The sequence below is a fragment of the Lampetra planeri genome, chromosome 43 (assembly GCF_965212315.1).
Source record: "Lampetra planeri chromosome 43, kcLamPlan1.2.h2, whole genome shotgun sequence".
NCBI classification, from domain to species: domain Eukaryota; kingdom Metazoa; phylum Chordata; class Hyperoartia; order Petromyzontiformes; family Petromyzontidae; genus Lampetra; species Lampetra planeri.
Genome location: NC_136149.1, coordinates 7,331,678 through 7,608,159, shown reverse-complemented (window position 1 = coordinate 7,608,159; position 276,482 = coordinate 7,331,678). Strand labels below are relative to the sequence as shown.

Below are 276,482 nucleotides of genomic sequence, written 5' to 3'. Positions count from 1 at the left end.
ACACGTGAAACATGCCCTCTTTTCCAATCGGCAACCACAATGTTTAAATAAACATTACGTAACAAATGTTTTCTTAATTTGACAACACACTAAGCAACACATTGCTCAATCACAGAGCACTCATTTGGTGGCCAAACCCAGAATCTTGTCCGGACAAATCTGCACTGCCCTTTTTGTGCCATTAAATCCACGCCGTCTGTACTCGCAACATCTCAGTGCTCAATCCCCCAGGGGACATTTCAGGGATGGCCTATGGCCGCACCTATTTTACTTTTATCGGAGAGGTCAGACTGGGCCACGATGTGAAGGAGTGAAGCAATGAAAAGTGGCTACATTAATCAATTTGAACTTGCCATTGTGACCTCAACTGCTGCACCCCACTTCTTACAGGACACTGTAAAAGTCGCAGGGTCATAATGTGCCACTTTATCAAGGTCACTGGATAAGCATTTAAGATCATAATTCTGCCCTCTATGAGTGATGGGGTAACAGAGCAGATACGAATGAATTATAATAAATGCTATTTTGTACAGCAAATGAAAACACGCCTCGTATTTTCATCTGCTTTAAAAACAAAATGTGTTTTCCCATCGTGGCTACAAAGGAACAGATTCCACCAAGTCACTTGTTTGCCGAGCAGGCAATGTGTCTGGAGCCTCGGAGTGGCTGCCTTGGCAGCAACAGTGCTCTATTTTCAAAATAAGATTGAGCAGCAAGAGAAAGAGAACTGACAGCCACATTACAACTCGGTATGCGTTATTGATGCTGCACGTTCAAATATGTGTTTGGAACTATCTCATGAGTTGATGGATTTGAAAAAAAGTTTGTGTGGAGAAATTAACGCTTATTTTTTTGCATCAATGATTGGACTGCCAATAACAAAATACGTCTTGAATTGAGCGAGGTTACAGGCGCTGTCCGGCCAAGTCACCTGGAATGCATCCAATGTCATCAGATCCCGGAAGCTAAGCAGGTAACTGGCCTGGATAATGCTTGGATCGGTGCCCGTCCAAAAATGGATGCTGTGCTCCCACATCTCTGCCGCCTCAACCAACCCACACTGAGCAGCACGATCCACGTGGCATGGGAAGCCTCTCTTCCAGGAGTTGACTGGCAAAAGTGATAAAGTCAAGTGTATTGTTGAACCAGGTTATAACTCGAGTACATGTACATGGGATGTAACATAGGAACTTGGGAGGGAGTTACAGAGAAGTCACACAATGGAAGGAAAGGAAAAAAATAAATGTTTAATTGTCCTGTGACATGGAGACTTAAACGTGGGCCGTGGGTGAGAGGAAACAGTGAATCTGGTAGAAGGAGTATACTTGGCTTTGATGGAAGGATCATTGCAATAACGCAGTGGTGGAACAGAAACTGAATCACGTTGTAAGAGTGAACTGCTCTCGGTTGGATTGTGCCAGGCAGAGTCGGGTAGCAACTGGGAACTTCCCCTGTCCCCCAGATGTGGCCACAGTTTTACAACTTGGATTATAACACAGTTTGACAACTTGTATTAAAACAGTTTTAAAGTAGTGATTGATCAGAGGTGAAGAAATCGAATATCCAGGGCCTTCTCAAAGCCTCCTTATGCTAGTGATGTAGCCAAATGCCTCAGGGCGTTGCTGTGGATGCGACCATGATGCTGTGTCCCTTTAGCTTGGTCACTGCCTGGGCTATGCGGTGGGTCGTAGAGCAAAATCCATTGTTGTACCGTACTCCGATGCTCCAAAGTCTATGCTGCCCCCCTTCACGAACAACCTGGATTCACTAGCGTGGTGAAGCATAGTCAGGTAACCCCCCTACGACCCGCAGAATGTGTGCAGGCACTCATCCAGCAGTGGTTTGACACATGCGCTGTACATGGGCACACCTCAAAACCACAAAAAAAGTGATAATTGTGAAATAGACCGCGGAATGAGAAGGAATTTGGAGCACGTGAGCATCAGGATGGACCGCAGTGGCGTAGCCATTGAGTGTTTCAGGTCGTGCAACTTGCACCAAAGCGCCAAGCCACGACGAGGTGGGGGCGCATTGGACAGGGGACCCCTTCCCCCATTTAATTCCTTTAATCGGGGCCCATGCCAACCGCATGGCGCCCGCTGGTGGACGGTGGCCATGGTGCGTGTGCATGCCACGTCCTGTCGTCCGAGGTGAAAGAGACCGCCGTGGGTGCCTCTAATGTGGTGTGCGTCTGCGTGAGTGGTGGAACCACTCGCGCAGACACACACACGCACGTGGGCGCAGACACACACACGCACGTGGGCGCAGACACACGCGCACGTGGACGCAGACACACGCACGTGGACGCAGACACACACGCGCACGTGGGCGCAGACACACACACGCACGTGGACGCAGACACGCGCACGTGGGCGCAGACACACACGCGCACGTGGACGCAGACACACACGCGCACGTGGACGCAGACACACACGCGCACGTGGGCGCAGACACACACGCGCACGTGGGCGCAGACACACACGCGCACGTGGGTGCAGACACGCGCACGTGGGCGCAGACACACACGCGCACCTGGGCGCAGACACACACGCGCACGTGGGCGCAGACACACACGCGCATGTGGGCGCAGACACGCGCACGTGGGCGCAGACACACACGCGCACGTGGACGCAGACACGCGCACGTGGACGCAGACACACACGCGCACGTGGGCGCAGACACACGCGCACGTGGGCGCAGACACACACGCGCACGTGGGCGCAGACACACACGCGCACGTGGGCGCAGACACACACACGCACGTGGACGCAGACACGCGCACGTGGGCGCAGACACACACGCGCACGTGGACGCAGACACGCGCACGTGGACGCAGACACACACGCGCACGTGGGCGCAGACACACACGCGCACGTGGGCGCAGAGACACACGCGCACGTGCGCGCAGACACACACACGCACGTGGGCGCAGACACACACGCGCACGTGGGCGCAGACACACACGCGCACGTGGACGCAGACACACACGCGCACGCTCTGGTGAAGCGTTGCTGAGAGAGCAGCAGCAGCTCACGATGAAAGCGAGAGAAACAAAGAGGCGGTGATGATGAGGACGATGACCCAGATGCATTAATGTGCCAATATATTCGTGACTGTGGTGCGTGTAATGATACATACTGGCATCGATGCAAATGTATCCTGAAGCTCACAAACAGCCGTCGAATTGTGGGCGTGTGAGTCGATTATTTTTACGATCTCGACGAAGTGTATGCGAATGGTATGAGAATGGTTACGTGCTCCAAACGGGGGAAACAAACTGGACAACTTAGACGTAATACGTGAGGAAACAATACTAACGAGGCGGTAAAAGAGATCAATAATGTATTCTTTAGTTGTCGATATTCATCCACTCGGGGGGTGAATACATGCCTAATGACTGTTTACATCATATCTGACCGGCAGGGTTGCACAGTGATAACACCCGTGCCTGACAGCCTTACAGCATGACGCGTCTGAGTTCTCCACCTTTCTATTTGAATTTTAAATGATCGGCTCTTGCTTTGTGTGGCTTGCCTCAGGGTTCTTCGGTGCCTCCCATAGCTGACAAAAACACACACAATGTTATAATAATAATAGGGTGTTTCCCCTTTTTTTTGGCAACAAAACTGAAACCTTTTTACAAGGAATCATGTCTGCATTAACCATAATACTTGTGGTCAAAATGCAAACAAAAACACACTTATTCTTGGTTCTTTCGGTAAAGTCACGTAGAAGGGAAATCATAAAATAATACAAATTAAACAATAAAATTCTCACGACGTTTCGATTGCAACACAAGCAATCATCATCAGGTTTGAAAACCACATCAAGAAAGTTTGAAAAAAGTCCTTGAAACTGATTGGTCCACAACAGAGACGGCTTTCTTTTGAACCTCGTCTCAATTAGTGCTAGACCAGAGGACGCCAAAAGGCGTACAGCTCAAAGACAATGCACGATTAAAGTAATACAAAGTTACCGCTATTGACCAAACATCCGAGATCTCCGAAGCTGGATGATTGCTGGGCTACGTTGTGGGTAGGAGAGGGCAGTGCAGCAAAATACATCTTTGTAAAACCTCCATCCAGACATTGTCAAGTACTGCTACGCTCTCACAAACCCGCACTGACCGCCTTGGTGTGGGTGGGGAGGCCCTCGTCCGCGAACTGAAGCCAAGAGACCTGGATCTGCTCACACTGGTAACCTTACAGCGCTTGCGCCTGCATCACTCATGGCGGAGTTTTATATTTATCTGAATCAACGGCTGTTTGTGTGGGTTTTTTTTAAATAGCAGGAATGTGAACAGGGCTCGTGTTTTGATTCACACCTTGTTGTTGCACAAGTTCCCTGTGCGTGGTTACTCGGTGTGCCACGCACGCTCGGCGGTGTCCATTTCCCTGCACACGATGTTGCAGAACCCCGTGACATCACAGCGCCCCCAACTAATTACCGACAAAAACAAGCAAGCCCCTCTTTAATGTCGCTCGAGTGCATCAGAGGCGTTCACCCGATACCCACGACCCCCACCGTCGGGGCCAGGGTGGCCTGTGTCAATTTCTTTTTTCTGAGCCAAGAGTACTCGGAATTGCGTGGGGTCAACTGCTCGGGTTTTTTTTCTATCTCTCCGTGTGCTTCCATTCTGTGCCTTTTCTCTAACCACGTCCACTGTTCTTACTTCGAGATCCATAGACTTACATACAGGCCCTTATACTAGTGTAGTGAGCCACTTGCGAGACACGTAGAAGGCTTCTTATTTATTAAGAGCACATGGGGCGATACACTTCATAACGCAGCTACAACATAGCACTCAGCCCATCTCCGTCATGCACTGCGCTAAGCTGTTCGACTAGCGTAGTGGCGGCGACGGAGATGGTCTTGCAGAAGAACAGCCACGTGGCTGAAGACAAAGAGATGACGACGAGCAGCGACGTAGCCAGGACCCAGATACCGCAGAACAGCCCCGAACCTCTCGTTCGGTCCCCATTATATCTGCCCGGCGCGGCCAAGATCCACCTCTGGCCACGCCCCCTTTCCAGAACCTTCGCGCTGGTTCCCGGAGCTTCTCGACTGACTCGGCCCTTCACCTTTACCCCAGATACGCCCCCCCTTATAATAAGGCGTTATGTAATGCAGCCATAACCGTAATTACCCCTACAGGCCGGCAGGTGTCACCCTGTCATTACACTAGCATGCACTTGCATTGTCCAGAGACTTGCATTGAGACCCATACACTTACAAAGTCAAGTGTCCCATTATTGTGTGGAGTCAACTGCTTGGACTTTCTCTCTCCACGTGCTTCCATTCTATGGATATTCTCGAGTCACATCCACTCTTTGTATATCACCCCACATCACATCCTCCCATCTCGCCCTTGGTCTCCCTCGACTTCTCCTGCCCTCTACTGGTCGCATCTCCACATGCATTCTTTATTTCCATGGCCTTGCCAACTCAGGAGAGATTTTAACGAATTCTAATACTTTCGGTAAATGATCATCGCTGCCGCGGTGTAATGGTCAGCAGACTGAACTTGCAATCCAGAGGTCGCCAGTTTGATTCCCATCTTCCGGCGTGGAAGTTGAAAAATGTGCAACGTTCTCGAATCTTCCGCCACCGCTGTCCACCGAGCAGCAGTATAAATGGGCTCACCACAGTTGATCGACTGGTCGTGTGTGGTGGGATAAAGAGTGGGGACTCCCACCTCTTCAAAGACATCTGGCCTGCGTGGAAGAGGAGACCAAATGTCCTCTAGATTGACGGGCTCTTGAGAGCGTCCTTTAGCGGTGTGAAAGCCCTTCTGCCAGCATTTGTGTGAGGAAGCAATTGCAGGGCTGCACCTTTATCCTGTGTATATTGTGTGTGTTAATGTGCCAATATGTAAAAATATACAGTATTTGAAAGCTCTGCTCTGCCCTCAGGGAAAGGTTCAGCACTCCTCAAGTTCAAGATTCAAGTTTGTTTTTGTGTGACCAGCAGATAACTCGAGAGACCAGGATGAGTATCCTTTGCAAGTGACCTGGGTCAGGAAATAACAAAAGCAAAACATAAAATACAGTAATGAAACAGATAGAAATCGGAGCAAAAACAACACCATCGCATATGAACATTGATATTGCAAGAAAAACTGTCAATGTTAAATTATGCACAAATTATGAGTTCCCTGTAGCACAAGTAGGATCGGGCATATTATTTTCAGGCTGTTCTTTGGTGCTGATGATTGCTTGTGTTGCAATCAAAACGTCGTGATTTTATTTATTTTATTTTATACCTACGTGACTTTTCCGAAAGAATCAAAGAGTATGTGCTTTGGTAGACTTACGAAATTAACTTAAATAAACATTACACAGATATTGGGTGACTTGTTCTAATATGTAAATGAAAAAAATGAAATGCGCCCCAATGCAATTTCCAATGAAGTTATCATAAAAGGATCGACAGCGAAGCATCAAATTGGTAAAAAAAAAATGTCATTTGCCCGCGCCATCCGCCCCGTGGCCAAGCTTCCTCGCTGTAATCTCTTCTGTCGAGTCGCTGTAGTTTTCCATTAGGCGTGTGAACTGCCAGCGAACGGCTCAGCCACTGTGACCCGCCCATACATTTGAAAATATTGGCACCGATTCGGGGCGTTGTTATATAACGCGTGCATCTGGGTGTGGCTGCCATGCCCGTTGTGTGGGAGTGGGAGCCTCGGTACAAAACCACGAAGGGTGTGTATGTCCATGGGTGTCAACCCGGCGGCGCCTTGGGGGGGAACGAGGCACACCTTCACAGCGGTGTCGGGTTCGTGGGTAGAGTAGGGAGTACAGTTTATCACCTGTCCTGGTTTCGCCCAGCATCGTCCTTGCTTAAAGTCGGAGTCCTGGGAAGTCTGTAAGTCTCCGTGGCACTTTAAAAGTTCCGTTTTTTTTGTCAGTTGAGTAATAATAGACGACTCGAGGCAATTTTTTGACTTAAACAATGCAATTGTGTCGTTGTCTCTCTTCTTCTGGTGTTGAGGTATTCTTCCCATGCCATGTCCTGGGTTTTCTGTAACACCGTTGGACAACCCACACCTGTCACCCATTATAATACCACGTGTACGGTTTACTGACTGCTGATGAGACCCAGAGGGTTAAAAATGGTCCAGAGTTTGTTTGCTTGAATACTTTCAAAAATTGGTCTGGAAAGTTTATCATGGAAAAAAAGCATTTACTGAAATAAATCAATAATACGTATCTTTATTTATACTCGAGAAATTTGATGAGCTATGAAGCTATTTTTTTACAGATGTCCAGTAGATGATTTAGTCATGGGTTTCGTCAAGTTGTGTGCAGTAATCCACCACTCAAGACACTTGCATTTAGATATCCCCTCTTCTGGATGAGATACATTGTTGTCCACATGATGTGATTAGACCGACAATCGAAACCAGTGTTTTTAACCAAGGTGGGATTTGAACTCATAAGTGAAACTTTCACATTTAAATGGCCCATTAATAACAAATGTGTCTTTGTATATATCAGCCGGATCTGTCTGGGCGGTGGTCCAGAAATTATTTGTGCACCCGTCATACCACATCGAGTATACTTCAAGCTCTGGCTGTGGCTACTAATTATGTTTCACCTCCCATTCTAAATCAACCTGGAACAACTTTCGGTAAGAAATCAAGCCCTGCCTCTAGCTCCTCGGCAATACAAACTACACATGAACTTCTGCTTCACTCTTGCCTATATGTCATTGTAAGCAGCATAGACAACTTTTCTGAGGCTTATGCAATAGTGGTGGTGGCTTTTATTTGTACACATCGCCACAATGACACATTAATTTCCAAGCTATCAGGAGCACACGTTATGTAATTTCCCAGCGAAACAATTCTGGGAAAGGAAGTTGAATTTAAAATAGTTTTTGTTGTTGTTAAATCTCACCTCAGGAGTCAGGCGATGTGAAATGTAATTTGTTTACGCGCACTGATGTCCCCGTGCTCTGCAAGAGTGGGGCTGGTTCATGTTAAGCAGCAATGGCGCACACTGCAACAGAAACACTTCCAATCAATTTGCATTTCCCGAATTGCAAATTGATTGCAAGTAAATAACACAATGTGAGAAAAAATGTTTATGTGGAGAGACATATATGGGAAGGAGGCACATTGTCGACTTAGTTTGTTCCGTATAAATGAACTCTTCATATATGGAACGTGCCTAAAATTAAAAGTATATCCAGAATTGATCTCTGCCGTGTTTTGGGGCCGTACCGCTCCGTGCTGTTCGGCACGACGTCCGACGTTTCGCTGCACGTGCTGGAGGCATTCCCAAGCCGCCGGCGTCTCTCACGGCCCTGCGATGTTACAATCCATCTATGACCTCGATGTAAAAAAATCCATTCATTTCATGGCGCCATCTTTTTGGTGGAAGTCCTTTCGGGAATGTTTCCTGCTTTGGCTTCCATTCCGTTATTAACCTCGATCACTGGCATTCACCCCTTCTAAACTAAACTATTTATTGTACCATGTAAGGCCCTCTGAGCAATATTGCTCTTTCAGAAGCCACCTGGCCACAAATCAGAGCTCAGCGAAGTGGCCTATCACGTGGAAATTGATAGCAGCCAAATACTCTAAATGCATGTTTGTCACATGGCACCAATACGTGTAAAGGCAGAACACAATGGGGTACACCTGTAATAGGGAAAGCGGGTGGTTAAAATTAAAGATACCTGCAATACACAAGGTGTCAATTACCATTAGGACGGCCGGCTTCTAAGCGTCCAGCTTTGACACCCAGTGGGGGAGCAGGGGCGGGCTGCCCCTGGACGCTGCCCCTGAAGCTGCCCCTGACGCTGCCCCTGTTGTGGAGAGGAACCAGCAGGGCCCCGGCTCTCTTCCTCCTCGGACCACGGTGGCAGGGCCGGGGATGGCCCACGGCGAGCGATGTCGAGCGTCCCCTCGAAGTTGGCTTTCTTGTAAATGTAGCCCACAAGTGGGTGGTGACCGCCAGCTAAGGCTAAACGTGCCTCAAGGGTGTGTGTGTTCGGGAACCCGTAGCCTCAGGTGTGAGTGTGGGGACAAAGGGGTATTCCAGGGGCATAGTGTAAGCACATCGTGTGGTACAGATATACGCTATATGGTGTGAAAGCAGACAGGGGGAGCTTGTCTAAAAATTAAAGACGAAACAACCCTCTGAGATCGCCTCAGTTTTGATATCCATTGCTCTCACTAGACTTGACCCACACTATACAGGAGCGTGACTTGGCTGACCAAAAAAATATAACAGTGGCGGCAATAAAGGTGAGCCTTTGAAGAAGGCGAGAACCAAAAGCAGGGAGATGCATGTTTATCCTACATGTGGAGGGAAAAACCGGAGGACCCGGAGAAAAATCCACACGAGCATGCTGAGAGAAACATGCAAATATACGGCAGGCGTCAGGGTTGGGATCGAACCCACGACCTCCTGTATACCAGGCGAGGTAATTAACAACTCCTAGCCACCGTGGCGCTCCTTCTCGTGACTTGTCCTGGCCAAGCCCACTTTCCTTCATACTCAACTGGATGTCTATATAACTTACGTATCTTCTCCAATCTATGCGTTTCGATCTCGCAATGTAATTCCAAATATGCCTCTCTCCTTTCTTGAGCACACGTTTTAGCTTTTGTTAAATGTTCTCTGTCCCTCTTCCATGGCCACAACCCGAATGTCAACATAGATAATCTTTACTTATTCAAAACAGTCTTCTTCCCACGAATCGGTATCCTGCTGCGCTTTTCCTCTTACAGTCGCTTTAAATGACCAACACAGGGAAGCTTCTACAACAACAACGTGCGGTTTATCTGCAGGCAGAAACAATTGACACCAGCCACGGGTCAACCACCAGCCCCCAGTCGGCATCATCGCTGACGGAGTGTGCCCCTTTTTGCATGTGCTTCCATATTTGTGTACACACACACACACTAGTGTACACACACACACTTGTGTACACACACACACTTGTGTACACACACCACACACACTTGTGTACACACACACACTTGTGTACACACACCACACACACTTGTGTACACACAACAACCGCCATTCGCCACTAAGTGGCGGTGACGTCACCACGACGCTTGTGCCAGGCTATGTGCACCTTGAGGCCACGTGAAGTGTCGAACGCCCACTGGCAGGAGGTCACGGGGCAGACCCAGGTGCCACGGGTCGCCTGACTGAGATGACTGGCTGATGCACCACCTGCGCCCCCTACTGTGTCAACTTGCTGTGCTTTAGACACTCAGCGCTCCGCTCGTTGTTGTGAGCGTCGCTCCTCCGCCCTCCGTTGTTGTTGGAGGGCGACTGCCTCCAACTGCCCAGTAGCGTCCTTCACGAGCCTCCTCCACAGAGGCCGATCTTGACACTGCTGGCACCAGTCATCGGCAAGTCCACTCAGCTCCACGTCCTCCTGTACCACATCACTCCATGTCTTCTCTAGCCCGTGCCGCGCCCGTTTAGCCCCCTCGATCCGGCCGAACAAAAGCTGTTTAGGCATGCAGTGGCTGGGCATGCGGGCTACATGACCCAGCCAACGCAGCCTTGTCTGCCAGAGGAGCTCACCGATGGGACTTTGCCCAGATCTTTCAAGGATTTGTGAGCTCCTCACACAATCCAGCCTGGTTAAACCCAGGATGGATCGTAGGCAGACTAGCCTAAATGTGTATAACCGGCGGAGATGTGTGTTCACACACACACTGTACACACACCACACTCGTGTACACACAGACCACACACAAATGTGTACACACACACTTGTGTACACACACACACCACACACACTCGTGTACACACACACACACAGGCATGGGCCAACAGGGCGACTGCTGGAGTCGAACCATGAACCTCACTGCAGCGAGCGCCAGGCGAGGTCACCGGCCACAGATGACTCGCGCACACTCACAACAGAACACACACACACACGTGATACACAACAGAACACACAAACACGAACGAGACACACACGGGCGCACACAAACAAACACGTGTTGTGGGGAAACTCGAGCGCCAGGGTAAATATTTGAGGCGCGCATGCGGCATCGAGCGAGCGCCGGGTCGCAGCTGCCGCGGTGTTCCTGCTGCTGCTGCAGGTGCTGCTGCTGCAGGTGCTGCCCTGCGTTGCCAGGTAAAGGTAAATCCACGGACGGTTAAAAAAAAAACACAAAAAGGCGCGGCCCTGGCAATCGCTGTCTCATGCCGCTGCTTGGCGGACTCGGCGGCATTATTCGCTCGAAAGGAGCTTCAGAGATGTCCTCCCGAAAGGGCACCGTGGCCTCCTCTTCCACGCCGGCTCGATGTGTCGGAAGAGGTGCGGGTATCCACGCTTTACCCCACCAATCATGACCAGCCGATCGATTCACTGTGACGAACCCATTTCAAGTACAGGGTGGTCCAGATGTCTTGTGACACCCAATTAATTTGTCCCTAATATTCTTTGCCTTTGCATATTAATTTCAGTTTAAATGAAACTCACTTAAAATGTTGTGTACGTTTTTTGAGCATTACATTGGGGGGGGGGGGGGGTCAAGACATCTGGACCACCCTGTACTGCATAGTGCTGAGTGGACAAAGGTGGGAGCGGCAAATTTAAGAAACCTGCCCCATCGTTTCAACTGCCGCACCGGGAGATCGAACGCAGCCGGCGGACCTGTGGATTGAAAGCCCGGTGCTCTAAAGAAGTGGGATTCACCCAGTCGGGTAGAGTCGCCTTTATTGGCCATGATCGTTCCACTGCTGTATGAGGGTTTCCGCAATGCCGCCCGCATCGTGGGGGTTATTTGACCATACTTCACCACGCTTGTCAGTGCGGGTTGGTGGAGTAGGAGACAGGCGTGGAAGTGTAAAAGTAAAACTCGACAATGAATGTTGCTGCAACTGCTCTCTGCGGGTAACCACGTGGCCTCACAGCAGTCTCTTTCACGCGATGGTGACGAGATGTTAACTACCTCGCCTGGTACACAGGAGGTCGTGGGTTCCATCCCGACCCTAACGCCTGCTGTATATTTTGAGTTTGCGTGTTCTCCCCGTTTGTGACGTGGATTTTTCTCTGGGTTCTATGTTTTTTTACCTCCACATTGAGCATCAGCACGCGTTTACAGTTTTGGCACCTGCTATACATTCCCACATAAGGCGCTTCGTTGAGCTATGATTTGTGGCCAGGTCGCTTCTGAAAAAGAACCGATATAGCTCAATGGGCATTCCTGGTAAAAAAAAAATCGTTCAATAGTTATATTTTAAGATTGGAGTTCGCCTATCCAAGCACTATTATCCAGTGTCAAACCGGCTTAGTTTTTTTACGGGCGACTTGATCATAGACAGTAGTTGAATTCCGATAATAGTATCACAATATTATCACAGAGGCGTTGTTATTGTTGGACACTATTATTATTATCTGGGCGCCGCCACTTTTAACACAGACGGGCACAAAGAGCGTGGGGAATGTCCGTGATGCTCGTGACGAGGGCTTGTTGTGAAAGCGAGATGATGTGGTCCCAAGTCTCGAACATGTTCAAGTGACCTCCACCTCCCCACTGAACAAACTAGCCACATTCACTTAAGTCCTGGGTGTAAGGAACACGCCTCACAAAGGGTGATTTATAGATTCGAAACAGCACAGTCCTCCCAGCATGTCTTGTACGCTTCTGAGACAAGGCAGCGGGTGGCAATGATGGCGATTCTGGACTGATGATTCCCAGCAAGAATAAATCAGGTTATACAATCGTCTGTTTGCCGTTCCGTGGGCTAGAATAGTTTGGCCGCAATGTTGACGTGAGTTGGTGGGCTAAACAAGGCTGTGTGCACCACACACACGCAGTCTGGTGATGCGGTGTGACATGCAAGGCATTCTGGGAAGCCGATCTTAATCTTATCTTATGTATAGTAGCTACATTTTAGGAACTAAATGCCAATGTCGAGGTCTGTTAACCAGGACGAGAGGGCGTCAGGAGTACGTGTAGTTCTATTTCCCCGCTGTAGGAGCGCAGACTTCTATACATTACGGATTACCACAATCGCACTACTGTCACCTGTCTTTAACTTTCCATTTCTGTAAGATATGTGATCATCGACCTGTCGATGTGCTGATGTGGTTGATGGTTACACCAGCGTCTTCGAGGATGAATTCCAAAGTCAGGAGGTGTGTGATGTTTTGGTCTCGAATGAGGTGTTTATTCTGTACGTCCGCGTTGTTCCTGTCCGCCAGCGTTCGTCTGATCTTAGTGTCCCTGCGAGACAGACAGACGGACGAAGTTAATGGGTAAATGCTTTCAACTTTAAGTGGCAAGTGTAAAAAAAGAGGATCTGAGATAAGAGAGATCCTATATTATATATTCGATAGACAGATACTGTGTATGGAGAGGTATTGTAGTCTGCTTGTCCCTGGGGGATAATCTGCCGTATTTGAGGTACACTTTCTAATTGTTTGCGAATTACATATCCGAGGGCCTCTGTTTGCCATCTCGCCAGACGGCCAATTTTCAACTGGACTGATAAGCCAGTTTAATGAGGAGATTAAGGTTCCTGGAGACAAACGTGTGGTTTAGTCACAACAAAGATGATCAAGCTGCAGGCCAGCCAGGGTAAACAACTCACTCACTCTTGTGTATTGCTCCAATCAGAAACGATGCCATCTCGGTCCCTGTAAGTCTCGCCATAATGTATACAGCCTCACCGCTGTGAGTCTGGTCGGTACACTTCTGGACACAATTTAAGCCCAATCAAAACACAAAACGTGTGGCGGACACCCAGGCATGGGGAAAAAAACCCCTGGTCCCAGCAGTGAATTGACAAAAGGGCCTGCCAATGCCCGCCTCCGGTGTGGCCAGGGCCGGATGCGCACCGCTTCCGAACATCGATGTGGGAGGGGGGGGGGTGCGTACGACGACAACGTGACAGCACCGCCGTGCGAATGCGTGGTGCCGGGAGACCGTGGCGCGCATCATCGCCTCCCGACTGCCAAGTCCGTCAGGGCGTGCCGGGCAGTGTGGGTTGTTGCATAGCGTGTGCTGGAGGAGGAGGAAGGAGCTGTCACGCAGCTTACGTGGCCTGACGTCCATTCACATAGAAGATTGACACACGTCATGCATGGATTTATTTGGCTATCCGCTGCTCGAGCTGTATGACAGTCACGTGTAAAAGAAATTGCTCAATCAATGTAATGTAATCGCGATCTGACGTTTGTTTAGAATCAGATTTGGGGCCACATCACTGCTGGTTTGGCTCACAAAGATCCGGCTCTGTTACATAAGGCGCTCACATGATGCGCTGTACAGCATTTAAGGTTTGCATGTATTTGTGCATTGGTAATACAGCACTGTACGTGTTCATGGGTGCAGCGGCTGTGCTTTGGTTACCACCCTTTTGCGTTATGCTTTTATGGCTTTATTTTGGAGATTTCGAAAAGTTTTTTTGGTTTGGCCATGTTTGTTTGTTGTAATACGGAGTTAGACTGATGGCCTTAATCTAAGTTGTCTTGTGGTTGTTGTTGACTTGCATCCCACTGGGATTTTTGCACACAGCGTTGGTGTACGGTGCTTTTTATGCAATATTCTGCTGTCTTTTCTTGGATTTTCTGTTTGCACTTAGTCACATAGTCACTTTAAGATGTTTTCTTGTTCATGTTTTTGTTTGTTGCGGTTGCACCCGATTCAATAGCCGAATGGCTCACAGGTCTATACCTAATCAATGAACTTGAACTTATGAACCTAATTTCGATTCCCGGTCACGCTCAACATCAGTGGCGAGCGAAATTTGAACCGATTGCAACCCGCACTGACCAGCGCGGTGAAGTATAGTCAAAAGCTGCCCAGAGTTTGCTTTCAATGAACCAACGCTGCTGCAATTATGCGGTTCCAGAAGGCAAGTGATATGATGCGTAAAACAACTTTTATTTCTATTCTGGAGGGACAGATACGCTTGGGTATATCGTTAAAAAAGGTGGTATAGGCTGCTGCGGTGCCACTTGATGGACATCACAGGGCAGTGCAGAATAATTCACTGTCGTGCTGTGCTCCTCTGTGCTCTCTCGGCATTCACAAACCCCTCGTCCAGCAATGGATCGATACAAGGGGCTGTACACATCCAGCAAAAAGAATAACAACAGACAGCGATGCAGCCACCGATGGGGCGGGGTGACTGGAACGTCCATTCGGAGGCTGGCGGCGCCTGTTGCCTTAGCAATGAATACAGATCCATTGATGCATAAGATCGCTCGTTGGATATTAAATGAACGGGTTTGAACAGTTGAGGCGTAAAGAGCTCAACGCTGTTGTCAATCCACCCCTGGACGAAAGCCTCCCCATCCCGTGTCAACCATAGCGGGGGGGGGGGGATCGACCATATTTTACCGTCAATGTGACCCCCGTCTTCATAGCAGATCGCGCAGAAAGGTCACTCCCCGAAACGTCGACGATTGTCTGTTTACTTTTAGGGCCACGGTGTTATTGGCGCGTCTTGAGTAAACATTATTTTGTGATTTGCGCAACCAATAGCAACGCAGTATCATAACAAAAAGCCCAATGTGTTTAACTAGCAACAACAAAACAAACTGGGTGGATGAGTATACAGTAATCGGAAGAAGCAACAAACGTTTTTTTTAATTAATGATCATTAACTCACGCAAACACCCTGAAGGGATTAGCCCTTTCAGAGCCACTCGGCTGTAAACTTTGGCGGGGGGGGGGGGCACAGCGCAAAACAGTTCACCGGCATTGCTGCAAGGGAAACCAATTCTGCCGACAATACACCGAATGTCCAAACCATTCCAGAATTTCTCTCGTGTGAAGACAAATGCTCCTGAAAAAGACATGCACTCCAAATGCTGATGGGATGTGTAAAAGAATAGATATTTTTAATCAAGTTATTGAACAGTTTCCACAACAACGCTAATGAGACCTCTGATGCAATAGCTGGGACCGAGTGTCCGTACAGCAAAGGTCACGAATGCCCGTCACGAGTTTCGATGTGAATCGATCAACCTCACGGCGGCGAGGGCCGTCGAATGTAAACAATTGAATAATCAGCCGCTGGCTCTTTACCTTGAGTCATTTCCTAATCCGCCCGGTGCCATTGTTAAACATTCATTCTCTCCCTCGTTGCAGGGACCCACCCAGACATCCTCACCGTCACCTCAATTCCCAATTCACCGCTTCCGCCCCGCAGGAGGTGGCTGCCCATTGTGAGCGCTTCGGATCCTGCGCGGGTCTTTAATTTTGTGTCTTCGGGACGTTTAACTCCTGGCGCTGAGCTAATCAGCTGTGACCCATAGCTGACGAGACACGTACTCTCGTTATTTTAACGATGACTCTGTCTCGTTTGTCGTTGCATCAACGCGTTTGAACTGACATACACACACCAGTCATAGATGTGTTGCCCCCCCTTTGTTAATCTACTGCTGGATGAAAGTCTCTCCATACCTTGGTGAGTGTGGACTGTTGAAGAGAGATAACCTCAGGTTAGATTTAACTCTCCCAAAGGCAGAGTTCGACTTTATATTTGGAGGGGGGCGGCAGGGCATCGCCTTGTCCCTCATTAAGAATATCGGGCGCTTATAATACATTTATTTTATATTAATTGTTCACAGTCGCAATGCGCTAACCACTGCTCCGATCAACCGCAGCCACATACACCCTCGATGGATCACACGACTGTAACTTGGGCAAACAATAAAATAGCAACATCACGGCGCCGTTGCATTTGTGCAACGTTGACACATCCCAGGCGGGAACAACACAAGGTGCTTGAAGTTGTGTTGTCCTGTTTGTCGTGTCGTGTGTTTGAGTGGAGCGGTGGCGCAGTGGTTACCGCCACACGCCGAGTTCGCGTTATGTCCACGGATACAAAAATATATAAACGGCTGGTTGGGTTGCCACCTTCTCAGGTACAACAATCGGGGGCACGTGAGAATGCCCACCGTTACTGTATTGGCAGAGGTGAGGACGACACGACAGTTGTGTGTTCGTATTATTACGCAACTTTGAAAGGCTGGGTAAATACTCTTAGGTTTTTTTTGGTAAAGTCACTTAGGTAAAAAAAGAATAGATTTCTTTTTATTATTATATTATTTGTATGAATTTTTCTAATAGCGCAATACATTTTTTTATTATTTACTTATTTTTCCATACGTTACTTTACCGAAAAAACCTAAGAGTACGAATCCTTGCAGTCACGAAAGCTTCAAATCTAGAATTAAGGCTGGGTAAGTTTAATGTGCCTGGAAGATCTCCAGAGTTCCCAGGACAGCAAGGACGTCCTGGGGGAAGCAAGACAAGCGACAACCCACCGACTAGCGAGTTATATCGAACCTTTTGAACCAGGCCCAGGGGCCTTCCTCCTCTCATCATCCTAAGTATGGTCAAGCACCCCCCCCCATCCAGCAGTGGATTGACAAGCGGGCTATGAAGTGCCGACCACGTGCTTGTGACAGTCGTCCCCCAATCCGTGGGCTGCGCGCGTTGGGTGTAAAATCGAGAATGAATGGGGCTGGACGCGCCCGTCAATGCGGAAGGGACCTACCGCGCGCACACGTGCTCGCACTGTACTCCCACACGTGTTCCCCACTTCCCCTCGCCCCATCACCAGATACAAGGACGACTCAGCCTGTCGTGTGGGGCATCCGTGCCCCCCTCCCCCCTTTATTATCACCAGCCATGAACAATCCACTGCTGGATGAATGCCAACGCCGATCCGTCCATGAAACCCTCACGACCATGTCCTACGACAATCAGCCTCGCTCCCAAGCACGAGCTTGATGGTCATGGCTACATCTTTGCGTCCTCTCGGTCGAGTTCCCATGGCGTAGAATTGCGCCGTGTACCGGCGTGGATTTGCAGGAACGTCCTCTCTCTTTTTCTTCCGACGTTTCTGGGAAATACGTCGATCAGTTGCGCAATAAACCACTCAACGCGACGAAGTTTGCGCGTCCTGCACATTGACTCTCTCCTGAGGTCGCTCCGCGCCTTTGTATTCTCGCGGATTCGCCACCAAATGTCAACGTCTCGTTAATTGCGGTAGTCCCCTGGCAGGCGGTTGCTGCGAGGACATCGTCATCATCATCGTCGTCTCCCCCGTGGCTCGCAGCGTTTACACGGGGCCCCCCCGTCGTCTCTTAAGTGGCAGTGTTGGTCGTGTGTGTAAAGCCCTCGCCTCCGACAGATTCAGTCCGATACCCAGTAGACTCCGCGTCCTTCGACGAGAGCCGCCCCATCGTGCCCTCCGATGCGGTAACGCCGAGCTTTGTGCCCCCCTCTCTCTCTCTCAATGCGCCACTAAACCCCCGCGGCTTTCGCTTCGGCGAGAGGCGCCGCTTAGCGAAGGGGAAATTTCATCTCCCCGCACACAAAACAACAACAACAAAGACTCCCTGCCACTCCCTGCTACCCCCCCCCCCCAGTACAGCTTCAACAGACTGTAGGGGCGAATGCTGTCAGCGAGCACCTACGAAGGCCGTCACGGCACACGAGGAGGTGGGTGGCCAACCCCACGCACGGCCGCCTTCGTCTCCCCAGTGGCGATGTTTACGCATCGCACCGGGTACTCGTTAGAGGCCGAGTGGACCGAGGCGAGACAATCGTCGCCCGGCTCGTGACCCCGCGCGGTGACGTCACGTTCACACCACGCGGTGACGTCACGCGCACACCACGCGGTGACGTCACGCGCACACTACGTAGTGACGTCACGCGCACACTACGTGGTCGCGTCGCCCTTAAAAGGGGCCGGGGGGGGCGCCTTTCCCCTCCTCCTCCAGGCGCGCCGCCGCGTCGCGCTCTCTCCTCCTCCCTCTCCTCCCTTTCTCTTCTCTCCTCGCACCGACGCCGCTCTTTCGCCTCTCGCTCTTCTTCCCCCCCCACCACCGCCGGCGTCGCCGTCTCATTCACGACGCCAGCGGCCTCTGACTGCCTCCCGCCCTCTAACCCCCGGCTCGTTGTTTTCCCGCCAAAGGGAATTAATAAGACGGCGGCACCTTTTAAGGGACGCTTGCGGTTTTATTTCCCTCACAAAGAATCCAACACCACCATCGTCGTCATTCACGCCTCGCTCGTCTTCCCCCAGCCGCTTGAATCTTAAATCTCCGTCCGCCTCGCCCAAGTGAGAGACGCCGGCCTGCTGCTGCTGCTGTTGTCGCCGCCGTGAGGTGAACTAGTAAAGATGTCGTCTGAGAAGGAGAAGAAGACGTTCGCCGAGTCGATGGCGGAGTGGAAGCTGTTCTTCTACAACCCGCGCACCGGCGAGGTGCTCGGCCGCACGGGCAAGAGCTGGGGTGGGTAAGAGGCGTGCCCGCCGCAGGGTTCGCGTCAATTCTCGCGTCTTTTAGTCGATTAACGCGGCGAATGTCATTGAGGTGTTTTTTAATACAAAATGTGTAAATGGAGCAATCTCGCCAAACGCGATGGAACGCGTCCATGGGGGGGAGCGATGAGAAACCTGCCGAATTCTCGGCTGTGCGGTGGCTTTGTAGAGAGAGAGAGGGGGGCTGGGTGGGTGGTGGGGGAGGCCTTGGGGAGGGGAAATCGGTGATCGTGGAGCAAGGGGATCGATCCCATTGATGGTCCTCGCCGGCGAGGAGAGAGAGCGACGTTACAATAGTAACGCGTTACTACTAAACACGCGTTGGTCGCGTTGTTACAGGGCGCGTTACGTCTGTCACGCCACTACTGGATGATGACGATGATGGTGAAGAGGGCCTCTTCATCATCGTCCTCTTCATCGCCTTTAGAGTCATTTCTTTACCGCCTCGCCGACGTCTTTAGAAGCACCGTGATGGGGCGGGGGGGCACATGGTGATATCGACATATTACTCATGAAGGTTTTATGAATGATCTTGTCGCTGTTGTCACTGCCGGTAAAGAACTAACAATCTGCTGCGTGCAATGAATGGTCGCCATGCACAACGATGGCTGCTTTGGTCTCTGCTGAGGACGCATCCGCCTTGGCGGGGAGGTGTGGCGCAAGGTGTTTGTGTGGTATGCGAAGGGGGGGGTACACGTGGTGTGTGTGCGTGTGTTGTGTGCACGCGTTGTGTACGTGTTGTGTGTACGTGTGGTGTCTCTGTGCGGTATGCCTAGTGGTGTGTTGTGTAGTGTGTACACATGGTGTGTGTACACGTGGTGTGTTGTCTCTGTGGTTTGGAGTGTGTAGGGGAGCGGCAGTGTTGGTGCGCTACATTACGAACCTGGCGACCCGAGTTAGATTCACGCTCACGGCCAAAATCGGTGACGATTATCTGAACCGGTCCTGGGCCTCCCCTAGGTCGATTCGGCCTCGAATGAGTACCTGGTGCGGTGTGAAAACATCGCCACTGTGGAGGCGAAGGCGGCCGGGCGTGGTGCTGGCCACCCACCCCCTCGTGTGCCATGCCGGCCTTTATAGGTGCTACTCGCTAACAGCACTTGCCCCAGCAGTCTGTTAAGGCTACACGGGGATCTTTGTATTGTGGTATGGGGGTGTGATGCACGTGTTCGTGTGGAACTACGCCTGTGCTGTCCACGTATAGGCTGTACACGTGTGCGTCTAGTTCGTATTACGCGCACACTTCCGTGCTCCGTATTTGGTTAGTGTGTTAATCGTGTGTGGTGTCTTGTGCGGTGCGTGTGTGTGATCTAAATGTGTGATACACGCAGGCTTGGTGTGTGTTTTATTAATTCACGTGTCCGTGATAAATCAGGCTTTCATTTAAAAAACAGATGAGCCCGTTCAGACGAAGAAGCCCTTGGTGTATGCGTGTGTGAGTGGTTTATATGGCGGTGCGTGAGGAGAGCGACTGTGTGCCACACGTCTCTCTTGGCGTCGCCTTGTCATGCGTCATCTTCGCCCTCGGAGGGGGGGGGGGCCTCCTTGTCACGACACCTCTGTGGCGCGAGCTTTCGGTGCGTTGTTTGGCTCCTCCGAGGTCGAGTTAAAATGGGACGAGCTTTTCGTGTGTTTGGCGTTTCCCGCAGTTGCTTTACCAGTTCCCGGTGGGCCGAGGCTAAGCGTGGTCCCCATCGCGTCGAAAATGAACCCCGATTCGCCCACAATGAGTAATGATGCCTAAAGAAAGCTAATTAACACCAATGGAGACTAGGCTCTAAATAAAGCTGTCTCGGGTGTGGACCAATCAATTTCAAGGACCGTGCTTATAATTATCAGAGTTGTTTATTTTTGTTTGCATTTTGACTGCTTGTGTTGTGGTTATTGCAAACATGATCCCTTGTATAAAGGTGTCAGTTTTTGTACCAGTTGAAAGGGTAAAAACCTATTACTATAAGGCTAATTAAGCCACTGATGAACCCACTGATTATTATGTCTATAAGTAATTTGACAATTTGCTGTTTAACATTGTGTGTTTCCTATTGTTACTGGGAGCCACAGTGCTCGCGTTCACAGAAGATAATTAATAGGGCTGCTTTCGTTAATATTTAAACATGTGCGTTGGCCACAGCGAAATTGGCACGGTAGTGTCCCCTTTTGGTGCATATCAAATAAACGCTTAAATGTTGGCCAGATTAACCCCGGATTTAATTTCAATATTCAGGACGCAACCAGCAATATAATTGGCATGGTGTGCTTTGTTTCTGAGGTTACAGGCCACGGACAGTAAAGGTTTAGGTAACGGAATAATAAGCTTGCTGTAAAATCACACGTGTGGAATTTGGCATCACAGTGCCCTCTAGGGGGGCCCTCATGTGTCTACGTTCAACGCTCATTTGAAAATGGTAGTTACACGAAAATTATTTTCGTAACGCGATAGCCGTTGAAAGAGTAAACGCTTTGCTTCATAATGTAACTTGATTTTACTTTATAAAAATCCACAAATGTTGATGGCTCAGGACTATTTAGTCTTTTTCTGGAGTATGGCAAATGTGTGTACATCATACGTCCAGGTTTAAGTTTGTGAGCCATGTGATAGTTTTGGGAGTTGCGCGATGATTACTGGCCCAGTCCGCCAGAGAGCGCGGGCAGAATGCAGTTATTTGCGATACGATGCATTGTTTGGTTCGGGTGGCCAGTCCCACGGTGGGGTCCTCTTAAAATTTTCCACTTGTGGAAGAGGCGTGTGCAACGACTAGTGGCTATTCTGATGCGGTTGATGGAGGAAGCACCACAGTTTTATTGAAAAATCGTCAAAGTTATGCGGCGCGGTAGTGGGGTCTTCGATGTGAGGCTTTTATTAGGAACCTCGACAGAACTCAATAGTGTTGCTGGCCAGCACTCTTCAGTGGGCCCTGCTTCTACGGCCGTCTGGAACGCTGTTCCTTCCGATATTAGGAAGCCACTGGAGCTATGCACTTTAAAATCCTAGATTGAAGACTAATTTCTTTACAACACTTTTTTATGTTTAGTTCTTCCCCCGCATCTCAGATTAGCACGGTTTGCTACGTACGGTGCGAAAGAAGTTCAGCATACATACGTACATTGGTTTCCTGGCTCTCGGACGGGTTTATAGAGGATCGAGCAGGTCTTGGTGTAACGTGAGTTCCATGCATCCTCGGATTGTTCTCATTGGTTTAATATTGCGGCATCCCGACAGATTTGCTGGCATAATGTTGGCCAGAACGGTGAGCCACTTCGTGGGAGAGCATTTATCTGTTTAGTTAACTGCCTATGACCAAATTATCTCCAACGTGCCTGGTCCTGTCAGATCTCGGAAGCTCAGCCGGTTTGAGCGCTTGCACAGTGCTTGGATGGGTGATCGGCAATCACAGCAGGTTGTTATATTTTGTGGGGCTACTTGGTGGGCATCAAAGTGGAGTGCAGCAAAATCCATTATTGTACCGTACTTGTATGCTCCCACGTCTATGATGCCCATCTTTAATTCTCACTGTTCAGTGTGGTCAAGCGTAGACAAAATATCCACATGATGTAGGGAGGTCTCGTCCAACAAAAATGGATTGTCAAAGCCATATATGTATTGGTAACAGTGATTTATTGCTAAACTGTGGTTAAGTTGGAATTTGGTTGCACCACGGTACTGTCAATGACGGGCAGTGTATAATATGTACCAATGGCATACTGATTTACCCCATTTTCCAAGGTTTGGCAGATTTCCCAATTGCGTATTGTGAAAGTGGTGAATTCTAGATTTAAAGCTTTCGTGACTGCAAGGATTCATACTCTTAGGTTTTTTCGGTAAAGTCACGTAGGTAAAAAAAATAGAAATAATAATAGAAATAAAATTATAAATCACGACGTTTCGGAGGCAGCACAAGTCTCAGTCATCAGGTGGGACCGTCACAGTTAGATGTACTGTATCAAGTGAGGCAAAATTCCAAGATACAAGTTCCTCCTCCCCCCGTTAACTTGTATTTAAGACCTTGTATCTTGGAATTTTGCCTCCCTTGATACAGTAAATCTAACTGACGGTCCCACCTGATAACGGAGACTTGTGTTGCCTCCGAAACGTCGTGATTTATCATTTTATTTCTATTATTATTTCTATTATCTTTATTTTTACCTACGTGACTTTACCGAAAAAACCTAAGAGTATAAAGTGATGAATGCCATTTGACATGCGAGAACGCTCTATCCCAACCAGAAAGAATTCCCAACCGCTGTTTTGGTTGGCCGCGTGGTTTGTTTCTGAACAGATGCTGTTGCAGTTGAAGTGTCAAACGTTGGATAGAAAAATACTCTGGCCATGTAGGTTTGGAGCAATGGGGATATTTGTGCTAAAAACTGTTGAAGGAGGTGCATATTTCACCCCCCCCCCCACCAATATTCTGCTCAGGTTGGTGGGATGCCTTGTGGTTTAGAGAAGTAAAATCTCAGCTCATTCTGGTTAAAGGAGAGCCATTATTTCAAAGGTCTGTAATTAGTGTAAAAATGTGGCGCTTGAAAATGCAAAGTCTTAAAACACTTATAAGCCTGTAGTTTTAAAATATTTGGTAAAGTATATTCTCATACAAGTGATTGTTCAAGTATTGTATCCTTTTTGTTGACTGAGAAAATTGATCATCTTTTATAGTTTTATTACCAGTATCTTCTAGTAAAGTGTAAATGCTGTAAGTGGATATAATGTCAATTTTCAGCATTGGACGAGCTGTAATCTGGATTATAAGCGATTTAGTCCCATCTGTATTTTGAAATGGAATGGAATTTCCAGTTGTTTATTGTACGAGCTATGACTAGCTCGTGGTTGTAAAAAAGATATTTAATTATAAAAGTGGTTTGGTTTAGGTGCCTTATGTTTAATACAGGAGCTGTAAAATTGTATTATTTTGAGGCCGTTACCAAAAATACATAACGCAAGTTGATTAGTACACCTTTTGTATGCTGCCTCATTGTATTTCAGCCTACGTTATCACAATACAGTATTGGCTTTCACCTTAAAAAAAAATTGTGGAAATTCAAAACAGAGTAGTTGAATCTCTTTATGACACTGTAGAGTTCAGTAATTGCCACGTGTGACTTTGAAGACCTGTTTGCACATTTTCTATGTAAGCTTTCTGTTAGGAACCCACACTTGATGGTGCTCATAATTGTTAAACATTACCTCTTTGATGGCTTTCATTGCACATTACTCTTTTGAATTTTCTGTCGATCGTTAATGTTGGCCTATTAATTATGTAGCTTTTACATTAATTGTGCAATGTTGGGATATAACCACTATATACTCATTTTTATTATTTCTTGAATGACCTAATGCGTTTATCCCGAGACCAAATCCTAAACTCGCTTCCCTGTTAATTTACCCATAAATCCTGTGCAACCAATTACATAAAAAGGTAAAATAATACAGGTTTTTTTTGGGTTGTATTGCGTAAAAAAAGGTTTGTCACGTAAACGGAACATGCCAAGTCATTACTTGTACAGCACACCGGTGTATTGGAGAGCAAATCTACAACATTTACAATCCGAGTACATAAATAGGTTTACTCATTTCTAGATAAGAAAACAGAACATGCCAAGTCGTTACTACTACAGCATACCGGTGTATTGGAGAGCAAATCCACAACATTTACAATCTGAGTACATAAATAGGTTTACTCATTTCTAGATAAGAAACTGCCACTGTAATCTACACTTCCACACATCCCTTTGCCCGTTTTATGCTTGTCCCCATGATGATCATAAAATGTGTGCCAAATCATCTACCTGTATATATATAAAAAAAAATCGTTTTCACATTGCTCTACTTAATACTTCAATTTCGTACAGAACTTGTTTGTGGATTCTTGGAGATTTTTCACCAATTTGCGACGTTTGTTTTTGCAGGGATGATTCTTCTGTTCTACACGGTGTTCTACGCTTTCTTGGCCTCTCTGTTTGTGTTCACGATGTGGGTGATGCTGCAGACTGTTGATGACAAAAACCCCAAGTACCAGGATCGAGTGTCCAGCCCAGGTAACCATTTGTCTTGTCACCCCGGCCCATGGTGTGGTGCGAGTGCCTGCACCGCGATTACTACTTCCTATTACATTATAAATGATGGACATTGTTGGTGAATTATTTAGGTATTCATTACGTATTTATCTTAACGGTTGCTTTGAATTGTTAATGAAACGTGTTGTATTTTTGGTTTGCTTTGCACCTTAGGAGTTGTAATGCGGCCAAAGATGAATAAGGCATTGGAGTTGTTCATAAATCGGAACACAAACGACGACATAATCAAACATCTGAATTCATTTCTTGAAGGTGAGGAAAGTATTTCAAATGTATCTGAATTTGTAATTCGTTATTTCATTACCTTTCCTGAATACTGTAGATTTAGATAGACATGAATCAACAACGTCATGTAATTTATAGTTTCTGCAAATCAATATAATGGGTATTGAAGTAACATGTAACCGTAAATGAGTAGGGACATCTCTCGCAATATTGGCTTGTGTATTTTGTAAAAAACCATATACATTGTGCACTGGTATATATTCTTGTGGAGTGCAAAGAATGAGGGCATTACCGATAAGTATCTCGCGTGCTCTTTGATGTAATTTAATATTGATGAGCAATGTTTTTTTTAAGCCAGGTGGTGGGGTCTCTTGAATAGCTTGCGTGATGACAATGTTCCCGTTTGTATTTGCAGCTTACGATGAGGCCAATCAGACAAATAAGGCGCTGTGTCAAGCGGGAAGGTACAGAGACGCCCAGAATGGCCGACCGAACGAGGATAACGTGTGGCCTGCGTGTCGCTTCAACCGATCCGACTTTGGAGAGTGTGCCACTCCTGACTACGGCTACACCAACCAAACGCCATGCGTTTTCATAAAGCTGAATCGGGTATGAGTAAGCTCCTCGGTGCTAGTTCCACTACTCGGACGTGTAACCTCCTTGGCCAAAAATAAGACTGCTTTTGAGTCCAGGGGGCCAGGCCAAAGAAGCAGCTCGGAGGTTAAGAGCGCTGAGCTTGGCACTGCTGAGACTGGGTTCAAAATCGAGATGGTGTAGTGGTTTGATGACCTCGGCCGAATTAATAATGGTTGCACAGAATAACCATCACAGTCACTGGCGGAGCCAGTGGGGGGGGGGGGTGGGGTAGGGTGGCACGTGCCCCCCCCCCCCCCAATGATCCGATCTAAATTAATTTCGATCGGATCATTGGGGTTTATTAGTAATAAATCGGCATTTTGCGACCCCCACTGCCACTGTGTAGCATATTATTACGTGCCAGGGACTCTGAGATGAGTCCATAATTGACAATAAGTAACGGCAAAGCAGTTATAAGTGACTCGCAGATTTGTGCGCAGTTGCGTATACAGTACACGACTTCCCTGAAGGCATATTTTCAGCGAGCGCAATGCCGATCACACAACGCGGTTCGAATTCGACCCTCGATCGATGGCTGTGCCATCGCCGCACACGCGTCGAATAAAAACCAAGGGACAAGTCCTTACTAACAACTCCTATAATTGTTCATGTCTGGAGGGGTTGCCCCCCCCCCCCCTACCTGAAACTCCTGGCTCCGCCATTGATAAATGTTATTCTGCTATTAATTCGCCCAAATTCCACCAATGAGAATTATACAATTTTTATTTGACTAGCATGAAATAACATTACAGTGGTGTGCCCTGTACTTTGTGGACCAGAAGTCACTTCAAGGTATTTTGGAGGTGGCTCGGTGATCTCTGCTTTCATGGGCCATTCTGTTAATGCTAAGGGGTTGGACTGCTTTTTGAGATCCGATTGGATATTTTGTTTGGTAGCAATCCCAGATAGCACAATTATGTAAAATTTGGGGGGAAAGATGAAAGAAATATTTTCCATAGGGGGTGGAATAAAAATGAGAACTAAAGTTTAATACGTTCCGTTATTTTGAATGTTTAAATTGTTCCACATGGCTGAGCTAATGCTGAGGTTTTTCTGGTAGATAATTGGATTCAAGCCCGGCACGGTTAACGAAGCCCCCAAAGTCATGTGCTCAAGCAAGGTTTGTGGCCGCGATGACATACACCCACATTAATGTTGCATGCAAATATTATGGGCAAATTATTTGAGTTTTAGATATTTCGATTTTAACAATTTACAATTTTTCATTGAGCTGTATGATGATCACATTCTGCATTTACTCATTTTTAAAACAAAGATGAAAAACTTCAATGTTTAAACTACACATGCAAAGTTTCTGTATAATGGATTAAAGGGGTTGAATAATAAATACTCGTCTGGAACACGTAGTTCCAATGCCAACAAAAATGCAGTGGCCACACAAATCATTTGCCCGGTAATATTCGTGGTGGATGTGCGCTGTGATGCGTGCTTTGTGAGATGTGGTGTTCACTTGTTGTCTTCCCCCTTCTACTCTACCTTTCTCTTCTAAGTGTGCAACACTTTAGCGGACTATAACTAACCACTGGTAAGGTGTCTGCATTGCCACCAGCTCTGTGCTTGCCTGCAAAAACGTGCAATGCAATTATTTTGGCTGCGTGGAATGAGCATAGTGTGCCACTAGTTGCTTTATTGTTTTTCATTGGCTCCGGTGCCTTATTCAGACTTAAATTGCACCCATCGGCCTCTAAACCGGAGTAGGTTTTTTCTTTGAGAAAAAATGGTGAGCCGCGTTTCCCACAACAACCACATTTAATTACTGTGGTTGTACAATGCTCAACGGCCATTGAACAGTACATAATGTTAAGCCTCTGGTAAGGTGGCATTAATTTAAACATTTTTAGAGCAATTCTAAAGCACTTGAATCATCACATTTTCAATGGGTATGAAGACACAGATGTTTACGTTGATAAATACAAATTTTTAACACGTAGGCTTTTGTGACCAATATCCATGATATAGTTTTTTTTTGGGTTAGATCGCATAAATATATAAATGTGTCGTTAAACCTGCCACCACCCGACACGGCCAACTAGTAAGGGTTGTCACGTAAACAACGTGCCAATTCATCACGAGTGAAGCACTAGTGTGGAGTGTAGTGTGTAGTGTAGTGTGTAGTGTAGTATACTGGTACAGCACTAGTGTGTAGTGTAGTGTATAGTGTAGTATACTAGTACAGCACACCGGTGTGTTGGAGAGCCAAGCCACAACATTTACAATCCGAGTACGACGTTTCGCCAGTAATTACAACTAGCTTCATCAGGCGACAGCCAGATTTGTGGAGAAGTCCACCCGTTTCGTTCCTTGTATATAGAGGCATAAATGTGGTTACCGTTCGTACGGCTATTTGAATAGACACAATGGACAGAAAGGCCAAGATCAATGGGCTCGCATAATGTACGTTGACTCATTAATCCCCCCCTCCCCCCCACATGTGCCTCCTATATAAAGAACGAAACGGGTAGACTTCTCCACAAATCTGGCTGTCGCCTGATCAAGCTAGTTGTAATTACTGGCGAAACGTCGTACTCTGATTGTAAATGTTGTGGCTTGGCTCTCCAACTCACCGGTTAGTGCTGTACTAGTGACGAATTGGCACGTTCTGTTTACGTGACAACCCTTACTAGTTGGCTGTGTCGGGTGGTGGCGAGTTTAATGACACATTTATATATTTACGCGATTGAACCCAAAAACAACCTCTAAAGCATTGTTTAGCTTTTGCTATCTTGGGTTTTAGTCACTTCCTGAGAAAAATAAATGGGAATAATCTTATGTACCTAGTTGCATCTTAGTGTCTTGCCAATGATTAACTTTAATGTGTCGCCCAGAATAACCGTACATTACAGTATAGAAGGTGCTAAAGCTACAGAATATAATTGTGCCCAGTGACTTAAGTTTTCCTAATCTGTGCCTTAGTACTGTGGGAAATTTCAAAGTTGCTTATCATGGTATGAGAAAGGCAGCTTGGTATTTGTACATTTCATTCTTGGGCTCTTTTGCCTGATGTTGTATTTTTAAGTAAATGCTTGTGAATTCACCTTTCAGAAAGAGGGTGATAATCTTGGAGACCTGGAGTACTTCCCAAATGGTGGAACCTTGGATCAAATGTACTTCCCTTACTATGGAAAGAAATTGGATGTAAGTACTTTGGACACTCTTGTGATTTTAATGATGTCAAGTTTTTCGTTATTGTTTTATCTTGGAGAGGTTGATGTATGTAAAAAGCATTTTGGGGTGCAGAGTGATTTTTGTTTGTGTGCTTGTTTGTGGTGCAGCCCATGTACACACAGCCCCTCGTTGCTGTGAGATTCCTTAACTTGACCAAGCAAATGGAGGTGACCGTGGAGTGCAAGGTCATTGCCCGCAATGTGAAGGTTATAGATGACCGTGATAAATTTCTGGGTCGCGTCACGTTCAAGATCAAGCTTGAAGACTAACGAGAGGTGCATGCTGTGTCCTGCAGCTTGTGCTGTGTCCTGCAGCTTGTGCTGTCCCCACTCCACTGGCCATAACGTTTAGTTGCTGTTGCTGATGTTTGTTGTCATAGTTGTGTGCAAACCTGTGCGCTGACGCATGAGTAAAACCTCCCGCCACCCCCCCCCCAACACTTTCCTTCCCCATTTGCCACTGTTTCACTGATGGATGCTGATGCGTATTGCTTGTGACCACGTAATGGTAGCTACCTCTGCTCTGACTGCTGTTTGTGTGGACATTTAACTGAAGCCGTAGGGTCTCTCGTACCCTTACCTTCATGGCTTCTTATGGGGCCAATGGAAGGGTTTGTGCATTTTAGTTTGGAACATGAATAACAGGTAGCGTGGGGCCAACTCTATAAAGATGTCAAAATGGAAACTGTTAACAGGTGTCGTTGTGTTTCTGTGGTGAGTTGGGATCAATTAGAATTTTGGACTTTACGTGCCCTGTTCATTCGCAGGGCTGTGGTTTGCACTCAGATCAGATGTGGCCCATTGTTGCTCAACATATTCCCAGTTGTACCATACAATAAGTCCTAGATTTAATGGAGAAGTGTTTTAATCTTCATATGACCCTTTGCTGTCAAATGGCGCAGTCTGAAATGTTAAACTGTGTTTTCAATCTCATCGTGGTGGTGTTTCATGAGGAATGTGCGATTTACTAATGATGCCAGTAAAACTGCAAAGGAAAAACCGGTGCCACTTAGCAGCATGTGACCCTGGCCTCTTGCCAGGAGCACATTGCACACAATGCATCTTTGCCAAGTCTCCTGCCAGGAATTGTCAATAAAAATAACACGAGGAACATTTAAGTTGCATTAATGGTTTACTCTTACACTTCCTTGACTTGTGTTTCTTGTATATATTGTGATTGATATTAGATTATAGTTAAGTGTTTAACAATCGCATTGCTAAGTTTCATAAGTATATTTAAAAATCCATTAATGTAATGTTTTCGTTTTTAAATCTATTCATGATTACATAAGAGCCTAACTAAAACCAGCCCTACATGTTAAGAAGCACTGGTACTATTAATTGAATCCTGTTTACATACAACCTTATTATATGCAACTTAAATTGTATCTGGCACCGTTTTAACTTGTGTTTTAGTAAGTGCACATGAGATCGATGTGACATTCATTATTGGTGCGTCCGACATTGCTTAAGTTTCAGCAGTAGCCTTTTTTTTGAGAACTTTTGCAAATTAATATTAAGTTTGACATCCTGAGATGGAGCACATTCAAATGTACAAATTTGGATTTGGCACTGTAGAAAGAAAAAAATTCTCCTTTATTTATTGTGTTTTTTTTTTTAAATGAAGGTTGATAACCAAAGTTTATTTGGAAACAATCACATTTCAAAATGTAAGCTTAACCAAGGATCACTCGGCTGTTACAATCATCAAGGTTAATATATTATTTATCGCCTTCATGCCTTCTGAGGTGAGGGCTGCGAGTAAGTTATGTGATTTTGGAGAACTACACGATATTTAACTCACGTGTTGCATGCACTGTATTGCAAAGTGTTTTTGGCCTGGGCGAGTACTAACTAGCAGTCGATTGTGTAAGACAAAAAAAGACACCCGACAGGAGGGAGAACTTTGCATTAATGTGCGATGTTCTAGATTTGAAGTTTTCGTGACTGCAAGGATTCATACTGTTTTTTTCGGTAAAGTCACGTAGGTAAAAAATTGAAATAAATTAAATCAGGACGGTTCCACCTGAAGGACGGAAGCTTGTGTTGCCTCAAACGTCGTGATTTAATTGCTTACCTATGTGACTGCCAAAAAAACCAAAGGGTAAAATGCGATGTATTTCCTGGTGTGTGCGTGAGCATTGCAGTGTCTGGGACCTGCCATTTCTGCTGTCAAGCTTGGCTTGCACGACACTCGTGTTTATTGTCCCCGTTTTTCTTAACCTAAACTATTCCAAAAGGTTCCTTTTTTACACAATAATACGCTGGCTGTGGCTTTACTTTAAGAAGATAGTTGCATTGTAGGTTCATGCAGTTGAAACTTGTAATAAAGAAAATTGGTTATGCAGCGATGTTAAATTGATGACTCCGTTGCCCCGTGACCAATTACCCCGCGGTACATTTTTGTAACCGTTTTAAATGCATCTTGCTATTCTCTCTGGTTCTTTTCGGTAGAGTCGGCGTAGATGGGTCAAATTTTAACTACATGCATTCAAATAACATTGCTTTGCAGTGCACCCAGGCGTTTGCGGATTTTTTTAAATGTGCGTGCGTGTTTTCACTGCCTGCATTGGGGTACAGCTGCTGATGGTACTGTGGTGGTCGGTGGCACGCTGCAGGACTTTCACAACATTTCATTTGCCGCTTCGGGGGGGGTGGGGGGGGAGTTCGAAAATGGCTGTGGGCAAGTCCAAATCTGCTTGTGTATGCAAGTGGTGGAAGGAGTTGGAAACTAATTAAAGTGCGAAGATTGTATTGCTGTGTGCAAGGGGGGGCAGTCTTCCTGCAAAGGTGGCACGGGTGACTTTGCAAAGGTTTACCTACTTGGCGAAGTTTGCCTACTGGCATACAGGAGCGCAGGTCGTGTTCACTCGGATACTGCCATCACCTGAGCGTTGTGTACTGTGCAGTGTTTAGCTAGACTTAAAAAAGAGCAGTATTTAATGTAGTTGTGACTTCAGCTGAGGCGTTTGCTCAAACAAATGTATTTTCGGTGTGAAAGCCTTGGCTTTTATCATAAAAATTTAAGTGCATTTTGTGGTCATTTTGTAGTTTGAATTTTCCGTTGGAAATAATCTTGGTGTACATATTTCAGATTATAAATTTCAGACCTTATAATTGTATGGAAAATAGTAAAGTGAACGTTTTTAATTTACGCGTTTTTAATTGACATTAAAATAAAAGTGAATTGACAACCCTCATTCGTGTCCAGATTGTTTTGGGAAAGATGTGCAGTATGTCAAGGTTTCTCACCATGAATTACCCTGAGACTTGTGGCTCAAGCTATAAAGGTTTTGGTCAGTAAACGAATCAAATGGCTAAGTCCGTCTTTTCATACGGTATAGCATTACTTTACAATACTGTTATGGTGTGACGTTTTTTGCATCAAAGTTGATTTAGTTTGAGTGCTGATGTTACACCCCCCCTCCTGAACACATCGGATGTGTGTCTCGCGCAAATGTGGGCAGTGATTGTCTGCATACACACGAAATCGGTCTATCGGCATATGGGGCTTCTACACCACCTATGTACTAGTCAAAATCGATCTGAAAATTAAAAGTTGTACATTACACTTGCGGCCAACAATTGAAGTGGTAGCAGCGTGGTTACAATTGGCCATAACATTTGTTTTTATCGTGTCGTCTTCATCGAGGAAGATTGGTATAGAGCACCTGAGCCACTTCCTGGTTAAATACAACCGACCAACTACAATTAACTCGGGGGAGGGGGAAACATTGGCAGGCGGCATTTAGGAAAGATGTTTATTTCAATCCAATGTACCCTAAATCATGTACTTGAACATTTAACACCCTTCAAACAAATGCCATCATCTGCAAAAGCACTCGCAAAACGGTTTCAAATAAAATGACAATTGAAACTAAACTATTTTAACCCCCCCCAACTCTGCTCAAATTCTCATTGTAATATTATACAAACAGGATTGTGATGGTCAAATTCTTGATAAAGTTACTCGAAAATGTCCCTTAAATTCCAACTTGTGAGCACAAAACATTAAGCAAACGGTCATAACACAGCCGGAAACATCGCCTTGACAATGTTTGAATGGCCAAGGTATCACAATGCAGGATGGCCTATTCTCTGTACACAAACATTAAACGGTGGTAACAGGAATTTGCATCGCATCGCCTTTTGATTACGGAAACCACATGGCTAGAGCCTCGAACTTTGGGCATGAAAACATTTCCTGTGGGTGGCCAAGGCGGCCAGAAATGGATGGGGCTCACTGAGCAGCCTAACCTCGATGCTGTTTTTGAAACGATGCCCCCCCCCCCCCCCGTGAGCTTGAGACCGCGGTGCGGAGCGCAACTGACAACGCAACCGATTGGCGTGGTTGGCCGGCTAGGTGACCTGTGACCACGTCTCACTGCAACTCGGAGGGGGGAATCCGAGTGACGATGCTCACCGCTGCCACGTGGAGCAAAAGGGAAATGTTTCCGAAGTTGATATAAAAAAACAATTATGTTCAGGGAATCGGCGACAACACTAAAACGACATCCAATCTCTATGGACTTGGATAACGCGACTCTCGCAAGTAACCCACGCAACTGCACACGGCAGTTGAAAGTTTCGAGAATGAGATTGCATTTGTCAGTCCAGCCCAGATCGCAACCATCAGCACTGTCGCCATTTATTCAGAGAACAGAATGGGCACCTGAACACACCTTAAAGAACTGCATCTCGCTTTCAAAACCTTTGACTCGCCTTCCGCCAATTCCAAAGAGCGTGCAATTTAGACAAACAATTCTGAAACCACAGAACTGGGGAGGGCTGCACCAGCAGCACCTGAGAAGTCGCCACTTCCTCCTATTCCACTCCAACGGCCGACAAACCCAAAAGCATCGGCCACTGGGGATTGCCTTTTACGCGTCACCTGCTTGGGGGGGGGGGTGCGAATCTGAGCTCCATCTCACGATCCTCCTTATGGGTGGCAACAGCCTCCTTCCAGGCTCAGCGTGGTACCACAGCGGCGAGGCCCAACACCGGGACTGCTGGTCGCCACGTCTTGCCGCCTGCTTCAAATGCCACTAATTCCGGTTGGGCCACTTAACAATTGGGCTGTCACGGTCGATGAACATTTTCTTGCAAAATGTCAAGCTCGGCTCTGAATGGATGGCTCATGACTTTAAGGCACGAAGGTTACCGGGGGGAGGGCACGGGACTGGCAAGGACCGACGGCACGAGACGCACTTCTCTGACTCGTAGAAGCGAATAGGGAGGGAAGAAATCAAACAGACGCATGAAATCTCACGTCGTCCTTGCATATTGATAAAGTCGCTGTGCTTATTGCTCGAGGCGGCAACAGGGTGAGGAGGGGGTGGGGGCAGGGGTGGCTGCAGGTCAGATACCGACTCGGGAGGTTCGGCACCGTCTGAGCAGGGTTTGTTGACGAGTGCCCACCGATTTCACCACGACGTTGGAGCAACTGCTTGTGCAGACACAGGGGCGACCACGAGCCCCAGCTGCCACAGCAGTCGGCCTCTGCCTTGGGTTGAATGTGCGAGGGAGCAGGGGCAAGGGCTCGGTCAGACCGCGCAATGACGTTGTTCTCCGGCTACTGAGACATCTCGTGGCATGGGGAAGACCACTGCCGAGCCACCAAGCTGCCCCTCTCCCATCGCGGGTGAAGGTCACGTTCGGCAGAACACGCAACCTTGGTGCCGGAGGTTGCGCTTGTAGATGGAACGATGGGGAATGTGCGGGCGCTCTTTTAACGAGGCCCGGTGTGCCATGGCGGCACAACGCGAATCGGCTTCCAGTCAGAGCAGAAACCTCGTGGCCGATGACGACCCAGCACGGTCACCGCGTGGCATGGCGAGGTCACGATGGGTGGAGGCAGTGGCAACGTCCCGAACACATCGTCACCGATCGTCGTCTGGGTAAGCGGATGACGCAAGCGACGTTGCTTCAGTTTGGATCAGGACAGTTGGAGGACGGAGTCTGTTCGGTGCAGCATCACGGCTGTCCAATGACGCCGTGGCCATTGCAGTCGTCGCATCGTCTTGCGTGCTCACAGCCAAACATCAAGAGCAGCAGCCAGGATTGACAAAGGCCTCGGCGTTGGGACCACGTGATCCGGCTTCAAGACGCCAGGGATAATAATGAAACGAGAAAAGCGGTTCCTTTTTTTACTTTCGTTTCGCCGAACACCACACGGAAAGTCATAACCTCACAGTAAGATTTTAAAGTTAAAACGAGATTTCAGTAAAACGTGAGCGCATTTCATGTGCAAGACTTCGCTACTCGGGCCGACTTGTACGCGCACGCAGGAGCAGCCGAGGTGTGGAAGAAGGGTCCAGTGCGGTAAACACAAATCTGGAAGCCGCCGTCGCGGTCGATCGTGGTTCAAGGTGAGGCCCAGGACCAGGGCTCTTCACTCCCGACGCACGGTGGTCTCGTGTCGGTGAGCCCATGCCCACACTCGGCCTGACAAAAGTCAATGGACAGGCTTTTATTTCAACGACGACGCAAACAAGATCCAGACGTCTACACAAGCGTCGCCCCCGAGCTCTGCAATACATTCCACCGCGATGGGCACTGCTAGCCTCCCTTGCGTGGGGGAGAGAGACAAAGGTGGACAGTAGAGGCGTGGGTTGAAGACCTCCACTTCACAAGGCCCCTTGAACCTCCATGCGCTAGCTTTGATACTGGCAGTGCTTATTTACGTGCTAGTTGTGAGAAACTTCAGAGTATTTCACCAACATTTGAATGATGTAACAGGTGATTAAAAAAATGTATTAACTGTAGAATCAACGGACACGGTTTGCGCCACGCATTCCCGCGTGCCCGCTGCTGCTGGCGCGACAGAACGAGCGCGAACACACGGGGGGTGGGGGGGGGGAGTGAGAGTTCCCAAAGAGGCATGACGCCGGTTCGGAACGTTCACGACACGATTTGTTAAGCACCTGCGCCGGGCGGGCGAGGAGGGACGAGTCGATGTGAACCGCAGACCGAGAGTCATTTTGACAAAGCCCGAGCGGGAGCCCCAAGCTTGCCTCGCGTCGCACCGAGCGGCTCATCTCGCGCCATCGGTGCGGAAGGTCGTCCCAGGACTGGAAGTAGGGGGGAGCCACGTTTCCAGCGCTCATTACGCAAGCACCAGACGATTGTTTTGTTTTAATCAACATTGTGGTTTGCCATCCCACACATTTTTAGGTCAGTAACCCCCACAAACGACACGAGCAAACGGTCGCACAGAATCAACGTCAACTACCAGGACTCGGTTTGGCCAAGAAATCTCCCATTAGCCCTCGTGGGCAAAACCGCTGACAAAACGCCGACTTGGGGGCAGGGGATTCCCTTCCGTCGTTTTTTTTGTTTAAATTGCGCTTTCGTTGGGAAGCAGCTCACGAGTGCAAACAAAAGGAAATTCCGTGTCACGACCAACCAACCATGTCTCATTACCACTTTTTAATGTACCTAATGGGGGCTCCGTTACGATCCAGCGCGGCGCGAGAGACACGGCGGTGAATACCGCACCAACGTGGCCTTGGGACGGCCACACACAAGGCCCCCATTCTCTCCCCCCACCCGGCCCGCGTCTCTCCTGCACGCTTTCAGGCGATTCATCTCCCGCTCGGGCCTTCCAATAGGATCCCACCTCCAACTGGAGCCTTCAAGGGAAACCGGACTGGCAGGCGAATGCAACGGCGACATGGTTGGTCCCGCCCGGTTTGACCCCTGACCCCAGTTCGGCCCCCTAAAAGCGGCCACACGCAAAACATCGTCGTCACTCTGGCTATCAAAAAGAAAGTTACAAAACAATCGTGCGTTCGTATAAAAGATGCGTGGGGGCGGGAGGAGGAGCAGCGGAGGCCGCGCCATGGCCCCCCCCCCACCCCCGCAGGGCTTCAGTCAGAGGAGTCGTCGTCGTCTTCGCTGTCGTCATCTTCATCGTCTTCCTCATCGTCGTCGGCGAAGGAGAAGGGCGTCCCGCCGCGTGCCGCTCCTACCGGCCCGCACGGCTCCCCGTCCAGCACCAGCCCGGCCTCCACGTGGCTGCACCCGACACACGCACGTGTTCAGCACCACACTCACACAAGCACGTGTTCAGCACCACACTAACGCACGCACGTGTTCAGCACCACACTGACACACACACGTGTTCAGCACCACACTGACACACACACGTGTTCAGCACCACACTGACACACACACGTGTTCAGCACCACACTCACGCACGCATGTGTTCAGCACCACACTCACGCATGCACGTGTTCAGCACCACACGCACGCACGTGTTTAGCACCACACGCACGCACATGTTAGCACAAATGCGCGCACACACACATACACAGGCGATGTGGGTCGGCGATGCGGTGCCCACCTGCTCGTGGGTGGGAGGGCATCCCCGGCGGGAAGTGCTGCGAGTGTGGCTCCCCCGCTGCGCGCCATCTCTGTGACACACGGCGCCACCGCGGGTCAGCTCGCCCCGGCGTGTGGCTCCACAACGGGGCCGGCAACAGAAGCAGCCACGCTCCACAAGGCAACCGGCCTTCTTCTTTACGCCCCGCAACATCAGCAGCGGTGCTCGGACTAACTGCATGTTCGTGATGATTGTTATTTGTGTTAGCCCTGGCTATAAAAACTAATTGTACGTAATATCTGGGCGGTCGCAGGGAGATCCGGATGACACAATAAGCGAGTGGAGCAAAAGCCACCTCAACCAACGCATCTATCATAACCACCACTGCCACCACCACCACCACATTCCCCAAAACCAAAGATCCCCTGTATAACACCTATAAAAACCAGCAGGGCAAATAAGGGAGTGGGTGGCCAGCATCACGCCCGGCTGCCTTCGTCTCCCTAGTGGCGATGTTAACACACCGCACCATGTACTAATTTGAGGCCGAGTCGACCTCCATCACCACCACATTCACCACCACCGCTACAACCAATCACCACCACTGTTCCACAGCCATAACCTTCCACCCCACCACCTCTGCACTCTGACCCTTGTCAACAGCAGCAGCAGCGGTGCCCTGCCAGGCCCCGGCACACGTTGCGTACCCAGGAGGTGTGGCTCAAGGGCTTTGGGCAGCAGGGCCCGGGCGCGCTCCAGGTCGCAAGGGCGGCACGTGCCGGCCTCGAGACCGTACGTGAGGCCCATGCGCTTCAGCACCTCGATGTCGTCGTGGATCTCGAACGTGCTGTCGAAGTTGAAGAGGTACTCGAACCTGCGCACGCACGCGCGGCCAGGGTCACAGTTCTACTCCGTGTCTCAACCCCCCCTCACGCCTACCCGGAATTTTAGTTTAACCCTCCAGCCGGCATTTGTGCCGTGCGGCCAGAATGACCATTCTTACCCCGGGGGGAGGATCGTTGTGGTTCGATGGGGGAGTCGCATTGCCCTCATAGTTTTGTAACCCCTGGGGCGTTGGCTCTTCTGAATGCACCGAGCCCACACCGCGAGCATCCGCCTACACCTCTCCCCCCTCCCACCGGATTGGGGAAATGAACCCGACGCGTCGCTCGGGAAATCGAACGTGGCGGCGGCGGGAGGCGGCGACGCACTTGTCGCTGGAGATGCTGCAGTCGATGACGGTCTTCTTGCTGGTGTTGACGATGATGAAGGGGAGGTGGATGACGGAGCCCGCCGGCGGGGCACCCCCCGCGGCGCGGCCCTGCTCGTGGTTGCGCTGCACGAGGCTCTTGAAGGCGATTTGCTGCGGGCGGACAGAGCGGGGGCACCGACGTCACACTCGTGCCTCAGGGCAAGAGGAAGGGCCCCCGGGTTCGATTCCCGTCTACGGCGCCATGCGGTCGTTCTTCCTCCCTCGTGTTCTGCATGCGTTTCCGCCGCCAGATTCTCCAGTTAAAGGAACGCACGACCTAACTGGTATTTCGCTAAACCATCCCGATGCTGAAAAATTACCCACAAATTCCACCAATTGGGATCACACAGCAGCAGCATCATTCCCTCCATCGCCTCTAAAAACTTTGCAGGACCCTCCTGAAAGAGAGTCCTTGAGACTCAGTGAGACCTTCCTGGGTAAACAAGCACAGTAACAATACGACGCAGAGACGTGGGCACTGAGGAATATAAAAATCAAGAGGCTTGAAAGGACAGATGAAAATTCCAAGACGAATATTGGGACTAGATCAATATATATACACACACTCAGTGTGACTCAGGAGGTGCAGCTGATGTCACGCTTTAACCACTTTCATATCAAAAAAATTATTAACCTCACCCTGGCCCCTCCTTGGTCTTGATTCAGATGTCTCACCGTTTGGCTCTGGCTCGGCTCGGCAACCAGTCAAGCGGAAAAGAGCACCCGTGCTGCGAGGGCCTCACTCTGGCGCGGGTCAGATGTGCCAGTGGAAACGGGGTATAAAGGGTAAGATGTCAAGGGAGGTGAGACTCGGGAGGGTTTGGCCATGATTTGAGAGTCGACAAAGAAGATGCCACGAGCGGAGCTATCGAGATGCCACTGGTGCACGGCAGGAGCAGAGGGAGGCCGAGGGTAGAGATGGAGGACGCGGGTGGCGGCAAGACGAGGGAAGCCGGCAAGCGACTGCAGGAGGCAGAGATAATAGAGGGGGGGGGGGGGGAAAGCCGAGCAGCCGACCGCATGCAGCAATGGGACTTGCGGTTTCTACCACGGGGGGAGTTCAGGCACCGACCTGCAGGATGAGCTCGTGCAGGTGAGCCTGCTTCTGCTTTATTCTCTCGAGCCTCCTCTGCTTCTCGGTCTGCGGCAAAACCCACACACGGACAGCCGCGGTGTCGGCACCGACGCACCTCCATTGCTCGCGGGGGTGGGCAGACGCACGCATCCTCGTGCCCGGCAGACGTGCGCGCGACCCGGGTTCGATTCCTGCTTACGGCCAACACCAGTGTGACCATTATCTTAACCGGTCCTGAGACTCCCATAGGTCGACTCGGCCTCAAATGAGTACCTCATGCAATGTGTAAACATCGCCACTGGGAAGACACGGGCCGCCGGGTGCTGGCCACCCAACCCCCTCCTGTAGCATTCCGTCCTTCATCGGTGTTCGCTAACACCACTTGCCTCAAAAGTCTGTTCAAGGGGGATTTTTGTCTTTGGGAAGTGGTGGCACGGTGATAAGCGCACAAGAGGAGGTGATGTGGCTAGCACCACGCCCAGCTGCCTTAGTCTCCCCAGTGCTGTTTACACACAGCACCAAGTACTCTTTTCAGGCAGTGTTAAATGAAAGCAGGCCCAGGACCGGTTCAGACAATCATCATCGGTGTTGTTGGCCGTGGTCAGGAACCAAACTTGGGCTGCCGGCTTTGTTAGCGCCACCGCTACTCACTTCGCTCTTCGCACGCGCGCACGCGTTAACGCACGTTAACCCACGCACGCGTTAACCCACGTTAACGCGTGCGTTAACGCACGCACAGACATTCCCACGCAGCTCTGGGAATTGCCGAGTCGGCAAGCACAGGAATGTCAAGGGCCCAGGGCGCGTGGCCGCCACAAACAGCCTCGCCACGCAAACAGCGCCGTTATCGTCGGGCCCTGTATGGGCCTTACCCCTCCATTCATTAATAAAGTTTATCTTTACACGCCGTCGAAACATTCCTTCTGCCGCCGATAAAACAATGAGGATACGCGGCCATCGGGCGGATTCCTTCCGTTCACTCCGCAACCAGCTCGGGGGCACCGTGCGCGAGGATTCGAGTGACGATCTGGGATTAGGGGCTGCCACGGCGGCGGCCGGGGAGAGTTGCCGTGGCTGCGGACGACGTTTCTTGCTCGGCTCCGGCTCTGTCCGTGTGTGTATCGCGAGCTATGCGAGGCGGGCGGAGAGCGTTCACCCACCTCCAGGTTATGACACTCCTGCGCCGAGTTGGTGGGCAGCCCGATCCAACGGATCTCCTTGCGCTCCTTGGAGATGATGTTCATGGCCATGAGGACATTCAGGGCGTCGTACACACGCCGCCGGATGTTCTTTTGGTCGTACGTCTGTGCACACACACATCCACACGCATGCGTGCACACACAAGACCAAAATCCCTCAGTATAGCCTTAATAGACTGTTGGGGCAAGTGCTGTTAGCGAGCACCTATGAAGGCCAGAATGGCACACGAGGGGGTGGGGTGGCCAACACCACGCCCGGCCGCTTTTGTCTCCCAAGAGGCAATGTTTTTACACATCGCACCAGGTACTCAATTGACGATGAGTCGACCTAGGGGAGGCCCAGGACCCATTCAGACGGCAATCGAACTCGGGGCACTGGGTTCGTAGCGCAGCACGCTAACCGCCATACTACCGCTTCCCACACACTCACTCATGCGCACACAGTCCAACAGTGGTGTTTAGACAAGGGCAGCGTTTTACGGAACGCCACAAAACCAACATTCTGGATCCTGCATTCTTCTGTAAAAAACATTTCTGAGAATTTTTCAACTTTGACAGAGCAGGAGACATAACACGTCGCAGGTTTTCAACCCCCACAACGGAGAATCACGGTCAACGTTTGAGTCAGGCCACCTAATGATCTGACCACACTTGTGTCGTTAAGGCTCTTAGCCACCTGACATGGCCAAACAAATTAACCTGTCACGTGGCGTACAAACGTTCCAAGCGCCAATCATTTTTGTTTGAGATCACCGTGCAGTTGAACAATTCAACTTAATTTAGCAGGCCGCTTTCTATAAAATACATTCATATGTCTGTTGAGTGTCCTCACAAAACCGCACTGTCTAGTGTGAAGTATGGTCAAACATCGACCCCCCCCCCACACAACCTGCTCGCAACAGTAATGAGCAGCAGGAATGGAATGCATCCGAGAGGACGTCCACGTGGAGAAGGAGCGGTAAAATCGGTTCGCGTGCAGCAGGCGCTCGGCAGATCATCGTGACAACGCAGCATCGCGAAAGGTGGCGGTGGGTTGGGGAAGCCTTCATCCAGCAGTAGACTGACCATGGCCGACGATGCGAGCGTGGGAATCGCGCACACTCTCGCTGTGCGATCCTCATTCGTGCAGCTCCGGGTCCACGTGGCACCCACCGGCCAATTCCAACAGTGACCTCAGACTCTGCCCCATGTTTCCTACTGCACTGCTCCACCCCCACCCTGAGGGGCGGCCGTTATTAGCAACGCTGGGGGTGGTATGAGGGAGAGGAACGTGCCGTGCCCGTCCACTTTCACCCCTTCTGTACGTCACCACGCATGCCGGTAACGCCGGCCGATCGGCGCGCCTCATTCAGTGACGAACAGCACGGGGAAAAAATTCCGTACCATCGCCGATCTCTACGCAACGTCTAGCGTGGGACCCGTTCACTGGTGGTTCTCCGTTTGTAAGGAAGATGTTCCTCGGTCATTTCCATCTCTACGGGGATTGCGTGTCATCCCGCCCCCCACCCAGACTCGCACGTGTGGGTTTCTCCTCTCTGGGCAATCTAGTTTCCTGTACCACGTAGAGACGCAGCACTCATTCATCGAGTTGGCCAAACATCTCAAAAGAGGACCAGAGAGCTTGGGCAAGTGTTGCCACTGGTTATGGCTGCCTGTGAAGAAGACCGTGCTCGTTATAAACTCTAAATTACAAATTATCATTAAGTGTAGTAGGCAGTGAGTGAATGAACGAGAGACGCATGGAGGAAGTGGGCGACTGATGTAATGTTTATGAAGTTTTAAGAGGGTGCTAATGATGCAAATTTTCCACTACCGTAGCCAGGTCGATGCTGAAAACTAAAAAAATCTAAACAAATAAACATTACATTTTTGGAGTATGCCTCCCACTTCAGCAATATTGGAGAGTTACATTTTTGAGCTTTTATTGATTTTAAACTGAGGAGTACCAAAGTTTGTATCTGGGTTTCAAGCCGCTAATTCACACCGCCAAGACTCGAGGACGATAACGCCGGACCTCTCTTCCGCCTGTGAACGTGACCAGACGACTACGCAAGGTTGCACGCGGGGGGAGTTTCGAGCCGGATAATTCCACGCGTCGTCGAGCTCGGGTCTGTTGGCTCCATGTCCCAGCTGAACGAAAGCGCACGATGCGCCGGCGGTTGGGAGCAGATTTTGCCGACCAACCCCGACGCAGACGTTCCACCGTGACCGTGCGTCTCTTACCGACGCCACCCCGCCGCGCACGACAACGAATTAAACAAAGTCTCACTTCACGTTCATTTCGTGACATTAAACGGGCCGTAGCGTACGTACGGTACACAGAGTAACCTCAAATTACACGGTGTTAAGTATCCTGCACTTTGCGCGATACAAGCGTGCTGTGACGGCGAAACGTGTCGCAGGAATGAGAAGCTCCGGCGGTAACGGCCAAGGTTAAGGGCAACGAGTGCGGTCAACCGGTCAGACCAGTTCGCTCGACTGCCGCGGCTGTCGGGGCGGGGAATGGGGGGGGTGTTAATGTGCAGCCCTTGCTGGATGAAGGTCCCCCCATGCCTTTCAGTCAGGGGGGTTGCTTGAACAACCTCGCCAACACCTGCTCATTGCGGGGTTCGTGAAGTTGGGGAGGCCCAGGGCCGGTTCGGATATTACTCACCACTGACGTTAGCCGTGGCTGGGAATCGAACAGAGGTCTCTGAGCTCGTAGCGGTGCGCTAACCACTGTGTGCGCCCTCAAGCCAAGCCCCCCCAAGCGGTTGCTTGTAAACATCAAGTCAACTCATAAGCCACTTCCTCCTCAGATGAGCATTGCGGCATTGGTGCTCATCGTGTTTACAGTGCTGAGCCAGTGGCAGACATTTCACATTCCCATGACGGGGAAAAGCCATCCAGAAGACAACCACTGTTGGCTTCCCCAGTGGGAATAATTTTATCGACCCCAAAGGGATAATGGGCCGACTCAATCCCCAAACAGGATTTGAACTCGCAAACTTCTGCTTGCGAACCACTCCCTCTACCACTGAGCAACAGAAAGCTCTTGTTGTTTTTTTCTAAATCAGATTGAAACCTCAATCAGTCAGCAAAGATAAGTCGGTTTTTTTTTAGCCTTCAACCGGGCAGTGCTTTCCGCACGACTCTCAGATGGATTTAGGAAGGAATTTTTACGAGTATTCTGTATAAATAAAGACCTTAGTCTGTATGTCTAACCTCTAGGCTACTTCCCAACAAGGTAGAAACCTGAAATTTGGTACATAGGTAGCTTTTAGGATACAAACAGGAAAAATAAATCCAAGATTTTTCATTTTAAGGGCCCTAAATCTCGATTTTAATTGCCCCATAAACATGTTTGCACATGTCATTCAGAAACCATTCATAATATAAGATTGTGATTTTTTTCGTTTGATAGAGTGTTAAACAGCAAATCAAATAAAAGTGAGAACCATTGATCTATCTTTCATTGTTTTGCGATATTTATGATTAAAGCAGGCTTAAACGAAAAAATACGCATTCCGATGGGTACAACTTTAAATATAATAAGTTGAATCAAGTCGCCAACAATTTAAGTTTTTTTGTGGAAAAATACAAATATTTGGAGTAGTTGTTAGTGTCTGATTATAGATAAAAATTGTAAAAAAAATCTAAGGTCATTTCTGAAATGTATTAAAAACTTCTGCCTGGCAAAGAAACAGGCTTTATGAACTAGTTGGGAATAAGAAAAAAAACGGAACTCTACAAAACCAAAAAAAATCACACAAACATGGGCTCAATTCCCGTTTCTCTTTGATGCACAAAGAACATTTAACCCACAGAGACGCGCCTCAATGCTCTTTAAAAACAAACGTGTCACTCGCCGCATACAGTTCTAGGGAAACGACCCACGCCCTCAACAATTAGCGTGCACGAGTTACGGAGGTCGCTGTCCATCGGCCCGGGAACGGAGAACACAGCAATAAAAACAGGAAGCTCGTTGCCAAGCAACAGGTCCACGCTGCCACCACCACCACCACCACCCCGGCCGGCTGGCACGGCGCTAGTAGGGGGACGGCTCAAAGACGCCACGGATAAACCCGCGGACTGTTACAATCTGCGCAGACGAATGCGACCCCAAGCCTAACCGCAATGCCCGCCACTCCCAGGGAACGCAGGCTTGGGCGCGCATGCGCTCGCGAGGCGGCCGGACGTGTTCCGACGGCAAGGCAGGGAGCGCGAGGGGGCGGCGGTGGGGGGGCGGGCAGGCTGAGGGCGGCGGCAGGGAGGAGCCCACGCGGCCCGCGGTAACCCCACCGTTAGTCGCGCACGGCTCCGCCAGCCATCGTCGGCGCTAGCAAAACATTACGCCGATGGACTGCGCAAAGAACACTTCTTGATGGATGTTTACGTGCAGAGGCGGACACATGAACGGGACGTATTTGTCTGCTTGTGGGCGCCGCGGTGACGAGATGTTAACTATCTCGCCTGGTATACAGGAGGTTGTAGGTTTGATCCCAACCCTGACGCCTGCTGTATATTTGGAGTTTGCGTGTTCTTCCCGTGGTGGTGTGGATTTTTCTCCGGGTCCTTCAGTGTTTCCCTCCACATTCAGAAACATGCGTATAGAGTATTTGGCTACATGATAACCCACTTTGTTGAGCTTTCATTTGTGGCCAGGTCACACCTGAAAAAGAGCTGTATAGCTTAGGGGCCTTACCTGGTAAAATAGTGTTGTAATTGAACACAGAGTGGCAATGGTGCAACAATGCTGACATAGCGCATGTGATGGGTAGGGTATGTTGTGGGTTTGTGTGGGAACATGGTCTCGGGTGTGAGTATGTTGGCTCTGGGGCTGTGTGTGCGTCCACTGTTTGGCTGTATACACGGTGCTAGGCATGTGTTATGTGTCTAGGTGTGCGTGCGTTACGTGTCCGAGTGTGCGTGCGTTATGTGTCTAGGTGTGCTGGGTGCGAGCAAGTCACCTCCTGGCTGGCGCGGAGCGTGCTGCTGAACTCCGCCACCAGCTCGTCGGCCACCTCGTTGTAGGTGGTGGTGCCTTTGGCCCTCACCTTCTCACACACGCGCATCGAGAAGTGGCGCAGCCCCTTGCCGCGTTTGTCTCCCTTGCGGCTTTTCCGTCTGCATCGCGCCCGTGCGCGCACACACGCACGTACATAGCGCAGACGCACACAGCACACACATACAAAGCAAGCCAGAACATCACAGTTCGTTAGGAAGCTCCACTTAAAATGGTATTTATTTAAAATACCATGAGCCTCATTGTGGTGAATACAAATAAGAAAAAATTGACAGGAGACAAAGTGCCCTTCACATTATCCGTCTTGCTGCGTTTGTGGAGCTGTTGGACCTAGCTAGTCAACAAATGACAAATCTATACAAACAAACACAGCAAATATTGTGGAAATAACTCACATGGGCCACATCCTCGCTTAGCGTGGGAAGGTGGAGCCTTTCCAGTGGGGCTGCTGAATCCGCGATCGCCGTTCCAATCGACGATCATTAATTTTGCAATCGATTGCAAAACACCACGGAATCGAAAATCCAGTGCCATTTAGCGACGGTGCAGCCGACTTGAACGGGTGTGAACGTTCGGCTCCGCACGGCGCATTCCCAGCGCGATCGGCCAGCGGCAGCCATCACACGGCAACGGTGGCAGGACTCGTCAATTGCCGCGCGGTACGCCCCAACAAAGACGAAGATCCCTCGCACAGCATCAACAGAATTTTGGAGCAAGTGCTGTTGGCGAGAGTAGCACCTATTAAGTCCGTAACGGCACACCACGGCGATGGGGTGGCCAGCACCACGGTCGGCCTCCTCTGTCTCACTAATGTGGCGATGTTTACTACACACCGCACCAGGTACTCATTTGAGGCCGAGTCGACCTAGGGGAGGCCCCAGGACCGGTTCAGATAATCGTCACCGGCGTTGACCGAGTCGGGTCACCGGGTTCGTAGCGCAGTCGCGCCGACCGCAGCATTGCCGATCCCTACTCACGCATGCGTGCGCACACGCACAAACACACCGGGGCTGGAGTTTTACTTACATAGTTACACATTCTTTTGTGTGTGAGGACACCCAATAATCCACCGTATCGTATGTTTGCCTCCAATTATGGATACAACTAAAATTAACAACCCCTTCAGGCGAGACACCTTTATCCAACAAAGCTCGTGGGACTTTTTGGCAGTTGTCCCCATCTGGGAGGAGATTCTCTGATATTTCCCCTGGGAGAGCGAGGTGCGATGTCACGGGGACACGCGATTGCCCACCCCGTGACCTCGTGCCCCCCGTCCCGTTGATTCCATGCACGCACAAACCAACGCGCGCGCCCACGACGTACGGATACACGCAATGGGCTGCCTGGGAAAACACGAGCCACGGAAGGGGGTCTTCTCCTCGCCTACTCGGCCACGACAGTGGCGTCTCAGAAACGACGTGCGGCCCCCCGTGTGCCCTTGCAGCGAGAGGCTCTCAGCCACTCCACCGTCCTTTACCATCGAGCGGGCAAACACTCTGCAACGTACAGACGCGCAGACACGCACGGACGCACGCACGGTCTCCCACTCAAGCGACTATTCTTAGCCGGCCGCCCTTTGTGGGCTTCTCTGCGCACACTGTACCCCGCCATGGAAACACCTCCATCACAGCTGAGGAGCAGCAGCCGGTAGGAGGGGGTGACCCCCACGCTGTTGTGGGAGGGAGGTGATCTCTTGGGAGCCGAGGTGGTGAGGGGAGAGGCGTGCCACCGTCGCTAATTCTAGACGTCGACAAGAGCGGAGGCGGAGCCCTTTCCATTACGTTAGCGCTGGGCAGTGCCGCTCACTCAATTAGCCGGGCCACGTGACAAGTCTTGGAAGCCCGTTAGGACTCGCCGCGCCGGACGGGCATGGCGTATCTCGCAGACAGCCGCTTCACGAACTGCTGTACTCCAGAACTCCCACTCGCTCGGCGGGTGACGAGACACAGGAGCCCTCTCCACATCGGTCACCTGACGCTCGAGTCGAAATATTCCACAGGAGCCGAAGCTCTTCGAGATTGCGACGGGATTGGAAATAAATCAAAGCAGTCGGGGAATGTCGTTTTCCGACGCGAGATAACGGCGGCACGGAGGGGGACGCAGCCGCGAACCGTTTGAATGGGGGGCTGCCCACTCTCCCATCCCCACTACGCACGAAGCTGCCAGAACCCCGAGGGACCGGCCCTATTTTAGAGCGCGGCGAGCGGCTGGGCAGCTGCTTGCTCCTCCGTGCTCGCTCAGCTGGCGCAGGGGGGCTTCATTAACGAGCGACCGTCGCCCTGTCCCGACGGCACGGCTGGTCGAGCGTGACCTCTGTGCCACGAGGTCAAGGGTCACGGTGGCTGCCGATGTTAGAGGTGACCTCTTGCGACCGACAGGGTTTCTCTCCGCAAATGAGCTGCGTGCGGCGCAGAGCCGATCGCTCGCAAAACCACCGCCCCGAGGGAGGGAGTCTCGTTTTTGAATGCTTCATCAATTCTCAAAACTCACGCTTTTGTGGTCAGGGGGGTTAAGCTGATGGGAGGCTGCACTCGGTGGCCCCTGCGCGAGTCGCGCAAGGGGAGGGAAGCGATCCTCTGACAGCGCGAGTTCAGACTGAACGCGACCGACCGCCTTTTAAAAAAAACGACACGGGCAGAATCTAATCGCCCGCGATTTCCTCGCGACTTAGAACAGATGAACAATTAAGGTCTTCAACTCCACAGAATCTGGTTAAACCGAGCGAGCCCGGGCAGCTCAGTGGCCACGGGGCCCACGACCGCACCTGACCTCCTACCCAATTGGACTTCACGTGTTCCGACGCGCAACGCCGGGCATTTACGTTACTCTCCGGAGACCAGCACATGCCTTGGCACGAACGACTCGCTCGCAATCTCTCCAGGGTCCAAACCCTTGCCGCTCATCACAGCTGCTTGAACAGCGGCTTTGAGAGAAACGAGGGTCGGGCGAGGGATCAAGCAGGTGGTGATTCGAGTTTGATCCCTCGGTGTGGGGACAGCGCTCGGTCTTCACGAGTCTACGTGCGGTCGGAGCCGCGTGGAAACTGCGCCACACGGGGGGTGGGGGGGCATGTGGAGAAGCTGTGAGAACGATGCATGCGGAGACCAGCGGTGAAGCGGCTCGAGAGTGGAGCATGCGGTGCTGACGGCGCGACGATGCGGGCGGGCCCGTGAAAGGGCACGGCTCGACCGGGACGAGTCGCCCGCCCCCATGCATTCGTGAACACCTCCAGTCCCCCCCGGTGGTGTCGGCGAGGGATCGCCAACGACCCCTACGCTGCCTACGTACCCCCTCTGGCGTTCTTAAACACGGCGGCGTCTCGGCTGCGAGGCGAGGGAACGCGGCCTCCAGCGGCGTAGATCACGGGGATGAATGCGCGAGCGTGAGTTCAACGCGCGTGCGCGCACGCAAGTTAAGCACGCGCGATAGATGGCACAGTGAGACGGCGGCTCCAGCCGTCTCTTGCTAAAGCGCCCGTTTTTGTTTCTTTCGCACGAAAGTAATAAAAACGACTGTGTACATCGGCAATTACTTCCGCACGTAGACGTTCGGACAAAAATAACACCGCTACGTCCGAACGCTGGTAACGCGGGGAGGCTGGACCACGCGTGTTTGCACAATTGTGCACGGGCGCCTCAACATCATCATCATCATCGTCGTCATCGACTATCCCCAGGGCGCCGAGCTGCGGCGCCACTTGCGCATGTCACCGCGTGCCCGGCGCCCACACGGCGGGCCACACGGCGGGCCACACGGCGCGCGCACCTGCACCTCGACGAGCGCAGAGACAGAGAGGCGGGGGAGCTGCGTGGGCTGCAAGGGCACCGGCAGCGCAGGAGCCGCGGTTCGCCGACGAAAATCGCGTTGCCCTGTGACGTCCGAAACGGCGGCCAGAGGGAACCTCTGGTGGCACCTTGTGGAAGCTCGCTGGTGCCGGCAGAGAGGGGCATGCAATGAAAGGCCTCGACAGTCCCCGGCTCTCCCTACGGAACCGCTCCATTTGGAGAAATCGCCACTTTCGCTCTCTTTCGAAAAAGGTCGCGCGCGCGCTTCCTCAGCTTAAGTTCTTAGCCTGCAAAAGCACCACCACACTGAGTGGGCACGAGTGGGTAGGAGTGGGCGCGAGTCGGTACAAGTGGTCACGTGGACAGAAGACACGCATGGACGCACGCACCAACAGGCACTCGGGACACAAACGCAGAAGCACACACACAAGCTCGCACAGACCCACGTGAACACACACGGACATATGCAGGAGCTCACATCCATGGACGCTTGCACGAACGTACGCTTGAGCGCACACGCATTGACACACAGACGAGCTCGCACCAAGTAACCAGCACATACGAGCTTTATTTTACAGACATAAACAAAAAATCCCCTGTGGATGCTATTCAGTGCTGTTAAGAGACCACATCCAAAGACATACACAGCGCACGATGGCATGGTGTGGCCAACACCACGCCTAGCCGCCTTTGTATCCCCAGTGCTGATGCTTACACACTGCACTATGTACTCATTTTGGGCAGTCGACCTCGGAGAGGCCCAAGACCGATTCAAACATTCGCCACTAAAGTTGGCCACAAATCAAACTCTGTTGTTAGCCAAGTTTGTAGAGCAGTTCACTAACCACTACACTCCCGCTCCTTCGCAGGTAACTAGCAATGTTAGCGAGCACCTATGAAGGCCAGCACAGCACACGAGGATGTGGGTGGCCAGTATAACGTCCGGCCACCCTTGCCTCCCTAGTGGCGACGTTTACTCATCGTGCAAGGTGTTCGTATGGGGCCAAGTTGATCTATGGGAGGTCCAGGACCGGTTCAGATAATTGGCAGTAGTGTCGGCCGTGAGCAGAAGTCATACCCGGGTCGCCGGGGTGTGAAGGGCAGTGCGCCAACCCGCTACGCTGCCACTCCCCGAGACGCGAAGATCCAAAGACATTATAGCCTTAACAGAATGTTGGAGCAAGACAGACGAGCCGCTACGATCCTCTCTGCCGCTGGCATCTGGAGAGGCAGAGCTCTGCGCCGTCTCTTCCGCGGAGCGTGCAGTGCCTCCCGCCCCCCCCGCAGCCGCTCGTGAGGTCGTTAGCATAGCGGTGAATCACGAACCATTACCCTTATTACGGTGATGAAACAAACACTCACTGTATGGGTCACATTCCTGCCGTTTGCTCAACGGCACGGTGAGTGCCCAATAACAAACAGGCACACACACACGCACGGTCCCCTGTTAAACGACACTCCCAAGGCAGGCGGCCAATGGCCATTAGTGTTAGGCCGCCAATGGGGCCAGCAGAAGGACAGCTGAAGCGTCCGCCGTCACTGGAACAGGATAAGCTCATCGCCAATGCAGATTGAGCAGCTATGATGAGGGTTTGGCAAATGATCACAGTTATGTCCGATTCCAGCAGAACCCATCAGTATATTTACATACTCCCAGCATTCTCACACGCACTCAATAGGTACACTCTCAAGACGTACACTCACTCTCATGCTCATGCACACACTCACACTAACTTACACCCAATCTTATGTTACTCTCACACTTTCACTTACGTTCAAACGTACGCAATCAAACGTCCACTCAAACACACACATGTACACATTAATATATACAGCCACACACACAGCCAGCACACATGCGTGCAAGCAAACATGATGTAGGTGCAGCAGAGGGGGAAACTGAGCACACAGTATCAGCAGACGCCTTAATTCAGCTAAAGGCTTATGTCGCTGTACGGTTTTTATACATTGGATCGGGCATGTGCGCACACGCAGACACGCACACACGCCCATGCGGTCGACAGCAGAAGCATTCAGTGCGGAGGAAGATGCAAGCTCGACACAAACAACCTCAACCGCCAAAGTGGTAAAGTGGTAGTTGGACGAACGCACGGCGGAGGAGGAGGTGGGAAACGCACATCTCAATAACAACAGAACGAACCAAACCACTGCCAAAAATTCTTTTGTTTGCAAAAAAAATTAAATGGGGGGAAAAAAAAGTTCCACGGTAAATCCTCTTAATAACTCACACAATGCTTTTGTTGTTGGGCTGGGGCCTCATAATTAAGGCTCACAAAGGCCGGCTTTATTATCAAAGAATTCCAATCCATAGGCTTGTGTGATGTTAACACAAACAAAGCCCACCCTTGTATTTTCCCAGGGTGACATTTTCACTGAATCATCTCTCTGGGGGCCAAGGAGAAGCCGTTCCACCTGGTCCACAAGGTGAGCCGTCGGACAGCCACGTCAAGTAAATGGGCGGCCATGGTGCCGCCACCTCCACCGACACCCTGCCCCCCCCAGCGCTAACGCCCCTTCCTCGCGAGCAGGTCCCGGCGGGATTACCAGCGGGAGCGAGCGAGTGCACCGTGGGATGCTGCTGGGATGCAGGCCCAGCTGGCGCGAGCCGGTGGCCAGCAATGGGCTGCTCCGTCCGGTGTAGGCCGGGTCTCTGCCGCCACAGTGCTCCCTCCCTACCCTCACCCCCCTCCCAAACTGCCGTGTTTATTTTTCACGTGGAAAAAAATACCCGCGAGGAAAATGTTACGTCCTTGGTTTTATTTTATGGACGAGACAAAAGAGCACTCAGCTCTGAAAATACGGGCGCTGCAAAGGTAACGTGAGAGAGGGAACCAAGGTGAGGGCTTCGGAGGTTCATAAAGCCCGACTTTATCTCCCGAATGAATGGAATCTTTATTTATACCCTTCCGCGTCACGGATCTATAGACGGCCATTTTAACCCAGGCTTCTTTCTATAAGTAGACCGATGAATGATGCACTCAGGCCCCCGGTACAAATGAGGTGTCGATGATTTTGCCCAGGCATGGAAACAGCAGCCTCCGTGCCAAGCCGCTGGCGCTTGCTTCCCCGCGCACGGCGGTGAAGAGACATCGCAGGGCGACTCCCCCTCTCCGGTTCTCCAGCCTCAATGTGTGCACCTCCACGATCGCCAAAATACCCACGAACGGTCCAAAGACTCAACGGAGAAGTTACCAAGTGCACGAAAACCGCGTCCGCCCAGTGCGGCCACAATATTCTCCCGTCCGCGCGATTGGCGTCACGTGGTCACAAGACAAACAATCCAATCGGATCTCACAGCGCAACCCCCTTCGGGCTAGAGAACGGCCCACGGAAGCAGATATCACAGAGCTACCTTGAAGATCCATTCAAATGACCTTTGTTCCGCTTACCGAGGGAACAGCAATTTGTCACCCAATCAGCCACTGAGAATAACGTCCGTCGCATGCAAGTCAAACCAATATTTCTCATTATCAGGGCTGGAATTTACAGAAGCAGACTTAACGTGACATTTTTTTTACGTGTGTGCAGTCATCGGAGACCATCCACTCGGTTTAATCGAAGGCGGCGAGCTGCCGCCCAGACTCCAGGATCTCAGCAGTGCCAGCTCAGCACCCTGACCGCAGAGCCACCTGGCCAAGCTACACTGGAACCCCCTCGCGTGACCTCCTCCACGCTGTAAGGCGGCCGTCGCCAGGTTACGCACACGAGCTGCGCAAGTCGTTGCCAAAGAGTTCAGGCCAAGGTGCGATGATTTGCCGCTTCAACCCTCCCATCTCCCAACGCTTGGCTTTACTGTTCCAAGAGGGAGGTGAGAAGCAGGCAAGGCGAGGGGGGGGGGACGGTGCCTTGTTCATTTTACGCGTCTCTGTCGGCTGTTCGCACTACTACCCTGCGCGTTGTACGGTGATGCTGCTGCTCAAGCGCCACCACAGCTAATGCGCCATGCTGCTTCCTCCCCGCGGGCAACACCCACACACACATCCATCAGCCAGCCACCCGCTCCTACGAGGAGGCGTCGGCCGTGTGCATCCGGGCGTGGAGATAAATGAGGCCTGGACACCCTCGTTAATAACGGAGCGCCGCGTGCTATCGCAACCACCGTGCACAGTGTACACACGACATGGACACACTGTGCGGGTGAAAAGAAGAGCACGAGACGTTGTGTCTCTGTGCGGGAGAGGTTCATGTTGATAGCATTACACGGCACACTCACCGCTATCACCTGATCCACTCACCACGGCCACATCACCTCCCCCCCCCGTGACAATCGTACCACCCTTCCCAATGCAACCCTCACCCACCACTCGTCACCCTCGGGCCATCAGACTCGCCCGGTCGCACATTATCTATCATCGCCCACACACGTCACCCCCGCAAGCCTGCCAGAGCCGTCGTGATCAAAATTCTACTTCCAGCGCGTACACGGCACCCAACGCAGGGCCGCGTGCCACCCACCCGTAACGCACACAAGCCAGGCCGAAAGGAGCGCCCCCGTGCGAGTGTTAACACTCCGCGCTGCAATACCACACAACAGGGGAAACCCAACGCATTCCCCCGCCCACAGCCCGCGAGAACCGGCCGCACTCCGTTCTCGCGCTGGGCTCAAGGTGACCTTCGGCGAGAGCGTGGCCGCTCTCCGGCGGGTTTTCCTCTCCAAGCGCAGCCCCCCATTGCGGCCCCGTGGTGGCCCTGGCGACTGTGAGGCGCGACCGTTTTGACGGCGGCAAGGCCCGGCCGTGTGGCTTTACCGGCGACGAAATGAAACGAAAGCGCTTAGCCGCCTTTAATCTGCCATTCCGCATTTGAGCGCAGCTGCTCAGATTCTTTTAATTATTACTGCGCGTAATCTTATTTAAATGATTAATATGAGGATTGACCCGCACTCCACCCCGAGACGGGCGTTGCTGTAGCCCGGGGGGGCGACAGTGGGTGCGCCGCCCAATCGGCGGCTCCATCGTCACCACCACCGAGGTGGCGAGATGTTAACGACCTTGCCTGGTATACAGGAGGCCGTAGGCACTATCCCTACCCTGACACCTGTATATTTGGAGTCTGCGTGTCTTTCTCCCGGATGGTCTTGTGGATTTTTCTCTGGATCCTCCAGTATTTCCCTCCACATTTAGAGTTAACACGCGTTGAAGAGTATTTGGCTGCTAGAAATATCCACGTGAGAAGCCACTTCGTGGAGGTCTAATTTGTGATAGCCAGGTCGCTTCTGATAAAAACTCTAAAAAGCTCAGTGGAATTGACCTGGTAAAATAAAATATTGTTGAGCTTTAGTTTAAGCCGCCTGCTATCAGACAGCCTCGCAGGCACCTTGTGGCACCCGGGCACAAGGGGTGGCAGCCAGCTCCTGTGTGCGGTTCAAGTGCGCCAGGCGTACCCGCCGGCGCGCACACCCGACCATGCTATCGGCATCACGGGAAGTCTCGCAGACCAGTGGGAGCCCTCCGTGTTGGAGAAGGCCCCGGGGGAAGCGGATATCCCGGAGCCACCTCTAAAATCCCTTCAAGTGGCTTCTGGTCAGCACAGTAGAGGGCAGCACTTTCCCACCGACTCTGCTACTGGCAGTAATGTTCATCACATGACAGTCAAACTGATATTTTTTTTATTCTCAGGATTGAAATTTAGCCAAATTAATGTTAACGGTTTTCATGTACAGTCATTGTCGACAGTTTTTTTTTTTTATACGACAGGAACCCTTCTTGCTGTGAAACACAAGTATGTATGTTTTACTTCTTTCGCACCGTATGCAGCCAACCATGCTGATCAGAGGTGCGGGGGGGAAGGACAACAAACGAGTGTAATCAATGTGCCACCCAAATATAAGAAATATAAGTAGACGCTGTTTGTTTTTGGGGTTGTCTCTCCCATGAATGAAAATACTGGAAGGGGGCAGCAGCATCAACGCAGGCTGCGAGCGCAGCGCGTGGCCGAGTTTACTCGGGGCTTGGCCTTGTGCCAGGCCAAACACAAAGCGCCACCGCCGGGTGAAGCTAGCGAGTGAGTCCTTATCAGGAGAGGAGACCTCTCCTCCACTCCAATCCCAGCTGGATTTCTCTCCCCCTTGCTGCCTTTTATAGCCACCCAATCTACAAACAAAGGGCTCTTTTTTACACAGAGGAGGGACTCCCAGCTGGTCCTGCCATGGACATCAAACTTCATGGCTCCACTGTATTGTGTGGCTTTAAACTGCATAACCTTCCTTAATTAGTTTTTTTTTATAAATCCTTTTCCAAAATTGTATTCTGATTGTGCTATCGGCATCGCATCATGAGAGCAGCACAATCCTCCATGGAAGTGGATATCACAGAGGTACCTCTGGGATGCCGCCCTTCAAGTGACTTATGCTCTGCACGGTAGAGGGCGGCACTAACACCTGGCCCACCACCGACAGTAATGTTTCCACACGACCATCAAACTGATAACTTTAATTCTCAAGAGCTGGAATTAAGCCAAATTAAATGCAAAACAACATTTACCGCAAGATGTGTGTTTGTGCGCATGTAGACGTTACTGGCCACCGGGCTGGGTGTCGACTCAGCCACTCGTCACTACGTAAAGTTTGGCAACACCGAGACGAGGTTCCACATCCCCTTTGCACGCGACCGATGGGGCACTGCGGCGGTTTAGCGGAGTTTCAAGGGGCAAGGCGTGCGCTGCCGTGACAGACGACTGCAGAGACAATGCAAAGGAGGCCTCTTTCGTGTTTACAGGCAAGACTGGTTGCCTGCGGGGGGCAGGAACAGGAATCAGCCGCAGCAAACAGACTATGCGAACACAAGTGTTGCTGCCACTGTCAACCGACGAGGTAATTTAATTCTCCGGGACATCACACATCATCCTCCCAAACCAGACTGCTCCTCCCCCGCTCCCCACCCCCAACCGGGTACACGGTAACCGGCACGGCTGTGGGGAACCTACTGGATATCTGTAAAAAAGTGCTTCATAGCTCTTCGGATTCCTCCGGTCTAAATAAAGATTCTGAGCAGCGCACCCTGCTGTCTGAGCTCGGGTATCACGGCTCCCTTGGAGGTCCAGAGCGTAGCAAGCGGGGCTAGCAGCTGCTTGCCCTTCCTCTGTCTTTCTCACCCCCCTCCATGGCCAGGGGTCGCCACGGCACGACGTGTGCGCACACGCACGACACCTCGTGGTGTCCGCGAGCGCTGATGATATTTCACCGATTTATACGCGTGCACTTCATGGAAAGATAAAACAGAAAATATACCGATATATGTCTGTGTCCCCCTCCCGCCCTCAAAAAAATCTGTATAACTTCACCTGCAGGAGGTTTCCGTATTGGCACATTTGGCCAAATCTTTATTGAGCGGGGAAGCGAGAAGCCACGCACACACAAGCGTATCACGGTGCAATACTGCCACCTGCTGGCCGTGGCTGGGCTAACTTGCACAGGGTTGTAACCGCAGTGTGAGACCAATCGGTATGAGAAACCTCCCAACCCTCCCCACTGTCCACCCCGTTCCAGGGTAATCGTGGCCGCGGCTGTGCGCGCACGTAAGCCAGCACACTGTGGAGGCAGTGTGGGTCAGTGGATCACGCAAACTTTGAGAAACACCCTTTCTGTGGGTGTCGGGAAGGAGCCGTACGTAACCCTGGCTTGCCAGTAGTGCCCACAACGTGGATGCAACAAAAAAAACCCCCAGCACTGAACAGATCCACGTTGGTGCACGTGCCAAGCAGACGAGACTCGTGCTGCTGCGTTACCCGCCCTACCGATGACGTCACATTTGTGCGACCCCCCCCCCCCCAACGTCACGCGCCGCATGATCTCATCTCATCGCGCGGCTCGAAACGCATCGTCATTACCGCTAATTACATACATCCAATGACAAACGCCGGTCGGAAAGCGTTGCAGCATTGATGCACGTGCATGAATTGCCGTCATTGTTGACAACAACACCAGCGAGTGAGCCAGCGAGCGAGGAGCACTCACCCGGACCACGCCGGGGAATGGTCGTTGAGGGCGGCGCCACCCTGCGTGGCGCCGAGCATGCCAGGGGTGTTGGGGGTGCCCAGCAGGATGGCACCCGTCATCGCTGTGCGTTGGGGGGTGCCCAGCATCTGGGCAAGGACAGGGGGGGTTGTGGGGGGGGAGGCACGCCAGTCAACACACACAAGCTCTCTACAGTGTCCACACTCGACATTCAAAACGAAGGTTTTAGAATAAACTCTCTTCGGCAGACTTGCTTACTTTACAAGGCTGTAGCAGCAGTGTTTAAGGAGGCCTGAAAACAGAGAGCAAAGGAGGTATGGCAGCAGAGAGGCAGACAAGGGGGCAGAGGGTTTACAGGGAGACTGGGTGGCACAATGGCAGAGAGACTGGCAGACACTGGAGGCAGGGATGGATGTTGTCAGGGTGACGGAGACCGGGATTATGGAGGCAAGGAGGTCAAAGCTTTACTCCTGTGCGGCGGGCCGGTACTGTGAACCTTGTGTGCACAGTGAATTTCTTACGGCCACTCACACGCGTCGCATTATCGCGGTGGGAGTGGACACGGGGAGCCCTGGGCCTCGAGGTTTCCACGTGGTGGTGCAGGGTGAAGGTGGTGGTGCAGCATGCGGCCGTGCAGTGTGTGGTGGTGCAGGAGGGTGCTGCAGGTGCTGCAGGGTGAGGTAGTGCCGCAGGGTGCAGTGGTGATGGTGCAGCAGCGTGTGGTCGTGCAGCAGCGTGCCATTGTGAAGCAGCGTGCTGTGGTGGTGCAGCGTGCGGTGGTTCTGCAGGGCGCGGTGGTGGTGTAGGGTGCAGTGGTCCTGCAGGGTGCCGTTGTAGTTCAGGGTGCCGTGGTAGTTCAAGGTGAGTGGTGCAGCAGGGTGTGGTGGTCCTGCAGGGTGCAGTAGTGGTGCAGGGTGCGGTGGTGCAGCAAAGTGCCGTGGTGTGCAGGGTGCCTTGGTAGTTCAGGGTGCCGTGGTAGTTCAGGGTGTGGTGGTCCTGCAGGGTGCGGTGGTGGTGCAGTGGTGGTGCAGTGGTGGTGCAGTGGTGCCGCAGGGTGCAGCAGGGTGCCGTGGTGGTGCCAAAGGGTGCTGGCTAACCATAGGGGAGTGCGAGCTGGACTGGGAGGCCAGGCTGCCGCCAATGAGCTGAGCCTTGGGGGTGCCCACTGCACTCGTCACAAGCAGCAAGCCACCTGCAGGGGAACCCCACGTCACGTCTTACAAAAGTCCCCCGTCGTGTAGCGAGCAGCTCCGGCCCGCCCGGCACCACTCGCATGCGCTCGTCATGCCGGGTGACCGGTTATGGAACAACCTCGCGGTACGTCACTGAGGTCGTTCGGTGGGGTGGGAGGGAGAACGGCCCTGACGTGTGTGGATCGTCGACGCTTTTACGAGTCGTCTCAGCGCAGTTCCATCCCTGCCCAGCGCCACGTCTCGAACGCCCTGGATTCAAGCTACGGCATAATTTTGACATTTCGTCACAACGTCCGCTCTCGCCTCCGCAATGCACGTACGTGCGTTGAACCTCTTTGCCAAACTTGCTGCAACTGGCTGCACATCGTTCACGTTTCAGCATTCCCTTTATGTCCCAAGAGCACATGGTCTTTTCAGCACGGCACTCCCCGTCAGGGGGATAGCAGAGCGTCTTTCCTGTGTTGAACACCTCCCCCTCCTTCCCAGTCACTCCCTGAGGTGCATTCGGAGTTGCTGCCTGGTCACCCTCATTGTGGTCTCTCCTGCTGTGCACTCATCATACGGCGTGCCAGCTGAAACAACGGTGCAAGTTCTAGATTTGAAGTTTTCGTGACTGCAAGGATCCATAATCTTTGGTTCTTTCGGTAAAGTCACGTAGGTGAAATAAATAAATAAGACACTTTTTTTCACACCTCCGTGACTTTACCGAAAGAACAAAAGAAGACGGTGCAAGTGTCTACTGCCAGCAGCAACAATCAATAAAAAACGATTCTTTAGGCTCACAGAACATATCATTCCCACAAAACACAAGCAAACGATATGCTGTTAAATGTAGGCTGCTGGAGACAAATATACAAAGGAGACAACTTCAAGGCAAATAATACATTCTTGACTTGCATCACATCCTCAAACCCTGAAAACCATAAGAAAGCCCAGAGGCACAAGGAGTTGTGTTTGTATATTGCTCCTTTTCTTCACGAACACCCGCCGAGCGTGGCTGTGGCTCCCGGCTACTGCATAGGGGCACAGCGCGGTCACTCGCAGAGGCGAGGTGCACTCAGCTGCCAACAAAGGGAGGCAATAATGGGTCACCTTGGTGATCTTAGTGCAAATTATAATCTCAGATTGCGTCTATTGTCAAGAACAGATGTAAACGCCCTCCTGGAATTGTTAAGGACAAACCCCGCCACCCTGCCCCCCCACTACGTACACTGCCACGCATACACTGCTCTCACTGCGAAGCGATTGGACTCCTTGAATCTCGATTGGGTTCCTTGCAATCTCGTGCAATCGGTTTCTATATAATCAGCTCACAAAAACGAGACCCTTGATTTACCCAGGAAGGCCTCGCAGAGTCCCACGACTCATAAGAAGGCCCACTGGTGAACGTTGTTTGAGACGTGGGAGCTAAACGGAGCACACCGAGACAAACGTCTATGCAGCAAGGGAGCCCTGTTGTTGTAGCACGAGCCAATATTAGGCCACTGGAGCGATGCACTTTTAAATCTAAATTGAAATGTGTTTTCCTTTAGACTGCATTTTGTGGTTAGTTTGTTGAACTTCCCCCCGTACCTCCGATTAGCACGGTTGTAGGAATGGTGCGAAAGTTCAACATTCATACGAGCCGTTCACACGCGCAAGGCCTCCACTGACAGGCGTGTTCGGTTTTTGCGGGAGAGGTACTCGGGGGCACATGGTCACCACTTCAGCACGCAAAGGCACGACGAGAGGGACGACGCAGGGGTGGGATAGGGGGCAGCTGACGACCGTGCCTCACTCACCCTTGGTTGGGCTCAGATTCTCCACGAAGTTTTTCAGTTCCCCATTCTTGTCAAAGAAACTGACCTGGACCAGTCGAACGACAACAACGCCAACATTACCGCAAAATATTTCAAAGATCTTCATCTACAGCCCCCTTTGTCAATCCACTGCCGGATGAAGGCCTTGCCACAGCGTGTCGGGATTGTTGTCGCTGTACGTCACCAGGCTGGTCAGTGCGGGTCGGTGTAGGGCACAGGGGAATGTAGAACCAGGACGGTTCCGATATCACTCGCCACTGATGTTAGCTGTGGCTCGAACTCAGGTCACCAGGTTTGGAAAGCAGCGTGCCAACAGTGACAGATGCATGCGGCGACCAACCCTAAAGTGCGATGCTCGTTAGGTCAGATAACGCAAAAAGCTGTTAAACAAGTACAACTATCTTCGTACAAGACGTGGGGGGGGGGGGTGATCCACGTGCTGGAATAGGGCCACTGAAGTCTGGCAGACTGCTCCGTCTGGTGGAAGGAAGCCTCATTACTGCCACCGACCAGGCTCCCGTGGGCACCAGCCAGCGTCCCAATCAAGGCCATGGTCACCATCAACCCAATTAGGGACGATTGCAACTGCCGAGTTCATCCTCTGCACACGTGACGAGCGACGGCGATACAAGCTTGTACTCCTCCTCGTGATTCAATGATTTGTCGTAATTCGGAGTAACAAGAGATGATGGGGAATAATAGCCATTTTCTATACTTTTGAGGCATAAGCAATTAGAAAATAACAGTTACTACCCAGGAACAAAAATCGTGTTACATAGTGGTAGTTTTTTTTACGTGGTCAATGTAGTGACTCTTTTGGCTGCAGGGACAGGACAAACGACTCTTACGCGAAGGGCTCAAGGCGTGTATTATAGGCGTTAAGAATCTGTTATAGTCGATGGACCGATTCATCGTCACTACAAGCCCAGCTAGCGGTTAAGGCTCCACCTTGGGCTCTCCCGCTGTGTTGCGTGGTCCCACGCGTTGTTCGTCACGGCGTCCAACGTTTCTCTCTGCGTGCTGGGAGCTTACGTAGGAACCGAAGCACACGCCGCATGACCCCTAACCACGTGGTACGGAGAGCTACAACAACTTCCAAGGTGGTGCCACCGCGATGCCGTTTGATTCCCCACTGCCCTGCGCGATCACCGGCACTTGCTCGCCACCTCGCGGCCTTGTTCGGCTGGGCGATGCCATCTCCCTCCAACGAGACTTCGTTGCCTCGGCGTCTCCCCGGATCAGTGGCACTATGGGTCACAGCTTTACCCCCGTGCGGCGGACCGGTACCTTGAACCTCGTGTGCCCAGTGAATTTTTACGGCCGCTCACACGCGTGACATTATCGCGGTGGAGGTGTACGGGAAGCCCTGGGCCTCGAGGTTTTCACGCTAAACGTGATTTTACGGTTGACCGCAATGCGGTCAATCGCCTGATGGCGATGAAACGCAAACCTTAAGTTTTACTTGTGCTCATTTCCCGCCCGGCCACAGCAAACATCCAGCAGTGACATCTGCGGGCTGCGGTCAGGCCAAAATACGACCATCAAGTAACCCGCAACGCCTTAAATCTATTCAGACAGGAGAACTTAAGCATGGTTGAGCCTGGTTAGCACTTGCATGGGTGACCACCAGGGCTTGCCAGGCGCTGTAGGAGTGGGGCTGTGAGGTGGCCAGCCGTTGGTGGTATTGAGTATCACCCTCTCTCGTGTGAGTTTTCGCCAGGCACTATGCTTTGAACCAAAAAGTCAAGCTTCATAGAATGGAATTGGCCAAACACTCCAATACAGAAGCTTTGTAAATGTCCTGACACTCAGGGAGGCTTTTCTGGATAAATGAAAGAATAACCTCTATTTTATGAAGCTCCTTTCATATTGAATTATCTCAACGTGCTGTACGCAAAAATAAAACCACAATTACAAGTATAGATACAATCAAAGTGAAATAGAATGCTGAATATGAATAGAAAGCTGATAACAATGTCAATAACTACAATTGAAATGTCAATAACTACTCGAATTTACAATAAAATTACTATAATAAAAGGGAATAATTTTAATTACTGAGTAATCTAATCAGAGATTTTTTAAACATCTTAAGTTACGAGTAAAGCCTGCAGTACAAATTGGTGAGTTTTAAGACAGTGATTTAAAAAGTGAAACACTCAGAATGAAATTTTGAGTAGACCAGAATCAAGCAGATCTCTTAAGTTTTTTGCAGTGGTGTATATAAAACTCGAGCAGATCGGTGAGATGTTTAAGGGGCCAGCTCATTCAAGGCCTTAAATGTGAGAAGCTGAATCCTGAAGTTGACTCTGTACTTTACAGGGAGCCAGTGTGGAGATGAAAGAATGGAAGAGTGATATGGTCACACGATTTAGATCTGGTTAAAACCCAGGCAATATATTGTAAATATATTTAAAACACTTTTAGAAACGCCAGCAAGCAAGACATTACAGTAATCCAACCGAGATGAAATGAAGGCATGCACCATCCTCTCCGAATCAGGAAGGGACAGCCTAGGTCTGAGTCGAGCTATGTTGTGTAAATGAGAAAAAAGGAAATTTAGGCAATATTACAAACTGATTATATGTTTAGCTACGTGTATATCCCTTGATTCGCGATATATAAATCGAATGTGTAAAAAAAAAAATCAATATTTTTGGATTTGTATAATTCAATGAGCTTAGAGGACTCCTGCATCCACCGTGGTTGTGCATGTGTGTTGCTGCGTGGGTCTGTGTGCGCGTCTGTGTACGATTGCGAGTGCCTTTGTCTTTGGACATCTGTGCACAAGTCAAATCGTCTGCTGTGCCTGCGGGAGCCGCACGCCCCAGACGGAGACCGCGCACAAAGCGCCGATAAGCCGAGACACCGCGGCACGTCGACACCACCGCGAAAGCGGCGTGGGCTCAAACCAATTACACCGCATCAATGATCGCCGCCAGGCCGGGCGAGGTAATCTCACCATTCACGCGGGGGGGGGGGCGGCCAGGCAGGAGGGCACGCGCGGGCGCAGGCTCCCACGGAGGCCCACCGAGGGAACCCCATTCCCGGGAGACGGCGCCTGCAAAGTTTAACGTGAGCCGTCCTCCGTCTCCATCTCACTCTCCCATGCTCGCTCTATTGACGAGGCAGTTGGATCACCGTGTCGGGAGGCTCTGGGCGTGACCTCCCCTCACCTTTCCCGGTCCTCGCCCCCGCACAAATCAGCTGGTTGTGATTTAAGCCTGTCCACTCTGCACCCCCACAAGCAACGTCTTCCATGGGCGCTCTCTTTATTCTAGTGCCCTGTGCTCATCATCACCATCCGCCACGGTCAAACCACTTCTGAATGAAGGCTTCCCCAAGCCGCCACCATCTCCCGTTTTCTAGCGACGTGACAATCCACCCGAGCCGATGTTATAGGTGGCTGTCTTCTCGGCATACGTTCTATTCTATGGCACCCGCTCCGTTATACGATTCTTGACCATCGGCCACCATCGTCCCTTCCGACCGTGACGTGCTCTGCCCAAGCCCACTCACTTTTCGTATGCGAAAAAATCCCCGGCTGGGTTTGCGTCTTGTCGGCTATGCGAGTGAGCTCGGCGACTGTTTTAGACGTAGCCTCATTGCGGAGCGGCCGACGACAGCGAGAGACAATTAACGGCCAGGCTTTACAATTTTAAAATCGATTAGATTAAAAATTGCAATCGAAACGTCGTATTCTATTATTTAATTTAATTTATTATTTTATCTTTAGACGTGACTTAACCGAAAGAAACAAATAATAATTAAAAATGTACTTCTTTAGAACTGCTTTATGCGTTTAGTTTGTTGTCTTTCCCCTGCATTTCCGACATGCACGGTTGGCTACCTACGGTGCGAAACATTTTCAACATATATAGGCCAAGAGAAACAACGTGGAAACACTCATTAATTTCCACTCAAACGGTTCAAAAATCTATGGTATGATCATATCAGCTTACCGTTACGTCTGGTACACATTCGCGACCACCTTTGTTTTGTTCACAGTAATACCTCTTACGTGTCTGTTTTACGGCAGCACTATTGCCAAATGTGGAGGTTGTTATTTTGGCTTCTCCACAACTGGCAATGTCGTAAACGTATTTGCTGAATACGTTGCCACGTGATTTACGGATGTTGTTAGTCACGAGAGGGCCCCGGGTCACTTCAAATGACGCTCGCCATCGACGATGGTCGGGGTTGGGAATCAAATACAAGTCGGCGGCTTCATAGCGCGGTGCGCTAACCACTGCACCAACATTCCCCAAGTCACGTAATTGAGCCACAACTCAATCATTCAAGTCACTTGTTCACTTTTGGTCGTTTGCCTCCTTGTCACTCATCTGTCCCTACTGCCATGGTTTCTGTTCCCATGAGCTTAACTCATTGCTTCCTCTGACTGTGCCGAGTACTCGGTCTATCAGACACCGACTGTTTGGACTCATCCACGCGGTGTTCGACAACCACCACACACTGCAGGTCAAAACGCTTCTTCCATTTCCTTCCTCACACGGCTCCACTTTGGAATTGCTCCAATTTGGGCCGGTGCTTAGAAAGGGATGAGAAATGTTCCAAGCATACATCCGCCTACGGTTTCTTAACGATAACACAGCATAGTAGTAGGTTTTGACCCTTTTAAACTGGTACAAAACTGACACCTTTTTTCAAGGCATCATGTTTGCAATAACCACAACACAAGTAGTTGTGTGGACCAATCAACTTCAAGGACAGTGCATATTATTATCATTATCAGAGTCGCTTCTTTTTGTTTGCTTTTTTGACTACTTGTGTTGTGGTTATTGCAAACATGATGCCTTGAAAAAATGTGTCAGTTTTGTACCAGTTTAAAAGGGTAAAAACCTACTACTATATTTTTCCACTGGTAAAAGAGATCTCATAGGATAACACAGCAGCCGCAAGGAATCCCTGGGAAAGGTGGAAAGGTGGCAAGATGCCTAACACCCCCCCACCCCCCCCCCCCCCGAGACCACGAACCCCCCCTGCCCCCCCACACCACAACGCCACCGGGGGTGGAGGGGGGCACAGCCGTCGCCGAGTAGCTCACATCTTTGGACATGTTGCCGCAGTAGGACGCCACCGCGCGCTTGCAAAATCTCACGGCGCCGTTTGTCTTCAGACATCGATCGATTTACAGCGGGTGCCTCGGTCTCTCCATAGCCATCGTCCTGCGGAGAAACAAAACCAGGGAAAGGGCTCGAGTTAAACTTCACTCCGATCGTGTCGGTATCGAGGCAGCGAGCGACACCAGCACGCACGTGTTGCAGGTGTGAGCAGTGCTCAGCACGAGGCGTGCCAGAGCCGCGTGGATTTTCAGTAAAATAACGAAACAGACTCCTGTGCATTGTTCCCATCATCAGCCATGCTCAATTCACTGCTGGATGAAGACCTCGGTAAGCGTCATCATCTCCTCTCGTTTCAGTAATGCAACAAAATCCACCTAACACCGGCACGTGCTCAGATTTCATCGTTCCATATCCGCTGTGGGCGTACACTCTCGGGTGCGTTCTCCTTTGGCTGCCATTCTGCCCTTAGTCTCGACCACCGGCCATCGCCCCTTTTAGCCGTGACGCGTCCTGCCCAGGTCCAACTACTTTTCCTAGCAGTCAAAATTACACTTTTAATCTGCCCACTCTCCACCAAAAGTCTTCCCTTTTCTGTCTCTCGGTGTAATTCCACGCACGCAGCTCTCCGTGCTTCTTTGCGCACATTTCAGCATTGTTTCTTGGTGTGTTACGTCTGCTCAATCATTCACTGTCGTGGTAGCCGTGTGACCACCACGGCTGTAAAGCAAAAGACACCTTCTCACAACAGTGCCCAAGGGTTCGTATCCTGCACAGATTATATGGGGGCCCCAATCATTTACACGCCAAGCGAGGGCAGATAATATCTTGCGTAGGTTCCTGCAGTCAACATTGGTCTCTCGTTTTCTGTGATGATCTTCCCGTTGTTCACAAACCCCGTGGGCTCTCCCGCCACAAGCCGAAGGTGAACGCAGGCATTGAGCAAGTGCTCAATGTGGACAAACGGCCTCCTCGCACGCACAGAATCAAACGATTTTTTTCTGTTGTGGGATTTTTTACGCGCTCACAATCCTCAACCCGTACTACGCGCATTCCACAAGTGCTTTTAATGACCGTCAATGAAGGCTGTGGAACTACGTGTACTTTTGAAGAGACACTGCACACACACTTTGTGGCTGACAAGTGAATTACACTGTTCCTGGGTAGTAAGTGTTATTTTCTAATTGCTTATGCCTCAAGTATAGAAAATGGCTATTATTCCCCACAAACTTTGCTTTTGTGACCAGGACTTTATGTGAAGGAATGAAACAAGTGCACACATTTTCTCATTGAAAATAGGTACATTTCTAAATATCACTGTTCTGGTCACAAAAGCAAAGTTTGTGGAAAATAATAGCAAATTTTTGTACTTTTGAGGCATAAGTAATTAGAAAATAACACTTACTACCCAGGAACAATTTTTATTACAGTGTTATTAAACTCAGTATTTTAAGGCTCTGCTCCAAGGTAAAGGTTGGTGGTCAACTTGAGTTTTAGTGTCACGGAAACAGCTCGAATACTCGCCGACTCCCACTTCCTCCGTGGAGTATTCAACCAAAACACCCCCAGCACACCACATCAAGCACGCCCAACACACCCCTAGCACACCACACCACATCAAGCACACCCAACACACCCCTAGCACACCACACCACATCAAGCACACCCAACACACTCCTAACACACCCCGACACCCAACACACTCCTACACCCAGCACACCACATCAAGCACACCCAGCACTCACCACACCAACACACTCCTGCACACCACATCAAGCACACTCAGCACACCACATCAATCATACTCCTGCACCCAGCACACCAACACACTCCTAGACCTAGCACACCAACACACCCCTAACCAAGCACACCACCACCCTCCTACACCCAGCACACCAACACACCCCTACACCCAGCACACCATACCAACACACCCAGCACACCACACCAACACACCCCTACACCCAGCACACCACACCAACACACTCCTGCACCCAGCACACCACATCAAGCACACCCCTACACCCAGCACACCACACCAACATCCCCAGCACACCACACCAAGCACACCACACCAAGCACACCCCACCAACACACCCAGCACACCCCACCAAGCACACCCCACCAACACACCCAGCACACCACACCAACACTCCCAGCACACCCCACCAACACACCCAGCACACCACACCAACACTCTCAGCACACCCCACCAACACACCCAGCACACCACACCAACACACTCCTGCACCCAGCACACCACACCAACACTCCCAGCACACCACACCAACACACTCCTACACCCAGCACACTACAGCTCCTAGCACACCACATTGCATATTCAAGCACATCACATATCAAATAGATTGCAGACCCAGCACATCAAACAGTCCATCATCACAGCACCCAGCATATCACATCACACACCCAGCACATCAAAGTTAACATCGCACACCCAGCACATCACATCGCACACCCAGCACATCACAAAGTTAACATCGCACACCCAGCACATCACATCGCCGACGTCCCCCGTAAGTTCATGACTCGTTGCACCCCCTTTTGAACTTCGCACTCGCGGTCCTACACAGGGGCCCCCTTTTCTGCGAATGAAGAACCCCTTTACCCCCTTGTCTAGGAGGGATATGGGGTTCATTCGGGATGAAGAAAAGGGGCCTCCTTCGCTTTGCAACAACACTGGGACCCGGGCCCTCTAAGGCGCCGCCATTTGACAAGAGCGGCGACAGACGGAGGCGGGAGACGAGGGTATGGGACGACACCGGGGGTCATGGAGACGAGGTTGGGGGGGTCAGGGAGACGAGGGGATAGGGGAGACCACGAAGGTACGAGGGGGGGGGGGGGCAGAAAGACGAGGGAATAAGGGCAGCAAGGGGGACCCGGGGGAGACGAGGAGATTGCGAAACGAGACGAGGGGGAAGATGGAGGAGACGAGGCCAATGGGGGTCCCCACGTGGGAATGGGGGGGGGTCGAGGGAACGAGGGGAGAAGATGATGATGAAGATGATGATGATGGTTTTGAATGAGGCTCATTAAAGCGGCGTGGCGGTGATGGCGGAGACGACAGTGGTGGCATGGCGCGGGCGGTTCGGTAAAGAAAAGGAATCTCGTAATTAAGATGCCGAAGACGACGTTGGCGACGATGTTGATGGCGATGATACAGATGATAGTTGTCGAGGACGATGCGAGTGATGGTGTTTTAATGGGACTACGGTTTCACGATGGTGTTGCTACAGACGATGCCGATAATAAACGGGTCGCAGTTACTGTGCTAATTACTTTGCAGTGATGTGAATGATATTAGTGAGTTTATCGATAATCACGATGTTGACTATGGTTCTGCTGGTTGATATCTGCATTCGTTATGTTGCAGATACTATGGATCATGTTAATTCTAACGATATGTTAGGACGCGATATGGATGTTGAGGTGCAAACAGTCGATGTTAGCGCTGTTTAAGTTGCTGCTGCTGATAAAGTTGTTAATTCTGCCGATGTCTCACGATGGTGATCGTGGTCGCGAACCCGACACGACTGCGACGCCGCTGCCGTTCCCGCGTTTAGCGATGGCATCGAAGGCTGCCGCCGATGCTGCTCAAGTAGATTTAGTTGACCACGACGACGATGATGGTGGTGGTGGTGAAGTTGTTGATAAACTCGAGATGGATGGTTTACACGATGGTGGGTAACATCGATGCCCCTCAACAATCACCGCTGAAGTACGGTAGAGGCCCGCTGTTGCCCTCGATGATCCCGATACAAACGATGCTGGTGATGGTGCTGATGGTGGTGGTGCTGATGGTGGTGATGCTGATGGTGGTGATGCTGATGATGGTGGTGATGCTGGTGGTGATGATGATGATGGTGAAGATGATGATGCTGATGGTGCTGTTGATGGTGCTGATGGCGGTGATGATGATGGTGCCGCTGATGCTGGTGATATGGCCGCGCTCCTTTTGTGACCCCGCGCCAGGCCTCGTGCTGCCCTCCCCACCTCCTCGTCGCGGGCGGCACCTGAGCGAGTGCGGCGGCGGCGGTAGTGGGGGAGGTGGTGTGAGGTGGTGGTGTGGGGTGGCCCCCTCGGGCGGCAGCCGCTTGCAGTCCGCCCGCCCGCGCAGAACGGCCGTGCTCCCGCCTGGTATCCCCCCCCTCCTCCCCCCCCCAGCCGCCGCCGTGGGTATCCCCCTCGGCCTCTCCCACCCCCCGTCGTGGCTTCCCCGGTCTCTGGGCGCCGCTGCCCGCCTCGCTCTCCCCAAACTCCGCGGCGGCGGCGGCGGCAGCAGCGGGAGGAGGAGGAGGCCGCGCGTCAAATCGGTATTTGGCGGCGCGCGAGTAAACCGCGCTCCCATTGGCCGCCGGCCGCGTGACGTCACGGGCCGCGTGACGCCGCCGGCCCGCGCCGCCTCCTATTGGTCCGACGGCGCCCCAATGAGCCGCGGGCGTCTTTAGGGCGCCGCGTCCCATTGGCCGAGAGCGGCGGAGGGACGCGCGCCGTTTTCCCGCGCTCCGGACTAGTTGGGCGGGCGGGGGGCGAGGGAGGGGGGAGAAGGGGGGCGGGGCGGGGCGAGGGGAAAAAGGGGGCGGGGCGAGGGGGTAAAGGGGGCGGGGCGGCGAGACCCGCGTGTGCACTCTGACCTCGGGGTCTAACCCTCACCCCGTGTGCTGTACTCGTAACGAATTGGCATGTTTCTTTACATGACAACCCTGAACTAATTGGCTGTGTGGGGTGGTGGCGGGTTTAACGACACATTTATATTCACGCGATCTAACTACAAAAACTTCGATTATTATGGATCCTTAAGTCCAGCGAGCCGTCTTCAGTGCTGGGCACACCACGTGACTCCCACGTTCTCCCAAGACGCTTGTCCAGCGCGGTCGAGCCACGCCAAGAACTGCGACCTCCTTGTGGAGACTGCTGGGGGCTCCCTCTGTGGAGGCCAATCAGCCAAGCGGCATTTCGGGGTGCGCCTTATCCCTACTCAGACGGGCACCCATAATACAGGTTATTTTGTACTATGAGACCTCCTTTACCAGTGGCAAAATATCGTAGTAGGTTTTTACCCTTTAAACTGGTACAAAACTTGACACCTTTATACAAGGCATCATGTTTGCAATAACCACAACACAAGCAGTCAAAATGCAAACAAAAAGAAACAACGCCAAAAGGCGTCATCTGGTCCAACACCAATGGAGACTAGGCTCTAAGGAAAGCTGTCTCGGGTGTGGACCAATCAACTTCAAGGACAGTGCATATCATTACCATTATCAGAGTTGTTTCTTTTTGTTTGCATTTTGACTGCTTGTGTTGTGGTTATTGCAAACATGATGCCTTGTATAAAGGTGTCAGTTTAGTACCAGTTTAAAGGGTAAAAACCTACTACTACTAGGTTATTTTGTGTTTGGGTTACATTGCGTAAATATAAATGTGTCGTTAAACCCGCCGCCATCTTACACGGCCAATTCATTAAGGTTTGTCACGTAAACAGAACGTGGCAATTCGTTACTCGTCTAGTGACATCGCGGACGTCACTGTAATGCCGGCTCTAGAGAGGCTCCGCGTGCGATGTACCCACATCGCGGACACCCCGCACATGTGGGTGTAGTATCGGCCCTAGAGGGGCTCGGTGAGCGCCTAGTCGTAGCGCTGAGTGGCACCACGCGTGGCGTGCAGTGCCGACCCCTACAGGATGGGGTGTGAGAGTGTCGGCCAGGGAATGGGGTTACTATAGGCCGTGGCACTCTGGTTGACCCCGGAGTACACGTGACGGGTAAAGTCGACACAGGGGCCCCAAGTGGTGGCTAGGGGTGGTCACGTGTCGGGGCGAGATCCTGCTCGAGGATTCGAGAAGGTGGTCGTGGCCAAGGGCGGGGCCAGCCACGACCAGTGGGGATATAAGCCGGGTCCCCAGAGGGACCAGGTTCAGCCTTGCTGTTGTCATCTTGAAGATCTAAGTTCTACGTCCGAGAAGAGTCACCAACACGTGGACCTGGACCCAAGCTGGGGTCCTGTCCGTTGTAGCTACTCCCAGTGTGATTAGTGTAGTTAGTCTGGTGGTCCACCACCATAGGGTGTAATTAGCCTGGTGGTCCACCACCGTAGGTTGTTATCTGGTGAAGGGGCAGTTACCCCTTTGTGTTGGTATCAATAAATGTGTTGCCTCCAAAGAGTGCGTCTGTGACTCAGTTGAACTCACTACACTAGTACAGCACACCGGTGTGTTGGAGAGCAAATCCACAACATTTACAAACTGAGTACGACGTTTCGCCAATAATTGCAACAAGCATCATCAGGCGGACAGCCAGATGGGCACGTCGTCTCCTAGGGTCGGATAGCATCTTTAACACACGCAAAAAACTGCATTTGCAACGACAAAAAATCCACATTGTATTGTCACGCCACGTGGAGACCCTAGCCGCACACGAACCCCCGACAACCCAACTTCACTCGGCGTGGACCTCCCGATGGATCATACCCAGGTCCACCTCGAACACCCCCCTCCCCCCCGCAGCCAGAGCCATCAATCACCCCGCGAGAATTCGCCCCACTCGTAGCAGCAGCAGGAGCAGCAGCAGCAGCTTCCCTTGCACGAAGCCGGCGGTACAGGCCGAGCCGCATTTTTAACTCTCGCTCCTACAGCAATTACCAAAGCAGCAAGCAGGGAATTCTACACCACCGGGCACAATGGAACGGCCAAGAGGTGCCCAGCTGTGGATAAAGCCTGACTCGGATACTCCTGCAGAGAACAATGCGGGGGGCTTTGGCAAAGCGGAGCAGGCGTTGGCACATTGGTTGGGGCGACACGACCCTTGTCCCGTGCATCTTTGACTGCTGCCCTTCAGCGCAGCGGGCTTGTCCGTTGGGACGTAGAGGGCGTGAAAGCTGAAAGGGGTTAAGGGGCCGTCCATAAATGACGTCACGCACCTAGGGGGGATCAGACATTTGTGACGATGTGTGACGAGGGGGGGGTTGAGAAATGTGACGTCACATCAAAATGCGCAACTTAAATTAAATAGATAACACGTTCTACTTCATTAAATCGACTTTTTAATAAATTCTTTCTCCTAGAACATCAGAGTGCAGCGCCACATTAAATACGCACTACAATGACAATAATTCAAATCGATTTGAAGCATGTTTTATTTTGGGGGGGGGACAGAGCTTTGTGACGTCATATTTGAGGGGGGGTCTGACTTTTGTGACACTGTGTGACGACGGGTGGGGGGGGGTCAAAAATCGTCCAAAATCTCGTGACGTCATTTATGGACGGCCCCTAAGGGTACTTGGTTTACATATTACTACAATGCACACCTTCATGTCTGTTTAATGTTTCTGTAACTTAATTGTTATTGTGCCAATTATCATTCTAAAATCACTTGCACGACAGGAAATGTTGTATTTAACATTTGATTTGCAATTATTGTTTTGCCTTTTGGGTTTTTGCTTTCGTCGTTTTGATGAAGCGGGTCACTCTTGCAAATGTGACTTTTGCCCCGGTCTTCCTGAGCTCGCAGCGGCTAAACAACAATCGACTTGACTGGACGTGCAGCCTTTCGGCTGCCGACAAGTTTTATTTTAGACAGGCCCCCACAGCAGCAGCCCTGGGCTAGACAAGAATGAGCTGCTGCAGCAGCAGTGGTAAGTGGCCGGCCTCCAGTAAACATGAGAATCCTGCAGGCCGCTTCGCCGGCTCAACTCAGTCCAGTATGGGACCCACGCCATCAGGATTCGATGTTGTAGGTCTCCGAGCTCCATGACTAAAACATTTTAATTTCCGCGAGACCGACTCAGGCGAACGGGGTTAAATCGCCAGGAATTTGGCCGTTTTTTTTCTTCAGATCTCAGATAGCTCGACAGGGTTGAGCCCTGGATCGTGATCAGATGGGCGACCACCTTGCATGATATACAGTGAGGGAAAAAAGTATTTGATCCCCTGCTGATATTGTACGTTTGCCCACTGACAAAGAAATGATAAGTCTATAATTTTAATGTAGGTTTATTTGAACAGTGAGAGACAGAATAACAACAACAAAATCCAGAAAAACGCATGTCAAAAATGTTATAAACGGATTTGCATTTTAATGAGGGAAAGAAGTATTTGACCCCTCTGCAAAACATGACGTAGTACTTGGTGGCAAAACCCTTGTTGGCAATCACAGAGGTCAGACGTTTCTTGTAGTTGGCCACCAGGTTTGCACACATCTCAGGAGGGATTTTGTCCCACTCCTCTTTGCCGATCTTCTCCAAGTCATTAAGGTTTCGAGGCTGACGTTTGGCAACTCGAACCTTCAGCTCCCTCCACAGATTTTCTATGGGATTAAGGTCTGGAGACTGGCTAGGCCACTCCAGGACCTTAATGTGCTTCTTCTTGAGCCACTCCTTTGTTGCCTTGGCCGTGTGTTTTGGGTCATTGTCATGCTGGAATACCCATCCACGACCCATTTTCAATGCCCTGGCTGAGGGAAGGAGGTTCTCACCCAACATTTGACGGTACATGGCCCCGTCCATCGTCCCTTTGATGCGGTGAAGTTGTCCTGTCCCTTTAGCAGAAAAACACCCCAAAGCATAATGTTTCCACCTCCATGTTTGACGGTGGGGATGGTGTTCTTGGGGTCATAGGCAGCATTCCTCCTCCTCCAAACACGGCGAGTTGAGTTGATGCCAAAGAGCTCCAATTTGGTCTCATCTGACCACAACACTTTCACCCAGTTGTCCTCTGAATCATTAAGATGTTCATTGGCAAACTTCAGACGGGCATGTATAAGTGCTTTCTTGAGCAGGGGGAACTTGCGGGCACTGCAGGATTTCAGTCCTTCATGGCGTAGTGTGTTACCAACTGTTTTCTTGGTGACTATGGTCCCAGCTGCCTTGAGATCATTGACAAGATCCTCCCGTGTAGTTCTGGGCTGATTCCTCACCGTTTTCATGATAATTGCAACTCCACGAGGTGAGATCTTGCATGGAGCCCCAGGCCGAGGGAGATTGACAGTTCTTTTGTGTTTTTTCCATTTGCGAATAATCGCACCAACTGTTGTCACCTTCTCACCAAGCTGTTGGCGATGGTCTTGTAGCCCATTCCAGCCTTGTGTAGGTCTACAATCTTGTCCCTGACATCCTTGGAGAGCTCTTTGGTCTTGGCCATGGTGGAGAGTTTGGAATCTGATTGATTGCTTCTGTGAACAGGTGTCTTTTATACAGGTAACAAGCTGAGATTAGGAGCACTCCCTTTAAGAGTGTGCTCCTAATCTCAGCTCGTTACCTGTATGAAAGACACATGGGAGCCAGAAATCTTTCTGATTGAGAGAGGGTCAAATACTTATTTCCCTCATTAAAATGCAAATCAATTTATAACATTTTTGACATGCGTTTTTCTGGATTTTGTTGTTGTTATTCTGTCTCTCACTGTTCAAATAAACCTACCATTAAAATTATAGACTGATAATTTCTTTGTCAGTGTGCAAACGTACAAAATCAGCAGGGGATCAAATACTTTTTTCCCTCATTGTAGGTGTTTTATAAACGTGTAGTGACTGATAGCGTCACTACTGCACGTATACACACACACACGCACACGTGTGACGTCACTATGCAGGGGAGCGTCACTACCTCGCGGATCTACACACACACGCAAGACGTCATCCCATCTGGAGGCGTCTGGAGGCGGGAATGACGTCAGGGCTGGTTGAGGACTCGGGAGGCCGGAGGTGAGGCCACAGGGGGTGGTGTGAGGCCGTGGCACTCTGCGTGATCCCGGCCGGACACGTGACCGAAACCCGGTGGGGGCCGGGGGCCCGGGGAGCACCTTTGGGGGCACGTGGACAGCCGAGGGGTTTCGGAAAGGTTTCTCGAAGGAAGGCGTGACCGGGGGAGGGCCAGGACACGCCGAGGCCGATATAAGCGGCCTCATCTCTATGCTCGGGGCTGTTCGTGTCAAGAATGGAAGAGGCATCGTGAAGGCATCTCAAGAGAAGAGTCAAGTCTCCAGTCAGCGGCCCAGCCAGTAGCCCTGCTGGCTCAGTCACGCTAATGTATCGGAGAGTCCGTATATAGAGAGTGCTGGTGTGTGTTAGTTAGAATCGGGCCGGTGGTTAGCACCACATTTAATAGAACATTGTGTTAACAAATAAAGTGTCTTCTTAGTTCTTTTGGTAAAGTCACGTAGAAGGGAAATAATAAAATAATAAAAATAAAACATTAAATAATTATCACGACGATTCGGCCACAACGCAAGCAGCCGTCCTCAGGTGAAGAACAGGTCTGTCGGGAAGACAGCGTCTGAATGAAACACCACCAGGCCTGGAGCGTATATTTAAGCTGGGTTGGAGGGGGAAGAGCGCCTTGGCAAAATAATTTGCATATCAAGAGGAATTTAGCATATTTATGTGAAATGCAGATATGGGATTAGTCACTACTTGTGAAATGCGTAGGAGGTGGGCGGGGGGTTTCAAAGTCATATTATGCCCGTGCATTATGCAGGATTAGCAGCATCAAAGGGAGGGGATAGGGGTAGCATTAATAAAGGGAAGGAATGTTAATAGTATGTAGCTGCAGTAACTAAACCACCACGTAAAAAACTAAAGTATAAACTACATAGTATCATCAGTATACTAAATATACTTTCCAATAAGCTGAGCTACTAACAGTAAGTAATACATTACAATTCTATGTCGCAAAAAATATATGCTTCCAGCTAAACTTTTTTCTCTTACATCACACGCGTCTACCCCGTACTATATACTGCCATAGACAAACCCAACATTAAATTAAATACTGTATTACTATACACCACCCTATACCTTCGACTATACATTGTAATATTACACTATTATTCTAATAAAGGGGGGTGGGTAGAAGGAAAGCGTGACCGGGGGAGGGCCAGGACACGCCGAGGCCAATATAAGCGGCCTCATCTCTATGTTCGGGGCTGTTCGTGTCAAGAATGGAAGAGGCATCGTGAAGACATCTCAAGAGTCGAGCCTCCAGTCAGCGGCCCAGCCAGTAGCCCTACTGGCTGAGTCACGCTAGAGTCCGTATATAGAGAGTGCTGGTGTGTGATAGTTAGAATCGGGCCGGTGGTTAGCACCCCATGTAATAGAACGTTGTGCGCCTAATGGAGCCCATTACAAACGTAACTACAGTACTTATTCACCAGTTAAAGCCCACTGAGCTATTAACACTTTTGCAGAGGCGACCTGTCCACACATATCACAAGTGGGCATACATTTATCCAGGGCTTAATTGTAACTTTCGGACTCGCCCCTGCTGGGCATATATGAAAAAGAGCTTTATAGCTCATCGGATTCCTCCAGTAAAAATAAACACTGATTCTGCTGGATCTGTCCAGGTCGGTCACCCAAACACACTCCTGCGGAGGGAGCTGGTAGGAACGTTGGGTTGCTCGGTCAATGGCCAGGGTCAACGGCGGCGTGGTGTATTCCGCAAATATGCCCGACTGTGAGGGCGGGCACAAGCCGGCGTGAGTAGGTTAAACGTTGAATTTTATAAGGGCACCACGGGGTGACCAGCCCCTCCCCTCCCCACCCAGCCCCACCCCCCACCCAGCCCCACCCTCCCCACCCAGGCCCTCCCCACCTCCCCTCCCAGCCCCTACCCAACCCTCCCCTCCCCACCGAGCCCTCCCTCCCCACCCAGCCCCTCCCTGCACGACCGACGGACACAATAATCCCCTGTGGGCTGGTGTAACCAGGAGGTTCCTACCAGTAAAAGTGTTTCCGTAAACGGCACACACCACATCCAGTAGTGTGTCAAGTCTCTTGGTATGACCGTGGCGACTCGTCACGTGCCACCTCCGGTCTCCCAGCGCCCGGGAGAATATTCGGTCCGATATTGCACCCTGTCTACGTGTCGGCACGCAGGCGAAAGTGCAGAGCATTCAACTGTGCGCAAGTTCCTCTGGCCCCAGTTTCGGAGCCTGTACACCTGGGAGCGACACCGGTAGAGCACCAGCAGCATCGTGCACCGACGTCCCATCACTCCTGTGCGAGCCCCGTCACGTGGCAATAGCCACTGCGAGGATAAATTTTGCGATAAACGTCCTGGAATCGCGCGCCATGGGCAACCGAATTCCAAGCAGCTGCCGTTCCCAGCCAAGCAAAAGGAGCCTCTTTGATGTGCGCTGCCCACAGCGCTCTCTCCCGAAGCCTTTGAGTCAACATCTCGTGGCTACAACAGCGGTTTTGGCTGCAGCCGCAGGCGAGTCAGGCAGGGAGTGACCCGTTTCATAATCGTGTGCGAGTTTAAACAAAAAGATCCAATCAGTTCAGCAACGCCCGGCTCGTAGACTTTAATCCTGGCTGCACGCGCCTCTCCGCACTTCGACACGCGCCCTGGACGCACGCACCTGCGTCTTCAAGGGCAGGATCGTATGCCTGGCCACCACCGATTCCATTTCAGCCGGGGTCCGATTTGGCCACCCGGGAAATATTCACACACCTGGCACACCGCATCCACGTTCATCCTCTCCATGGCTGCGGCTACGAGTTTCGCGTGCCACATATCCCACCCTTAAACCAACGACCCGAAACAAATATTCAGTGCAAAATTAAAGCCCTGGCCGTGTGCGCCGCTGTGCTCAAAGCGGGGCGAGCTTTCTCAAAACCCAATCATTCGCTGCGGGTCTGCACTGGCACTGGTGGACAAGCACAGAGTAACAATAACATGGATACAAACAAAAACATCGTCATGCTCATCACGAACAATGCCGAGACCGTAACAGCCAAACATACGACAGTCTGGAGATTTTCTGACAATTGCACTTCTGCAGAATAAGTAGCAATCGTGGCTGCGCATTGCACTTGACGCGTAAGCTTCGGGGTGCGATGATGCATCGACTCATCGCTGAAAATTGATTGTTGCTCTCACGCCGAATGCGTCACGTCACGCCACGCGAGCATCGACGCTGTTCGGTTCGTATGCGATGTCCACATCCGTTGTTCTGCACGTGACCCCTGTGCAACCACTGGCGACCGCTACCATTCACGGCGATGTTTAAACGTGTTGTGCAATCGAGTGACGAGCCTCGATAGAAACCATTCATCGGGTCGCGGGACGTGGGAGAGAGGCGGCGAGTGAATCATTCCACCCCCACTGCGGCGCCTTAAAACCGGCGTAGGTGAACACCTGGAGAGTTGAGAATTTACAGCTTTTTTAAACAACAGATTCTGCATACTCAAGTATGCGACAGGCGACGTTTTAGGTAATGACGCTTCGTAGCACAGAGGCCAGAGTGGCTTCTCTATCCGGGCCACTGCGCAAAACGTCGCCTATTGCACACTTTTCCTTTAAGACCACAGTGTTAGTGACGGATGTGTCGAGTGTTTTTATTTATTTATAATTGTGCTTTGTGCACCGCTGCCAACGCAATGTCACCACATCAACAGTCCAAGATTTACCCAAGCCTCGCGTTCGTGAGGTCAGGGTCCTCAGGGTGGGACGATGGGGCAGACCGGGCAAAGGTGGGGCTGACGGGCCCTCCCCCGGCCATCTGCTCAGCCAGACTGAGGACCAGTCGGAACGGCAGCGGCCGCTCAGATGCCCCGAACTTGAACACCGTGAAACCGACCCCTCCACTTTCCTCTCCCCTCCCACGCGTCCATCCTGCGGCGTGCGTGCGCACGCACCTCCATCGACGACCTGCCGTCTCAGAGCGAGCGAGAAAAACGCGCTCGGCCGGGAGACAGCTGGACGGCTCCGTCGATGCGTCGCCGCGGCTTGCCACGAAGCGCGATGGCGTTCCAGATCACATCGATTCGGCAAAGGCTAACATCACGCTGCTCACATACAGACCGCTGCGTTTGATAATCTGAGTGGCAGTGATATCCAGCGACCATGCGTCTCGTCATCAATAAATTACGGCTCAAGACACGTGCATCATCACACTGACTTTGTCACGAAACTGCACGGAGACGGAAACTTGAGCAACGGTACAAACGACGAGGTTTGTAAAACAGGACCCTCCCCCTTCTTCCCTCCGGCCGTGACTGCTTCCCTCGACAAAACAAACACGGATCCTAAATGCGAATGTACTCTCAATGACTTGATGCAACCTTGGTCACCCTTGTCATGCATCTCAACTGGCCGATCGCTCGCCCACTGCTTGCATAAAGGAAAACTACGACCACGGTTCCTGCGCGCACGCTCTTGAGATGCCGTTGCACGTGAGTGCCGAGTCCATCCCCACTGGAATGCACCGCAAGAGTCGATCCTTCGAATGAAAACACGGTCACGAATATTCGATGGCCGAGTTATTGCGTGTCTTGAACGCGCACAGCATGGGCGCCAATGGAGTCATAAAGCCGGCCGATAGGTTAAGCACGTGCTTCGGCCAGGGCGAGTATAAACGCTATCTCGGTTAGGCAATCGTACACCTGACAATATAGGGTACCCACGCCACCATCGGCGAAACTAGTGGCCATAATCTTATTACATTCAACGGCTTGTCAACCACATTAGCGCCGCATAGTTCAACCACGAGGATTTTACTACGCCCGTGTGCCTCTCGAGATGCATCGCACGCCCACATATCTCAGCTTCACGTTTGGTCCAAGCGCAAGCTCTTACGGTGGACCGTTTAATGTTTCCAGCGTCCCCTGACGCGACGAATATTGCAACACACGACCGTTACTCTGACACGCACACACGCCCATGCATGGGCACGCGCGCTTGGAATAACCTCGCTCATCAAGGATTTCTGGATCTATAGGAAACCACTTCCCCAACAGCAACAGCAATGGCTTCCCGAGAATTCCTACGCCGGCTATGCAGCAAACGTGAATCGGCGATTCGGCGGCGAGAGGTGATGGAGGAGGGGGAGGGGGGCACCATGGCGACCGTCACTCTTGGCACGCGCCCCCTCTTGCCTCACACACCGCTCGCTCGCCGCGTATTGCACAACTCGGGGGTCCGCGCGGACGAACGCATCCGCGCGCCGCTCGCGGACATTTGATCCCGGCTTCCAGTCTCCGCTAACGACGACGACGACGAGTATTGTCGCAACGAGAACCTAAACGAAACCCTGCCGCCGGTCGCAGGACATTTTGATCCGAGGCGGTTCCGACCGAGCTGTAAACGCAGTCCACCGGTTCCAAATTAGAATATCTCTCGTGTGGAATTCCCCGTCGCGCACGCAGGGCCTGCATCGGGCAGCCTGTGCACAGCAAAGTGCTTCCCGTGAGTCCTGCTGTGTTTGTGATGTTCTTTCGCCCAGGCACCAGGGGTGACCGTGTCCGGCTGAAAGCCGCGTTCTCGGCAAGCGCCTCACGGAGCCTGCTGGTTCCCCAGGGAGTCTCACTCGCCCCCCCTGGGGGGTGTGTGTGGGGTGAGGTTTGGAATGTGAGGTGTGGCGTGCATTGTGAGGTGGGTTATGCAGTGTATCAGGGTGTAAGGTGTACGGTTGGTGTGGTTGTGGTGGTGTGCAGCTGTCGGCGTTTAAGATTGGAGTGCAGGTCTGATGGAGTTTGAGAGTGGCAGACAAATGTTGTGATGCAGGGAGTGGAGCTGAAAATGTGTATTGTGGGGTTGGTGGCATGCCGGTGAGGAGTGTTGGTGAGGAGTGCCGGTCAGGAGTGCCGTGGGCCCTCTGGTGAGGCCCCCGCCGTGGCAGCGCGGCTCGCTGCGGTGGCGGCCACCGCCCGTCACGCTGCCACCCTGCGGTCCGCCGTGGGGGGCAGGCACCGGGCGAGGGACAGGCGCCACAGCGCGGGCGCCAGCAGCAGGCTCAGCGTGGTCACGCTCAAGATGAGCAGGTAGACCTGGGGGGAGGGGGGGGGGGGCAGCGGCTCGCGTGAGCGCACGACTTCGTCACGTAACGCAGGGTGCTCCATCGTCTACAGGAACCCAACGCGACATCACAGGGAGACAGCGTGGAGGAGGCTACATTTTCATTCAACGCCTCTCCACGTCTCCCACTGATCTCAGTGTGCGCATCGCATCTGTTTGCACTCTCCCGTGAGATATGCAGCCGTCAAGATATTGAGACGTGCATGCGTGTGCTGCGTGTGCTGCGCTTACCGCGCTCCCTGTGTGTACACTGTGTTCCCCGTGCGTGCGCGCGCGTGCGGCCCTGCGTGCCGAGCCGGCGCCTCACCTCGCGGGACACGATGCCGGCACGGCGAGCACGGCTCCCCAGCACGAAGCTAAACTCGCTGACCTGGGCCAGGCCCGACGCCACCACCCAGCAGAGGTAGCGGCTGCCCCGCGGCAGCACCACCCACAGTACCGCCGACGCAAAGGCGAACTGCGGGAAACGCACGGGGGACAAGGAACACGCACCACGCACGTGCGAGAATTTTGACGACACTTCGCCACTCGGATCGGTGCGAGTCGGTGAAGGCGTGGAAACAGAGACGCGGTTTTGCTGCGTTGGCCGCTGCTGCCCACTGCGTAGCCCCGCGAGCGGCGCCCTTTACGCACGTTGGTCGCCCATCCAAGCAGCGGCCACGATCAACCCAGCTATGAGATCTCGCGCGTACAATTTGCGTGCGACGTCAAATCTCCCGCAGGTGTATTCCCCCTTGCGCTCTCGTGGGCAAGCGTCGTGCCGGGCGCCGTTTACCTTGACGAAGACGACGAAGAGGGTGAGAAAGAGCAGCGTGGAGAACTCATAGAGCACGAACGTGGGGAACACGTGTAGCCCTGGGGGAGCGCGGGTGGGGTGGGGTGGGGTGGGGGGGGTTCGAGGGTCAGGCGTCAGAGGGCGCGAGGCGCGCGGTCAACACGGCATGCACGGCCGCACGCGCGGTCAGCTTCGTGAAACTAAACCACCACTCGACCCATCCTCCGATTACCCGGCTAAGTGGACGGCACGAATATCGTTGGGAAAAAGTCTTCACTTGCTCCCAAGTGCGCCGCGAGACTACAGGTGATGGGTGGGGCCGCTTCATGCCGGGCGTGGCTCACAGGGGGGGTTTGACGTAGGAGGTGGCTGAGAGTTTTAAACGGGGAGGGCTGCATAATCGACCACAGCAGAAGTAGTCGATTCCAATTGCTGGTCGATTAATCCGACGTCAACCGTCTGCCATCAACTCTCTCACCTGCGGAGGCGACGCTCACCTATCGAGGCGAAGAAGAGGATGGCGAGGAAGTCGCGGATCGGCTCCAGGCAGCTGCTCACCTCCTCGGTGACGACGTGGCCCAGCGAGGAGACAAGGACGCCCGACAGGAAGCAGCCCAGCTCCATCGACACTTCCAACGCCTCTGTCACCTGCAGGGGAAGGGGGGGGGGCGGCGTGGGGAGCAGGGGGGCCGCGGTGAGGACCGTCGTCGTTCCCGCGACCTCGTTAACGCGCCACTCGCCCCGACGGCGCGCCGAGGCCGTGTGGGCCGAGCTTTGCCCGCGTGCGCATGCCCCACCCGCAGCATGGCGAAGATGAACGCGGAGAGGCCGAGCGTGAGCAGCTCGGGGCTGCCGGCGCGCGCGCTGGCGCTGTGCAGGCGGCGGTAGAAGGGGCCGATGACGCGCGACCGGAGCAGCACGCAGAGCAGCAGCACGCCGGCCATGGACGCGAGCACGCGGCCCACCAGCCCCGACACGCGCACCCACTCCCACAGCGCACTGCCGGGGCACACGCACACACGCGGACATGCACACGGACACAAGCACACAAAGATCCCCCCATTATACCCTTAACAGACCGTAGGAGCAAGTGCTGTTAGCGAGCGCCTATTACGGGCCGACATGGCACACGAGGGGGAGGGTAGTCACCATCACGCGCGGCCGCCTTTGTCTCCCCAGTGGCGATGTTTACACATCGCACGAGGTACTCATTTCAGGCCGAGTCGACCTAGGGGACCGATTCAGATAATCATCACTGCTGTTGGCCGTGACCGGGAATCAAACTCGGGACGCCGGCTTTATAGCGCAGCGGCGCTACCGCTCCCTGCGCATGCACGCACGCACACGCACATGCACACACACGCACGCACACACGCACAGGGCCACACTGGGAATTCTCATAGTGCCCCGCGCGTCGAGAGGACGGCGTGAAGACTTGCCGGCGGCCGCCATGTCACCACCCTCTCAAGCTCGACGGCTCGTCTCACGACCCAAAGTGAGTGCGCAAGAATGGTTGTGGCAAAACGAGCGGCCGAGTCGTTGGCGGAGCGGTGGCAGAGGCCTGGTTCCGCACGCCTGCCCCATGCGCTGCTCGGCACACTCCGGCAACACGGGCTACGGCACTCAATTCACAATGGAACCGGGCGCAGGCAGGGAAGGGAGATGGACTTAGAAGGATGAAGTCCGTTGTCTATGAATGTAGTTGCCTACATTTCTGATCTCATCTCGCTCCATTGCTGTGACTTTATTCCATTTGTTTTACTTTCGTCATGTTGGTGACCCGGGTCAGGGTACCTGGCGGGGTGTGCCGTGCCGGCCTGCGCGAGCGTGGGCATGAGCGCGATGATGACGCTCAGCTGCATGTCCTGCACCACCAGGATGCCCAGCAGCATGCTGCTGTAGTCCCCGTCTCCTGGCGACAGTGGGGAGGGCAGCGGAGGGGCAGAATCAGCCGAACGTCCACGGGAAATATCCCTCCTGCGGAGTTTAAACCCCTCCCCCCGGCGCGGCTTGGGAACGCGCGACCCATGGGTGGGATCCGGCCCCACGACTTCATTCCATACGATCTCCTGCTACGAAACGACCCGCAGCACAATATCACTCTTCTGCCACTGGGCTCCACCAATCGGGTACTCGGGAGGGGGAATTTTCAAACCTGGCAAATATTGAGTTTATAATTTTAGCTCCTGTTACCGCAAGGGCCTCTTGCAGTGACGGACGTGGCTGAAGTGTGTGTGTTAATGCGTGATCACCGGACCAAAGGTATAGGAAAGTCCTATTTGACCCCTTCACCCCATGACCCCCATGACCATCGGTGGATCGACCCCGAGTAAGGAAGAGGCTTCTCACCCCTGCGCTCACGTAAAGGGGCTTTACACGTCGCTGTTCTGAGCACACACGGTAGGGGTCACGTAGGCTTAAGAGGTCACGGAAGGCTGGAGGCCGCGCGGGCCTCGGGACCATGCGGGCCTAGGAGCCGTCGAGCCGTCGGCGCCGGAGGCCGAGGGCACGGGGAACCCACCCTCCTTGTCGGGCCGCGCGCCGGCCGCCTGCAGGAACTTGGAGATGAGCGGCGTGCTGGAGAGCGAGAGGCACGCGGAGATGAAGAGGCTCTGGTTGGGTGGGATGTGTAGCACGTGGCCCCACAGCAGCCCCGTGCCCAGCATCAGCACCATCATGGCCAGCGGGGTCTGCAGAGCGACGCGCCACACCTACACGCACGCACGCATCACACACTCATCACACACGCATCACACACGCATCACACACGCATCACACACACACCACGCTCGCACCACACACGCATCACACACGCACCACGCTCGCACCACACACGCACCAAGCACGCACCAAGCACGCACGCACACTCGCACGCACCACACACGCACCACGCACGCACCACGCACGCACCACGCACGCACCATGCACGCACCAGGCACGCACCACGCACGCACCACGCACGCACCACACACGCACCACACACGCACACTCGCACGCACGCACACTCGCACGCACCACGCTCGCACCACACACGCACCACTCGCACGCACCACGCACGCACCACGCACACACCAAGCACGCATCACACACACACCTCGCACGCATCACACACGCATCACACACGCACCAAGCACGCACCACGCTCGCATCACACACGCACCACGAACACACGCAGTAGTGGGGAGCAGTAGTGCAAGGGTTAGTGCGCTGCACTGCAAACCCGGCAACCAAAGTTAAATTCCTGTTCAGTGCCAACACCGGTGATGATTATCTGAATCAGTCCTGAGCCTCTTCCCTAGGTTGAATCAGCCTCAAATGAGTACCTGTTATCACAGCCCCTCGTGTGCCGTGCCGGCCTTCATAGGTGCTCGCAAATAGGCTATACGGGGGATCTTTGTCTTTGTGTGTGTGTGATTAGGTGTGTGTGTGGTTTGGTGCATGTGTGTATATGTTCTGTCCACGTTTGTGGTTTCCCTGTGAGCATCATTCACTATCCCGTGTGTGCGTTGCATATGTATGTGCATGTATGTGCGTGTGTGTGCGTGTGCTTGCGTGTGTGCGTATGTGCGTATGTGTATGTGTGTATGTATGCGTGCGCGTGCATGCGTGCTTGTGTGTGTTGGTGCATATGTGTGCGTATGTGTGCGTGCATGCATGCGTGCATGTGTGCGTGCGTGCATGTGTATGTGTGTGTGTATGTGTGTGTGCGTGCATGGCCGTGGCAACCACCTTGCGCAGCCGGTCCGGGTAAAACTCGAGCCCCACGAAGAAGAGCGTGAAGAAGACGCCAAACTCCCCCAGCGTCTCCACCTGCACGATGGCCTGCACACCGCGTCACACCGTGTCACACCGCGTCACACCGCGTCACACCGCGTCACGCCGCGTCACGCCACGTCACACCGCGTCACACCGCGTCACACCGCGTCACACCGCGTCACACCGCGTCACAACGCGTCACACCGCGTCACGTGGCTCAGCGTGCCCACACGGCCCGACTCGCCAACACGGCACGACCCCCTCCCCCTCGGTGTCGGCCATCGGGGTCGTTCGACCGTACTTCACCGTCCCAGTCAGTGCGGGTCGGTGCGGAGGCGGCACGTTTTGTGCCTGCTGATAGGCAGCCAACAGGGAGAACGCGTCCAGGAGGACGTCCCCCACGAAGATGGAGCAATCGGATGGATTCGTTTGTAGGAGCGAGGTGGATTGTGGCAGAACTGGGCCGTGAGGGATGGCGGTGGCATCGGGAGGTCTTCATCCAGCAGTGGACTGACAACGGCTGATCATGATGATGATGAAGAGTTGGCGGTCCAAAACAAGGCTGAGGTGTAGTACACACGCGGTGTGGCGATGTCACGTGACACGTAAGGCACGATGGGGAGGACCGATCGAGAACTGCGCGTGCGGCACAACGCCACGGGACTCGAGGAGCCGACGATCGGAGCGTTCCATTAGCATGTGGGGGGGGGGGGTGGCAGGAGGGGGCGGGAGGTGCGCGGGCTCGGGGCGGTTACCTTGATGGCATTGAGGCCGGAGGGGCCGAGCAGCACGCCGCACACCACGTAGCCGAACATTGAGGGCAGCCCCATGAGCATGCACAGCCACCCGCACGGCAGGGACAGCAGCACGATGGCAACGATGTCCTGGGACCACACGAAGACACAAACAGAGAGACGTCCTGAGGTGAGAGAGCCAGGAACAGAGGCATCCGAACACCAGCACAAAGACACAGCAGTGCCCTGGGGCCAGGCACACGAGTGGGTGGCCAGCACTATGCCCTGGCCGCCTTTGTCTCCCCAGTGGAGATGTTTACACATCGGACCAGATACTCATTTGAAGCCGAGTTGACCTAGGGAGAGGCCCAGGACCGATTAAGATCATCGTCATCGGCTTTCGCCGCGAGCGATTGTCCAAGTGCAGCGCGCTAACCATTGCGCTCTCCGCACCTCCGATAAGCATGGCTGGCTGCGTGCGGTGCGCGCGGCGCGTGCGTCCATACGTACGTGCATACGTCCACACAGAGGCAGCCAGAAAGATATCCCGAGATCGGGCTGCTCCACGACCGCGTCGTGTACCCATTCGTCGTCGTCGTTTTTTGCCCCGGCACGAGGGCCCCGCGTCTCACCGTGATGAGGTGGTGGTCGGAGCGCGGGATGGTGGAGTCGCGGGGCTTGGTGAGCACGTACTGGTTGTTGAGCGAGTCGATGAGCATGCTCAGGCCCAGGTCCTCCCCGCCGGCCTCGCGTCGCGACATGTTCCCCACGCTGTCCTCGTCCGGCTCCTCCAGCCGCCACACCGCCTCCACGTTGGCGCCTTTCCCCTGGAGCGGCGAGTGGGAGGTCAGCGCCGTTGACCGCGCGGGCGTTTTGTTTCGTGGCCGCGCTCTCTGCGTCTCTCCCGACGCCGCGCGTTGTGTCCGGAACAACGTCCAACTTTAGCTGAGCGCGCGCGCCCGGAGCCTCCGGGAGGTTTGAGGCCACATGACCGCAGTCGCACCGCGGGCTACTCCTAACCCTTTCCCGTTGCGATGACGGACGTGTACGATGACGGACGTGTACGTCATCGTTTTTTCTTCCGATTCGTTCTGATAACGTACGTTTACGTCATCGGAATGGAATCGCTTATGGATGGAATCGAATCGAAGAAAAAGGCCACGCGGGAAGGCGTGTGGCATAGCTTTGCGCCAGCTATCATAGAGTGTCGCTGCAGCCGAATGTCTTAAAAATAAAATTAACGCTGAACCCCTTGCGCGTTCCGAGATTCAGCGATGAGCGGGACACCACCCGCCCTGCAACTTGCGGACGTCGCCGGTAACGGGAAAGAGTTCCATGCGTCCGCAGGAGGAGACGTCGTGGCTCGCGGGATAAATCTAAACGACCGAGCCCTGCGAGGAGGGTGGCTCACCATCTCCTGGTTGTCGAAGACGTGCTCCTCGATGCGCTCCTCCAGGCGGTTGGCGGCGCGCCGCACGTCCTCCAGCACGCCGTCCAGCATGGAGAGGCTGCGGTTGCGCAGCGCTCGCACTTTCAGGGCCTCCGCCTCGCGCCGCTCCGCCGCCACCAGCTCCACATACTCCTGCTCCTCCTGGCGCGTGGGGGGGGGGGGGACACGAGGCGTTCTCATCGGCAACGTGCTGCCCGTCGGCAACACAACGTACAAGCTCTCGGCCTTGTCTAGACCACCCACAGAGCTGTACGTGGCTGCCGTATAAAACTCTCGACGCCACCGACACATCGTAATGGTTCTTTAACTCGCACCTTGAGCGTGCGATGAATACCAGAGCGTGCGAGCGGACCGTGAGAACATACGACCCGAGCGCCACTCGCGCCCCCCTGTGGGCACCTTGATGGCCGCCTGCCGCAGGGCCTCCAACCGCTGGCGACTGCTCTCCTTCATGTTGAGGAGGTCCCGGAAGTCGCCCTGCAGTGCGCGCTGCAGACCCACGATGGCCTGGAACACGGAACTCTCGCTGTCGTTGAGCTCCCTCTGGAAGATCTCCAGCGTGTGCACCTGGGGGCGAGAGGCGGGCAGCCGGGTCAGCTGACAACGCCATCACCGCGCCGCTACCTACTCCAGTTTTAGTTGACTTTTGGTTTTGTTACATTTGCGTTTTTCTTATTTGTTTTGTCCCGTTTGTTGGCTCGGCAGTACAGGTGATAGGCGGAACATTTGCGATGCGACGGCAAACACCGCTCGCGCCCGGACTATTTTCCCGTTCACCAGATGTGCCGTTGTTCATCATATTCTGGGCGGAACCAGCGGTCAGCGTAAGAATGCATTTTCATTGATGACTCGATGCATTGTTCCGCACCTGCTGCCACCAGAAGGTAACAGCAGCAACAGCAGCGACATATCCCCTCCGCACCGGCCGCCCCCTCTCCAGCTCCACGTACCTGGAAGAGCTTCTCCTCCGGCGAAATCTTGCCATCCTTCTCCACCACGCCGATCGCCGAGTTGAGCTTGCGGATCACCTGGGCTTTGTGCTTGAGCAGAGTGGCCAGCCGGCCGCACGCCCACTGTTTAATGCCGCCGTTGGCTCCGCCACCGCTCCTGACAGCTCGTGCGGCCGCCTCGCGCCCACGGTGCAGCTTGATGGCGTGCCGCGCCACGGAGCCGTGCTCCGCTCCGTGCGCCGGGAGCACGGCCAGCGCAAGCGCCGCCAGCGCAAGCGCCACCAGCAGCCGGGAGGGGCGGGGACCGTCGCCGTCCATCACGGTAGAGCGTGGGAGCGCGGCTCCGCGCTCCTCATTACCGTCCGGCGAGGGCCGCCAAGGTCGTCCCGTGCCGTCCGATGCCGGAGGCGTCCCATGCGTCTCCGCAAGACGATGGCGGCACGGCCTGGGGAGGAGAGTCGGCCTGGACCCACGGTTCGGGCCGCACGGAGGGAAGGGGAGAGGCGGGCGGGACAGCTTTCACTGCGGGGGTCTCAGAGGGAGCATCGTCTGGCATTTTGCCCCAAGCCTCCAAAAATCTTCGGGCAGCCCCGGGCACCACAAATGAACATGTACCGAACAGAAATAAACTCCTTTAAAAAAGTTTTTAAAAAACAACGGTTTACTAACAACTTCGTTTAACTCACGGTCGAGAAGTACGTCAATGGCGCCTGAGACACGCGGCGCCTGATTTTTTGTGCGAGCCGATTCCACAGTTTATGGACCGCGGTGTTTTTGACCTACACAAATATATATATAAACAATAAGGCGTCCATACAGAATGTAAATTGCTTTAAAGTAGCGAATTAATTGATTAATTGATGCCGATTTTGATACAGGCATACATTGTCACCGGATCTGAGTACATGTGTACAAAATGTGGAATTGATTGGACAACGGGAAGTGGACGAAATTTTGATTACAAGATTTGACCACGACAAACGGAGGAATCAAGTTAGGTAAAACCGTTGAAAAAAGTGGGTGAACGAGCGACACTCATGATAAAACCCTGCGACGCGTACACTCTGAAACTGGGTAGGCACGAGGCGGATCTGGCCGCAGAGGAGGCCAACGTTGTCTGCTGCCAGGGAGCAGCATCACCGGGCAGCAGAGGCGGGGATAATGTTCCTGAATGAGGGCCGAAGTGGACTATCAAATACCTTTGACGGGCCACACCTTGACACACCCCTCGGTCACTCGCAGTGGCAGAAGTGACTGGGTGTGCCAAAACTATGAACACAGCGTTTTCCAGTCGTAAATATCCTTCTAGAGTAACCGATCAGTACGGTCAAGATGCTTGCCTTAACAGATCCTGTCATGTTTGCGAGCCATTCTCCACGTGCTAGGAGCGCGGCCGCGGGGCCATACGTTCATCACCCCTGCCCCGCAGGCTCCAAATCTGTCCGACACAGATTCCGCAAGTGCGGTACGTCACGCTCAACCCTACTTGCAAAAGACACTTAACCTACGCGCCCTGACCGATGGACAAACACAGCCAGTGGGTCAACACCACAGCACATCCCGGACGCGTGCGCGTCCCGTGCGTGCGCACGAACCCAACGCCAAGGGCGCCTGCGCCGCAAGGAGGGCGCTCGCTGCCTGCCACCAACTTCAGGCCTCTGCTTTGGAGCGATCGTTTCGTTTAAAGTGGGACGAAGACCCGGCGTGAAATGGCGCAGCTGGGCTTTGCACGGGCCCTGGCTCGTGGGGGTGGGGGGTGGGGGGGCCCCCACTCGTCCACCGTCCCCTCCTCTCCGTGACCCGGCGCCTGGCCTCTTCCGCTCCGAGGGACTCCCCGGCACAAATTGCACCGCCCGGCAGCCGCCCCCCGCTGCCGGCGAAGAACTCAACACCGCAAACCGCCTCCGCGACGCGGGGGCACCTCCGAGCGGAAGGGTCCTACTTCAGGCGAGAGCGTGGCACCGCTGTGCAAACACGCGCACGTCACTCGAGGAGACCGCGCGGACGTCACTCGCCGTGCCGAGCCTGCGCAGACTGTCACCTGTGTTTAGTTTCCTGGTGCCGTGGCCTGCCGCGGTGGAGCCTGAGGAGCCGTGACGCGGTGTATGGGGCGTGCTAAGATGACTGGCCAAGTCTCGTCCATCTAGTCTGTCCAGAAAAACAAGGAAAGAAACCGACCTTTGTTCAAGTTATGATAGCCGAAACCGAGAGCTCAAGAAACCAGGGCAGCCTTTGTTTGCACGAGTGACCCCGGGTCACCCAAAAATGAAAGCAGCAGCGGGCATGAAGAGACCCACAACGTGAACTAAATAGATAATAATTCAACCGCGTTACAGAATTAATTTCAAGCGGTGGAAAAAAAACGTGAAGAAATAGCCAACTCAAATTAATTTCCTCTCACACAATTTTAAATGGGCGCCCCCCCCACCACCCCTGTCCATGTATAGCCAAACGAGTGGCACCAACATCCGCTGTTAGGGACATCACAGCGCAACACAGGGGGGTGGGCGGGGGGTGTGTGGCCAGCACCGCACCCAGCTGCCTTTGTCTTCCTAGTTCTGATGTTTACACTCATCCAAGGTTCAGTTAACCTCGTGGAGGCATTCCAGAACAGGTTTGGCTGGGTATCAGGTGGACTGTATTATAATCTTCTCCGAGGCTGGGGATCGAATCCAGGCCATCAGCTGTGGAGCGCGAGGTGGGACCGACTCACTTGCTAAGCCAACTCGGAATCCCTTACCTGGCTAAGCCAACTCGCCTCTTCTACCTGGTGACACAAGCTCGCATCTCTTACCTGGCTAGCCAACTCAGATCTCTTACCTGGCTAGGCAAACTCGCCTCTCTTACCTGGTGACACAAGCTCGCATCTCTTACCTGGCTAGACAAGCACGCCTCGGTCGGGCAATCGGCCCCCTCACCTCTCCCATCGGAATGAAGGCGACAGGACGCATAGAGCCTGGGAACCAGCAGGACCAGGGGCAGTCCGATTGCAATGCGAGTATTATGAGCACACGGGTTAAAGTGTCGTATCGTTTGCTCAGTGAATTAAAATAAGAATAGGGTTTACCCTTTCTGGCAGTGAAACAGGTGGCAAGATGTCCCAACACCACAGAGACAGCTTTGTCAAGGAATCAAGAAAGGTCCCATGGTAGATACAGATCTGCACAGCGTAATGGAGTACGTGAGCATCCAGCCTTATGACAGCCACTGTCATCACGTGTAACGCAGCACACACGACGTGAAGAAGCCTCACGGCACCAACACGAGAACCACATCGTGAGCAACCCCCGGGTTAATCCCACAGACATCACCACCATCGCCACATCAGCACCACCACCATCGCCACATCAACACCACCACCATCGTCACATCAGCACCAATACCATCGTCACCACCATCACCGCTGTTACCAGAACTAACCACTATGATTACGAACACTGTCACCACAGCATAACAACCTCTACCATTGGCACCACCCTCACCAACAATCGCCACTGCCACCGTCACCATCGCCGGCACCACCCTCGCCACCCACCGCCGTCGTCTCTGCCACCCTCTGGGCAGCAACCATCAATCATCACCAGCGTCACCTGAATTCCGCATTCGCTTCTCAGACGCCGCTCCGCCCCAGACTCCAAAACCACCGCCGCCTCCACCACCACCTCCTTCTTCACCACCACCACCACCAACAACGCCTCCTCCTTCACCACCACCGCCTCCTTCACCACCACCACCAACAACGCCGCCTCCTTCACCACCACCTCCTCCTTCACCTCCACCACCACCGCCAACGAGGAGGAGGAGGGCGCGATGAGAAGCCGTCGGGGGGAGCAGCACCGCGCGACAGCTGAGCAGCCAGCGAAGAGACCCGAGGGTAGAGAGAGAGGGAGGCAGCAGGAGGAGGAGGAGCAGGAGGAGGAGGAGGGTGTTGGTGGAGGAGGAGGCGGGCCCGGGCTCTGCGCATGTGCGCCCGTGCGGGTTGGGGTGAGGGTGGTGGTGGTGAGACACAGCCGCGTCCCGCCATGGTGAGTGAGCCGTCCTCGTCTCTCCCTCTCACCACCCTCTCTCACCAAACTCCCTCGCCCCCTCGCTCGCCCCTCCACCACCACCACCACCTCCTCCTCCTCCATGTCCCCGGCTCCTCCGCAGTCTCCCCCCTCTCCCCTCTCCCCCGGCTCGCGATCCTCACAGCCCCGCGCCGGGGTCCGTCGGCCCGGGGCCCTGGCGGCCCTGGCGGCCCCGGCTTCTCGGGCAGGGGGTGGTGGTGGTCCTTGTGTTGATGTTGGTGGATGTTGGCGATGGTGGAGGTTTGGTAGCGATGGGGGTCGCGGCAGCCGACGGCGCGGGGTGGGCGAGGGGCCGGCCCTCTCGTTGTGGCGAGCGCCGCGGCCTCGGGGGGGACGTGCAGGGCGCAGGGGCTCGTGGTGGTGGTGGTCGTGGTGTTCGTGGCGTTGATGTTGGGCGATGGTGACGTTGTTGATGGTCGTGGTTGGTCAGGGTGATGGTGGTGTGTGTGTGTAGCCAGAGGCTGTCACTGTGACGCCGAGTGGGGAGGCTGGGCCGCTTCGTGGGCAGGCCCGTGGAGACGGACTCGTGTGTTGTTGTTGATGTTGTTTGTGGTGATGTTGTGACGATGTTGGCGATGTTAGTTGTTGATGGCCATCAAGGTGTTGACGCGTAGCGACCGGCTGTCACCGCTGCCCGACTACTGCGCCGTGCTAGGCCCGCATTGCTGTGTCTGGCCGCAGGGACACGGCAATCTTGGACGGCGGTGTTGGTGTTGTTGGTGTCATCAGCGATGGCCGTGTTGGGTTGTTGTTGTTGATGTGCTGCGGCGAGGAGGCTGTCGCCGTGATGTTGAGTTGACAGGCCTGCCCCGATCGTCTTTGATGTGTGTCCGTGTCCATATGATGGTCGTCATCGCTCGTGTGTATAGCGTGGACTGTCAACACATTGACGAGTGTATGAGGCTGGCCGGAATATGGCAGGCCCAATGGTCGGGGTCACGGTGATTGTTAGTGATGTACATTTGTTGATGTTGGTGATGATGATTGTTGTTGTGGTAGTAGTTGACGGTGGATAGAGAGTCGAGGCTGGTCTTGCTGTGGCCTAGCTCAGTGTTTGTTATCGTGAGAGGCTGGGAGAGCGGAGTCAGGACCAGACCCCAAACACTCGGGTCAGGGGTCAAACGTTGGCTCCTTCACACTGCAGTCAGATGTCAAGGATGTACCCTAATGGCTTGCTCAGATATGCTCCATAAACACTGGGTTCAGGGTTCAAAGGATATCCTAAACATTGGGGGTCAAACTGATTGCCTAAATAAAGGGGTCACAGGCAAACCATAAACACTGCGACCAGGGTTCAATTCTGACCCCAGACACTACCATCAGGGGTCAAGGGTGACTCAACACCAGGGTCAAGCATATCGACTGCACCCTGTATCACGAGGTCAGAGGTCACGCCTGGGCCCTGACCCTGTTCTTGGGCCACGGTCCAGATTCCGGACGTCCTCGTAGGTCAGCCCAGCAGTTACGTGTTTGAGGGCTCCACGCTGGGCCTGCCACTTGAGTCTCTTACTAGCACTTGCAGATCCATTTCCCCGAACGCTTACATGAATTGTCATTTAAGTCATATAATGCAGTCTTTTTAAAACCTCATTTGTAAAGTCTTGTTTATACTGTATTATTTGTACTGTCTCATTTGTACTGTAACTTGTGTTCTGTCTCCATTGTATCACCTACCTGGTATATTCTGTCACGTTTCGCCCTTCTGTGCACAGCATTAACAGATAATTTGCATAAACAGTAAATCATTATTCTTACATACATAATTCTATGCGTGTATCACGAGTGTAAGAATACATTTCAGTGATATTACATGCCTACTTCATGTGTGTGTTTCACTCAGAACCTGCCCCTTCTGTTAAGTTAACTCGCAGTAAGATAAAGTTCCCTCCAGATTTCGAACCCCACTGAATGAGCCCAAATGCCCATCGATACTGCTCCCCTCCCCTGACGCCGGGTAGCTTGACTCAATCTTGGAGGATGCCCTTCATCTCCGCCGTCTGATTTCCGCTGGAAGTATCGAGGCCTCATCCACATCCAAACATGTGCAGAGGAACTGAGCAGCGCTTTCAGCCTTCACTGTAGATGCCCCCAGAGGAGCCATCGGCCAAATAATCCACCTGTCCTGAACTTGTCATGGCACAGAGGGCCCTGTGAGTGTGTTGGGCTAGAGAAGAGATGGAGTGATGTGGTACAAGAGGATGTGGAGCTGAGTGGACTTAACTATGACTGGGACCAGCAGTGTCAAAATTGGTCTCTGTAGAGGAGGCTGGTGAAGGACGCTACTAGGCAGCTGGAGGCAGTCGCCCTCCAGCAACATGGGAGGGCAGAGGAGCAACGCTCACAACAACGAGCGGAGCGTCGGGTGGCTAAAACACAGCAAGTTGGCACAGTAGGGGGAACAGGTGGTGCATCGGTCGCTCATCTCTCAGTCGACCCATGACACCTGGGTCTGTCCAGTGACCTCCTGCCAGCGGGCGTTTGACACTTCACGTGGCTTTAACGTGCACATAGCCTGGCACAAGCGCCGTGGTGACGTCACCGCCACTTAGTGACGAATGGCGGTTGTTGTCGGGAGTGGTAGGGTTAAAGGGTTAGCGCAGTGCGCTATGAACCCGGCATATGGAGTTCAATTCCCGTTCACGACCAATAATGGTGGCGAATACCTTAACCAGTTCTGGACTTCCACCTCGGTCGACTCAGCCTTAAGTGAGTACCGAGTGCGGGATGTAAACATTGGCACTGGGGAAGACACAGGCGGCAAGTGCGGGCCTTCATAGGTGCTCACTAACAACACTTGACCTAAGTCTTTAAAGGCTTTACGGGGGATATTTGTTTTTGTGATGTCCTGTGACTTGCTGGAAAGCCTTTGCCATCCCAGTTGGCATCAAAGGTCACCCAGCCTGGCTCAAGTGTCGTCGTGATATCGCTGCAAGTTGATAATGAACGGTGGTTTTTGTGCCGTGTGTGCGCGGGAGGATACTGGCACGTTGGCCTTAGTTTTTTTGTCTTTGTGCGCTTTCTTCCCCATCCTTCCAGAGATTCAAAAAATGATATTCTTCTGAACCTGTTTCTCCTACCATCCATTGCTAACCCCATCAGATATTGATGTTGTTACTGCCAGCAAATCGGGTATTTGCTCCTTCGAAAAGTGTATTCTCTGCATGCTTACACACTGACAACAGGTGCATATTTCCACGCGTACCTTGCTGCCCTTAAACGATAACCAGTCACTGCGGGGGTTAAACCGAAGGGTGCCATCAACAGGGCTTTAATGTTTCATTCTGCACGGCGCCTCTAAGTGGAGCTGGGAACGCTCAATGCTTTGATTCAGGTATTTTAATCAATACAATTGTGCCTTATTTAGTAATAAACTTACAGGCCATGAGCGACCCCCGCTTGAGCCCGCCCGTGTCGGCTGGCCGAGGGATTGAGCCGGTGTCATTGTACAGCTCGGCGAAGAGCACGGCCATATATATACACTCGCCGAGTACAGTGCAAGGCAAGCATGTGAGGCATGCTTGCCAGACCCGGCCGGCGGCATGGCACGGCACAGCACGGCGCTGCCACGGCGGGCACAGAGGACAACTCGGTGTGAGCGACGGCGCCGAAATATCACGGGCGCTCTTCTCTATATCGCCTTACGCCGATTGAGTGGGGGCGGCACAGGATTAACCAGATCTGAGGAGGGATGGGAAATTTTCTCGGAAAGTGCAGGAACTCCGCAAATGCATGCAGCAAAGGCGGCTCGGCAAGCCGGCGCCTTGAGCGAGCGGCATCTCCCGGGCTTGGCGAGCAACGGGCGCACGACTGGGTTCCGCCAGACGCGCGCGCCGGCTCTGTCCAGGCTTGCGCGCGGGGGGCTTGGTGTTGTGGCCTGCAGGGCGGTGCTGGCGGGCGCCTGGAGCGTTTGTGGACAATGAGGTTGAAGCGGCGCAGAATGGAGGGCGCGCGTGCCCGGCTCCAGTGAACACCCGCGATCATGCACGGCCACTTCAGCCGTAGAAACACACTCTAATTTTGGCTTCACCGTGTCCTTGATGTGCCCCGCAGATTTTCAACTCCCAGGACTCGGCAATGAAAATCAAAGTTGAGTGTAAGGCAGTGTTTTACGACTGCATAGGTTTTGGCAGATGCGCTGCACGGCTCTCCGGCGCGCTATCGTGCTGCGTCGTGAGCGGTTCGATGTCTGACTTCTCGCTGCACATGCTGGGAGCTTCTCCAAGAAAAAGAGCGAAACGTCAGACATCAAGCCGAACAACACGTGGTGCAACCTGGAAACACGTCGGATAGAACGACATCATTATTATTATTATTCTTACGGGGCTGTCAGAGGTTTTCTTCCTCCTGCCTGACGGAGGCGTCACATTTTCCTACAAAACTGACACTCTAGACCTAATGTCGCCGGCAGCTGAATCGGCATCTAAGGCGCAAACCGAACACCGCCATATAACGAGCAAGCGAAGAAGGAGCAGCTAGAGGTGCTCGTCGCTTTTGCAACGATCTCTCACAACCGCCGTGCGAGCCACTCTTAAGAGAGACCCCTCGCAGTGCTCTACTCTGAGCACGTGGCACGACGGCGCCACCGCTGCTATCCTTTTTTTGCTACGATACGCGCGGCGCTCAACTTCAGCCAGAATGCTGTTCCGGGAATGATTTTGACATGCCAGATACCCGTCTCTCCCTTATTTTGTCAAAAACCTGTTCATAGGATTCTCTAGGCACGATAGAGGAGTGCTCTGGATAGGGGGCGCGTCTTGCGCTCACGTGTTAGTTCTCGTGCCTTACGTCGGTAATCCCCACTCCGAAACCAGCCCAGCAGCTCTCAAGGAAAATGTCTTGTGATAAATTAAGCCGCATGAGTGTCCAGCAAAGAAAGGGCCATTCTAAAAATATTCCCAGGCTTCGAACAAATTCACCTGCTCCCTCACACCCTCCCTCCCCGCCTCCCTCCGTCATTTGATGAATTGTGACGATTCATGGTCTTCAATCATTTTAATGATCGATAATTAACGTCTACGAAAAGGTCGGATTATTTCTTGCCGCTCAAATGAGCATCGAGACGTTGCTCATCCCCTGTTTTTGCAGCGCCTTAATCAGTGGTAGAAATTCCACATCCCTTTGGCAGGGGTGAGGCTCTCTGTTAGGATAAGCCGTTGCCACTTCCACACAAAGCGGTAACTATTTTATGGACCCCGGAGGGATGATGGGCCGAGTCCACCCCTAACCAGGATTTTAAGTCGTAACCTTTCGATTGCGAGCCGCTCGCGCTACCGCTGAGCCACCAGGCTGGATCGCATTATCGTGCAACATTATGTAATCTGCATGAATTGTAAATAATTTATTCTTCCACGCAGAATTCAACGTGTGTACCGTGAGCATGAGAATCGGTTTCCGTCGGCAAACTGATGAATCGTTCCACGCCTAATATTTAGCACACCAAGAGCACTCCCTGATTCAGGTGTAAGTTCTATGTGTAAGCAAAAAGGCAGCACTTTGTTGCTTTCACGGTGGTGCATGCCACTCGTGGTTCGAGATGGCACAAGCCCTGGACACAGCGACCGGAGCGGGCGGACATGTAGACACAGGGAAATCCAGGGTGGAAACGTGGACACGGAGAAGCAAACTGGACTTGTGGACTTGGGGACAAGAGTGGTGGACATGTGTACACAGATATGATTATTATTATACTTGTTTACCCAGCAAAGTATCACTGAGTGAACACGTTTTTTCAAGAGGGTCGTACCAAGTTTTCTCAGTTGGGAGGAGGGTGGGGGGTGGCGAAGTTCCTGCGGTGTGATCCCAATTGACTCATTTGCAGGTAGCCCTTCAGCATTGGGATGTTTGACCGATACCAGTTGCATTCTACGTGTTTTTTTTTAGCTGTGGCAGGAGGAAACCGGACAACCCGGAGGAAACCCATGCAGAACACGGAGGAGAGAGTACATAGAAACTCCACACAGAGAGGCACCCAAGTCAGGAATCGAACCCAGGCCCTTGCTGTCAGGCACGAGTGTTAATGCTGCGCCACCCTTTTGTCCAGTTGACACCGAGACAGGCGGGATGGATATGTGGGCTGGGTGGTGTGTGGCAGAGGGCATGACCCGGACAGTGATCTCGATGCATTTATCACTTCCTTGGTCGTTAACAGTTCGAGCAAGTTGACGTCGCATTGTCAGCCGATGGCTGCGCGGTACAATTTGGACTCGTGTAGCGTCGTCTACATGTGAACCACATCGCAAGACGCTGTACAAAGAGGGAACTTTCCCGTCTGTTATTTTGAGGGGGGGGGGGGTATTCAGAGGTTGGAAGGCGACAGAGCGCGGAAAGTTTGAGTTTATTTTTATGTTACACAGATCACGGTCCCGCTTAGACGGTTGCCCCGCTATTCTCCACTGGAGTTCCGTGCACAACAACAGGGAGAGGAGACGGCAGTACGGTATTTGTTTTTCTCAAAAAGAGAGAGTCCGTGGCTGGCAGAGAAAGAGGAAGTATGAAGCTTGTCCGTAAACAGCTTCTGCACACACAGAGGAAGGGTGATTTCTGTGTGCCGTGTTTAGAGTCCGTGAGAGCTGGGATGTCCAATTATATGAGCAAACGATTACTCCACTGATTATATCGGGTCCATTACTCAACTCATCGGACAACAGGAAAATGTTGAACAAAAAAGTCTCATCTGTTCCCAAGTGTGCTGCTGGATAGAAGACAATGGGCTGGGTTTAGTGACGTCATCGGCATCATCGGCCGCGTCACGCTTGGAGTGGCTTGCAGGGGTTTTCTCGGGCGGACACCAATTATTACCCCAACACAAAGACAAAGATCCCCCATATAGCCTGTAGCAGGTTATTGGGGCAAGTGCTGTTAGCGAGCACCTATGAAGGCTGGAAACGGCACACGAGGGGGTGGGTCGCCAACACCATTCCCGGCCGCCTTTGTCTCCCAAGCGGCGATGTATACACACCGCACCAGCTACTCATTTTAGGCTGAGTCGACCTAGGGAATGCCCAGGACCGGTTCAGATAATCGTCACCGGTGTTGGCCGTGAGCGGGAATTGAACTCGGGTCGCCGGGTTCATAGCACAGCGTAGCGCTAATCAATACACCACCGCTCCTCAACATACACGCACACACAAAAAAAGAGTGATACGACGTTCGTTCAGTGGATTCGTCGACTGAACTGTACTTATGGTGCCAGCCGAGCTGTAGAGAGGATGCTGACGCAGGGCTGCTGCAGGGAGCTGCTGCAGGGCTGCTGCAGGGTGGAGTTGCTGCAGGCAGCTGTCTGCAGCAGGGTGGAGCTGCAGCAGGTAGCTGCTGCAGGGAGATGCAGCAGGGAGCTGCTGCAGGGTGGAGCTGCTGCAGGCAGCTGTCTGCAGCAGGGTGGAGCTGCAGGGATGGTGCCTCCTGCGGTCGCCCGTTTGAGGCCCCAGCCTGGCCTCGTAATAATTACCATCGCCTCCCGCTGCCGTGGGGCCCGTCGCCTATTAAAAATGCAGGCCCCTTCTGAATCATTTAATTTGCGAGAGGAGGAGGTGATTGAGCGGAGGAGGAGGGGGGGTGGTGGGTGTCTCGGTGATGAACCGGAAGACCCATGCACGCGAGCAAAAGCGCTCACGCCGCTACGAGACGCTGACGCTGGGAAATTGTTGCTCTCCGTTGACCTCTGCGGAGGGGGTGAGCATCGGTTTGCGGGAGGATCCCGTGCGACCTGCGCCCCCGCGAGTTTCGGTTTGCGCCATGGACAGCTTTGATTGACGAGCAATGTCCGAGGATGTCTTGGGCCTCCTCAAGGTTGACTCGGCCTTAACTACAGGTACCTCGTATGGCGTGTCAACATTTAGCACTGGGAAGAAATATTGGGTGGTTGGTTGGTGCTGGCCACACGTGGTGGTCTTAATTGGTGGTTTTAATTGGTGCTCGCTATCAGCGCTTGCCCCAACAGTCTCGTATTGACTCTATAGGTGCTCTTTGTGTATGTACCTGCGTATGCCAACACGCTGCACAGTGCACAGGTGCTGCATCTGCCAGTTAGTTCAGTTAACCCATGACACCTGGATCTGACGCGTCGAGCCCTCGACACGTCACGTGGCCTCAAAGCGCACCTAGCCTGGCGCAGGCACTGTGGGGACGTCACCACCACTCGGTGGCGAATGGCGACTGTTGTTGTTCAGGAACTTGGTGATGGTGGGCAGTCGTGGGTACGACTGACTGCGTGGCCCGGATACAGACATCCCCTGTTCACCCCGGGGTGCCACAGGGATGTGCCTTGTGCTCTTAACGGTATCGCGCAGCTGCGTGTGGCTCGTTACGTTAATTTGTTTGCGTAAAGCTTGGCTGCACTGCGCCGAGCCCCAACAGGACCGTACACACGCAGTTGCATGATTGCCGCTCCTGACCAAACACAATTAAAGTGTGTGTGTGTGTGCGCGCGATCGGCTGAATCAGAATGTTGACAGGTGATGGGAGCTCACGGAGACAGTGTGCCTCCGCACGTAATTTAGATTTGATTTCAATACTGAAAACGGGTTTACGGTCAATTAAACGAGCGAGCGTAAAAACAAACAACCGCGCGGGGTATAAATTAAAATGTGTTCTAAACGGGAGTAATGCCCCTCGCCAAATCACCCGCAGTGTCGACCGGTCTCGTCATATCTCAGAAGCTAAGCAGGGCTGGCCTGAGATGGTGCTTGCTTGGGTGACCACCGCACACAAACAGGCCGTCAGAGGCGGCCGCGGGGCTGTGTGACCCGGACTGACCACCGTGGTGAAGTATAACACCCACGACCCGCACGGCGCGGCGAGGCCCTCACGCGGCAGTGGATTGAGAACTCCGCGTGCGGGCAGGTCACCGTTCTCACGAGGCTGCTTCTGCGACTGCGGTGTCACCGCAGCAATTGTGGCGGCGAGTTCACTCCGCGAGGTCCATGGGTTGGAGGGACATCGTGTCTGTGCGCAAACGGACGACGCGGCAGCGATGGTCGGTGTATAATTTATTGCGCAATGCTATGTGTGCGCAATGTCCCAGTGTATCGCGTTGCACTCGCAGACATCATGAGGACACTTTCCATAAACTTCTCTCCAGCTGATCACTGCACACGCGATCGGCCCAGCGCACATGGCAGACTCAGCATATTCCCATTTTCAGCTTGAATTATCGATCGGTGCTGCCACCATTCATAACCAGCGCCGTCGGGGCTTCTCAGTCTGCATGGTGCCTTTCGTTTACATTCTGGAGTATGAATGATTAATAATGCCCTTTCTTTGTTCAAGAAAGTCTCGCTGAAGTCTCATGACTCTGTTTCAGGAGGGTCCTGCATTGGGATGCTTGGCCAGTTTCATTCGGAAGTGTTTGCCTTGTGGAGGAAACTGGAGTTTTCAGACAAGAGCCTGCGTATACGAGATGCTAATGCTCTCAGATGGATTCAGGAAGCCATTGCTGTACTGCCATCTGGTGTGGAGTTGGGTTGCGAGGTGGCCACCTCATGTCGAGTTGGGTTATGGGCAGCCTGCCACTCCATTCGGAGCTGAGCTGGTCCGGGAAGTACGAGCACATCGTTAACCGGCTCCGGAGTCGTGTTTACGATTACAGCAGAGGCGGTGACCCAGGGGACGGACCCCCCGCGACCCCGCCCCCCCCCCCTGCCAGCGATGCTGACCGCGTGCCGTGTGGCGTGCGTGCGCCGCGTGCAGTACAAGCTCAAGTCGACTCAGAAGGAGAAAGTGCGTCAGTTCATGGCGTTCACGCAAACGAGTGAAAAAACGGCCATCGCCTGCCTCGCGCACAACGACTGGAAGCTGGAGCTGGCCATCGACAACTACTTCCAGAACCCTGACGTCTACTACAAGGACAGCGTCAAGAGCTCCGTGGACAGGAAGCGACTGGAGCAGCTCTACAACCGCTACAAAGGTACCGGCGCCGCCGAGGCCCGGCGGACGGCGGGCAGGATTCTTGTCCTTCCCCCGCGCCTCCGACGAACGCGGCCGGCTACGTACGGTGCGAGAGAGGTTCAACTTACACGGACAATTCGACGTAGAGCGGTCGGCCACTCGCCCATTTATCCCAGGAACTGGATCGCCGGCGGTCGCTTTCCCTCCTTGTCGCTCGTCTATCGAAACTGCCATGTCTCGTGTCCCTGTCCGCTTCACTCGCCGATTCCTCCACTCGTGCCGAGGACTCGGTCTACGAGACCATTTCATCTCCTCATCCGTACGGTGTCCCGCTACCGCCACCATGTTGCATAAGTCTATTTTCTGCTTCTTTTCTCGCACTGCTCCACCTTGGAACTCACTCTCATCACCTCTCTTTCCCCAAGTTCTTATAATAACATTGCTCAATAAAAATAACAAAAACCTATTCACACTGATCTATCACAAATGTAAAAAGTGCTCTTTGTAGCTGGCAACTTGACGATATGGGCCTTTGGACCTGTGCTCATTAACCGCAATACCGACTATAATCATCACCCAGGAATGTCTGTCCTTAACACTCGTGACGTCACTCCACATCGACCAGCCCACCTCATTAATAATCATGAGCAGGTGACGTCCTCCAAATGGACACCCCCCCCCCCCCCCCCCATTATTATTACCTACTATAATGAGCCAACAATGTCTGTGTGCAACGCTCGTGACGTCACTCCACGTCGACCAGCCCCCCTCATTAATAATCATGAACAGGTTACGTCCTCCACATGGACCTGCCTCTTATTCATAATAATTAGCGGGTGACGTCACTCCACATGGGGGGCCGAGGCGCCTCCTCCCCCCTCAGCGTCAACTTACCACCCTCACTACAAAGGCAGAACCCTCACGTCACACGATCTCTGTGACGCTGTTGAGACATCGAAGTACAAAGGACGTCATGATGAACAAGGGATTATAACCTTTAAATAAAATAAGTCTGTGTCACCGTGCCCTGACAAATCGCACACGAATGGATGCAATGAATATCACGTCGCGATCTGATTTTCGCTTGTAAGTTTCAGATTTACTGCAATACACCCGTCCTTGGACGGGCAAAAGCCTCGTTAAATATATTTGTCGGCGTGGCTCAATCTCACTGCCGCACCACGGGCAGCAGTTAGAGGGGGCGGGGGGACGATGAGACGGGTAGAGAGAGAAATTCTCTAAATTGGCTCGTGCAGAAAAAAAAAATGGCCTGCGTAGAGTTGTGACCTTTGAACCGGCGGCTTAGAAGCGCCATGAATCACTGCCGGTGTTTGAAGTGCAGAAGGGCTCGGCGCTGCCGTCGTACGGGGGAGTGTTTTTAGCGAAACATCTGTTCCCATTTGGGGCCGTTTAAGAGTATACAGGAAAGGGGGTAATACTTATTTGTTTAAGTGCTCGGCCCCTGATGGAGCGGCTCGCGCAGCGTAGGTCGAGGTCTCGGCTGCGCTTGCCGCTCACGCACCGCGCAGATGGCGTTGCGGAGAAGGCGTGTGCCCGTGCGGCGGCGAGTCACGGGTTAAAACGTTACTTCTCTCGCTCACGATCCTTGCATCGTATTGTGTGCGTTAGAGAATCGATTATTTACAATCTGTGAAGATAAAATGCTAATCATATGCTGATGTTCAAATTCGGCGAGCGAAGCGGACAACCACAAACAAGACCACGGTGACTTCCTGTTAAGAGGGGCATTGAGGCGACGCGCTCATCTCACGTTTACACTCCTTAGGCAGTGGTGGAAATTACCCATTTGCAAGGCAGGCGGCCGAGTTTATCCACGGAACAACCACTGTTAATTCCCCCTCAAAACCGTGCTCATATTTTAGACCCCGGAGGGATAATTGGCTGAGTCAACCCCCTCCCCCCAACCGGAAGTTGAACTCGCAACACTCTGATTGCGAGCTGCTCGCTCTGCCGCCGTGCCACCTGGCCGGTACAAACGAGACAACGAACAATGCTCATGAGACGGTAAAACCAAAACAAAAAGCAATCCATTTAAGAATCACCACCTGGTTCCAAAAGCCACCAGCACGTGACCGGATGCGCAATTCCTCCGAGTGCCACGAGTGACCACCCTTGCCTCCCCTCCCTCCCTCCCTCCCTCCCTGCCTCCCTCCCTCCCCTCCCGCAGACCCGACGGACGAGGAGAAGATCGGCATCGATGGCGTGCAGCAGTTCTGCGAGGACCTGCGCCTGGACCCGGCGAGCATCAGCGTCCTCGTGGTGGCGTGGAAGCTGCGAGCGGCCACGCAGTGCGAGTTCTCCAAGAAGGAATTCCTCGAGGGCATGACAGAGCTCGGGTGAGACGTTCGCCCCGGGGCGTCCCGTAGCCACGCGCGGGGAGGTCGGGCCCGTCGACGGGGGGTGGGGGGCCCCGACGCGCGGCGTGACGCGCGTGGGGGTGTGGTCTCGGTGGGGACGAGTGCAGGTGCGACAGCGCGGAGAAGCTGAAAGCGCTGCTGCCGCGGCTGGAGCAGGAGCTTCGAGACCAGGTCCGGTTCAAGGATTTCTATCAGTTCACCTTCAACTTCGCCAAGAACCCCGGGCAGAAGAGCCTCGGTGAGACTCACGCGCGGCGACGGGTCGGCCGAACTGGGCAGGCAGCGCTCGCGCGGGATAGAGGAGCGGTCTCTGGCGACGATCGCTTTAAGGTCGTGCCGAGGTTATCCTTTGTGTTATTACGATGCTTTTTACCGTGGAAAGTATCACCGAGTCCCATGACCATTTCGGGAGGGTGCTGCCAAGTTTTTGCAACAGGGGATGCAAATGATTGCTTTGCAAAATTGCGGTTGAGTAATTTGCGGTGTAATTGTTTTCGAATTTGGACCATGACGCCGGCATGCAATGACCTCATGGGATATTCAGCGTCGACTGTGAAGCAGATTGCGTGTTTTTGTACGGGTAAACGCACCCGGTAGCCTTGGTCAGGGCAGCCGCTGGATTTGAGATGTGAACCCCTGCGCCGGGCGGCGAGCGTGCAACCGCTCGCTGTCACGTGGCGAGGCCAGGAGTCCGATTCACTGAACCTCGGTACGGACTGGGGAGGCCCTCATCCAGCAGTGGATTGACAGGAGAGATGCACAATTACACGTGCACCCCAGCACTGTGACAAGGAGACAGCGCCCCACGTTCATTCGAGAAGGAAGCCGCTGGGGCAGTTTTTGACACCGGTCAAGTCACCAGAGAGACACCGGAGGGAGCCTCGTTTGCGCTGCCTGGCAGTCTGGCTGCTGTGCGTTGCACCGTCACTGCCAACACCGGTGGCCACCGCCGCTGAGCTCACTTACTCATGTGGTGATGCTTGGAGAGCCCGCACAATCAAAACAAGGCTCCATCTCGTGGCGGACAGCACGCATCACACCGTGCACAGGAACTGAGTTAATTAAGGTGGCGGGGTGCTGGCGCAGTGGTGACAGCTGGTGCCTCGCAGCAAGTGTCCGTGGGTTCGATTCCTAACTCGGGTGGCTTTTTTTTATGGAGTTTGAATGTTCTCGCTGTTCTGCATGGGTTTACTCTAGCTCCTCCGGTTTCCTCCCATAGTAATAAAGAACCCCACAGAATTTAACTGGTAATAGCAAAATATCCCAGTGCTAGAAAATTACCTGCAAAAGACTCGATTGGGATTACACGAGCAACATCGCCCCCCCCCCCCTTACTCAAAAACTTGGTAGGATCCTTCTGAATGAGTCTCGAGACTCTTTCCTGGGTAAACAAACGTAATAGTAATACTACACGGGACGCTGTCGCGAGATTGTGCGCACGTGGAATGCCCTTCCCCCGTGGTATCTACGCGCCAACCCGCTGGGCAGCGATGCCATCGCGCGGGATTATCGGAGCTGGCTCGCGTCCGGCACGGCGCAGGCTGTCCTGGCGGCATCGAGTGGCCGTGCTGTTACCGACTAAAAATAAATGTTACAGCCGTTGTGGTGTCAATAGGCCTCGGCAAGGTAAGGTAATTTACCCCTTTTTACCGGGTAAAAGGGTAAAGGTAAAGGGTAAAGGTGTCGACATGCCAAGGGGTAAGGTAAAGGGTAGGGTAAAGGTAGCTCGGAAGAATTACCCGGTAGGGTAAAGGTAGCGCGAAGTATTACCAGGTAAATACGGCACCTTGTTTACCGCTAAAAGCTCCGTGGCGCAGTCCGTGGCCTCCATTTAATAAGTAATACAAAAAAAACTTTTTTAAAAACACGCTTTTATTAAATGTACTAGTAGTGGCAGAAATCCACAACTCCAGGAAGTGGCCCCGAAGCTTGCCATAACGTAAGGGACCGTGGCCAATTACAGCCAACGTCAGTTGAGCGTGGACAATTAGACCCAAGCCGAAACATAACATATTACAAAGATTTTTAAAAATATATATATGATAGAATATAGTATTGTCGTCAGTATGCCATAGGTATACCAAGTGTGCAGTCGATACCACATTAGGAAGTAGGTTAAAATTGAGTTACAAGATTTGAGGATACGACAACGACAACAACAACAATGACAACAATGACAACAACGACGACAACAAGCGTGTAAAATTGGAATCATCGAGAGTATTCTATATGAATAAAGCGCTCTACCTAGCATTTACCGTTATAAACCTTGTTCATGTGTAGTTCCCTAGTAATTACCCTGTAATCGTGTAATTTGTATGGGGTAAGGGTAAAAGGTAGGGTTAAAGGTAGGCTCGTTGCTTTTTACCTTTTACCTTACCTGCTAAAGGGTAAAAGGTAAGGGTAGAGTGATTGTATTGTGGTAAGGTAAAAGGTAGGGTAAAGGTAGGCTCGTTGTTTTTACCTTTTAACTTTTACCTTACCTTGCCGAGGCCTAGGTGTCAACATGATTTAGATTGAAAGCCCTAATGCAATTGTGATAGAGCCCCCTGCAGCGAACCACGATAGCACTGCAACACTGAAGAAGGAGGATTCCATTCCTTAATTAATTGTCCGTTTTTGTGAAATTGTTTTACCTCGAAGCCAGCTCAGAGTGACTCGCGTCTGTGCTTGCATGTGTGTATAAAGATGTGGAGTCGTGGTGCAGTGGTTAGCACGCTGCGCTATGAACCCGGCAACCCAAGTTTGATACCTGCTCACGGCCAACACCAGTGACGATTATCTGAAACGGTCATGGGCCTCCGCTAGGTCGACTCAGTCTCAATGAGTACCTGGTGTATAAACATCACCACTAGGGAGACAAAGGCGGCCGGGCGTGGTGCTGCCCACACCACCCCCTCATGCACCGTGACATCTTCCATGGGTGCTCACTAATGCCATTCTTTCCGACAGTCTATGTAAGCTGTCAACCCCTTATAAGTGCTCTACCTTATTACAGACCAATTCAGACCTTATTGGTCACCCCGTGCCCCTTATAAATCTCAACGTTCATCCTACAAAGTCCCATCGCAAGGGAGAAACACAAACAAATAGACAACATTTGTTTGGCACTTATTGAAACGGCTGTACGCCGTATGGACCTGAACTCAATTTCCCTGTACAAGAATACGGGGCGAACCGTGTGGGTTGACAGCTATGAAGCTATGCGCGGGATCTCTGTCTTTGTACATGCGTGTGTGCGTGTTCTGTACAGATCTCGACATGGCGATCGCGTACTGGAATTTAATACTCGCCGGCAAGTTCAAATTTCTAGACTTGTGGAACAAATTTTTGCTAGTAAGTATATTTATATATATATAAGTACGTACTTTGTTGTTGCTGTGTGCTCTCTGGTATAAACACGATTGGTGTGACGTCACGAGACAGGGCCTCTCTTCAGATCTCTCATAGGGGGGGAGCGCAGCCATTTGTGGAGAAGTCCCATTGGAGAAGTCGTGCAGTACACAGACTTGCACAACAGGGGGAGTGTAATGCCGTGCAATGTTACACACCAGACGGTGTTCTATCCTTTGTGTGTGGCAATACCTTCAGGAGCTAAATGCCAATGTCGCCTGTTGTGCGTGAATGCTGCGCAATGTTGCGCAACTCCGTTAGCAACGCGCACGCGGACACCTTTGCGCGTGCTCGATTTGTAAGCGACGCACTTCACGACGCACTCGCGGACTGTGTTGCAATCGTGATGTGGCCGCGGGCGGAGATAACCAAGGGGTGGTGGGTGGGGCCTCTGCTGCCGTGAAGGAGGTGGCCAGACAAGTCCTTGTAGTGCAACAAACTCGACCAAACGCGGACGAAGCCGTTCCCCTGGTGATTTGCTTAACGGTGATTTCGAGAGCAATTCGGTCGCGCAGCAAATTGGCTGGGGCGTGCGGACGCAACCATGGGCCCTACCAGGAGTTAATTTCTCACCGGATATTTTACGGCCAGACGAGAGAGACTTGAGGGGGTGGCACGTGTGGAGCGGCAGCCACGGCCAGACGTGGCGTCCTGGGTCGTCGACCCGCACAGGCCCGGCCAGAACTAGTTAAACCCTGGGCCGCACAAACGTTGAGCGAGCACCACGTGCAGCTCCGAGAGGGCCCCCTCCCCCCGGCCAGGGCGGGGGACTGGCGACCGTTGAGCGATGCGTGCGGACACCGTGCCCCGCAGGAACATCACAAGCGCGCCATCTCACGGGACACGTGGAACCTGCTGCTTGACTTCAGCAACATGATCGCAGACGACATGTCCAACTACGACGAGGAAGGTGGGCCCAGCGCTAGAGCCCCATCACCTGCCAACGACTCGATTGGGATTGCACCGAGCCTCATGGCCCCCCCCCCCCCTACTCGAAAACTCGGCGTGACCCTCCTGAAAGTGCCTTGAGACTCGTGCTGTGCTGGATAAACAAGCGTGATAAATAATACTAATTTCAATGTATGAAGGCGTCTAAATGCAAGCGTATCTCAAGACCTAGTCAAATGGCACGCACGTACGGACACTCCCAGACCGCACTTGCGCAGGGATGTACATGCACACGGAAGAGAATGATCGCCCATTTAGCCTGTAGACCGTTGGTGCAAGTCTTGTTCGAGAGTACCTATTCAGCCCAGCACAGCCTACAGGTACTCATTTAAGGTCAGCCTAGGGGAGGCGCACGATAGGTTCAGATGTCACTTGCGACTGATGTTAGCCGTGGCCCGGGACGCAAACCCAAAGCATCAGGATCATATTTCAGTGCTGATCACTGCACGACCGCCCCCCCCCCCCCTCCCCATATGCTCATCATCAACACCCGCCATTTGCCACTGAGTGACATCACTATACCTCTTGTATCAGACGAGGTGCACTTAGTGACCACGTGAAGTGTCTAAGGTATGCTGATAAGAAGTCACAGGTCAGACCCAGGTGTCATGGGTTCAAATTTATGCCGAATAAATTTGAACCTAAAACAAAAAGGGTCTGCCTGACATGACTGGCAGATGCGCCGCCTGTGCCGACGGCTGTGCCACCTTGCAGCGTGTTTATCCGCCCATTCCTCTGCTCGTTGCGAGCATCGCTACTCGGACGTAACGCACCCGCACACACGCTACCACGAGCCAAAACCGTGACGGTGCAGCTAGTGCTGCTAATGAGGACCTCGCAGGAGGCTGCAGCCACTTTTTAGAATACGCCACCCAAGCTGAGATGTGGCCCAAAATTACTGGAACATGACCTGACCTCCGAAGCCTTCAAGCTCTCACCTAACCCCGTACACCTGTGTGTGCGTGTGCTCTGGTGCGTCCGTGCGTGTGTGCAGGAGCCTGGCCCGTCCTCATCGACGACTTTGTAGAGTACGCGCGACCCGTGGTCTCAAAACCGCGGCGTACCATGTTTTGAGTTTTGGCGGAAAATGACAGCCCTCTTCTGGCGGAGAGTCGGATACCCGAGAGAAAGAGTGGGGGGGGGGGGGGTAAAAAGGAGAATTTGTTTTACGTCTGTTTTTAAATTACAGCACAAAACACAAAAAAAAGAGAGAATTGTATTTCATAAAATATCAACAGAATTGCCAATATTGTGTGCATATGATGATAATTAAAAAACAGAGATAGTTTAGTTTCTACCAAGAGTCTAACAACGACGAGGGGGGTTGGGGCGGCGTTGAACCGAGAGTTTGCTATGAATTTGCTCATCACGCGTGGCCCCCGTGCCGGGACCTCGAGCACGAGAATCGAGCTGGGCCGGCGCCTGCGGCTCACGCGGCCGGAGGCTCGCCATCCCCCAGATCACCGCTGCCGCTAGGGACGAGCAGCTCCCACACAAAAAGCTCTATCGTTTATTTCAAGGCGACGTTTAAAATCGCCCGCTAATGTATCGATCGCGAGTTACTTTTTTTTTTTGCCATTGATGAAATAGCCCGATATTCGAGTTTGTTTTAAAGAAATCGTCCGAGAGATAAATTATGTTACCCCGTGAGAATCGTGTTGTCGCAATCGGGTCGCCGCCTGCCTGGCGAAATCTAACGTCGCAAAGTACGAGTAAATCACGAGTCGGAAACAAACGCTTCACTGGACATCCGGAGACTTAGGGCCACGACACCGCCCGGCGCAGTGGCGAACATCTCGTGGACGACCCTTGCCTCCGATAACGATCTTTGGAGTCGAATCCATCTTCCAGGGTCCAACTGTGAAAGCCGTACCCTCGTATGACAAAAGGCCCTCCTCCAAACGAGCGGAGACTTGCAGCTCGTTCTCCACGATACGATCAGTCGTTTAAGCTTTTGCTGCTTTTACCTGCGGCGGGATGAACTTCTCGCGAGCACGTGCAGCCGCCATCCTTTTGCTGTCCCCCTGTTTGCCACGTAAATGCGGCAGGGTCGTGGGTCGTTCTGACCCGAGCTCCCACCCACGCCGTCCACCTTCTCATTTCATCTTCCATGTTGTCGCAAGCGTCCATCCGCCCTCCTCGTCCCTGGCAGTGACACGTGTGTGCGCGCGCTCCCGCTTCGCGACATCGGCCGCACGGACCAGGCCAGACATTCGGGATTTGCTCTGTGCATCCGCACCGTCTCGAGGGATGCGAGAACGATCGTCTCGGACTGCAGCGCGAGATGGAGCGGCTCGGCTCGGCTGCGAATCCGGGAGGGTAAACGAGACTCTGTCCCGTGGCCTCTTGGAAAGAGAGAAAGCGCAGCGATTGCAGTTGCTTACTTAGGCCGACGTCTTGTCGCCGTGGCGCAGATCCGTTGACCGTTAAATTTCAAAGCTCGTTGAATTCCCTTGTTTAACAACAAAAGAGAAGGCTACCATTGCCGGGGCTGCCGAGAGGTTCCTGGAGGCCCGGGTAGAATGCCACGTCGGGGGAGCAGCCCCCCTTGTCCGTTGGCGTGAATTAAAGAGGCCCGTTGTGGGGCCCTCTTGGGTGCGAGGCCCCCCGGGGAAACGTCGCCACATTTGCCCGCCCCACCTCCAGGCTGGGCCACCCCGACGATATCAACATTTAAGTGGCGGTGCTCGAGAGGGGGGGTGGCAGTAATTCAATGGCCAATTCTCACCAATCGTGAAGCCTGCTGCGGTGTGCGAGACATTTACATTGGGTTGACATTGTGTGTATATACATTAACTTAACAAACAAACAAAAACTGTTCACAAAGAAATGCTTGTGGCAACAAAGATGACTGCTGCGTGAAGATGATGTACAGTTTGTGGAGTGAGATGATCGATTATGTAAATGCATCTTACGGGAGCCAAGTGTCTGGGGGCAGCACTGGCGTCGCGGGGAGCGGTGTACGACGTGCCGGCGTGGCGAGGGATTGGCGGCGCAAGGGTTTACTCTGTGCACTTTCCATTAAAGAGTGTTGCGAACCTGTGAGGAGCCATCGCTGAGCACTCGCCGGCACATCGGGGTGAGTCCGTGAGTCCGGACCAGAGATGTGTGTCTCTCGTGGTGCTGCGAGGTGCCCAGGGCATTGCAGCACAAATCATGGATTCAATCCACAGATGGGATCCAGTGGTTTGCGTCTGCCTGTGGATTGAATATAATGTGCGGAGCTCTGACATTTCACGCCCCTTGTTATGCGTGGTTTTCGGTACTCCAGATTTCCCTCCCGCATACCGCTCGCAAGTGGGATTGGCCAAATATCCAAACGCAGAACCATCCTGAAAACGTCTTGGAGACCTTCATTGGCAATTCAAGGCCATTATTGGTCCTGCAGGCCCCTATGAAAACCTGTTTGTGAATGGTAGTAACCCACCCAAGCACAATGCAGGCTGAACTCTGCTTAACGTCCAACATCTCGCAAAGATTGGTTGCATTCTGCATTGCGGGATAACGCAGTGGGCGTTGCAGCAAATCACCAGTTGCGCTGTTCCTCTATGCTGCCCACCTTCACCAACCCCCGTTGACAAACGTGTTGAAGGTCAAATAACTCGCATGACCTGCACGCCATGGGGAGGACCTCATCCAGCAGTGGATTTACGGGTTGTACACGACCTACATCACTATCGGTACCACCACAGGTTGGAAAACCTGCATTTGTTTCGGTGCGCAAGTAAATCTGATAAAAGGCACATTTTGTGAAGTTATATCGCGCTGATATTTCTTTGCCAAGACGCGGTGATGTAGTGCCACCGACGCACGGGCCGACCCCGTGGCGGTACCAATCCCAGTATTGGCTCTGACCCGTGGACTTGTCAGCAGCAGCAGCAGGAGGAGGGCACTGAGCTGCACTTGGGTTCGCTGGTGCAGCGTCGCTCTCCGTCTCGACCACGCGGAAACGCGGCCCTGCCGTCCCTTTAACCCCCCCCCCACCGCCACCTGTGGGCCTGTTGCCTATAAGACAACGGAGTGAGGACTTCCCACTTGCATTCGTGCAAGGGGTAAACACCACTGAAGGCATTTCGTACGCACCGGCACTCGAGGGGGGTGGGTGGGGGATGGGCTTTGCGCCAGATCCGAAAGTCATTTAATATCGTCATTTGTATTGATTTGCAATGGCAGCTTCGATGCGATCACCGCGACGAGTGCTGTCATTGTAATTGACCCCATGTCTGGCTAGCATGGCCCAGCACTGCAAACAGATGTATTTATAGCTCCACCTCGACTTAGATTCTCGGTGGCCCAGACGCGCGGGAGGTGGCTTTGTTCACCGAGTGTACAGTCGTAAGAACGCGTCCATTGATTTTTTTTAAAATCCGTTCTTGTGCCCGCGGTGCAATGCGTCGCCCGCATGAGAATTGATTTAATCAAATTTACGTGAAATGTGCACAAGCTCTCGCTCACATTTGGGCTACCCATGACGCGCAACAACAACAACAACAAAATGTGCACCGCCGTGTCGGAGACACATCCGAGACTCGAAATGACCGGGCGTGAAGACAAGTGAATCGCAAAACTCGCGTCGTTGGCGATTGAAGGGGTTAACCATTGCGTCACACGCCCAATAGGCAAGTGGAGATGCGTGTGAATTGATTGTGCGTGAATTGACTTTAAATTCGTGTGCATTTTACGTAACGGCTCCTTGACCCCTGCAACAACGAGAGGTGCTACTTTTGCCACGGTTAAAAATAATGAATCGAATCGCGACACCCCCCACCACCCCCTACCCCACCTCGTCTTGACAATTCATTGAATCCATGAAAGTGTTCACCGCGATGCGCCGAGGAGCAGTCGCACGTGAAACTGGTGCAACGAGCGGCCACGGTCGTGGTTGTTTCCTCGACTCCGGCCCCCGGCTTCACTTTGACGTGAAAGTAACCGCCACGCCGCAGCTGCCAGGGAAAAACAATCCGACATAATGCGCGTGAGAACATGTACATATCTACACGCGCACACACACGCGCGCGCGAGCGGGAACGAGGGTTTTAAATTGGGTCACTGGCAAAGGTCATCCGAGCCACCGCACGACTAATTCTGAAGGCCCATTGTGGGATGAATGTTGCAGTTTGGCAACGGCTGATCTGAACGTATCCCATGCGAACCTAAAGATACCCCGCGAAATGCGATTACTCGTGCACAGGGAGAAATCAAGGCTCGTGGGATTTGTGATAACTTCTGCATTTTGTTCGTCTCCATCGGGAAATAAATGTTGGTTGCATTGCATTTCACTTCTTACGAAGCCACCCCCAAAAATCCCCACGCTGGCTATGGGTAAATCATGGATGTCCACAAAAGCAAATGAATCTGCTCGCAATAAGAAATGCAATTGAACACAGTTGAAGATTCTGATGAAATTGTTTCCAAAATACAAATGTGTTCATTTGAGACGCCGACGCGATTTGTGGAATTCCATAGAAGGGAAAGGGCCCTGGTTCTCCAGAACGACGCTGAACTCGATTTTCCTCTGGCAGTCATAACCACGCGTTGTGATGTTCTGTTTGCTGCAGCCCCGCTTCTCACCTTTATCAGAAGCAGCGATTAGAACGTTTCTGGAATTTGAGTGGTGCCCGAACCTGGATTTCTGACCAGGAGTTTTATGGCTCAGCAGTTGGGGTGGGTTGGCGAGGGCTTCTCTATGGAGGTGCCAAACAGATGTGGACATGGGATCTGCAGGGGATGAAAGAGCAATTTGGCTTGGTCTGGTCCGGTCTGTGTTTTACACATTTCCCCCCCGCCACAGAAGCCAACTTTCCACTGCACCGTGGACGTGTGGGAGTCACGGCGGGAACGGCTTTGGGATATTGTCGCGTATTTTATAGAGAAGCCGGCGTTTCGGAACAACCTGCACGCCCCACGTGTGTCGAGGCCGTCGCCTTTGCTCTGCAGACTGCGCAAGGCCGAGGGAGCGCAGGGTGGGGGGCCCTGGTGCGTTCCACGCGTCTTCTCACAGCGGACGCAGGAGGAGGAACACGCGAAGGCGTCGCGCAGTAGTAACGGCTGCCCTGTACAATAGCATGCGGATGATGACCCGATGTCAAGTGTGTGTGGAATTATACGAAACACTGACCCATGTATTTATATAAAAAAAAAGCTCAATTGACGTCAGTGTTGTTGTCGATGTCTCTCTCTTTGTTGTTGTGACGCGAGAATGAAGAATGAGTCCTTGATGTAACGTCCGAATATTTTAACGATCATTACCGACTAGAATCACCCATACTGGTAGGAACCTCCTGGTTACACCAGCCCATAGGGGATTATTGTGTCCGTCCGTCCGTCGTGCAGGGAGGAGCTGGGTGGGGAGGGAGGGGCTGGGTGGGGAGGGGAGGGTGGGGAGAGGCTGTGTGGGGAGGGGCTGGGTGGGGAGGGTGGGGCTGGGTGGGAGGGGTGGGGCTGGGTGGGGAGGGCCTGGTCACCCCGTGGTGCCCTTATAAAACTCAACGTTTAACCTACTCACGCCGGCTTGTGCCCGCCCTCACAGTCGGGCATATTTGCGGAATACACCACGCCGCCGTTGACCCTGGCCATTGACCGAGCAACCCAACGTTCCTACCAGCTCCCTCCGCAGGAATGTGTTAAATGTCTGTCCCGCGCGTGACGTCACTACACACGAGGCCCACCCCCCTCATTCATATTCATGAGTGGGTGGATTTTTAAACGAACGCAGAGGAAGGTCGAGCTGAATTAAATTATTTATTACGCAAAGTCGCTTCAAATGTGACGTTTCTTTACAGAAAGTGACGGTAAAAAATAAATCTACACAGCACAGTGCTACATCCGTGCGTGACGTCACTGCAAAAGAGCCCCCCCCTTCATTAATATTCATGCCCGTGTGGAAATTCACACGAACGCACAAGAAGGTCGCGCACTCCACATGCCGCACCCCTCCCCTCATTAATAATCATGAGCGGGTGACGTCACTCCACATGCCGCACCCCTCCACAATAACCATTAACGGGTGACGTCACTCCACATGCCGCACCCCTCCACAATAACCATGAGCGGGTGACGTCACTCCACATGGGGCAACCCCCCTCATTAAGGAGCTGAACAATTTTTCTATTGAATATTCCAGATTTACTGCAATATACACCCGTCCTTGGACGGGCAAAAAAGCTCGTGCCGATATAGTTACCCAATCATCAATACGGCCTACCCGAGTGCCCAGACTTTGTTTGGAGGGTTCTGCTACATTGGGATGCTTGACCAAGACCATTAATGACCAATTTGGCTTCACGTGGGAGGAAACACACTAAACAAATGGAGAAACAAAATCCTGCCATCTCCTGGCCACATCCCAGCCCCATGCATATGTAATGTAGGAACTTGGCGGGAGACGACCTTACGGGTAGCACACTCTTTTATTAACACCAACGTATATTACACGGGTGGCTAACTCCAGCCTTTACCCACGGGGTTCCCCCGGCTACACCCACACGGGCTCTTACGCCCCGTAGCCTCTCGGAACACACCCAGCCGGGGTGTCCGTCTCGACTCTGGGTCCCACAGTCTCGGTCCACAGGGACGTCAGACCACGGGTCCCACAGTCTCGCCTCCGAGCCACACAGGGCCCCGGCCCTCACAAGAACAGCGGGACTAGGGGTCTCAGGGCCTACCTCTGAACTCCGTCTTCGGTCTTCGACTGGTTAACAACTTCCCGAGTGCTCCCGCGCGTCCCCCTTTATAGTCCTTCATGCGGACGTCGCTGAGAGCACCCACCCCAGTTGACCAATCACTGCGCGCTGCCCACGATCCTCTTTCCCACCTTGTGTCAGCACGCACAACCACGCACCCCGCGCCGCCCCGTGATCTCTCACTGCGGGCGCGCGTCCGCACCACCACTACACATACAGCACATGGCAAGCCTTGATGGTCACCCATGCAAGTGATAGCCAGGCTCGCGCTTGCTTAGCTTGTGAGATCTGATGAAATTTGGTGGATAACATACGAGGATCATGGCTCAGCGCACTGCACTGCGAACCCAGCAACCCGAGTTCCAACATTCACGGCCAAGACCTAGTGGAAAGTAACATTTCAAGTAGTCCTTGATGCCACCTTCACCAACCGACACTGACCGGCATGATGAAGTATGGTCAAACAATCCCTATGATCGACACAACGTGGGGGGCCCTTCATGCACCAGTGGAGTGACACATTGCCGGACGATATTGCTCTTAAACTATGTGTGCGCACGCATAACATTTGGCACGTGACCCTGATAATAAAACGACACTCCTGCAACACTGGGTACAGCGACATCACCGAGCTCAATCAGAACCCCGGCATTTCTGCTGGGCTCGGCATGGCAGCACTCGTGACGGACAGCCTCCTCCTCACTCGAGATAGCTGCTTCACAAACACCTCCGGCCAGGCTGGGGGCCCGTGTGTGGGGGGACGAGACGTCCGACACCCCTCGTGCGCCGCGGGGGGTCACGGGGAGGTGGAGAATGGGACTGGTGATCGCTCTCTCCACCTGTTGACCGATTATAATTGGCATGGGCAGGGAAGACGCTCTGAGAAACACAAACCATGCCTCCGTCTCGCTGTGTCTATCCCTGTACGCCTCTTGCGTGTATCCCATCTTTCTCAGACTCCCTTGACGTCTCCACGGCTGTCTCAGGGTCCGTCCTTTTTTTCCAGCTCTCTCAATCTGCGCGTCTCTCTGGTTTGAATCCGTCTGTCTCTCTGTCGCTGGGTCCCGCCCTCCCTATCTATCTGGCACTGTCCTCGTCTCTCTGGGTCCCTGTATACCTCTCCGTCTGCTGCACCCAAGACATTCACTCGGCGTTCACGTGGCGCTTCCCGCGGACAAAACGCTACCAAATCAAGTTGGGCCACCGTAATGCCCTGGCATCGGTGCCCCACATTTGCACCGAATTCGACTGACACGGGCTCCGCCTCTGTGAGAGTAACGCTGCACCCCAAGGCACCGGGGAGGCCGAGGAGAGTGGCGGTCAGGGGGGCAGGGGATATTTCTCTTCTGTTGCTACAGCTGCTCGTTGGGCACGCGCGCCGTCACCACCGCGTGCTGGTCAACGGAACCGATTTCAGCCGTAGGCTGCCCACGTGTTAAACCATTTTGCTGCACGCACACAAACACAAACACACACGCCGACTTTCTGAACGTTGCTATGCAGCTGTACGGCAAGCTTTGAATGAGTGGGGTTGACAAGTATGCCACTGTGTTTACATCATCTGCTGACAGTGAATGATGAACTTGGGGGGGGTGGTGGACTCGGGGCAGCATGAGGTCATCCAGGAGCCTGTACCAACACTAACCCCACCATCACTAACCCCACCAACACTAACCCCACCATCACTAACCCCACCAACACTAATCCCACCAACACTAACCCCACCATCACTAACCCCACCATCACTAACCCCACCATCACTAACCCCACCATCACTAACCCCACCATCACTAACCCCACCATCACTATCCCCACCATCACTAACCCCACCATCACTAACCCCACCAACACTAACCCCACCATCACTAACCCCACCAACACTAACCCCACCAGCACTAACCCCACCAACACTAACCCCACCATCACTAACCCCACCATCACTAACCCCACCAACACTAACCCCACCATCACTAACCCCACCAACACTAACCCCACCATCACTAACCCCACCAACACTAACCCCACCAACACTAACCCCACCAACACTAACCCCACCATCACTAACCCCACCAACACTAACCCCACCAACACTAACCCCACCAACACTAACCCCACCATCACTAACCCCACCAACACTAACCCCACTAACCCCACCAACACTAACCCCACCATCACTAACCCCACCAACACTAACCCCACCATCACTAACCCCACCAACACTAACCCCACCAACACTAACCCCACCAACACTAACCCCACCATCACTAACCCCACCAACACTAACCCCACCAACACTAACCCCACCAACACTAACCCCACCAACACTAACCCCACCATCACTAACCCCACCATCACTAACCCCACCAACACTAACCCCACCATCACTAACCCCACCAACACTAACCCCACCAACACTAACCCCACCATCACTAACCCCACCAACACTAACCCCACCAACACTAACCCCACCAACACTAACCCCACCAACACTAACCCCACCATCACTAACCCCACCATCACTAACCCCACCAACACTAACCCCACCATCACTAACCCCACCAACACTAACCCCACCAACACTAACCCCACCATCACTAACCCCACCAGCACTAACCCCACTAACACTAACCCCACCATCACTAACCCCACCAACACTAACCCCACCAACACTAACCCCACCAGCACTAACCCCACCAACACTAACCCCACCATCACTAACCCCACCAACACTAACCCCACCAACACTAACCCCACCATCACTAACCCCACCAGCACTAACCCCACTAACACTAACCCCACCATCACTAACCCCACCATCACTAACCCCACCATCACTAACCCCACCAACACTAACCCCACCAACACTAACCCCACCATCACTAACCCCACCAGCACTAACCCCACTAACACTAACCCCACCAACACTAACCCCACCATCACTAACCCCACCAACACTAACCCCACCAACACTAACCCCACCAGCACTAACCCCACCAGCACTAACCCCACCATCACTAACCCCACCAACACTAACCCCACCAACACTAACCCCACCAGCACTAACCCCACCAACACTAACCCCACCAACACTAACCCCACCATCACTAACCCCACTAACCCCACCAACACTAACCCCACCATCACTAACCCCACCAGCACTAACCCCACCATCACTATCCCCACCATCACTAATCCCACCATCACTAACCCCACTAACCCCACCAACACTAACCCCACCAACACTAACCCCACCAACACTAACCCCACCGTCACTAACCCCACCATCACTAACCCCACCATCACTATCCCCACCATCACTAATCCCACCATCACTAACCCCACTAACCCCACCAACACTAACCCCACCAACACTAACCCCACCATCACTAACCCCACCATCACTATCCCCACCATCACTAATCCCACCATCACTAACCCCACTAACCCCACCAACACTAACCCCACCAGCACTAACCCCACCAGCACTAACCCCACCAGCACTAACCCCACCATCACTAACCCCACCATCACTAACCCCACCAACACTAACCCCACCAGCACTAACCCCACCAACACTAACCCCACCATCACTAACCCCACCATCACTAACCCCACCATCACTATCCCTACCATCACTAACCCCACCAACACTAACCCCACCATCACTAACCCCACCAGCACTAACCCCACCATCACTAACCCCACCATCACTAACCCCACCAACACTAACCCCACCAGCACTAACCCCACCATCACTAACCCCACCAACACTAACCCCACCAACACTAACCCCACCAACACTAACCCCACCATCACTAACCCCACCAACACTAACCCCACCAGCACTAACCCCACCAACACTAACCCCACCAACACTAACCCCACTAACCCCACCAACACTAACCCCACCATCACTAACCCCACCAGCACTAACCCCACCAGCACTAACCCCACCATCACTAACCCCACCATCACTAACCCCACCAACACTAACCCCACCATCACTAACCCCACCAACACTAACCCCACCAACACTAACCCCACCAGCACTAACCCCACCAGCACTAACCCCACCAACACTAACCCCACCATCACTAACCCCACCATCACTAACCCCACCATCACTAACCCCACCATCACTAATCCCACCAACACTAACCCCACCAACACTAACCCCACCATCACTAACCCCACTAACCCCACCAACACTAACCCCACCATCACTAACCCCACCAGCACTAACCCCACCAGCACTAACCCCACCATCACTAACCCCACCATCACTAACCCCACCAACACTAACCCCACCATCACTAACCCCACCAGCACTAACCCTCCACCGGGACAAGGGGGGGTCGGGGGGGGAGTATTCATACGGGCCCCCTCCGAGTGAGTGAGCGAGCGAGTGAGAGTGGTGGCGAGAGACACACACACACTGAGGACGTTTGGCAGAATGTAATTAAAGCTTCCCTAATGAGTGCCACCCTCATCCCCACCCACCCCGCCCGCCCCACTCTCCAATCGCGCGGCTATTTTAATCCCGCTCGGCTCCACGCCCTGCCTTGTGAACCTGCGGCATTGGCGTCCCTCCCACGCCCCCCCTTGTCTTCCGAGCCTCCACGAGAGCCTCCCGATAAGGGATGCACCGCCTGCTCCTGGCAGACCCCTGGAGCACATCGTCTCGGCAGCGCATCCACACGCAGCCTCCTCCCTCCGTGCGTCCGCTCCTCCTGCGCGTGCCACTCGCTCTCGACCCTTTCACCGCTCCGCTCGGCTCCTCCGCCCGACCCCGGCTCCATGGAGCGCTACCAGGCGGCGATGGTGCTGGGAGGCGTGGGCGACGCGCTCGGCTACCGCAAGTTCTCGTGGGAGCACTCGCTGTCGGGAGGCGAGATCCAGCGGGAGCTGCAGGAGCTGGGCGGCCTCTCGGCGCTGGTGCTCACGCCTGAGTCGTGGCCCGTGAGCGACGACACCGTGATGCACATGGCCACGGCCAAGGCGCTCGTCTCGTGTGAGTGGCACCGCGATGATGATGCTGATGCTGCTGCTGGTGGTTGCGAGGGTGCTGGGGTGGTTTGCCAGTGGTGGTTTTGGCGGCGGTGGTTGTGGCGGTTGTTGTGGCGGTGGGTTAGGGGGGCATCATAATCTGCACCAGGTTGTTTACATTTCCTTTGCACTTTATTCTAAATGAAAGCCGTTCCGCGTAAAACTGTGGTTTATCGAATAAGGCTGGCTGACCAAAAATTCGTTAAGACGTTTACCATAAAAATGGCCACACAAGTTTATCTGCTTTAATAATTCCACCTTTAAAACCTTACATTTCAAGTCACGCAGCCAGGCAGTGTTTGCATCAAGCGGGGAAACCCACAAGCCGAGAGGAACAAGTAAACCCGTAAAAACAAAGTTTTTCACTATAAATCCTTTATATGCGTGGCAGCGAACTTAATATAAAGGATATGCGTGGCAGCGAACTTAATATAAAGGATTTAAAAATATATTCGCCTGTGGAGGACGCGGGGATCGATCCCGCGACCTTTGGCATGGGAAGCGAGGGCACTACCAACTGCGCTACTCGGCCACGGCCTGTGGAGGGGTTACGCTCTGGGCTCTTACACTCTGACGTTCAGCCAAAGCCATGAATGCGTTCTATTTGAATATATGTAAAATCATTTTTTTTTGCCTAAAAAGTGTAAAATTTTGGGAATTTTATTTCACGAACAATAATTGTCTGGCACAACGAGTCTGTGTGGAAAATGTCAGCTCGATTGGATCACGGGAAGTGGGTTAAAAAACGACCGAAAGATTTGCACGGTCCTAAGCAAGCAAGCAAGCACGCGAACTTAATATAAAGGATTTAAAAAGAGGGTTTGCAGACTGGGCTGAGCTCTGAGAGGTGAGAACTTTGGTGAGCTCAGAGAAAGGTTAATCACAGGCAGGTGCCTGGATTCAGACCCAGGATCACAGTGGTGCCACCTCAAGACTATGACCTCTTAAGTTACTTGGCCAATTTTGAGGAATTTTTATAAAGGGGCCTTAATTTTGCAAGCAAGAGTTGACCAATTTCCTCATCTGCCAAGGACTGGGCAGGGCTGCATGAATTCCCTCACAATAGAACGGTTCAAGTAACCTTAGCAGCAGCAGCAACATAATCAACAGCAGTAGGAAAGTATGCAAGGGTGTGTCTGACCGCGCGTGGCAAGTGCCTTGCTCACTACGTATCCGCACGGATTAAAGTTCCCCGCGCTTGGCACTGTGACAATTTTTCCATCTTCCCCGTACTTTACAAACGGCTCATCCATTTTGTTTGTCCAATTATTTGTTTTTCCGGTTAAAAGTGCTCACGGTTGCGCGCTTCATCGGAGTGGCGGATAGATCGTGGCTGCGGACATTTGGCAGCCCACGCCCGCCTCGAAACATCGAGACCATTTCGATTTAAAGCTTTCGTGACTGCAGGGATTCATCTTCTTGGTTCTTTCGGTAAAGTCACGTAGAATGGAAAAAAAACATAACGTCGTGAGAATTATTTGATTATGCTTTATTTTTTTAATTTTATTATTTCCATTCTACGTGACTTTACCGAAAGAACCAAGAAGATGAATCGAGACCATTGTCTCGACATGCTCTCACGTGGCTGTGCACGAAACTTCCTGCGTGCAACATTTAGATGGGCAAGCTGTGTTAGACGCGTGGCCGAGCACGGGACCTCGCCCCAACTCCCACGAGTTAGGAAACACGAGCGAATGTCCCCTAACCGTATGCCCCTGCAGGGACACGTCGCCAAACGCCAAGAGTCAAACGTGACCTTCAGGCGGACTCTGTCACCCAAGCACCGGAGATGAACTCGACTCCCCTTGCGATACACCTTTGGGCACGCGCTTTGTTTATCACAATAACTTGACTTTGTCGGGGCAGTGCAGCAAAATGCAATGTTGTGCTGTACTTCTACGCTTCCCTGTCTATTCTTTCCGCCTTCACCGAGCTGCCACTGACTAGCATGGGTGTAAGGAATGGTTAAATTATCTCCCCGACCCTGTCGCGGCAAGGGGGAGGCCTTCATCCAGCAGTGGATTTAGAAAAGGGCTGGGCTTGTCACAGAGCCTGAAGAAAACCCTTTATGCAATGTAACTGGTGTTTATAATAAAAACAAATACCTGCAAATTACTCAATTGGGATCACACACAGCAGCAACATCACCCCCCTTCTGTGGGAAAAAAACGTAGCGGCACTTTCCTGTAGAAGACTCAGACGTCTTGAGACTCGGTGAGGCTTTAGTGAGTAAACAAGTGAAATAATGATAATGATAATAATGCCCAAGCATCTCGTGACTCTCTTGAGGGCACTCGCTGGCCATAGACACTCAGACAAAGGAAACAAAACAAGAACGCGAGGTGCGCAGAGCGGGCGCCGTGGTCATCACCCCACGTGCACAATCCGTCTCAATCATCGTCGCCCCGCGCGGACGGCGAATCGCGATGCGCCGATGACCGAGGCGGCAACAACGCCGACGGTTTACACAACCAGGAGAACCGAAGGGCGATTGGTAAATGGGTCGGAAAACTTATGGTGAGTGTTACAGCGGTCAGTCAACGGCAGAGGAGTGAAGGAAGGTCGTCATTCTGGACCTTTGAGAGGAGAGGGAGGGAATCAACAGCGTGGGCAAATGGGGAGAAGGGAATTCCAGACCGGAGTTCAAGTTTCAAGTTGATTTTGTTTCACCAGTCGAGAACTCGAGAGACGAGGAAAGATCGCGAGAGTGACTCGGGTCACCAAAAACCAAATGACAAAAGCAAAAGAAGACGCAAGAAAAAGTAAAATTAATTAAACAAAATAGAAATCATGGAAAAACAACTGGCGGTGCAGAATACATCGGGAACATCGAACAACGCAATGTTGCGTCAAATACTTTGACATTAAAATGTGCAGCAGAGGAGGAGTGATCCTCCCAAAGTTCGAAGGTTGGTTTTTGGCTGCCTGAGCAAAGCGTGCGGACAGAGGAGAAGAGAGGAGAGAGGGAGGCCTCTCCAAAGCAGGATCCTATAAAAAACTATTTTTAAGTATGCCAGGGATGGAATGGTGGCACACTGGTTAGTACACTGCGTTATGAACCCGACGACCGAGTTCCATTCCCGATCAGGGCTAAGTTCCACATGTACCCGTCCTGGCCCCCACTTAACGAATCAAGCTATCCCCACAACACACACAGCTTGGCGAGAGACCGTCACCATCATAACCGACGATACACACTTGTAAACAAGCGACTATTCGCGTGGGGTCTGTTGGTGATGAGAAACCGTGGGTGGAGACCGTGAGTTTCCGGCTGCCCGGGGCGGTGGCTCGCGATTCTAAAGGGCACCCGCCCGGGACTCGCACACACGGGGCAGCCGATATTTCTGGAGCTGCCTCGTGCCGCTCGGGAAGTCCTTGCGTGGCTGATGAGATTCCCTCTCCTTTGTCAGCACCTCCCCTGCCCCCCCCCCACCTCGACCCCCTTCCCCTAATTTGCCGTAATGTGAGCATCGTTACCGTCAGCCCAGCGCCACCGTGGACGGGTTCGCAATCTTGGCTTTCGCCGATGTGACGCATCGTGCTGGAGAGAGGGAGGCGTCCGGGAGAGACAGGTGTGAGTGCTGTGTAGTAGAGCAGAGAAGGATCTAGAAACTTCCCAAGGGGCAACGGTGGGGGGGGGGGGGGTGACCTGAATTTGTCGGGGGGTGACCTGAAATTTCAAGATTTTTAAATAGGCCCCGACATTAATAGCGGAGTACTGTGTGGGGTGGAGTGTTTCAAGGTGGAGTTGCAACTGGTATGACCGTGGTTAACCTCAGTGGTTGTGGTCGAGTGATGCGATGGACTGTTGTCGACTACGGTTGAATGACACGATTGCCTGTGGCTAAGTGACGCGGTTGACCGACGTGGTTGACTGTGGCCGAGCGTGAACCTCGTGCCCGCGTGCGCAGCGTACCACTCGCTGGGCGAGCTCTTCCAGGAGATGTCGCGCCAGTACGTGACGGGCGCCGACAGAATCCTCGACCGCTGCCCGGACCCGGCCACCATCGAGGGCTGCTCGTTCCTCCGCCCCAAAAACCCGCAGCTCGCCTGGCACATCCCCTTCAACGAGAAAGGTGAGCGCAGCTGCAGGACCGCAAAGTCTACGACGCTCGCAGGCCCCACGGCATGGGCTCGCCTCTTTCCCACTGCGCAAACCGAGCTGCGCCAGGGCCGTGCAGAGCAGGACCGGGCGGCTCAGCAGGCGCCACACTGCTTTTTCCACTGCCAAAGGCGAGCCGTACCACTGACGTCACACACAATGAACGAGTTGACGTGTAGGTGACGGACGCGGCGGCCCTCAAAGAGTATCGACCGACATTACACGCTCCGACCCAGTCATAGGCTCACCCCTGGCCCTATTTGGCCCCGAGCCAGAACAAGGAATCAGTTTGATTCTGGCTCAGCTTGGCAAGAATGACCATGAGGTGCCCCACACTGGCTCGGCTCGGATGGTGCCAGTGGAAAAAGGGTTTCCGCGTCAACGATCACCGGGTCGCCACGCGCGTGTGTCCAGGCACGGGCTTTGGAGCGGCCACCAAGGCCATGTGCATCGGCCTTCGCTTCCCGCGCCCCGAGCAGGAGGAGACCCTGGTGGAGGTCAGCATCGAGTGCGGCCGCATGACCCACAACCACCCCACGGGTAAAGGCTCCCCCCGTCTGACCCGGCCGAGCGGCGGCGCGCTTTCCGCCTGTCGCCAAAGTTGGCGGTGCGATCCCAGCGGCCGAGCCGGCGCGCGTGTCCCCACGGTTGCGTGCGCAGGGTTCCTGGGCTCGCTGTGCACGGCACTCTTCGCCTCGTACGCCGTGCAGGGGAAGCCGCTGGCGCGCTGGGGCCGCGACATGCTGGCCACCGTGCCGCTGGCGGAGGAGTACTGCCGCAGGAAGGTGCGGCACATGTCAGGTACGTGCCGGCGAGCGGGGTGTTGCGTCACCACCAACGCCTGCCTGCCTGCGGTGCCCATGAATGCTTGTGGTAGAAATAAATGACGGACGCACTATAAAGGAACGTGGGCATCTTCTTGGTTCTTTCGGTAAAGTCACGTAGAAGGGAAGTAATACAATAATAAAAATAAAACATAATAAAATAATTCTCACGACGTTTCGGCCACAACGCAAGCAGCCGTCCTCAGGTGAAGACCAGGTCTGTCGGGGAGACAGCGTCTGAATGAAACACCACCACGCTTGGAGCGTATATTTAAGCTGGGTTGGAAGGGGGGAAGGGCGCCTTGACAAAATAATTAGCATATCAAGAGGAATTTAGCATGTATGAGAATGTGTCAATCCACCGCTGGATGAGGGCTTTACCACACCATGTGGCTTGTGGGGGTGATTTGACCGTACTACGCTGGTCAGTCCTGGTGTGTATATCACACAAGACCAAATATGCAGTGCTTATGATATGAATATTTCCGAATGAAAGTGCATGTGAAAAAAACACAGTTCCGGTATTTAAAATAATTAGACAATTATTTAGAATGTAAGTAAATCGTGTGCGTAAGTGGCGTCGCAGTGGCTAGCGCACGGGGGTACAAACCCTGGCAGCCTGAGTTCGATTCCCGGCAAGGGCTAACAGTGGTGAGCAATATCTGAAACCGTTCCGGGTCCTCTTTACCCACCTGCTCTAAGCAACCCCCACAACGGCGAAGACTGCGGATGTGTGATGGGGGGGGGGGGGGCTTCATCCAGCAGCGGATTGACATCGGGGCTGTAAGTCTTCACGTGCATTTCTCGTTATCGCTCGTTCGGGTGAATCGGCGCTGCTGGCGCTGCAGAATACCACGAGAACTGGTTCTACTTCGAGACCAAGTGGCTGTCGTACCTGGAGGAGCGCGGCATCGGCGCGGAGGGGCAGGACTCGCCGCATTTCCCCAGCAACTACGACACGCAGGCTCGCGACCAGGTACCACGCGTTGCTCTCGTTTGAGGGGTTCCACTCCTTGTAGCCGTGGCCGAGAATGAAACTCGCGGCACCGCCGGGCGTGGCACCGGTCCTCCGGTCTGACGCCCGCCACAACTCGGCGGCACCGGTGCCAATGCGCCCAGAAACAGTGCCGCTCTCACCAGTCCACCCTGCGAATACTCACAAACACACGCGCACGCACGCGCACACACGCGCACGCACACACGCACGCGCACGCACGCACGCGCACGCACACACGCGCACGTGTTTTCCAATACAACCGCGTGTCGCCCAGTGACCGGCGTGTGTCGGCTCGCGTGCCGGGTAACCCGACCCCAGGTGACCTCTCGCGGTCACCGTGCCTCCTCTGTTTTGTAACACGTCTGTGGGGGGGGGGGGGGGTGTTGACGCTGCCAGCCGATGCCCTCAGGGCGCAACTGATGCCCCCAGGGCGCAACTGATGCCCTCAGGGTGCAACCGATGCCCTCAGGGTGCAACTGATGCCCTCAGGGCGCAACTGATGCCCTCAGGGCGCAACCGATGCCCCCAGGGCGCAACTGATGCCCTCAGGGTGCAGCTGATGCCCTCAGGGCGCAACCGATGCCCTCAGGGTGCAACCGATGCCCCCAGGGCGCAACCGATGCCCTCAGGGTGCAACCGATGCCCCCAGGGCGCAACCGATGCCCTCAGGGTGCAACCGATGCCCCCAGGGTGCAACTGATGCCCTCAGGACGCAACCGATGCCCTCAGGGTGCAACCGATGCCCCCAGGGTGCAACCGATGCCCCCAGGGCGCAACCGATGCCCTCAGGGTGCAACCGATGCCCCCAGGGTGCAACTGATGCCCTCAGGACGCAACCGATGCCCTCAGGGCCAGACGAAATGTGGTCCCTACCCTCCCCGTCACATCAGCGGTGATCCATAATAATTGTGATGGCATTGTGACCAGTTTTTTTTTTGTCAACAATGATTTAGGGCACCGCGTTCATCGCAGCTAATTATAATTGTCATTTATGTATGAAAATATTTCACCTGGAAACTCCCTTGGGATGGAACCTCGTTTGTATTTTTACACTTCCAGTCAACCTGCACGGAATTCTGGGAGCACATCATTTTCATCACCATTGTGTTAATGGCAGCAAAACTGTGGACCAGTTTCAACATTTGGTGTCTCATTAGTGGTCAGGCTTGTTTCAACCAAATGACATACATGACGCCAAATAGTTAAAAAAATAGAACATCAACGAGGACACGATTATGTCCCTTTCATGACGAGCGATCCGGTCGCACGCAACCAACTTGGGACTTGCAAATAAAATTTGGCGGGAGGGAAAACAACCACACGTTACAAAACTTACACACATGCGTAGCTGCTACATGTGTAGCTGCTACATGTGTAGCTGCTACATGCGTAGCTGCTACATGTGTAGCTGCTACATGTGTAGCTGCTACATGTGTAGCTGCTACATGCGTAGCTGCTACACGTGTAGTAGCTGCTACATGTGTAGCTGCTACATGCGTAGCTGCTACATGTGTAGCTGCTACATGTGTAGCTGCTACATGCGTAGCTGCTACACGTGTAGTAGCTGCTACATGTGTAGCTGCTACATGCGTAGCTGCTACATGTGTAGCTGCTACATGTGTAGCTGCTACATGCGTAGCTGCTACACGTGTAGTAGCTGCTACATGTGTAGCTGCTACATGTGTAGCTGCTACATGCGTAGCTGCTACACGTGTAGTAGCTGCTACATGTGTAGCTGCTACATGTGTAGCTGCTACATGCGTAGCTGCTACACGTGTAGTAGCTGCTACATGTGTAGCTGCTACATGTGTAGCTGCTACATGTGTAGCTGCTACATGCGTAGCTGCTACATGTGTAGCTGCTACATGTGTAGCTGCTACATGCGTAGCTGCTACACGTGTAGTAGCTGCTACATGTGTAGCTGCTACATGTGTAGCTGCTACATGTGTAGCTGCTACACATGTTGTAGCTGCTACATGTGTAGCTGCTACATGCGTAGCTGCTACATGCGTAGCTGCTACACATGTAGCAGCTACATGTGTAGCTGCTACACATGTTGTAGCTGCTACATGTGTAGCTGCTACACATGTAGCAGCTACATGTGTAGCTGCTACACATGTAGCTACACGTGTAGTAGCTGCTACACGTGTAGTAGCTGCTACATATGTAGCAGTAGCTACTACAAATGTAGCTACTACTACTTATGTAGCTACTGCATATGCAGCTACTTTTTCTACTACGATAATCCGGCATTTGACCCTTGACTTGGGAATGGCGGAGTATAAGTGGAGTACAATTGGATTATAAATGGCCATCGCTGCTATGTGAAGTCTAAACATCCCCCCAGATAGATCCCGACCGTTTCACGGCCGCGTGTTCGTGAACCAACCCCAACTGGACAAACGCGACGCGTTCCGAGCACTTTCGTTCCCGGCCACGGCGTCACCTCGAGGTGCCCACGTCAAGATCACAGTCGTTGCAGTGCTTTAAACTTTTGAGTGCACATTCACTTCCCGGCAAAGTGTCTCAGCGCCGCAGCGCGTGCCGCCATCGCTCTTACACGGCAGTGGCGACCGGCACGTGTCCGGGACGTGTCCGTCCATCTCCCCCAGCCCGGCCCGCCAGCCAGCCAGCCAGCAAAACTTTGTTTTGACTAATATCGAGCCCGGTCTCTCGCCACCTTCCTCTTTGGGGCCGTCCATAAATGACATCACACACCTAGGGGGTGGGGGGGGGGTCATACATTTGTGACGACGTGTGACGAGGGGGGTTTGAGAAATGTGACGTCACATCAAAATGCGCAACTTTAAATAAATATAGACAACCCGTTCTACTTAATTAAATAGACTTTTTAATAAATGTTTTCTTCTACAACATCAGTGCAGCGCCACATTAAATACGCACTACAATGACAATAGTTTAAAGCGATTTGAAGCATGTTTAATATTAATTTTGGGGGGGGGGGCAGAGCTTTGTGACGTCATATTTGAGGGGGGGTCTGACTTTTTGTGACGCCGTGTGACGAGGGGGGGTCAAAAATCGTCCAAAATCGCGTGACGTCATTTATGGACGGCCCCTTTTGCCTTCTCTGCTTTGTGCCGTAAACATCACAATGTATTATTTGTTTCTTTCGGTTAAGTCACGTCTAAAGATAAAATAATAAATTAAATTAAATAATAGAATACGACGTTTCGATTGCAACACAAGCAATCATCATCAGGTATAATGAAATAGCGACATAAAATCTAACCAGAAAACTATAGACAGACATATTAGCAGACAGATATCACCAAGATACATAGCGAGAGCAACACAGGTAACAGAGAGGGGTGATCGTCTCTGTGTGGTGGCCTTAAATAGACAGAGGGGGGGGCGGAGGCAGAGAGAGGGAGGAGGGTTAGAGAAAAAATTAGCATATCAATGAGTGGTCAACAGACGTGGTGCTGCGAATGCGATGGCACGGCAAGCAAGCCTAAAAATCAGGAGAAGGACACACTAAAATTAAATAACCTAGTAAAATATCGAAATGTAATGTAATACAACACAGAGGGTCGGTCAACACACAATTAACGCATAGCCTGGTTGATTACGTATTTCAAAGATTGCTAAGTTAGAATTTAAGTGTGAACAATCTAAAGAGAGGACACAGGCAGAGAAAACAAGTCGCCAGAGAGAGAGAAAAAAGATAAGCTTAAAACTTCCCCGTAGAAGTGGTTCAATCTTAATTTTAGAACTTTCGTGACTGCAGGAATTATTATTTGTTTCTTTCGGTTAAGTCACGTCTAAAGATAAAATAATAAATTAAATTAAATAATAGAATACGACGTTTCGATTGCAACACAAGCAATCATCATCAGGTATAATGAAATAGCGACATAAAATCTAACCAGAAAACTATAGACAGACATATTAGCAGACAGATATCACCAAGATACATAGCGAGAGCAACACAGGTAACAGAGAGGGGTGATCGTCTCTGTGTGGTGGCCTTAAATAGACAGAGGGGGGGCGGAGGCAGAGAGAGGGAGGAGGGTTAGAGAAAAAATTAGCATATCAATGAGTGGTCAACAGACGTGGTGCTGCGAATGCGATGGCACGGCAAGCAAGCCTAAAAATCAGGAGAAGGACACACTAAAATTAAATAACCTAGTAAAATATCGAAATGTAATGTAATACAACACAGAGGGTCGGTCAACACACAATTAACGCATAGCCTGGTTGATTACGTATTTCAAAGATTGCTAAGTTAGAATTTAAGTGTGAACAATCTAAAGAGAGGACACAGGCAGAGAAAACAAGTCGCCAGAGAGAGAGAAAAAAGATAAGCTTAAAACTTCCCCGTAGAAGTGGTTCAATCTTAATTTTAGAACTTTCGTGACTGCAGGAATTATTATTTGTTTCTTTCGGTTAAGTCACGTCTAAAGATAAAATAATAAATTAAATTAAATAATAGAATACGACGTTTCGATTGCAACACAAGCAATCATCATCAGGTATAATGAAATAGCGACATAAAATCTAACCAGAAAACTATAGACAGACATATTAGCAGACAGATATCACCAAGATACATAGCGAGAGCAACACAGGTAACAGAGAGGGGTGATCGTCTCTGTGTGGTGGCCTTAAATAGACAGAGGGGGGGGGGCGGAGGCAGAGAGAGGGAGGAGGGTTTGAGAAAAAATTAGCATATCAATGAGTGGTCAACAGACGTGGTGCTGCGAATGCGATGGCACGGCAAGCAAGCCTAAAAATCAGGAGAAGGACACACTAAAATTAAATAACCTAGTAAAATATCGAAATGTAATGTAATACAACACAGAGGGTCGGTCAACACACAATTAACGCATAGCCTGGTTGATTACGTATTTCAAAGATTGCTAAGTTAGAATTTAAGTGTGAACAATCTAAAGAGAGGACACAGGCAGAGAAAACAAGTCGCCAGAGAGAGAGAAAAAAGATAAGCTTAAAACTTCCCCGTAGAAGTGGTTCAATCTTAATTTTAGAACTTTCGTGACTGCAGGAATTATTATTTGTTTCTTTCGGTTAAGTCACGTCTAAAGATAAAATAATAAATTAAATTAAATAATAGAATACGACGTTTCGATTGCAACACAAGCAATCATCATCAGGTATAATGAAATAGCGACATAAAATCTAACCAGAAAACTATAGACAGACATATTAGCAGACAGATATCACCAAGATACATAGCGAGAGCAACACAGGTAACAGAGAGGGGTGATCGTCTCTGTGTGGTGGCCTTAAATAGACAGAGGGGGGGGGCGGAGGCAGAGAGAGGGAGGAGGGTTAGAGAAAAAATTAGCATATCAATGAGTGGTCAACAGACGTGGTGCTGCGAATGCGATGGCACGGCAAGCAAGCCTAAAAATCAGGAGAAGGACACACTAAAATAAAATAACCTAGTAAAATATCGAAATGAAGTTTTAAGCTTATCTTTTTTCTCTCTCTCTGGCGACTTGTTTTCTCTGCCTGTGTCCTCTCTTTAGATTGTTCACACTTAAATTCTAACTTAGCAATCTTTGAAATACGTAATCAACCAGGCTATGCGTTAATTGTGTGTTGACCGACCCTCTGTGTTGTATTACATTACATTTCGATATTTTACTAGGTTATTTAATTTTAGTGTGTCCTTCTCCTGATTTTTAGGCTTGCTTGCCGTGCCATCGCATTCGCAGCACCACGTCTGTTGACCACTCATTGATATGCTAATTTTTTCTCTAACCCTCCTCCCTCTCTCTGCCTCCGCCCCCCCCTCTGTCTATTTAAGGCCACCACACAGAGACGATCACCCCTCTCTGTTACCTGTGTTGCTCTCGCTATGTATCTTGGTGATATCTGTCTGCTAATATGTCTGTCTATAGTTTTCTGGTTAGATTTTATGTCGCTATTTCATTATACCTGATGATGATTGCTTGTGTTGCAATCGAAACGTCGTATTCTATTATTTAATTTAATTTATTATTTTATCTTTAGACGTGACTTAACCGAAAGAAACAAATAATAATTCCTGCAGTCACGAAAGTTCTAAAATTAAGATTGAACCACTTCTACGGGGAAGTTTTAAGCTTATCTTTTTTCTCTCTCTCTGGCGACTTGTTTTCTCTGCCTGTGTCCTCTCTTTAGATTGTTCACACTTAAATTCTAACTTAGCAATCTTTGAAATACGTAATCAACCAGGCTATGCGTTAATTGTGTGTTGACCGACCCTCTGTGTTGTATTACATTACATTTCGATATTTTACTAGGTTATTTAATTTTAGTGTGTCCTTCTCCTGATTTTTAGGCTTGCTTGCCGTGCCATCGCATTCGCAGCACCACGTCTGTTGACCACTCATTGATATGCTAATTTTTTCTCTAACCCTCCTCCCTCTCTCTGCCTCCGCCCCCCCCTCTGTCTATTTAAGGCCACCACACAGAGACGATCACCCCTCTCTGTTACCTGCGTTGCTCTCGCTATGTATCTTGGTGATATCTGTCTGCTAATATGTCTGTCTATAGTTTTCTGGTTAGATTTTATGTCGCTATTTCATTATACCTGATGATGATTGCTTGTGTTGCAATCGAAACGTCGTATTCTATTATTTAATTTAATTTATTATTTTATCTTTAGACGTGACTTAACCGAAAGAAACAAATAATAATTCCTGCAGTCACGAAAGTTCTAAAATTAAGATTGAACCACTTCTACGGGGAAGTTTTAAGCTTATCTTTTTTCTCTCTCTCTGGCGACTTGTTTTCTCTGCCTGTGTCCTCTCTTTAGATTGTTCACACTTAAATTCTAACTTAGCAATCTTTGAAATACGTAATCAACCAGGCTATGCGTTAATTGTGTGTTGACCGACCCTCTGTGTTGTAATACATTACATTTCGATATTTTACTAGGTTATTTAATTTTAGTGTGTCCTTCTCCTGATTTTTAGGCTTGCTTGCCGTGCCATCGCATTCGCAGCACCACGTCTGTTGACCACTCATTGATATGCTAATTTTTTCTCTAACCCTCCTCCCTCTCTCTGCCTCCGCCCCCCCCTCTGTCTATTTAAGGCCACCACACAGAGACGATCACCCCTCTCTGTTACCTGCGTTGCTCTCGCTATGTATCTTGGTGATATCTGTCTGCTAATATATCTGTCTATAGTTTTCTGGTTAGATTTTATGTCGCTATTTCATTATACCTGATGATGATTGCTTGTGTTGCAATCGAAACGTCGTATTCTATTATTTAATTTAATTTATTATTTTATCTTTAGACGTGACTTAACCGAAAGAAACAAATAATAATTCCTGCAGTCACGAAAGTTCTAAAATTAAGATTGAACCACTTCTACGGGGAAGTTTTAAGCTTATCTTTTTTCTCTCTCTCTGGCGACTTGTTTTCTCTGCCTGTGTCCTCTCTTTAGATTGTTCACACTTAAATTCTAACTTAGCAATCTTTGAAATACGTAATCAACCAGGCTATGCGTTAATTGTGTGTTGACCGACCCTCTGTGTTGTATTACATTACATTTCGATATTTTACTAGGTTATTTAATTTTAGTGTGTCCTTCTCCTGATTTTTAGGCTTGCTTGCCGTGCCATCGCATTCGCAGCACCACGTCTGTTGACCACTCATTGATATGCTAATTTTTTCTCTAACCCTCCTCCCTCTCTCTGCCTCCGCCCCCCCCTCTGTCTATTTAAGGCCACCACACAGAGACGATCACCCCTCTCTGTTACCTGTGTTGCTCTCGCTATGTATCTTGGTGATATCTGTCTGCTAATATGTCTGTCTATAGTTTTCTGGTTAGATTTTATGTCGCTATTTCATTATACCTGATGATGATTGCTTGTGTTGCAATCGAAACGTCGTATTCTATTATTTAATTTAATTTATTATTTTATCTTTAGACGTGACTTAACCGAAAGAAACAAATAATAATTCCTGCAGTCACGAAAGTTCTAAAATTAAGATTGAACCACTTCTACGGGGAAGTTTTAAGCTTATCTTTTTTCTCTCTCTCTGGCGACTTGTTTTCTCTGCCTGTGTCCTCTCTTTAGATTGTTCACACTTAAATTCTAACTTAGCAATCTTTGAAATACGTAATCAACCAGGCTATGCGTTAATTGTGTGTTGACCGACCCTCTGTGTTGTATTACATTACATTTCGATATTTTACTAGGTTATTTAATTTTAGTGTGTCCTTCTCCTGATTTTTAGGCTTGCTTGCCGTGCCATCGCATTCGCAGCACCACGTCTGTTGACCACTCATTGATATGCTAATTTTTTCTCTAACCCTCCTCCCTCTCTCTGCCTCCGCCCCCCCCTCTGTCTATTTAAGGCCACCACACAGAGACGATCACCCCTCTCTGTTACCTGCGTTGCTCTCGCTATGTATCTTGGTGATATCTGTCTGCTAATATGTCTGTCTATAGTTTTCTGGTTAGATTTTATGTCGCTATTTCATTATACCTGATGATGATTGCTTGTGTTGCAATCGAAACGTCGTATTCTATTATTTAATTTAATTTATTATTTTATCTTTAGACGTGACTTAACCGAAAGAAACAAATAATAATTCCTGCAGTCACGAAAGTTCTAAAATTAAGATTGAACCACTTCTACGGGGAAGTTTTAAGCTTATCTTTTTTCTCTCTCTCTGGCGACTTGTTTTCTCTGCCTGTGTCCTCTCTTTAGATTGTTCACACTTAAATTCTAACTTAGCAATCTTTGAAATACGTAATCAACCAGGCTATGCGTTAATTGTGTGTTGACCGACCCTCTGTGTTGTATTACATTACATTTCGATATTTTACTAGGTTATTTAATTTTAGTGTGTCCTTCTCCTGATTTTTAGGCTTGCTTGCCGTGCCATCGCATTCGCAGCACCACGTCTGTTGACCACTCATTGATATGCTAATTTTTTCTCTAACCCTCCTCCCTCTCTCTGCCTCCGCCCCCCCCTCTGTCTATTTAAGGCCACCACACAGAGACGATCACCCCTCTCTGTTACCTGCGTTGCTCTCGCTATGTATCTTGGTGATATCTGTCTGCTAATATGTCTGTCTATAGTTTTCTGGTTAGATTTTATGTCGCTATTTCATTATACCTGATGATGATTGCTTGTGTTGCAATCGAAACGTCGTATTCTATTATTTAATTTAATTTATTATTTTATCTTTAGACGTGACTTAACCGAAAGAAACAAATAATAATTCCTGCAGTCACGAAAGTTCTAAAATTAAGATTGAACCACTTCTACGGGGAAGTTTTAAGCTTATCTTTTTTCTCTCTCTCTGGCGACTTGTTTTCTCTGCCTGTGTCCTCTCTTTAGATTGTTCACACTTAAATTCTAACTTAGCAATCTTTGAAATACGTAATCAACCAGGCTATGCGTTAATTGTGTGTTGACCGACCCTCTGTGTTGTATTACATTACATTTCGATATTTTACTAGGTTATTTAATTTTAGTGTGTCCTTCTCCTGATTTTTAGGCTTGCTTGCCGTGCCATCGCATTCGCAGCACCACGTCTGTTGACCACTCATTGATATGCTAATTTTTTCTCTAACCCTCCTCCCTCTCTCTGCCTCCGCCCCCCCCTCTGTCTATTTAAGGCCACCACACAGAGACGATCACCCCTCTCTGTTACCTGTGTTGCTCTCGCTATGTATCTTGGTGATATCTGTCTGCTAATATGTCTGTCTATAGTTTTCTGGTTAGATTTTATGTCGCTATTTCATTATACCTGATGATGATTGCTTGTGTTGCAATCGAAACGTCGTATTCTATTATTTAATTTAATTTATTATTTTATCTTTAGACGTGACTTAACCGAAAGAAACAAATAATAATTCCTGCAGTCACGAAAGTTCTAAAATTAAGATTGAACCACTTCTACGGGGAAGTTTTAAGCTTATCTTTTTTCTCTCTCTCTGGCGACTTGTTTTCTCTGCCTGTGTCCTCTCTTTAGATTGTTCACACTTAAATTCTAACTTAGCAATCTTTGAAATACGTAATCAACCAGGCTATGCGTTAATTGTGTGTTGACCGACCCTCTGTGTTGTATTACATTACATTTCGATATTTTACTAGGTTATTTAATTTTAGTGTGTCCTTCTCCTGATTTTTAGGCTTGCTTGCCGTGCCATCGCATTCGCAGCACCACGTCTGTTGACCACTCATTGATATGCTAATTTTTTCTCTAACCCTCCTCCCTCTCTCTGCCTCCGCCCCCCCCTCTGTCTATTTAAGGCCACCACACAGAGACGATCACCCCTCTCTGTTACCTGTGTTGCTCTCGCTATGTATCTTGGTGATATCTGTCTGCTAATATGTCTGTCTATAGTTTTCTGGTTAGATTTTATGTCGCTATTTCATTATACCTGATGATGATTGCTTGTGTTGCAATCGAAACGTCGTATTCTATTATTTAATTTAATTTATTATTTTATCTTTAGACGTGACTTAACCGAAAGAAACAAATAATAATTCCTGCAGTCACGAAAGTTCTAAAATTAAGATTGAACCACTTCTACGGGGAAGTTTTAAGCTTATCTTTTTTCTCTCTCTCTGGCGACTTGTTTTCTCTGCCTGTGTCCTCTCTTTAGATTGTTCACACTTAAATTCTAACTTAGCAATCTTTGAAATACGTAATCAACCAGGCTATGCGTTAATTGTGTGTTGACCGACCCTCTGTGTTGTATTACATTACATTTCGATATTTTACTAGGTTATTTAATTTTAGTGTGTCCTTCTCCTGATTTTTAGGCTTGCTTGCCGTGCCATCGCATTCGCAGCACCACGTCTGTTGACCACTCATTGATATGCTAATTTTTTCTCTAACCCTCCTCCCTCTCTCTGCCTCCGCCCCCCCCTCTGTCTATTTAAGGCCACCACACAGAGACGATCACCCCTCTCTGTTACCTGCGTTGCTCTCGCTATGTATCTTGGTGATATCTGTCTGCTAATATGTCTGTCTATAGTTTTCTGGTTAGATTTTATGTCGCTATTTCATTATACCTGATGATGATTGCTTGTGTTGCAATCGAAACGTCGTATTCTATTATTTAATTTAATTTATTATTTTATCTTTAGACGTGACTTAACCGAAAGAAACAAATAATAATTCCTGCAGTCACGAAAGTTCTAAAATTAAGATTGAACCACTTCTACGGGGAAGTTTTAAGCTTATCTTTTTTCTCTCTCTCTGGCGACTTGTTTTCTCTGCCTGTGTCCTCTCTTTAGATTGTTCACACTTAAATTCTAACTTAGCAATCTTTGAAATACGTAATCAACCAGGCTATGCGTTAATTGTGTGTTGACCGACCCTCTGTGTTGTATTACATTACATTTCGATATTTTACTAGGTTATTTAATTTTAGTGTGTCCTTCTCCTGATTTTTAGGCTTGCTTGCCGTGCCATCGCATTCGCAGCACCACGTCTGTTGACCACTCATTGATATGCTAATTTTTTCTCTAACCCTCCTCCCTCTCTCTGCCTCCGCCCCCCCCTCTGTCTATTTAAGGCCACCACACAGAGACGATCACCCCTCTCTGTTACCTGTGTTGCTCTCGCTATGTATCTTGGTGATATCTGTCTGCTAATATGTCTGTCTATAGTTTTCTGGTTAGATTTTATGTCGCTATTTCATTATACCTGATGATGATTGCTTGTGTTGCAATCGAAACGTCGTATTCTATTATTTAATTTAATTTATTATTTTATCTTTAGACGTGACTTAACCGAAAGAAACAAATAATAATTCCTGCAGTCACGAAAGTTCTAAAATTAAGATTGAACCACTTCTACGGGGAAGTTTTAAGCTTATCTTTTTTCTCTCTCTCTGGCGACTTGTTTTCTCTGCCTGTGTCCTCTCTTTAGATTGTTCACACTTAAATTCTAACTTAGCAATCTTTGAAATACGTAATCAACCAGGCTATGCGTTAATTGTGTGTTGACCGACCCTCTGTGTTGTATTACATTACATTTCGATATTTTACTAGGTTATTTAATTTTAGTGTGTCCTTCTCCTGATTTTTAGGCTTGCTTGCCGTGCCATCGCATTCGCAGCACCACGTCTGTTGACCACTCATTGATATGCTAATTTTTTCTCTAACCCTCCTCCCTCTCTCTGCCTCCGCCCCCCCCTCTGTCTATTTAAGGCCACCACACAGAGACGATCACCCCTCTCTGTTACCTGTGTTGCTCTCGCTATGTATCTTGGTGATATCTGTCTGCTAATATGTCTGTCTATAGTTTTCTGGTTAGATTTTATGTCGCTATTTCATTATACCTGATGATGATTGCTTGTGTTGCAATCGAAACGTCGTATTCTATTATTTAATTTAATTTATTATTTTATCTTTAGACGTGACTTAACCGAAAGAAACAAATAATAATTCCTGCAGTCACGAAAGTTCTAAAATTAAGATTAAATCACAATGTATATGGAACGTTATACAGTATATTGTATGTATAAAACAGTGGCCTTGGGCATGTACACGTTTGCCACAAGGCACGATGGCCAACAGTGCAAAGCTGCCAACCCACGCGGTTCACCCCGTATTCTTGTACTGGGAAATTGAGTTTTCAGGTCCATACGACGTACAGCCGTTTCTATATGGGCCAAACAAAATTTGCCTATTTGTTTGTGTTTCTCGCTTGTGATGGGACTTTGTAGGATGAACGTTGAGATTTATGAGGGGCACGGGGTGAGCAGTAAGGTCTGAGTTGGTCTGCAATGATGTAGGGCACTGACAAGGGGTTGACAGCTCTGGCAGTGGTCGAGACTAATGACGGAGTGGCCAGCCAAGGGAGGGCATTTTGCGACATCAACTCGCGTGCAAGGGAATATCAATCAAACATCAAACAGATCGAATCGATAGAACGTCAAATAGATCGTTTACTTTATGAGACATCTCCTTTACCAGTGGCAAAATATAGTAATAGGTTTTTACCCTTTCAACGGGTACAAAAACTGACACCTTTATACAAGGCATCATGTTTGCAATAACCACAACACAAGCAGTCAAAATGCAAACAAAAAGAAACAACTCTGATAATGATATGCACTGTCCTTGAAGTTGATTGGTCCACACCCGAGACAGCTTTTCTTAGAGCCTAGTCTCCATTGGTGTTGGACCAGATAACGCCAGTTTTTGTACCAGTTGAAAGGGTAAGAACCTACTACTAGATCGTTTACTTGGCGAGGAGGACCTCCTCCATCGAGCGTGTCAAGCTCCTTCATGGCACGCGAGTCCTAAAGCCATTGGCGGTGGCGGGAAGGCCTCAGCGAAACGTTGGTTCTTGTTGTTGTTGTTGTTGATGTTGTTGTTCATGTTGTTGTTGTTGTAACGTGAGCAGGCCTACAAGCAGTGGAGCTCGGAGGGCCGCGGGGGCCGGCGGGGCCACGACGCGCCCATGATCGCCTACGACGCCCTCATGGCCGCGGGGCCCAGCTGGGCAAAGCTCTGCGACCACGCCATGTTCCACGGCGGTGAGACAGCGCACACACACACAGCAACAACCCTCCATTCATTATAATCATTATACAGTATGTCAGTATAAATAGTATTATTATTATTATAAATATTATAATGATACAGTATGTCATTATAAATATTATTCGAATTTTTATAAATATTATTATAATACAGTATGTCATTTTAAATATTATTTTTATAATTATTTTAAATATAATAATACAGTATGTTAATATAAATATTATAATTTTTATAAATATTATTCGAATAATTATTATAAACATAATAATAATACAGTATGTCATTATAAATATTATAATTATTCTAAATATTATAATGATACAGGATGTCATTATAAATAGTATATTTATTATAAATATTATTATAATACAGTGTCATTAAAAATATTATAATTATTATAAATATTATTAAAATAATTATAAATATGATTAGAATAATAAATAAGTATTTGCAATTATTTCATTAGAAATATTATTATAATAAATAATTACATATTATCAATATTATAATTATATATTATTATAATTACACATTTACAATAATAATATTATAATATAACCCACTCGTATGCGGTACCGCCGTGCGTAGAACCCCTCGTCACAACCACCCCTGTTAACGACGGGCCTCCATAGAGCCAAATGTGTCGTGTACAGTGTAGTGTATAGTAGTGTATAGTGTAGTGTATAGTGTAGTGTATAATAGTGTATAGTGTAGTGTATAGTAGTGTATAGTATATTGTAGTGTATAGTAGTGTAGTGTATAGTAGTGTAGTGTATATTGTAGCGTATAGTAGTGTAGTGTATAGTGTAGTGTATAGTAATGTATAGTGCAGTGTATAGTAGTGTATAGTGTAGTGTATAGTAGTGTATAGTATATTGTAGTGTATAGTAGTGTAGTGTATAGTAGTGTAGTGTATATTGTAGCGTATAGTAGTGTAGTGTATAGTGTAGTGTATAGTAATGTATAGTGCAGTGTATAGTAGTGTAGAGTGTGATGTATAGTAGTGTATAGTGTAGTGTATAGTAGTGTATAGTGTAATGTATAGTAGTGTATAGTGTAGTGTATAGTGTAGTGTATAGTAGTGTATAGTAGTGTATAGTGTAGTGTATAGTAGTGTATAGTGTAGTGTATAGTAGTGTATAGTGTAGTATATAGTGTAGTGTAGTGTATAGTGTAGTGTATAGTGTAGTGTATAGTAGTATATAGTGTAGTGTATAGTAGTGTATAGTGTAGTGTATAGTGTAGTGTATAGTGTAGTGTATAGTGTAGTGTATAGTAGTGTATAGTGTAGTGTATAGTAGTGTATAGTGTAGTGTATAGTGTAGTGTATAGTGTAGTGTATAGTAGTGTATAGTGTAGTGTATAGTAGTGTATAGTATATTGTAGTGTATAGTAGTGTAGTGTATAGTAGTGTAGTGTATATTGTAGCGTATAGTAGTGTAGTGTATAGTGTAGTGTATAGTAATGTATAGTGCAGTGTATAGTAGTGTAGAGTGTAATGTATAGTAGTGTATAGTGTAGTTTATAGTAGTGTATAGTGTAATGTATAGTAGTGTATAGTGTAGTGTATAGTAGTGTATAGTAGTGTATAGTGTAGTGTATAGTAGTGTATAGTAGTGTATAGTGTATAGTGTAGTGTATAGTGTAGTGTATAGTGTAGTGTATAGTAGTGTATAGTGTAGTGTATAGTGTATAGTGTAGTGTATAGTGTAGTGTAGTGTATAGTGTAGTGTATAGTGTAGTGTATAGTGTAGTGTATAGTAGTGTATAGTGTAGTGTATAGTGTAGTGTATAGTAGTGTATAGTGTAGTGTATAGTGTAGTGTATAGTGTAGTGTATAGTGTAGTGTATAGTAGTGTATAGTGTAGTGTATAGTGTATAGTGTAGTGTATAGTGTAGTGTATAGTGTAGTTTATAGTAGTGTATAGTGTAGTGTATAGTGTAGTGTATAGTAGTGCAGTGTCTCCACAGAGCCCAATGTGTTCACTTACCGACCATTCCCCCTTTTAATGACAGGCTGTTGTAGGTAGAGTAAATATTAAATAATGCATTGATTAACCACGTTTATTTTTAAATTATGTGTTTGTAATGTTGTTAGTATATTTATGTATTAATATCCATTGTTTAAATATTATAAAGTAAGTTTTTTTGGTGAAAAAGGGTAACTTTCGATCCTAAAGGAACGAATTTACCCCTTTAATCGTGCATTTCCTATACTCGCTTAACGACCAAATCACTTCACGACCGGTTTCGTGGAGCCAACGACCGTCGTTAAGAGCGGTTCTTCTGTATGAGAGGGATGTGTACATCGCAGTGCCGCCCCACCCCAGCACCAGGCTGTTAAGAGAGAGAGAGATTACGCAATTACATTTTGATAAAGCGGTAAGGTGCTCAACTTATCCGTATAAACGCCGAGGATATTTGTTTGAAATGAGTAATGTGACCTATCAGTGCCACAGTGTGGTTTGGAAGGGGTCTGGTTCCATGATTTGGGCCCTCATTTCCTCCATCAACATTACCCAACTCCTAAATGTGTGACCCGTGTGGGCCCCGGCCCGTACACTCAAAAGCCACGCCACTCACACTTAATGCAAGACAAAATGTCCCGAAATTTGAGTGGCGAATCTTCAACGAGAGACGAGACTGCAACAACGCAGCCGGTGTCCCCTCGCAGGCTACAACAGCAGCACGGGCGCCGTGGCGGGCTGTCTCTTCGGGCTGCTGTACGGGATGTCGGGCACCCCGAAAGGCCACTACGAGCAGCTCGAGTTCCGCGCCGAGCTGGAAGTGCTGGGCGCGAAGCTTCACGCCAAGAGCCTCAGCAAGGACCGCGACCCGCAGTAGCGGGGCCACCGTGGTGGTGGTTTGGGGCAAGGGTCTGTTCCCACCTCCCGGCCCAACCTACAGGGTGGGCCCTCACGCCGGATTCACAGGGGGAGGACGCCTGAGCTGGCATGGATATGGCAGGGCAAGAGTGGGGCATGTCATACAAGTTGAACCCTTATGCCAAACTCAATGGCGTGACGACATTATCAGCTCAGGGGGTGCGGCAATCGGTCATGCGGGGCCTCAATACTGTTGTAAACTTACCTCACGGTGGGTGTCAAGGGGGCCCCAACTCGTAAGGTCATGTGGGGCCTCAATACTGTTGAAAACTTACCACACGGTAGGTGTCAAGGGGGCCCCAACTCGTAAGGTCATGTGGGGCTTCAATACTGTTGTAAACTTACCACACGGTGGGTGTCAAGGGGCCTCAACTCGTAAGGTCAGGTGGGGCCTCAATACTGTTGGAAACTTACCTCACGGTGGGTGTCAAGGGGGCCCCAACTCGTAAGGTCATGTGAGGCCTCAATACTGTTGGAAACTTACCTCACGGTGGGTGTCAAGGGGCCTCAACTCGTCAGCTTTGGCCACCAGTGGCGGTGAGGGCAAGGCACCCCCTCCCTCCACGCCAGTAACTCAACTGCCCTCACCTCGACACGCCATGCGTGTTTGAGAACAACCCACAGGAAGGCTTTGTCACAAACTTCTTGCAGAGATCCCGTCAAAGAAGGAATCTCTGCAGAAGTCCGCCCCCTAGCGTGGCTACCTGTAGCCACGCCAGGGGGCAGACTTTCCCGCACGATACAATAAAGAGAACAACGTGAATTGCATGGCAATCAAAAGCAATGCTTTTTTGATTCTCGAAGCGGGAATTTCACTAAATTTGACACATCGCACCTAAGCGATTTGACGTTGTGTGCAGTCATCGGTAATCGGAGTGGCACCAGCAGCTGGAAACATTGGAGGACCCAGTTTAATCGCGGGCGGACAATAACTCGGACTTGGATCCAGGATCCCAGCAGTGTTGGCTCAGTGCCCCTGAAGCCGGAGCCACCCTCCTGGCCAAATCTGTACCTAACCTTTGCTTCAGTGGCAGTGAAGGTTGGTTTTTGGCCAAATAATTGGATTGAATACAACATATGCTCATGTGCCATCTGCCAACCAACAAAATCTGGTGTGAAAATACGATGCGTCCACTCGTGTCTCACATGCTCTAATAGTGCATACACTGTAACCATGTTTTCAATTTTGTGTGTAATATGCAAAGTGCTTTATAATACAAATTTGAATTCACTTAATTATATTTAGATTTAAAGCTTTCATGACTGCAGGGATTCATCTTCTTGGTTCTTTCAGTAAAGTCACGTAGAAGGGAAATAATAAAATAATAAAAATGAAACATAAAATAATTCTCACGACGTTTCGGCCACAACGCAAGCAGCCGTCCTCAGGTGAAGAACAGGTCTGTCGGAAAGGAATTGTAATAGTAAGGAGCTGCAGCAGCTAAACCACCACGTAAAAAACAAAAATATTAACTACATCAGTATCATCAATATACTAAATATACTCTCCAATAAGCTGAGCTACTAACAGTAAGTCATACATTACAATTCTGTCGCAAAAAGTATAATATGCCTCCAGCTAAACTTTTTTCTCTTACATCACACGGGTCTACCCCGTACTATATACTGCCATAGACAAACCCAACATTAAATTATATACTGCATTACTATACACCACCTTATACCTTAGACTATACATTGTAATATTACACTATGTATTATTCTACCCACAATACTGTAAACCACTTCCCTCTATTACTGCTAACCCTACTCCCTTTGATGCTGCTAATCCTGCAAACTGCATAATGCACGGGCATAATGACTTTGAAACCCCCCCCACCTCCTACGCATTCCACAAGTTGTGACTAATCCCATATCTGCATTTCCCATAAATATGCTAAATTCCTCTTGATATGCAAATTCATTTGTCAAGGCGCCCCTTCCCCCCTCCAACCCAGCGTAAATATACGCTGCCAAGCATGGTGGTGCCCATTCAGACGCTGTCTTTCCGACAGACCTGTTCTTCACCTGAGGGCGGCTGCTTGCGTTGTCGCCGAAACGTCGTGAGAATTATTTTATTGTTTTATTTTTATTTCCCTTCTACGTGACTTTACCGAAAGAACCAAGAAAATTAATCACTTAATTATCTTGATTATTGCGTATTTTGCAATGTGTGCCAGTAGATGTTAGAAAATTGTCTCAATGTGTAAGCACATTGTGTGCCTATATTGTACAGCCAACTACTGTATTGGCTATCTGTGTAGTGACATATGACGTCACTACTGTGTCGGCCCGTACGAGGGCTGGGGGCCCCAAGGGGGTGCCTGGGGGGTCACGTGGTGGAGGGACCCAGACCTTCCCAGAGGTGGGGGAAGGGAGGCGTGGCCTGGGAAGGGAGGCGTGGCCTGGGCAGAGCCGGCCACGCTGGAGCGGATATAAGCGTGGTGTGGATGGAGATTGGGGCTGTTGAACTCCGAAGTGAAGACGACATCATCGGTCCTCAAGTCCCGGGTCGTCATATAGTGTTCCAGAGTGTTAGTGAGTTTAGGAAGGTGGTCACCACCTCATGTACAGTGTTATATTACTTACCGTTTTAATAAATAATGTTGCCTCCAAGCTGTGTGTGTGCACCCAATTCGAACCCACTACATATGGACAGATTATCCGGGTTGTGGATTAACGCAGCCTAACAAGCAAAAAAATCACGTTTTCATGCGCAGGCTGGTTTATTGACTGCTCATCACTCACTGGGGATCAGCGACTCATTGCCGACGAGATTGCAAACACGTTCGCGTGTAAACCAATTACTTGAAGCAAAAATACACTCGGCATTCTCACCCCATTCTATCTAGGCAATCAACAATGGGGGTTTTTCCCTTCTAAATCTTAACTAAATGTTGCATTTTGAGGCGTTTGTTTTAGATACGGGTTCGTCCATTCCCCCAAATAATGGAGTTGGCAAATTAAAGTGTTTGTACCGACGAAAAGAAACAGGTCTAATCGGGTATAGCCAGAAATAAGTAGAATCACATGAAAAGCCACTCTCTTGCCCGTTGTCAAATCCAGAAGTCTTTATTACCAAACGCAACCTGCACATTCAAGAGAGCCAATTAAAACAATACACACAAATTAGAAACCCGTTAATTATTAACTGAAGTCCCTTTGTAGCATGTTCTAACCACCCAGACCAGCCAGCATGTTGCCACTTGCACCCATAGTCTTCACCCCACAATTGCCAAGACGACGGTTTACACATCCAATGTCACCGAGCCACCACATAAATCTGGGAATGGGTGGGAAGGAAGCTGTTCCAACCATGCAGTGTCACAATGTCCAGGTTACATTTGAAGAGAAAGGAACTCATCCTGCTCCAAAAAAGCATGCATCACACGCGGAGCAACATCTCCCCTCCGGCATTCCGTAAAATGATTCAAGTGGTAAAGCCAAAATGGTAAAGGCTCGGCCCTGCAATTGCTTATTATGCCAATGCTGGCAGAAGAGCCTCCCATGAAAGCGAAGTCTACCAGATGTGTAAGAGGAGGTGGGCACACCTACACTTGACCAATTTACGCTGCTGCTGGGTGGGCAGAAGCACAGGGATTTGAGAAACTTGCTGCTGCACTGTTTTAACAGCAGTGCCGGAAGACGGAATCAAACCGACGACCCCCTGGTTTGCAAATCCAGTCTACGCTCCACTACACCACTATGGCAGCTGTACAGCAAAATTGGAGGGTGGTCATAAGCTTCCGAACGGGAGTGCGGCACGGATCTCGATCTGGTGATCAGAGAAAGAGCAGCCAGCACCAGCTGCTCGCAGTGGTGGCGAGAAGTGGCTACGACGCTTTGGTGCTTCTGAGTTACATTAAAACAGCGTCTCTACAGACAAGGAACTAATAAAAAAAATCCCTTTTTAAAAGAAAACCCCCTAAAAATATTAAACATCGGTCTAACATTAAGCTACAAAGCCTTCGAAAGCAGTAAGGGAAAAAATGCTGTATTTTTTCAGCGTTTAAAGCCCGTTTAATTAAGGTTAACATCCACCGTCGTGGGATTTCATTTAGGTTAAAACTCACAATCCCGTGGGATTTTTGGGAACGGCAAGTGCTCATCACCACGGATTTAGGAGCTGAAGGAGACTCCACCACTTTGACACAGCAGCCAGGGCAGGTAGTACTACAGGCAGAGCAGGTAGTACTACAGCCAGAGCAAGTAGTACTACAGCCAGATCAGGTAGTACTACAGCCAGGGCAGGTAGTACTACAGCCAGAGCAGGTAGTACTACAGCCAGAGCAAGTAGTACTACAGCCAGAGCAAGTAGTACTACAGCCAGAGCAGGTAGTACTACAGCCAGGGCAAGTAGTACTACAGTCAAGTCGCACACCCAATTGGGAGACCAAACCATAGGTTCACGGTGGGGGCAAGAGGGGTCCATCAGGGTAGGTCAACATCACCGGCAGACTTGACCCACCGTTCACACGCAATTATGGGTGTGCAAGGGTCTAGCGGTGGACGTTGCATATTTGTGACAGCGGCAGTAGCAGCAGCAGGAGCTGTTTACAGGCAGCGAGCCGGCACAGCTGCGTGCTCGTGAACCAGGTGGAGGGGACGCAACGAGCGCGGGGAAAGATGCTTCCTACACATTATTGAAAATTATCAAGACTACAGGAAGCCATGCTAAACTAAGAAAGCAAAACAACTAAGGCCCTATCATGGCTTACACAACCTATAGCCCCAATTATTGTATCCCTACACTAAAATCGGGCACCAGCGTACAGAGGCCCTCAACTTATACTTAATGCGATTAGTGCATTTAAAGAATCTCGTATGTTTTGCACAACAAATATAACATTAAAAAGCCACGCGAAATCACCCAGCAATTGGAAACAAACCCACCTCACCCGATTACGAAATATGCTTAAACATTTCACACATCGCATTGGTATTATTGGTAACGTCAGTACTGTAAATGCAGCTGTTTTCCATTTCAAAACCAAACACATTTATCAAAATGCTCCCACGCGACAATCAATTCCCTTTGGGGCGATGGGTTCATAATAATGATGTGGTGCGCCTCGGTCAACACCCCAGTTGTTACACCGCCACGGGCAGACACTGCCGGAGGAGTTGACTCGAGAGCTCGCTCAACCCCTGAAATGGAAGATGTCCCTCGCGGTGTTTACCCGCCTGCATCGCTTCCCGCTCACGGACTACGAACGCAGTTCACCAGAGAGGCCACGACGTTCATGACGAACGTTATTGTTGTTTTATAACCGGGGAGGGCGTTGCAGCGGCGCCGATAAAGAATTGTGAAAGCGCAACTTGCTTGTCAACATCATAAGACTCGTTGCTGCTCAAAGACAGGAGCGGTGTTCACGTGAAACACGACCAAGCCAAGGAACACGTCAATCGATTTTTTTACCAGTGCCAAGCGTTCAATTTGTTGCTTCTAAATGTTCCTCGTAGCCGATGGTAGCCGGAGTGGTATAGATCCTCCCTTCAGCCTATGCCTCTCCCTTCCCGCCCAACCAGGGTACACTTCATTCCACCTACAATTAAATGCAAGACATTGAGTGGGCAGTGCCTTCACATTTGTGTGTAGGACTTGTCACACCGCACGTAGCCAACCGTTCCACATTGGTCAACTTAAGTCCCTTTCTCTAGTCCCGTTTAAAACGCCTTTTGTTTACTACGCCCTTGAGTTGACCCAGGTTAGGGTGCGCTATGTATTTGCACGGGGCAATATTTTTGCGGTTGTCTTGCACGCCAATGCGAGATGCAGTTCTCCACGAACCACGCTACATAACATTGAATTATTATGCCTTGCACCCACCAAGAGCATGACAGTCTCCACGTCTGGGTGGAGACGCTTTGAACGGGCGGCTCTTCCAGGGTTAACGTGACCCGACCCCCCCTGCCCGGCTTCACGTGGCAGGGTGGTGACGAGGGAGAGCTCATCGCGTTACCTCGGTGGGCACGGTGAACAGTGATCGGTAGGGGGGGGGGAAACCGCAAGACCTGCTGCAAGGCACTGCCGACAATCAAAACGGTGGCTGGAACAAAGCCCAACCCCTGAAACAACGTGTTGGTACCCACGGAGAAGCGATTTCCCGCGCTTACCGATGCCCAGTGCGGGTGCAAAATACCGCGAGTGCAAGGGAGAGATTTTCACATAACTCACCAACGACCTCGGAAGAGCAATTTTGTTTCCATGGTTATGACAGGCAAAGGGCGTTTAGCTGTCCACAAGCTTGCGTCACCCTTTACGGCGCCCACGCACTCGCCATGCTGCCCACACGTGCTCTACTGTATATTCAAGCAATATATCCAAAAATTCGTGGCCACTCCACATACCCGTGTAGGGTACACCGACGTACTTCGTGACCACTCTGGTCCTAGCGCCCATGACGTTTGAGCGAAGGTGGCCCGGACGATCCCCAACTCATCCCCGCCGCCGTGTTCACGTCGCAGAGCGGAGTTGGGGTGGAATGGGCACCGTGGAGCGAGGCCACGACGGGCCCCATCTTCACGCTCTCACTCCCCCCCCCCAACTGCTCGGCGATGCGAACGCGAGAATCGTCGCGGCGAGCTTCTTGATCGACTCATTGTCGTTATTGCCCCTCGTCATTTCGAACGCAGGCCTCGGATCGGTGCAGAAAATTTACATTACCAACGTACACAAGCTGACCACGTATTCTCGAATCAAGAGGCTAATTTAGCCCAAGTGCCGCCCGTGCCACGACCGCACATTAAAATCATTCAAAAGCCGTTGGGCCGGCGTCAACTCACGGCAACCACCACGGACGGCACTCACCACCACCACCTTCCTTCTCACTTTGCTCTCAATGAACCATTAAACATGGGTTGGATCAATGCGATTCGAGCTTGATGGTGAAGTTAGGCTGAATGGGTACAGGTCAGGTTCCAGCCTCGTGCCTTCCAACGCTAGGCGTCGCAGCAAGCGTGAGTCGCCTAATGTTCGGGTTGGTCAAAAGTATTTGCATTCATCTTGCACGAGTCTAGTGAAACAAAGCAGGTCCGATGTGTGTGCTGCACAGACATTCCCATCATTTACAATTGGAGGAAAGTTAGCAGCTTAATTTCAGACGTCCTATGTTATAATTACATCAGCAAGTGCAGGTGTGCTGAAGCTTAGCGTCGCAAGCGGCATGCTGTCATGAGTGGTTCGCTTATATATAATTCCCCATTGGCTCGCAGAAGCAACGGAGTTCTGTTGCTCGCAGCCTTGGCCGGGTAGCGCCGTCGCTCCGTAGAACATCACTGGACTCCGTGGGTGGGCAAGCACGATCACAATCATCGCCTACGCCTGCAATAGGTCCCTCAGCCAAAGGAGCTCTCAGAGCAGACAGCTCGCATCCAATCGCTGCGCAGGATCACCGATTTCGAGAATGCCTGCGATCAAGCAAGCCTTCAGACAAATGGCCGATGGCCCATCCATAGGCTGACTCGATGGGGTAAAGCAGCATGCATCCTCGTGAATGTGGACCTCCGGTGCGGTGGCACGGCTGCCCCGAGTGGGCAGCACGGTGGAGGGCAGCACGTAAGGTCGAGGTTTGCACCGGGAATCGGCGTTGGCTTGAGTGTCGGCCAAGTGTAAGCGTCAGGGCACGAGGTTCACTCGTGGTCCAGTGATCTATCGTTCCGGCAGCTACCAGCAGGTTTTGAGTAGACAGATGTCAAAGCCGCTTATCAGGGGGACGCTGCTGCTGCTGCTCTCCTAATCAGCCGGGCCTGGCTCGGAGCAGCCGCAAGCGCAACGCCCGGTACACCTTTCCGCTCGGAGTTGAGGCCGGCGAACGCGATCGTACGCATCTCATTGAAAGCGTGCCGCCGTGAGGCCGAGCCAATATAGTGGACCGACCGCCAATTGCCTTTGGTAACGGCAGCTCGGTGAACGACAGAGCGATCGGTGCGACATGGTAAAGATCGCCACGGCCTCGGGGAAAAGCAGCTAATCCAGTCGAGGCTGCGTGGCTCCGATTTCCACGGCCTCGCGTTGGAAGCGGTGCGCGAGCCCAGCACGTGGTACACGCGTAAGTTATTGTTTCCTGGGAACAATTTTTGTTCTAGTTTACATGCATCTACCACGGCATTCTCCTGCAATGCTTCACACCAGATGAGTCTTAACAGCCCACTGAGATCTGGAGAAATATTCATATTGAAGGAATAGCAGTTGGTTGTGGAAGAACACAAGTTAACCAATGTATATATATATGCATAGAGAAAATGCAAACAATACATAGTCTCGTGGTTCTCACCCGATTAAACAAATAAACTTGACAGAGCTATAACGTCAAAAGGCCCACTTAGGAAGAAGAAAACTTTTAAAACTTTTACCCAGAAATGTCTTAATTTAGATCTGAGTGGGCTGTGGGTCTTAACAGGACCGTGGGGAAAAGGCTGCGCAGCCAATCTCAGAAGACATTCTGGCTGGCGAGGGCAGAAGAAGGTAGGGCTGGGTGGTGAGGAGACAGGGCAGGGGGAGGTTGGGCTGGGTGGTGAGGAGACAGGGCGGGGGAGTTGGGCTGGGTGGTGAGGAGACAGGGCAGGGGGAGGTCGGGCTGGGTGGTGAGGAAACAGGGCGGGGGAGGTAGGGCTGGGTGGTGAGGAGACAGGGCGGGGGAGGTAGGGCTGGGTGGTGAGGAGACAGGGCAGGGGGAGGTCGGGCTGGGTGGTGAGGAGACAGGGCGGGGGAGGTAGGGCTGGGTGGTGAGGAGACAGGGCGGGGGAGGTAGGACTGGGTGGTGAGGAGACAGGGCAGGGGGAGGTAGGGCTGGGTGGTGAGGAGACAGGGCGGGGGAGGTCGGGCTGGGTGGTGAGGAGACAGGGCAGGGGGAGGTAGGGCTGGGTGGTGAGGGGACATAGCGGGGGAGGTAGGGCTGGGTGGTGAGGAGACAGGGCAGGGGGAGGTAGGGCTGGGTGGTGAGGAGACAGGGCTGGGTGGTGAGGAGACAGGGCTGGGTGGTGAGGAGACAGGGCTGGGTGGTGAGGAGGTAGGGCTGGGTGGTGAGGAGGTAGGGCTAGGTGGTGAGGAGACAGGGCTGGGTGGTGAGGAGACAGGGCTGGGTGGTGAGGAGGTAGGGCTGGGTGGTGAAGAGACAGGGCGGGGGAGGTAGGGCTAGGTGGTGAGGAGACAGGGCTGGGTGGTGAGGAGACAGGGCTGGGTGGTGAGGAGGTAGGGCTGGGTGGTGAAGAGACAGGGCGGGAGAGGTCGGGCTGGGTGGAGGAGACAGGGCGGGGGAGGTAGGGCCGCCGGGTGGTGAGGGGACAGGGCGGCGATTGGCTGGGAAGGTGGCGAGGATGGAGAGAGGCCTAGATGGACTGGTAGCCGGAGTGGCTGCGGCGTCTTCCGATGATGTAGGCCACAAGTACGACGAGCACGAGTGCGGCCAGCACGGAGCCCACGATGATGGGGATGAGCATGTTGTCCGTGTCCTGCGAGCATTTCTCAGCTGGGGGAAATCACAGCGCAGAGATCGGCAGCATTGCACACGCAGTTAATCGCACGCACGTAAATCGGGCAAAGATACCCGTGCAGACTTTGGACTGTTGTTGGTCCAAGTACTTGTTTGGAAATATCTATCAAGGGCAGCGAGGCATAACGAGGGAGTGGGGGGTGTGACAAGAGCCACGCCCGGCCCGGTGCTGATGTTTGCATGCCACATCAGGTACTCATTTATGATCGTGTCGACCAAGCACAGACCCAGGTCCGGTTCAGATCTCGATCACCACTTAGAAGTTAAGCGTAGTCTGGAATCTTCACCTTTAAGGCCGCCGAGTTTAAGCGCAGCGCACTCGCCACTTTGCGCCACCACTCCCCACGTTGACCAAAGACAATAGTCACAAGACCCCCCCCCCCCCCCCCCCGTATGGCCTCTCTCACAGACTGTTGGGGCAAGTACCGTGAGCGGACGACTACTCAGGCCGGGACGGCACACGAGGGAGCGGGGGTGGCCAGCATCACGCCTGGCCGCCTTCGCCTCCCTCGTGGGGATGTTTCGACATCGCACAAGGTACTCAATGGACGCCAAATCGACCCACGTTCACCGCGTGCACACACGCGTACGCACAACTGGCAGCATCACTGGCAGCTAATGAGTCGCCGAAGTGCAATGTAGCGGATACTGACCAATCGCACCTTTGCAGGATGTACAGAGTTTATTCGGCAACCGCAGGTGGCATCGAACGGCTCTCCAAATTCAACACGCAAATATTAACGAAAACCCAACACGCCCGTCAATAACAATGCCCTAGAACAACATAGTCCCTTTTTCATCTCTCTGCTACGGGCAGAGAGATGAAAACGTGGCCTCTTACGTTTTCCCCTCTCGGGCAGTGCTTTGAGAAATGTATCGAGTTTGTTGTTGTTGTTATTTACGCTTGAGCACCACTGCAAACGTACGACCGTAATAAGTTGAACATATTACAAGGTCAACACATTCTGCCCATCGATTTCCCAACGCCAAGCGAAAGAGAGAGGTAGCGAGAGCGCGGGGTGGGGAGACGGACCTGTGGACAAGTTGTAGCTGGTGACGTTGAAGGGCTGCAGTTGGACTTGCGAGATAACCACCCTGACGGTGTGGTTCACGGTGCTGTTCACCACTGCGTACTGCTCCGCCATGCACGCGTACGAGTTGCCCACGCTTGCCTGGAACAGCTTCAGCGAGTCGTTGGCTCCCGTGTAGTTCTCTGCACGGGCACAAGCACCACAGCGGAGGAGGCGGCGCAGTTGCGCGATGGCGTGCGCGTTTGTGCCGCGGCGGTGCACGCTGCGCATGGCGCGACTGTTTTAATAATTTGAACTTGCAACGCGCCACCGCCGACGCACAGTAATTGCTCGTACAAAGAGAACGACGCGGAGACGCGAGGTGGAACCACGGACGAGCAGGAAGGCGGTCACACGATGAGCCGCCGCCAATAGTTGCCCAAGCTCTGCGGTCCCCTACATATTAAAAAGGTGTCATCGGACATTTAACGAGTGTTTATATGCGGGATGAAACCGGAGCAACAGGAGAATAACTCGTACAAAGAAGCGGGTACTCTATGGCGACACCTCAATGCCCACCAACCATCGTCCCTCCCCTACGGTACTGGATTACATGCCACGTGCACAGCCTCCATCCGCATCGTTGTTACATTCTGCCCAGAATTGGCCAGGAGGCTCAGCGGCAAGAGCGAGCGAGCGGCTCGTAATGGGAAGGTTGAAACTTCTCGGTGGGGGTTGACCCCACCTATCATCCCTCCGGGGTCGCTAAATAGAATACCACTTTGCGGGGAAGTCAATATTGGTTGTCCTACTACAGATAAACTCACCCCCCCCCCCACCATGGGAATGGGGAATTTCCACCACTGGCTCAGTGCTGTAAAGAGGACGTGATCACCAACACAATGTTCATTTGATGGGAAATCACTTTGGGTGGCGAGTGCTTGTTCAGCGTGCATGGATATTAATTATAGTAAACACATAAAAGACCCTATTTTCCATGGCATGAAAGACCGCATCAGCACATGCTGTAAGACTGCGTATAACTGGAACGAATCGTGAAAGATCCATGCTCCATAGAAGCATTTTAATCCGCCTCACTTTGTGGTTTTATTTTTAAGCTCGTCAATACACGGTGGCTTACGGTTACCAAAACGAATGGGGAAGAGACCGCCGCTTTGATAGCAATGAACTGGAGGCAGACCAGACTTGATAAGGACAGCTTTGTAACGTATGCGTGTACAATGTTTTATACTCTCAAGCATGTGGAACACTTTTCATCTTTTTATCATCATTAAACTTGTTTATAAAGGAAAGTCTCACCGAGTCTCAAGACTCTTTTTCAGGAGGATCCTGCCAAGTTTTCACAGTCGCCTGGACGATGTTGCTGCTGTGCGCAATCCAGTAATTTTCAGGTAACTATCCAGCAATGGGATGTGGTTTGCCCAACACCAAATACATTGCATGCGTGTTTCGCTACGAGGGGAAACCGGAGGTCCCGGCAGAAATGCATGCAGGAGAGAGGGAGAGAACATACAAACTCCACACAGCAAGACGCTCAACTCGGGAATCCAAGCCAGGACATTCACACCGTGAGGGCCAGGCCAGTGCTATGGCTGCGCCACCCCGCCACCCATGTCAAGACGATGAAAGATGCAACGCACATCATCGGTGGGTAACCGGGGAAAGATCGCATATCACCCTGAACGACGAGCGCCGTCAAAACACCCCAAAGAGAACGCTCCGGCTGTGGGCGATGGCCAGGGCCAGTTTAACGGCGCACCGTGCACACAACCACGAAGGGTACCTGCACGGTCGTATCAACGCCCTGGGGAACAGGAATGGCGTGAGCGGAGGCACTCGTTAAACTCACCGTGAGGCGCCGCGTCAGGGAAAGCATTCTGGAGAAGGCCCTCCAGCTTATGCAAGTAAAACTTGCTCTCATTCTGCGAGGAGGGACAAGACACAGTCCAATGGTGAGTCGTAGGGCAATTGCGCACAGAGGGATAAAGCAATCAGGTCTACTCGAGGACGATTATTTTCCTGACACAAAGTGTGACGATGTTTTCTGGCCGGTGTGTTTGTGGTTCTGAAAACCATCAAAGCCACGAGAGGGGTGTGAGGAATAGAACTGTGGGCGGCGTACAGCACGGCGACAGAGCCCTCACCTTGGCGAATGTGAACTTCAGATGACCCTGGGGGTACGTGAGGTACAGCACGGGCGAGGTGGGGTCACAATGGCCGGTGGCCTTGGTGTTATTGGGATCCACGTTGAATATGCCATGGGCGACCTGTGAGGAGATAACAACCACCTCCGATTGGCACGGTTGGCTACGTACGGTGCGAAAGAAATTCAACATACGTGTAACCGTTCGTCAGAAAGCAGATGCGGATTGTTTCAGAGCCGCGGGAGTGAACAGCATTGCCAATGCTGCCAAGTGCTGGCTTTGCCAAATAGTGAGATGAGTGAAGATCGAGTTTAATACATTTTCAGCAGCTGCGTGAGAACTCAAGAGAGCAGGACCGCGTCTCATTTACATGAGTGATCCTGTGTCAACAAAATCAACGCAAATTAAGCACAGCAATGAAGCAAATGGAAATCAGAGCAAAGACAACCGTGCAACGTAAGATATTGACAATGTAGCACAAACACAAAATGAATGTGATATTATCACTTCCCTGTGGCACAAGATGGTTCTGGCATCTAATTTGTAGACTCACCATAGAAGAATTTAAGTAAAAATATGTAGAATCTTTAAACAGATATACGGCGTACATCGCACAAATATGTAAACAGACGAGGATACGTGTCAAACGCAACTGCGGGCGAATCGAGATAACATCCACGGCCAAAGCCAATGTGCCACCGCACCTCGCCACCAAAAGCTCTCAAAACCTTCATCCGTTAAGAGGTTTTTGGGTTAGATCGGCTAAATATAAATGCGTCGTAAAACCCACCACCGCCACCCGACACAGCCAATTAGTAAGGTTTGTCACGTAAAACAGAACGTGCCAATTCGTCACTAGTTCAGCACACCGGTGTGTGTTGGAGAGTAAAATCCACGACATTTACAATTGGAGCACGACGTTTCGCCAGCAATTAGAACCAGCATCATCAGGCATAACATTAGTCGCGAAATCCTATGACGTGTTAAGCCAAGTGCCGACCGGCGGGGGCCGTGCACAGGGCATGGGGGGGGGGGTACGCACCTGTTTGGTGCTTTGGCTCATGTACTCGACGTTGAAGCGCAGGGCCAAGACGGCAATGAGACAGGTGTGGTTGTCTTGGCTGATGCTGTAGTTGCCCTTGGAAGGCGCCGACGGTGGTGACGGCGGAGGATGAGTGGGAGGATGAGTGGGAGGATGAGTGGGATGATGAGTGGGATGATGAGTGGGAGGGGCGGGGGATTTTGTCGGTTTGGGCGCATGCGTGGTGTGGTTGTGCGGCGGCGTGGGTTGGGTGGTCGGAATGGTGACATCCTCCGAGCACCTGGCGCCTGTAATGAAACGCACGACGGGCCCGGCGAGGAGGTTACGACGCAAAGCTCTTCGCAACCTTCCCTTGACCACCGCAAACACAGCAACGCCGCCCCCCCCCCCCCTTTACGTGGTGGCTCGGCACACGGCCTGCAATCCAACGCGGTGGAGGCAGCAAGGGTTGGTTTATCGCACAAATCTCTGGGTGCCATATCCTGTCTCGCCAGGAGGTGGTACAGAAAGTGTGGACTAATATCTCCAACGTTCCCATCTGAATGGGATAGAGTGTTGCCCCCACGCACACGTGGGTGTTCTCCCACACGTACACTCATTAATTGGCTGAAAACATCTTAATATATATACACACACACCTCTGTGTATGCAGAGATTGTGCAGCGTTGCAAGATGCAGTTTGCACGAATGGCACGCTGTAAATATACTCTGTATCATTATTATTATGACTTCATGGTACAATGTGACCACTAGACCGGTTTCCTGGGTACACCAACTGAAATCCAGCACGTCGACAGGGGTGGCAAGGTGAAAATACAAACTACGTGCCCACACAGCTGTACACAAGGTGTCTCGGGGCACATTCTGACAAGACAGCAAACCACGTCTGCATTGAAAGCAGGAAAACCAAACGCCTCGCGAGACAGCGGATGCCCGCCCGTGGCACGAGGTGGAGAGGCGAGCGGTCAACTGCCGCGCGTACCTGGTGAGAAGGTGCCGTTGGTGATGCCGAAAGGCTGCACCTGCACGTCCGTCGCGACTAGACTGAGAGCCATTCCAAGAACAACCGTGTTCCGGGAGTGACACTCAAACGATTCGTTGGATGGTGCTAGAGGGATCTTGTGGTGGAAGTGACCGTTATAAACTGTAAAAAAAAACACACACACACAAAAACACGGGGGAATGAAGGCCGTGCTTCGTCACAAACACCTACACGGAGTCGACACTCATTCTGTCGCGACCTCAGCACAGTGCGTTTATCAATACAATGCCATGAGGAGCATTCTCTCTACGTATCAATATAACGAGAACATAAGAGGGTTTTTTTTTGGGTTAGATCGCGTAAATATAAATGTGTTGTTAAACCCGCCACCACCTGACACAGCCAATTAGTAAAGTTTGTCACGTAAACAGAACGTGGCCAAATCGTTCCTAGTACAGCACACCGGTGTTGGGGGGCAAATCCACAACATTTACAATCTGAGTACGACGTTTCGCCAGTAATTCCAACTAGCTTCATCAGGCGACTTGTGGAGAAATCCTCCTGTTTTGTTCCCAAAATGGAAGGATGAAACAGGGGAATTTCTCCACAAATCTGCCTGTCGCCTGATGAAGCTAGTTGGAATTACTGGAGAAACGTCGTACTCTGATTGTAAATGTTGTGGCTTGGCTCTCCAACACACCGGTGAGCTGTACTAGGATACTACACTATACACTACACTACTCTACACTACACACTAGTGCTGTACTAGTATACTACACTATACACTACACTATACACTAGTGATGTACTAGTATACTACACTATACACTACACTATACACTAGTGCTGTACTAGTATACTACACTACACTTACACACTAGTGCTGTACTAGTATACTACACTACACACTACACTACACACTAGTGCTGTACTAGTATACTACACTACACACTACACTACACACTAGTGCTGTACTAGTATACTACACTACACACTACACTACACACTAGTGCTGTACTAGTATACTACACTACACTTACACACTAGTGCTGTACTAGTATACTACACTACACACTACACTACACACTAGTGCTGTACTAGTATACTACACTACACACTACACTACACACTAGTGCTGTACTAGTATACTACACTACACACTACACTACACACTAGTGCTGTACTAGTGACGAATTGGCCACGTTCTGTTTACGTGACAACCCTTACTAGTTGGCTCTGTCGGCTGGTGGCGGGTTTAATAACACATTTATACATTTACGCGAATTAATCAAAAAAAAACCTCTATTATGGATGATATTGGTCGCAAAAGCCTCAGTGTTCAACAATGTGACCATTTCTTACCGTGGCCTGCAGGGGTTAAGGACAGTTCAGCTGTAATAGATTCCAAGATTGCACTTTTGTTCACCTGGAGGAGGAAAAGAGAAAACATAAGACAGTCTGCAGGGCAAAAACACGACGCACGTAACAAGGATACACTCCTGCTGCTGCTTATTTCCAACCCTGATGAAACATCTCAAATAGACGTGGGCTTTTAAGACTCCAATATTAGACCGTGTGAAACCCACAAAAGAGGCTTTTGGGTTAGATCGCGTAAATATATAAACGTGTCGTTAAAACCCGCAACCACCCGACACGGCCAACGAGTGAGGGTTGTCACGTAAACAGAGAGCCAAGCCACAACACACCGGTTAGTGCTGTCCTAGTGACGAATTATCACGTTGTGTTTACGTGACAACCATTACTAGTTAGCCGTGCCAGGTGGTGGCGGGTTTTAACGACACGTTTATATATTTACGCGATCGAACCCAAAAAACCTCTTATGGATGATATTGGTCGCGAAAGCCTACGTGTTAAACTGTATGAAACCCGTGAGTTGTAAAAAAGCGGGCATTACCTTATTAAAAGTGAACAAGACATATCCCTCTTTGAATTGGAGCTTCAGCGTGGAGGTTATGGATAGACAAACACCACTGGCATTGGTGACATTCGGATTGATGTCGAACTTCAGGAAGCCCTGCAAAAGAAACCAAAGTTATGCGAGTCCAACGTCACGTAAGCTGCCAGAGACAGGACCCCGGCTGTCCACGGGTAACACAGAACACCCCAAAAGGGAGGCAGCGGAGTTGTCCTGCCATCGCTTCTAAACATCTGTCATATCTCAACTAAACAATTTCTTTATTTTAACCAGGTAAGGCCCCTGAGAGCTACAGAGCTCTTTTTCAGAAGCGACCTGGCCACAAATGATAGCTCAACAAAGTGGCTTATCGTGTGGAAATTTAAAGCAGCCAAATACTCTAAACGCGTGTTTCCAAATGCGGAGGGGTTAAACGGAGGACTCGCGAACAAAAATCCAGGCGACCACAGGGAGAACATGCGAACTCCAAATACACAGCAGGCGTCAGGGTTCAGATTGAACTCATGGCCTCCTGTATACCAGGGCGAGGTAGTTAACATCTCGCAACCCAGCGGTGTCACATTGTAACTTAAGAGTATAACGTAATCTCAGTGATGCAGCAGACACATGAAACCACGAGCGGTGATCCTGCTCACAGGGAAGGGGTACCCCCATTTGCTTCTGCCCAAATTAAACTGCAACGCACATTTAAATTGAGATCATGGCAGGGCTGTGGGCAACATAAAACATTGAGCAGAATGTAAGCGATAGAGTGTCAATTATGGATTAGCTAAGATCCTGGTTCGACCTCAGGCGTCGGCTTGTGATTAAACTGGCTTCTCAAGTGGTCTCAGCCTGGCCAAATTAAAATTAGCCAAATTCCATCTCTGGTAATTTCAAATAGGGGTTTGACTGCGGCGCGTCAAAACTTACTCTCACTTGAAGAAACCTCAGAGGTAGCTCTCCCATATCCACTCATGAGACGGGAATACACATCACGCTAGTGGTGAGATAGGCTGCTCCGACTCGATGTTGAGCACCCTCTCGCTTGGCACGCACTCACACAAGGGATAGTGCCAGACTGCTTGACTCACCAGACCGTTGGTGTTGTTCACAAGCAGCTGCAGAGCCGCCTGCGCCTTCAGACAAACCCGCTTGCCATCGTAGACTTCATAGTGGCCGATATCTGGAGCAGCAAGCGCCCATCCCACTGCAGGGGAATAACAGCACACCACAACACATGAGCGATGGTAAGGATGTACGTGCACACGCCCTGTTGACAATCCTCCGCAGGATAGGACCTCCAAACGCCGTGCAGGTGCGAGGGTTTACCAGACCATACCTGAACACTCTGGTCAGTGCGGGTTGGTCAAGTCTGGGAGCACGAAAGTATAGTAAAACCTTGGATTGCGAGTAACTTGGTCTGCGAGTGTTTTGCAAGACGAGCAATTTTTTAAAATAAATATTAATTTGATAAACGAGCGAGGTCTTGCAATACGAGTAGTACATATATATGCTTTGTCTGCCGAGCGTCACATGATCACAACTGATATATACGAGTGCTTTGGATTACAAGCACGTTTCCGAAACGAATTATGCTCGCAATCCAAGGTTTTACTGTACAGTACACCAATGGATTTTTCTGCAATGTCCTCTTGCTGCCCACAATGTAACCCCGCAACAGCCTACAGCCCCTGTTTTGTGCACAAGTGGTCACCTATTCAAGCGCTATCCAGGTTCCAACCTGCTCACGGGATCGGGCGAATGAGCAGGTGAGTTGGTCACGCGCTCATTGAGATAACGATACCCTTTATTTATCCAGGACATGCGGGGCGCTGCTCCGGTTGCATTTTCAGAGCAGCCAAAATAATACAGAGAATGAAAGCAGAAGTGTGGACTTTGTGCGTGCAGTTATCGGGGCTTTCCACTGGCCTGCAGGAACGTGGAAGTTGTGAAACTCTGCGCGTACGGACGCTCGCCGACATGAACAATGAAAGGGAACCAAGGGAAAGACAGCTAAAAATATATTACACGTGGCGACTGCTGTAGAATGGAGATATAGAATTAATCAATGTGTGCCAGTAACTTTGTATACATTCTCAATCTGCCCGCCGCCGTGTTTGAGCCGCCGACAACACTGGAGCTGACAGTATTTTGCGGCAATTGTTTAATTACGTGGAATTTGCTCCGCGTCACGGATTAGTGGCACGGGCACCTCTGCACTGTCTCCGGAGGCAAACAAGCGGCGGTCACGTCACCGAGAGATTAAAAACAAGCCGAGTGAATGAGAGTGCACTAAATGTGTGCAGGCCCTGCCAAGGGCACAGCTGCAAGTACCACCACCACCACCACTCTCTCTTCGTGGGATCTTCAGATGGAAGGAAAAACCACCCCGTTCCAGGTACGGTTTTGAGTCGATGACTGGAATGCGATCAATCTCATCAGATTTCAGAAGATAAGCAACTTTCTTGGAGCCCTATGTCACGGTCAGCCGAGGGTCGTGCAACAACATCCATTGCTGTATTGCTTTCAAGTTCCCATGACCATGCTCCCCGCTTTCACCAATGCGTATTGACCAGTTTGGTGAAGTACGATTACATTACCCCCCAACACCGGAATAGTGTGTGGGGGGAGGCCCTCTACCAGCAGTGGATTTAGACACGAAGAACCATGCACTATACTGTTCATATAATGCAGCATAATGTACTAAGTGATGCATGAAACTATAACAGCGTAGTACAACGGTGTGCAGCGTAACAGTATTCTACTTCAACATTACCACTGCCCGTGACTTATACCAAACAGTTCAACCAGAGAGCTGTACATGTTTCGCGCACAGAATTTAAGCCAAATTTTGCCCAGATCGCCTTAAATCGCGACCAACGGCCGCGTTCACTGTGAGCCCGGAGGGGCGATGCTATCGCGCCGCCTGTACGGCGCGGGGGGGCATGGGGGCCGCGCGGAATTGGAGTGGCGTCGCTGGGGTGGGCGTGTGTGGGCCTCAACGCCCGAGCGCACACCGCTCAACACGACCCCAGCTGAGGGCGCAAGAAAGGAGAAGCCTCATTTTCCTGAAAGATTCTCATACATAAAATGCTTTCAACCAATGGCTTAGCCACTCTTTTTGATGGGACCATCAACATCTACACCTTAACTAAACAAATACGTAAACAAATACAATCCCATGGGTAGCCATAAGCAGCGTTTACAAACGAAAGTTTCCATTGCTGACATTTCACCAGGGGCAGCTGTTGATGTGGAGGCCACTTAAACAGGTGCCCAATCACGTGCCAAGTACAGTGGGGTACGTGTTCGTATCGCCAACATCACCACCACCCTGGCGAGCCCATCAGCCATGGAGGGGACAACTGGTGGGGCAGGCCCTCCCGGTGTCACGCTCATGGCACGTTGGCCACATGGCTGCAGTGAGTCACCGAACTCGTGTGTGGCGCTGCACGAGGAAGTGACGAGACCTGACGCCTCCGAGCGCTCCCACCGAGCTCACCAGCACCGTGCACCAAAGAAGGGGGCTGGATCTTATCTTAAACTAAAGTATGTACAATAGATGTAATGTTGGAGATGAGGTGAATTTAAAATATGAGAGGAAGCAATGGGCAAATCTGTGAGGCGTGAATTCGGTAAGATAAAGTTCTAAAGCAAGATGCGTTTAATTTAATTTCGAACGGTGGAGTCTCTTTCGAAATCTGTTAACTATGCACATAAAATCTAAATATATATTCTGAAAAGCGCCACGTTATGTTGCATTGCACAATAATGTGGATCCGCGTGTTTAACTGTAAATTTAACCACAAAGTGCGCTGTAGCCACCATCAGGCGCGTGTAACTTTATTGGTTTCACTTCCTTGAATGGAAACCGCCGCCGCTGTCACGCGCCTCCTGGCGTTGGCAGCCGCATGGCCATTCGCTGCCACACGCCGGCGCATGCCCCATGTGCACAGACGTCCTCCTGCACGGCCCTGTGGACACCGAGTGAGCCTGGGACCCTCTCTCCTGCAGCCGAACTCAACATCCCAACGTTTGTTTACATCCAGGAGATTCAGTGGCGAGACCAGGAACAGTTCCCAAGTGACAGAACTTGTTCCTCTCAATTGCGACCCTCAAGGAGCCATGAAGTCCAGCTGCTCCTCCTGTCGGCCAGTCTTCCGGCAGACGAGTGAACCTCATGGCGGGACCCCGAGGTCCCGCATAAACGGAAGTCAAGATCGTAATTAATTTATTTTTGGCGACTCCGTCCCACGGCGCACATAAACGCCGCGACCCACCTGGCGCGGATCATTCTGTTGTCGTGTCGTCATAGCATAGCAGCATGGACGAATGCGCAGAAGAAACAAAACTTTGAAACGTTGATTAGCGCATCGTGTAGAGCCCGTCGAGAGGAAAAAATTGCCGCGTCGTTCGCCTTCAACAGACATAAAATGATGTCGCAACGCAGTTTATGTGAAAGCCGGAGGTTCAAGTGAAGAATGTACCCAAACACCTCCCTCGTTTCAGCAAGACAACATCAGAAAGGGAATGCAACAGTTCTAGATTTGAAGCTTTCGTGACTGCAAGGATTCATATTCTTAGGTTTTTTCGTTAAAGTCACGTAGGAAAAAAATTTAAATTAATAAAAGTAAATTTTAATTTTTGATTTTGATTTTTTATTTTATTTTACTTTTATTAATTTAAATTTTTTACCTACGTGACTTTACCGAAAAAACCTAAGAATGGGAATGCAACAGTACTAGGGATCATGGCAAGGGCAATGCAAATTAAGGACTCCTGATCCTTGATGTCAGACAGCGCACATGGGGGACCAGCTGTGGTCATCACTTTCAAATCAACGAACGAATTTATGAAGGGAATGTAAAAGTGGTGAATTTAAAAGTAGCTACACGTCCGGTGTCCAAAATCAATGGGGGTCTGTCCTAACTCTATGCATACCGTGTACATACAATGCTTTGTTGACAATTCTTCCGAAGGGCCTCGCACTCAGGGAATTCAACATCTGTCAGAAATACTCAACGAAAACAACTAATTATTATCAGGAGGGACATGTCTCTTGCGGTAGCCCACCAACGTTGCCGAAACAATCACCACTGGGCGCCAGCGTAGAACCGCAACAGTAACAACTCGTGTGCCTCGCGGTATAAAGTTCCTGGGTTCGATTCCCGACTCGGGCGATTTTCTTCCTGGCGTCCGTACGTTCTTCCCCTGTCCTGCAAGGTTTCTTCTGAATTCTCCCATTTTCTCCCGTAGATAAAAAAAGAAAACCATTCAACGTAACTGGTACAGGCCAAACATCTCACTGCTGAAAATGGACATTGCCTGCATATTTCTCAATTAGGATTACATTTGGCAACATCGCCTCCGACTGTCAAATCTTGAAAGGACACCTATAATATAAGTCTTAAGATCATTACGGCTGTTCGTACACTCCCGTGTTGCCTTGTGTTTATTCGGCTGTGGCTATACAAGGATGATAAGACCACTGTCCCAGCGAGGGTCATGCGGTTCGGTGGAGGTGAGTCATACCCCCACAGTGAACAGCAACGTCATGACCTCGCTTATTCAGGCACATGGTGGCCGACAATAATCACGCGCTTGTTGTTATCATATCGGGACTTATTGGACCCCACTTCCTTATCGCTGTCCCCCCCCCCCATGCCCATTCTGGTTACCCAGTGGTACAGTCCATTCCCCACTGAGGCGCAACCACTTCAGGCCCTTGCAGAGGTGTGGGCAGAATTCTGTGCCCATCAATCCATTTCACGGAAAAGGATGGCCAAGGGAATGCGAAATAAGAAGTTACACAATTGCTAATTACAAATGATGGGAGCATGGAGTGGATCCAATCACAACACATTCAGAGTTCTGTTTAGTGGGCCACTTGCTCTGTATTTTAAACTTAAAAAGTTTTTGCCCTATAAACAGTAAGAACAGCCTATAGCCATGAACATTTAAATTCACGGTTTGACAAAACAGGCTTTGTGCGCTATGCTAACACATTAAATAATTCGGCACAGACTCATGAATTGGGCCCCTGGGGATTGAAGGAAGAGATAAAAACGGGACATTTTTATTTAAAATTTCTGGAGCTACACAGAGGTGACACGTGAATTCTACAGCCTTCACCAAATGTGAAGAAACACCCCACAATGCAGCAGTGGCTTGACATTGTTTTCATTCCACAGTGCACAGAACAATGCCTGTCATGATAACGCTGAATTGCGCAATCTGCAAATGTATCCGTGAACACTGTACGTGTAGTTTATTTCTTACCAATGTCTAAACAACCGACTAATTTTTTTTACCTTTTCCAATGCTATAGTAATAGTGATCTTCTCCTGATGGAGATGTGGAATTTCCACCACTGCCTGAGAGCGCCCAGTGTCAGACGAGTGATGTCCGACTCTTGTTTGAGAGCAGAGAGACTGGATTTTGCGACTTGTGTAGGAATTTTGCCGATGACAAAATCGCTCGAAATGCGCTCAAGCGCATCAGATCTCGTTGCGTAAATCCGGGTCCGGCCTGGATAGTTCTTGAACGGGCGACCGCCATGTGCACCAAGCATCGCGTAGGCAGTTGTGGGGCAGCACTACATGGTGGCCCAGCAGGGAAAGTGCAAGGACATCCATTGACGAACTGTACTGCGACAGGCTCCCACGTCCACGCTAGACCCACTTTCACCAACGCGTTGTTTACGAGCGTGGTGAAGTATGGTCAAGTTATCCCACAACCTGCATCGGCGCTGCGCAGACCTTCATCCAGCAGTGGAATCGACGAAAGTGTAGGAATGAGCGATTCTCTCTCGCGTTTGTGTGCAGAACGAGCGAGCACTGCATTTGTGAGCGGCGCGTGTCTCTGCAATCAGAGACGCTGTTGACGCAATGACGTGGCCGGACAACTGGGCATGGCGCAACCAAACCACTCCAACCACCGCTGTGCGCCAGTTACCTCATAACCGCCCGTCAACCGACGCTGGTACCGCCATTAAAAAATATTTTTAACTTCAATGACACGCAGGGAAACACGGCGAGGCAAATGCAGATTCGTCGTGAACAATTCCTCATTTTGCTTATAATAGTGTTTGGACGGCCATGTCAACTGGGCTCGTGTCGAAAATCGGAGATCTTCTTTCAACCGAATAATCACCAGCGCTACGGGCTCACGTACGCGGCTTGAGGCGTCAAGGTTGAGCCGCGATGGAACGCGGCAACTCCGCAAGCAGCAGGGCCCCGTAATTGCTCAAGTGAACCCTTCAGGGTCGCTCGTCACCTAGGTTTAGTGCTGTATGGGAAACGGCTTGCGGTTATTATCTCACACACTGCCCTTGCTCACTACACACACCTTGGTGTTTAAACAGCTGGGAAACCAAAGTCGCATGCAGTTCGTCGCACCCACGCCCACGCTATGCGACACCGCTTCCTGCCTATCAATCCTCAGCATTGGTTATCTGTGGCTTTTTCACTCGCACCACCACAACCTCACATTTGCAATGCGCCCTATGTAACAAATATCTCAAGAGTGCAGAACTGCAAATGAAGAATGGGACGCAATGGAAGGGACTGATGAGCAAGGGACATTTAAAAGGGGCCCCCCAGAGGCACGACTCGAAAGGAGAGAGAGGGGGGGGCAGAGTTGTCTGGGGATGGGATTCCACAGAGTGGAGGTACTATTTTTTTTATTTTACCAGGTAAGGTCCACTAAGCTGGATAACTCTATTTCGGAAGCGACCTGGCCACAAATGATAGCTCAACGAAGTGGCTCATTAGGTGCAAATGCATACCAGCCAAGTACTCTAACAGCATGTTTCTAAATGTGGAGCGAAAGACCGGAGGATCCGGAGAAAAATCCACACGACCAGGGGGAGAACACGAAAACTCAAAATATACAGCAGGCATCAGGGTCGGGTTCGAGCCCACGACCTCCTGTATACCACGCGAGGTAGTTAACATCTCGCCACCGTGGTACCCCCTGTGGCAGACGGCTGCACTGCAATTGCAGCATTCACTCACCAATGCACTGCGCCCTGGCAGCCCACTTCACGGCATCCTGCACGCTCGTGCCACCGCGTTGTTATTGTCCGTGTCCTTTTGATTCTCGAGTTGCCGACGGCAGGGACTTTTCGTGCAAGGGCAGCGCATTTGACTAAAGCCCGATGGCAAAACAGCCGCCGCCCCCTCTCGTCCCCACCCCACCCCCAGCAGGTCGCGTTCGAATAAATAAAATAAGCCATAGTTTTAGCGGCACTGTACGTGTAGATACCAAAACTATGTACTTACCAACTTCCTCATTACGCTGCCCTACAACCTAAAAGCACTGGCCACAAGTAGACGGCTGTGTGAAAGATCTGGCGATGTGGTCATTGTCTGGTCGCTAAAACCTACAACAATAATGCCATTTAAACAGGAAAGCACCACAGAGGCTCAAGACTCATTGACATGCCGTTGTTCGTCCTATTTAAGTTGTTTTGGCTTTGTGGGACGAAAAACTGAAGTGCCTGGAGAATACCCACCATGCAAACGAGGCGACGAGACTCAACATGACAATCTCCTGGCCACCTCGCAGCTACAAACCGATAACACCTGGCAAACCATGGTGGTGGTCACCCATCCGAGCGTGGGTGAGAGCCACACCTCTCCTTGGTAATGATTGACCAATCCGAGCACTTGGGTCGGCCACATGTGCAAAGTGCGGCTGACCTCTGCCTCTACTGCTCGCTGTGACTCACAACTTGCCCCAGATTCTAGACTAAGGAGGAGAAGTTGTGTGACGTTACCTGCCCAACTGGCCCCCTGCTGTTATGATCACGTGTCTCTGTGTTGTGTACAGCTGTGTAGATTGCGATGATGCTGTGCTTTCTCTTCTTGTGAAATCCTTTGTGCTTATATTGTTGGTCTCAAACATATTGATATCATTCATCAAAACACGCTTGCACATTTGCAACTGCAAGTTAGACAATAACCTACACGGACCGGCGGTGTGCATAACTTAATTATTCATGTCGTATATTTTATATTATTGGTTCTTTCGGTAAAGTCACGTAGAAGGGAAATAATAAAAATAAAACAATACAATTCTCACGACGTTTCAATTGCAACACAAGCAATCATCATCAGGTGTGAAAACCATAGCAATCGAAACGTCGTGAGCATTTTATTGTTTTTTTATTATTTCCCTTCTACGTGACTTTACCGAAAGAACCAAGACTATGAATCCCTGCAGTCACGGAAGCTTTAAATAGAAATGTTTGTATATATTGTTAAGTTTGATTATGTGTGACAAGCAACTTTTCTGTTTTACCTGTGGCACACGCCACAGGAAGGGGGGAGTAGAGTGAATGTGTGTGGGGGGGGGTACAAATAGTAACATCATAAAGGGGTGGGAAATACGAAGGAAATGAATGGGGGGAAAAGACCATGGGAAAGAGATGAGGATGGGGAAGGAAGAGCGACATTGGGGCCTCGATGCTGTTGTCAGGAGCGGCGGCGTCTTCCAAAGGCGGCGTGGAGAGGCAGGAAGGTTCAGGAGGGTGGTGGCCACGCACAGGTAACGTGATTTACGAAGGGGCTCGAGGCGATTTCGGATATGATGTTCATTGTATCAATGTATCCTGCACAAGTTGCAGATTTATTTATTTATTTAGAAACTATGTTTTGTTCCACATCCTCTCTCAGAACGTACATTGCAGTATCCTGACATCATGGACGGCATTACCAGGGGCATCTACGGTATCAGGTAGACCGCGGCAGGCGGGGGGGATTGGCCAGGTCGGTGTCGTTCTGGGCTCAGGTATTTCGGACTGGTCTGAAAGGTTTAAGAATGGACCCCATCTACGTGGCGTATTCTGATAGCTCAGATACGAGGATAGCTCAGATACGAGGATAGCTCAGATGGCTCCAGTGCTGAGATTGAGATTGGGCCTAAATGACTGCAGATTGGGCCTAAATGAATGCAGCCATTGAGTGTGGGAGGGATTCTTTCACGCGTTCAATATGGGGTTTCCCACGTTATAATTGTTTAGAATGTGTGTTTTTGTTTTGCTGTGCGCGTGTCCCAGTCGACGCGCCTCGCAAAAAAACCCCAAAACTTTTCGAGACCTTCCACATCTCGAGGGGATTATCCAGGCGCGAGAGAGTTTCACGGGGAAACGCGCTACAACAACAGTGGTCGTGGGGCCGCTCGTTCTTTATAATCTCGCCGACGATGCCGCTGCTGCGAGTGTATCCGTGAACGCTTTCGCGTTACCTTCGAAGCTACCCACGTCTCGTCTTACACGCTGACTCGTCTTACACGTTGACTCGTCGTCACTCGCGGAGTTCACGGATCCAACCCGTGCGGCACACGACGCTCACGCCGAGTGCTTTTACGCGTTCCATGAGGGTGCAATGCAAGCTCGGCTTGTTACCGAGCTGCTGTTGCTGTTGTTATACACGTGGTAGGCTTCCGCGGCCAATAGTCATAACAATCAAGGTTTTTGGGTTAGATCGCTGTAAGTATAAATGTGTCGTTACCCTCCACCACCCGACACGGCCAGTAAGGTTTGTCACGTTAAACAAAACGTGCCAGTTAGTTTACCAGTAGAGAGTAGTGTATAGTGTAGTGTATAGTAGTGTATAATGTAGTGTATAGTAGTGTAGTGTATAGTAGTGTAGTGTATAGTGTGTAGTGTATAGTGTAGTGTATAGTAGTGTAGTGTATAGTGTAGTTTATGGTGTAGTGTATAGTAGTGTAGTGTATAGTAGTGTAGTATATAGTGTAGTGTATAGTGTAGTTTATGGTGTAGTGTATAGTGTAGTGTATAGTGTAGTGTATAGTGTAGTTTATGGTGTAGTGTATAGTGTGTAGTGTATAGTGTAGTATATAGTGTAGTGTATAGTGTAGTGTACAGTGTAGTTTACGGTGTAGTGTATAGTGTGTAGTGTAGTGGATAGTGTAGTGTATAGTGTAGTGTATAGTGTAGTGTATAGTGTAGTTCATGGTGTAGTGTATAGTGTAGTGTATAGTGTAGTGTATAGTGTAGTGTGTAGTGTAGTGGATAGTGTAGTTTATGGTGTAGTTTATGGTGTAGTGTATAGTGTAGTGTATAGTGTAGTGTATAGTGTAGTGTATGGTGTAGTGTATAGTGTAGTTTACTACTTCAGCCCACCGGTTTGTTGGTGGGAGAGTAAATTGTAAATGTTGTGGATTAACTCCAAGGCCGTAGCCATGGAGTCAACATTGGGGGGGACCAAATCTTCTAGGGGGTTTGGGGTCCCCCCCAGAAATAAAAATCTAAATTGAAAAACGAATTTCCTGCCTAAAATATTTAAAAAAATCACTAACACATAGGATGGAGTTTTAATTATTATTTTACAATAATATCTAATAGTGTATTGTATTACATTGCTCTGTTTTTTCTTTTTCACCATTTCTTGTTTCATTGTATGTAATGGCAGAGATTAGGGATTAAAAAAGTACAACAATAACCACAATCATATAAACAGAAATCTATTTTACAGCAATTAGGGACATTTTGAGCACATTTGAATATGGGGGGGGGGGTGGATGTCCCCCCCCCCAATATTCACATCGGTGTGCTGAAGTAGTAAACTACACTATACACTATAAACTATACAATAAACTACACTATATACTACACCATAAACTACACTGGTAAACCAATTGGCACGTCTTGTTCACTTAACAAAGCTGACTGGCCGTGTCGGGTGGTGGCGGGTTACGACACATTTATACTTACAGCGATCTAACCCAACAAAACCCCGTCATTATCATGACCAAGTCGTTATAGCTAAGTGCATTGCTACACGATGCTGCATTGTACAGCAGTATTGTGTACCCGCCCTGTAATCTACTGTTGGATGGGGCCTAACCCCCACGCCCTCGGCAGTCGTGAAGCTTTGTTTGACCATACTTCACCATGCTGGGCAGCACACGCGCGTGGACGCATAGTAGTGCAGTACAACAATGGCTTTTGTCAATTCGTGACATGCCCCATTGTTTTGTTATCGTGTACAATGCAAGGATATAATGTAATTCCTATGACGAAGGGTTCAAGAGTAATATTAGTTTGGTTTAAATGATCTCGTACCGTACGTAGACAACCGTGCCAATGGGAGAGGGTGCGTGTTGTACGGTACGCTGTAGGTACAGTATTGCACCACGTTATGTTGTGTTTTAAGTATAAAGTATTATATCACAATGCAATTCTTACACTTGAGAGAACAAAAAGAGAAACATGCTTTGGAGAATGTACGCGTGTTGAATGATATAATTAGGGGTGGATTGGTGGCGCAGTGGTAGTGGCGGTGGTGGTAGTTGTGGTGGTAGTAGTAGTGGTGATTGTGGTGGTAGTGGTGGTAGTTGTGGTAGCGTGATTGTGGTGGTATCGTGGTGGTAGTTGTGGTGGTATCATCGTGGTGGGCATGACGGTATCGTGATTGCTGTTCTATTGATGGTCGTGATGGCGTAGTGCTAGTATCGTGATGTTATCGTGGTAGTTGTGTTGGTGTCCTGGTAGTAGTGGTAGTTGTGGTGGTAGTTGTGGTGGTGGTTGTGGTGGTGGTGCCATGGTGTTGGCACGGTGCTCTGCCTCGCCTGTCGTCATCAGCGCCACCGCCACCGCGCACAGCTCCGCCGCCTTCATCTCCCTCCGTGGATCTGCGCGCCGCTTTGTCGTCTAAAGCAAACGAGCTCGTCCCCTCCACGACACCAACGTCTGCTCGCTACGGCGCGGTCGTCGCAGTCGTTCGTTTGCGACAACAACGCCAACAACAACAACAATGCCAACAACAACAACGATGATGATGACGGCCGCAAATTGTCGACAGCCGCCCCCACGCTCGTCGCTTTCTCGCTCCTGCGTCGCCTCGGCCTGGTCACGTGCTGCCTCGCACTGCGCATGCGCTAAGCCCCCGCCCTCTCACCCCCCCCCTCTCTCTCACACCCCCCCCCTCTCTCTCACACCCCCCCCCTCTCTCTCACACCCCCCCCCTCTCTCTCACACCCCCCCCTCTCTCTCACACCCCCCCCCTCACTCTCATCCCCCCCCTCTCTCATCCCCCCCCCTCTCTCATCCCTCCCCCCTCTCTCACCCCCCCTCGTTTCTCCCCTGCCCCTCCCCCCCTACTCTTCTTCCCCCTCTCTCCTCCCCCGCAGGGGCGGGGCATCACAACCCCCGCCCCCCTGCTGCAGGCTGGCTGTGTCGGGTGGTGGCGGGTTTAACGACACATTTCATGCGCGATCTAATGCCCCCCAAAAAAAAGACTCGTATTATGCAATCAGAGTCTTTATTAATCAGAATCTTTATTTGTACTGCAGGAGAAATCCGATGAGCTATGAAGCTCTTTTTTTCACAGCTGACCAGTAGGGGCACGGGGTCAGAACGTCATAACGATACAAAACACCGATCGGAGTGCACGCTATAGGAAAGGTAAACAAATCACTTAAATATACAAATATAAATATCTATTTTTGTTATCTTACCAAGTAAAGCCCACTGAGCTATTAGTTTATTTTTCAGAAGCAATCTGGCCACAAATGATAGTTCAACGAAGTGGCTTATCATGCGGATATTCATAGCAGCGAAATAATTAAACATATATACTGTATCCTTGGCTCTTTCGGTAAAGTCACGTAGATAGAAAACAAAAATCTAAATTAAAAACCAGAAAACCCACGACGTTTCGATCGCAACACAAGCGGGCTTCCACCTGAAGAAGACTGCTTGTGTTGCCATCGAAACGTCGTGGAGTTTTTACTTTTAATTTGTTTTCTACCTAGGTGACTTTACCGAAAGAACCAAGAATTAGAATTCCTGCAGTCACGAAACTTTGAAGTCTAAATAAAATATACTGTATTGTGATTAATTGCTACAGCACTGGAAAAACTGGTATTTTAAAAATGTATTAATAGTGGCAATGCTGTACTACTCTGTGATGTGAAACTTATCGCAGTCTCTGCCCAGGTGCGTCCAAACAGCACGCGTTCCCAGCGCGCTCACACGGCTCCACAAGCAGGCGCGTCCACACAACCCCCAGGCCAAAGCACCGTCTCTCACTCACTCTCTCTCTGGCGCAGGGCTTAGCAGGGTCTCCACCGAGATCTGAAATCTCTCTTAAAACCCCACCCATTCATGCCTCCCTCCTGCCCATCGCTATCAAAGTGAAATAGAAATTAAATGCAGTCCGTGGTCAGTCCAATGGTGGATGAAGGTCTCCCATCCACCCCCCCCCGGCTGTCTCATCACGAGTGTTGTTCGACCATACTTCACCGCACCGGGGGGGGGGGGGGGGGCAGACAAGACCGGTAAGGGGCCGTCCATAAATGACGTCACGCGATTTTGGACAATTTTTGACCCCCCCCCCCCGAGTCACACGGCGTCACAAAAAGTCAGACCCCCCCCCCCTCAAATATGACGTCACAAGGCTCTGCCCCCCCCCAAAATAAAACGTGTTTCAAATCGCTTTGTTATTTCTCAAACACCCCTCCCTCGTCACACATCGTCACAAATGTCTGACCCCCCCCCATCCCCCTAGGTGCGTGACGTCATTTATGGACGGCCCCTAACACCTATAACTACTCACTGATGTCATGCCTGAACGGGAATCGAATTCAGGTCACTTGTATTCTTAGGTTTTTTCGGTAAAGTCACGTAGGTAAAAAATGTAAATCACGACGTTTCGGAGGCAACACAAGCTTCCGTCTTCAGGTGGAACCGTCACAGCACGATTGCTGCATCCAGAAAGTACTTGATACAGCAAGTACTTGATACAGCTATCGTGCTTTGACGGTTCCACCTGAAGACGGAAGCTTGTGTTGCCTCAGAAATGTCGAGATTTTTAATTTAAATTTTTTACCTACGTGACTTGACCGAAAAAACCTAAGAATATGAATCCTTGCAGTCACGAAAGCTTCAAATCTAGAATCAGGTCACTTGGTTTACAGCGCAGTATGCCGTTAAACGATGCCACTGCTCCACAAACAATGAAGCCATCACTGCTTCTTGCTCAAGGAAACTCTCCCCGTCTTCAGTCCCTTTGAGGTGGCCGAGTTTCCTTGGCGAACATTGCAGTTTACCAGGCCGCTCAGAGACGACTCGGCCAACATAACCACCCCTGGGCGGAAATGGGCCGGAATGAGCCGGGACGCTGTGGCGAATGAAATGTTGAACCCGGCTGCGTCGTACCAGACGGAAAACAGCGACACGTGTCGTGGAGGATAGTCGATGGATACAAATCCATCTACAGTAGAACCTCGGAGATCGAACGCACCAGAACTCGAACAAATCGGTGTTCGAACGATATTGCCGAACATTTTTGTTGCCCCGGAAACCAAACGAAATTCGGAGGTCGAACGGCCAATCGCAACTTGAAAGGAGCTGTACGGCTGAGCCGCGTATGGTCAGCGTGCATGACGCTTGCCCAGACAAAGGTCTTACCACCTCCTCCTCACCACCTTCCACTCTGAACTTCACTTTACCACCTTCCATTGAACTTCACTTTACTGCAGGTAAAGTGAAGTTCAATGTTCATTTATTCCATGTATTTATTGTGTTTCTTGTTTTTTTGTATGATTTTATGCGTGTAATTACTGTAAACTTCGTGTTTAAATGCTTTATAATTAGAGATGTCTTGTGTCTGGAACCAATTAATGTCATTTTCATTAATTTGGTGTTCGAACAAATTGGTGTTCTAATGGCCTTCTGGAACGAATTAAGTTCGATCTCCGGGGTACCACTGTACAGGATATCTCTTATACGTATTATTCACATCCGCCCACCACATCCCTTTCGATCAGGCTCAGTTGGGGATGCACAGAGGGGGTCGGGTTCAGGTGCAGAGAGGGGCAATGATTCGCCAGCAATTCATTTCTATTTTCAGCCCTGGTGACACCAGGGTGCTCAAACTTGGCTTGCAGGCTGACATTCAGATTTTTCAGATTAATATTAAACACATCCCTGCAGTACACAATTGCGATTCACCATCAATGCATTGTGTTGATATGTGCGATCATACATTTGTAAATATGTAAAACCAATTATATTCACGACGCTATAAGACAACCTGAACTTTGTGCTGTGTAAATCCTTCACCTTTCATTTCAACGACATTGTATTGCTTTTTATCAAAGTCCACAAGCTACACTGCGTTCTGTACACTCTTAACCGGCGATTATAAAAAAAATAACCCCATTTTTATTTCCCCTGAAATCTACAAAAAACATGTAAACATCACCGTAATTGTGGTACAGCCTGAGACATACACTCGGGATTACTGCGCGTGTCCCGCTCACAACAACCGCAGATTGCAGTGCGTGACGCCAATGAGTATTGGTGTTACTTGGAAGGCACATCGAGAGCTGGTAGTATTTTTAAAGACAGTCTTGAGTTACGCAGTCACACGGCTACGGACAGTCGGAGTTATCTTATTGCCAGCATTCCGTGGCGTAATTCGGGTGGCGCACTGTTTGACACCATTGAAACACCGCATGTTGTTGGCTCCTCGACAGAGGCCGTGTAGGTACATGAAGAAGTTTAGGGCCGGTAAAGGTGCTTGGATTCACATTTTCAGACTGCAATACTCTTACACGTGTATAAAAATAGAAATGTACAACTCTAAAAAGGGACACCCACCGGTCAAACCTACTACGAGCGTGACCACCACAAACAAGTGTAGCAGCGCTTCCTTTGCAGGTTTCTGCGACGGTAGAAACGGCGTTCACTTCTTTTTCTAAAAAGACAGTGTAAGTGAAGTTAATGACGAAAGTTAATTCACGGTTATTGACGTGAGACTTTTAATCACACTTAAATCATGACTCACAACTTAATGCGCTTGGGCTTTTTGGTGTGCTGTATGCATATATACAAAGCTTCAACGGGGTCAGGGTTAGGGTTTAAGTCAGGGGTGAGGAACCTTTCCATACTGAGGGCTAAATAGGACTTACAAATACCTTTAGTCGCCAACTGACACAGATTAGCGTTGTCCAATAATGCCAAAAATAACGCGAGCGCCGACCGAGTATAAAGAGGCCCTTGCAGTGACAGAGTGACTGAGAGTACGACAATTATAATCAGAGTGTTGTTGCCAGGTTAAAAATATTCCTTCTCGAGTACCCGACTAAGACGTTTGCAGCGACGGAGAAACATCACTTGCAGGCTCTTTCAAAGTGGTCGGCCTCACATGACTGTGGGCCGTGTGAAATTAAGTCGTGGGTCGCATCTGGCCTGTGGGTCAGATGTTCCCCAACACTGACTGGTTGAGGGTCAACGGAACCATTGGTCGCAGCTCACCTTCTTTTTGCCTCTCCTGGCTTTCTTCACCTTCCCACTGGACTTGAGGATGGCGCTGAATGTGTCTGGGCTCATCCGTGCCGTCACCCTCATTTTGATGGGCAGCCGCTTTGCTGAAGGGACAAAGTGACTCCTTGAAAACAAACGCGGCGATCATCACCTCCCCCCCCTACTCTGAACAACTTGGCAGAAGCCTCCTGAAAGAAAGTCATGAGACCCAGTGAGGCTTTCCTGGTAAACAAGCGTAGTAATAACATGCGACAATGTAGCCGTGTGGATCAACATCTGCAGTGTACAACAAGCCTCACACAGAGGAAACCTCACTGGACTGAAAGACCAGTCAGGGCTCATTCTCACCAGAAGGAGCCAGGGACCGATGCTATTGATGAACTATATACAACCTCACAAGTGCCCACCCCGTTTACACCAAATGGGAACATTTTACGTGGCCAAAGTGACCGGGTGGTGGAAGGCAAAGCCTCAGAAGGCTTCATATCACTCATATAGGATGTAGTTTACATTCATTGGCTAAACCTAATGAGGTCAAATGTGGTCGCTCACACAATGCCTTCAGGACTGCAGGAGAAACTCTTCCACCGGCCACAAGGGTGGCACAGTGGTGACGCTCGTGCATCGCGGCGAGGGCCTGGGGTCGATTACCGACGGAGGCACATTTACGTGTGGTGTTTGTACGTCTTCCCCCTGTTCTGCATGGGTTTCCTGCAGGCTCTCCGCTTTCTTCCCATAGTGAATTAACCCACAGAGTGTGAAACTTCACCTACAAAGTACTCAGTTGGAATTGCGCGTAACAACAATATCGCCTCCCTCCTGCGAAGACGCGGCAAGACCCTCCTGAAAAAAGCATCTTTCGCAACGATATTAATAACGACGGCTACACACGGCCCCGCATGTTGTCGCTCGGCACCTTCCTTCCGCTGCTTTAGCGCCTCCAGGATCTGCCGTCCTCCGAGCTCCCCCACGTCGTTGTCGTCCAGGTCAAGCTCCTGCAGGGCGTCTGACAGGCGGATCAACCTGTCGAGTTGACAAAGGTCGTGCCTCAGGGGCCAACGCTTGACACCAGGCAACGTGGACCACTGCAATCGCACCCCCCCCCCCGATTGCTGCTGGAGCAGGTAAGCGATCGTGTTGTGAGACACAGGGAACCCACACATTGCCATCACTCGCAAAGCCACTGCCTGCTTTACCACAGCGGGCCGGAACTCTTTCAGGCACAGGCTGTGACATGGATTCCGGTATGCAGCAGAATATGCCTCCAAAAGGATTGGGACAAACTTCCCAATGCAGGAACCTCCTGCCGAAAAGTCTTGAGACTCATTGTTGTTATCTTGGATAAATTAATAAAAACATGTATTCTCCGCGGCCTTGTACAGCCACTCGGTATGTAAAGATTCACCTCCCCGCAATCGGATGGATTGCTATTACTCAGGGTCACGATTCAATTCCAGAATCAATTATATTTTAATAGTGGTTTATGGAGCATTATAGTACCAATCACGTACACCTAAAAATAATCAAACAATCCATTCTCACATGCACGATGCATCAGCATGGAATCGTTTGTAATCGATGAATCATTCCATGCCCAGTACCTGCTGTGCCCAAGGAGGTGTGCGCATGGTTGAGCGGGTGGTGGCGGTGACGTAGCGTATTTGGCATGGGTCTTGGAACAATTCATGAAACGTGGGCCACCTGTCCAATTCCCTTCCTCTCCGTAGCCTGCCGCCGGGGCCTCCGTGAGCCGCGGACCCCGGTGCAGTTGCCGCCCGCCATGCGTGCACGCTCGATAGCTGTGCCGCCGCCGTTGGCAGTGGCCTCCTCACCTGGCGAGCAACATCGAGAAGTCGAGCGGTGCCGTCTGCCTGCCTGCGCCCAGCCCGTCAATCCCGTTGTCTGACAGGTGCAGCTTGCGCAGCCAGGGCCCCACCTCAGCCTTCTCAGGGCCCTTCTTCTTCCTCCGAGCCCCTGCACGTTCACAGACGTCACCGTCGCAGACTTCAGTTAACACGCGTGCGGCACATACAACACACCAATGTCAATCCGGTGGTGGTGGGCGAGGGCCTCCCAACCGAGTGCGGCTCGTAGGGTTTATTTCACCGTACTTCACCAAGCCAGGCAGTGTGCGTTGGTGAAGGTGGAGAGCGTAGATGTGAAAGCACAGCAGTGGAACACAACAATGGATTTTGCTGCACTGCCCTCTGCTGTCCATCACAGAGTCCCACGGCGGCCTATAAACAACCCATCCAAGCACTAGCCAAGCTCAAACCTGCTTATCTTCCAAGATCTCACGGTGTCGGATGCATTCTGGGTGAATTGCTCAGAGGCCTGTAAATTTAAATCATACTCGTAATCAGGAATCCAATTATTTGCCCACTTTGCAGTTCAATTGCCATACATCGTTTGCCGCGATTTGATTACAGAGAATATTCCACATTCATGTTTCCAATCGTGGTGGAGAGCCGCTCGTGACCGTAGGGGTCATGTGACCCTATTACGCACTTTGTATACAAATAAAACAAATATTACCGATTCCTACACACACCATTGGTCGCAAGTATTGCGTTCGTAAAAAAACTTTAGTAACCAATGAAACAATGCTTCGCTACGCATGCGTAACTGTTAGCCCAAACATTGCTTTAAGCAAAGTTCCTATCGCATCAGCATTTCAACATCGGCTCTTTTTTTAGCTGGTAATCCGAGCCCTGTGTTTTTCATGGTGCGGTATGAATACACACACTGTGAACACTGCTTTGGCTCCATACACTACAATTCTAATTTATATAGCGTCTATTTACACGGTGTCTAAATGCGACGCAATTTGGAGGTTCCTGTGTTGTCAGAGATGGGGGCATCACGCTACCTCTCCTAGACTTCTTCCGCTTCGGCTTTGCGATGGAGCTGCCGCTGGGGTCGACCGGGACCTGCGGCGGCTGCTCACCCTCGTCCAGTAGCGACACAGCTGACCGCACGCCAGATTTGTCCGGTGCTAGGGAATGCAACAGACAGTAATCATAATTTGAAGATAAGTATCCTCCCCATATAGGTTAGTCAATTTAACACGTAGGCTTTCGCGACCAATATTATCCATAATAGAGGTCTTTTGGGTTAGATCGCCTAAATCCTCCTGTTTCGTTAAGAACGAAACAGGAAGATTTCTCCACAAATCTGGTTGTCGCCTGATGATGTTAGTTGCAATTACCGGCGAAACGTCGTGAACTCGGATTGTAAATGTTGTGGATTTTACTCTCCAACACACCGATGTGCTGTAATAGTCACGAATTGGAATGTTTTGTTGACCTGACAAATCTTACGAATTGGCTGTGTTGGGTGATGGCGGGTTTAACGACACATTTATATTGATATATTCACTGAGTCTGAAGACTCTTTTTTTCCGGAGGGCCTTGCATTGGGATGGTTATCTAACGCCAGTGACTTTGTGCATTTTTTACTTCCGCGTGAACCGAGAGGACACCCACGCAGAACAGGGGGAGAACATACAGAGGCCACACAAACAGGCACCAGTCAGGAATCGAACCTAGAATCTTTTTACTACAGTAAGTGTTATGACTTTGCCACCCTGCTTCCCAAGGGGCAGGCCCAGTGAAGCAATGCCTGGGCAGTTAACTGGTTGCTGAGGAAGTGCTGGGCCTGGCTAGTGACAGTGTCATCTAGCATTGGCACTGCCTGCACTCCTATTACAATCAAGGGCTTGTAAATGACAAATGCTACCACAACACCATAACATGCAATGACACTAAAGCACGTCCTGTATGTACGTATGATCAGCAGCCACGATCTATCCATTCATATTTATGCATTTATTTATTCAATTAAATTTTCGCTAAAAGTGTTCTGTCACTGTGAATCACTTTGTTGAAAGCGTGCGTTTCCTTATCAGTCGCCACATCCCAAATCAATACGTAACGTCGATATCAGGTTCACCTACAAATGCTCCCCTAACAGATTTGCAGTCATCATGTGTGATCACTGCTTAGCGGTGAGGGTTTCTCACCATCAAGCAGCTGCTTGGCCAGGTCTTCACCGTCCCCTACATCCAGGCGCGGACGAGTGGCAGCTACACGCTCCGCGTGCTCCACGAGTGGCCGGACGAGCTCCGTCGCCCCTTCGCATCGCAGGTCATTGCCATCCAGATACACCTCGCTGAGACGCACGAGCCAACATTGCACGCCACTTACCACCAGCCCTTACAATCGAGTCAAGAAGTCAAAGAGATTTCCTGTTCAAATGAGCACAGAGGCGTAGCTCAGCACGTTTGCAGTCCTCAGCCAGTGGTGGAAATTGCACATTCCTATGACGGGGACAAGTCGACCTACAGGAAAACCACTCTTGACTTCCCTTGCTGAGTAACACAGCGACTTCTCCCTACACATGGTTGAGAAATGAAGATATTTTTTGCAAGCTAGGATTTTTTTAAGTGTTATGACTTTGGCCATCTTCTAGGCCACTGCCTGTGCAGCGCTTCCCTCTGCTGGCCGAGTGCAGTGACAATCACGAGGGCCTCGTCACATACACGAAGAGTACGTGACGCCTGCAGGCCCGTGACGCAGTGGCAGCCTTGCAGCAGAACCTCCGATTAGCACGGCTGGCTACGTACGATGCGAAAAAAGTTCAACATACATATATACTCTTAGGTTTTTTCGGTAAAGTCACGTAGGTAAAAAAATAAAATTAATAAAAGTAAAATAAAATAAAATAATTTTACTTTTATTAATTTAAATTTTAATGTTTTACCTACGTGACTTTACCGAAAACACCTAAGAATATGAATCCTTGCAGTCACGAAAGCTTCAAATCTAGAATACATACATACATTGCCAGACTGTGCGTTGGACCGCCACCTAGCATCGTCAGCCACACCCTGCCGTCTCATCGTCGACAGATGAACACGATGGCCCTACACCCACTCACACGATGGCGGTGCTGGTGACGAGGGAGGCCAGGGGTGCGCCACTGAGCGGGCCCAGCCCACAGTAGCACAGGCTCAGGGACAGCATCTGGGCATTTCCGGCTAAGCCCTGGACCAGCGCAAGGGCACCGGTGTCTCCAATCCTACGGCGACGGCACAAGGGGAACGGGCAGTGAGCAGGGCAGTGAGAGGACATGCAGTGAGTTTGCTTTGACAGACTGGCATGCATTTACAAAACGCACGGATAAAACATAGAGAAATGATATACAGTAAAACCTTGGATTGCGAGCATAATTCGTTTCGGAAACGTGCTTGTAATCCAAAGCACTCGTATATATCAGTTGTGATCACGTGACGTTCGGCAGACAAAGCGTATACACGTACTGCTCGTATTGCAAGACCTCGCTCGTTTATCAAATTAATATTTATTTAAAAAATTTGCTCGTCTTGCAAAACACTCGCAGACCAAGTTACTCGCTATCCAAGGTTTTACTGTAAGTGATATGCGTGCTCGAGGTTGCTGCTCTGTGGTCTTCCATCAACATGCTAATCTCTCACATTAACACGCTAATCTCTCACATTAACATGCTAATCTCTCACAATAACATGCTAATCTCTCACATTAACATGCTAATCTCTCACATTAACATGCTAATCTCTCACATTAACATGCTAATCTCTCACATTAACATAGCCACCTCAGGACGCTGGCCGTGGAGGCAGCTCGACGATCTTACATTAACATGCTAATTTTTATTTACAGCCCTTTGATTGGTGGAAAACCCACCACCGTCGCGGTCGCTGCCCACCACTCACATTAACATTGGCTGCTGACATTTGGGCTACGCCCACTTCAAACCTTTATAAACAGTTCGCCTTTAGAAGTTAACCCCCCCCCCCTCTTCCTGATGCCGAACATTTGTGTTGCAATCGAAACGTCGTAGTTTTTTCTTATTTTCTTTTAACCTATCTACGTGACTTTACAGAAAGACTCAAAGAATAAGAGAGGAAAACCACTTTGGAAGAAAAGTGATGAACATGGAAGCACCAGGGCAGGCCTAGAAATGGGTGGTTTTAAGTGGTGAGCCAGGATATGAAGGACTGTGTAATAGATGTGGAGATGATGGCCCAGCACAGGAATGAGTGGAGAAAGAGGACTAGAAAAGCGTGTGCCTGCGGGCAACGGCAGAGTGGAGAACACACAGCGTACTTGTTGTAGTCGAGATGCAGGTGAGTCAGAATGCTGGTCCTGAGGGCCCGGGCCAGCCGCCCCATCGACCACACGTCCAGCGCGCAGTCGGACAGCACGAGACGCGCAAACGGGTACCACGTCTTGCCCCGCATCTCCAGGAGCAAGGACTGATAGGAAAAGTTCACACGCACACAGAGGCTGCACATGTGTACGTGGGGCCTAATGTATCACTGAATATGTATCACTGAATACTTTACCGAAAGACCCAAAGAGTATGAATATGTTCTGGGTCACGGGTAGACTGCAGTAGGTATCTGATTTGTAACCGAAACTATAGTGAGAGATATGATGGATGTGGTGTGCCAGGTGCGGAAATATTTTTTGGGTTGCAGTTCCGGAGAGACTAGGCTGAAATTAATGGCTTGTGGATACAGTTATTCGTAAAAGTCAGATTGTTTAAAAAAGAAAAGAATAATAGGACACCATTCTAAATCCACTTCCAACATAACCCCCACACGAATGTGAAACAACGCGTTGGTGCAAGCGCACTTTGTAACGATACCAGTTCAGCGACGTCCTGGTTGCTGAGCGGAACGTCCAAGACGCAGAGCTCCTTCCCTTGCATGTAGCGCTCATCTCGGATGGCCAAAAGCAAAGGCTGGAGCAGGACTGAGGGTCCGACACTCCCCTCTGCTTGTGCTACAACAAACTGACACATCGCCGGCGGTCAACGAGACTGCCGGGCAGCACACGCACGAGACCGCGTGCACGTTCACATCGAGGCCACCGGCCACTCACCTTGTTAACGAGCGTACCCGCGTCAGCGTGCGTCTTCAGGACGAGACGCAGTGGCGCGCTGGGCGTGCTCTCCGTGGCGGCGCAGTGCTTGTCGTACGTGCGCAGGAATCTCTTCAGCACGACGCCAGCGTCTGCCGCTCCTGCCGCCCTGCCTCCTTTTCCTCGCCTCGCATTTGCACCGCTCTTCTTGATCTTCCCCACCATAGTCGGGCAGGGCAGCCAAGCCTTCACAGCGGGAGCAGGGCACTCCAGCCAATGCAGTCAGGTGTACCAAACGCATTTACACTAACATATGTTTTATTTTTATTATTTTATTACTTCCCTTCTACGTGACTTTACCAAAAGAACCAAGAAGATGCCCTGCAGTCACGAAAGCTTTAAATCGAAATTTAACCGCCTCTACGGGGAGGGTTTCCACATAACTTTGAGATCCTGCAACAAGCTCCGGGATAAGAAGGCTCAGCTAATCGAGTCTCTCACCTTTCTGAAGAGATGCCGCGACTCTAAGGTAATACCAAACGCATTTACACTAACATATGTTTAATTTTTATTATTTTATTACTTCCCTTCTACGTGACTTTACCGAAAGAACCAAGAAGATGCCCTGCAGTCACAAAAGCTTTAAATCGAAATTTAATAATAATTATCTTTTGTGTGGCAAGTTACGCAATATTATCCAAAATGTGCTCTCGGCGTCATGTCATGTGATCAAGTATCCACTCGGATCTCTCAGAGCAGTACAACTCTTTGTGTTAGCGAACGGCCCCCTGAAGATATCACAGAATGACCTGAAACCCCAAAACTAAATTGAATGCCATGGGATTTTTTGGTGCAGTCCTTGACGGTGGGGCTGAGACCATTAACTCTCCGGCAGTTAGTTGAGTGTCCTTGTCAGCAGTAGCAGAACACGCGTGCCAACAAGGACACTCAATTGATTTTGATAATGTTGAAGTTTTGTGCAAAACTACCTACTGCTGGCCAAGACTAATAAGAGAATTTATCGAAATTGAAATAAATCTAAATAACTTTAACCGTTCGGATAGCTACCGCCTTAGTGCTGCGTAGAAGCGAATCATCAAATAATACATTGTTTAAGTGCATGCCGATGTAGAGGTGTAATTGTGTATGGGTGCGGATGGCTAACAAACACAAGGGGCGTGGTTAGGGCCGTACACAGAGGAGGTGCTCACGCCGACGTCCGCACCTGCATCCCCCACGGGGCCCTCCCGGGGGCCGAGTACTATAAAAGGTGGTGAGCCGGAGTGCTTGAGGTCGGAGTATCAGCTTTAACCAGCGAAGACCGAAGACCAGCTAGCATAGGCCCCGGAGCTCCCCTGGCTCGCTGTCCTTGTGAGGGCCGACCAGGGCAAGCCGGAGGCGTGGCCCCGAGAGCCCAGACTCAGGGTGCCGAGATCCCAGCTTGACCAGGGCTGGGATAGGTAGCCTCCCTTAGCTCCGTAGTGGAGGACTCGGGTTTAGGTTAGCGGGGTTAGATGTCGTGTCTCCCTGTTAGTTGAGTAAAGGGGACGTTAACCCCTTAAGTACTGTGTGTACACAAGTTGGTGTCAATAAATAAGTGTGCCTCCGATCCCGTCGTCAAGCCTCCTGAATACTACTACACCTACAAAGGGCAGCGTACTTCAATAGGGATTACCGTTGGTAGGGCTATTTTAATACACACAATAGACAGGAAGGACAAGTTCAAAGGGCTCGCATAATGCACATGCATAATGGGCGTTGCCTCAGTAATCCCCCTCCCCACATTGTGCAAGAGCGCAGCTGCGTGGTCAACACATCTACGCCTCTATATAAGGAATGAAACAGGAAGACTTGTCCACAAATCTGGATGTCGCCTGATGAAGCTAGTTGTAATTACTGGCGAAACGTCGTACACAGATTGTAAATGTTGTGGCTTGGCTCTCAAACACACCGGTGTGCTGTGCTAGTATACTACACTATACACTACACACTACACTATACACTAGTGCTGTACTAGTATACTACACTACACACTAGTGCTGTACTAGTATACTACACTATACACTACACTATACACTAGAGCTGTACTAGTATACTACACTATACACTACACTATACACTAGTGCTGTACTAGTATACTACACTACACACTAGTGCTGTACTAGTATACTACACTACACACTAGTGCTGTACTAGTATACTACACTATACACTACACTAGTGCTGTACTAGTATACTACACTATACACTACACTAGTGCTGTACTAGTATACTACACTATACACTACTATACACTACACAACTATACACTACACTATACACTAGTGCTGTACTAGTGACGAATTGGCCACGTTCTGTTTACGTGACAACCCTTACTAGTTTGCTGTGTCGGGTGGTGGCGGGTTTTAACGACACATTTATATATTTACGCGATCTCACCCAAAAAACTCTGGATGATATTGGTCGCGAAAGTTTACGTGTTAAACAGTTAGTTGTTTAATCTCAAGCAATGTCCTGGATTCGAGCCCACGAGTTGAGCAATAACAGCTCAACGTCGCTGTCCTCGGTCGATCTCTCCTGGCCAAAGGAGTCTCATTGATTTTGCGTCATCCATTTTCATCACCACACTCATCGGCCACATTATAATAAATACATTTGGAATTAATTTCCTGCGTCTACGTTCAGGAGCTCAGAATCTGATTATTTATTTATACCGCAAGATAATCCGATGAGCTACAATGCTGTTTGTCCACAGATGCCCAGCGAAATGCCAACATCGTAAGATTTCATTTTCTGCGAGTGCCTGTGAAAACCTGTTATGTACGATTGAAAGCACTACCACACTCAAATTTGCTGAGCTTTCGAGATCTGATGAGATCTTACACATTGACAGTAACAGTTGAAAACATAGTAACATGCAAAGGCAGGTAACATGCATATCGTAGTTGGCAGTTTACTTATATCAGTATTAATACATTAGTTCAAATGTCAAAGCGCTTGCTCAAATGAGCATCGTGGCAATATAGCCCTGAACCAGGTGTAAATTCCACGTTCATATGGCGAGCGTTTACAAAGAATAGCCAATGTCGAATTCCATACAAAGTGGTCCTCGTTGTGTATGCCTGCATCTGTTATGCCGCCACTTCTGCAACGCGTCTCTCTCTCTCTCGTCGCGGTTAATATCGTGGTAAATATTATTTCAATACAATTTTTGTATCTCTTAATGATCGTGCCAAACCCCGAGCAAGATGGCCCCGCGCGTATTCAGTAAGGGGTGTGGGGGGGGGGGGTGTGGGGGGGGGGGGTGTGGGGGGGGGGGGTGAGTGAGGGGTGGGTGGTGAGTGAGTGAGGGGTGAGTGGTGAGTGAGTGGTGGGTGAGTGAGGGGTGGGTGAGTGAGTGAGGGGTGGGTGAGTGAGTGAGGGGTGGGTGGTTGAGGGGTGGGTGGGTGAGGGGTGAGTTAGTGAGGGGTGGGTGAGTGAGTGGTGGGTGAGTGAGGGGTGGGTGAGTGAGTGAGGGGTGGGTGAGTGAGTGAGGGGTGAGTGAGTGAGGGGTGAGTGAGGGGTGAGTGAGTGGGTGGAGGAGTGAGGGGTGGGTGAGTGGGTGAGGGGTGAGTGAGTGAGGGGTGGGTGAGTGAGGGGTGGGTGAGTGAGGGGTGAGTTAGTGAGGGGTGGGTGAGTGAGGGGTGAGTTAGTGAGGGGTGGGTGAGTGAGTGAGGGGTGGGTGGGTGAGTGAGTGAGGGGTGAGTGAGTGAGTGAGGGGTGAGTGAGTGGGTGGAGGAGTGAGGGGTGGGTGAGTGGGTGAGGGGTGAGTGAGTGAGGGGTGGGTGAGTGAGGGGTGGGTGAGTGAGGGGTGAGTTAGTGAGGGGTGGGTGGGTGAGTGAGGGGTGAGTGAGTGAGTGAGTGAGGGGTGAGTGAGGGGTGAGTGAGTGGGTGGAGGAGTGAGGGGTGGGTGAGTGGGTGAGGGGTGAGTGAGTGAGGGGTGGGTGAGTGAGGGGTGGGTGAGTGAGGGGTGAGTTAGTGAGGGGTGGGTGAGTGAGGGGTGAGTTAGTGAGGGGTGGGTGAGTGAAGGGTGAGTGAGGGGTGGGTGAGTGAGTGGGTGGAGGAGTGAGGGGTGAGTGAGTGAGGGGTGAGTGAGGGGTGGGTGAGTGAGGGGTGGATGAGTGGTGAGTGAGGAGTGAGGGGTGGGTGAGTTAGTGAGTGAGTGGTGGGTGAGTGAGTGAGGGGTGGGTGAGTGAGTTAGTGAGTGAGGGGTGAGTGAGTGAGTGAGGGGTGGGTGAGTGAGTTAGTGAGTGAGGGGTGGGTGAGTGAGTGAGTGGTGAGTGAGGGGTGAGTGAGGGGTGGGTGAGTGAGTGGTGGGTGTGTGAGGAGTGGTGGGTGAGTGAGTAAGGAGTGAGGGGTGGGTGAGTGAGTGAGTGGTGAGTGAGGGGTGAGTGAGGGGTGGGTGAGTGAGTGGTGGGTGTGTGAGGAGTGGTGGGTGAGTGAGTAAGGAGTGAGGGGTGGGTGAGTGAGGGGTGAGTGAGTGGTGAGTGAGGAGTGAGTGAGGAGTGAGTGAGTTAGTGAATGAGGGGTGAGTGAGGGGTGAGTGAGTGGTTGGTGGGTGAGTGAGGGGTGAGTGGTGAGTGAGTGAGTGGGGTGGGTGAGGAGTGTGTGAGTGGGGTGGGTGAGTGAGTAGTGGTGAGTGAGTGAGCGAGGGGTGAGTGAGTGAGTGGGTGAGTGAGTTAGTGAGTGAGTGGTAAGTGAGTGTGTGAGTGAGTTAGTGAGTGAGCGAGGGGTGAGTGAGTTAGTGAGTGAGCGAGGGGTGAGTGGGTGAGTGAGTTAGTGAGTGGGTGTGTGAGTGAATGGGTGTGTGAGTGAGTGGGTGAGTGGTAAGTGAGTGTGTGAGTGAGTGAGTTAGTGAGTGAGTAGTGAGTGAGTGTGTTGCTGGCTCCCCCGTGGAGTAGTGGTACCCACGAGCGCCTTCACAGCCGGTCGGCTCGACTCCAGGTGAAGCTCCCCGGCAGCCTCCACCTCCTCCTCCTCCCCTCCGCCTCGTCCGTGGCGACGGCCACGACCGAGGAGCGACACCAGCGCATACACCGTTGCTACGGCAACGGCGGCGGCAGGGAGCGTGACCCTCTCCATCCCTCCCACTTTGGCGGCCATCTTGGTCAGGGAGGGGGGGTTGAAATCGCCGTCCGCTTCCGTGTAGCCCCGGCGCGGGGGGCGACGTCATCGAGCAGCGACGCGGGGTCCTTCGTCGCGGCTCAACAGGCACCCCGAGGTAAGATGGCGGCCGTGGCTTCGTCACGCCGTGGCTGGGCGATGTTTTCACCCTCGCCGTGCATGCCGGGAGGTGTCGTGAAGTTCAAGACACCAAAGCGCCGCCTGCTGTTAGAGTGCAAAGCTGTCAACCGCAGGCAGGCATCGGGGTTTTTATTTAATACAATTACACCCGATTTCGGGGAATTAAAAGCTGGTTTAATGAATACGAAACTCTGATCCAAGGCTTAGGCTGCTTCCTCGTCGCTGCTGCTGTCGTACTCGGGGGGGGGGGGGGGCGTCGGGCACGGGGTAGTCGTAGAATGCGGCGGGCAGGTTGGTCTTGATGAACACGAGGAGCTCCTCCACAATCGTGGGCGCCAGTGAGTTCCTGAGATTGGAATGGATGAAGCCCATCGTTGAGAAGTGCGGTTCTGCAATTAGAACAAATTAAACCGGATTTCTCCCAATCTCAGATGATCGGGTGTAATATAAAAAGACAATTAAACCCGATTGTAAAAAACCCGACTGTGCCACCCTTGGTAGACCGGCACGGTTCAGCCCGGATTCTTGTACAGGGAAAGTGCGTTTGCAGGTCCATGAACGGCGTACAGCCGTTTCGATACGGGCACATATTTGTCTATTTGGTTGTTTATCCCTTGTGATGGTACTTTGTGGGATGAACGTTGAGATTTATAAGGGCGCAGGGTGACCGATACGGTCTGAATTGGTCTGTATAACAAGTGTAGGACACTGATTGGAGGTTGACAGGTTTGAGATAAAATTTCGATTTAAAGCTTTCGTGACTGCAGAGATTCATCTTCTTGAATGGTTCAGACGCTGTCTTTCCGACAGCCCTGTTCTTCACCTGAGGACGGCTGCTTGCGTTGTGGCCGAAACGTCGTGAGAATTGTATTTTATTATGTTTTATTTTTGTTATTTTATTATTTCCTTCTACGTGACTTTACCGAAAGAACCAGAAGAGGTTTGAGATATTTGGGAATGGCGTGTTCTCTCGCCGTGGATATTTATCCAGTTTCTCCCCTCCCCACTTTCTACCACATTTCGAGATGTCATCATCGTCACGATCCATGGTCAGCTCGCCCCGCGGGTGTCCACTGCACATTTCGTCAAGTTTCCACTTTCCTCCGTCTTGGTGCCGATATGCTCAAGTAGTGCACCACACATTTCTGCCACCATTCTCCCATTGCCAAGCCATTCTCTTTGGTTCTTTAGGCAAAGTCACTTAGGTATAAAATAAAATAAGTAACGACGTTTCGGGCGCAACACAAGCGTCCATCATCAGGTGGGAAAGCATGGCCGTGACTGCTGAGGCAGACTGTTTTAGACCTTTTAACCTTTTAAAAGTCTGCCTCAGCAGCAGACCATGATTTCCCACCTGATGACGGACGCTTGTGTTGCGCCCGAAACGTCGTGATTTTATTTATTTTCTACCTACGTGACTTTACTGAAAGAACCAAAGAGAATGGATTCCCTGCAGCCACGAAAGCTTCATGTCAAGCCATTCTTTGTTAGGTCTTCCTCTTTCTCCGGTTCATTCCTTCTTTCCGAACGTCACACTTATAATTTCCCTATTGTCCATCCTCCACGTGTGTCCAAATCGTGCCAGTTGCCCTCATCAGAAACATGCTTTTCGATCTTACGGCCGCTACAACATGTCCTCACGACAAGCCACTTAGTTGAGCCATCATTTGTGGCCGGGTCGCTTCTGAGCTACAATAGCTCAGGTGGGCTTTACCTGGTAAAATAAAGGTTTTAAGTTGTAGAGTTTAGATGAGAAAGTCTACACAGAGAGAGAGGGTGGGGGTGTTTCGCTGGAATCAGAAAACATCTTCTCGAAATCGAATCCATATTTGCAGCAGGGGAAGGGCATTCTTCTCGATTACGAAAAAATAAGAGTAGATTTTACCCTTTATGGCAATAGAACACGTGTTCAGATGTTCAAACACAAAATAGAAATATTTTGCAAGGAATCATGTCCGCATTAACCACGTACAGTACTTGTGGTGAGCATGCAAATAAACATGCTCTGATCATTATAGAAACATTGTCTTTGAAACCGATTGGTCTTCACCAGAGACAGCAGCCTTCTTTAGGGCCCAAGTCTCACCAGTGTCAGAGTAGAGAACCTCCTGGTTCCACCAGCCCACAGGGCATTATTGTGTCCGTCCGTCCGTCGTGCAGGGAGGGGCTGGGTGGGGAGAGGAGGGTGGGGAGGGGCTGGGTGGGGGGCTGGTCACCCCGTGGTGCCCTTATAAAACTCAACGTTTAACCTACTCACGCCGGCTTGTGCCCGCCCTCAGTCGGCCATATTTGCGGAATACACCACGCCGCCGTTGACCCTGGCCATTGACCGAGCTGTCCGAGCAACCCAACGTTCCTACCAGCTCCCTCCGCAGGAATGTGTTTTTGATCTATTCAATGTTGAGCAGACCGTCTGGGAAGAGGTTGGAGTACCCACTTTGTACCCCACACCACACGAGGCCTGTGGATAAAAAGCTCGTATTTAGCCTTGTGCACGAACGGGAAAACCACCAATTCAGAAAAAACTGCATTGTGATAATTGGTTTTTTACCCTTCTATCTGGCAACAAAACTGACACCTTTTTACAAGGAGTCATGTTTGCATAGACCGCAATACCTGCAGTCATAATACAAACAAAAGACATAACTCTGATAATGTGCACTGTCCTTGAAGTTGATTGGTCCACACCCGAGACAGCTTTCCTTAGAGCCTAGTCTCACATGGGTTGGACCAGATGACGCCAAAAGTGCGCCTTTTGGCGTCATCTGGTCCAACCCATGTGAGACTAGGCTCTAAGGAAAGCTGTCTCGGGTGTGGACCAATCAACTTCAAGGACAGTGCACATTATCAGAGTTATGTCTTTTGTTTGTATTATGACTGCAGGTATTGCGGTCTATGCAAACATGACTCCTTGTAAAAAGGTGTCAGTTTTGTTGCCAGATAGAAGGGTAAAAAACCAATTATCATATTTTTACTGGCAAATGAGGTTCCCATAGTAACTGCATTGTGCTTATTTTGTTTCGGGGACTGCCCTTCACAAGTTGAGAAAATATGGCCAACCGACCGGCAACAGTGAGACAAAGACAGAGCCGGTGACCGGTTTCGTCCTCATTACGACTCATCAGTAGTCAGCAGTGTTTACCGCTGCCATCTGTCGCTCTTTCGGTGTTTAATCCCAAATGAGTAATTTTTTTAGCATGAGACTGTTTGGTCAACAATACCCATTACATACTCTTTGGTTCTTTTGGTAAAGTTACGTAGGTAGAAATAAAAATAAAACGAATCACGACGTTTCGATCGCAACACAAGCAATCTTCATCAGGTGGAACAACCACAGCAAGATATAATGCTGAAATAGGCGAGAGAGCTGCCGTGGCAAGAGGTTTTTAGGTAAGAAAAGGGGGAGGCGCAGTCACGAAAGCTTCAAATCAAGAAAAACCTATTACATTGTGGGTTTTATTTTGTCTATGGGAGGAAATCGGAGAACCCGGAGGGAACCCACACAGAAACCCCACACAGGAGGCACCCGAGTGGGAGTTGAACTCGGGCACTTCTTGGCCGAGGCGTGAGTGTTACCCAAGCGCCACCCTGCCGCCCTTAAGATGTACGAACTAATTGACGATTTGGTTCATGTCAGCGAGGGTAACCTCAGTAAGTCTGGGCGGCGCAGATATCCCTGGGGCCGCTTGGCACCGCACCATCTGCCACGAGCAGGTGAAACCGACACATACATCAGTGGTAACATTTCCGATACATTTATTCATGTGAAAAAAAACACCGTTCTGTGCTCATATCTAACAGCAGTAACATAAAAAATTCAGTGTCTTAATCGGTGCTAATAGTTCATAGGGTGAAAAAGGTATATATATATATCTTTTAATGAAAACTCTTGAAGCTTAAAACATTTTTGTTCCCTTATGAAATGGCACCCATTGGACATTGTACAAATACAGCACAAGTAGCAAATTAAAAACTCATAAGGTTGTGGTCATTGCAGCCGGGGTTGTTGCTCTACTGGTTCCCTTAAAACCACCACGTGTTCTCTGGCGACGGAGGAACACGCCACACCATCGTGCACAACAGGTTGCTACAGGCTGCTGCGGTACTAGTGGCGGGCAGCAGAGGGCAGTGGAGCAAACACTCTGCTGCCATGTACTTCTATGCTCTCCACTTTCACCAAGTTGAACTTCTATCGCACCGTACGTCGCCAACCGTGCTAATCGGAGGTGCGGGGGAAGGACAACGAACACAATCAGTGCGGTCAAGTAACCCCCATGACACGCACACCAACGGAAGATTAAGAACTGGTCAGTACTGGTTGGTGAACCTGGGGAGTGATGCCACAGAAGCATAGAAGTACAGTCTAACCTTGGAATTGGCTGCGCTGTCGTCTCAGTGGCCATCACCTTGCACTGAAATACATTTCCTGTGTAATCTCATTTGCAAATCGAGAAGTGGTGCATTGTGCAAACTGCCTTTGACATGCTGGGGTGCACGTGGGTGAGGAAGAGTAAATATCGGGATGCCTTTTCTATTGCGGTAGCCATCTGAACGCGAACCACACGAATCGGATTAACTCAGTCACAAAGTACTCATAGGAAGAGATTTCAGATAAAATGTTTTTTGTTAAAAATCACATGTGCGCACGCGCGCACACACACTCACCTTTACATCAGATTGTACGGTTATTGGTAACATTAAATAGCAAAGTGGGGTTTTAAAGCCTGCAGTAAGCTGCGTACTTGCCACCTATGCCCATGTCAACGGTAGGATGTCAAGTTTTAAACCCTTCTAAGGCATATCGATTGTCAGAGCTTAAAAATCGGCAGCCTTTCGCTTAAATCCGCACCGTCGGCAAGTATGCCTTGAATAGCAAAGTGGATTGTTAAAGCCTGCAGTCGGGCGCCGTGAATGTTTGGGGAACGTTTGGCGAAGCAAGGGTCCAAGTTGTGCACGGACGCATTTTACTAAAAGTAGATGGGCATTTCGGAGTGGAGCAGGGGGCAAGAGTGAGACGTGACGCCCGGGGAGAGAGAGTCGGCCGTGTCCAGCTCCACGCGGACGCCGTTGAGGCGCACGTCCCTGATGCAGCCCTGGAAGAAGGCCGTGACGGGCGTCACCTGCAGCGGCACCGAGTCTACGGGTGGGGAACATGCCGACGCGGGCCTCCGTTAAGGGATGGGTCGCAACAGACCGAGCGGCCGCCAATTGGTACGCGTGCGTTGCGATTTGTACCCACCACGGTTGGATCCATCGTCACGAATTACCATTGAGCAATTCAGCAATTCACCTGCTACGGTATACTGCCGTTTCCTATACGTGCATCTCATGCAAGCTCACTCAAGACCCAATACTTTTTGATTTTTTTTTTGAAATTATATATTTAACCTTTTCACACATCGGTCTTATATAAATCACATAGATGCAATACTAACGTAACTAAAACATTCTGAACTTTTGTTTACTTGGACAGCAAAACCAACTTCGGGGTGCTTTTTAAAAACCTCCCTTCGTCCACGGACCCTGCCTGAGTCTACAGCCTCTTTCGGAGTCTCTGGGCCCTGCCCAGTTTCTGGGCACGACAGGGCACTTGTATACGAGGCAAATGAGAGTGCCTTGCGTGCACCATCCCACTCGGCCCACGTGTACCGGGGAGGCCGCCGAAGAACTTGGCCACGGGTCGACTCAGCTGCTCCTGCAGGGCGGTGAGGCGCGGCAGCAGGAACTGCTCCGTGCCCGTCGCCTCGGCGCCGTCCACGGAGAGCGTCAGCGCCGTCGCGGAGACGCGCACCGCCACGCTCTGCCACGTGGGGCTCTGCATCGACGTCAGCTCCGCCACCTCCAAGCGCGCCGCCACCACGTCGCCCAGCGCCACCTGCACGTACTGGGGAGGGGCTCGCGCCAGTGAGGCTCCGGGTCTGCGGACTGCTTGTTTTTAGAATTTGTGCAGTTCGTAGGGTTGGTGTGGAAATTTGGCCAAAAGCTGGGTAGAGTCCTGCGAGAGGCTCGGGGTTTCAGGTAGTATGCCAACACGTTCCCGAGGTCACCGGCCAGCCCGCGTAGCTCACTTTTACTGGGCAGTGTGTTCTGCATTGCGAACGGAGCTGCACACCGTCCATTTAGGCCATCCCCGGAACCAATCATGACATCACGGTCGATGTCGTCTCCAACTCAAGTCAACTTCGGGCCCATATATTTAGCTTAGAAAATCACACCGCTGAAAACTTACAATCACTTCCCCCTCTGGCCAGAGTAGGAGCAGACAGAAGGAAGTGGCCAAGCTCATGAAGCTGCTCGGCTCATGAAGTTTGGAATAATTAAACAGGCTGCCCAGTGGCCATGGGAACGCAGCAAGAGTGTGATCAGCCATACAGCGGTGGGCGATGCTGTTGCGCAGCAGCAGCGGCAGCAGCACGTGCGAGCGACGCTCTGCTACCTGTGTCGGCTGCATGTACTCGTTCCTTGCCGTGTGCTCCAGCGACACGGACAGTGGAACCTCGTCGTTTTGAGGGCTGGCAAGCGCGAAGATGATCCCCGTGTCTCCCGCGGGGCGGATGGATAGCTCCACGGTCAACTCCCAGCCGTCACCGCCCTCCGGAGACACTGACACAAACCGCCATCGTCACGACACGCGTAGCGGCCGCTGCGCATTCGCCGCTGGTGTAGCGCGGTTGGCGCGAGCCCCGGTTCTAGGAATAAAATGTGGCCGCCTGTCCGTCTTGCTCTTCGCAGCCCGGCGCCTTGGCCCGTCTGGCACCGTGGGCCACAGTGCAGTTGCACTGCCTGCACACTCAATAGCTACGCCACCGGCACACGCGCCGTCGGGACGCATACATCAGAAGCTTGAGCCAGCCACGCATCGCCCTGGCTCAGTGACTTGTGTATTTACGTTCTCCACAAATGTAGGCACGTGCCAGAATGTTTGCATCGTCCACTCGTTCTCAATGTTAGCAAGAAGCGTGCGTATGCGTGGAGCGTGCGACACCGTCGGGGCTTAATGCGTATTGTATGTTTACCGAGCGGCCCTTTATGTGCTTGCTTGAGTGTCCGTGTTTAGGGGCGGTCATTTGCTCAGAGAGGCCGGTCTTCGAGAGGATGAATCGCAAAGGGCGACGCAAATTATACTCCAGATCCATTCAGACCGGATCGTAGTTACGAGCGTTATGCCCCCACCCCCCCCCCCCCCCCACATCTCTCCCCCGCTCCCCAGTTACGGACGCGTTCAACCTTCGTGCGGAAGCGTTAAATGCGGCCGGCAAGTTGGCGCGTACAGAAGCTGCGGTTGAAGTACGCCATGCCGGTCCCTGGGAAGTAGGCCCCTCTTTCGACGCTGGAGAAGCACTGGCGCATCTTGTCGCCCGACGTCTCCTCCTTGATCCAGCTCGTGTCCTGGTCCAGCCAGCTCCAGTCGCGCATGCACGCGTCCAGGTGCATGTTCAGCTGCCCACGCGCACCCACGTGGGAGGGGAGCGGTGTCAGCGATAGCACGGCCAGATCGTTAGGAGCGGCGTATTTTAATTACAAAATAATATATACACACAATACGGGCATCCCTTGATATTCGGAACAGATACGTTCCTGAAAATGTGTCTGTAAAGCGAAATTCCGTACCTCGAACCATTTGATTTCCATTATTTTATAATATTTTAATACTTTAATACTCCTCTTCTTGGTTCTTTCGGTAAAGTCACGTAGAAGGGAAATAATAAAATAATAAAAATAAAACATAATAAAATAATTTTCACGACGTTTCGGCCACAACGCAAGCAGCCGTCCTCAGGTGAAGAACAGGTCAGTTGGAAATACCATACAGTACTTCACATCCAAGGTAATGGCTTCAGTCTCTTTTTGCACTTCTACTACCACTTGCACCTTAAATGGCCTCCCTGCAGACATCTCAACTAACATTTATCAAAACAAGATCATTATAAAAATGCAAAATCCTGCCGAGTGCGGTGCCAGGCGGGATCAACGCAAAGGACTGAGTTGACGGGAGTCGAGTTGGGGTGACGGCACGGGGAGCGTGGGACCCCCGTCGTAGAGTGTGAGCAGCACGCTGCTCAAGCCGCCCAGAGCTGCGCGGAATGCTCGCGAGGTCAGACGACACACACCCCCGCGTTGTTTGATTTTTCCCACAAATATGATAATTTACGGATTAAAAATCCCGTAAATGCAAATTGAAGATGCCGTATGTCGAATTTGTCATTGAATGTACAAGTTAGGTTTTTTGTTGTACAAAATTCTGTCAACCAAATTGCCGTGTAATTGCGCTATCGGCATCACATTCCCATCTCTCGCAATGCAGTGCGCACAGTAGGGGGCAGTACTTGTGACCAGGCCGTACGGGTTTCACGAGCACGGAAGTGCGTTTGTGTGTGCGAGCCAGTGCACGCATGTGCATGTGCCCCGTGTCTTTGCGTGTGATATACGAATTTGGCCTGTATGTATGATTACGTATGACCGCGTGTACGTGCAAGTGCGTGGGTATGCTTTAGTTTGATTTATATGTGTTTGGGTGATTTGTTTACCTTTCTTGTACTTTGCACTCCTATCGTGTTTGTGTACTCTTTGTTGTTGGAACGTTCCTACTCGCCCCCTACTGGACATCTGTGAAAAAGACCTTTATAGCTCATCGGATTTCTCCAGTATAAAGAAAGTTTGATTCTGTGTATGTGTGTGTGTGCGCGTGTGTGCGTGTGTGCGTGCCGTACAGGTTTCATCAGCGTGTGCTCGTCGGTGGGGAGGCCCGCGATGGAGATGAGGATGTCGGAGCTGATGGAGCCCGCGTCGGCCGAGTGGGTGTTGATGTTGATGACCTCCTCCCCCGACAGCTTCACGATGATCTTCCCTGTCGGCCGCTCCACCGAGACCTGGCTCCCGGAATGGGCACAACACCACACACGGCAGGTTGCTAAAGGCTGCTGCGGTGGCGACGTGCCGGCCAGCACAGGACACGGCGGCAACATCCGTTGTTGCGCTGCGATCCAGCCGATTGGCTCGGCGGTTGAGCTAGCAATCGGAAAGTTGAGGTCAAATGCTGGTTGGGCGTTGACAGAGCCCATCATCATCATCCTTCTAGGGATGATAAAATGAATACCTCTGCATGGGGCAGTCAACAGTATTTATCTTAAAAGGAATGTGGATGATCATCCACCACCGTCTCAGGGTCGTAAACAGGAGATGAGCACCTCCTTAGCGCTCATTTGAGCAGCAAATCACTCCAACTTTGTGACTGCATGCCCCCTGGCTTCACCAAGCCACACTGACCGGCGTGGCAAAAAATAGCCTCACGGCACGGCGAGCTGGGAGCGTGGCGTGTGCCGTACCGTGTGCCAAGCGCCGTCGTTGATAGGCTTGCCGCCGGTCGTAACGATCATGCTCTCGCTCATCTGCAGCTGCACCTCCAGGGAGCCGTTCCTCAGCGCCAGCACCATGCGCTCGTTGGGCTCGCGGCTCCGCCCGCGCTCCACGTACAGCACCAGCCCCTCCGCGTCGAACGTGCGCAGCCCAAACTCCATCACCTCCCTGCGCCGTCAACCAGCCAGGTCGGTCTCAGCCAGTCGGCGTTTTTTCCCCACCGCACGACCGAGCCGTGCGGGGGCCGTGCCAAGACAGCCCGGCGCCGCTCAGGCTTAGCCCGGTTGTTTCTCCAGTAAAACCGAGATTTTAATTCTCGGAGATGGAATTTTGGCAAGTTTAATGTAGAACCGAATTTTACGCGCCGGGTGTTTTTTGTGCCGTCAATGGTGACTGGGCCGAGATCGCCAACTCGCCCGAGAGCCCGGTTTAACAATCCCAGGCGGCTGACAAGCGGGATTCAAACCCACGAGCCCAGGGGTGCAGGCTCAACCGCTCAGTCACCCAGCTGCCCGAACCTCTGGGAAGTGGCGACCTCCCGTCCGTGACCGTACGGTCCCCCAACTGCGAGCTTACCGTTTGATCTGCCGTAGCTTGAAGCGCAGCAGGAAGGTGGGCTTTGTGATGAAGTGGGGGTTGGTGCACATCCACTCTGCGTTCTTCTGCACCCTCTCATCGAACAGCTGGATGATTGGCTGTGGGGTGGGAGGGCACAGGGGGGGGGATTGACACGCTGGTGGATTGGGCAAGGCTGGGAGAGCGCTGCGCATGGCGTACGGTGTGGGGCGTCTTTGCCGTGCTGCCGTTTGTGAGCAGCGCAACCTTTTTCTTTGCGTTAAATCCAATTGCGCTGGTGCCGCATGGGCGGAGTTTGACTTCTATATTTGGGGGTTCGGCAGGGAGGGGCAGGGGGGCAGGGGGGGGCAGGGGTTCGCTTTGTCCCTCAACTTAGGAACAGCGGGTGCGTATAATTAATTAGTATTTTCTTAATTGTAAAGTACTGAAAATAAATTCATAAAGGTGCCCAGCGCGTGTGTGTGTGGTGTAGTCTCTGGGCTCTCTGTGGAGAAATGTACCACAATAGAGACACGGTTGCCACGGAGACACTGCTGCTAAGGAGATGCCAGACGTGGCTGCCATGGAGACACCGCCCCCCATCCTGATCTCCCGAGTTCTCGGCCGGTGAAACAATAAAAACCCAATACTGAAGTAGTACATTTTACACGTAGGCTGTCACGGCCAATGTTACGATTCATAATTGGTTTCTTTTGGGCGAGGTCGCCTGTGTAGGTACAATGCTAATTTATTACCCATTACCCTCCATCATCTGACGTAGCCAATCAAGTTGTTACGTGGGCAGATATGCCAATTGATTCGGTTGATTAGCGAGACCGGAATGTTAAAAAAGGCAAGCTAAATGTTGACACTTTACCTCCAACACGTCAACAGGATATTAAATGAGGGCTCAGATCTCACGTGAAAGCGCTTCCCGATTGAAATTTGCATTTATTTGCCGACGTGACAACTTTGTTTGATTGCCGGTCGTCGGGTGGTGGAGAATCACGGTTTAATACAATTGGCATGGAACCTTCACGGTGATCTCACCCCAAAATAAAAACCACTATGAACTCTGTGGTAGAAATTTGTAACGTGAGCGCATCTTGCTGATTTTGCTCATCTATGGGGCCCGGCCCGCCGTGGTTCCCGCCGTGGTTCCCGCCGTGGTTCCCGCCGTGGTTCCCGCCGTGGTTCCCGCCGTGGTTCCCGCCGTGGTTCCCGCCGTGGTTCCCGCCGTGGTTCCCGCCGTGGTTCCCGCCGTGGTTCCCGCCGTGGTTCCCGCCGTGGTTCCCGCCGTGGTTCCCGCCGTGGTTCCCGCCGACGCTGCGCCCGAGGGACGGGGTGCCGTGCTGCGGGCACCTTGCACTGGTGGAGGTCGTTGCCGAGCTGCAAGCTCCTGCGGCCGTCGCAGTGGCAGGTGTAGCTCCCCTGGGTGTTCACGCACAGCTGGGCGCAGCCAGAGTTGTCCAGGCACTCGTTCACATCTGCCGTGGGGACGCAATAGCCGCTTCATCGGCGCCCTCTCGACACCCGCCCCCCCGCTCCCCTCACCGGCCCCCTTGCATACAGTGGCCCGCGAGGTCATGCCCGGATCCCCGTAGCAATCAAAAGGGACAAATCAAATAAACAATTCTCCGACTTTCTGTACAACGATGAGAAAACTCGCAAGGCGGACGAGCACCCGTGCCTGTGCCGATGATTCCGGACACGCGGACGCGGTGGTCCGATTGCCCTTCTGCTCGGCGGTTCAAAACAAAAGGCCGCTGCCGTGCTTCGTACGTGCAGGTTCGGCGAGGTGATGTGGCATGCAAGACATGCTGGGAGGATCGAGCCAATGGTCACAGTGGCATCTGTTCCGATCTCGAGATCGCCGTTTGCTCGGAGGGTGATCTCAAGAATACGACCCCAACCCTCGAGGGCTTATGTTCCCACAACTTTATCCCCGTTGAGCTATCCGGGAGCAGTTTCACAGGGCGAATCTGTTTGGAACTAGCGGAGCAGCGCAACTCCCTGCATTAGGGAACGGCCCACGGAAGCGGATACTGCAGCGCTACCTCCGAGACCCCTGCAAGTGGCCTATGTCACACTGTAGGTGGCGGGCACTCTCCCCGACCACTCTGTCACTCGGAGTCAGTTTTGTCGAACCGCAGTCAAGCCGGCGTTTTAAATCTTCGAGGTGGTATTTGGCCAAATTAAGTGGTGGACCAACTTTTTGCTCGGTTGATACCATCGGCTCGCCGCACACGAGAACCCAGGACCCTCAGCGGCTCGGCGCTGCGATATTGAGAGCCCTCCTCACCGTCGCACGTTTGGTTCATCTCGTTGAAGACGAAGCCACGGGGGCAGCTGCAGTGGAAGGAGCCCTCCGTGTTGACGCACGTGGCCTGGCCGCAGATGCCCTGGCCGAGCGAGCACTCGTCCTCATCTACGAAGCGACCACAGAGACACGCAGCAGCAGGAGTGACCCGTCGGGTTAGCAGCACTCGTACATCACCATCATCCGCACCTCCGACGAGCACGGTTGGCTACGTACGGTGTGCAAGAAGTTCAACATGCGTACACTGACATTTTCTCTGTTAGTTGCCACGCCTATGGCTCCACTTTGATCTCTCGGTTTCAAAGTCCTCGCGAGCTGTCTGTATTTGCAAACCGTCGCATCGCATTTGCAGCACAGCATCGACAAAGCACGTCGACGATCCACCCGTATAAGTTGTACGCGCATAACCCTACGGCCAATCCACTGCTGGACGTAGCGCACGGTCACCACGCCGAGTACGGGTTCACGAAGACGGCACTCGGTGTGGGCCGCCGCGTGGAACACCCCCCACGCCGCCCGCCCGCCCGCTCAGCCCCCCGCCCAGCCCCCACCCGGCCCCCCGCCCACTTGGGGGTCACAGGGCGCGGGCACCCTCGCTCGGCCGTCTCAACTCGAGCCGCGTCGTCTGCCGTGACCGTTGGCGGCTGGAAGCAGATTCGCCGACGGGGCACTCCCTCCGGCAGCTGTTTACCGCTGCCTCGGCGAGTGTGTTTTGCTCGGGGGGTGGGTTCGGCTGAGAGGAACGCTTCACGTCCGCAGAACATCCCCCGGAGGAAGCCGCCGGCATCAACACGATGGCGTTTACCGAAAACGCTCCGCGAGCCGCCCCCGCATTCTGAGAATTGGTTTCCCTTGAAATCCCTCGGCGGGACAGAGAAAGGCTCCCAGGTTTATATTTACAGATCGTGTTTTCACTCTTCCCTTTTCCGACATTAAAAACCGGACCGCAAATATAAACAGAGACCAAGCTGCGGACGTTCTGGAACGTAAACAAATGGTCACGCAGCCCCCAGCATGGGCACTGCGTGTTCTACGGGACCGGTAACTACCTCCACGTTCACAGGAGCCACCGTACCGCGCGTAGGAGTTTTCGTACTTTAACGAGTGGTACGGCGCAGTCGTTAGGGGTTACTGCACTACCGCTACAGCTGGCCACCTGAGTTCGACTCCCAGTCATGGCCAACACTAGTGGCAAGTGATATCTGACCCAGCCCTGGGTACCCTCTTCACCATTCCACACTTTAAAAACAATCTAGATAGAAAACTAATTTCTTTGTAACTGCCTTTTGCGTTTCGTTTGTTGTCGTTTCCCAGACCTTCGGTTAGCATGGTTGGCTACGTACGGTGCGAACGAAGTGCAACATACATACACACACACACTGGCGAAGTATGTTCAAAACAACCCCACGCCCAACACGATGTGGGGAGGCTTTCACCTGGATTGGCAAACGGCTGCACAAGATTATTACAATTGCGACTGCTTAGCCACCTTGAGGACCAGACATTCGTGAATAAATATTTAAACACCGCAGGGAATTTCCAACCATAAAGAAAAAGCGACATACAGACATCCGATACGCACTGCTGTGCGCACTCACCTCACCCACTCGCCCACCCACAATATCACAACACTTCTCTTCCCGCTTCCTCCCCTCGCACTGCTCCACTGTGGAATTCCCCTCCCCCCTTTGTCTCTCTCTCCCCAAGGTCTTATAATAATGATAGCAACCTTTTCTCAAGTCAAAAAACGCGTTCCACTCTTATCTATATAGTGCCGTTTGTGGCTGGACGCTTGGCGTTCTGAGGATCGTGCTCGGCAACTGTGCCGGTATCCATTGCCCATCGGCTCCACCCTGGAGCGACAGAGAGGGACGCGGCCGCTATGCCACAAGGGAAGGCACGCACGCGGTCCGTACCCCGGGACGCTCCCTCGTCATCATCGTCGTCGCTGCCTCAACAGCGTCCTGTTTACTGCTGCCTGCCCCGCAGCAGCAGTCGCGGCAGCGACAGCAGGGAACTCTGCGAGATAATTACCAAATTCACCCAGAATGCACTCGGCCTTATCAGAAGCTCATCGGGTTGAACCTGGATAGTGCTTCCATGTGTAGTGACATCGCGTGATGTCGCTGTGTAGGGCGGCCCTAGAGAGGCACGGCGTGCGATGTATTATACCACTCACACGCGGGTGCAGTACCGGCCCTAGAGGGGCTCGGTGAGCGCTGATCGATAGCGTTGGACGGCACCACACGTAGTGTGCAGTGCCGACCCCTACAGGATAGGTTCTGGGAGTGCCGGCCACGGGAATTGGGTTACTATAGGCCGTGGCACTCTGGTTGACCCCAGAGGACACGCGACCGGTAAAGTCTACACAGGGGCCCCAGGTGGGGGCTAGGGGTGGTCACATGTCAGGGTCAAGATCCTGCTCGAAGATCCTAAAAGGTGGGCGTGGCTAAGGGCGGAGCCAGCCACGCCACAGAGGATATAAGCCGGGTCCCCTTGAGGGACCGGCTGCTGTTGTCATCTTGAAAATCTAAGTTCTACGTCCTACAAGAGTCTCCAACACGTGGACCTGGACCCAAGCTGTGGTCCGGTCCGTTGTAGCTAGTTAAGGTGGAGTTAGTGCAGTTAGCCTGGTGGTCCACAACCATAGGTTGTTATCCTGTTAAGGGGCAGTTACCCCGTGTGTTGGTGTTAATAAATGTGTTGCGACTCAGTTGAACTCACTACACAAGGATGACCACCATAAACAACAAACTGCCGTTATTAGGCTCTCTGTGAGGATATGCTGTGGGCATTGATGCCCGTGTGTGTGTGGCGCTTTGGTGGGTGTGTGTGTGCAATACTATGGGTATGTGTCTGTGTGATGTTGTGTGTGATGTTGTGTGTGATGCTGTGTGTACGACGCTGTGTGTGTGGATGACGCTGTGCGAGTGTGTGCAACGCTATGTATGTGTGTGATGCTGTGTGTGTGTGTGTATCCGGCAACTGGTAGTCCCCCTCTTTAAGAAGGGGGACCGCACAGACTGTAACAACTACAGGGGAATCTCACTTCTCAGTGTGCCGGGAAAGGTCCTGGCAAGGATTATTCAACATCGCCTTGCTAGGCATGCTGAGGAGAGGCTTGCAGAGCCCCAATGCGGTTTCAGGAAAGGGCGGTCCTGCACAGATACCATATTTTCTGTCCGTCTGCTACAGCAGAGGTGTAGGGAATTCCAACAAGACCTACATCTCTGCTTTATTGACCTGTTCAAAGCCTATGATACCATCAGAAGACCTGGGCTCTGGGTTGTTCTTCGTGCTTTCGGAGTCCTTGACCCTCTTGCTCACGATCATTAAGGACCTTCATGATGGGGAGCGGGCCCGGGTAAAACTACGTGGCCGGGAGTCAGAGCCATTCTCTCTACACCTTGGGGTGCGACAGGGATGTCTTCTGGCTCCCACATTATTTAACATCCTTTTCGACAACGTAGTTCGTGAAGCTTTCAATAGCTGTACCGGAGGAATTTCCATCTGGTACAGATACAATGGGAGGCTGATCAATGCCCGGGTGCGGTCAAGGGATGGCTCCCTATTGCTCAACCACGTTATGTATGCCGATGATCTGGTAATTGCTACTCACTCAGAGGAGGAGTTGGAGGCGCTGCTGCTGAACCTGGAGCTTGCCACTAAGAGGTGGGGACTTAACATCAGCCCCACCAAAACTTAGCACCTTCCTGGGTATTTTGTACCATCGGACACTATACCCCCACAACTCCCAATTGGTGATAGGGCAGTTGTACAGAGAGTGGAGAGTTTCCCATACCTTGGCAGTGTGCTCATGACCGGCTCTGGTTTAACAGCAGAGGTCTCACTCCGAATAAGTCGAGCGGCATTATCTTTTCATCGGTTGTGTAACGCTGTGTGGAAGCTACCTGGTCTCTCGCTCCACACGAAGCTTCAGGTTTTCTCGGCCACAGTCATTCCCTCCCTTCTCTACGCTTGCGAAACGTGGACCCCCCCTAATGGAACATATTCGCCGGTTAGAAACATTTAGGCTGGCCTGCCTACGATCCATCCTGTGTTTAACCAGGCTGGATTGTGTGAGGAGCTTACAAATCCTTGAAAGATCTGGACAAAGTCCCATCGGTGAGCTCCTCCGGCAGGCAAGGCTGCGTTGGCTGGGTCATGTAGCCCGCATGCCCAGCCACTGCATGCCTAAACAGCTTTTGTTCGGCCGGATCGAGGGGGGAAAACGGGCACGGCACGGGCTAGAGAAGAGATGGAGTGATGTGGTACAGGAGGATGTGAAGCTGAGTGGACTTGCCGATGACAGGTACCAGCGGTGTCAAGATCGGCCTCTGTGGAGGAGGCTCGTGAAGGACGCTACTGGGCAGTTGGAGGCAGTCGCCCTCCAACAACAACGGAGGGGGGAGGAGCGACACTCACAACAACGAGCGGAGCGCCGGGTGGCTAAAGCACAGCAAGTTGTCACAGTAGAGGGCACAGGTGGTGCATCAGCCAGTCGTCTCAGTCGACCCGTGGCATCTGGGTCTGCCCCGTGACCTCCTGACAGCGGGCGTTCGACACTTCACGTGGCCTCAAGGTGCACATAGCCTGGCACAAGCGTCGTGGTGACGTCACCACCACTTAGTGGTGAATGGCGGTTGTTGTTGTGTGTATCTGGGTGACGCTGCGTGTGTGCGCGGTGGGGGGGGGGGGGGGGGCGAGGGGGTGGGGGCGCACCTTGGCAGGACATGTGGTCGCTCTGCAGCAAGTAGCCTCTTTGGCAGCGGCAGCGGCGAGTGCCGGGCAGGTTCATGCACTCGTGGGCGCATCTCCCGTTGTTCTTGTCGCACTCGTTGATGTCTGAACACCGGACACAGAGAACAGCCGGCCCCCAGTTCTAGGAACGCCGCAATCTTGGGGACCGAATCGCACGGGGTGCGTCCGATCAACGTCACTCAACCGGGACCTCACGCAGCACCGATTGTCTCCTCGCACCGGCGGACTGACGCCAGAGTGTCGGGGTCTCCTTGTGCCAAGCAGGTACAGCTGCCGCTAGGGGGGGGGGGGGTGGGGGAGGTGCCCTTTCAAATGCGTCGAGATGAGGCACCACGGCATGAAGGAAGGCGCTCTCTGTCAAAAGCAAATCGTTGTCAAAGTCATCTCGTCGGACCGAGGGAGCTTAGCAGGGATTGCACCTGGAAGGCACCTGGATGGGCGAGCGCCGCTCACGTCGGGTTGCAGCAGGCCTCTGCGGGGGCCCCGCTACGCGGCGGGCAGCACGGGGCACCCCAGTCGGGGATCGAAGCTGGGCCCTTGCTCCTGCGAGGCGCAGGCGTTACCACCGCCACTTCCCCCTTCCCTCCCCTCCCCCCTTCCCTCCCCCCTCCCCTCCCCCCTCCCCCCTCCCCCCCTCCCCCCCCTCCCCTGCCCCCCCACCCTGTGCCACGCCACTCACCCTGCGTGCAGTTCTTGCCGGTCCAGCCGACGTGGCAGATGCAGGCGTAGTCGCCCTGCTGGTCGATGCAGGTCAGGGAGCTGGCCCGCAAGCACGGCGAGGGCATGCACTGGTTGGGCAGCGCTGCGCGAGCGGAGAGCGGGCACACACGCGGGCACACGCACGCACACACACGCGGGCACACACACGCGGGCACACGCAGACATACACACACATGCGGGCACACGCACACACGCGGGCACACGCACACACGCAGACACACACACACACGCGGGCACACGCACGGGCACACGCACACACGCGGACACACGCACACACGCGGGCACACGCACACACGCGGGCACACGCACACACACACACGCGGGCACACGCACACACGCGGGCACACGCACACACACGCAGACACACGCACACACGCGGGCACACACGCGGGCACACGCACGCACACACGTGGGCACACACACACACTCGGGCACATGCACACACACACACACACGTGGGCACACGCACACACACACACCATGGCTCCATATCCACGGTGTTCGGTAACGAGCGCTGGCGCAGCGGTTAGCGCGCTCCGCTATCGAACCCCGGCGACCCGAGTTTGATTCCCGCTCACGGCCAACAACACCAGTGACAATGATTTGAACCGGTCCTGGGCCTCCCCTAGGTCTGCTCAGCCTCAAATGAGTACCTGGTGGTGTGGTGTGTAAACATCGCCACTGGGGTGAAAAAGACGGCGCTCTGCTCACCGGTGACGCACGTGCGCAGCACGCTGCTCACGCTGCTGGCTCTCCAGTTGTCGTGCGGGTCGTCCTCAGTGATGTGGTGCTCCGACAGGCAGTCTGGGAGCAGCAGCGCAACGCCGGCGTCACATCAGCACCACCACAGTCGCCAGCGTCAGCAGCGTCACCATCGTCACCACAGTCGCCAGCGTCAGCAGCGTCACCATCGTCACCACAGTCGCCAGCGTCAGCAGCGTCACCATCGTCACCACAGTCGCCAGCGTCAGCAGCGTCACCACAGTCACCATCACGTGCCAGTGGTGGAGGAATCGTGTACACATGCACTTAATGTGTTCAACTCTGTAACGTTTACATTTTGCACTGGTAACCGTTTGCAACGTATTAATTGGCCCACGTCTCCCTACAAAGAGAGGCTTATGGTTTCAACGGTCCATTGCCGGGGCTTACACAGCCAAGTCGCCCTTGCTAATGCGGCAATGCTGCTGTGTATTTAATGGACTCCTCTCCTGGTTTATTAAAAGGAGAGTGGCTAACTGACCGAAATACAGCGAAGGAATTTAATAGATCATTTAGTGCATCACTAAAGCAGTACAATCTAACTGGCTGCAGTCGTTGATGCCCAAGTAAAATCATAAAAGGAAACGTACTAGTACGTTTGAAGAGCATCATAGGTTGTTTGTAATGTGGACGTGGCAGTACTACTCCCGTGTGTTTGGGTTGCAGCAATGGCCACGCGAAGTGTTACATGCAGCGCAGCGTACGCGTGCGTACCTAAATACTTGGGGTAGAAGTAGTTCTGGAATAGAAAAAAAAAACACAAATAAGTAATATTTATAAATACTTGTTTTTTTAAACACGCTTGAATGAAATGTACCGTACTCGTAATGGCAAAACTCCACGACTCCAGGAAGTGGCCCCGAAGCTTACCATCACGTAAGGGGCCGTGGCCATGTACAGCCAACGTCAGTTGAGCGTGGACAATTAGACCCAAGCCGAAACATAACATTAAAAAAAGATATAGTATTGTCATCAGTATGACATAAGTATACCAAGTTTGCAGTCGATACCACATTGGGAAGTGGGTTAAAATTTAGTTACAAGATTTGAGGATACGATAACAACAACAGACAGAGTGAGTTAAATAAAAGCGTGTAAAAAAACAATCAAACGTCCGCACACGAGCAATATTCTCTCATGCGCGATCTGCACGCACGGAGCCGGACACGGGTGGAGGAACCGACGCCGTGCGTTGGCCAGACATCGACCGGACCGCCCCCTCCGCGCTCGCACCGCAAACCGCGGCTCGATCGCAGAGGCCGAGGAGGACGTTCAGCCGGGGTAGGACTCAACGGGTCAAGACGGACCGCGAGGTACCCAGGCGGTGGTGGTGCTGGGGGTTTTTTTTCGGGGTTTTTTCGGGTTCTCTCCCTCCCCAAGTCAAAGCACCCTTCAACGTGCGGAGGACATCACGACTCAATGCCCGATGCACAAATACGGAGGAGGGAGGCATCATCATCGCAGCGAAGCGCCACTCCACTATCTGGCTCCACCGCCTCAATGTAAAACTGCAGTTGCAGGTGAACCTCCTGAGACTCGGCTAGGCATTTCTGGGTGAATGGCTGCTATCGTTATTATTATTTATATAATATTATAATTCATGCTGCTGGTTCTTTGCAATTCTTGGCCATGTGTGTGGCTGAGTAGCAACATTGGTCAGGATCAGAATTGCTGCTTCGTCAACGCAACAGGCAGGCAGGCAAGGCAGGCAATCAAAGGGCGCGGGAAGCAGGCAGTTACAGAGCAAGGCGGGCAGGCAGTCAGTTACAGGGCGAAGCAAGCAGGCAGTCAGCCGACCCCCGGGGGGAGGTGGTGGCGTTGGGTCCCACTGCGGGCCCCGTTACCGTTTCGGGGTCGTTTTCAAAGACCTCCCGCGCCTCCTCCTTGTTGCAGAACTCCTCGACACACTCGCGCTCCAGGTTGCCCTGCTTCGCCTCCTCGAACACGTTGTACGCGCGCCTCTGTCGGCTCAGGAACCGCTCGGCCTGTCGTGCGCTCAGGACTGACGAAAAAGGGAAGGACGGCCAGAGGTTTAAGGGACTTGTAGAAATATTTTTCGGAAACTATTTTATCATCCCGGGTCGCGCCATCGGCATCACGTGGTCACGAGGCGAGCGATTTCATCAGGAGGTTCAGGAGATCAGCGCAGACCTTTTTTTGCGCGAGAGAACGGCCCGCGGAGGGCAGTACTTTCCCACCTGCTCTGCCGCCGAGAGGAACGCCCGTCGCGTGCACTGCTGTTTGCGTTTAGTTTGTGGTTCTTCCCCGCACCTCCGATTAGCACGGTTGGCTACGTACTGTGTGAAAGAAGTTCAACATACATAAACAATATACTGATGTTTGTAATTCTCAGGAGCTGGAATTTAGCCAAATGAAAATCGCAGAGCCAAAATTTCACGAGATGTTTTTTTCTGTGCGCGCGGTCATCGGTGAAATGGGTTGAGACCATCGACTCGTTACACGATGCCCGAAACCTGGGTTCAAACCCAGGATATCTCAGCGGTGCTGGCTCATCGCTCTGATCTCCGAGGCCACCCGTCCGCATCCGGTAAATAACTTTCAACCAAACAGCAGCAGCTCACAAAACACACGACGACCGCATGCGTGTACACAAAATCGCCCACGCGTTCCTGCGAGAGACGCAACAGTCGTGCATGGCAGATACCAGTCACAGGATAAACAAAGCAAATGCCCGCTCCAGAGCACACAAAAAAAAGCCAACCGGGCAAAGACAAACACGAGCCGGCCCGCTAAACAAGCAGTGCTGGGCGGCACGGGAGGGCGGCACGGGGTGAAACCGATCCGATGAGAACGCGGCCGCCGCCGTCGCTCGCCAGGGCCACCCGGAGTCAAGCGCCGACGGAGCTTTGTGTGGCAACAAAAGGGGCAGCCCCCCCCCCCCGCCATGCGTGTGGGCAGCGTGGCGCCAGGGCGGTCTCGCTGTTCGACCGTTTCGGGTCGGAGAACCTCGGGGGGAAGGGGGGCCTCCGTTCCCATATTTGTCTCGCCACATAAAAGTCTTTCTGTACGAATCCCATCAGCCCCCACGGTCTTTGTGGAGCGCGTGGGTCTGCCCGTGACCTCCTGCCAGTGGGCGTTCGACACTTCACGTGGCCTCAAGGTGCACATGGCCTGGCACAAGCGCCGTGGTGACGTCACCACCACTTAGTGGCGAATGACGGTTGTTGTTGTTGATATACCAGTGGTTCTTAACCTTTACTAATAAATGCATAGGGTGTTATGAAACAAAGTAGTTGTCACTTACGTGCCCGTGCTTAATATGCGTTTTGATGATTTAACCTTCGAAAGTCATCTGGCCATGTTCCGCACCCCCAGAAAGGGCATCTCGCACCCCCAGGGGGTGCGTGCACCCCAAGTTAACCACCACTGGTACACACACACACAGCAGACACACACCAGACACAGACACACACAGCAGAGACACAGACACACACAGCAGAGACACAGACACACACAGCAGAGACACACACACACACAGCAGAGACACACACACACACAGCAGAGACACACACACACAGCAGAGACACACACACACACACAGCAGAGACACACACACACACACAGCAGAGACACACACACACAGCAGAGACACACACACACACACAGCAGAGACACACACACACACACAGCAGACACACACACACAGCAGACACACACACCAGACACACAGCAGACACACACACGGCAGACACACCAGACACACAGCAGCATTTGGTTCAGTCGTGTCTCATCAGCATGTTGAAACCGAGGAGTAAAAACGCTCGAAATGTTTTAACGTGGCGAGACAAGTACGGGTGGGATGGGTATTGCCCGCAAACTTATTTTGTGCGACGAATATTCCGCGCGAGGACGTCCACGTGCCTCCCGCTGCCCACGGCTCCCCCAGGGCTCCCCCAGGGCTCTCACGCGCGTGGTGGTGGTGACTGCTTCCAGGCCACGATGTTAGGACACGTTATGCAGCCAACAGGGCCACCGATTGATTGACTTTCACCCCCCCCCACCACCCCCCCCCCAAGGCGGCGTTTGACCGCGAACAAAATTAGCTTCTGCTCGTCAGCTCAGTTCAGTTCATGTATTTCAGTTAATTTATTTGGTATAACCCTGTGTGAGCCATTTCGGCTCTTGAATCGGGTGCAACCGCAACAAACATCTTAAACTGGCTGCGCACAAACAGAAACATCCATGAAAGGACAGCGAAGTCTTCCAGAAAAAGCCCCGCACATCGACGCTGCCAGCCAGCGCGTGTTGGACGCCGACGTAGCGGCCAGCGCACTGTGTGGACAGCACACCGGGGCTCGGGTCGACCTCCCGGCGCGGCAGCTGAAACAATGGTGGAAGTTGCTTAACTCTCTCCCCTACACCCCCCCTTGTCCCCCACCACCCCTATTTCCATGCGCTTCCCCCCTTTCAGCAGGAAAGTGTTGTTTTGTATCCAGCTGTTTAGCGCTGCGAGGGGGAGGGTGGACGCGTGGGGTCATTGTTCTGCACGCTGCGGAAAGCCCCGGCAGAGTCTGCACAAAGCAAACAATGCAGGATGGGGGGGCGTCTCCCTCCACCCCCTCCCCTCCCCCGTCCCCCCACGGCTCACGGTCTTCCGCTCGGCCTAATGGCCCACAACAACATTGGTCAACAGTAGGCCGACGTTTCAGGCGACGAGCCTTCCACGGAGCATGGAGAGGGCAGGGAGATCGAGCGACTTTATTGTTCTTCGCCGATCAGTCCGCGCACCCGCTCTGCCGTGAAGAAGCGCCATTGCCCGAAACGTCAAACTAACATAACAAATATTGTATGGGAACCCGTGCGCTGCGTTGGTGCCCAATTCCCCGAGTCAGGTCGAAGTAGCAATTCCCGTAACTGACGAAGAACATCGCTCCCTGCTGTGGAGGGTGGGGGGAGTGGCTGGTCAGGGCAGACGTGACCTGCCGGGCGGTACCAGCCGGGCCCCTCACTCACCCCCCTCGTGCACGTCGCAACACGCTGCGGGATTCACTCGGCACGCTGGAATAGCGGTTCAGCCTGGGCCACATTCACACCCCCCCCCCGCAGGGTAAACACGCGCGCCTCGTGAAGCAAGCTGCTGCTGCTCGCTGGCTGGCTGCGTGCGGGAGGGAGGAGATTCTCTGTAAAACATTGAAAGCCCCAAACCAAATAAATATATCCCAAGGCCACGCAACGTGCAGCACACACGCAGCACACACGCAGCAGGCAGCACACGCAGCAGGCAGCACACACGCAGCACACACGCAGCAGGCAGCACACACGCAGCAGGCAGCACACACGCAGCAGGCAGCACGCACGCAGCAGGCAGCACGCACACGCAGTACGCAGCACGCACACGCAGTACGCAGCACGCACACGCAGTACGCAGCACGCACACGCAGTACGCAGCACACACACGCAGTACGCAGCACACACACGCAGTACGCAGCACACACACGCAGTACGCAGCACACACACGCAGTACGCAGCACACACACGCAGTACGCAGCACACACACGCAGTACGCAGCACACACACGCAGTACGCAGCACACACACGCAGTACGCAGCACACACGCAGTACGCAGCACGCAGCACACATGCAGGCAGCACACACGCAGGCAGCACACACGCAGGCAGCACACACGCAGGCAGCACACACGCAGGCAGCACACACGCAGGCAGCACACACGCAGGCAGCACGCAGCACACACGCAGTACGCAGCACACACGCAGTACGCAGCACACACACAGCACACACGCAGCATACACACAGGCAGCACACACACAGGCAGCACGCAGCACACACGCAGCACACATGCAGTACGCAGCACACACACAGCACACACGCAGCACACACACAGGCAGCACACACACACAGCACACACACAGGCAGCAGGCAGCAGTTCCGCAACGTCCGTGCGCGAGCAACGGCTTCGGGTTTCGCGTCGTACTGCTGCTGCTGCCCGCGTCGCTCAGCCCACGTGTACCGCGCGTTGTCGGGCGCGATGTCCGACGTTTCGCTGCACGTGCCGGTTTGGGGAGCTTCGCGATTCGAGGACTAAAGTCGCTCTCCCGCACGGCACGTGGGGCGAAACGTCGGGCACCGCGCGCCCCACAGAAACTCGGCAACAACCCGAAAGCAACGCACGGGGGAGAGGGGAGAGCGACTACGCAGACACCACGACCACCACCACGACCACGACAACCTCGGACCTTGTTGTTGGGAGCCGTTTCGTCTCTGTTATGCTGCGGAGCCAGCAAGCGAGGGGGGGGGGGTCACCGCACAGATGTTGTTGTGATATGGAGCCGTTACCCCCCCCCGGCTCCACAGGAGAATGCGAGTGGCCGAACATCGCCATAGATTTACCTCTCTACGGGGATCGAACGTTGTGCCCTCGCGCAGTGCGTGGTGGTGGGGGAGGGGGCTTTCTCCGGGTGCTCCGATTTCTTCCCACTTGTTCAGTGAACACAACTTCGTCAGGGATTTGGGCCGCAAACGCCCTAAAACAAATACCCATTTGTGATCGTTCTTGCCTCGAGACACGCCGGGCCGGGCGGACGGGTCCTTCGTTCACAATTCCCGGCGAAGCCTCGACAATGAATCTCGGCGAGAGCCGCCGCCGCCGCTCTCAGCCATCGACCGGCACCCACTCACCACCCACCACTCACTCACCACTCGCCCACCACTCGCCCTCCACTCACCACCCACCACTCGCCCTCCACTCACCACTCGCCCTCCACCCACCACTCGCCCACCACTCGCCCTCCACTCACCACCCACCACTCGCCCATCACCACCACCCACCACTCGCCCTCCACTCACCACTCGCCCTCCACTCACCACTCGCCCTCCACTCACCACTCGCCCTCCACTCACCACTCGCCCTCCACTCACCACTCGCCCTCCACTCACCACCCACCACTCGCCCTCCACCACTCACCACCCACCACTCGCCCTCCACTCACCACTCGCCCTCCATTCACCACCCACTCACCACTCGCCCTCCATTCACCACCCATCACCCACCACTCGCCCTCCATTCACCACCCACTCACCACTCGCCCTCCATTCACCACCCATCACCCACCACTCGCCCTCCACCACCACCCACCACTCGCCCTCCACTCACCACCCACCACTCGCCCTCCACTCACCACCCACCACTCGCCCTCCACTCACCACCCACCACTCGCCCTCCACTCACCACCCACCACTCGCCCTCCACCCACCACTCGCCCACCACTCGCCCTCCACTCACCACCCACCACTCGCCCTCCACTCACCACTCGCCCTCCACTCACCACCCACCACTCGCCCTCCACCACTCACCACCCACCACTCGCCCTCCATTCACCACCCACTCACCACTCGCCCTCCATTCACCACCCACTCACCACTCGCCCTCCATTCACCACCCATCACCCACCACTCGCCCTCCATTCACCACCCACTCACCACTCGCCCTCCATTCACCACCCATCACCCACCACTCGCCCTCCACCACCACCCACCACTCGCCCTCCACTCACCACCCACCACTCGCCCTCCACTCACCACCCACCACTCGCCCTCCACTCACCACCCACCACTCGCCCTCCACTCACCACCCACTCACCACTCGCCCTCCACTCACCACTCGCCCTCCACTCACCACTCACCACCCACCACTCGCCCTCCACCACCACCCACCACTCGCCACCCACCACCACCCACCACTCGCCACCCACCACCACCCACCACTCGCCACCCACCACCACCCACCACTCGCCCACCACCCACCACTCGCCCACCACCCACCACTCGCCCACCACCCACCACTCGCCCACCACTCGCCCACCACCCACCACTCGCCCACCACCCACCACTCGCCCTCCACCACCACTCGCCCTCCACCACTAACCACCACTCGCCCTCCACCAGACCCTCTCTCTACCCGCTCTCTCCTGCCGACCGGTCGGCTACTCACACGGGTCGCCCTGGGACGGGGCCACCGCCGCCACGAGGAGCAGAGCGAGCGCGGTCAGCACGCAGACGCAGCAACGGCGCTGGGCCATCATCATCGCCCGCACCGCTGCAGCTGCTGCCGCTGCTCCTGCTGATGTTGCTGCTGATGACGCTGATAGGAGAGAGCGAACGCTGCCGTGTGGATATCGATGTCGCTCGCCGGTTGTGCCTCGGGAGGGCTGCGCCGTTGTTTAGTAGGGGGCCGAGGCGGCTCCGCCCAACACCGGCGCCCCCCCCCAGCTCCATCCCTCGCACGCCCACTCCGGATGAGCCTCACCCAGCGTGCGCGTACCCTGCCCCACCCCCCCCGCCCCACGCTCAGTCCATGGTGCCAAGAGCGATGATTTGACTCGTTGGTAAGCGCCACCTGCGATGTCAAACTGGACCATGTAGCGACGTGTTCCGAATCGTCGAGGAAAGCGAATAACGCAATGGCCATACTTCACCAGCATGCTTATCGCGCGCTGTAAGATGCCGGCAATACGTTCGTGAGATAAATGGCGCTGTCGAGGTCTGCTGGCCACGAGGAGAGGGGCTCTGCAGAGTGAGATCGTGTCGGGGTTTCCTCGGACCGCAGGGGAACACGATACTGTACGGGTTGCATGTCCACAATCGCACCACTGTGGCTGGCCTTCAAATGACCTTCCGCTCTTCTCTAAAAGCCCACGAATTCTCTATTGCCCACCCTCCCATCTCCCATTGTTGTTCTCCCCACTCGCACTGACGCCTTCCCTGTCCCCAACTCCCAATGGTCATTCTAGATTTGAAGTTTTCGTGACTGCAAGGATACATACACCTTTGGTTCTGTCGGTAAAGTCACGTAGATGAAAAATAAAAAATAAGAATAAAAATAATCAAATTAAATCACGACGTTTCGGAAGCAACACAAGCTTCCGCCATCAGGTGGGACAACCACAGCAATAAACAAAATTACTTTTCGATTTAAAGCTTTCGTGACTGTAGGGATTCATCTTCTTGGTTCTTTCGGTAAAGTCACGTGAAAGAACCAAGAAGAACAAAATTACTGTAATCTATTTATTTTTATTCTTATTTTCACCTACGTGACTTTACCGAAATAATCAAAGAGTATGGATCCCAATGGTCACTCAAATCGAGATTGATCACCCATCATCAATCCACTCAGATCCATCTTCGTTTGCTCCACGCATCGTCACTACCACCACCACCACCACCTCATCTTGTATATATATCCCACCCACTCATCTCGTTTCATCCCGCCAACCACTGTGTACCCTAGTTAGTTCACTGTACAGCGCCTTGGTTAAGGCGCTTATATAAACGGATGATAAGATGAGAATGTGTGATAAGATAAGGTTCTGATGTGAGCAACGGCCCGTTGATGCCTTGATGCGGTTGACCATTACACACCATCGTTATCGAGTAAGCAACTACCACCCCTGCTATCAGAACTCTGCTTTGAGCCCGTGGACTAATTGACTACGCGACACACATGAACGTGCACGCGCGTCACTCAGCCCTTGTGCGCATTCGGCAAAAACCACGCGGGCCCACAGTAGTGAGCATCGGTGGCCAGACTGGCTCTGATGAGTACTCATGAGGACAAAGCGGCCCACAGTTGTCTGTGTCTCTGTGTCACTGCAGCGTGCTAGTCGGTGACGTATACTCAAGTCGGATTTGATGCCGGTCTCAGACAAAAGGACCACAATGCAGTTCTTCAGGGCCAGATTATATAGTTGTGTTTTTTTGCATAAGGCTCAAGGCCTGAGTGATTTTGTCCACGTGTTTGTGTGGCGGGTAATTTTTTTGACTATCTTACCGACCTCGGTACTGTTTTGTAGCCGCTACGCTTAGCGTGGTGTGCGTTCTATCACGCTTGTTGCATTATTTGTGCTGCTTGTACCCTGATGTTGATGCACATTCGCAACGGGATACACCGGACACAATTGTTTATTGTCTTTGTTCATGCTTTTTTGCTATAACCAGGGGCCTAATCATGGCTGGGGTTGGGCATAAGCTAAAGTAAACTACATTATCAGGGGCTTCTAAATAAGGCAATAAAATACGAAGTTTAAAGTTTTACATAATCGGTTGAAAAATAACGGAGATTTGTTATTTTCATTTTGATGACAGAAATATCCATAATAGAGGTTGCTGGCTTAGGTGAGTGAGTCGTACTCAGATGGCAAATGTTGTGGATTTACTCTCCAACATGCCAGTGTGCTGTACTAGTGTAGTGACACAGCGCCGACTGCTGAACAGCAGCAGCAACTGCGGTGGACACTTCGCGCACACCTCGTTGAGCATGTACACGGTGGGTGTCCCGGCAGGGCAGAGGAACTGGGGCAAGGGTCACGGTAAACCTTATAGGGAGGCCCCTGGAACCCTTTGGTGGGTTCGAGAAGGGAGGCGCGGACAGGGTGGAGCCAAGCCGCGCCGAGGGGAATAAAAGCAGTGGAGATCGAGAGCTCCAGGCTGCTGGTACTGGGAGTGGACTCGTCTCATCGTCGCCCTCGTCGCCGCCGCCTTCGCCCGACCATTGCACGGCCGAGCAGGAGTTGGCTGTCTCGGTCGTCGCCGTCGGTGCAACGCGGACGGGGTCGTGTCTGGGCCGGGCCGTACGGCAGCGTGGTCGACGGAGAGGAGGCCGGAGTTGGTGGTGTGAAGGAGAAAGAGATCATAACGAGAGAGACAGTGACTCCTGCAACTACCTCGTCTCCGACTGAGTGTGTGCGCACCGCACACCACACACATGCCTCGAGGAAGGAGGGCACTACACTAGGAACGAATTGGCATGTTTTGTTTAGGTGACAAACCTTACCAATCGGCTGTGTCGGGTGGTGGCTGGTTTAACGACTCATTACTATTCACGCGATCTAACCCAAACACCTCTATTATGGATAATATTGATCGCGAAAGCTTACTATGCGTTAAAATGGAAAAAATATTCCGTACAGGCATTCCTCTTTGGGTGAGGGGGCCCTCTTAAGCTTGACGAAGCTTTAGGGCCCCAGCAATATCAAAATCGGGCCCTGGTTCTATGGCTTAACCAGGTCTCCATCCAACACGAGCACTTATTGCCCAATAGGGTTTTTTTTACTTGCGCCATAAAGAAACGAAAATACAATCAAATCCGAAGCCGAGTGAGCGCACGGCACGATTCCTGTCGATGTCACTGCGGGTCTGCAACACCAGCGGGCACTGCGCTCCTACGCACAGGCCGACAACAACAAACCACAACCGCCGTTCAGAATCAGAATTGTGTGACTTGGAGAGGAATCCGATGAGCTATGAAGCTCTTTTATTCACTCACTCTGTCTGTTGTATCCTCAAATCTTGGAACTCAATTTTAACCCACTTCCCAACGTGGTATCGACTGCAAACTTGGTATACTGATGTCATACTGATGACAATACTATATTCTATCATTAAAAAAATACAACATTTTAAACAATATTTTTTATATGTTATGTTTCGGCTTGGGTCTAATTGTCCACGGTCAACTGACTGACGTTGGCTGTAAATCACCACGGTCCCTTATGTTATGGCAAGTTTCGGGGCCACTTTCTGGAGTCGTTGAGTTCTTCCATTACTAGTAGGGTACATTTCATTAAAGCGTGTTTAAAAAAAGTTTTTTAAAGTATTACTTATTTTAGAGACGTCCAGTATTGGCGGGTTGGCGAAGTTACAAGTGGCGGGGAGACATCACCAGGGCGCGTGTGCCCATGCTCGGTGCACTTGGAAGGCCACGTGAAGTGTCGAAGGCCCTCTGGCAGGAGGTCACGGAGCGGAGAGCCCCAGGTGCCGTGGGGTTCACTGACTGAGATGACTCCGCCGATGCTTCGCGCCACCCGCCACGACACCGCCACGCGTCTCGCATCGCCTCCTCTGGGCGGCAGAGGGCAGCGCAGCCACAGCCACTCCGCTCCCCGCACAGAGGGCAGACGGGGAGTGATGGTGGTGAGTGATGGTGTGGAGTGATGGTGTGGAGGGGAGTGATGGCGGTGAGTGATGGGGTGGAGTGATGGTGTGGAGGGGAGTGATGGCGGTGAGTGATGGTGTGGAGTGATGGTGTGGAGGGGAGTGATGGCGGTGAGTGATGGGGTGGAGGGGAGTGATGGTGTGTAGTGGAGTGATGGTGTGTGTGATGGTGTGGAAGGGGAGTGGTGGTGGTTAGTGATGGTGTGGTGTTGAGTGATGGTGTGGAGGGGAGTGATGGTGTGGAGGGGAGTGGTGGTGTTGAGTGATGGTGTGGAGGGGAGTGGTGGTGGTGAGTGATGGTGTGGAGGGGAGTGGTGGTGTTGAGTAATGGTGTGGTGTTGAGTGATGGTGTGGAGGGGAGTGGTGGTGTTGAGTGATGGTGTGGAGGGGAGTGGTGGTGTTGAGTGATGGTGTGGAGGGGAGTGGTGGTGGTGAGTGATGGTGTGGTGTTGAGTGATGGTGTGGAGGGGAGTGGTGGTGTTGAGTGATGGTGTGGAGGGGAGTGGTGGTGGTGAGTGATGGTGTGGAGGGGAGTGGTGGTGGTGAGTGATGGTGTGGAGGGGAGTGGTGGTGGTGAGTGATGGTGTGGTGTTGAGTGATGGTGTGGAGGGGAGTGGTGGTGGTGAGTAGTGGTGTGGTGTTGAGTGATGGTGTGGAGGGGAGTGGTGGTGGTGAGTGATGGTGTGGTGTTGAGTGATGGTGTTGAGTGATGGTGTGGAGGGGAGTGGTGGTGTTGAGTGATGGTGTGGAGGGGAGTGGTGGTGGTGAGTGATGGTGTAGAGGGGAGTGGTGGTGGTGAGTGATGGAGTGGTGTTGAGTAATGGTGTGGAGTGATGGTGTGTAGGGGAGTGATGGTGTTGATGGTGTGGAGGGGAGTGGTGGTGTTGAGTGATGGTGTGGAGGGGAGTGATGGTGTGGAGGGGAGTGATGGTGTGGAGGGGAGTGATGGTGGTGAGTGATGGTGTGGAGTGATGGTGTGGAGGGAAGTGATGGCGGTGAGTGATGGTGTGGAGGGGAGTGATTGTGTTGAGTGATGGTGTGGAGGGGAGTGGTGGTGGTGAGTAATGGTGTGGTGTTGAGTGATGGTGTGAAGGGGAGTGGTGGTGGTGAGTAATGGTGTGGAGGGGAGTGATGGTGTGCAGGGGAGGGATGGTGGTGAGTGATGGTGTGGTGTTGAGTGATGGTGTGGAGGGGAGTGATGGTGTGGAGGGAAGTGATGGTGTGGAGGGGAGTGGTGGTGTGGAGGGGAGTGATGGTGTGGAAGGGGAGTGGTGGTGTTGAGTGATGGTGTGGAGGGGAGTGGTGGTGTTGAGTGATGGTGTGGAGGGGAGTGGTGGTGTTGAGTGATGGTGTGGAAGGGGAGTGGTGGTGTTGAGTGATGGTGTGCAGGGGAGTGATGGTGGTGGGTGATGGTGTGGTGTTGAGTGATGGTGTGGAGGGGAGTGATGGTGTGGAGGGAAGTGATGGTGTGGAGGGGAGTGGTGGTGTGGAGGGGAGTGATGGTGTGGAAGGGGAGTGGTGGTGTTGAGTGATGGTGTGGAGGGGAGTGGTGGTGTTGAGTGATGGTGTGGAGGGGAGTGGTGGTGTTGAGTGATGGTGTGGAAGCGGAGTGGTGGTGTTGAGTGATGGTGTGGAGGGGAGTGATGGTGGTGGGTGATGGTGTGGAGGGGAGTGATGGTGTGGAGGGGAGTGGTGGTGTTGAGTGATGGTGTGGTGTTGAGTGATGGTGTGCAGGGGAGTGGTGGTGTTGAGTGATGGTGTGGAGGGGAGTGATACGCAGTGGTAACGACAGCCAGGGTTTGGAGTGCCGGACTGTCCGAGTTGGGGTCTGCACGGTCCCCTCCTGCTCTGCTTTCCTCCGCCTTCTCTGGGATTTCTCCCACAGCTAAACCCACACACACAGTGGAACTGCATCCCTGTCAACCCCTCATCAATGCCGACCTTCTTACAGACCAATTCAGACATTATCGGTCACCCCGTGCCCTGTTAAACTTCAACGTTCCTCCCACAAAGTCCCATCACAAGGAGAGAAACACAAACAAATAGACACATTATTATTCTACCGGCTGTACGCCGCAATGCACCAAGACGGGCTAAGCCGTGCGGGTTGACAGCTTTGCGAACTGCTAAAGACCAAAACCACATCCCCATGCTGATGAGTTACTCAGTTTTCAGTTTCATTTCAGTTTAATTTATTAGGTATAGCCCTGTGAGCCATTCGGCTCTTGAATCGGGCGCAACTGCAAAAACATGAACAAGAAACATCTTAAGGTGATTGCGCGCAAACAGAAAAATCCAGGAAAAATCAGCAAAATATTGCAGAAAAAGCATCGTCCACCGACGCTCTGTGCAAAAATCCCAGTGGGATGCAAGTCAAACAACAACAATTGGGATCACACACAGCAGCAGTAGGAGGCAGCAGGAGGCAGCAGTAGCATCATCGCCGCCTGTCTCCAGGGTCGTCAAACAACAACAACACAAGCCACGCGGCCACGATTTAAAAACCACGCCACCACAGGAATCGTTAACCTTCGATTCCTCCGCAACACTCAATTCGATCCGTAATCGACGCGTGCCGCGACGAAGGCAACGAGCTTGATTCTCACTTTGCGCGCGGTGCCGAATCGATAATCGATTTTTGTTGTTTTGTTTACCAAAAAAGGGAGGGGGGGGGTGAATGAGAGCGCCTCTAGTGGCCGCGAGGGTGAGAGGGGAACCCATTGAATATAAACGTGGGTCAGTTGGGGTTGTTTTACCACTCGCGGCTCGCTGCGCGTATCTCCGGAGAATCGATCCGCACACGAAGGAATCGATATCCACTCCCCCCCCCACCCACGCCGTCAGCCCGCGGTGTTTGTGAGTCGGCGCCGAGTGATTGATGATGGGCGAGCGACCGGATGAGCGCTCGCTTCGTGACTGAACGAGGTGAGGACGTCGTGAGCGGGTGGGACGAGCGAGGAGGTGTTCACTGATTACCACGATCACCACCATCACCACCACCACCATCGTTGCCACAACCATCAACAATCGCAGACCACCGATTGACGATCGTTTGCAGTCCGGGTGGAAGTGAAAGATGTGTCATTCTCAAATGACGATACCACCCATGTGGTGGTGTGGGGGTGGGCACGGCTGCGCCCCTGCTCGATCACGTGGTGTCGATCACGTGGTTGGCTGCCCCCCTGCTCGACCACGTGGTGTCGATCACGTGGTTGGCAGCCCACCTGCCTGACCACGTGGTGTCGATCACGTGGTTGGCTGCTGCTCAAGTGCCCCGCTGATTGCCTCCCCCCCACACCCCGCGCCCTCGGCCCCAAATCGTCGTCGTCGCTGCTGCTGCTGCTGTCCCGAACCGTCGGCTACGGGCACGCGCCTCGAGGTTGGGAGGAGCGCCCGGGAGGAGTGAATCAGCCCGTCGTGTCGGTGTGGTGAGCGATGGTGGTGATAAGGTGGCGGTGATAAGGTGGTGGTGATGGTGCTAGGCCTTGATGTTGAGCGGTGGTGGTGCGAGGTGGTGGTGATATGGTGGTGATGTTGCCGAGTGGTGGTGGTGATGTTGAGCGATGGTGGTACTAGGTGGTGATAAGGTGGTGATGGTGATAGGCCTTGATGTTGAGCGGTGGTGGTGCTAGGTGATTCTAGATTTGAAGCTTTCGTGACTGCAAGGATTCATACTCTTAGTTCTTTAGGTAAAGTCACGTAGGTAAAAAATTCAATAAAAATTTATAAAAATAAAACAATAAAAATCACGACGTTTCGGAGGCAACACAAGTCTCCGTCATCAGGTGGGACCGTCACAGCCAGATTTGCTGCTGACGGAGACTTGTGTTGCCTCCGAAACGTGTTGATTTTTATTGTTTTATTTTTATTAATTTTTATTTCATTTTTTACCTACGTGACTTTACCGAAAGAACTAAGAGTGTGCTAGGTAATGTTGAGCGATGGTGGTACTAGGTGGTGGTGGTGAAGAAGGCGTTGGATGGCGAGCGCAGGTGGTGGCACCTGTCCGCCATCTTAGCCAACCCATGGCACCTTGGGCCTGTCCCGTGAACTCTCTAGAAGCAGCAGCAACAACAGCAGCGGCGACATTCCGACACTTCACGTGGCCTTCACGTGGCCCTCAGCCTGGTACAACCGCCCCGGTCACAACGTCAACCACTCAGCTCGAGCTGCGATGGTGGCGGTGGTTACCGAACGTGGTGCTGTGTGCTGCTGCTGCTCATTAAATGTCGTGACGGGGGGTTTGAGGGTCACGGCTGCCAGGACGTTCTCCCGGAGGCCCAGGGGAGAATGCCACGCGGTGGGGGGGGGGCCGCACAGAGGAGAGGCGTCCATGCCCGACGCAGATTCATCGATTGTGGCGGCCTTTGGTGGGTTGGGGGGCCTGTTGTGCAATCGGCACAACAACAACAACAACCAGGACTCTACGGGCTCGCTGTCCAACAGTGGGCAATGGTGCTTTAGGGCCATCGAAACACAAATTGGACCGTGATTTGTTTTCCATGATCAGAGGTGTTTTGGGTTCGATCGCGTAAATACAAATAAATGTGTCGTGAAACCCTCCACCGCCCGACAGCCAATTAGTTATGGTTTGTCACGTAGACAAAGCATGCCACATTCGTGACGAGTTCAGTACAAGCCGGTGTTTTGGGGAGTAAAACCCACAACATTTACAACTCGAGTACGACGTTTCGCCAGTAATTACAACTAGGGGCCGTCCATAAATGACGTCACTCTATTTTGGCCAATTTTTGACCCCCCCTCGTCACACGGCGTCACAAAAAGTCAGACCCCCCCTCAAATATGACGTCACAAAGCTCCCCCAAAACCATATTTCCATTTTGAAAATAAAACATGCTTCAAATCGCTTTAAACTATTGTCATTGTAGTGCGTATTTAATGTGGCGCTGCACTCTGACGTTGTAGGAGAAAACATTTATTAAAAGGTGTTGGAGAGCTGAATTTTAGCATAAAATTCACTTGAAAATATTGAACGTCTAACTAAAACTGCAGATGTTCAGAATATTATATTGAAATTCTCTTACTTGTAAAATATAAAAGTAATTATAACTATAAATAAATACTTGAAACTTCGTTGTAGAACGAAGCTAAATTGAGAGTACAATTATAACAATCACATGTTCATTTCACAGAATGAAAAGCCCTGGTAGAATACTTAGAATCAAAATGTTTAATAACAATCATTTATGCTTCTCCATTCTCCCATGGAGAAGCAAAATGCTCCTTAATGGAATAAATACAAGGTGACCTTAGTAAATATAAATAATCAAATAGTTAATAATGAAAATTAATCAAAATTAGTGTTATCACAATTTTTATTAGTTAATTTTTATTTCAAGTTCCGCATTTTGATGTGACGTCACATTTCTAAAACACTCCCGTCACAAATGTCTGACCCCCCCCTAGGTGCGTGACGTCATTTAGGACGGCCCCCTAGCATCATTCAGGCGACAGCCAGAGTTGTGGAGAAATCGGATGTTTTGTTTCGGTGACAAACCTTGATTATTGGCTGTGTTGGGTGGTGGCGGGTTTAACGACACATTCATATTCACGCGATCTAACCTATACACACCTCTATTATGGATGATATTGATCGCAAAAGCCTACTACGTGTTAAATGTGTTTTTTGTTTGAATGATTAAAAATAAGTAATATCTAAAAATAAATAAAAAAAACACGCTTTAATGAAATGTACCGTACGAGTAATGGCAGAACTCCACGACTCAAGGAAGTGGCCCCGAAGCTTGCCACAACGTAAGGGGTCGTGGTGATTTACAGCCAACGTCAGTTGAGCGTGGACAATTAGACCCAAGCCGAAACATAACATATAAAAAATTGTTTAAAAATATTTATTTTGATAGAATATAGTATTGTCATCAGTATGACATAAGTAGACCAAGTTTGCAGTCGATACCACATTGGGAAGTGGGTAAAAATTGAGTTACGAGATTTGAGGATACGACAACAACAATAGACAGTGAGTTAAATAAAAGCACGTAAAAATAACCAAGATGTATATTCTTAAATATATATTTACATAGCAAGGATAGGCACAGTATTTTCAGAGGCAGAGTCAATGTCAATCGTTTATTTTTCAATAAGGTGAGAGAAATGAACACCGGAGATTAACTTGTCGAGATTTTTTTCATTGCAAAATTAGCAAATAACATTTTCAAATGGTGCTTTTCCCACAATCTCTTTCTCAATAGAGAGAAGTGCAAGGGGCGACAAGGCTGCAATGTTGTGCCATGTTTGATCGGAGACAGTTAAAAAAAAAAGTTTTAGCTTCTAATTCAGCCTAAAATAGCCAAGTAGCCCTAGTTCCTGCCACTTCTGAAATGACTTTGCAGCGGTACCCCGGAGATCGAACTTAATTCGTTCCAGAAGGGCATTCGAACACCGATTTGTTCGAACACGGAATTAATTTTCCCCATCAGAATGAATGTAAATGACATTAATTGGTTCCAGACTCAAGAAATCTCTCATTATAAAGCATTTTATACGAAGTTTACAGTAATTACATACATACAATCATACAAAAAAACAAGAAACAATAAATAAATAAATGGAGATATTGTGAATGGATAAACACCAAAAAACACTAAAATAAAGGAAATTAACGAAAAAGTTAAGGAGCGATGTTTTGCGGGTAACTGCACTGGGTGAGAGCCACCCGTTAACTGAGCCTCTCACACGGTAAAACCTTTGTCTGGGCAAGCGTCATGCACGCTGGCCATACGCGTCTCAGCCGTACAGGTTCTTTCAAGTCGCGATTGCCCGTTCGACCTCCCAATTTCGTTTGGTTTCCGGGGCAAAAAATGTTCGGCAACATCGTTCGAACACCGATTTGTTCGAGTTCTGGTGCGTTCGATCTCCGAGCTTCTACTGCATAAGGTAAACTGGGGGAAGGTGGCAACTTGTTTTTCTAGCAGTAATTTTGACAAAATTCTGTATTTTTTGACACTTAATTTGTTGGCTGCTCGTTGCAAATTCTTTGCAGTCGTCGACTCGTTGTAATTGAGGCATATTACAGAAACAAATAACAAACACATCTTTAAGCTTAAAAGAAAGTAAAGCGACATGGCGCTCGCCACGTGGTCGTCCTGTCAGAACATTGATTTTGAAAAATGTTCTTGCTGTGGTTTTCACACATGATAAATGATTGCTTGTGTTGCAATCGAAACGTCGTGAGAATTTAATTGTTTTATTTGTATTATTATTTCCCTTCTACGTGACTTTACCGAAAGAACCAAGAATATGAATCCCTGCAGTCACGAAAGCTTTACATCGAAATTGAATTTGTTATCGATGGAAATGGACGGCATCCTTTTAAAGCTGCGTAATCCGATATGAAAATCGTGAAAAAAAATAGTTGAAGGAAATTTCGCTCGTAATATTTGTTTAGGCTTCCCTTGTTTTCCCCCCAATAATTTTATATTAAATCTGCTTCTCTGCGGCACGCAGCGCGCTCCCATCGGATTGGGGCACACGAATAAATAATGAACGTATCGGTATCGACATCTGACCAGCGGCTGGACAAGGTCAGCGAGAAACAAGCGAGTGACACCGGCGGTAGTAGTCGCATGGGGCAGCAGCAGTGCCAACTGTTTTCTCTGAAGGCCTACGAAACAGAAGTGCCTAGGGGCCGACAAGAACCTTAATCGGGCCCTGGTATACACGGCTTACCGAACGAGGTCTGTTTACCGGAACGCCGGGGGGGTGGGTGATGTTTCCGTGCTTTGACGCTGCTTAACATTCTCATCTCCGTGTCAGATCGTAATGCCCCGTGTGAGGGTGCCAGTGGTTCGCGCGCTACGAACCGGTCCTGGGCCTTCCCTAGGTCCACTCAGCCTCAAATTAGTACCCGGTGCGATGTGTAAACATCGCCACTAGGGAGACAAAGGCGGCTGGCCGTGGTGTTGGCCACCCACCCTCTCATGTGCCATTCCGGTCTTTATAGGTGCTCGCTAACAGCACTTGCCCCTACAGTCTGTCAAAGGCTACATGGGGGGGTCTTTGTCTTTGGATCATCCATTTGAAAGGTGTGAATGTATGTTGACCTTCTTTCACACCGCACCGTAGCCAGCCGTGCTGATGGGAGGTGCAGGGGAAGGGACAACGAACGGTTCTAACGGAACGACTGCGAGAACGATTCGGAGTATTTACCGTGTACGTCTTTGTGCTGTGCGCGTGGCTTTTTGTGTGATAACGCCACTCGACGGACACGCACACCGGCACCGTGGCAGACCTTTGCGCATTGCCGCATGCATTTAGCCGTCCAGTCGACGAGGACGTTGGTCGGATAGACGCTGAGATGGCGAATCGTCGTTAACGTTCAAGTGACGAGTCTTATAGAGGGGGAGGGCGCCGGACTGGGAATTCGGTGTCAGGGGGGGCAAGCGTTGGGATTGAGAATCGCTGTACGGGAAGAGGAGTGGAGACTTGGGGGTTTGTGTTGAGGTGGAATTGAAAAATGCGGAGTGTACACACAAGCAATGGAGTGCGACTCTGCGTCCTCTTTGGTCCAGGGATCGGCAACCAAAATAACAAGAAGAATCTCTTCTTTTTTTCAAATTCGGTAGAAACACTCAGTCTTTCAAGAGCCGCAATGCTTGTGGTGAACATCACCAAGTAGTCATTAAAGAGCCGCAATTTGACTCGAGTGCAGCAGGTTGCCGACCCTTGGTTCAGTACAATAGTTAAGCACGTGGAGGGAGTGATTATTTCGGACCCAGGAACACAACCCTATTTTTCCCTTCAGGTCTATTATTTGTCCAAGGTGGTTTTGGCCAACACGGCATTTTCCAGGAACGTAGCCCCAATGTTCGGCGAGGTCAGCCTGGAATGAGGTCTCTGATGCGTTTTTGGGTCGTGCCGTTCGGCACGGTGTCCGGCGTTTCGCCGCATGCACCGGGAACTCTTCAGGACGACGCTGGGGAGTCTCGAGTGCGTTGTTTGTGATTGTTTCGCCGCCGCTGGGAGAACGTGATTGGCGCGTTGGTTGGCGGTGGCTTGTTCCTGTGCGGCTTGTTTCTCTGCGTGCGAGTGGTGACGGCCTCTTAACTGTTGCTCCGTGTTGCAGAGCCACTCTCGGGGAATTTCTCGCCTTTGTTTACGTAAACATTTGCAGTGCAATAGTGCGACTTGTTGACCAGGGTCACCCTGCCGCTTGGGCTCTCGCCTGTCAAAACAATCCGATTGTAGTGTGAATGTTGAACTTGTGAATCTGCCCGCAGTAGTCGTTCAATTGTAGTTTGAATTTTGAACTTGTGAATCTGCCCGCAGTAGTCGTGCGCGGCGAACGCTTTGAGAGAGGGACTGCTGGATGCGCGGCCCGACCCGGAGCACCGCACTCGTGGATTGCAAGCGGCGGCCGTGAAAACGTTGCTCGTCAAGTTCGCCGAATCGATGCGACGGCGAAAGCGCACGTGACGATGGACGTCGGGACTTATTTTTTTGTCCCCGTTGCTACTGCAGCTCGAAGCGTTTAGATCGGCGGATGTTGGAAGCAGCGGCGGTGGCGGTGCCGTCCCCCCCCCACCCCCCCATGGCAGGAGGAGCCACGTCGCTTCGCGGACGACGTGCGTCGGTGCGCTGGGACGGCGCGGCGAAGAAGACTCGTCCGCCGCGCTAGCCTCGTCCGCCACGCGTGCACGGCGGCGTTGCTGTAGCGTGTCGCGCCTAGAGAGAATTTAAATATCGACGCTTACAGCGCACTCTCTGCTCTCCCTGCAGCTCTACGTTCCTGCCAGCAGAGCCGACGGCCATTTTGTGAGGACGGCGGTGGAGGGGGCGCCGGGCAGCAGCGGCAGTGGCAGTGGCAGTAGCACGTGTGAGAGAGAGAGAGAGCGAGCGAGGGGGCGCCATCGAATTGCTGCTGCTCCCTCCGACGCTGTGAGGCCACCGCCAGCGGTCGGTGGAGCTCCAGGTACGGTCGCCCACGCATGCTCACCCTGGCCGTGCGCGCGATTGTACGCGTTGTGGAGCTGCGCGCGTGTTCACGTGTGGCGTGTCCACGCGCGGCGTGTCCACGTGTGGCGTGTTCACGTTTGGCGTGTTCACGTTTGGCGTGTTCACGTGTGGCGTGTTCACGTGTGGCGTGTTCACGTGTGGCGTGGTCACGTTTGGCGTGTGTGTTCACGTGTGCGTGTTCACGTGTGGCGTGTTCACGTGTGGCGTGGTCACGTTTGGCGTGTGTGTTCACGTGCGCGTGTTCACGTGTGGCGTGTTCACGTGTGGCGTGTTCACGTGTGGCGTGTTCACGCGCGCGGGTTCACGCGCGGCGTGTTCACGTTTGGCGTGTCCACGTGCGGCGTGTTCACGTGTGGCATGTTCACGCGTGGCGTGTCCACGCGCGCGTGTTCACGTGTGGCGTGTTCATGCACGCAGCCTGCGCAGGGCTATCACTCCGCGGCCAAATAGAAGAATTTTGAATTCTGAACGCACGGGCGCGTGCATTTTACTGTGCACAATGTAACGCCTGCTTGGGTGAATTTTATTTCTGAAACATTGCCAATATTTGGTAAAAAAAAATTACAACCTTAAAATGAATCGCAGGAAATATTCCTTTGAATTTTTAGCAAATGGAATTACGAATGTGGGGCGCGTAGGGATATTGGTGGAACCTGGGTTCGGGGATGAGGAGCGCCCAGAATGATTTATTTAACCGCGCTGGGTTCTCGTTGTCATTCCTTCGCTCATGGACAGGGGTCTAATGCGTAATGTACACAGCGCTCTACATGGTGCCGCAGATTAATAATGAAATCTAATAATTGAAATTCAAATTAAATATTTTTCTGCCCTTCATACAGCCGCTGCTAGATCAAGGCCTTCTCACCCCTTGTCGACCATGTGGATTATATGACCCTACTTCACCACATTGGTCAGTGCAGGGGGATGGAGGTCTGGTTCGGATATCAGAGCATCTTAGCTTTCATTGCACATGCTCGCGCAACGCAGGCTACTGTAAAACAGCATCTTGACAAGTGGTAATTCCACGATGCCGTTTAAATCCGGCTTATGATTACGGTTGTCGCGCGTGATGTTGTAAGCTGACAGTTCGGATTTTTTGTTGACATTATGCGCGGCGCACGGCACGGCGGGAGGAGCCGGCGCACCCATGCGTGCGGACACGGTGCTGACGGTGGGTGATGCTGTGATTCCCGACACCCGATTTTGTTCCGCACGCGACACCGAAGTAACGACATGGAAACGCGCGTTGGAAGCGCGAGGGGGGGGGGCCCAGCAGGCGGGTGACGGTGGCGTATCGTCCGGTGTTTAATGCACGCGAAGTCGGCCGGTGTTTGGCGTGCGTGGGTTAAGCGCCGGTTAAGAGTGGGTTAAATGAGCTCGGGCATCTCGTTTCGCTGGGCCACACGGAGAGATGGCGGCCAAGAGACCGCTGCTGCTCCCCCACTTCGTGGGCGGGGTCGGTGGTGGTGCCAGACGTAGGGGGGGGGCAGGGGGTGGGGGCGGGGGAGGTGGTGGGGGGAGAGTTAAAACCTCGAGACCGGCGAGCAACAATAAATTAATATTTTGTAGAAAAAAACTAATAGCAACAAACTGCTCTTTGTTTTCATTTTAAACCAACGTGACCAGCAGTTTCACTGTCACACGCCACGTCTCTGCTGCTGCAGCTGTACGAGTAGAAAACGCCTGAGAGCCATTCCCAAGCGATTAATTTACCTGTCCGGAAACTCCCCGGGAGCGTCCCATCTCTACATCTCCGTGTAAACAATGCGCTTCCTTGGTGGAGGGAATACCTCTGAGCTGACACCGTGGGCTGGCGGTGGTGAGCAGGGCTGAGAGTGTTGGCGGGAGAGTTGCTGTGCAAGCGCCTCCCCTCACTCCTCCCCGCCCCCACCTCCCCCCATGGCGTTGGCATCTCGGGTGCTGCCCCGCCCACTCCCCGCTCACCACGCAACCACCACCACTGCTACCGCCCCGCCACTAATCTCGCTGCTGCCGGAAGACCCGCAGTGAGATCGACCGTGGCGCTGTCGCGTAGCTGGCGGTGCGGTGAGGACGTTCAGCATGTGGAGGTGACACGGTGGCCGGCCGGGTGCTGCTGCTGCTGCTGCCGCCGCCCACCTTGTTAGCGACGCCGCAGCGACTGCTGCTGCGGGACGGGCAGTGGCGCTCTCGGTAACGAACCCTCGACCCGCCCACCCCCCCGCCACGCGCGCTCCCGCGGGGCGGTTGGGCTGCGTGTGGCAGCGCGGTTGCCCCCCACGCGTGTCGTTGGCGTCCCCCCGTGGCGTCGCGTCTCGGCGTGCGCTTTTGTCGGTCGTGCGATCGCACCGCTCGTCCGCGATGCCCTTTGTTTGTTGGGGGAAGCCTCGGCGAGCTTCGAGACTTCGCTTTCAGGGAGGCCCCCCCCCCCCCGGCTACGTCGGGACACGAGGAGGATTCCGTACCGTGGGCGTTTGGGGCCACTTTGTGTGCGGCATAGGGCGGTGCAGCAAGCTCCGTGGTGCTGCACCTCTGTGCTCCCCAGCCATCGCCAACCCGTACCGACCAGACGTGGAAAAGTGTGGCCAAATCGCCCCCACAACTTCGCATGGCGCGTGGGCGGGGGGGGGCCCTCATCTGGCAGTGGATTGACAAAGGGGCTGCACTTGAGTGGGCGGCGCGGCGGAAGCAGCTCTACCCCCCCCCCCCCCTGGTGTCGGTCGGCTCCTCCGCGGCGGCCGACACCGACAACCGGCGTCTGGCGAGTGGCGCTGACTAGGAAACGGCCGTCCGCGTTCTCCCGCGCCGTCGCTGATGTGCCCGCGCCGCCGGCACGAAAGAGCGAGAACCAAAAAAAAAATCCGTGCGGCGCCGTAACGGAATGTTCGGAGCGCGTAAATAAATAATGAAGCGGGCCGCTGAAAGCACTGCTTTCAGAGCCTTGGCCTCACTTGAACCCTGCCGCTGCTGCTGCTGCTGCTGGCGGAAGAGAGAGCGGCGTGGCGCTGCCAGCCACGGAGGGGAGTGCCGTCTCCCCCGCGCCAGCCCGTGCGGTGCGCACTGTCTCAGCTCCTCCACGCTGTCGGTCGCGGTGTGCGTGCGTGCGTGTGCGTGTGTGCGTGGGGAGCGGTAGTGTAGCGGTGGTTAGTGCGCTGCGCTACAAACCCAGCGACCCGAGTTAAATTCCTGCTCGTGGTCAACACCGGTGACGAATATATAAAGCCTTCTTGGGCCTCCCCTAGGTTGACTCTGCTTCAAATGAGTACCAGGTGTGGGGTGTAATCATCGTCACTGGGGAGACAAAGGCGGTCGGGCGTGGTGCTGGCCACCCACTTTGCATGCCGTGCCGGCCTTCATAAGGTGCTCGGTAACAGCACTTGCGCCAACAGTCTGTTGAGGCTACACGGGGGATATTTGTCTTTATCTTGGTCTTTGTGTGAGGGGGCCGGCAGGGAGCAGCGCTGCGGTTGTGGAGATTTATAAAGTGAAAATGAGAATAATAGTAATGTCTCGCGGAGTATCAAGACTCTTGGTCAGGAGGGTGCTGGATTGGGATGTTTGGTTCATTCCACGAATGAGAGTTTCACTATACATTTGCTTTTATTTGTTCAGGGCTTGGTTACTTTCTGTAGGGCGCTGTGCAGCCTCGCACGAACGGTGCTGTACAACGCCGAGCTTAAGTTAAGAGTACCCAGAGAAACTGCACGGAAATTAGGGGGTACTACGTGCTGTCCAGATAAGGTTCAGTGGTTTAGTGCTGTCGTGATCTGGAGACTTGGCGGACCACCTTGTTCGTACCTTGTTGGTACAGTGAACAAGGAAGTCTCAAGTCCCCGAGAACAGGATATTGGGAGTTGACGCGCGCACGCACGCACGAACTCGCCTGCCCTTTTACTGTGCTTCTAATCGCGCTCTAAGCTAGTAAACACCGCGGGGGGTGTGGGTATGGATTTTTTTTTTAGAGACGCCACTGAACTTTTCAACAACGCCCGGGGGAACGGCGGCAGTGACGTCTGCGATCGTTGATCGAGAGGCGGCGGGGGCTTGGCTGTCGATTTCCGCTGACGAGGCGCGAGCCGGTGGGGGGGTAGGGCTTTACGTCGGTTAGCCGTCACATCGTCATCGCCGCCGCCTCCTCCTCGCAGCACCGCTCGGCTCCCTCCCTGTCCCTGGAGCTCCGGTGCGGAACACGAGCGCACCGTAGGGGGGGCCCGGCCACGGGGCCGGCGTGGTAGCAGGGACGGTCGCGCTCCTTCAACCGTCGAGTGCGGTCAACTCTCCGTCAGCCGGGCTTGTGGCCCGGATAAGACAACATCACGGGTATTGCAAAACGGTTGTAAATCGGTAAGAACAAATAAATGTATTTATTGTTTATCCGCGTAGGATGGGGGTGAGGACGCAGAGCGAGGTCATCATTTGGCACGATGTTCAACACGGCAAAGGAGAAAAGTTTTGCTGGCTGGAGGGAGGGATAGACGGTCATGTAGGCAAAGGACAATGCGGGCTGCTCGTAAGTAACTAAGTAGGCAGTCGATCGTCTCCTTCACGTAAAAAAATACGTGTTTTTTTTAAAATATACTTCCTATCAGCGACACGGCCGTATGGGAATGTGTCATTTCAGCAGCGTTGGTTCAACACTTGCAAACTCTGGACTGGTTTCGACATCCATCGTCGCATCAGCCGAGAATCCATGGGTCGATGCGGCTCGACACGCGAACGGTGACCTCGCTCGGCTCGCGAATCGTTTTTGTTTCCACGAGCGCCGCGTCACTCGCAGCGGTTAGCCACAGCCAACATCGGTGGCGAGCGATATCCGAACCAGTTTTAATGGGTAACCCCCCCCCCCCCATTCACCGACCGGCAATCACCCGTATGGTCAAACAACCCACACACCTGGCAGGGTGTGGCGAGGCCTTCATCCAGCAGTGCATTGACAAAGGGCCGTAACGTTAGAAATGACTGGAACTCCGTGAACTGGCATTTGCTCGGGGAATTTACAATTCTCGTGGCGAGGGCTGGGAGTTCCCGTCGCCCGTGCGCGGCGGCGTCCGTCTTGACGCGGAGCGGTTTGCCGCGGCCCTCATCACGATTCGCCATTGATTTTTGGTTGGCCCACGTCGTAACGATCTGACCGGATGCGTGTCATTGTAAACCCTCCGCGAGCGCGCAGCGCCGTCGGTCTCGGCCGTTTGGTGGCGGCGGCGGCGGTGGCGGCACGAGAAATCCGGACGATCTGACGATGGCGAAGCGCCGTGGTTGAGGGCTTCCGCAGCGATGGCTGCCGCGGTGAAAACATTAACCCCTCCCCTGGACAATGGGCAGAGGTGTCGCCAAAGAGGGAGGTTGCAAATTTATTTAATCAGAGTTGCTTTCTACGTCTACAAGTCTTTTACGCTGTGGTGAATACCAGCCCCTCCGCCGGCTGCGACGTTGATGCGAAACCGGTTGCCAACCAACGGTGCGCGCCGATCGAAACTCAGGCTTGCGCCACGCGGTACGAGGCGAGTATTGCGAGCGTAGGGATCAATTGTCGGCGATTTGGCACGGCCGAGGGTCGGAGCGAGAGAAGCCCGCGGTGTGGTGTGAATGCCACGCACGTCCTCACCTTCACGTTTATTTGTTCAGTCGCTTAGCCAGGCGAGAGCTTAACCTGGCGAGGGACCAGAATAATGACCTCCCCGAGTTACTGAAATGACAAGAGCAAAACAAATAAAATAAAGTGCAGCGATGAAGTCGATTTATAAAAAGCCTCGGGCAAAAATAACCACGTCACATGAGAAGTCTGAAAATATTGCACGAATGTAATTTATTGCTAAATAATAATTTCCCTGCAGCGCAAGTCCCCCGCGCAGTTTATTTTTTATTCTGGTCACGGTACGATTCCAATTCGAGTTGCGGGAAATGCTGCACAGATCTTCGGTGACGATTGTACGATTGTGTACAACGGATGAGGATACCAGAGAGTCCAACACAATTGGAAATGGCGCCGTGGTAAAAAATCGACGGCTCTGTGGCGGGATTGTTTTTGAGCGTTTCTGCTCTTGTTCAGAGGTTAAACTCGGAAGGGTCCAACTGCTATATTGAAACGTTCGTTAGCGACCACCACACCCAACCGGAGCATGGCTCTTGCTGTTGTCATCTTAGCCCAGTGCGCGGGCACGCAGTGGCGCATCCGTTTTGTTTTTTAAATCCAGGGTAACGGTGGAATTAATTCTCTGCTGTCGCGTGGTTCATTTTTAAATCGCACGACCGACATACGCGACGTCATATTTCTAAAAACCATAGTCGACGCTCGGACCCAGCTCCCGCGCTCGCTCTCACGACCAGCGTTAGATTTCGCATTATAATGGCCGCGCTAACAAATATATAATACTCAACCTCGCCGGTTATGTTAAATCCACCATTTCCCTTTCTCAAAATGGTGCGGCCGGACGTATGATTTGTGCGGTGGCAATAAAGCTATACTGTAAGCGGGTGCCATGGAGACAGACGGTGACGTCACGGCACACGCATTCCGCTCGCTAAGCCGGGGGGGGGGGGGAAGGGAGCCGCGTGCAGCAAGCACGGTGGCTGGGCGGCCATGACAGTGCCTCCCTCCCGGTGCCGCCCGACCGCTCGCAGCCGCCTCGCTTGTAAGTGCCACTGCCGCCACCGGCGATGCGGCCTTCGCCGCGGTGACGACGCTCCCCTCGCCGCCGGGCGGCCGTTCTCCCCGTCGTGTGCCGCAGGGTGATGCTGAAACGTGCCATCGGTGCCGCGTCGCGGGAGGAGAGGAGTTTGACGTCGTCGTGCGACGTGCGGCTTCGGCGGTTGCGCTCGTGTCGGGGACGCGCCGGTGCATTATCGGAAACGAACAAAGTCTCGGCGAGGTCCCCTCCGGAAATGCGCGTCGCGCCGTCGGCCGTCGAGGCCGGCGGTCGGCGCCGTGACTGGAAATCGACGGCGAGTCCCGCGCAAAAGGAGCTGCGTTTAAAAACGTGAACGGGCGAACGCGGCGTACGGCAGGGAGCGCTCGGTGCGAGCGGTGCAGCGGCGAGCGGCTGGTGTCTACGCCGTGTTTTTTTCCCAAGCGTCTGTCGTGCGCGCACGCTTCATGTTTTCGGTCGAGGCTCGCGAGCCGCTCGTCGTGCGTTCTGCAGGAACATGCATCCACGTCGCCGCGGGTAAGCTCTAAAGATGCATCGGGATGGAATGCGCACATTTCTAAACGCGGTTTAAATATTGCGGCGCGATGCTAAAATTGTATTCGTTTTAATTGCTTTTATTATCTCCGGCAATGTATTTTTGGAAAAGGTTGGCGGAATATCGTTTAGCCAGGACTACGGGAGCGTCCCGAGTGAGACGGCGCATTGCACGTGCGGGCGCGTGTGCATTTGCGTGCGTGCGTGTGCGTGCGAGCACCATGCTACGGCCCCGTCTCATCGCGTCCACGCGTGCCAGCGAAGGGCTCTGGGTCACGGATAAATCATTGTTTGATTTGTCCCGTGGCTGCTCGCCGTGCGATGATGTCATCTCCCGACCGAGACCGCACACGTGGGTGGGTTCGCACATCTGGCACCCTCACAACGGAGACGTTCACTCTCCGGCTACTGCTGCTCGCCCGACGAGAAGACCGGCGATAGCGGACAGCGCCCGTGACCCTGCAGGTCGCGGGCGGGACGCCGCGGTCGTTGTTAAGCGTTGCCACGGGACCACTCCCCTCCTGTGCACCCCCGTCCCACTCCTGACGCGGCCAACCCAACGGGAATCATTGTGCGCGGGGTCAGGCCGCGATCCTTTTCCGTGTGGGTGGCACGTTCAGCCCCCGATTGGGTCACTCTTGCAGATGAGACCCTATCCCTGACCTCTTGACTCCTCACCTGGTTAAGACTAAATACACTGGAAACCCGATTGTCCTGGGGTGACGGGGGAGCAATGACGTCCCAGAGTAAGTCATTAACTGCTGACCGGCGTAGCATGGGAGTGCAGAGGCGGGGCGCGGCTTCTGCTGTCAGCGTGACTACTTCAAGCCATCGGTTTTACCTGCCCACAAGTCGCAGTCGCGACGATGATAACAGCGCGTGGTGCTGTTATCATCGTCGCGAGGGGGGGGCGGGGCGGTGAGCACGGAGCTAGCGCCCCCCCCCCCCCCCGCAGTGCTCGCGAGCCACTTTTTGGTATTTGTGTCGCGAAGTAAGCGCGCGTTGTGCGTTGCCCGTGTAGATGCCCGCCCGCCCGCCCGCGTCATTGCTCGCGGCGTTCGCCTCGTCTCTCCGGTGCTGTTGCGTGGGCGATTTTTATGTTGGCGATGGGGCACCAGCCAGACTCGCCAGAGTGGGTGGCGCCCCCCAATGCGCTCGGTCATTTTCGTCGTCCCCGGAAAAATGAAATGCCGCGGCGGCTGAGAAACGAGGCAGCCAACGTCAATTGACGCCCCCTGAATTGGCTGACCGTCGCAAGGAGATTGTTTTCCAGCCTCGGTCGGACTGTCGGCCGCTCTGAATAGCCGCACTGCTCTCTCTCGATTCGGCTGACGCATGGGGCAATACCGGTGGCCAATAGAAAATGCGTAACTCGACGCCGTAGACGGCTGCCCCACCGAGGTGAAATATCAATCTGCGAGGTCAAACAATATCGTCACGTTCAACTACGCGACGGTCATTGACCGACAGGTTTGAATGCTGCGTTTGTTAAAGAATCGATTGCTTGCAATTTGACGCACGTGATGTGCTTGCGGGGGCATTCAGGCGAACTAATCGCGTGAGACCAGACCGGTGCGAGTCGGCCGAAACGAAGTGGGGCAGTGACAGACGAGACGTCCTCACACACACCCCTTGGGTTCTGGAATGGCGACCCCTGAGTCGTCGCCTCCGCCACCACCTCGCCGCCCCCCACCACTGCCCCCCACCGCACTGCCCCCCACCGCACTGCCCCCCACCGCACTGCCCCCCACCGCACTGCCCCCCACCGCACTGCCCCCCACCGTTGCACTTCCTCGTATCCGTGCGCGCACGCGCGTGCTTTAGAATCGATTCATTTCCCAGTTCGTTTTCGTTTTTGTTTAAAGCTCGACGGTCACCGACGCGCCGTGTCTATCCGGCTCCCTCGCGCACCACACCCACCGCCGTCGCCGCCGTCGACGATGAGGGTCGCCGACACGTCGCGGTTTCTTAGTCTGCGCCGCAGCGCGGAGCAGCGCGATGGGCGCCAAAGATCGTCCTCCACGGCGCCGTCTCGCCGCTTGGACCCAGCAGTGTGACCACGGCGGTGGCGGCGGCGGCGGTGGCGGCGACTGCATAATTGACGTGTCGTTAACGTGTCGTTGACGTGTCGTGTTGCTGTCGGTAACTATTCGTGCAGCCTACTGGTGCTGTCTGCATTTATTTTTATCGGGGGTTGTGTTTGCCATGGTAGCATTAATGCGATTTAGGTGATTTTTCCAATTTCCACCGAATAACTGAATTTATTTAGTGCGGTTGGGCAAACGCGCGTGTTCACGTGCTTTTTGAGTGATTTAAACCGATCGCCAATTTATTTGGCATCATTGTACACGGTGTCGCCGAGTGTCGGCTATGTCCGCAATGTCCCCGTAATAATTCGCAGCGGCTGTTGGTTTGAATCGTCGACTCGCAAGCTCGACGCGCGCGATCGTGTTTAATCCACGATCCTGAGATGGCTGCGTTGCTGTTGGGGTGCCGCGAGCCGTGTCATTGGCGGCGGCGGTGGTGATGGTGGTGGCTCGCCGCAAAATTCCCTGACCGGTGGGTTCGACCGCCGTGTGCTTTGAAAATGTGGAAATAACCCGGCTGCTAAAATTACAACACAGGTCCGGCGGAGCAGGAGTGCGAGTGGGAGCTTTGAATGACAGGAATAAAGAAAAAAGCAAGCGTGTCGACACTGCCAGTGGCGGTGAAAGCCCCCGACCGCCGCCCTGTGGGTCGCGTTTGCGCGTGAAGTCGTCGCAAGCGGTGGGGGGGGGGGCTCGGTAAAATGGAGCAACGCGCCCTTCGGCCAATAATGGGGAAGATGGCTGCGGCTCCAGCCAATGGCGAGGGAGGGTGGGCGTGCCGGCGGGAGGGAGGGGTGTGTGGTGGCGGCGGCAGCGGCGGCGGCCCCCCCCTCCCCATCCTCCGACAGCTGTGGTTCGGCCGTGACGCAGGAGCCAGGACGGAGGCCATGTTTGTGCAGGGTCACGGAAATTGACGCGGGCCCGTGAGAGTGGCCGTCTGCTCGTGCTCGCCCCGCCGCGTGGCCGCGCAGGTAGAGACGTGCGTGCGTGAGCGCGTGTACGTGCGCGTGCGCTCGCTCGGCGCAACCAAACCCGTTGGTGCCTGTGTCCGCGGCACCGGCTTGGGGACCGTCCCTCGCCGCGGGCGCAAGCCGGCGCGCGGAATCGCGTTGTGAACGAGGGTGCGAATTAGTATCTGGACAGCGGATTTAAATATCAAACGGTGTAAAAATGTAGTGCTTTGATTGCAGGCGAAGAAGGAGTGGTGGTACCCGCTAGCGCCGCGATGCTAATCGTGGGATGGCGCGGTCAGGGGGGGTCGGATGGCGGAGGCGCTCCCGCGTTATTTAAATCGCGCTCTAATAATAATGATATGGACGTCGCCGGTGCCGCGCTCGCGCGGTCCGTGCGCCGCCACCGGCGTTGTTGTTGTTAGCGCCGCGCGGGGCTCCGAGGGCTTGTGCTCCGTGCGGACGCGTTCCTCGCAACGCGTGCGTGCGCCGTCCCGGATCTGGGCCGCGTTGATGCTTCCCCCCCCCGTCCCTCGTCGATTGACAAGCGCACCGCTGCGGTGTTTTAATCTGCGCAGGTGAAAAAATGTTCCCCACTCTCGTCTGAATGAAAAAGAAAATTTCCCAAAAAATATTTCGTACAAATTTTTTTTTTTTTTAGACCAACGTTTTGTTATTCGTGGCTCGTCGGCCGGCGTCTGCCTGCTTGGCAGATGCGGCCGCGTTTTATCACAATGCCGCAAACGTACGAGTGTGCTCATTTCCGCTCGGTGAAATTAGTTCTTTAAGTGATTAAAAAAATCCGCGTTTGCAATGAGACGCGGCGTTTGGCCATTACCCGTTGTGGAGCGAACGTCGCGGGCGCTCGCCGGGCGCACGCCAACCGAACGCGCGCGTGTTTCCTGATGCGCAATCATCTTCTTTTTCCTCTTTTCCTCCACCCACACGTGTACAGTGCCGCGCTGCTAAGTTGACACCGTCGGTGAAACCTCCCCTGCGTACTCTGGTGACCGCTGGCCCGAATCGCACGCCGTGAATTATTTCCGCCGCTCGCTCCGCCGCGCTCGTTTTTCTGCCCGTCGCTCGTCCGCCGATTTTTTTCCGTGAATTTTCCCAGCAAAATTGTTTTGATGCCGTGGTGCGTAGCTACTGCCGCTGCCGCCGTTGGCGAGCGGTCCGTCGGTCGGATCGCCGAGCAGGGGTAATTAAGCGAAACGCATTTAACTAATTAATGATATCAAACTCTCCATTTGGCAGAATGTGCTTTATAATTTATAAGTGGTGGAACGGCATTTGGGGGGGGAGGGGGGGGCCACATCTGGGGAAATTAGCTTTTGTCCGCGGATCCTGCGGCGAGCGAGCGGAGGTCTGCAGGGCTCGGGAAGCCGCTCGCCTCGAGCGCACGGAGACAAAATGGTGGTGGGCTGTAGGAAGCGCGTGGCTCCAGAGCGCTGCCCCGACTGTTTTTCACCGAATTGTAAAAATATTCCTCTCGGTGTGCGCGGCAGAGGGCCGCCGCGGGAGCTCTTCCGATCGCCCCCCCCCCCACTGCGGCCACGAAGGGTGACGGTGCACGCGTGTGGCACGTGTGTCACGCAACGATGACGATCGGGGCGCCGTGTGGCGATTTATTTGTAATCCCAACAGTGGTCAACGGCTAAAAACAAGCGGGGGGTGCTGGGAACCCCCTCCGCCCGCTTCTCGTCGTCGACGGTGCCTGCGGCGGCACTCACTACCGTCTCTGTTTGCGTTCCGCCGGAACACTCGGCGGCTTCGCCGAGGGAGGGAAGCGGCAGTGTTGGAACCCGTGGGCGAGCTCCGACCTCGTGAGTTGGCGTGGTCTCTCTCGGCCCCGTCGCTGGTCGCAGGTGCGGTGGCCTCCCAGGGTGTGGCTGTGGCGGCGCGTTGCGTGGAATTCGATTTTTTTATGGTATCGCGGGGCGGGGGAGGCAGGACGGGAGCATCGTTGCCGTCGGCTGTGAACCCGTCCTGGGGCCTCCGTTGCTTAAACCCCGTCGGGAACTCTGTGTGGCGAACGTGCCGCGCTCGTGACCTCCTAACCTGTCGGCTCGTGAGCGCCCATTAAAACGTAAAGTCTCCCTCGAGGGAGATCTGCGACACGAAGGAACGTAAATTAACGTGAACAAACGGCCGACATCACGAGCCCGACGATCCGTATGAACCTTAAACAACAAGTGCCCAACGGCGAGTGACGGACGGGGCACATGTGAACGTGCGGGGTGCTCGCCCGGCGCCTCGCGGCACATGCAGGTGAGCGCCGCGCCGAATCGGACGCCGTCGATGGCCGCGACGTCGATCCCGCGCGCGTCCGTGTTTTGCGCGGCGCTCAGTGCCGCGCCGGCCTCGCGGCCGTGCATGTTCCGCCCGAGCGCTGAGCCGGCCACCTCTCGCAAGCCCGGTCGGGGGAAATGTCGACGGGCGCTGCCGTTAACCCGCGGCCCTCGCGGGCGGTTCGCCGGCTTGGCGCACGCGCCGAGACGCGCGGGGGGCCGGCGGGTGGCTGGGGACGACGGCGGCGTCCGCGGGCACGGACCTTGGCACCCAGGAAGGGTTAATGCGACCGCGCCGGAACGGGACGTCGCTGTTCGGCTTGCAGACCGCTCGGACTGCTCCCTCGCCCGCTCGATTGCCGTCCGCCATTTTGCGTGGCGGTGCATGGGGGCGGTGTGCCGACGTGGCCGTGGTGGCAGCTGTACGATTGCGGCGCGCCGTGTGATCTACTGTACGCCGTCGGCAAGGTAACGGCCGCGGTGAAATAGACGCCGCGTTCTCCTCGGAAGCAGCGGAGCAGGATGTGCGCCAGCTGCTTCCTTTCGCGCGTTTGGTGGTGACGCGTTCTACTACATTCGTTTGTGGTGAAATTGACTTGGCGTCGTGATATCGGCAGTATCGGCAGCTTTATCGGCAATCGAGTTTTGCATCTGCAGCCCTGATTGTGCTTACCTCGTGAAACAGCATGGTTTCCATCATCAGCAATGGTCTATTCACTGCTAGATGATAGCCTCCCCACGCCGTCGCTCATTCATTGTGAATTCAAATTTTCGTGAATTCGAATTGTAAAAGCTGTCGGTTTTTGCTCTCCTGCACATCGGTGTGCTAATTGGCACGCTTTGTTCACCTGCCAATTAGCAAGTCTTGCTCACAGACCTTACTGATTGGCTGTGGGTGTACGGCGCATTTACATTTACGCGACCCAACCCAAAATAACTTTACCCCGGAAAACATAATCACGTGCCACGCACGGACGCACGTGCCCGTGGCTTGCGTGACGCTTTCCGACACTCGATCGCCTTGACGGGCACTGAGCTCGCGGGGCTAATGCAGGCCGGCGGGGAGCGGTCGGGGCGGCTCGCGTCTCCGGGTTCTGCGCACGATGGACGTGTCCGGTGTTTTGTCGGGACGCGACCCCCGCCGCGGGGTGGGGGGGGTCGCGTTCGCGCCCAGTTGTCGTGCGGCGAGCTCGGTCACCGCGCTCCCACACCCCCTGGGAGACGCGCACACCCACTGCACACGCTGGGAAAAAAATAAATCGATGTTATGAGTGAAATAAAGTATCTGTTCGGTACGATTTAAAGGCCAGTCCTGTGTCGGTGATTACACGGGAATTGAGTGCCGGCGACGGTGAGAATCCATGGTGAGCAAAGTCCACGAGTGCCGAGCTCTGCGGTCGGGCGCCGTGGTGAGGTTGAGACCTCCCGCCGTCATCGCGGTGGTGCCGGTTGGGGGGCACTCTTGAGTCCTGGCCAAACAAACAAAGCGTGCAAACTACGGGGGGAGAGTCGAGCGCCACTCGAGGGCGGGGAAGAGGGCAGGCGCGCGTAGGGATGGCGTTGGCGCGTGCCGCGGCGCTCGCAGAGTCAGAATGTGTATTTATACTGGAGGAATCCGATGAGCTATGAAGCTCTTTTTCACAGACGTCCAGCAACTAGCAGTACAACAACACGATAGTCTTGCAAAGTACAAGAAAGGTAAACAAATCACCCAAACACATACAAGTCAAACTAAACCGTCCACGTACACGCGGTCATACGTACTTGCACACACAGGTCAAATTCGTATGTCACCTGCAAAGACATGGGGCACGCGCACGTGCGTGCACTGCCTCGCACAAGTGCTGCCCCCTCCTACTGTGTGGAGCAGGGGTCACATGAAGGGCCATCGAAGCTAGCTCTGATATCTGCTTGCAATGGGCCCTTCTCTAACGTGAGAGGTCGCACTGCTTTGCGAGAGATGGGGATGGGTATCTCGTGGCCATGTGATGCCGATAGTGCAATTATACGCAACTTAGTTGACGGAATTTTGTACGACAAAAAACCTAATTTATACACATTCGATGACAAATTTGATATACGTCAATTTGAATTTATAGGATTTTGAATCCGTGAATTATAATATTTGTGGGAAAAATCAAACAACGCGCGTTGATCGCCCCTATTTTATTGCGATCTTACTTTGGTAAATGTTTGTTGAGATGTCTGCAGGGAGCCCATTTAAGTATCGGAAAGGTAAACAAATCTCAAACTAAACAACGTTTTGTCTTGCCAGGGAAAGCCCACTGAGGTATGAACGCATTTTACAGAAGTGAACTGGCCACAAATGATAGCCCAACAACAAGTGGCTTATCGTCACGTCGGCATTGATAGCGGCGCTGTGCTGTGTACGGCAGGAGGGCCCCGATGGCGCCGCCGGGCACCGTGATGGACGCGGAGCACCCGGGGGCCGTGCTGCGCCGCCTGGACGAGCAGCGCGGCCGCGGCACCTTCTGCGACGTCACCATCATCGTCGGCGACCACAAGTTCCGGGCGCACCGCAACGTGCTGGCCGCCTCCAGCCCCTACTTCAGCGAGCTGCTCTTCGCCAGGGGCGCGGAGAGCGGCGGCGCCGGCGCCAACCGGGTGCTGGAGATCTCCTTCGTGAGGGCCGAAGTGTTTGCCGAGATCCTGAACTTCATCTACAGCTCGAAGCTCAGCACGGAGCGCGGCGCCGGCGGCGGCGACGACGCCGCCCTGTCGGAGCTCGTCAGCTCCGGGGAGAAACTCGGCATGCGCTTCCTGGCCGGCCTGGAGAAATCTCCGGGCTCCCCCGAGAGGCGCGAGACGCCGGTGCCGGCCCCGCCCGCCGCCGAGACGCCTCGGGCGCCACGGCCGGCGCCCGCCGTCAAGAAGGAGCTCTCGGAGAAAGAAGCGCTGGAGGCGAGCGACGGACCCCGAATCCTGAGCTCTTACTCCATCCCCCAGATGGAGAAGGCGGCCGCGGCGGCCAAGGCGGCGGTGCGGGAGGCGCGGCGGGAGAACTGCCCGGCGCCGGCGGCGGCGCCAGTCCCCGCGCCGCCCGCTACGCCGTCGAGCTGCTCGCTGTACGACGTGCACTCGGTGCTGGCGGACGCTTTCCTGATGGCGCTGGAGCACTCGTACGCCATGCCACCCGAGCCCCTGCGGGCGATGCTGAACGCGCGCTGCCAGGGCCGCCGGGGCACCGCCCCCCCCCCGGGGAGGCCGTGTCGCGTCCCCGACGCGCCGCGGCCGCTCTTCGGCTGCGGCCGCTGCCCCCGGACGTTTGACGGCGCGGACAGCCTGCGGGTGCACGAGAGGAGCCATAGGAGCTTCCTGGTGCAGTGCGATCACTGCAGGAGGCCCTTCCTGAGCGAGCGGCTGCTCAGGGCCCACACGTGCCTCCTGCGGCCCCCGCCGCCGCCCCTGCCGCCCCTGCCGCCGCCCGTGAGCGTCACGGCCGAAACGCCGTCATCGTGCGCCGTCGTCAAACTCGTCCTGCCCGTCGCTCGGCCGCGCGTCGCCGTCCCCGCCCCCGTCGCCGACGACGACGACGACGGGCCTCCTCCGTGCGTGCGGCCCCCGGTGCCGGGCGCCGAGCGTGATTACGGCGAGCCGGAGGCGGAGACCCGGGGAGTCTACAACAAGAGCGGGAGCAAGGCGGTGTTCTCCGGCACGCTACGGCGCAGGCGGCCGTCGCTCGAGCCGGACCACTACGCGCGCGTCGTCGAAGGGCAGGTCCTCTACTTCTGCTCCGTGTGCGACCGCTCGTACGTGCAGCTCACCAGCCTCAAGCGCCACTCGAACGTTCACTCGTGGACCAAGCAGTACCCGTGCCGCTACTGCGAGCGCGTGTTCGCGCTGGCCGAGTACCGCACCAAGCACGAGATCTGGCACACGGGCGAGCGCCGCTACCAGTGCATCTTCTGCAGCGAGGCCTTCCTCACGTACCACTTCCTCAAGACGCACCAGCGCACGCAGCACGGCGTCAACCCCTGTAAGACGGCGGACGGCGGCGGCCCCGCGGCCGTGGCCCAGGACCCACTGGTGCGCTTCTACCGGCTCCTGCCGCGTCAGGTGAACAAGCGTCTCTACAGGACCTACAGGAGCCTCGACTACAGCGCCCCGCGGGCCGCCGCCGACGGCGTCGCGCCGCCCGCGGCGCCGTCGCCCTCGGCGCCGCCCGCGGGCGCCGGCCTCAAGGTCGAGGAGGACGCGGGCGGCACCGGCAGCGACGAGGCGGACGACGCCGCGGACGGGCAGATCACCGTGTCCATCGCGGACGACCGGCCGGACGAGGAGCCCTACAGTCCCGAGCCGGACCTCCGTCCGCCGAAGAAGAGGGGCCGCAAGCGGATGGTGTGGACGCGGGACGGCGGCGCCGCGGGGCGTCGCGAGCACGACGAGGACAGCGACAGCGACCAGGAGTGGAAGGACAGCAGCTGGAAGCCGTACTACTCCTACAAGCCCAAGCGCAAGGGCCCGCGGGGCCCGCGAGGGAGACGGCGCAGGCGGGGCTGGCGGGGGACGACGCGCTCCTCGGGGGCCTTCGGCTTCGGCGGCGAGGCCGAGAGTTCGGGCGGCGGCTCCGAGCCGGGCTACGCCACGCGGCGCCGGTCGGTGGAAGCGGAGGCGGCCGGCGCTGCCACGGCGGGCCGGCCGGATGCCGCGGATTCCGCGGGGGGCTTCGGCGTCGCCGCCGTCGCCGCCCGCAACGCGGAGGCGCGGGCTGCGCCGTGGGTGGGCGAAGTCGAGGGTCTCGCGGCCGGCGCGGAGCCGGACGCCCGTCAGCCGGTCCGCCTGTCGCGCGGCGACGACGGCGACGGCGGCGGCAGTCGATGGTTTCCGGTCGAGAATGCCACGCGCGACGAGGCGGACTCTGGGAAGGCTGCCGCTGCGCACGGCTTTTACACCGTGGACGGGAGGGGAGTGCGGAGGTCCGCGGAAGACATTGCCATCGCCGAAAAGCTGCTGCAGATGGGGGAGCTCACGCCGCTCACGCCGCCGCCGCCGCGGCCGCCGCCGCCGCCGCCTCCTGCGCCGAGGCCGGCCTACCTGGACCCGCAGGACGGGAACGACGTCCTGCTGGACTTGACGTTTGGCAAACATCGCGTCGCGCACTGCGACCCCGGCCCCGCCCGGCCGTTCTGGGCAGACGCGGGCAATGCCAAACGCGCCTTTGAAACGCCAAACGACAACCTCGGCTATTTCGGCGCCGTCGCCTCCGGCCGCGGGGAGGACGAGTGCCGCGGCCTGGACCTCAGCACGAGCAAGGAGCACGTGGACGGCTGCGGGCTGGACGGCATCCCCAGCCCGTGCAGCAGCGACGAAGAGGACTGCGCGCCGGCGTCCGCCGTCGACCGCGCGCCGTCGTCGCGCCTGGTCAAGGGGATGTACCCCTGCGTCTACTGCGACAAGGTGTTCCCCTTCCGCTGCCGGTGGATGAAGCACCAGCTGGCCGACCACAACGGCAAGACGTTGAACCAGCAGATGCTCTCCAGCTCCGCCGCCAAGGAGAACTGCGACGACGCTCCCGGCGACGGCGCGGACGGGCGACGCGGAGGCGGGCGGTGGGGAGGGGCGGCGGAGCAGCGGCCGTGGGAGCCGGGCGCGAGGCCGGACTCGGACGGCGCTGGCCCCGGGGGCGGCCGGACGGGCGACGAGCGGGGCGAGTTCAAGTGCTTCTACTGCCCGCGGGTGCTGCGCACGCTGGCGTCGCGCTCGGCGCACCACACCTGGCACCGTCGGTGGCTGAAGGCCGCGGAGCGGCGCGCCAAGTTCTGCCCGCCGCCCCGCGCCGACGACCCGGCCGACCGGCGCCACCGGTACCCGCCGTGCTCCAACGCGTTCGACGCGGCGGACTCGCCGGCCGCGCGCCGCCGCCGGCGCGAGCGGCGGCCGGCGCCTCCCGCGGACCCGGCGGGGCCCTCGCGGGGGTGGGGCGGCGCTCCGCGCGGGGCGAAGTTCCGCTGCTGCTGCTGCCCCCGCGTGCTCAAGACGGCGGCGGCGAGGGCGCTGCACCAGAAGAGTCACGGGATGACGGCGTCGCCCCCCAGCCGCGTCCGGCACGTGGCCGCGGCGGCGGCGCCGGCGCCGGCGTACGAACAGGCGCTGTGACGGCACTTGGCGCCGGCCGCGGCCCCTCTCCTCCGTTGTCCAGGCCCCCGCGGGAGGGATGCATGCGTTCGTGTCATTGGCGAATTCCCCTTTTTGGGACGGCCGCGTGTCTTGCTCTGCTTCCACGGGTTTCCGCGTTGCTCGATTCGGTTTCCTCGCGTGCGCGGGAGGAGTCACGTGACTCCAGATTTTTGTACGGTCTGAACACACCACAGACGCTCGCTAATAGCACTTGCTCCAGCAGCCCGCAAGGCTGCACCGGAGGTCTTTGTTTATTGATGTGCACCCACACGGGCTCCAACTAAAGCAAGTTATGTCTCAACGCCTCGCCTTCTAAGATGACTTTGTTCGACGAGTCACCGGTCGGCAGGCTCCCTGCTGCGTGCGCGTCACGCGTGTGTGTGGCGTGTTGTGTGTACGGCGCGTGTGTGCGTTTGTGTCGATCTTGGGGGAGGGCGCTAGCGTAGCGGTCAGCGCGCGGATCTATGAACCCGGCGGCCAGGGTTTTATTCCCGCTCACGGCCAACACCGGTAACGATTATTGGAACTGCTCCTGGGCCTCCCCTAGGTCAACTCGGCCTCAAATGAGTACCTGGGGCAGTGTGTGAACGTCGCCACGAGGGAGACGAAGGCAGGGTGCTGGACGCCCACCCCCTCGTGTGCCGTGCCGGCCTACACAGGTGCTGCTCGCTAACAGCACTTTCCCCACAACCGTCTGTCGAGGCTGGGTCCGGTCAGCGTGTGGCGTGAGTGAAGAGGATAGCCCCCCCCCCCCCAGCAGACATCGCCCTCTCCAGTGGGACAGAGTGTCCTCGTCGCTGCGAGGAGGCATTTTGCGCGGCCTGGCCCCCTCGCGTTCTTTGCCGTCTCCTGTCCCCACCGCCACCCCCTCCATCGCCCCCCCCGCCTTACCGGTGAGGCCCCGCAGTCGAATCGCGCGGAAACCCTCGCGGCCCAAATCGCCCTCGGCCGTCGGCGGAGGGGACCGGCGGGGGCCGGGCAAAACTATTTTGACGACGGTCGCGTTTTTGTGAATCTGCTTCGGCTGCGAGTATCGTCGGCACGATGCCGCGCGGTGCCGCAGGTGCCGGACGGAGAGTGCTCGGCGTTCCGGCAGGCCGCACAAATGTCGAGCCTTGCCCTGGGGCGGCTGTCGCCCTCCTCGGTGACGCGTGGACACGCACGGGCGGATTGACGGCGGTTGTTGTCGTTCGCGTGGTGAAGACGCGCAAGCCCTCGGTTGTAATTATTTTTGTTTCTCCGCACCGGATGCTGTCCGTTTAATATTGGATCAGTTTTTTGTTTGTCCAACGGCAGTTTTCTTGCCGTTGGTATTTAATTTGTTGACATCTAACCGTGAGTTAAATATTTAATAAAAACACAAAGGATGTGGTTTTTTTGGACAGGTTTGCAAAATGTCCTTTTCCCATATCGTAGGGACCATCACGACGCACGTTTCGCGCCCGCACGGTGGTCATTTGCTGTTGTTGAACAATTGAGGGAGAAACACGGGAAATAAAGACGAACATGAAAACTCAAAAACGTGCACTCCACTCGTCGTGTTCTCCGTGTTTCTTCCGACTGCGGTGTGGCCTCGTGGAGGAGCTGGGGTTGGGCCGCGTCTGAGTGGGTGTAGCCACCGCATGCCTAAACAGCTTTTGTTCGGCCGGATCGAGGGGGCTAAACGGGCGCGGCACGGGCTAGAGAAGAGATGGAGTGATGTGGTACAGGAGGACGTGGAGCTGAGTGGACTTGCCGATGACTGGTACCAGCGGTGTCAAGATCGGCCTCAGTGGAGGAGGCTCGTGAAGGACGCTACTGGGCAGTTGGAGGCAGTCGCCCTCCAACAACAACGGAGGGCGGAGGAGCGACGCTCACAACAACGAGCGGAGCGCCGGGTGGCTAAAGCACAGCAAGTTGGCACAGTAGGGGGCACAGGTGGTGCATCAGCCAGTCATCTCGGTCAGTCGACCCGTGGCACCTGCTGGGTCTGCCCCGTGACCTCCTGCCAGCGGGCGTTCGACACTTCACGTGGCCTCAAGGTGCACATGGCCTGGCACAAGCGTCGTGGTGACGTCACCGCCACTTAGTGGCGAATGGCGGTTGTTGTAGTGGGGAGCGGTGGTGCAGTGGCTAGCGCGCTGCGCTTCGAACCCGGTGACTCCGGTTCGATTCCTGATCACGGCCAACATCGGCGGCATATTTGAGCCGGTCCTGGGCGTCCCGAAAGTCGGTTCGGCCTTAAATGTGTAAACATCACTGGGGAGACAAAGGCGGTCGGTCGGTTGCTGGCCGTCCACCCCCTCGTGTGCCGTGCCGGCCTTTCCTGGGTGCTACTCGCTAATAGCACTTGCCCCAGCAGTTTGTTAAGGCTGTACGGGGTGATATGTGTCATTATCTTTGCACTGAAGAGTGGGCCTCCCAGCCGTGTGCAGAATAGGGCCCCAACGTGACTACGTGGCCCGTCTCACGTGGCCTGCTCTCAAGACTGGCCAACCAGGGTCACGCAAACACAAGCAACCTGTGGTGTCGCACGCGCATGCAGATGATGTCAACACAAATCCACGCGGGTGAATTTAAGATTGTCGTGATAAAAATCAACGTTAAACCAACGAACAACCGTTGCAACTGAACCTCTGCGAATTGCAGTGAGGCTATTGGGGAATTGCAAATTCGAGGTTCGTCATCACGGTGACCCCTGGGTGACCCAATTGCACCGAGATCGGCCCGGGAGCAACGGGAAGATTTGGAATTGGTGGCCCACTTTGTCATGGTCCAACACCCCTCGTCACCGCGGGAGAAATCGGCGTGGGGCCAGCGTGAAGCTCTCGCTCCCTCTGGTGGCCGCGGCTCGGGGAGCCCACGGGCTTCGTGTCTGAAACATCCTCCATAATCATCCCTCCTTAACGCCATGCGCTCTCTTCTGATCCGCAGCCACCCTTCTAAACGGTTCAATGCTTTCCTGCTGCTCGGTCAGCAGTTTACATCCCCTACACAGCCAGTGGTGGAAATTCCACATTCCAATGGCGGGGGTTAGCCCATAGAGCAACCACACATTTCTCATTTTGTTTATCTTTATCAACCCCGGAGGGATGATGGGCTAACCCCCCCGTGCCACACCGCGAACCCGCCACACCTATAGCACCTGGCCAGCTCTGTGGTCACCCACCCAGGTACTCGCCCGCGCTCTAACCCACCTGCTTCGCTTGCAGAGGGTGAACCGTGCCGCAGGCCACGCCGTGGTGAGGGCGCCGAGTCGTCGTGGCCTGGTTCTCTGCTGCCCTCTGCTGGTCAGGCAGAGGCACCTGCAGGGGCCGCGGGGCTCGCCCCGTGGGGGTTCGCCCTCTGCCGGGGATGTGAGCGCTGTGCATGGATGCCCGGCCTTGTTGCAGGGTAACTGGGCAAAGGCGCGGCACTGCAACGTCTCGCTCACGGACCCTGCTGGTGGAAGGGCCTCCACTCGAAGGGAGTGGAGGCCCTTCCACGGGTGCTTTGGGGAGCTCTCCCATCATGATGGAAAGTAGTACATCGTCTCCCATCTTGGCAATGTGGGTATTATATTCTTGGTTCTTTCGGTAAAGTCATGTAAAGTTACCGAATGAACCAAGAATATAGTTCCCTGCAGTCAAGAAAGCTTTAAATAAAAATTTTATGTGGATATTGATGGAAAGTAGAACATCGTTTCCCGACATGGGAAGGCAGCTCATTTTTTATTCTGCCTACAAGGGAAAATGTCCGCTCACCCTGGCAGTTTGTCACTGGCAAAGTTAGAAAAATCCGAAGTGCCACGAAAACATTGGGGAACACTGACTGCAGATTAAGTGCCTGCAACGTCTCAAGCAATTTAGTTGGGCACTTCTCATCCTCTGTGTCAGACATGAAAGACTTGAATTGAATGAGTTCGTTGGAAAAGTTAATGTCCAGGTCTGATGGATATGCAGCGGAGAGTGCATTTACCTTTTCCACTATGACATCACTTTTAGACACCTGATCTTACATAAACAGAACTCCAAAGAGACTGGTCATATGCTTGTAAGCATCCAAGCGATATCCAAGGCATGCCACTAGCTTATCAATGACCATATAACATGTTTCTATTACTGGTGTAATAAACGACTCTCAGGCTTTCTTGGTCTCCGTTGTCGTTTATTTAGGTTCTTCGTATCGCACCCCGCTGGTCCTCGGCCGGACCCGCACCGCCTCCGCCGCGCGCCCCGCGAACGCTCCGTGTGCCCCGCACACTCTTGCCAGCCACACCGCTCACTCCGTGTGCCCCGCACACTCCGCTAGTCACTCACTAGCCACGTGTGCCCCACACACTCCGCTAGTCGCTCACTAGCCACGTGTGCCCCGCACACTCTGCTAGCCCCTCACACACCGCTAGCCCCGTCTACCCCACTCACTAGCCACGTGGCAGATGGCGCCGATCCACCACGTGGCAGATGGTGCCATCTCCCGCACTGCCCAGCGTGGCTTTCCCTATTCTCGCTCTGTTCCAACCCCCGATCTCTTCCGGCTCTCTCCCTATATCCTTCCCATCACGTGACCCTGACTCCTCCTTCCCGTACTGCCCCCGTCTCCGCCCCCCGTTCACTTCGTCTCCCATTGGAGCCGAGGTGAGCAGTGGCTCCTCCCACACGCTCCGTGTGATTGGCGCGGAGGCCAGCAACCACCCCGTTTATGCTCGCATTACATGACCCCCCCCCCCCCCCCCCGATGAAAAAGCCAACCGTCCCCGGCTGCAGTAGAACAATAATAATGCGAGCAACAACATGACAATCAGGAATCACCCCAGACACAACGGAGATTATAACAACAGCACAATTAACGAAAGGGGAGGGATCAGGATCCGGTACGGAACACCGGCCTGTCCTCCGCGCAACAAGCAAGAAGAATTAAGGAATGGAAAGCAATGCACAACAACGGTAACCGACACGCAAGAACGGCCGACTCGCATAAACCAGGAATGCCGTGTCTTAGAGCGTGTCCATGTTGCTGGTCCATCCGCCTGGCTCAAGTCCAACTTCCGAGAACAACTGGTAGAGCAGGAGTGACGAACAGGTGCTCCACTCCCCCTTCAAGTTCACATCCGGTTAGCACAATCGGTAACACCCAGTGTCGCATGTCGTACACGACAGCCACCCGGCCCCAGGGTAGTGGAGATGATCTAAATCCGCCCCGTGTAAGGAGAACCGCAATAAATACCCAAAAATAGACGCGATGGATGCCCCAGTATTTACATATTAACTAAAAAAGATATTATTTACACATGACAACAAATTTTTATTTTCCTGCTCTTGCCCATCAGCAGTCCTCCCTTGAGGACCAGCACAGACATCTCACATACACAGCATCTATCCACTGTCACTCTCAACACAGCCCTCAGCCGCACACCCTCGCGTGGAGAGAGCCATGCTCCCCAGCGGTAACATTTAACTCGCCTTCACCCTCACCGTGGTCGTTCAACCACAGCAACGTCCATTGGCCATACACTCGGCCAGTGCAATTTCGGGGACGAGACAATGGCACATCGCAACAACTCGGCCACGCTCCATCCCGTACTATCCCATCACCAATGGACACACCCCAGCATCTTATAGTCTGACGCTTTACAGACAAAGGAAGGTTCATCCCTTGGCAAGGCCAGACCTCATCGACCCCCCCACGGGGCAATGTTCCCTTATACATTCAATAATGTCATAACCCAGGGCGGAATAAGTCCGCGGCCCTTCCCGCTGGAGGACCTGCAAGGGGAATCCCCGCCCCATGCTAGCCAGATCTCCCCGTTCGCTGCCACGTAACGCAACCTCTACTTCTGAATTCCGTGAGCCCCCGGCCCACCAGGTTCACAGTCTGCCACCGCATGACGGAACCCCGACTCCCCGAGCCATATGAGCACACGTCCCATTAGTTTGAGACATACCACGGAGTGTCTCGCCTCCGGGCTGTCAGGTCAGCCATCGGCCATAGGCCGATGTGACCACAACTCGTGCATCACCCACTCAACAATGGCAGGCGTATACTGGTGAAATATTTGCCCCAGAATAGAACCCAGCCAGCATCTCTGTCCTAAAATGCTGGTGCAATGACACGCCCCCCCCCCTCAGTCAGACACGGGCCACTATGCTCCTGTTACCCTGACAGGTGCCAACACGCCAGCATTGCGCACAACACGCAACGCACGCACACAAGTTAGAGCGCAACACGAGAGTCAAGGGATGATATCCATAACCGCATCCCCGCGGCTCCACGTGTATACTTAAAATGGCGGCGGCACGCGCGAAGCGCCCCACCGAGGCTTGTTCCCCGTGCGCTCAAAATGGCGGCCCCCTGCGCCAAGCGCATCCCTGCGATTTCCCGCGCTAGCCAAAATGGCGGCCCAATGTGCGACCACTTCGGCAGTTTTTCCCGTGCGCGCACCCCAGCTGCCCCTCGCTGGGAGTCACAGCACACATGCAATCTCGTGTGCACGAACACCCATACAACCAAATTTGAGGGTCCCCCACGAATTGACCAATTTCCGAACAGGTACGCACAACTAATACAATCCCGAACCCAATGGTCAAAACAATGCACCGCACTCCGTATCCATACAGAAAGACAGTCTATACAGTACGTACAGTCAGCATATCGCGATTATAAGCAGCAAAGTTCCACACAGGTCGTACTTCATGCACAATCGCAAGCAGAGCTGCAGGCAAACAACACACCGTTAACCCAGTCGCACCGTGCAGCAAAAAAAAATCATCAAAATAAACACGTCGCACACGGCAGCCCATGGGATGGTAACAGCGCGGGACACTCGACGCAACCAAATTAATAATTAACTTCGCCATCAAGATAACATCTCCATGCCGCAACGCATAAACACTATTTGACACCGAGCAAACAAGCAGATAGCGCGTCCATCCTCAACACACACACACACACACACAGCCCGAACCGCGCTCCGCATGCTCGAGACATAACAACCAATCGCCCCCCGGCACGCGCTAGATGGGTGAGGTGTGTGTTAGGGCCGGGTGCACATCGTCACGACTCGCCCGGGGCTGCAGCGAGCAGAGGACGGCAGGGTGGTGACTTGAGATGCCTCGCAGAACTCGGACGGTGAGCGCGGCGTCCTCCCTTGACTGCTCCGGTGTCTCGCACACGAGCCAGGATGGGGGTGCTCCCGCCCCGGCAGCAGCAGCGTCGTCGTCCTCTCCTTGCGGCTCCTTCCCGCAAAACAGCTGCTCAGCAGCAGGATGCGCACCACGCGGCGCCTCCGAGATGGCAGCGCACGGCCGCCTCTCCGTCGCGATGTTCAAGATGGCGTCTCCATGCGGCAGGGGCAAGATGGCGGCTTCCCGCCGTTCGTCCCCGACCACACCCAAGATGGCGGCGTCTTGCCGCGTGTCGGAGAGGGCGGGAAGCGTCGCACAGGCCCCAATGGCGGACGGCTCGGCCCCACTCGAAGGCTCCCCCCTAGAAGGCCTGCCCCGTGGCTGATCCGGCATCGTCGCTGGCGCCATCACGGTGACTAAATGCAGCAGAACGGCCCGCAGCGAATCAAGTTGGGCTGCCACGTGTCGCCAGCCGTCCTCGGCGACCATTGACGCAGACGGCCCGGCCGCCCCGATAACATCTTGCACTCCTAGCGTGTTGCTCGTCGCCACTTCGCCCACGCCTTCCATGGTCGGGCCCGCCACCGCCGGAGGAAGATCCTCTTCGTCTTCTGAAGATGGTGCAGGTATATACTTTTTTTTTAGATGTTTCGACATCTCGTTCCACTTCTGACTCCAGTGTAATAACTGACTCTGTTAGGCTTTCTTGGTCTCCGTTGTCGTTTATTTAGGTTTTTCGTATCGCACCCCACTGGTCCTCGGCCGGACCAGTGCCGCCTCTGCCGCGCGCCCCGCGAACGCTCCGTGTGGCCCGCACTCGCTGGTGGCCACTCCGCTCTCTCTGTGTGCCCCGCACACTCTGCCAGCCACACCGCTTGCTCAGTGTGCCCCGCACACTCCGCTAGTCACTCACTAGCCACGTGTGCCCCGCACACTCTGCTAGTCACTCACTAGCCACGTGTGCCCCGCACACTCTGCTAGTCACTCACTAGCCACGTGTGCCCGCACACTCTGCTAGTCACTCACTAGCCACGTGTGCCCCGCACACTCTGCTAGCCCCTCACACACCGCTAGCCCCGTCTACCCCACTCACTAGCCACGTGGCAGATGGCGCCGATCCACCACGTGGCAGATGGCGCCATCTCCCGCACTGCCCAGCGTGGCTTCCCCTATTCTCGCTCCGTTCCAACCCCCGATCTCTTCCGGCTCTCTCCCTATATCCTTCCCATCACGTGACCCTGACTCCTCCTTCCCGTACTGCCCCCATCTCCGCCCCCCGTTCACCTCGTCTCCCATTAGAGCCAAGGTGAGCAGTGGCTCCTCCCACACGCTCCGTGTGATTGGCGCGGAGGCCAGCAACCACCCCGTTTATGCTCGCATTACACTGGTAGTAACCTCCTGGTTACACCAGCCCACAGGGGATTATTGTGTCCGTCCGTTGTGCAGGGAGGAGCTGGGTGGGGAGGGAGGGGCTGGGTACGGAGGGTGGGGCTTGATGGGGAAGGGAGGGGAGGGTGGGGAGGGTGGGGAGGGGCTGAGTGGGGAGGTTTGGGAGGGGCTGGGTGGGGAGGGGCTGCTCACCCCGTGGCGCCCTTAACACGTTCCTTCGGAGTGGGCAGGTAGGAACTTGGTTGGACAGCGCGGCGTTCAGGGGGGGGGGCAGTTGGATGAGTGGGCATGTTTACCCCCCACCCTCCCCGACATCGTCAACCAACAAATAATCCTTGGTGGGCAGTGTGGAACCTGTTGTTCCTACCTGTATAACACTCTAGGTAACTAAGACTCACATACACTCACTCTCACACTCTCAGACTCACACACACACACTCACTTTCAGACTCACACACACTCACTCTCAGACTCACACACACACTCACTCTCACACACACACTCACAGTCTCAGACTCACACACTCACGCTCACACTCCCAGACTCACACAGACACTCACTCTCACACTCTCAGACTCACACTCACATCTCAGACTCACACACACACACCCACTCACACTCACACGTGGCCCTGCTCGGCGGTCGATGGGGGGGGGGGTGCATGGTTGGGCTGCATTCCGATGCACGACAGACAAATAATCCCTGGTGGGCAGTGTCAAACCTGTTGTTCCTACCTGTATCAACGTTTAACCTACTCACGCCGGCTTGTGCCCGCCCTTACAGTCGGGCATATTTGCGGAATACACCACGCCGCCGTTGACCCTGGCCATTGACCGAGCAACCCAACGTTACTACCAGCTCCCTCCGCAGGAATGTGTTTTGAACTTCTCCCTCCCCTCAAGTGTCACACCTGGCTCTGAGCTCTCATCTGCAAATGTTTTGCGTTTCCTCTTTCGCTGAAGATCGTGGTTATATGACGGAGAGATACCTGTCACATTTAAGGCTGCCATTCCCCCATCAGTGTGTGGATGAAGAACAAAATGTGTACAGTGACTGCAACATGTTCAAAAACTCGTCAACCTCTGGGCTACTGCCGTCTAAGGTGTTAACACCAACTTAGTTAAGTGAATGCGCTGCGCAAGGCACAGACTCTATCAGAGTTTTTTTTGTTTCAGGTGGGCCTGTAGCCCATGGTATTTTCCTGACATGTTGCTTGCATTGTCACATGACTGACCTCTACAGTTTGAGAGGTCCAACTCAAGGCCCTCCAACCATCAAAGTCACACGGTTTGCGACAACTTTTCCCAGTGTGGCTCTCAGTTGGCTCAAAGCGCAGGAATATGAACGTTAATTGGGCCCCATGTGACAGGTCTGGGGTGGATTCAACAGTTATTGAAAAATATTTGGCATCCCGAATCTCTCTTTGGTTCTTTCGGTAAAGTCACGTATAAAGATAAAATAATAAATTAAATAATAGCATACTACGACGTTTCGATTGCAACACAAGCAATCATCGTCAGGTATAAAAGAGATAGCAACAAAAATCTAACCAGAAAACTATAGACAGACATATAAGCAGACAGATATCACAAAGATACACAGAGAGAGAACACGCATCGGCACAAAGAGAGAGATCGTCTCTGTGACGAGGCCTTAAAAATGATGATGATTGCTTGTGTTGCAATCGAAACGTCGTAGTATGCTATTATTTAATTTATTATTTTATCTTTATACGTGACTTTACCGAAAGAACCAAAGAGTAATCCCTGCAGTCACGAAAGCTCCAAATTAAGTGTATCCCGAATCTCATCTGCTATTGTTTGGCAAGTGTTCTGACCCATTAGCTCAATGAGTTCTTCACATTGTCGATGACAAACAGGACGCTGTGCCTCTTCCTTTTCCGCCAAACTTTTTAATATGTTCAGCTAAGAATGGGTAAAATTGTGATAGCAATTCTAGGATGCCAAGGAAATTACTGTTATGGGTTGACCATATCCCTTCATCATCTCCCCTAAACGCAAGTCCTCTTTCACCCAAGAACTTGATCACGGCTACAACTCTTTTCAAAATGTCCCTCCAGTATTTACGTTCCCCACCAAGTTGCTGCGTGAGACCTGCATCTATAGCACTGCCCTTTGTGCGCTGGTGCAAGGCAAGCGTGCATGATCTGTGTTCTGCACTCTCTTCGTGTCCCCCTATTATTTCAGAGTGCTTCCAGTCACTAAACCCCTGACTAAAGCCACCGATCTTGCTGGAGAACAGTTTGCATGCAAAACAGTACACACACTGTCTAGAAACATTCTGCCCATTTGGCAATTTACAGTTCAGAAGTTCATTGTTGAATCTTCTAGTTCTTCCACCAAGCGCTCTATCTCGGACTGAAGCTGGGTATTTTTCAGTGCGGTTTTGGAAGGGGACTGCTCCTCTTTCAATCAGCACCGACTTAACAATGTCACTGGAAGTGCTTTGCCATAATGCTGGGTCAGTGACCTCATAGCACCAGGAATGGCTTGGTTGCTGTTTTGATTCTTGTGAACTGCCCAACTGCTCCTGAGGTGGAAATGATGGTTCTTGTATACCATCAGCTGTTGAGGGTTCGCCTTCAAAGGATGGCTCTGGGGGAGTGACAACATTACTGGAAACTGAACTAGTGCTAGTTCCGTCATCACAGCTGACAATAGTGCTGCTGTCGTCATTGTTACTATCGGAGGGGTTTTGAAAGAAGTTGGCAATGAGTGGAACACTTTGAATCAAAACTGCATCTCTTGCCTCCTTTTCTTTTTGGCTTTCCTTTTGAAAGCACCACTATTCCAACGTTTGTAGTCCATATTTCAGAACTAGTATGCTATTTATATGAATATATTTATAGCATTTCTCAATACTTATTACATAATAATTGAATTCATGTATATTAATAATGACAACACCCTTCAAATACTGTTGTTGGAAAATACAATCAAGTGGTAGTATTTTATAGTCTACTCGTACCTAAAGGCAGCTTTGAGTAGATCAAGGAAAAAAATAGAAAAGCACATAAAATAAAATAACCCTAACCTTTTAAAAAGGCTGCTGTTTTAGGAAAAGATGAAAAAAGTATTTGAATATATTTACTGTGGTTTACCAAGCAAGAAAACAGGCATCTGTCTGTGGCTTTTCCTACCAAGAAATGTCTTTAATACCTGCCTGGCACAGAGAGATAACTTGTCTTCATTGGCTGAACAACCAACAAAGTTTTCTCATAAGTCAGTGAAATGACTTGGTGGAGACTACGCACAAAGGCCACACCCCATTGATGGGGAGGGGAGAAAAAATACTTCGTAAGAGCTGTCGACAATTTGCATGTCAACGTTAGCATTATCGACTTCCGTGGATCTAAAAAGTAGATGGTTAATCTTTAAGTATGGATTGGGTCTCTTAGTGTATGAAAAAATATAGCTTTTGGCATATTTTTTAAATGTTTCACAAAACCGCGGTGAATTTTTAATAATTGATTTGTCAACGGCTAACTAAGCTCTCAACAAACGACGAAGCCCTCAGTCTCGCTTGCTGGCTTTTTAGTGCCGCTAATTTTAGTTGTAATGGCAGCTGGCTGGCAAAAATGGCAGCTAGCGAACTAATTTGTGTTAACAAGCTGAATCACATGGGCAGCTAGCTTGGGAAAATGGGCAGCTTGCTAAAATAAAGTGATGGCTAGTTTACGGTAAGTCAAATAACGAACGGCTTGCCATAATATGACGCCCTTCAAACTGTCCTGTTATGCAGAATGAACTGACTTGTTGGTGAATATTGTGTCATGTCACAGCATATTGTAGCGGGCCAGCCAGTGGCTCAGTTGTACAGAAGCACTGCACTTTCCGATAGGCTCTCGTTTTAAGCATGCGCTGTATGTGTAGGGCTTGAGATAGCGCGCCACGCATCTTGGTGGGGAACGTGAGGTAATGGTTGTTGTTGTGACTTTAGGCGAAGTGGGTCGTTAAGAGTTGAAACAGGTGTCAGGGTAGCCGGGAGGACACAGGCCAGTGATTGGCTGAAAAGGTAATTGGGCATTAGTGGGCGTCGCTCCGGCGGCGAAAACAAGGCCACGTGACACGGGGGGCCAGGGGGCGAGCGATAAGCGGGGGGTAGAGATAATTAGGGAGATTAATTGGTGTGGGGATATAAGCCAGAGCGCAATGGAGAGAAGGGAGTCCTGTACGAGTTGGCGTCGTGGATGGAGCTGCAGCAACGGTGCCCAGGGAGTCGCAGAGCAAGGGATAGTAGAGTAAGCGTGGAAAGACAGTGTGAGTAGAGTAAAGCGTAGAGAGAGTGTTAGTAGAGTAAAACATGGAGAGACAGTGGTAGCGAGAACGCAGTGAGCAACCAGGGTAGCCATGCATCGGAAGGATGCAGAGTAGGAGGAACTGTAGGGATGACAAGCGTAGCGATAGTGAGGTAGAGAGACACAGAGCGACGCGGAGCGGAGTGAGGGCACGGAGAGACGCGGAGCGGTGGCGCGGCGAAGGTGGACTCTAAGAGTAAAATAAAGAGAGAGAAAGATAACCCTTGTACGAGTCCTACATATGTACCAAGGTACCCCCAGGTGTTACACTCGATGTGTGCACCCAGGGGTCTGGGGGCCCTAGTGGTGATCTCACGCTTTTAACACCAAAGGGGTATTTGGGGGACCTCACATTGTAAGCCCTGAGGGGTCTGGGGGCCCCTAGTGGTGAGCTCACGATATAAGCACCCAGAGGCCTCGTGGTCAGCTTGCGCTGTGGCCGCTGAGGGCCCTGGCGTTCAACTTCCTTTGTAAGTCTTGGGCCTTGGGCCACGCACGGCACACGGCAAGAGGCTTGGAGGCCCCCTGGCAGTTCGAGCCTTCCTCCTGGGGTCTCAGGGCCACCGCCGACCTCTCAGCCTTCCCCACGATGACCCGGCCTCTGGGTTTAGCCGCTCCCCACGCCCGTGCCGCCATCAGGAGGGAACGGCACTGCACGTGCCACATCTGTCTCCAATGCATTTGTAGGGGTGTTACGGAGGGGGTGTTATACAGTTGTGTCGGACGGTAAACAAACACACTGGGCGTGGCTATGTCTGTGCGCGGGAAGGTGCTCACAGCGACGTCCGCACCGGTCAGCCTGGGGGGCTGACACGGAGCTGGGATCCCCCGCGGCCCCACCCCTCAGCGGGGGAGTTGATATATAAAGGGGTGAGCCGGAGGGCTCGAGGCAGAATGTATTAAGCTTAAACCAGTGAAGAAGGAAGATCTGCTAGATAGAGCCCTGGACTCCCCTGGATCGCTGCCCTTGTCAGGGCCGACCAGGAGCGAGCCAGTGGCGTGGCCCCGAGAGCCAGAGCCGGTGCTCTTGTCAGAGCTGGTCTGGGGACTCCGGGCGCCGTAATCCCAGCTTAACCAGGGCTGGGTTAGCTAGCCTCCCCTAGCCCGATAGTGGAGGACCTAGAGGTAGGCTAGGTGTAGCCTAGAGCGTGACTCCCCAGTTAGAGGGGTGAAGGGGCCGACACCCCTTCCAGTGCTGTACGTCCCGGTCTGTATTGTACCTTGTATGGAATAAATAAGTGTGCCTCCAACCCCGGCCTCCAAGTCCTCCTGAACGTTATTACATCTGGCGTCAGAAGTGGTCTTCTACGAACATGGACACGAGACGGACAGCTCGTACCAGGGAACCGGGGGCGGAGGAAACCGCGGCCGATTTTGAGCCCGAGATGGCTGAAGGCGACACCGAGCAGCCAGGGCCAGGTCCATCCACACCGCAACATCTGGACGGATGGGAGCCGTCGGCTGACGGACTGCGGCAGGCTCATTCGCGACTGGCGGAACTACTTTGCGCTGCAGCCGCCACACTAGAAAAAATTACGCGACTGGGGGCTGGTGAAGCTGCACGGAGCAACGACAGCCGACGTGCAGCGCCGGTTCCCGCCATTTCCACGGGGCCTGATTTCGAATTTTCCGCCATGGCTACAGTGAGTGCTGAGGGCGTGGCCGGGCTAAGTCACGCGTCCGACATCGGGCATACAGAAGCCGCCACGTCATCAGGAGCGGCCAGCGCGTCCCAACAGAGCGACCGCCGATGCCACACGCCCTTCCCGCCAAAACCGTGCGGGGTGACGGGAGCGACGGAGGGCGACCCTCAACTGCGGACGCCGCGTTAAACCAGCGCTTACCACTTCTCAAGGAGTTCGTGGGCGAAAACGGTGACTGGGGCGGCTTCCAGAGACGTTTTCTCGCTCACCAAGAGATGGCACAATGGACGGATGCCGAAGCACTCCGCGCGCTGCCGGCGATGCTCGACAGTGATGCCCTCGCTACTCTCACCTCGGCGCCGAGAGTGAAGCGCGCCACGCTGCAGATGGCGCTTCAACTCCTAGCTGCAGTCTATGGACCACCTTCGGACTGCAGGCAGGTGTTCTACGATCGCCAGCGGGGTGCCAAGGAGTCGCCCCTGGCGTACCGTACGGCTCTCCTGGCACTGGCGAAAACGGCTTTCCCGCGGATGGATGAGGAAGGGGTGGACGCCATGGTGACGGAGAAAATCCTGCTGTTGGCTGACGAGTTGGACATTGTCGTCTTGGCACAAGACGACACGGAGATGTGTTCCCTGCGGGCCGCGCGACACATCCATGTGAACTTGCTGTCCCAGCGTCGAAAGGCCAGCAAGGCGGTGGCCAGCCATACCGTGGCTGCAGCCACCCTCCCAGCGGAAGAAATCTGCGCCGTCGATCGCCCGACGGAGTGGAGATCGGGAGTACGACCAACTCGGGACGGACCGAGCCGCCAGGACCAGCCCAAGTCATCCGGAGCACTCACGCGCTGCTACAACTGTGGCCTCCGGGGCCATGTGGCCTCGGGATGCCGGTCTCCTCGGCAGCGCGGGGCGACGCCTCGACAGGATGTCGCGCCTCTACCCAAGCTTCACCAGCAAACCCCGGCGAGTCGTGGCAACCCACATGTTTGGCCCACGCACACACCCGTCACACACTCACGCACCGCAACGGACGGGGGTCGTAAATTACCTGTCGTCGCGCCGAAATGTACCACTGTGGGGAGTGCATTCCAACCGAGCCAGTGGTCCGAGTTGGCCCATCGCGTTGTTGCCGCGTCGTCGGGGTCGTCGGTCGTTGTGGGGCATATTGACGGGGTTGAGGTGCGAATCCTGGTCGATACGGGAGCATCGGCGACTATTGTTTCCGAATTGATTTATAACATTCTCCCCGTTCAAAGCCGTCCTCTGCTCCCCGTTGATGTTCCGTGCTACGCTGCTAACGGGGGCTCACTGGGCATTATTGGACAGATCCGCGCGCAAATTTGTATTGGGGATATTACATTTTCTGGCCCAATATTGGTCTCCTCCTTGCTGGCGGTTCCGTGCCTGTTGGGGACGGATTTCTTGGCCAAAATGCCGATTCGTATCCTGGTCGATCAGGGTTGCATTGAACTCCCGTCGGGCTGACGTGTTTCGTTCCTGCCCTCCCCCTCTACGGGTCGGACGGCATTTGCGACGGTACCCGGCGCTGGTTGCGAGGACAGTACGCGTACCACCGGGAGCTCAGATGCTCGTGCCTCTTAGGCTACGTCGACCATTTGCTAAGGGGATTGGGGACCAGGGGGTTCTGTTAGGACCATCTAGGGTCGGGGTTAGCGGACCTGACTTAATGCCGGCCAAGACCATCGTAAAAGGGGACGGGGACCCTTTCATCGCGGTCCTCAATGTGGGGTCGCGTACGGCGGTGGTTCCTCAAGGGACCGTGCTTGCGCACGCAACGCCGGTGCCCTGTGAGGAACCCGTCATTAGTCACGTAAGCACTGCTCCTCCATCGCAACCACATATGGACCGTGATGAAGGGTGGCTCGATGCGCTTTGTGCGGGATCATCGGACCTGTCCGACTCACAGCGTGAGAAACTTAGAATCCTTCTGCGCGAGTTTTCCGACGTTTTTAGTCAACACAAATACGATCTGGGTTGTACTAAACTGCTGCGACACCATATTGACACGGGTGACAGCACGCCAATACGCCAAAATCCTTTTCGGTTAAGTCCCGCCGAAAAGGACCATGTCAAATCGGCCATTGATGACATGTTAGCCGCCGATATCATTTCTCCTTCTACCAGCCCTTGGGGTGCGCCGATTGTCTTAGTTAAAAAACATGACGGCTCGTTGCGCTTTTGCGTCAATTTTCGTCGGCTGAACAAAATTTCTGTAGCCGACGCATACCCGCTTCCTCGGATGGACGAATCACTTGACGCCTTGGCAGGGGCGTGATTCTTCTCCACATTGGATTTGCTTTCAGGATTCTGGCAGCTCCCTCTGGATGACGAATCAAAACCTAAAACTGCTTTCCGTACGCCGCACGGCCTTTTCCAATTCAACCGCTTGCCGATGGGGCTCCACTCAGCGCCAGCAACTTTCCAGCGATTGATGGAATTGGTCTTGGCTGGGTTGCAATGGGATTCATGTTTGATTTATTTAGACGACGTCATCATCTTCAGTAAAACATTCGACGAACACCTCCAGAGGTTGCGTGCGGTTTTTCTCAAAATGCGGGCTGCTAATTTGAAATTCAAACCCCAGAAATGTCATTTGTTACGCGAATCAGTGCGGTATTTGGGACATATCGTCGGACGCTCAGGTATTGCTACCGATCCCGCCAAAACGCAATGTGTCAGCTCCTGGCCGACTCCCACTTCCGTGGGAGAGGTCTGGAGTTTTGTTGGATTCGCGTCATACTACTGACGTTTTGTCGCCGATTTTGCGACAATTGCAAAGCCCTTACATGCTTTGACATCGAAGGGGGTCAGGTTTCACTGGGGACAGGAGGAGGAGGCTGCTTTTCGATCCCTCCGGGACGCTCTAGTTAGGGCTCCGCCATTGATTTATCCTGACTTTACTAAACCCTTTTTGCTCGATACGGACGCGAGCAACACGGGCATTGGGGGCGTGCTTTCGCAGGTGGTTGACGGCGTGGAACGTGTGGTAGCGTACGGCAGTCGGGTGTTGTCTCCGGCGGAACAAAGATACTGTGTTACCCGTCGGGAACTATTGGCAATTGTTAACTTCATTCAACAGTATCGCCCATATCTGTACGGTCGTCATTTCACCGTCCGCACAGATCATGCGGCACTACAGTACGCCCTGCGAGTTCAACAGCCATCGGGGCAATTGTCTCGATGGTTGGAGATTCTCCAGGATTTCGATTTTGACGCTACGTATCGTAAGGGCGTTCGCCACACGAATGCAGATGCTCTGTCACGGTTGCCAACCACCTCCAAGTGCGCATGCCTCCTGGGATCGGGGCGTTGCAAGCCTCCGAATGGGATATCTGATCCGGTCTTGGCGGCCGCCGCTGACGCGCCTTCGATGACGGGTCCGATTGAGCAACAGGGGAGGGATTCCTTGCTGGGGTTGCCTGTTGCGGAATGGGGGCGCCTCCAGATGGAGGACACCTCCCTCCTCGCGTTGCGCCGTCGCATCGGGGGAGCTGGTCGGGGGGGGGGGAGAATGTCGACTCGTGGGGGTTGGTTCAGGGTCTGTTGATGCATTGGGACGGGAGATCCCGCCGACACCGGCTGGTGGTGCCTTCCGCTTTAAGGGGTAGAGTGGTGTGGGCTGCGCACGAGCGTCTCCTTCACCTGGGAACTCACAAGACCCTTGCCATGCTGCAGCTGGATTTTTCTTGGCCGGGCATGGCAAGGGATGTCGAGGATCTCTTAGGGTCGTGTACTCAGTGCGCGCAACGGAAACCACCAGCACGGGGGTCTAACCCGCCATTGCAATCTATCAAAGTTTCCAGGGTGAACGAGCTCGTTGCGCTTGATATTCTAGGCCCATTCCCCGCTACGCCCAGGGGAAATAGATACCTATTGACCGGGGTAGAATATTTTACGCGCTGGCCTATGGCCTGGCCCCTCGCCAACCAGTCGGCAGCAGCCATTGCGGAGACCTTTGTCCAGGGCTACGTCCTCGACAAAGGTGCTCCGGAGCGGCTGCTGACCGACCAAGGTAAACATTTTTCGGGTAAACTTCTCCACGAAGTCTGCGAGCTCCTGGGAACGAAAAAGATTCGTACCTCCCCATATCATCCGGAAACTGACGGGATGGTGGAGCGTCTGCATCGGACTATCACGTCCATGCTGTCCCAACAGGTCTCTGACTCACAGACCGATTGGGACCTTCAGATTCCGGGGGTGTTGGCGGCATACAGAATGGCTCCCCATGCAGCGACGGGATTTTCGCCCTTCTTCCTGATGTACGGCCGCGAGCCTAACCCACCTGTTCCGACTCAGCTGCAGATCTCCACGCCGCGGGGTAAATCTAAATTGGCCGAACATGTTAAATTCAACATCGCTAAATTGACAGAGGCACGGGAGGCGGCTATGCAGAATTCGGACCTCCGCCAGAAGGCTAATGAGAGGCTCAGGCTGGGTCGGGCACATGTGCTTCAGTGGAAACCAGGTGACAGGGCGTGGTTGCACTGTCCCCAAGTACCACTGGCAACCTCCTCTAAGCTGGTGCGGCCGTGGCGGGGTCCTGTGGAAGTGGTGCAGGTTTTGCGGCCACAGTGTGTGCGTATCAAATGGGGGAAGCGTCGGTGGTTCGTGCACCCCTCCAGATTGAAACCGTTCGTTGCGGCCCGTGTTCCCACTTCACACACGCGTGGCCAAACATGTGAGGGGTCCACCGACTCCCGGAGTCCGACTTCGCTGCACTCCCCTAACTTGCCGCCAACTGTTCCACCTCCAGGTGCACCGGGAGTGACGGGCTCACACCCGCCAACCCCTCCCGGGGAGGTCGGTGGTCACTCAGCAGCAAAGAATGACTCCCTCGCAACCGGACTGTTGACACCCACCATTGGGCCAACCGGGGTTGCCCCGTGTGACGGGCCCGCTGCAAGAATGCGCGCAAAAACGCGCAGACTTTTGTGAGGTCCTGAAAATTGTAAATATGTTGCGTTTTTTTTACGGGATTCAGTATTTATTCGGGGGGGGGGGGGGGGGTGCGTCGGGTTATTTTCTCTTTCCTGTTGTTATTGTTCATGTTGTCGTTGTTCTTGTTAAAATTACGCGAGGCACACACGGATTGGGGGGGATACATCTTTATTGTTATTTTGTTGCAGCCGGGACGGCTGCGAGCTGTACAGGGGGGGGGGGGGGGGTGATGTAGGGGTGTTACGGAGGGGGTGTTATACAGTTGTGTTGGACGGTAAACAAGCACACTGGGCGTGGCTATGTCTGTGCGCGGGGAGGTGCTCACAGCGACGTCCGCACCGGTCAGCCTGGGGGGCTGACACGGAGCTGGGATCCCCCGCAGCCCCACCCCTCAGCGGGGGAGTTGATATATAAGGGGGTGAGCCGGAGGGCTCGAGGCAGAATGTATTAAGCTTAAACCAGTGAAGAAGGAAGATCTGCTAGATAGAGCCCTGGACTCCCCTGGATCGCTGCCCTTGTCAGGGCCGACCAGGACCGAGCCAGTGGCGTGGCCCCGAGAGCCAGAGCCGGTGCTCTTGTCAGAGCTGGTCTGGGGAATCCGGGCGCCGTAATCCCAGCTTAACCAGGGCTGGGTTAGCTAGCCTCCCCTAGCCCGATAGTGGAGGACCTAGAGGTAGGCTAGGTGTAGCCTAGAGCGTGACTCCCCAGTTAGACGGGTGAAGGGGCCGACACCCCTTCCAGTGCTGTACGTCCCGGTCTGTATTGTGCCTTGTACGGAATAAATAAGTGTGCCTCCAACCCCGGCGTCCAAGTCCTCCTGAACGTTATTACACATTTACAAAGCGGCTAAACATGCGCCCATCGACTTTCTATGGGAACCGGTTCCCTATCTGTTAACATTGCTCCATGTTAAGAGATAGGGAACCGGTTTCCTATCTGTTAACATTGCTCCATGTTAAGAGATAGGGAACCGGTTCCCTATCTGTTAACATTGCTCCATGTTAAGCGATAGGGAACCGGTTCTTTATCCGTTAACATTGCTCCATGTTAAGAGATAGGGAACCGGTTCTTTATCTGTTAACATTGCTCCATGTTAAGAGATAGGGAACCGGTTCTTTATCTGTTAACATTGCTCCATGTTATGGAACCGGTTCCCTATCTGTTAACATTGCTCCATGTTAAGAGATAGGGAACCGGTTCCCTATCTGTTAACATTGCTCCATGTTAAGAGATAGGGAACCGGTTCCCTATCTGTTAACATTGCTCCATGTTAAGAGATAGGGAATCGGTTCCCTATCTGTTAACATTGCTCCATGTTAAGAGATAGGGAACCGGTTCCCTATCTGTTAACATTGCTCCATGTTAAGAGATAGGGAACCGGTTCCCTATCTGTTAACATTGCTCCATGTTAAGAGATAGGGAACCGGTTCCCTATCTGTTAACATTGCTCCATGTTAAGAGATAGGGAACCGGTTCCCTATCTGTTAACATTGCTCCATGTTAAGAGATAGGGAATCGGTTCCCTCTCTGTTAACATTGCTCCATGTTAAGAGATAGGGAACCGGTTCCCTATCTGTTAACATTGTTCCATGTTAAGAGATAGGGAACCGGCCTCCCCCAGTTCCGTCTAAATTCAATCCCGAGCAGAGCTGTACGGTTCGAAGGAACCTCAATAAAGGGGTCTAGGTTCGATCGCCTAAGCGTCAATGTGTCGTAACCCTCCAACGCTCGACGCAGCCCGTAAGTCTTCTTGGTTCTTTCGGTCCTCAGGTGAAGAACAGGTCTGTCGAGAAGACTGACCTGTTCTTCACCTGAGGACGGCTGATTGCGTTGTGGCCGAAACGTCGTGAGAATTATTTTATTATGTTTTATTTTTATTATTTTATTATTTCCATTCTACGTGACTTTACCGAAAGAACCAAGAAGATGAATCCCTGCAGTCACGAAAGCTTTAAATCGAAATTTAAACAGCCCGTAAGGTTTGCGACGTCTCCTTCAGCCCACCGGTGTGTTGGAGAGTAAACCCACAACATTCACAATTCGAATGCGGCGTTTCGCCAGCAACTACAACCAGCATCATTCAGGCGACAGCCAGAGTTGTGGAGAAATTCTACTTCGAGTTGACTTGTTTTGTTTAGGTGACAAACCTTGATCATTGGCGTTGTCGCTGGTAATGACATCGACATCATTGGTCGCGAAAGTCGACGGATTGCCTCTGGACGGGCCCTGAAGTGACCCGCGGTGGATGCGGCGGTGACTGGCAGCGCTTCGTCTTTGGACAGATTCTGCGCACAATTCGTCTCCACTACCTCGACTCGGAGTGGTCAAGGCACTTTGGCAAAAATAATTATTTTCGTGTTTTATACATTTCTAATTGTTGAGTGCAATCGCCATTGAGCCATATTCACAGTGCGCTGTATCGATGCGATGTTAAACCTTTGTCTACGTTAGTTACATTTAACTACAGCACAGTGCCGAATGACACAAGCGCCCGTTGCGTTATTTTAATTGTTCTCGGAGCGAACCCCGGGGTCACCGATGGAAGAAAGAAAAAAAACCAAGGCGATGAATTATCCACGTTTTCTCACTGGACCCATATCCCATCTCCTGCCAGACAACAAACAAGACCCAACGGTCATTAAAACAAAGCCGGCTGTGATCGCGTCCATGTCGGTCACGGGCCCTCTCGCTCTCTCCCGCACGCCATCGCCTCCCACGCACGCGCATCGCGTATCGAGTCCCATCAGCTGTTTTGGAGAAAATCGCGAGTGCCCAGAACGCAATTTGATTTTCACACCAATTACTCCGCCGCCCCCCCCCCCCCCCCGTGGCGCCCACGATCACCCAGAGAAGTTCGCAGTCACACTCGGCATCAGCAGCAGCACAGCGAGAGCGAGATGAGCTGCGTGCAAAGTAGCAGCCCCGCCAGCCCCACTCCCTTTTCTTCAGTGTAATGGGACTCCCCCCCTCCCCCCACCACTGGCCACTGACACATTGTTACTTTGCACCTTTGTCTTTGGTTTTGTCTCTCGGCAGTTGGCGTCGCGTGCGTCACGGGACGAACACTCCGTTGGCGGAGCACTTCGTGCGGGAGTACGTCCCCCCGCGGAAGTGGACATCACAGAGCAGCCTCGGACGTTCCTTCGAGTGACCTCTTGTCAACACAGTAGAAGGTGACGGAACAAAGTCATAGGTTTTACCCTTCGAGATTTGAAGTTTACGTGACTGCAAGGATCCATACTCTTTAGTTCTTTCGGTAAAGTCACGTAGGTGAAAAATAATAAGTAAAAAAAATAGGCTGTATTATTTCTTTCTTTCTATTTTTTTATTTGTCTTATTTTTCACCTACGTGACTTTACCGAAAGAACCAAAGAGTATAGGTTTTACCCTTGCTGGCAATAATGCAGGAGGAGTAAAAATGTTCACACACAAAATAGACACCTGTTAAAAAGGCATCCAGTATGCATTAACCACACACGCTTGTGGTAAAACATGCAAACGATGCATAGATTATATTACGTGCCAATTTGGTGTTTGAAAATCTCTACACCAGAAAGGGTAAAACCTTTAATTTTTTTCATCATCTTGACACTGACGAAAAGGGTCCCATAGGTATAACTGCATAACCCCAGTGCCGGATTAAGCTAGTGCGGGGCCTGTAGCATATGTTATAAAGGGGCCCTAAATAAATAAAAACACAAATGCACATTTTTTACTTGCATAGTAAAGTAATTGTATTTAAAAAATGTTGCTATACAGCCAGATAATACGACAAATCGCTAACCTTAAACACCCGGTCGTTCATTAAAGTTGAAGGCGGCATAGTACTATAGTAATAGAGCAAGTGCAGAATCACTCAACCGGAATTGATAGCTTGAAAGCGTTTAGCGCGGGGCCCTTGAAAGTGCGGCGCCAGTAGCATCATGTTACAAGGATAATCCGACACTGCGTAACCCGAGCCATTATTTTTTCTTATTTTCATTATTTGGATTTTGCACCGTCCTCCCAGCGTTCGCCTCGAGGTGTTCTTTGGTCTCGCATTGGTGAGAGAAGGCCACGGAAGAGGCTGTCCCTGGTGCCTGCCAATCACTTCCAATAACAATGCACATACATTATCGAAGCATATTTGTTGATACGTTCTACCGCAAGTATGTGTGGTGAGTGCAGACTCGGTGCCTTGTAAAAGGGTGTCTATTTGGTGTACGGATATCTTAACACCTTCTGCGTTATTCCCAGAAAGGGCGCAACCTTTTCTTTATTCATCATCTAGACACTGCCACAAATGGTCCCACGGTAGAAGGTAGCGCCTTCACAGGCGCCCTTGCCACGCGAGAGTAATGTTGGTGGCACCAAAGTCGACCCGGTATTTTCATTCTCGTCGCTGGAATTCAGCCAACTTCAGTGCAGCACCAAATCGAATGTGACGGGGGATGTGTTGCTGCTGCTGCTGTTGTTGTGTCTATGCAGTCCTTGACAGCGTAGAGACAATGGCGGGGGCCGAGTCTCTTCACGGGGCAACCGCTGTTGATTTCCCAACAGGCTGAGGCCACCATCAACTCGCTACGCTCGAGTAAGCCCGTCCTAATCGCAGCCAGTTGCCAGGACCCGAACCCAGGAGCGCAGCTTCACTTTCGAGATCCGACGGGCGCATTACGGGTGAATAGGTCACGGGCTATTTTGAATTTACGGCACCTATTTACCCTTTAATGTGCGCCGGGGTCCTTCGCGGAATGAAGGAATTACACGCGGGATTTGTGCCGTTATCAGATAGCCGGGAGCATCGCTCGGCGCGGTCTCTGTTTGCCTCCGTGGCGCAATTACCTTGGCACGTGACCTTGACGGGGCGCGCGCGCGAAGAGGATCGGCCGGCTAATGGGACGCCTCGGAGACACGGATGAAATATTGGAAAATGAAATTAATTATACAGTCGGGTTCCCGCGACCTGAATTTATGCAGATCTCCCGCGGCGGAGTGGCGGCGGCCGGTACCGGGGGGGTGGGGGGGGGTGGAGTTCACGGGGCCGGCTGATGCCTTCGGCGCATCGCCGTTTGCGCCGATTGCGTCCGCCCCCCCCCCCGTCTCTCCCCCCCCCTCGTTTCTCCCCCCCCCCGTCTCTCCCTCCGCCGTGTGTCCTCGAGATGTGCCGCGCGGCGTCGCTTCGGCGCGGCGTGCCGACGTTGCTGCTGCGGGAGGTTCGCGGTTCGATTTGTCCGGCGGCCGCCCTGATTCTACGCGTGTTGATGAACCTTTTACTGGTAGGAACGAAGTGGACCAGCCTACAATAGATTATATCGTCCGTCCGTCCGTGTAGCAACATCGCCCCCTACTGCAAACACTTTGCATGACCCTACAAAAACCTTTAGACTCAGTGACGCTTTCCTGGCTAAACAAGTGTAACATTCCCTTATAATTCCCTCAGATAGCTTTTAATTAAAACATTTAAATGAATGAGGCTTTCCTGGCTAAACAAGTGTAACATTCCCTTATAATTCCCTGAGATAGCTTTTAATTAAAACTTTTAAATGAAAAATTAACTCACAGCGGCCTAAAGCCTACAGCTAGGCCTAAAGCCTAGAACTAGGCCTCACACTCTCCCTTCGTATCGTCCGATTCGGTGTAGCAACATCGCCCCCTGCTGCAAACACTTGGCAGGACCCTACAAAAACCTTTAGACTCAGTGGGGCTTTCCTGGCTAAACAAGTGTAATAATACATTATGTTTATTTTCTTTGGTTAGTCGTTCCTACCAGCCCACTCCGCAGGGTCCTGTTTATTTTCTTGCACCGCACGGAGCCCAACCGTGCCAAGCGGAGGGACACAAGAGCGTCAAAGGCTATCGGATTCCTCCAGTGTAGATGAAGGTTCGTCAGTTCAACATAGAGGCTTTCGCGACCAATATCATCCATAATTGACCCATTCATCCCACCCTTCCCCCCACTTTGCGTAAGAGCGCAAAAGCGTGATCACCACGACTACGCCTCGATATAAGGAACGAAACAGGTGGACTTCTCCACAAATCTGGCTGTCGCCTGATGAAGCTAGTTGTAATTACTGGCGAAACGTCGTACACAGATTGTAAATGTTGTGGCTTGGAATTGCGAACGCGAAATGTGACGCCGCCAATCACTCGGCTGGCGTCACGCACATAGCGGCCGCCCCCCACGACAACTCGGCAGCACCCAACGGAATACGCGTCACGAGGCTCGGCGAGGCTTTCCCGAGCAATCGAAGCGCTGCGATGATTGTAACAGCAGCAACGATGACAACAATTATAGCATTGCCCCTGGCATTGCCCCTGGCATCGCTTCCGTTGCGAGGTGTGGGGAGAGGCCCCCCTCATCCAGCAGTGGATGGAACCAAAGGGCACCACGAGCACAACAGCGCGGGTACTTTCGATTTAAAGCTTTCGTGACTGCAGGAATTCATCTTCTTGGTTCTTTCGGTAACGTCACGTAGAAGGGAAGTAATAAAATAATAAAAATAAAACATAATAAAATAATTCTCACGACGTTTCGGCCACAACGCAAGCAGCCGTCGCGGGAACTGTTTGATGGTTTTTTGGCCTCGGCTCTCCCAGTAGCCACCTCCAGCCAGCTGGATTGAAGTGTCCACACACGAGAGGTAATTACATGCATATTAGGGAGCGGGGCGGGGGGCGGATGATG

The 276,482-nt window shown here is 52.4% G+C and overlaps 9 protein-coding genes across 25 annotated transcripts; 4 read left to right on the top strand and 5 right to left on the bottom strand.

Annotated features, from left to right (window-relative positions):
• The first annotated feature begins 18,714 nt into the window (after positions 1-18,714).
• Positions 18,715-32,592, top strand: LOC144732681 (sodium/potassium-transporting ATPase subunit beta-3-like). Its single transcript, XM_078614251.1, has 7 exons — positions 18,715-19,245; positions 25,179-25,307; positions 25,500-25,598; positions 25,987-26,180; positions 27,268-27,327; positions 29,271-29,363; positions 29,501-32,592. The coding sequence occupies exons 1-7, from the start codon at positions 19,134-19,136 to the stop codon at positions 29,660-29,662; spliced, it is 849 nt and encodes a 282-aa protein (XP_078470377.1). The 5' UTR covers positions 18,715-19,133; the 3' UTR covers positions 29,663-32,592.
• Positions 32,593-33,139: 547 nt separating this feature from the next.
• On the bottom strand, positions 33,140-70,255 carry LOC144732680 (transcription factor Dp-1-like). 6 transcript variants are annotated; one of them, XR_013588221.1, is made up of 13 exons: positions 70,091-70,254; positions 66,064-66,184; positions 60,981-61,044; positions 59,104-59,198; positions 58,007-58,134; positions 46,191-46,347; positions 41,203-41,346; positions 40,040-40,108; positions 38,927-39,078; positions 38,423-38,589; positions 37,737-37,806; positions 35,676-37,408; positions 33,140-35,489 (listed from the first exon to the last, which is right to left on the bottom strand). XR_013588221.1 is itself a non-coding variant. In XM_078614245.1 (12 exons), exons 2-12 carry the CDS (start codon positions 66,073-66,075, stop codon positions 37,261-37,263), a joined length of 1,206 nt encoding a protein of 401 aa, XP_078470371.1. In that variant the 5' UTR covers positions 66,076-66,184; positions 70,091-70,254; the 3' UTR covers positions 33,140-37,260. The 6 variants fall into 6 exon arrangements, 5 of the variants coding, with proteins under 5 accessions (XP_078470371.1, XP_078470372.1, XP_078470373.1 ...); XM_078614245.1 differs by having other exon boundaries at positions 33,140-37,408; XM_078614246.1 differs by having other exon boundaries at positions 33,140-37,408; positions 70,111-70,254.
• An 8,128-nt stretch (positions 70,256-78,383) lies between these two features.
• Positions 78,384-93,442, bottom strand: SLC9D1 (solute carrier family 9 member D1). Of its 4 annotated transcripts, none has more exons than XM_078614238.1 (15): positions 93,148-93,442; positions 91,599-91,705; positions 89,558-90,020; positions 89,007-89,174; positions 88,569-88,748; positions 87,790-87,984; positions 87,179-87,307; positions 86,397-86,489; positions 85,189-85,378; positions 84,462-84,579; positions 83,465-83,666; positions 83,165-83,315; positions 82,668-82,747; positions 82,200-82,349; positions 78,384-81,864 (listed from the first exon to the last, which is right to left on the bottom strand). In XM_078614238.1, exons 3-15 carry the CDS (start codon positions 89,873-89,875, stop codon positions 81,748-81,750), a joined length of 2,091 nt encoding a protein of 696 aa, XP_078470364.1. In that variant the 5' UTR covers positions 89,876-90,020; positions 91,599-91,705; positions 93,148-93,442; the 3' UTR covers positions 78,384-81,747. The 4 variants fall into 4 exon arrangements, with proteins under 4 accessions (XP_078470364.1, XP_078470365.1, XP_078470367.1 ...); XM_078614239.1 differs by having other exon boundaries at positions 91,599-91,700; XM_078614241.1 differs by lacking the exon at positions 93,148-93,442 and adding an exon at positions 93,040-93,090.
• Positions 93,159-116,384, top strand: LOC144732679 (DCN1-like protein 1). 2 transcript variants are annotated; one of them, XM_078614244.1, is made up of 8 exons: positions 93,546-93,582; positions 97,675-97,717; positions 103,312-103,528; positions 105,698-105,866; positions 105,995-106,125; positions 109,141-109,223; positions 110,094-110,190; positions 111,223-116,384. In XM_078614244.1, the coding sequence occupies exons 3-8, from the start codon at positions 103,354-103,356 to the stop codon at positions 111,300-111,302; spliced, it is 735 nt and encodes a 244-aa protein (XP_078470370.1). In that variant the 5' UTR covers positions 93,546-93,582; positions 97,675-97,717; positions 103,312-103,353; the 3' UTR covers positions 111,303-116,384. The 2 variants fall into 2 exon arrangements, with proteins under 2 accessions (XP_078470369.1, XP_078470370.1); XM_078614243.1 differs by lacking the exon at positions 97,675-97,717 and having other exon boundaries at positions 93,159-93,582.
• A 6,143-nt stretch (positions 116,385-122,527) lies between these two features.
• ADPRHL1 (ADP-ribosylhydrolase like 1) lies at positions 122,528-145,306 on the top strand. Its single transcript, XM_078614237.1, has 7 exons — positions 122,528-122,921; positions 126,868-127,032; positions 127,473-127,598; positions 127,719-127,859; positions 128,731-128,858; positions 142,242-142,374; positions 145,056-145,306. The coding sequence occupies exons 1-7, from the start codon at positions 122,708-122,710 to the stop codon at positions 145,223-145,225; spliced, it is 1,077 nt and encodes a 358-aa protein (XP_078470363.1). The 5' UTR covers positions 122,528-122,707; the 3' UTR covers positions 145,226-145,306.
• An 8,932-nt stretch (positions 145,307-154,238) lies between these two features.
• LAMP1 (lysosomal associated membrane protein 1) lies at positions 154,239-174,780 on the bottom strand. The gene is made up of 10 exons (XM_078614236.1): positions 174,475-174,780; positions 162,969-163,084; positions 161,875-161,994; positions 161,322-161,385; positions 159,960-160,121; positions 158,978-159,264; positions 157,936-158,058; positions 157,641-157,713; positions 155,794-155,973; positions 154,239-154,736 (listed from the first exon to the last, which is right to left on the bottom strand). Exons 1-10 carry the CDS (start codon positions 174,521-174,523, stop codon positions 154,597-154,599), a joined length of 1,314 nt encoding a protein of 437 aa, XP_078470362.1. The 5' UTR covers positions 174,524-174,780; the 3' UTR covers positions 154,239-154,596.
• A 3,191-nt stretch (positions 174,781-177,971) lies between these two features.
• Positions 177,972-191,516, bottom strand: LOC144732675 (ribonuclease inhibitor-like). 2 transcript variants are annotated; one of them, XM_078614234.1, is made up of 11 exons: positions 191,032-191,516; positions 186,103-186,327; positions 185,867-186,013; positions 185,323-185,471; positions 184,115-184,255; positions 183,198-183,346; positions 182,046-182,171; positions 181,009-181,150; positions 180,093-180,199; positions 179,168-179,280; positions 177,972-178,607 (listed from the first exon to the last, which is right to left on the bottom strand). In XM_078614234.1, exons 1-11 carry the CDS (start codon positions 191,221-191,223, stop codon positions 178,596-178,598), a joined length of 1,503 nt encoding a protein of 500 aa, XP_078470360.1. In that variant the 5' UTR covers positions 191,224-191,516; the 3' UTR covers positions 177,972-178,595. The 2 variants fall into 2 exon arrangements, with proteins under 2 accessions (XP_078470360.1, XP_078470361.1); XM_078614235.1 differs by having other exon boundaries at positions 191,028-191,126.
• Positions 191,517-195,103: 3,587 nt separating this feature from the next.
• GAS6 (growth arrest specific 6) lies at positions 195,104-218,025 on the bottom strand. Its single transcript, XM_078614233.1, has 15 exons — positions 217,809-218,025; positions 211,684-211,841; positions 210,554-210,578; positions 209,789-209,881; positions 209,037-209,159; positions 208,319-208,441; positions 203,579-203,704; positions 202,639-202,763; positions 201,298-201,416; positions 200,691-200,889; positions 200,076-200,234; positions 198,636-198,804; positions 197,801-197,967; positions 197,014-197,248; positions 195,104-196,501 (listed from the first exon to the last, which is right to left on the bottom strand). The coding sequence occupies exons 1-15, from the start codon at positions 217,900-217,902 to the stop codon at positions 196,332-196,334; spliced, it is 2,085 nt and encodes a 694-aa protein (XP_078470359.1). The 5' UTR covers positions 217,903-218,025; the 3' UTR covers positions 195,104-196,331.
• A 6,616-nt stretch (positions 218,026-224,641) lies between these two features.
• LOC144732673 (uncharacterized) lies at positions 224,642-251,946 on the top strand. Of its 7 annotated transcripts, none has more exons than XM_078614226.1 (3): positions 224,642-224,731; positions 231,563-231,755; positions 246,684-251,946. In XM_078614226.1, exon 3 carries the CDS (start codon positions 246,694-246,696, stop codon positions 250,402-250,404), a length of 3,711 nt encoding a protein of 1,236 aa, XP_078470352.1. In that variant the 5' UTR covers positions 224,642-224,731; positions 231,563-231,755; positions 246,684-246,693; the 3' UTR covers positions 250,405-251,946. The 7 variants fall into 7 exon arrangements, with proteins under 7 accessions (XP_078470352.1, XP_078470353.1, XP_078470354.1 ...); XM_078614227.1 differs by lacking the exon at positions 224,642-224,731 and adding an exon at positions 224,979-225,185; XM_078614228.1 differs by lacking the exon at positions 224,642-224,731 and adding an exon at positions 224,979-225,229.
• The last annotated feature ends 24,536 nt before the right edge of the window (positions 251,947-276,482 follow it).

Coding starts and splice junctions, on each gene's coding strand:
- SLC9D1 (XM_078614238.1), bottom strand. CDS start 89,875: ATGGACGGCGACGGTCCCCGCCCCTCCCGGCTGCTGGTGGCGCTTGCG. Junction 88,749..89,006: donor TGCGGCAGGCGGCCATCAAG/GTGCCCACAGGG, acceptor CCCACGCGCCAG/GAGGAGCAGGAGTATGTGGA. Junction 84,580..85,188: donor CGCGCGGCCCGACAAGGAGG/GTGGGTTCCCCG, acceptor CACTGTCGCCAG/GAGACGGGGACTACAGCAGC.
- LOC144732675 (XM_078614234.1), bottom strand. CDS start 191,223: ATGGCCGCCAAAGTGGGAGGGATGGAGAGGGTCACGCTCCCTGCCGCC. Junction 186,014..186,102: donor CGGGTACGCTCGTTAACAAG/GTGAGTGGCCGG, acceptor GCGATGTGTCAG/TTTGTTGTAGCACAAGCAGA. Junction 185,472..185,866: donor ACCAGGACGTCGCTGAACTG/GTATCGTTACAA, acceptor TTTTCCTATCAG/TCCTTGCTCCTGGAGATGCG.
- LAMP1 (XM_078614236.1), bottom strand. CDS start 174,523: ATGAAGGCGGCGGAGCTGTGCGCGGTGGCGGTGGCGCTGATGACGACA. Junction 161,386..161,874: donor TCTTGTTCACTTTTAATAAG/GTAATGCCCGCT, acceptor TTCCTCCTCCAG/GTGAACAAAAGTGCAATCTT. Junction 154,737..155,793: donor CAGCTACAACTTGTCCACAG/GTCCGTCTCCCC, acceptor GATTTCCCCCAG/CTGAGAAATGCTCGCAGGAC.
- LOC144732679 (XM_078614243.1), top strand. CDS start 93,520: ATGTGCGCCCGTGCGGGTTGGGGTGAGGGTGGTGGTGGTGAGACACAG. Junction 109,224..110,093: donor TGTGGAACAAATTTTTGCTA/GTAAGTATATTT, acceptor CGTGCCCCGCAG/GAACATCACAAGCGCGCCAT. Junction 110,191..111,222: donor GTCCAACTACGACGAGGAAG/GTGGGCCCAGCG, acceptor GCGTGTGTGCAG/GAGCCTGGCCCGTCCTCATC.
- GAS6 (XM_078614233.1), bottom strand. CDS start 217,902: ATGATGATGGCCCAGCGCCGTTGCTGCGTCTGCGTGCTGACCGCGCTC. Junction 211,842..217,808: donor CCCGTCCCAGGGCGACCCGT/GTGAGTAGCCGA, acceptor CTTTTTCGTCAG/TCCTGAGCGCACGACAGGCC. Junction 210,579..211,683: donor TTGAAAACGACCCCGAAACG/GTAACGGGGCCC, acceptor TTTCTATTCCAG/AACTACTTCTACCCCAAGTA.
- LOC144732673 (XM_078614226.1), top strand. CDS start 246,694: ATGGCGCCGCCGGGCACCGTGATGGACGCGGAGCACCCGGGGGCCGTG.
- LOC144732681 (XM_078614251.1), top strand. CDS start 19,134: ATGTCGTCTGAGAAGGAGAAGAAGACGTTCGCCGAGTCGATGGCGGAG. Junction 26,181..27,267: donor TTTTCATAAAGCTGAATCGG/GTATGAGTAAGC, acceptor TTTTTCTGGTAG/ATAATTGGATTCAAGCCCGG. Junction 29,364..29,500: donor ACTATGGAAAGAAATTGGAT/GTAAGTACTTTG, acceptor TTTGTGGTGCAG/CCCATGTACACACAGCCCCT.
- ADPRHL1 (XM_078614237.1), top strand. CDS start 122,708: ATGGAGCGCTACCAGGCGGCGATGGTGCTGGGAGGCGTGGGCGACGCG. Junction 127,033..127,472: donor CATCCCCTTCAACGAGAAAG/GTGAGCGCAGCT, acceptor GCGTGTGTCCAG/GCACGGGCTTTGGAGCGGCC. Junction 127,860..128,730: donor GAAGGTGCGGCACATGTCAG/GTACGTGCCGGC, acceptor CTGGCGCTGCAG/AATACCACGAGAACTGGTTC.
- LOC144732680 (XM_078614247.1), bottom strand. CDS start 66,139: ATGTCTGAAGACAAACGGCGCCGTGAGATTTTGCAAGCGCGCGGTGGC. Junction 40,109..41,202: donor AGGAGTGTCATAACCTGGAG/GTGGGTGAACGC, acceptor GTTTTGCCGCAG/ACCGAGAAGCAGAGGAGGCT. Junction 39,079..40,039: donor TGCACGAGCTCATCCTGCAG/GTCGGTGCCTGA, acceptor GTCCGCCCGCAG/CAAATCGCCTTCAAGAGCCT.